The sequence below is a fragment of the Pelodiscus sinensis genome, chromosome 19 (genome assembly GCF_052426305.1).
Source record: "Pelodiscus sinensis isolate ZL-2025 chromosome 19, ASM5242630v1, whole genome shotgun sequence".
Taxonomy (NCBI): domain Eukaryota; kingdom Metazoa; phylum Chordata; order Testudines; family Trionychidae; genus Pelodiscus; species Pelodiscus sinensis.
Genome location: NC_143070.1, coordinates 19321787 through 19605027, shown reverse-complemented (window position 1 = coordinate 19605027; position 283241 = coordinate 19321787). Strand labels below are relative to the sequence as shown.

At 49.5% G+C, this 283241-nt stretch overlaps 9 protein-coding genes and 5 long non-coding RNA genes across 25 annotated transcripts; 6 read left to right on the top strand and 8 right to left on the bottom strand.

Annotated features, from left to right (window-relative positions):
• Nucleotides 1-13412: 13412 nt before the first annotated feature.
• LOC142821458 (uncharacterized) lies at nt 13413-25949 on the top strand. The gene is made up of 4 exons (XR_012898240.2): nt 13413-13533; nt 18473-18592; nt 25405-25455; nt 25813-25949. It is a non-coding gene; the product is annotated as an uncharacterized LOC142821458 (long non-coding RNA).
• Nucleotides 14982-20201, bottom strand: LOC112544415 (uncharacterized). Its single transcript, XM_075912423.2, has 2 exons — nt 18435-20201; nt 14982-18131 (listed from the first exon to the last, which is right to left on the bottom strand). Exons 1-2 carry the CDS (start codon nt 18586-18588, stop codon nt 17089-17091), a joined length of 1197 nt encoding a protein of 398 aa, XP_075768538.2. The 5' UTR covers nt 18589-20201; the 3' UTR covers nt 14982-17088.
• Nucleotides 25950-31400: 5451 nt separating the features above from the next.
• Nucleotides 31401-38315, bottom strand: LOC149522250 (uncharacterized). Its single transcript, XR_016347387.1, has 3 exons — nt 37975-38315; nt 36660-36772; nt 31401-35429 (listed from the first exon to the last, which is right to left on the bottom strand). It is a non-coding gene; the product is annotated as an uncharacterized LOC149522250 (long non-coding RNA).
• A 1966-nt stretch (nt 38316-40281) lies between these two features.
• Nucleotides 40282-48508, top strand: LOC106731416 (uncharacterized). Its single transcript, XM_075912966.2, has 2 exons — nt 40282-42602; nt 46277-48508. The coding sequence occupies exons 1-2, from the start codon at nt 42371-42373 to the stop codon at nt 47860-47862; spliced, it is 1818 nt and encodes a 605-aa protein (XP_075769081.1). The 5' UTR covers nt 40282-42370; the 3' UTR covers nt 47863-48508.
• A 5627-nt stretch (nt 48509-54135) lies between these two features.
• Nucleotides 54136-58272, bottom strand: LOC149522249 (uncharacterized). 2 transcript variants are annotated; one of them, XR_016347377.1, is made up of 4 exons: nt 56570-58272; nt 56189-56539; nt 55303-55543; nt 54136-54985 (listed from the first exon to the last, which is right to left on the bottom strand). It is a non-coding gene; the product is annotated as an uncharacterized LOC149522249 (long non-coding RNA). The 2 variants fall into 2 exon arrangements; XR_016347376.1 differs by having other exon boundaries at nt 56189-58272.
• Nucleotides 58273-66300: 8028 nt separating this feature from the next.
• LOC102445787 (uncharacterized) lies at nt 66301-108416 on the bottom strand. Its single transcript, XM_089771075.1, is given in 8 exon segments — nt 66301-69874; nt 69876-70782; nt 89805-90005; nt 101834-101946; nt 102079-102104; nt 104775-104875; nt 106293-106397; nt 107467-108416. Coding segments are annotated over 7 exon segments (1578 nt in total). The 5' UTR covers nt 106393-106397; nt 107467-108416; the 3' UTR covers nt 66301-69744.
• Nucleotides 108417-116924: 8508 nt separating this feature from the next.
• LOC142821452 (uncharacterized) lies at nt 116925-127310 on the top strand. Its single transcript, XR_016347372.1, has 2 exons — nt 116925-117063; nt 119239-127310. It is a non-coding gene; the product is annotated as an uncharacterized LOC142821452 (long non-coding RNA).
• Nucleotides 127311-139715: 12405 nt separating this feature from the next.
• On the bottom strand, nt 139716-143001 carry LOC142821587 (uncharacterized). The gene is made up of 2 exons (XM_075912992.2): nt 141370-143001; nt 139716-140365 (listed from the first exon to the last, which is right to left on the bottom strand). Exons 1-2 carry the CDS (start codon nt 141890-141892, stop codon nt 140133-140135), a joined length of 756 nt encoding a protein of 251 aa, XP_075769107.2. The 5' UTR covers nt 141893-143001; the 3' UTR covers nt 139716-140132.
• Nucleotides 143002-144635: 1634 nt separating this feature from the next.
• On the bottom strand, nt 144636-146835 carry LOC149522248 (uncharacterized). Its single transcript, XR_016347386.1, has 2 exons — nt 145198-146835; nt 144636-145167 (listed from the first exon to the last, which is right to left on the bottom strand). It is a non-coding gene; the product is annotated as an uncharacterized LOC149522248 (long non-coding RNA).
• An 88-nt stretch (nt 146836-146923) lies between these two features.
• Nucleotides 146924-276935, top strand: LOC142821583 (butyrophilin subfamily 1 member A1-like). 8 transcript variants are annotated; one of them, XM_089771130.1, is made up of 10 exons: nt 146931-147059; nt 151817-152299; nt 153701-153796; nt 154359-154589; nt 154897-154919; nt 157212-157327; nt 158218-158277; nt 160192-160392; nt 162643-162756; nt 163357-165286. In XM_089771130.1, exons 2-10 carry the CDS (start codon nt 151892-151894, stop codon nt 163392-163394), a joined length of 1287 nt encoding a protein of 428 aa, XP_089627256.1. In that variant the 5' UTR covers nt 146931-147059; nt 151817-151891; the 3' UTR covers nt 163395-165286. The 8 variants fall into 8 exon arrangements, with proteins under 8 accessions (XP_089627252.1, XP_089627256.1, XP_089627257.1 ...); XM_089771131.1 differs by lacking the exons at nt 162643-162756; nt 163357-165286 and adding an exon at nt 160966-161239; XM_089771126.1 differs by lacking the exons at nt 160192-160392; nt 162643-162756; nt 163357-165286 and adding an exon at nt 275382-275914 and having other exon boundaries at nt 146924-147059.
• On the bottom strand, nt 180683-188782 carry LOC102447395 (uncharacterized). Of its 4 annotated transcripts, none has more exons than XM_075913623.2 (5): nt 188363-188782; nt 186375-186462; nt 184638-184764; nt 183270-183383; nt 180683-182911 (listed from the first exon to the last, which is right to left on the bottom strand). In XM_075913623.2, the coding sequence occupies exons 2-5, from the start codon at nt 186396-186398 to the stop codon at nt 181662-181664; spliced, it is 1515 nt and encodes a 504-aa protein (XP_075769738.2). In that variant the 5' UTR covers nt 186399-186462; nt 188363-188782; the 3' UTR covers nt 180683-181661. The 4 variants fall into 4 exon arrangements, with proteins under 4 accessions (XP_075769738.2, XP_075769739.2, XP_025036308.2 ...); XM_075913624.2 differs by having other exon boundaries at nt 188603-188782; XM_025180523.3 differs by having other exon boundaries at nt 186375-188782.
• LOC142823145 (KRAB domain-containing protein 1-like) lies at nt 210396-224118 on the top strand. Its single transcript, XM_089771198.1, has 3 exons — nt 210396-210527; nt 217178-217378; nt 218049-224118. The coding sequence occupies exons 1-3, from the start codon at nt 210488-210490 to the stop codon at nt 218051-218053; spliced, it is 246 nt and encodes an 81-aa protein (XP_089627324.1). The 5' UTR covers nt 210396-210487; the 3' UTR covers nt 218054-224118.
• LOC149522247 (uncharacterized) lies at nt 217392-226377 on the top strand. Its single transcript, XM_075913679.2, has 2 exons — nt 217392-224118; nt 224367-226377. Exon 2 carries the CDS (start codon nt 224394-224396, stop codon nt 225504-225506), a length of 1113 nt encoding a protein of 370 aa, XP_075769794.2. The 5' UTR covers nt 217392-224118; nt 224367-224393; the 3' UTR covers nt 225507-226377.
• Nucleotides 242927-249058, bottom strand: LOC102448054 (zinc finger protein RFP-like). The gene is made up of 4 exons (XM_089771168.1): nt 248062-249058; nt 246042-246137; nt 243387-243617; nt 242927-243093 (listed from the first exon to the last, which is right to left on the bottom strand). Exons 1-4 carry the CDS (start codon nt 248479-248481, stop codon nt 242962-242964), a joined length of 879 nt encoding a protein of 292 aa, XP_089627294.1. The 5' UTR covers nt 248482-249058; the 3' UTR covers nt 242927-242961.
• Nucleotides 276936-283241: the final 6306 nt, after the last annotated feature.

The following is a 283241-nucleotide window of genomic DNA, read 5'->3' as shown; positions in this document are numbered from 1 at the left end:
TAGGCGCACCCAGGAGCAAGTGCTCCTGAAAGTAAAACAGTTGCGGCAGGCATACGCCAGGGCCACCAGGGGTGGCGCCGCAGAAGGGGCTGCCACCTGTCCCTACTTCCCCGCCCTCGACCGACTCTTGGGGGGTGGGGCGGTCCACGCCAGCCTGGATGGCAACGAGCCAGGATCAGAGGGCCCTGACCCGGGCGCACCAGAGGGGCCACCACCAGCTGCTCCAGCACCGGAGTCGGCAGGGTAGTCCGGGGAGGCCTTACCAGGTAAGTGCCAGCACTGTCCCCTGCCTGGGGGGGAGGCGGGGAGGGAAACCAGGGACTGCGTGCATGGGCCATGCCTCCCACGGATCATGCAGCCACCTGTGCACATGCGAGCACGTGCCATGCCACCCTTGGGCAGGTGGCTCCAGCTGCGTGACACCCAGGGGCTGTGGCCCAATAGGCACATGCATGTGTGAAGAGACTTGACATGCTCCCGACCCCGGGGCAGGACCCAGCAGGATGCTCTCCCTTCACACGCCCCCTCTACACAGAGGCAGGGGACATCTCCCCCCCGCCCCGCCCTGGCCACACTATACACAGCATAGGAGCATGCGATCTTGGGGCAGCTCCCAGTCCTGGGGAGAGCCAGACATCCTGACCATGGCCTCTGTACAAGCACAACAGCTCTGACAGTGCAGGGCACAGTTGCCCTCACGTCGCGGGGGGAGGGGTCTAGGCATTATCCACTGTGTCCCCAGGGAGAACTGACCACTTCTCTTTTTTCTCTACAGCTGCACCAGCTGCTCGTGCAGGGCGCACCACCCTGCCCGGGACATGCTCCCACACCCGCGGCCTGCTCCGGACCACCACCACGGAGCAGGAGTACTGGGACCAGCACCTGGGGTCCCTGCGAGCCCTGCACCGCATCATGGAGACCTGGATGCAGGCAAACCTGCAGCTCCACTGAGAGCAGCTGGCTGAGGACCGAGCCAGAAATGCAAACCTGCGCTGCTGCAGAGCATGGTGCCCTGTGCCAGTCCTGTGCCTGCTGCCCCCCCAACAACTGTCCCTCCTCCCACTCCTGCCCCCCCACCTCACTTCATCCTCCTCAACCTCTACACCCTCCTCCTCAATGTCCACACACCCCACCTCAACCTCCGCACCCTACACCCCATGCCCGGGGATGCTGAGGCCCCCTCCCTCGCCATGCTGGGAGGCGGTTGGCCCAGTGAGACCCCCTTCCCTGATCCTTGAGTTTCCCCTCCCCCTCCTTCCCCTTGCTTCCCTGTTCCAGCTCCCTCCTTCCAGTTTTCCCCCTCCCCTCTCCCACCCTCTCTCTTCTCCTCTCCCACCTCCTTTTCCCAGTCTCCCCAGAGGTTAATCCCTCCCCCCAGTTTTTGTTAAATAAAGAGAGTTTCTATTTTTGAACACACGTGTCCTTTATTTTTTACATCAGGAAGCGGGGCTAGAGAGGGGTAAGTGGAAGGAGGTGAGGGAGGAATGGGACATGAGCCCCCTGATGGGGAGGACTGGGGTGGCTCTGCAGGCTCCTCGGGGTGGAAGCTCTCCTGCAGGGCCTCCTGGATCCTGACAGCCCCCCGATTGAGCCCCCCAGATGGCACCTGTGGCAAGTGCAGCCGGGCTGATGGCCAAGTGCTGTGATGTGTCGAGTGTGGGCACTCGGGGCACTCCAACACAGGACTGAAAGCAAGCGGGGAACCCTGAGAACTGTCTGTCCAGGGTGGGGGTCAGGTCCCTTTAAGCACAGCCCTCGGTTAGCTTGAGGCAGCAGCTCCACACTCTTAAGTCCTAACCTGATGCCGTGCCGGCACTGGTTCCAGCCAGCCTTAACTTCGGTTCAGGGTCCACTCAGTGTGGACATGCTATTTTGAATTAGCAAAACGCTAATTCGAATTAGTTTTTAGGTCTAGATGCACTAATTCGAATTATCTTAGTTCGAATTAGTGCTGTAGTGTAGACATACCCCCTGACATCTGTTGGCAGACCAATACGGCAGTACAGACAGTCCAGGAAGTTTTTGGAGAATGTTGGGGATAACTTCTTGGTACAAGTGCTGCAGGATCCGACCAGAGGCTGTGAGCAGCTTGACCTGCTTCTCACAAACAGGGAGGAGCTAATAGGGGAAGTAGAGGTGGGTGACAACCTGGGAAGTAGTGATCACGAGATGGTAGATTTCAGGATCTTGACCAAAGGAAGAAAAGAGAGTAGTAAAATACACATCTTGAACTTCAGAAAAGCAGAGTTCGACTCCCTCAGAGACCTGATGGGCAGAATCCCCTGGGATGCTAACATGAAGGAGAAAGGAGGCCAGGAGAACTGGCAGTAATTTAAAGAAGCCTTATTGAAGGCACAGAAAGAAACCATTCCAATGCGTAGCAAGAGAAGCAAATATGGTAGGAGACTGGATTGGCTTACCGGGGAAATCCTTGGTGAACTTAAGCAAAAAAAGGGAGCTTACAAAAGGTGAACACTTGGACAGATGACTAGGGAGGGGTATAAATGTATAGCTCGAGAATGCAGGGGAGTTATCAGGAAGGCGAAAGTGCAATTAGAATTGCAACTTGCAAGCAATGTGAAGGATAACAAGAAAGGTTTCTACAGGCATGTCAGCAAGAAGAAGGTGATCAGAGAGTGTGTGGGGCCGCTACTGGATGAGGGCAGTAATCTAGTCACAGATGATGTGGGGAAAGCTGAAGTACTTAATGCTTTCTTTGCCTCTGTCTTCACGGAAAAGGTCAGTTCCCAGACTAATGCACTAGGCAACACAGTATGGGAAGAAGGTGGACAGCCCTTGGTGGGTAAAGAACAGGTTAGGAACTATTTAGAAAAGCTAAACGTACACAAATCTATCAATCCGGATGTAATGCATCCAAGAGTACTGAAGGAGTTGGCAAATGTCATTGAGGAGCCTTTGGCCATTATCTCTGAAAACTCATGAAGATCGGGAAAGATCCCGGATGATTGGAAAAAGGCAAATGTAGTGCCCATCTTTAAAAAAGGGAAGAAGGAGAATCCAGGGAACTACAGACCTGTCAGTCTTACCGCAGTCCCTGGAAAAATCTTAGAGAGGATCTTCAAGGAATCCATTTTGAGGCAGTTGGAAGAGGGGAAAGTGATCAGGAATAGTCAGCATGGATTCATGAAGGGCAAGTCGTGCCTGACCAATCTTATTAGCTTCTATGATGAAGTAACTGGCTCTGTGGAGATGGGAAAGTCAGTGGATGCGATATACCTTGACTTTAGCAAAGCTTTTGATATGGTCTCTCACAATATTCTTGCCAGCAAGTTAAGGGAGTATGGATTGGATAAATGGACTGTAAGATGGATAGAAAGATGGCTAGAAGGTCAGGCCCAGTGGGTAGTGATCAACGGCTCGATGTCAGGTTGGCGGTTGGTTTCTAGTGGAGTGCCCCAAGGATCGGTTTTAGGATCAGTTTTGTTCAACATCTTTATTAATGAACTGGATGAGGTGATGGATTGCACCCTCAGCAAGTTTGCGGATGACACTAAGCTAGGTGGAAAGGTAGATACACTGGAGGGCAGGGATAGGGTCCAGAGTGACCTAGACAAATTGGAGGATTGGGCCAAAAGAAATCTGATGAGGTTCAACAAGGACAAGTGTAGAGTCCTGCACTTGAGACGGAAGAATCCCAAGCATTGTTACAGAGTGGGGACTGAATGGCTAAGTAGCAGTTGTGCAGAAAAGGACCTGGAGATTACAGTGGATGAGAAGCTGGATAAGAGTCAACAGTGTGCCCTTGTAGCCAAGAAGGCTAATGGCATATTAGGGTGCATTAAGAGGAGCATTGTCAGCAGATCCAGAGAAGTAATTATTCCCCTTTATTCGGCTCTGGTGAGGCCACATCTGGAGTATTGTGTCCAGTTCTGGGCCTCCAACTACAGGAAGGATGTGGACACATTAGAGAGGGTCCAGCGTAGGATGACCAAAATGATTAGGGGGCTGGAGCACATGACCTATGAGGAGTGAATGAAGGATATGGGTTTGTTTAGTCTCCAGAAGAGAATAGTGAGGAGGGATTTGATAGCAGACTTCAGCTTCCTGAAGGGAGGTTCCAAAGAGGCTGGAGAAAGGCTTTTCACAGTAGTGACAGATGGCAGAACAAGGAGCAATGGTCTCAAGTTACAGTGGGGAAGGTCTAGATTGGCTATTAGGAAAAACTATTTCACTAAGAAGGTGGTGAAGCACTGGAATGGGTTACCTAGGGAAGTGGTAGAATCTCTAAAAACCTAGAGGTTTTTAAATCTCAGCTTGACAAATCCCTGGCTCATTTAGTTGGGATTGGTCCTGCCTTGGGCAGGGGGCTGGATTCAATGACCTCCTGAAGTCTCCTCCAGCTCTATGATTCTATGAGCTGGTGGGAGCAGCTTGCACAGGGCCACTCTCTCTGTGCCCATCTGCATACTCTGGTGCAGAGCATGCTGCCTCCTTCTGCTCCAGCCTCTGCTGCCTCCCAGTGATCGCTTTCCCTCCCACTCCCTCTCTCCCTCCCACTTCCCCCTCCACACCCTCCCTACACCCCCGGGGACATCGAGGCTCCCACACCCACAGGGCTGGAGCTGCTCTGACCCTGAGCCTCTCCTGGCCATCAGAGCTTTCTTGTGCAAAAGCACATGACAGTGTGGACGTACTCTTGTATGAGACCTTTTCCACAAGAACTCTTGAACAAAACAGTTTTTGGGCAAAAAGCCTGCAGTGTAGACATAGCCTTTGAGAAAAAGCTCCCAGGCCAGCTAAGAGCACAGGGGAGCAGACTGTTCAGCCTCTCGCAATCTCCATATAAGCCAGGAAAAGACAGTAGGGAGAGAGCATAGCTGCAAACAGAAATGGTGACATTAAAACAGGCAGAAAATAGAAGTGCAGCAAAGTAGCTGAAGCAGTAGCGAGGACACAGGCAAAGAACAGCGCTATTCCTCTTTCTTTCATAGTGTCTATGTCTACACTGCAGGCTTCTTGCACAAGAACTTTTTGAGCAAAAGTTCTTTTGCAAGAGCACGTCCACACTGCCATGTGCTTTTGTGCAAGAGACGTGCTTTTGTGCAAGAGCGCCCATGGCAGTGTGGATGCTCTATTGCACAAGAAAGCTCTGATGGCCATTTTAGCCATAGGGGTTTCTTGCACAAGAAACGTTCATTCCTGTTCCCATCCACAGTAGCCAAATTCCTTAGATTGAGAAAGTCAAGAAGCACAAAGTGGAATTGAGCTAGAGAGGAAAAAAGGCAAAAAGCACCAATTCTCAAGGATTTGCAACAAGCTAGTCTCACACATTGAGATTTGACCTCAGATTGCAAGAGTCAAAGGCCTGAGTGCTGCCCTTTACACCATGGGACCCTCACAGTGCCAGGATGCTGAGGCTCTCAGCTGGTAGCTCTGTGCTCCTTTCATCTCTTCAGCTGCTTCACTTCTCCACACCCTGCCCATCTTCCAAGAGAGGAACGCAAATGCAGACAAACAAAATTGCAAATGCGCAAATGAAGCGCGGATTTGAATTTCCCGTGCTTCATTTCCATAATTGTGGACCACCACTTTTCTAGAATAGCATATTTCGGGGAAACAAACATGGTCCCTGTGGGGTTATTTCAAGAAAAAACCCTTCCTTCAAAATAACTCTTACTCTTGATGTTATTCGGAAATAACAAAGAGCGCATTTTCAATGCGAGCTTTTATTTCACATAACATCAAGCTGGAGGACTTCTTACTCCAACATCCCTCATTTCACAAGGAGTAAGGGAAGCCAAAGGAGGAGGGTTTTCCTTCAGCTTATCCTAAATTGTGCTATGTTGACTTAATTGAAACACTGGAGGAACCTGAATTTAGCTTTAGCACTTCAGCATAGATGTGCCTTAAGGGACAAAGGTTTCTGCCAACCCTGGGATTGATGCAGGGAACCCTTTAAAGCATCAGTCTAATGCACTCCCAACTGGGCTATTTTGGCACATGTGCTTTTTATTCTGAGGCTGCCATTTCTCTCTCAGGGTGTTTTTCTCAGTAGCAGCACACAAGAAAGAAGCTATTGCAAGTGACCCTGTGAAGGATAAACTTAATTTGTTGTCAGTATGACCTCTGTGTGACCTGGATGTTAAGTCTGGTCTTTGTAAAGAGGTATGTGCTTGGACACAGGTATACAACCGGGAGGGGATAGGTGAAACTGGTTTGAACCTGTTGTAAGGCCTGAAAAGGGACTGTGAGGGGGAAGATAATGATTGGAGGAAATGTGATGCAAAGGGGCATGACCTGTTGTCAGCCGACGGTCAGGGCAGTGTGTGTGGGTGTGCCACATTATCGAATTTGGGGGAAGCAGCCAGATCGCTGCTGCACCCCTAGGTGAGGGTGTTGGCCCCAGAAATTGGTATAAAAGGGAGCCATGTGGGGTATTGAATGGGAGCTTATTGTTTGCTGATCTTATGTACGTTATTTATGTGAATGTATAATGTCTGTGTGTGTAGCTAGGAATCTGTAATCTGTGTGGAAGCTGAATATTTCTCTGAATGTGGTTAAGCATTGCTATGGACAGGCTGATTAGCCAGGCCCTGTGGGACAATGGCACTTGATGGGCCAAAGACACACCCAAAGAATGGGGGCTGTCACCTGAGAGCAGCCAGCAGGAAACACAGAGATTGGCCTCTGACCAGGTGACCTGCTGCATACAAGAAGAGGCCAGGAAGGAGGTATAAAGAGGCCATGTGGTCAATGCCATTTTGTTCTCAGCACTTCATCCCAGAGGCAGCACTGCAGGGATCGAAGAGCCCGGAAGACCTGTGAACCCATCCTGACCCTAGGATGTGCAACAAGAACTTTTAAACCAGCAGCTGTAACATCTCTGCTAGAGCCTGCATCGAGTACTGGGAGATTCGGTGCATGTAACGTACTATTCTTTAATAACCTTACTCTCATGCTTTTCTTTATTGTAATAATAAACCTTTAGATATAGATTCTAAAGGATTGGCCCAGCGTGATTTGTGGGTAAGGTCCAGAGGGTAAATTGACCAGGGATCTGTTGCTGGTTTCTTGGAACCGGACAGAACTTGTTCGGGGTAGGTGGGATTGGGTGCTAGGACCCCCCCACCTGTGTATAGGCCCGGGGCCATCTGGGGCACGGATATTGCTGGGGTGTTGGAGGGGTTTTGCTCGGGAGGCTTCAGGCAGGCTGCTGAAGCGGTCTGTGGGACTGGTTTGTGGCCTGTTTGGAGAGGTCACCAGTCTGGGGGCTGTAAGGAGCCCCGGATTTGAGCAATTCGCCCTGAGCGGATGCCCTCAGCTGTGCCCAGATACGGCCCGATCCATCACAGGGTGTGTCTCCTAAGTCTTTAACTGCTAAGACACGAAGTCTCGTCGCAGTGGGCAGCCCAGAAGGCTGAAAGGAGTCCCGAGAGTTTAACGTCCGTGACTTTACTGCTAGGACCGAGGTCCCGTTGTAGAGGGTAGCCAAACAGGCTAACAGACGCCCCAGTGTGTAGGAAGAGCTTATTACACCTTAGATTTTAGCTGCTAGAACACAAAGTTCCTTCGCAGCGGGCAGCCTGGGAAGGCTGGACAGGTGCCCCAATGGATTTTGTCACCTGGGAGTGACACAGATCCAAACGCCCAAGCTCTCCCTATGTCTGTCCCTTTATGACCAGCTGAAGTTCTTTTAAATTGTGCTTGGTTCTATTACAGCAACTGAAGGAGTCAGGTTAAAACTTAAACAGTTACAGGTTTATTAAAGGAACTTATAAATCATATGGTTACAATGGCTATTGCTCTATTTCTTAAATGCTAGCAAAATATAGATCTTAAAATGGTTACAGGAAAAAGGTAAAGATAGAAAATAGAAATAATGGTACCAAATGACAGCTTAATCTTTAAAGAGCTCTAACACTATGTATATACAGGCAGTCCCCGGGTTACGTACAAGATAGGGACTATAGGTTTGTTCTTAAGTTGAATTTCTATGTAAGTCGAAACTGGCTCCAGATTCAGCTGCTGCCACTGAAACTGACCAGGGGCTGACTACAGGAAGCCGCAGGCAGAGTTGCTCTGCCCCCAGCTTCCTGGAATCAGCCTGATCAGCTTTAACAGCTGCTGAATCTGGAGCCTGGGACAGAACAGCTGGGGCGCTGCCCGGTAGGTTCCCACAGGACCAACCCGGCAGGACCCCAACTGCTCTACCCGAGGCATCCCGCAACAAAAGCCTGGTCTGCTGGGGGGGGGGGGCGCACTAGCTGCGCCCCCTCCCCCCCCAGCAGACCAGGGAGACCCGAGCAAAGCCGCCACCTGGGCAGCTTTGCTCGTTTGCCCGGGAGCAAAGCTGCCCAGACGGCGGGGGTCCTGCCGCCTGGGCGGCTTTGCTCCCGGGCAAACGAGCAAAGCCACCCAGGCGGCGGCTTTGCTCGGGTGTCCTTGGTCTGCTGGGGGGGTCCAGCGGCTTTGCTGGACCCCCCCCAGCAGACATGGGAGCTCCGGGGCCAGAAAATCCCCATTCGTAAGTCGGGGACTGCCCGTATACTTAAACAAAGGACCACATCCAGGTACAATTTTTACCCCCTTCTGTGCCTCTCGACTCCAGCGTGTCAGGCCAGGGTCGGTCCCTCAATTCCTCGGAAGGACGAATACGAGGTGGGCGTCCCCTCTGGAACCTCGGGAGGTCAAACACCAAACCCGACCAGCAGATAGGTGGTAGATTGACACACAAAGCAAGTGTGCTGCTGGACTCATCTTTATACCCCTGGGGGCCCATATTCTCTTTCTTATCTTAACAGGCCAAATTTTACTGGTCCGTTTTGAGGTGCCAGTTCTTACAAGCAGGTTACAAGTTAATTTACACTTGTAAGAGAGGAAGATAGCTAAATTAGGACTGCCGGATATTCTTGTTGGGCGGGAGATTCCTCCCCCGGTTATGTGTTCGTGTCAGTATGGGTTAAGTCAAGGGCACGATGTACAGCCTTTTAGTTTGACCACCCTCTTATCTCTGCTTACAGTTAGTCATGGTCACTGAGCCAGCATATCTAAACCTCTTGCTCCAAGGTTTTCAAAGAATATGCTGTTTTCCTGCTCTTATGTGCCCTGCATGGTTTCAAGCAGACAAAGATGGACGTAAAATGGGGGTTCACGTCTGGCTACATCTGTGTATGCATGCAACTATAAGTGGTCAGTGGGGAAAAGGTGATTTCCATGTAAGATAGTACAAAAGACATTGCCTTTTGTTTGAGAAGTTGCAAAACTTTTCCTGAGAGTATCCTGGAGATTTTTGCCCTGGAATGCATTCCTGAATAAAGCTGGTTGCTTAAGAAGGGTGTCTGGAATGAATTGAGATGGGCTTGGACCCACATCTGAACCCTCGGATTAAAATTCTCCGTCACCTGCAAGGCAAGATGAGCTTTGCCTGCTCCCTAAGCCTGACTCCCTACTTTTCCCCCATTTCCTGTCTCCCTTCCTGGGCTGACCCAGTGGCCAAAAGGGACTGCAGCTGCCGATCATGGAAAAGTAGATGGGAGGCAAGGTGCTGGCAGCAAGGGATTCCAGCTGCCTCTTTGCCCTGGATCTGAGCACATCAGGCCAGCTGCCAATCATTTGGGGAGGGGAAGGAAGCAGGCAGGGCGGCCCACAAGGGAAGAGGCTCCGGTCACCTCTTTGCTGCCCCTCTCCAGGCTCGACCTGCAGGCTGACAGTCATTTGGAGACACAGGGGTGGGTAGGATAAGCCTTGGCAGAAGCTTCTCCCACTCTCAGCAATTGACTTGAACTGCAGAACCCATTTCCCTCACACCAATGTCACTGGGAGAGCTCCAGTCCCCTCAGCCTTGCCAGTGCCTCAAGTGAGTCTCTGTTTGCCCCCCTCCATCCCCATCAAGTCCCTGGAGGAGACCCAGTTCCCCTGCCCTAGCTTCCTGCTCCAGGGAGGGACATGGGTCTGGTGTCTAGCTCATCTTGCCTTGCAGGGCCACTTGCAATAGCTTCTCTCTTGTGTGCTGCTACTGAGAAAAACACCCTGAGAGAGAAATGGCGGCCTAAGAATAAAAAGCACATGTGCCAAAATAGCTCAGTTGGGAGTGCATTAGACTGAAGCTTTAAAGCAGTGATTTTCAAACTTTTTGGGCTCCGGAGCCATTTACATGAGTAAAAATTTATGCGGAGCCCCAGCGGTCCACTGATTGTTTGTGTTGTACCTATCGAGGTTTCCAGTTTGTCATCCGCGCGGAGCCCCTGGAGATGTCTGACGGAGCCCTAGGGCTCTGTGGAGCACAGTTTGAGAAACACTGCTTTAAAGGGTAAAGATCTTACAGATAAAACATTAAAGTTTTTCATATTTTTCATTTTAAAAATATTTGAAACAGTTGTTCAATGTGCCCCAGGCCTGGAATTGTGCTGCAGCTGCCTCCCTCACTATGATCACTGGCTCCTTGTAGATGGGCCTTCTGTCTGGGTGCTGACAGGGGGGTGAGATGGTGGCGGGTAATGATGGGTAACAGGTGCCGAGGCTCATGCAGAGAAGCCAGTGCCTGCATCTTTGCAAGTGACCTCACTTTGGACACCTCAGCTTTTAGCAAACACTCCCCTCCTAACACCAGTGTTGGTGTTTGCTACGGAGGGGTCCACCCAGCTCCTGTCTGGGGAAGATGGCAATTTTGGGGGATTCTCGCCCAGTGATCAATCTCACAGCTGCCATTGCAAAAGGGAAGCATACTGGTTTTTTGCATTTGCTAGGAAGTATGCAAATTGTGACCCCCAGCTAGGGGGTCACAACCCCTGGAGTAGGAGACAAATGCCTTATCCATTAGGCCACTCACTAGGGCACCCAAGGCAAAAGCTACAGAGAGAAATTCTGTCTTTCAAAGACACCTTCCCCAACTTTTAGGTGCCTTATTGGAGCCCTTGGAAGGAGCCAGATACACAGGAAGGGCTGACCTCACCTCCGGCTCCCCCAAAGTTTGGGTCACCCCACACTAGCCATGGGTAAAACTTGATACCTTGACGTCTTGCCTCCCTCCCATAAAATGAGGTTTAAGGGTTATTTCAGAAGAAGGGTTTTCTCTCTAACTGCATCTTAACAGCGTATTTTATTTCGAAATAAGGTATTTCAAAATAGTGGCTATCCGCGATTATGCAAATGAAGCATGGGATATTTAAATCCCTGCTTCATTTCCAATTTTGGATGTCTACATTTGCATTCCTCTCTTGAAAGAGGAATGAAGTGTAGACATACCTCCAGAGACCAAGGGGTTTACAATCCAGATGATCAATGTTTGCCGCACTTCTCCCTCCCCACAATCCAGCCAAACCTCAAGGCCAAATCTACAGTCACAGCAGCTGGGGGAGATGTGCATGTTAGAGGCTCTGCCCACTGAGCCGTAGCTTTGGCTACGTCTAGATTGCAGTCTTCTTGTGCAAGAAGTTTTTTGTGGACAATGTCTTCCACAAAAACTTCTTGCTCAAGAGCACATCCACACTGAAAAAGTGCATTGAAAAAGTAATGAGCTTTTGCGCAAGACAGGGTCCACACTGCATGAACATTCTCTCAAAAGGAAACTCTGATATCTATATACAGAATGGACTCTAGGGCACCTGCGCATTTTTTCATTGTCTCTTTTTGTGCAAAAAATCCCTGTACTCTGTCCACACACGCCTTTTGGAGCAAGAGCTCTTGCTCAAAAAGGAGTTATTCCCCATAGAAAGAGAAATACCTATTGTGCAAAAACCTCTCTGTTCTTTTGATTCTTTTGCACAAAAATGTACTTGAGGTGTGGACATTCTGCAAGTTTTTGTGCAGAAACGTCTGTTTTTCCACAAAAACTCTGTAGTATAGACTAGTGTTTCTCAATTAGTGGTACAAATACCCTTAGGGGTACTCCAGAGAAATCTGGGGGGTACATCAACACAACTGAAACTTGGAAAAACTGAATTTTTGTTTTAAGTTTTAAAGAGCTTTATTATTTTTGGACTTTTTACACCCAAAAATTTCATTGCCTGCCCAGCTACAATTAAACAAATGTGTTGCAATGGTAGAAAAAAAAATTGTGCATCTGAAAACTGTAGGTCCTGGGGGTATTTATATTTTTTTAAAAGGGGGGTACTGTATAAAAAAATGTTGAAAAACACTGTTGTAGACATAGCCTTTCTGTGCCCAGGGAGCCAGATGCAGCTGGGGGTGGAAGGCTGGAAGGGAATGGGGGAATGGCTGCACTTCAGGAGTCAAAGGTGTTGTCTGGAACCATAAAATAGAACAGTTTCATAAGCACTTCAGTGGAGGGCACCATGGCTTAGCTTGCTTAAAGCCCCTGCCTTATAAACAGAAGATCCTGGGTTCAACTCCTAGTGGTGCCTTGTTGTAGCCATTCCTCACATTGTTCTATATCCTTCTAGGACACAGGAGGAGGCCTCTCCTGGCCACTCATGGAACTGCTTGTTCAGGAAAAGGATGCTTGGAGGAGAGCATTGGAAAGAAGGAAACTACAAGCCTGGAGCAGGTACAGAGGCTTCTCTTACTGGCACTGGCAAGTCAGGGCTCTGAGTGCAATTGCTGGGATTGGAAAGCCAGTGCCACACGCAGCTGGGAGAAAAATCCCCAGAGAGGAGCCCCATGGCTCCAGATATGTACTGAAGAATGGTGGGAAGAGCAGACACATTGGCCAGGTATCACTGGGGGCTGCATCCCTCACCTCCACCGTATCTGGCAGGAGGCTTAGCCAGCTTAGCAATGGGGTCACTTTCTGGGACTTTCCTCCCAGATGCTCCACATGTTGCCATTGCCTGTCACAAGGGAAGGGAGAGAAAGTAACTCTCCATGGCTGCAGGAGCTGCACTCTCAGGATCTCTGGGTGCTGACATCCCCAGGGAATGACAAGGGTGCGTGGCACCGGCTCTCCTGTCCCAACAATTGCAGTCAGAGCCCCGCCTTACCAGTGCCAGGGGAGGCCTCTTTTGTGTCCCTGAAGGACATAGGAAAATGTGAGCCAAAACTACAACAAAGCTCGACTGAAGGTAAAGCTAACTCCAGCTACATATGGAGAAATGGTGGGGAGAACATTTGCCAGGCACCACTGGGGGCTGTATCTCCCATACTCTCCCACATCCTGACCCCTTACCCATAGCCCCCACCCATCAACACGCTTCCCCAACCCTCTGCACTGAGCCTCCAGCACTCTGCTCCATACTTTAACTTCTTACAGGTACTGTAAGAACCCCCTTCTGCCTTGAGTGTTTTTCCCACCCAAGGAGGGTGTCTTGCAGATCCAACAGTCTTACTTTCACCCATAGGAGCAGCTCCAGCATGCAGGGGGATTGGCATGAGCAGGACATTAGGGATTGGTAATGACATCATAACAGCCTTTTGCAGCAGCTCAGCTTATTGGCTAAAGAAGGTTGGAGGGGTGATGACCTCACAGAGAGTCCATGACAACAGCCAGGTGGGACAGACTGCAGGGAAAGAACAATCTCAGAGACCCCTGTGGTTTTGCTGCAGAGATTTCTAGCAGGCAGTGGCAGTCTTTTGACAGCATGACAATGCACCAGGTATTCCTTGGGTGAAGAACAGGTAATGTATATGCTGCGCTGTTGTAAAAGTCCCTATTTGCTATGTATACACAGGGAAGCTAGGGAACAAAGACAATATAAGTCATACAACTTCCTGCAATATTTTACAACTTTCATTTTAAGCTTCACTGAATCCTCCACAATAAAAATATAATGTACATAAGAATAAGAACAGGCATACTGGGTCAGACCAAAGGTCCATCCAGCCTAATATCCTGTCTGCTGACAGTGGCCAGTGCCAGCTGCCCCAGAGAGAGAGAACCGAACAGGTTATGATCAAGCGATCTCTCTCCTGCCATCCATCTCCAGCGTCTGACAACAGAGACTAGGGACACCATTTCTTACCCTACTGGCTAATAGGCATTAATGGACTTAACCTCCATTAATCTATCCAGCTCCCATTTAAACCTTGTTATAGTCCTAGCCTTCACAGCCTCCTCAGGCAAGGAGTTCCACAGGTTGACTCTGCACTGTGGGAAGAAAAACTTCCTTTTGTTTGTTTTAAACCTGCCGCCCATTAATTTCATTCGGTGCCTCCTAGTTCTTATATTATGAGAACAAGTAAATAACTTTTCCTTATTCACTTTCTCCACACCACTTGTAATCTTATATACCTCTACCATATCCTCCCTTAGTCTCTTCTTTTCTAAGTTGAAAAGTCCTAGTCTCTTTAATCGCTCTTCATATAGGACCTGTTCCAAACCGCTAATTATTTTTGTTGCCCTTTTCTGAACCTTTTCTAATGCCAGTATATCTTTTTTGAGATAAAGAGACCACATCTGTACACAATATTCAAGTTGTGGGCGTATCATGGTTTTATAAAAGGCAATAATATATTCTCTGTCTTATTCTCTATCCCTTTTTTAATGATTCCTAATATCCTGTTTGTTTTTTTGACTGCCACTGCATGGATGTTTTCAGAGAACTATTCACAATGACCCCAAGATCTCTTTTTTGAGTAGTTGTAGCTAAATTAGCCCACAGCATATTGTATGAATAGTTGGGGTTATTTTTTCCAATGTGCATTACTTTACATTTATCCACATTAAATTTCATTTGCCATTTTGTTGTCCAATTGCTTAGGCTGCATCTAGACTGGCAAGCAGCTGCTTTTGCGGAAAAACTTGCCAGCAGTCTACACTGGCCACTTGTATTTCCGCAAGAACACTGACGATCTCATGTAAGATTGTCAGTGTTCTTGCGGAAATACTATGCTGCTCCCGTTCAGGCAAAAGCCCTCTTGCGCAAATCCTTTTGCACAAGAGGGCCAGTGTAGACAATGGCGAAAATGGCAATCAGGGCTTTCCTGCGCAAAACCAAGTCTAGATTGGCACAGACGCTTTTCCACAAAAAGTGCTTTTGCGGAAAAGCATCCGTGCCAATCTAGACGCTCTTTTCCGCAAATGCTTTTAATGGAAAAACTTTTCCATTAAAAGCATTCGCGGAAAATCACGCCAGTCTAGATGTAGCCTTAGTTTGGTGAGATCTTTTTGAAGTTCTTCACAGTCTGATTTGGTCTTAACTATCTTGAACAGTTTAGTATAGTCTACAAACTTTGCCACCTCGCTGTCTACCCCTTTCTCCAGATCATTTATGAATAAATTGAATAGGATTGGTCCTAGGACTGAACCTGGGGGAACACCACTAGTTACCCCTCTCCAGTCTGAAAATTTACCATTTATTCCTACTCTTTGTTTCCTGTCTTTTAACCAGTTCTCAATCCATGAAAGGAACTTCCCTCTTATGCCATGACAACTTAATTGACGTAAGAGCCTTTGGTGAGGGACCTTGTCAAAGGCTTTCTGGAAATTTAAGTACACTGTATCTACTGGATCCCCCTTGTCCACAAGTTTGTTGACCCCTTCAAAGAAATCCAAGGCTATGTCTATACCTCAAGGTTTTTGAGCAAAAACCAGGGGAGCGTCCCACACCTCAAGTGCATTTTTACACAAACAAACAAACAAACAAACAAACAAACAAACAAACAAACAGTAAATCGACAGGACAGAGAGCTTTTGCCAGTAGAGTTATTACTCTCCCTAAGAGGAATAACTCCTTTTTGCGCTACAGTTCTTGCGCAACAAGGCATGTGTGGATGCTCTGAAGGGTTTTTTGCACAAGAACTGGCCTCCTAGGAAAAACACAGGTGGCCTCTTGGACACTCCGTAGCAGGCAATCACCACTCTATTGCTCCTGTCTTCTGGCCCTTCTTAAAGCTGCAGGCACCCTGCACAGCCATTGTGGCACGAAGTTTGCTCAGAGCAGATGCTTTCACTGAGCAGCTCTGAGCAACTCCAGAAGTCACAGCAGGACGGTGCCTGAGACACCCCTTTCCTCCGACCCTTCCAAGAAGCACCCACAGGGCTCCCCTTCCCCCCCCCCCAGGGCACAATGATACTCACAGCACATGCTGAGGGTGGCAACTTAAGTGTGGTTGCATGCAAATATATATAAATAGCTTCTTTCACACTGATGGGCACGAATACAATGATTAAGGCAAGATTACACAACACACATGCTCCATTTAAGTTAGTTCTACTTATAATAATAAAATGCAGCATTTACCTGATTTCCACTCATATGACAGGACTTTTAATGAGCAATGACAGCCCAGGAATTTAATTTCTAAAATGCACATCAACAGATCATTATATTGACTACATTTTTGTTTTAGCTCCCACCCACATGCTGTAAAAAAAAAAAAAAAAAGGTCTGTGGGCTGTATATGGCCCCTGGGTCATGTGTTGAGTAGCCCTGGTGTAAGGTGTGAACCAGCAGAAGCAGACATGTGTCAGCAGCTTGTGTGTCTTCTTACTGGCCAGTGCAGCAAATACAACTGCTCTTTGTGACTACTTCAGTGCACTTTATTGTGGAGGACTCCCTGGCTTTAAACAATTCACACGGATTTGACCCTCTCAGCCCCCATAAACCATCTTATATTACAACAAGGTCTCTCATATCTTTGGGTTGTTCAATGTGACACATGTAGAGGAATAAGAGAGGCCAGAGAAATGCATCAACAAATAATAAAGTTCTAGGAGACATGACCAAAAAGGAAAGACTGAAAGAACTGGATTTGTTTAGTTTGGAAAAGAGAAGACTGAGAGGGGACACGATAGCAGTTTTCAAGTACCTGAAAGGCTGTTACAAGGAGGGAAAAATTGTTCTCCTAGATCTCTTATAATAGGAAAAGCAATGGGCTTAAATTGCAACCACGAGGGTTTAGGATGGACATTAGAAAAAACTTTTTCAGGGTGGTTAAATACTGGAATAAATTGCATAGGGAGGTTGTGCAATCTCCATCATTGGAAATAACTAAGAGCAAGTTAGATAGACATTATCAGAGATAACAGATGATGTTTGGACCTCCTGTGAGGGCAGGGGACTGGAGTTGATGACCTCTTGAGGTCTCTTCCAGTTCTAGTGTTCTTTGATTTTATGAGTCTTCTCTGTGGAGAATCATATATCATAATTGTTAAAATCTGAGTGCAAAATCAAGGTTTTCCCACAGTCAAAGGGTTTTTCCCATGTGAATTCTCCAATGTTTAATAAGGCTTCACCTCTCCCTGAAGCTTTTCCCACACTCAGAGCAATCAAAGGGTTTTACCCCTGAATGGATTCTCCTATGTGTAACAAGAATTGAACGCCTACTGAAGCTCTTCCCACAGTCAGAGCAGTTGAAAGGTCTCTCTCCTGTGTGAATTCTCACATGATTAATAAGATCTGAATGCCCACTGAAGCTTTTCCTGCAGTCAGAGCAGCTGAAGGGTTTTTCTCCTGTGTGCATTCTCCTATGTATATTAAGATGTGATTTCCAACTGAAGCTTTTCCCACAGTCAGAGCAGATGAAAGGTTTCTCCCGTGTGTAGATTCTCCTGTGTTTAACAAGGTCTGATCCCTCACTGAAGTTTTTCCCACTGTCAGAAGTGAAACATGGCTCTGCTGTGTGGGTTCTCTGATGTCTAGAAAGATGTGAGCGTCTACTAAAGTTTTTCCCACAGTCAGAGCAATAAAAGGGTTTCTCTCTTGTGTGGACTCTCTTATGTGTAACAAGATCTGAGCGCCTACTGAATCTCTTCCCACAGTCAGAACAATTGAAAGGTTTCTCTCCTGTGTGGATTCTTGCATGATTAATAAGACGTGATTTCCAACTGAAGCTTTTCCTGCAGTCAGAACAGATGAAAGGTTTCTCCCCTGTATGGACTCTCTTATGTATAACAAGATTTGAGCGCCTACTGAAGCTTCTCCCACAGTCAGAGCAGTTGAAAGGTTTCTCTCTGCTGTGGATTCTTTGATGTTCAATAAGAGTGGCACAGTCATTGGATGTGGAGGATGCTTGTTCATGGAGGATTTTTTGTTGAACAGTTTCTATGTTTCTTTTCACCCCTATGCTCCTGTGACTGAACTTATCCTGTCCCTTCTCTCGATGGTTTCCCTGCTGCCTATATGGGCTACACTGACTCTCACAGGTCTCTCCCTGCTCAGGTATCTGGGAGACATGCCCTTCAGATCTTCCCAATAACATCTCATGTGGAGCCATTTGCTCCAGTGCTTCCTGCTGAAGACTCTTCTCGTTGTTCTCACTCAGTGTCCCATCACCTGCTGGGACAGCAAGAGAATCCAGACAGGAGTCATTCCCTGTGCTGAGCTGAAAAGAAAACTCTGAACAGGGAATAGAGAAGGGGGAACATGCCCAAATAATCTTAGAAAGTTCAGTAATCATGAGCTGAGCCCATCCTCCTTCCCCATAACCTCTTCCTGAAGGAGAGATTCCAACCTTTGTCCCCACTCTGACTAGAGTTGAAGACAGGCTGATGGGTAAGACTTGATGAAAATGAAAAAGTGATATCTGCTATGAGCACACAGAGATTGGTTTCTGAGACAGTCTAGCTGATTGCTCACCTGTGTGGGTGTCACTAATGATCTCTCCTTCCTCACAGGCCTGAAGATCTAGGATCCACAGCTCTTCCCTTGGCTCCACCCAGGAGATCACATGAGCACTGAAGACTGGAAATCCTGCTTGGGGAGCAATTAACCAAGTGTGGATTTTATTCATTAAGGTCTGTGCTATTATTGTGTACAGACCCTTCCCCACCTTGCAAAGACTGGCTGGTACAAGATGCCAGGACACACTCCCCTGCAGTAAAGGTGCATCACCCTCTGCCTGAGGGATGACCCAACTTATTCCCTGGGGGAGCTGAGTGCTCCTCTGTACCCTTGAGAACAGTGGTTCTCAAAGTATGGTCCATGGACCCCTAGTGGTCTGTGACCATTTTACAGGTGAGCCAGAATTATGGCCAATGGGAGCAGTGGGGGGGGGGGGGTGGTGAGGTGCCTTGGAATGGCAGAAAGTATGGAGACAAGTAAGTGACTTCTCCTCAGATCCCGCATCCCCTATCCCTCTCAGGCACTCCCCTCCCAAAGTCCCTCCATGCCCAACCTGCTCCTGCCCCCATTCTTCTGGCAAGAACGCCTACCCTCAGCCCACTTATATACCCTACCTCCTACCCAGACCCTCATTCCCAGCACACTCCTACACCCAACCTCCCACCCAAACTACACTCTTCTACACTCATTTTGTCATCACAGGTGGTTGGCTTGTGGTCCGTAGAAAGGGCTGCATTGAGCAGTGTGGGCCATGATCTAAAAAGGTTGAGAACCACAGCTCCGGGGTACAACTAAGTCTCCTTCATGGCCCATTCCATCCCCTCACCCACTCCAGGCCAGGCTAGAAACATGCTGCTCAAGAACCATAGGCAGGGCTTAGACTGCAGCGGCCACATGGCAAGTCATTAGAACTTGGAAAGGACCCAGCAGCTCCCCAGCTGTAGCTCCGCAAAGGCTCTGTCCACAAAGCTCCTGGCTGGGGGGCTTGGCTCAGCTCACCCTGCTCATTGGCTTGGCTCGGATGCTCTACCTGAACCAGGAGGAAGCAGAGTAAATTACCTGAGCAATGAGGCAAATCCTTGGCTGGCTACTTCAGACCCTGCCTACACTCCACACTCCTAATCCCTGCCTGTGGCTGGGTGGGCCCTGACACTGCCCACAATAGCTGCTTTTTCCATCGCGGGCATAGCAGTGTCTGGTTGTGCTGCTGCTTCGGGGGAAAGGGGAGTGTCTTGGGGCGATAGCTGCATTGTTCCTGTAGCTCAGCTCCCCTTCTTCTGCCTTGATTCTACTCTGCCACCACCAGCCTCTTTGTGTGGATTCTGGATTCCAGCCTTCCTTGTGGCCAGCCTGGCCTTTCATTTGTTGTCCCCCTTGGCTGCACAGAATCTACCGTTCAACTTTTCCCACCCTGGGGGCGCAGTCCTCACACAATCAGCCAGACCCCTTCTTGGACCTTCCTCTAGTGCTGGGAAGATCCCCTGTGATCTTATAAGATTAAAATATGACCATGTAGGTCATATTGCTACCACTATTAGCACAATTTTGTTGTAATTGTGTAAGTGTATCATGTGCAGTGTCAATGGGAACATTCTGACGTGATTATTGTGATTATCCTGTCTGCATGTGGACATGATTTTTGTACCCCACGTTATGAATACTGGCCATATTTCAAATATAGTCACTGCTATGGAAACATCTAAAATGTCATTTCCATCCAGTCTAGCCAGCACACTGTGAGTGGAACATTCAGAGACATGGTCCATCAACAAAACATGCAGACCCTGGAAAGCTCATCTGCCCCACTCGCCCCTCCCCCCCCCCGGACAGACTTTCCCATGGACGTTTCAGCCAGACGGTGGGCAATGCCTGCCATGGTTCATCAGAGCAGACAAGGGCATGTGACCAGCTCATGTGACACTAAACTCCATCTGGCCCCTGTGCGTTTCTACTCTCAGTGCTGGGGGCTTTGCTTGGAACAATGAGTCCCCTCTACCTGTGCTTCCTGGAAGCTGTGCACACCCAGGAGAGATTCACACGCTGCCCAGCAGAGTGTGCTCAGGTGCCCCTTCCCCACCTTGCACTCTCCTGCAGCTGCTCCTGGGAGGGAACTTCCTGCTAACTGCATAGCGTGCGGGGAGGTCAGTGCTGATCTCAGGGTGTCCCCTAAGCCTATACCCCAACTCCACAGAGCAGGGCAGAGGGAACACAGACTGGCTCAGGAGAACTCCAAGCTGCTTCAGTCTGAATGGTGACAGCCTGACTTTCTCAGAAGCAGTGCTCTGCTTGTGAGATGCACCCAGCAGCCAGCTCACACAGTCTGTCTTACACACAAACTCTCCATCCCCCTGTAACTTATCTCCACCGAGGAGGCCTGAGGGACAGAACCTGGTTTGGGGAGACCTTTGCCATGGTTGGAGGTCTGCTTTGAAGGAGGAGCCCCTTTCTTACAGGTCACTGCTGAATCTGAGATTTCCACAGCAGCCAGATCAGTCTGTCTCTCATGCACACACATAAATACACACTCTATGACATGCACACACCGAGAGAAGCATGCACACAATTCTCCTTCTGCTGCTCATATACCCCCCCCCCCCCGTGCAGAGCAGGGGATGGGAGACAACAAGGCTCAAGGACAAAGCAGGACAGCTTGAAGTGTCTTAAAGAGACAGTGCATGGGATTTCCCAGAAACTTCCCCTGTAGCAGCCAGAACATGCACAGTATCTGTTCCTCCCTTACACACCCATGCACACACAGTCTTGGTGTCACATACTTGGTTGGAAAGTAAACAATCTCTGTGTCTCCCACAGATACACACTCTCTTTCACACTCACCTCGCTGCACATAACTGTATTAATATTGTTGTTACTGCTTGGCACTACCTGCAATGCATCTCTGTCATTTCATTCTTTCCAAGTGTGTATGTTAATGATCTGACTGGTCTATGCATTTAATACTTTTTCCTTCTCTTGCACTTACATTTAACTCTGAGTACAAGAGCCCCACTCAGCAGCCAAAAGGGAATTTTTTCTGAGATTTTTTTTTAGTTGCATATTCATTACTTGAATAATGAACATGCAAATATAACGTTACTGGGCCACCAAAAGTTTGTGTCTGGGTTTGGTGGTCCTCAGTGAGAGACAGGTTGGGAACCACTGCCTTAGAGGGAACGCCAGCAGGAAGGAAGAAGACGCTGACGGAACAGCAGCAGCAGAGCAATCCAGCAAAGAAGGGGCTGCCCAGAAAAGCAGCAACTGTAGAAGCAGCCCAGCAGGGTTCCAGAGCTGCCTTCGACATTGGCAGCTTCTACGAGAAGCAGCCTCACCAAGCAGCAAACCCAGCAACCCCACAGGCTTCTCTCTGTGCCCCACAGAGCAGCAGGGATCTCAGCAGCAGCTTGCCATGAACTCGCCTGGGGGCTCTGGGCTCCCTGCATTCCCCAACTCCCTCTAGCAACCGACACAGCAGAAGCCCCATTCCACTGGTGGACCAGACGGATTGCTAAGGAAAGGGAAAGAAAGGTGAGGAACAACTGGACAGTGGCAGATTGAGGAGGGGCAAGTAGAGGTAAGACCACAAGACTATGAAAGTGGCCCCAGGGGATTCATCTGCCTCCACTGCTGCCCAGTTTTCTGATACCACCAGCAGCTTGCTGGGCTCCCTCTGAGATGTCTCCTCTGAAATCTGAGAGCTGTAGTGATCTCCTCAGCTCCTGAAAGCTGGTCTTTGCAACCAGATATGCCCCATGGCCCGAGGGTGGAGATCTCCAGCCTGAATTCCTCTTGTTCACTCCCATCCTTGTGGCACAGGGTGCCCCTGAGGCTGGTCTTGGCTGGTGTTACCAAAGTTAGTGTCCTTCTGGACAATGCTTGGCAGTACTGGGTGGACCCCAGTGTGCTTACCCAGTATATAGCTGACACAACATGTCCCCCAGGAGATAAAGGCTGTCCTGTCGCCCACCTCTGTGCCTGTATCACCTGGCTCGCTGGAGTTTAATGTCAGGCCCCTGCTGCCTCAGCTTCCACCCATCGCTCTGAGCCTCCCGTTTCAGCTGCCTCATACTGAGGGGCAGTGTTCTGGATGTTGACTGAGCTGGTACCTTTGTCAGGGTGGGACAAGTCTCACTGTACCTATGCCTGGGGAGCTGGGACACTAGCGCCCTGCTCCTTCAACAATAAACTTGGCTGAGAGCCTTAGCCCCTGAATGGAGACTGGTGTCTTTCTACAGCAACAACCCTGAGCTGTGGGGCATGGACAAGCTGAACGCTCAGGCCAGTGCAGCACAAGGATGCCCCACAGGCACTAACACCAGCCAGACCCAGACCTAACTGCTGATGGTGCCTGGCCCCTTCCACTAACACCTGTGGCCAAGGCATAACATGGGCAAGATGATGGGAAGCACATTGAGACCTTGGCTGTGGGAAGAGCAGCACCATTGTTATGTCCTTGAACCTGCTCCTCTGGGAGGGGATGTGGAGGGGACAGTCTCTCACCCAGAAGCCGGGATTATTGGGGCTGATACTCCTGACACTGGAGGGCACAGGACATTGAGGGGCCTGAACCAAATCCAACCCACCCAGCTTCTGATACCCGAGGGGACAGGAATCCTTACCCAGCCAGCTCACAGCCTCATAATTCTCCTGCATCACATCCCAGTAGAGGGCTCTCTGACCCGGGTCCAGCAGAGCCCATTCCTTCTCTGAGAAATACACAGCCACCTCCTCAAAGGTCACCGGCTCCACCACAGCCATTTTCTTTCCCTGGCTCTGCAAGTCAGGGGCTGAGCTGGAGACAGACATGGGTGTTCTGCAGCCTGGCAGGAAGAGAAGGGCAATTGGAGACATTTCAGAAGGGGCTTTAACCCTTTCCACACCCCCATTCTTACCAGACTCTGTCACTGGTGACACACATGCTAGAATATGCCACTGTGGGCAAAAGTTTGAGTCTAGATATTCCATAAACAGCACACACAAGTTAGATCCCAAATCCACATTCATTTCTCTCTGGAACTGGCTTGAGTCACATTACTATGCCTGAAACACTGGAATTCAGTTCTCAGCACCCAATGTTTCTGATAACAAGCCACATATTCACCTGCCTGAACACGGACGTAGGTTAAATTTAAGCTGCTGTATTTAAAACCTTTAGTCTTCATTCATTGATTTGCAGCACAAACTTTGGTTCTTATCTGACAAACTTTTTAAAACTTCTTCACAACAGAGAGTAAGTGAAGTTAATATGAGTATTCAGGTGCTTATTAAACACATGAGCTTAATGTTTGCAGGATGAGATCTTAAAATTCATGGATTCATGGGATCAGAAGATATTCTTAGTTATGCAGTCTGACCTCTTGTGGCCCAAACCATTACACTTAGTCCAGTTACCCAGGCACAAAGCTCTGCTTCCCCATAGCGTGTTGTCTAGAAAGTCACCCAGTGATTTGAAGACATCAGGAGATGGAGAATCCACCAGTTCTTTGCTCATTTGTTTCAGCAGCTAGTCCTCTTCCCTATCATACATTTGTGCCTCTTTTCTAGTCAAATTGTCCGGCTTCAGCTTTCAGTTATTGGCTCTCACTGAGACGTACCCACTAGACCAGTGGTGGGCAATAAATTTTGATGGGGGGGCCAGTCCAAGATTTTGGAAAATGGTTGAGAGTTGCACTCTTACATTACATCAATGGAGGAAATGCAGGCTCTGGGATGGACACAGAGCAGGAGTGTGGGTAAGAGATTGGGATGCAAGAGGGAGAGAGGAGTCTGGGAGGGAGTTTGGGTGAAGGAGGAAGGTGTGACCTGCGGCACTGGATTAGCCAACTACTCGTTAGATATTTAAAGTCAAAGTTAATTTAGAGAAGTGGCTGAGTAGATAAATAAGGGGCTGTGGGTTTCTGACCGCTGAGAGCTCTTGTATATACAGATGCAGGAAGAGGACAGAGTTTGGGTATGTGGGGAGGGGGCAGGAATGGGGGGCAGAGATTAGGAGGGGAAGGGAGAGGTTGGGGTGCCAGAGGCAAGCTCTGGCTGGGAGACTTACCTGAGTGACTCTTGGCCAGCAGCCAAGCACCTTTCTCAGGCAGGCTGCCCGATCCTCACACAGACTGCAGGGCTATATGCGTGTGTGAATAATTATGAGCTGGAGGGGAAGGGGCATGGTGCTTCATTTCTGCCCAGAAACCGGTCAATGAGATTGTCTTGGCCACACTGGAAGCAGTGCCTGAAGCCTTCCCCTCTCCCCTCCGGGCTCACAGTTGCTTTGTGAGTGGCTTGCAGATGGGGCATGGCAAGCACAGAACCAGCCCACGGTTCTCCCAGCATTGTGGGCCGGATCTGGCCCATGGGCTGTATTTCACCCAGACCTGCACTAGACTGAAGAGCCGTTGGGAATCCAACAGTTTCTCGCCATGAACAAACTGATACAGTGGAAGCCAGTCAGCTCTCAGACTTTCAGCCTATTGATTGTTTGAAACCAACCCCATATTAAAACTGACAGCAGTGAAAACTGAGTCCGAAGGTGCCGTCCGTTGTGTGCTTTAACTCCACACCATTAGCATCACACTTCATAGACCAGTGTTTCTCAAAGTGGTCTGCAGGTCCCCAATTCACTGCCTCTGGGTATCCTCACTGATCAGTGGGTTAGATTTAGGGCTGCGTGTGCCACGGTTGCTGGGTCTGGTTGGTAACTTTAATGACAATCCCATGAAGATATTTTCATGGGAATTTTCTCATAATGTAAAGACACTTTCCTCCTACAAACTCATCTTGTCTGAAAGCTCCCAGGGATTTTCCTCTTGCTCTCTTCAGTGCAAAGGGCAGAGTGTCTGGTAGGAAAAGGGAGAAGAGAGGTGAGATTACAGACTCTCCTATTTATAACAATGTCCCCACTCTGAACTCTGCATTTCTAGTGTATAAAAGACCAAACAGAGACATACTCAGGTGTCTAATATGAAAAGGTCTGAAACCTTCTGTTTCCTCTCTCCCTCAGGCACTTCCCAGCAATGGAGCCAACATCCCTGCAGCCTCACTCCCGTCCCAGGTGAGACAAGCTGTAAATGAGATTTACTTTTCTCTCCTCATCCCCTCCCACTTGGTTTCGCTCAGTCACTGAGAGTATTAGCCTCATCATAACCTAGAGCTGTGGTGGCAGAAGGCGTTACCATGAAAGTAACTTTACTCATTTTGATACCTTTCACACTAATAGGAGGTTCAAAGTTTGAAAACTCCTGACTATTTCCTAGCAGTTCTGTCTATTCGCTCAGTGTCTCTAAGAAGAGCAGCATGATGGGGCCGTCATTCTTCATGTGGGAATTAAGGCAGGGGAAGGCTGGAGTCAGAGGCCAGATTCAATAGTTTCAGATACTTAAATCACTTTCCCCTTCTCCATCCCTTCTAGGTACCTGTGAACTGCCTCAAAGTCTCTGACAACGCAATTGTTTTCTGGGAGAAACTGCTGACTTGTTCTTCCAATTCAGGAGAAATTTCCTCTGGTGGCTGGAATTGCCCCATCTCACACCTGGACAGAAACAATGCCATGTGATTGTATTTCATTTACTGATGATAAGTTCTGGCTAGTGAGTCCCAGCTTTAACAGTCCTGCAGTTAGAATCCCTCCAATTGTCCCAGCCTGAGAGCAGGGGCAACACAGCGGGCAGCAGGGAGAACTTATTGGAAAATTTGTGACATCTGACTCTATGGCTATGTCTACACTGGCACGATCTTGCACCAGAGCTATGCAAATGAGGCTAAACGTGAAATATCACCGAGCCCCATCTGCATATCTAATGAGCCACCATTTTTGCGGAAGAGGCTTTTGCACAAGAAGGAGCTGTCTACACTGCCCCTTCTTGCGCATGAAAAACCCTCTTACGCAATGCTGTTATTCCTGAAAATAATCAGCGTAACAGCATTGCGCAAGAGGGTTTTTCTCTGTGGTTACTAAGCAGAGTGTCTCTTCCAACATCTCCTTTGGCCTCCATGTCCCTCTGAAAGCGATGTGCCCATGTCTGTTATGGGCAACATGTTCTGTTATTTATGGGCACTGGGATTTCATACAGAGAGCAGCAGGACTCAGCACCGGCCTGACAGAGATACCCAGGGGCTACGTCTACACTGGCATGATTTTCTGGAAATGCTTTTAATGGAAAAGTTTTTTGTTAAAAACATTTTCGGAAAAGCGCGTCTAGATTAGCAGGATGCTTTTGTGCAAAAGCACTTTTTGTGGAAAAGCATCCGTGGCCAATCTAGATGCGCTTTTCCGCAAAAAAGCCCCGATCGCCATTTTCGCTATCAGGGCTTTTTTTGCGGGAAACAAATCTCTGCTGTCTACACTGGCCCTTTTGTGCAGAAGTTTTTCGGAAAAAGACTTTTGCCCGAACAGGAGCAGCATAATATTTCCACAAAAGCACTGACAATCTTACATGAGATCGTCAGTGCTTTTGCGGAAATTCAAGCAGCCAGTGTAGACAGCTGGCAAGTTTTTCCGCAAAAGCAGATGATTTTGCGGAAAAACTTGCCAGTCTAGACACAGCCAGGGAGAAAAAAAGAAGCAAAGATAATGCACAAAGTGAGCAGACACAGCAGACAGCCCTTCACAGGGACAGTCAGCTTCCTTAGGAGGATTTCTGGGAAAGTCACAGGGACTGGACATTAATTCATTCACTGACATGGAAGCTCAGAACCTGTCCACACATGGATCTAAACTCAGCAATCCATGATCCAGGAGAAACACAAACAAGCCCAACCTCACCAAGGCCACACAGGAGTCTGCCTCCTAACACAGCCCTCTCACTGCCAGTTCATAGCCACAGTCACCTACCAGACACTCCTGGCTTCTCCCCTCTCTCATCATTTTCCTTCCTAGCAGATTTTCTCCCTCTTCCCTCAGAGTCTTCAAATGGGCCTCCAATTTTTCCTGAAGAAATAAGCACCAGGGCAAACCCCATGAGACACTAGGAGCCCATTTCTCTGCCTTTAAGTTACACCGTCCCAGTTTTGTGAAGCTCTGTCCCTGTCTGGCAGGTACTCAGCCCTGGATGTGGCTTTGTCCACAGAAAAAGGGACAGGAGGAGACTGAGGATGCAGCAGGATGCCTGTGAGGGTGGGAGATGGATCAGTGATGGCACCTTCATAAAGAATGATGCAGGTGGAGATTAGGGAGGTAAAAAGGGTTACAAATACTAATCATGTAACAGATTACAATCAGTTACAATATTTTTAACCTGCTGACAGGCAGGGCCAGTAGCCGACCCGGGCTCTCCTGGGGGCAGAGCTCTCTCCCATGGTCTGCCGGAGGTGGCCACAAGGACTGCCAGCAGGTGGGGACTCCCAGCAGCTGCAGACTGACATTAGCTGCCAGGGGCAAATGGGAACTGCCAGGGGCAGCGCGGAGTTTAACTGCTAACTGCACCGATAAGCATTAGCTCATGAGTTAACCAGTTTGAACTCTTGCTACAACCCATTGAATCCCAGTGGTGCCTGGCATGGACAGCCCTGCTGTGGGTGGACTCAAGGCACTCAGGGTCCAACACAGCGTCCAGACCAGCAACCTTCTCTAGTGTCATCTGCATCATCTGAGTTTAACCTCTCATGGAGCAGCCCAGGAGTTCAGCATCCCAGTGGGAAGCCTCCTCTCCCTACTAGGCCTGGGGCTTTATCAAAACATCTTTCCCTCCTAAGGGTCACACTTCATCACTGTTCAGTGATGCTGAGAGGCAAGGGAATATAGCCTAATGGTTAAGGCCTTGCACTGACCCTGGAAAGACCGGGGTTCTCGGATAAACCCTATGATTGACTTACTTGGTGACCATGAGCAAATTGCTACCGCACTTTTCCTTCCCACCGTTTGTCTAACTAGACTGTGACCTGCTTTGGGCAGGGACTGTCTCTTGCTGGGTGTTGTTCAGGGCCCAAATGCCATTGTGGATCCATAAGGCAAATGCAAATTACTACTGCTTCTCAACCCATCAGTAACAGCTTGTAATCTCCTCTTCTCCAATTCCAAGGCAGCTCACTCCTATACACTGGCCTGCAGCTCCTGTGATTGAAAACTCTCTGATTGTTAACATCTCCTATTGTGCAGATATTCCTCCTGGCACCAGTGAGGGCTGAGTCTCAGGATTCAGAAATTCAGAGAAACATTTCCCACATCAGGTATCTGTAAAGACTTCATGTAAGTTGCCACAAAGCCAGAACATTTACTTTTTACAGCATCTCTTGTACCATGAAGGATTTACAGAGCTGTGTCACACCTGTGCCAGTCAGTGAAATTAGCCTAGAATTAAAACCCAACATTATTTCCCATTACACTGGAAAGCAACTCTGTACCTTGTACTCCTGGGCAGCTTCCTGTACGGGCACCACTGTGTGAGCCTGGGATCTGTCACACACCACACAGATGGGAATTTGATCCTCTTCACAGAGCAGCTTTAGAGCCTTCTGGTGCTCCCCATGCACCCCGTCCCATCTTGCTCTCTTTGCTGCCTGGAAACTCAGCAGCTTGGCTAGTTCTACCATTTTTGCCAGCTGCCTGTTGGGCTGGAGGAGTCCCTGCTGCTCAGTGTCTCTGCACTGAGAGCTGAGAGGGGTCTGGCAGAAATTGTGCCCACACTTCAGAGTGACAGGGGCTGTGAAATCCTCCAGGCAGATAGGACGCGTTGTTTCTTTCCAGAGACTTTGCACAGGGCTCTCTGCAGCCATGACTACCTCTGGGCTGGGGAACAAGAGTAGTTTCACTATCCTAAGCTCAGCAATGTAGGGGCAGGTCCAGAGGGTGCATACTGTGGAGGCAGGAAAAGGGAATAAGGGAATTTGTGTGCAGCCATCTTGGTCTTGTTAACAAGAGAGCAAGAGTCAGGCTAAGTCTGTGGCCTGACAACGCGAGATCTGTAATTAGACGCTGCTTTCGCCTCTCGCCTCCATACGGAGATAAGGATAGAATGCTGACTCTGGTAGGGACCTTGAGATAAGGAGCATCTGGGTGGAACTAAATAACTGTTAGTCATTGGTGTTTGTAATGGGAAGGAGACTAATTGTTATTGTTATTGTTATATTTAATAGACAGTATATAAACTGCTTCATAATTGCTTGTATTCGAAGATCTGCCTCGGAGGGGGGGGGCTTCCCCCCCCGTCCGAACCAGTTTTTCCCTTGCTGCAGCTCGTAATAAAACTGCCTCTGGCTACTTGTTGCTTACAAACGCAGAGTGAGGACAATGTTTTCTTCCACAATTTGGTGCCGTGACTCGGATGGCAACGCCTGATTGAAGACAGCGACAGTGGCTGCAGACCATCCCCCTTCATCCCCATGGCGCCAAACGAGAGGTAAGAGACCTTTTGAAATCTCTACTGGGGTGTGGAGGAGGACTGCCTGTAGGGTCATCTGCTTCTTGTGGGCTCACGCCATCCGAACTTCTTGAATCTGCAACAAGGTCAGACGCAAAACGGTTCCGGGGAGGTTGTTTTGTTATCCCCGAGTAGGCCTAAGTTTACGCAGTGCTGGGAACTGCTGTGGTATTGGTGGTGCCGCCCCGGGTACGGGAAGAAGGTTGTATTGCGTCCGGACATAAGGCACCTAGGTTTATGCAGTGCTGGGAACTGCTGTGGTTCTGGGGGGAAACGTGTTGTTTGCCGCCCCTGGGGGAACAGTATTGTTTGCCGCCCCAAATATGGACGAGGTCCATAATGAGAGATGCATCTAAAAGTGGGAAAATTTCTGTGTGAAAAGCATGCTGAGTGTGAATGTAATGAGTGGAGTGTGAATGCCGCTGCCCAGGTCTCTGAAAAGTAAGCTGATTCCAGCCGCAACAGGGCTCTCCCACAAGGGAGTTCTGAACGCAAGGGGGGTCAGCCGAACCTCGAGACCGAGCAGATATGTGAGGGAGTGACGACTCACCTTATTTCATGAGCTGCTGATAAGGTCTGACACTCTAGACCCAGCAGACCCCTTCTTTGGAGTGTGTCCATTTAGTTTCCTATAAGCCACTGAACAGACGGGGAGTGGACAGGATGCTCCCCTTGAATGACTAAAATGGATGGGGGTCAGTCTAAGCATACCCCCCCAGACCGCTGAAAGGCACCCCTGCGTACTACATGTACGTGCATCATGGTCCAAGGACCTGTAAGCATTTGACAGATTGACAGAGAAAGAAATTAAAGCCCTGAGGGATGAGATTGAAACTCAGAAAAGCAAAAATCCACCCTGCAGTGAGAAATGTAACTTACACGCAAGTGCACAGCCTCTCCCAAGCTTTGGGAGGAATTTGGCCCAACATTACCCCCTCTACTCCTCTCTATGCCCAGCCCTATATGGGCCCTTATCACACATTACTGAAGATAGAGAGGAGGCACAGAAGATAATTGAAAGGTATCAGATCTTCCCTTTGGAAGAACAGGCTCTAGTTACAAATCTGTCCGATCCAAAGCAAAACACTGAGTTTTGGAATAGACTTGACAGCTTGTGGGAAGTATTCCTCCAAATTCTCAAGGAAGGAATGCCTGCCGACCATCAAGCCATATTGGCCCTAGGCATTTTGGTTGGAAACATATACACAGAACACAACGCAAGAGTAGGAAAGGGCTGCCAAGCAACTTTAGGAGATTCTCAAGCCCTTGTTAGCGAATAGATAACTACAGCCTCTCTGGCTGGAATCACAGGCTACCCAAGGATGTTTCTCAATGCACAAGTGGGGGCCGTCCAGAAAAAAAAACAGTTAAAACCTTTCCCTCACACAGTTATAATTAGCTTGAGGGCGTGGGAGGACGTAACCTAAAAGCCACCCTAAAAGCCAACTAGTGGGAATTGAATTTGAAGATGTAATCACTAGAAGCTAAATCTGCCCTAACAAGGAGACACATTCTGCAACATAAATCTCCTTACAGAGAATGGTCGAGTGATCCACCCCAGAGTCAGCAGCATAGATCAACTGCTGCAGCATGGATGTTATGAAAACCCTATACTGAGAAGTTTAAAATGAGTAATAGCTGACTGCAATAATACACATTTGGATTTACCTATAGAAAAGAATTAGGAGGTGTGGGGGCTAATGGGAAAGCTCATCCTCCTTACCAAATTAATACTGGACAAATATGTGTCATTGGGAAGGGTCATTTAGCAGGAATCAGGACAGATCATAAGAAGGAATTAAGCGATTGTTGTAATATATGAAGGGAAACCTGTTTTAAAAAGTGACTCCTTGTTTCTTGCAGCCTTTTTCAATAATCCAGGCAAAGAAATAATTAAATTTAATTATTTGACTACAGACACTTTTGTTAAATCTGCAAAAGGAAAATAAGGAATTCTATTGACACTTAACTGGTTAACTGTATAAAAGAATGAAATCTATACATTCAATCCTTAAGGTTAAATTTACTCTTTAAGAAAACAAATCTTTGTTTTAAGAATCCAAGCCCTGAAACTTCACTGTGTCTTTGTTCAAGGCTGAGTTGATAACACTTTTGGCTTGCGTTCAAATCCAACATTATATGTGAATACAGGCTGCCTGGCTATTTCAAAGGAATATAAAACACCTGTCCCCTCAAGTAAATTGTCCAAATACAAACAAAATATTTATAAGCGCCCATTTAACAAAATTTAATGTCAATATTATTATTACTATAGTCTTAATAAGTAACACTGTATATGATTCTTTTCAGGAAAAGAAAAGTTTTTGCTTGCTGGAACAATAACTAACCAATACCTTGTGCTAAGGAGAAGCATTATAGCTTCACACATTAAGCCTAATCTGTGGTACAAGAGGGAAACTGAGGCATGCCACTGTTGGGGAGGGCTAGCAACTCTAGAGGTAATTCGAGGGAGTGGAAGGTCACGAGTACCGATGAAGCGCCCTTGTTCTCGTAAAGTTATAGCTCACTCGCCCATGGAAGTGGTAAGGAACTAGCTGTAACCGATTCCCCTAACAGATCTTAGGCAGTATTTTAAGTTATAATGGACCACCCCGACGGGGGTAGAAATGTTTTTTTGTCTTTCAGATCATCAGAAAGCACTGGTGCCAGCTGAAGAAAAACAACAAACAACAACGACAAAAAATCATGGTTCTGTGTCATGACACAATAAGTCTGTGTTCTGTCCAAGTTTGTCTTGTGTGTCTTAATTGTAATACGTATTGCAAATATTGTTGTGTGTAGGATATTGTTTTAATGAAAGGATAATTTGAGAAAAGCAGAAGCATTAATTTAAACCATCAAAATTAATAATTGGGCCCAATCAATTGGCAACTTTAAAATTCAGTGAAAGGATAATAGTTTGGAAATTGTTTAGGCTAGGAGAATGTTAACAATGTCTCCACAGGTGAACAAAAAAGGAACTGGAAGGAAGCAAGGAGTGCAGCACGTGAACAGAAGGACTGGGAGTGGGTTACCAGCCCTCTTCCCCCACCGGATTGGTTTTGCTTTAATGGCTACACAAATGAAATATTTAGCTTCTGCAAATTTGCACACCAACCATAAAAGTGGTTTGGCCAGAGATAATAAGAAATCTATAAGTAACAACACGGGCAAGTGGGACATCAGCATATTTAAGTAAAGATGCCCACAACAATGAGGAAACTAGTAACCTCACCATTGCAATAACAGCTACTTGCCCTGCTACTCGTTGGTGCCTGATGCCTTAAAAGGCCTCAAGAATTATGGAATTGCATGGGTTCCTATTAACAATTAAACATCTGTGAACCATGCTTGGTCCTATAAGAGAAACAGTGACTCTAGTCAATGTAACCTCCTTCAAGTCACATACATAGAACAAATACACACTAATAGCAATGGGGAATTCATGGCCTTGGGCCACCCCTCATTCACATTTATTTTGTTTATTGTAACAACATGAACACTACAAGGACAAAGAATACACAGTCCTCTGAGTTAAAGTTTGTATGGAATATTGTGGGAAAGAAGCTAAACACTAACATTAGGCTACTGAAGTTGGACCTACTGACTCCCACTGGGGCTTACCACTTAAAGCCCAGACAAAGGTAACCCCTTAGGCATGGCTGTTATTTGTTAAACAATGGCCATTGCTAACTTGCCCTCATTTGGATATTATTAACCAGGTTCTTAAGGACAAAATAGAGCCTCCCAATTGTGCATCATGTCCTGAACAGACCTGTCCCAGAACTAGGACAACTGTCACTGGTCCTTACCTTGGTGATGTTCCACACTGGTATAGACCAGCTGTGTGCTAGACTGGCTAATCAAATTGGCAAGTGCCTGATTAGGCAATGAAGGGGCTTAGCGGATACCATCGCAGATTGGTTTGGGCCTGAAAACTCTGTCAGCAACACTTATGTCATAGCCCAGAAATTGTATGAGAATCCAGGCTGGTAGATGCAGTAATATCCAGTACCCGTAAAGGCCTAGACACCAGCCAAGCCAACCGATTGATCCTGAATAGTTTGAAGGATCTGTCCAGCTCTGTGTCCATTTCACTAAACCTAACCATATATTTGGACCAGAGATTAATTGGATTGTTAATTAATGGAACTAAATTAAAGGTATTAGAAGGCCAGTATTGAAGACTAGGATAGCTTTGACCACCCAGCCCTTAGGGTGGTGAGTCCCCATCTCCCCCGTGCCTACCCATGGGAGTGGAGAAGTAGAGAATCCATGATGACCCAAAGGCCCACCTGGACAGGGCATAGTATAACAGTTTGTTTTTGGCCCCTCTGGGGATTCCTCACTCAGATCAGATCAGAATGGTAACCTCCCTGCCTGTACCAAAGCAGGAGCATATAGATAGATCGAGGGCATCACTTATTCTGAAGGTGTGGGAGCCTCCCTATACCCAGGGATTGTTGCACCCACTTTGATAAGGAAATTTTATGTACCTGCCCATTTAACATCATGACGAATCTGCCTAGGTTTGATGTGGTTGTCTCAGAGAAACAAAAACATCAAGCTGGTCCAAATAAACGGTACCTACTGGTGTTTGACAACCCAGACAGATCACTCCATCCTGCCCCTCTACATATCCGTCTGTGTGTATAACAGCCCCTCGCCGGATGATCCTTACCGTTGATGGAATGCGGCTCTATCACACTTCGGCAGTGATGAGTAACCTAACATGAGATTCTGAGTGGCACGGCGGAAGTAAGTACCTAGAGGAGGGTTTACCGGCCCTGCAGGCAAAGATCGAGGAGTTGGTGGCCAATGCCCAAAGATATGTCGGGGCTGGCCGTCTGAGGTACACACAGATAGGGAAACACCGTGGACCATGCCAAACACCTACCTCTGCAGCACTCAACCAGGCAGTAGAGGTCAAACCTATAATCATGGGCAGCGCCAGTAAGGCGATGAAATATCTTAAAGATGGAGTTGAATAGTGTGTGTCAAATTATGTGGGAAGTTTCGATTATAACATTTATAACAGTGCTGGTGCTGTACTCGTACTTCCAGAGTAAATTAAAACCCCTTAAATTGTATTTAACCTGGTGGGTTAAGGAGAACCCCAAAGTCAAGAGAAAGGAACTATAGGAGTAAACTGAGGCAGTCCATGGTATCTTGCTGAGAACTGACAAACTCAAAGTATTAGGCCAGATTGGGAAATAAAACAGTTCAACAGTTACTGTGACCCTGGTTCCCCTGGCAACCACATTCCAAAAGAGCCTCACTTTGATAAGGCTGGTACCAAACAACCAAACAACCACGCTGGATTGTTTTTACAATTTGCTTTATTCCTAGGAAATAACCTTGGTTCCAAAGGAGCTAGCTGGCTTTTAGCTCAGAGAATAGAGACTCATATGTCCATCAGTGAAAGACTGCTCTAGAAAGACCTTTACCAAGTTTTGCTAACCACCAACACTGCTGTGAAGTGCCAAGAACTGACTGTTGGCCAATGCTTCTCGCTGCAAAAAGATCCCTCCATCTCGAAATGATCCTACCCCGATTGCTGATAAGCCTCTCTCTTCTGGTCCTGCTTTCCTACCTGCTGGACACCAGAAGAACCAAAATATTACAGGGTGATGTGCTGGTAACCTCTCCCCTGCATGATGCTGAACCACGACTGTTTCAAGAAAAAAAAAAGAGGAAAAGTTCACTCCTCTGACACCAGCAAAGCCCAAAGATTTGTGACTACAAAAGGACATTAAGAACTGACCTTGGTGAAAGAAGCAAAGTATTGTATATTGCCAAGGAGAAACTTGTGGGAGTGGTTTTGGTTTCTCCCTTTGATCTGGACTCTGTGCTTATGGACAGGTACTATCAGCATGTACCTGCCCTCCCTAATTTGGTTACTAATTATGATATGTTGAATGATGTTACTAAAATTATAGAACAGCCCCATCATAGAATTATATTGGGGATATTAATGATTATATTGCTTTTGCTTATTAAAAGTTTCATATTTGATTGTTGTTGTAAGGGATGTGGTGGTAGAGATAGCTTTTGTGTTTGTGCTAATTGTGTAATGTTTAATGAAGGTAAAGGTTTGGAGGGATAGTTGTGCTGTGGGCACAAAAGGGGGGATTGTGGAGGCAGGAAAAGGGAATAAGGGAATTTGTGTGCAGTCATCTTGGTCTTGTTAACAAGAGAGCAAGAGTCAGGCTAAGTCTGTGGCCTGACAACGCGAGATCTGTAATTAGACGCTGCCTTCGCCTCTCGCCTCCATACGGAGATAAGGATAGAATGCTGACTCTGGTAGGGACCTTGAGATAAGGAGCATCTGGGTGGAACTAAATAACTGTTAGTCATTGGTGTTTGTAATGGGAAGGAGACTAATTGTTATTGTTATGATATTTAATAGACAGTATATAAACTGCTTCATAATTGCTTGTATTCGAAGATCTGCCTCGGAGGGGGGGGGGGGGCTTCCCCCCCGTCCGAACCAGTTTTTCCCTTGCTGCAGCTCGTAATAAAACTGCCTCTGGCTACTTGTTGCTTACAAACTCAGAGTGAGGACAATGTTTTCTTCCACAATACGTGATGTACCAGCACTGATAAAAAAAAATTAAAAACCCCAAACGCTTTGCTCACCCATTGCCCATGCCAGGGCCTCTATTGGGTACCCTCAGTCAACTGCCCCACCCAGAACTCCATCTCTGCGCCATTCATGTCAGGGCCCCTCCTTATCCTGTGTTCAAATCATTCCCCCACATACTCTGCAGTCCTCTCTCACACTTCTGTGTGCCCCAGTTCATATCCAGCTCTCAGCTACCCCTCTGCCCCACCAAGGGTGAACATCAGGAAGCACCAACAACCTCTCTCTCCTGCCCCACCAAACCATGTGCCCATATACCTGTGGGACCTGTTCGCTGGGCATGTCCCTCCACATCCCACCCGTCAGGAGGCACGGAAGGGGCAGATTCTGCGGCTATGGAAACACCAGGCTGGGTAGGAGTCACTGATGCACTGTTAGATTGAAATTTCTTTTTCAGTAATTCTTGAGTTCACTTTTCACAATGGCACAAAAATGAGCATTTTTGTCCCTTTGTTACCAATCTGACTTTTCACAGGTGCAGGGAATGGGGGTGTAGTAAAATATAGTAAAGACTATGTGTGCTTCTTCCCCCTTCCATTACTTAAGCTTGAAACAGCACATATCATTTAGCTAATTGCGCATGTTTTAGAAGCTGTAGTAAAAAGGGGAACTAGCTGTTTAGACCCATTTCTCAAGGACTGGAGTACACGTATTACTTGAGTTAGGGAAATTTGCTAATTGCTATTGCTTAAGTAAGCTATACTGGTGGTTGTTACTGAATGGAATAGAGTTGAAATATGCTAACCAATAACGCGGCAACACGAAGCTAAGGTAACAAATCAAGACGTGCCAAGTTAGATAAGAAAGTTAAAGAAAGTATAAAAAGGATGCTTAGCCAACGCTCAGGGTCGGCTCTGCTTTGAACATTGAGTTCCTTAGCCGTACCTTGGTTGCAACCAATAAACTTGAGTTGGACCCAGCCTGAAAGTGTGACTCTCTTCTTGGGGTAAATCAGACTAGCCTCCAAGGGGACGAAACCAGCAATTTATGCAACGGGGGGGAGGGGGAGAAGATAGGTCACTGGCAAGTCAGACTACAATCCATGTCAGCAGGATTCCAAAAGTTAAGTCTTTATCGCCAGACTAGCACCATCACCTCTCAAAATATGCAAAGTCTCCGGCCTTAAACGGAACAAATAAGATTTCAGGCAGCGTTATTGCTGCACATGGTGTTTCAAAGAGGCCCTGGCCTCAGGCTCCACCCGTTTTGTAGCTCCCCTCCCTCTTCCCCTGCAAGTGCCAGGTGAGCAGTGCAAGGGCAGATACATGGATGCTGCCCCCTCCCCCCCGAAACCTCAACTCCCCCCCCCCCCCCGCTCCGGGTCACGCTCAGCCTGCCCTTGTGACCGCAGCAAAGGGGGGGGGGCAGCGACCAGGTGATTAGTGTCTCGAGTATCCCGGCAGCATTTACTCCTCAGACAGTCACGAGACCAGGGCTGGGAGCAGCCAGCCCCTCCCTCGGGGGGGAAGCAGGCGCCGGTGCGGGCGGCCCCTCCGGCAGCCAGAGATTTGGGTAGCAAGGGAAACCCCCCCCCCCCCCAGCGACGTGACCGCCCGGCCCCCCCTCGATCCACCTCGCTCTGCTGCTCCGCTCGCCCTCCCGACACGGACCGGAAGCGGAAACTCCCTGAGAATTCGCCCCGCAGGGTGGGCGGTGCGTGTGCAGTAAGCGGGGGGGGGCCCCCGACCCGCCGGACGCGGCTGCGGGCTCCGTTCAGGGGCCAAAGGCGGCGGCCGGGCGGGGTCTGAGCACTGGCGCGAACGGGAACGCGCGGGAAACCCGGAAGAGCCGGCGCGGACCAAGGACTCCGGTTCCGGCCCTTCGCTGAGACTGGGGCTGCCCCCGCCCCCGCCGGAACCGGCTCCCGCCACTTGAGCAGCAGCCGCCGCTGGACCCAGAGCCGCTCGCCGAGTTCCAGCCCCGGTCCGCGCCTGCGCGCAGAGTGAGAGCAGCGGCTACTGCGCATGCTCAGCTCGGGGGCTGCGCCCTAAGCAGCGAACTTGCGACCAGCTGCTGGTGCTGCTCCGGGCCGGTGTGTGCGGGGCGCGGCTGCGCGGGGCCGACCCGTCCGCGGTGTTTGCAAACGTCCCGTGGGGCGGGGGCGGGTGTTTCGGGGGCATCTCAGGGTCCTTGCCAGGGCTGGGATCTGACGGGCAGTACATGCCCAGGGACTGAGCAGGGAGGCGTTTCCCTGCGGGGCCCCGCGCTGTTGCCATCCGGCACTGACTGCGCTTCCAGTAGCAATGGCTAGTCCATGGGAGCAGGTGCTAGGCAGCAGCTGGTGACTTGTTTCCTCCGCTGCCTGCCCATCACCTTTTGCATCCTCCCTCTCTTGCTGTCTCCACCCTGCCTCTTCAAGCCCCCTGCTCCTGCATCTCTCCCTGTGGGGCATGGCCCTGCCCATGTTCTGCCCCAGGGAAATGTGATTCCAGGTACCAGCAGAGGGGGGTGTCCTCCCTCCTTGCCAGAGTGGGCTCAGAGGAGAGCACCAGAGTTAGCTCTAGGGATGTAATAGTCTAGTCTATTATCAGTTAATTGATTAACCAAAAGCGTATAGGTTAATGCAGTGGTCTCCAACCTTTTTAACCACAAGACTGCTTTTTCAATTTAAGTGCAATGTGAGAGCTACCTCATACCCAAATACCAAAAACTCTGGTCATCTGAAGAAGTGGGCTGTGCTCACGAAATCTCATGATAGTCTATAAAGTGCTACCAGACCATTTGTTGTTTTTTAGGTTTACCAAATAGCCTTGCCCATCCGCCCCTTCTTTGAGATCCCTGCCTTGCTCCACTCCTTCTCCGAGACCTCACCCTGATCGCTCCCTCCCTTTTCCGCCCCTATCCTCACTCACTTTCATCTGGCTGGGGTAGAGGGTTGGGGTGCAGGCTCTGGTCTTGGGTCAAGGGGTTTGGAGTGCGGAAGGGGCTCTGGGCTTAGCCTAGGTTGGGAGATGGGGGTCCAGGAGGGGTTTCAGGATGCACAGTCTGGGAAGGAGTTTGGCTGCAGGCGGACTCACGTCTGGGGCAAGAGATTGAGTGTAGGAGGAGGCTCAGGACAGGGACAGAGATGCAGGAACCAGCATCTTAACTCAAGCACTGTTTAACTCAACACAGCTTCTGGGTGTTGGAACAGTGGGGTTAAGATAGGCTTACTCTTGCCCTGGCTCTGCACTACTCCTGAAAGCAGCTGGCATGGACAGCAATGGTTCCATGGTGCCATGTGCTGCCCCTCATCCACTGAGCCCATAGCTTCTACTGGCCATCATTCCCTGTTATTGATCAATGGAAGCTTCAGGAGTGATATCTGCAGGCCAGGACAGCTGTGGAGAACCCTACTCTGCCACTATCAGGGGCTGCAGAGATATGCCAGCCACTTCCAGGACCAGCAGTTACCCCAGGAATAATGACTCCAGCCATGATAGGTTCAGCATTTTAGAACTCACCACTTAAAGAATTAAATTTAAGCATAAAAGAGAAATGAAAATTATGAAATGCACAGACCAGTCAAAAAGCAAAAGTAGCACACTTTGCAAGCAGTGTGCAAAAAGTAACAACCACCCCCAAGTATGTGTTGGGTCAGGAGATGAGAATGCAGGACAGTGTGGCTGAGTCTAGACTGGCAAGTTTTTCCACAAAAGCAGCTGCTTTTGCAGAAAAACTTTCCAGCTGTCTACACTGGCTGCTTGAATTTCCGCAAGAACACTGACTTCCTACTGTCTGTAATCAGCGCTTCTTGCGGAAATACTATGCTGCTCCCGTTCGGGCAAAAGTCCTTTTGCGCAAAAGGGCCAGTGTAGACAGCTCAGATTTGTTTTGCGCAAAAAAGCCCCGATCGTGAAAATGGCGATCGGGGCTTTTTTGCGGAAAAGCGTGTCTAGATTGACACGGACGCTTTTCCGCAAAAAGAGGGAAGGGGGATGCGAAGGGGAGGGAGGGATGTGACTATGGGAGCAAGAGCAGACTGGCTGAGGAAGGGGGAGACAGGGGTTGTGCAGAAGGAGATGGGGGAGAGACAATGGCACCTCCCCCACCTCATGAGGCAGGAAGAGAGAGGGCAAAGGTGACTGGTGATAGTAATAGGTGGCACCCACTCCTGTGCTCCTGATAATATTTCAGTTACTAAATAGGGAGCCCCAAATGCCCCCTGCACCTGTGGGTACCCCTCCCTGCACCAGTCACCCACTCAATAACGAGAGGGGAATTCTTTTTCTGAATTTTTTTTTTATGTTGTAGATTTTGGCAAAGTCTTATCCATTATGGACTGGCAGCATTTCATTTGCATATTTGTTATTGCAAAGAAAATGTTGCTTGTCTGCCAGAAGTTTATCAATGGCTTTACCGGTCCACAGTATAAAAAATGGTTGGGAACCACTGGTCTAGTGGATACGGCTCAATGTGAAAGCTGAAGCCAGACAACTTCAGGCTCGACAACAGGCACAAATGTTTGCTAGGGATGATCGCTCGTCACAGGAAGTGGTGGATTCTCCATCTCTTGATGTTTTCAACTCAATACTGGATGACTTTCTAGAACACATGGGCTGTGTCTAGACTGGCAAGTTTTTCTGTAAAAGCAACTGCTTTTGTGGAAAAACTTGCCAGCTGTCTACACTGGCCGCTTGAATTTCCGCAAGAACACTGACTTCCTACTGTCTGAAATCAGTGCTTCTTGCGAAAATACTATGCTGCTCCCATTCGGGCAAAAGTCCTTTTGCGCAAAAGCTTTTGCGCCAAAGGGCCAGTGTAGACAGCTCTGATTTGTTTTGCGCGAAAAAGCCCCGATTGTGAAAATGGGGATCAGGGCTTTTTTGCGCAAAAGCGTGTCTAGATTGGCACGGACGCTTTTCTGCAAAAAGTGCTTTTGCGGAAAAGCGTCCATGCCAATCTAGACGCTCTTTTCCGCAAATGCTTTTAATGGAAAACTTTTCCGTTAAAAGCATTTCCGGAAAATCATGCCAGTCTAGACGTAGCTATGGGCTGCGTCTAGACTGGCAAGTTTTTCCACAAAAGCAGCTGCTTCTGCGGAAAAACTTGCCAGCTCTCTACACTGGCCACTTGAATTTGCGCAAGAACACTGACAATCTAATGTAAGATTGTCAGTGTTCTTGCGCAAATACTATGATGCTCCTGCTCAGGGATAAGCCCTCTTGCAGAAATGCTTTTGCACCAGAGGGCCAGTGTAGACAGGTAAAAACTGTTTTGCGCAAAAAAGCCCCGATGGCAAAACCGCTTCTAGATTGGCACGGACGCTTTTCCGCCAAAAGTGCTTTTGCGGAAAAGCGTCCATGCCAATCTAGACGCTCTTTTCCGCAAATGCTTTTAACAGAAAAATTTTTCCGTTAAAAGCATTTGTGGAAAATCATGCCAGTCTAGACGCAGCCATGCTGTAGGGAAACAGAGCTGTGTGCCTGGATAACTAGGGTAAGAGTAATGGCTTGTGCCACAGAGGGGGGTCAGACTGCATTGCTAACATTCCTCTTGGTTACTATGAATCTATGAATCTTAGGGTCTCATCCTGCAAAAACTCACCACACATGCTTAATAATAAACATTTGACTGGTATTAATGTAATTTCATCTCTGTTATGAGGCGGGCTTATAAAGTCTCTGTTGGTTTAGTCCTTATGAGAGGATCTGAGTTTGGTGCTATAAATAAATGGAGGGAAAGAGGTACTTTAGCTAGAAACTAAATTTAGACACCTGCAGCCATGCTCAGGCAGCATAATTAGTCGCTTATTTCTGGAAAACACTGGGTGCTCAGAACTGAATCCCATTGATATAGGTGAAGTAGTGCTGAAACTCAAGCCAGGTACAGAGAGAAATGAATATGGATTTGTGATCTAATTTGTCTTGCTATTTATGGAATAGCTAGACTCAAACTTTTGCTCACAATGGCAGAGTCTAGCATGTGTGTCAGCAGGGACAGAATCAGGGCAGAATAGGGATGTGAAAAGGATTTAAGCCCCCTCTGAAATGTCTCCAATTGCCCTTCTTCCCCCGACAGGCTGCAGAACACCCATGTCTGTCTTCAGCTCAGCCACTGGCCTGCAGAGCCAGGGAAAGGAAATTGCTGTGGCAGAGCCAGTGAGCTTTGAGGAGGTGGCTGTGTATTTCTCTGAGGAGGAATGGGCTCTGCTGGACCCGGGTCAGAGAGCCCTCTACTGGGATGTGATGCAGGAGAATTATGAGACTGTGAGCTGGCTGGGTAAGGATTCCTGTCTCCGCGGGTATCAGAAGCTGGTTCAGGGTCTCTCATTGTCCCCTGCCTCCCAGTGTCAAGAGTATCAGCCCCAGTAATCCTGGCTCCTGGGTGAGAGACTGTCCCTTCCATGCCCTCACCCAGAGGAAGCAGGTTGAGGGACATAACAATGGTGCTGCTCTTCCTACAGCCAAGGTCTCAAAAGTGCTTCCCTACCATCTTGCCCATGTTGTGCCTTGGCCAGAGGTGTGAATGGAAGGGCCCAGGTAGGAACAGCAGGTACCAGAGTTGTGGGGGTGGGTGCAGCTGCTGTTAATGCCTGCAGGGTCCCCTCATGACAGTGTGCTGAGTCCCTGGAATGAAGGCACAGACTCAGAGTCCTTTCCTGCTTCTGGTAGATTCTTTGCAGCCCAGTGTGGCACCAAAGACAGGCCCAACTGTGCACAAGAGGAAGGCTGGGAAACCACACAAAGGTTGCTGCTGGCAAAGTAGAACCAAGGCTGCAGAGAGGGAACTGAACTGCAGCAACACCCTCCAATGCCAGAGAAGTAACACAGCCAGTCTCCACCCTGGCCAGCCACAGGAACAGCCTGGCACTGCCCTGGGTGGCCATGGGAGCAACGGTTGTTGTGGGCAGCTAGCAGGACCCACCCTGGCACAGACAATCGGGATCAGGAGTGTGGAGCATAGGCAGGTCCTGACGCAACCAGCTAAGGATTCACTTAGCTGCACAGACAACTTCCTCGTTTAAGTAGAGCATCTGAGCCAAAGAGCCTGGTGAGCTGAGCTCCCCAGCCAGGAGCTTTGTAGAACAGATCCCTTGGGGCTCTAGAGCTCTGCTGGGCCCTTTTTCTCCAAGTCTTAGTGATCCGCCATGTGGCAACTGCAGTCTGAGCCCTGTCTGTGGGCCTCAGTGTCAGACTTGCCAGCCCTCACTAGAGCTGTGCTTCTGAGCAGTGTGTTCCTGTCCTGCCCTCGGGTGGGAGGATGGAACAGGCCATCGGAGAGACTTAGCTGTACCCTAGAGAGTGCTGAAGTGCACTCAGCTCCCCTGGGGAATGAGCTGGGCCATTCCTAAGGCGGGGGGGAGGGGGTGGGAGATGCACTTTTACTGCAAGTGAGTGTGTCCTGGGATCTTGTACAAGCCAGAGTCCAGTCTCTGCAAGGTGAGGAAGTGGGCGACTCCAAGCATAGCTCTGGAAGCAGTAATAGCACAGACCTTAATGAACAAGATCAGCACTTGGTTAATTGCTCCCCATGGAGGATTTCCAGTCTCCAAAGCTTGTGATCTCCTGGCTGGAGCAAAGAGAGGAGCTGCGGGTCCCAGATCTCCAGGGCTGTGAGGAAAGGGAGATCCTCAGACACACCCATAAAGGTGAGCAATCAGCTAAACTGACTCAGAAACTAATTTCTGTGTCCTTGTAGCTGGTGTCACTTGTGCATTTCCATCAAGTCTCATTCAACCTGTCTTCAACTCCAATCTGAGGGTGCTGGGCAGGGGGGAAGGGTTATAGAGAAGGAGGGTGAACTCAACTCATGACTATTCAACCTTTCCAGCCATTCTTTGGGCATGTGTCAAGGCTCCTTCCCTATTCTGGCCCAATAAATGCAGAAGTGGGGGCCCACAAAAGTACCCCAAAACCTTATATTTCCAGGCTTTGGTATAATACTTACTCCCCCCCCCAAAAAAATCTTAAAAACCTAGATTTTGGGGGTAAAAAATCTGCCACCACCCAAGTAGTGATAAGGAAACCAGGGAGAAACCACTTCAGAAATCTCGGCCCCAAAAGTAAAAACCAGGACACAAAAATCAACCAATACCAGGTTAATAAAAAGAAAAGAGAACTTTTATTGTCACCACAATATTCCTGTTGCAAGCATAATGATTAGATGGAAAAGTCACTAATTAATATACTCATGGGGGAAACCCCCCTCCCCATGGGTTGAGAGCTTAGTTACAAAGGAGAGGAAAACCCATTTTTAAATGCACAGACATCAGATTCCCATTCCCAAACCATAAAACAATAAAACCTAATGGATTTATCTAAACTTTACCCTACTTACAGATAGTAAAGAGTCTTTTCTTGGAGGGAGACATAGTGTCTGTCCCCCTCAGTAGCTGGAGGGAAATTGCTCAGGGACAAATGAGGGAGAAACCAAACTTTCCTTTGTCCTAGTTTGAAATTTCTACCTTGTCAGCCGATGGTCAGGGCAGTGTGTGCGTGTGTGTTACACCCAAGTCTTTAACTGCTGAGACACAAAGTCTCGTTGCAGCGGGCAGACTAGGAGGCTGGAGGGCGCCCCGAAAAATAGTTTAACGTCCGTGACTTTACTGCTAGGACCGAGGTCCCGTCGCAGAGGGTAGCCAAACAGGCTAACAGACGCCCCAGTGTGTACAGGAAGAGCTTATTACACTTCAGATTTTAGCTGCTAGAATTTGTAATTCCTTCACAGCGGGCAGCCCAGGAAAGGCTGAGAAGTGCCCCAGTGGACCCTGTCACCTGGGAGTGACACAGATCCAAACGCCCAAGCTCTTCCTATAACTGTCCCTTTATGACCGGCTGAAGTTTTTTTGTTTGTGTTCAGTTCGGGTACAGCAGCACGGGTTTAAGTCAGAAGCTTGACACTCACTGGCTTATTTATAGGAGAAAGAAAGAGAAAAGAAATAAAGAAACTTGGTTCAGTGTGTATATATATATATATATATATATATATATATATATATATATATATATATATATATATATAAAATGTATTTATAAGTGAATGAGGGCACCCCACTTATTCCCAAAGTTTATAGCTAAATCACCTTACCAAAGGCAGTTTACAATAGAAATGAAGCAGTTTGACTTAAGAAAACTATAATAAAGTAACTAACTTACAACAGAGAGACAATTAGAGTGTACACATAAAGAAAACACATTGCAGGTACAATTCTCACCCCTGCGTTCCAGACTTGGCGTGGCCAGCGTTTTTTTCTCAATCCCTCGGGAAGAAGTAGGGCGAGGTTGGGCGTCCCACGGACCTCGGGAGACAATCAATACCTGCCAGCAGGTGTAGGTGATTGGAGCTCAAATTGGGTGGGCAACTCAACCCTCTTTATACCCCTTGGGTTACATGGGCTTCTTCCTGGTCTCAAGTGGCCAATTAGGAAAAAAATGGCTTTGAATGCCAAGTTTCCCACAAAGGGTGCAAAGCATAATTCACACCTGAGAAGATGCAGACAATGGGCACCTCTGGTATGTGATGGGCGAAGATTCCTCTTCTGAGACAGTGCAGGCATGTCAATTACTGATACTAGCCATCACGGCGACGGGAGGCCTCCCAGGCGTCAGCTAGCCCATTTACTGTCTGGTTTCTGTTTATGGTAGAGTCAGGGACAGGCACCACACCTGCGTTCCCAGGGCATTAAAGGCTGACTGCCTTTCTCTTGCTCTCTGGGGGAGGGGGAAATAAGATGGGGTTCGTGGAAAAACAAGATGGGGTTTGTGTTTGGCTACATACCTACATTCCTATTGGCCAACTCTACCTGGGTTAGGTGTAGTTAACCCTAGTCCCCAGGCTGCAGGCCATCTCTCATGATCATGACAGCGTATTTCTCCTTTTCTACTTCTCTTTGAGAGTTTCCTTTCAGCTCAGCACAGGTAATGACATTGGTTTGGATTCTCTCTATGTCCCAGCAGGTGATGGGAAGCTGACTGAGAACAGTAATAGGAGTCTTCAGCAGGAAGAACCAAAGCGAATGGCTCCATGTGGGAAGTTATTGGGAAGATCTGAAGAGCATGTTTCTCAGAATCCTGAGCAGGGAGAGACCTGTGAGAGTCAGTGTAGCCTACAAAGGCAGCCGGGAAACCATCCAGGAGAGGGACAGGGTAAATCTAGTTATAGGAGCAGTGGGGTGAAAGCAAACACAGAAACTGTTCAACAGAAAATCCCACATCAACAGTCACCCTGCGCTTGCAGTGACTGTGCAATTCTTATTAAATATGAAAGAGCTCACACAGGAGAGAAACGTTTCAGGTGCTCAGACTGTGGGAAAAGCTTCAGTCAGAGTTCAAGCCTTGTTAGACACAGGAGGACCCATACAGGAAAGAAACCTTTCAACTGCTCTGACTGCGGGAAAAACTTCAGTCGGAGTTCAAACCTTGTTGCACATAGGAGAACCCACACAGGAGAGAAGCCTTTCAGATGCTACTGTGGGAAACGCTTCAGTCGGAGTTCAAACCTTGTTGCACATAGAAGAACCCACACAGGAGAGAAACCTTTCAGCTGTTCTGACTGTGGGAAAAGCTTCAAGGAGAGGTCGGACCTTGTTAAACATGAAAGAACCCACACAGGGGAGAAACCCTTCACCTGCTCTGACTGTGGGAAAAGCTTCAGTCAGAGCTCAAATCTGGTTGCACATAGAAGAACCCACACAGGAGAGAAACCCTTGAGCTGCACTGACTGTGGGAAATGCTTCAGTCGGCGCTCATACCTTATGGATCACCAGATAATACATACAGGAGAGAGACCGCATAACTTCTCAGATTATGGAAAAGGCTTCAAACACAGGTCAGACACTATTAAACATAAAAGAGCCCACACAGTGGAGAAACCCTTCACCATCTCTTATTGCAGAAAAAGCTTCAAGGAGAGGTCAGACTTTGTTAAACATGAAAGAACCCAAATGGGGGAGAAACTCTTCAGTTGCTCAGACTGTGGGAAATGCTTCAGTCGAAGTTCCAACCTTGTTGTACATAGGAGAACCCACACAGGAGAGAAACCTTTCAGCTGTTCAGACTGTGGGAAAAGCTTCAGTCGGAGTTCAAACCTTGTTGTACATAGGAGAACCCACACAGGAGAGAAACCTTTCAGCTGTTCTGACTGTGGGAAATGCTTCAGTCGGCGCTCATGCCTTATAGATCACCACACAATACATACAGGAGAGAGACCCCATAGCTGCGCCAATTGCGGAAAAGGCTTCAAACACAGATCAGATGTAATTAAACATAAGAGAGCCCACACAGGAGAGAAACCCTTCAGCTGCTCAGACTGTGGGAAAAGCTTCAGTCGGAGGTCAAATCTTGTTGTACATAGGAGAACTCACACAGGAGAGAAACCCTTCAGATGCTCTGACTGTGGGAAAAGCTTCAGTCGGCATTCAAACCTTGTTGCACATAGGAGAACCCACACAGGAGAGAAACCTTTCAGATGCTCTGACTGTGGGAAAAGTTTCAGTCAGAGTTCAAACCTTGTTGCGCATAGGAGAACCCACACTGAATAGAAACCCTTCACCTGCTTTGACTGTGGGAAAAACTTAAGTCACAGCTCAAATCTTGTTATCCGGAGCCCCTCCTACCAGATCTGTGCCACTGAAGCAGCTGTTTAATAGGCTTCTCCAAAGTCCTTAGATTGAGAAAGTCAAGATGCACAAAATGGAATTGAGCCAGAGGGGAAAGAAGGCAAAAGCAATGATTCCCAAGGATCTACAACAAACCAACATCTCACCAGCATGTCCCACTGAAAGCTGAACTCAGATTGCAGGGTTCAAAGTCTTGGAACCGAGAGGCGGGGTTTTCTCTGAGTACCTGTGAGTCTCGGCTGGAAGAGATAAATAAGCTATTTGGAAATAGGTAATCCTCATGTGATCCCTCCCCTGTCACCCACCTCCAGAGAAGCAGAGGCTAGGGACACGATTCCTACTCATCATGGATAATATGGACCTAACCTCTATGAAGTCATCTAGCCCTTTATTGAACCCCATTAAAATCCTAGACTTCACCACAACCTTTGGCAAGGTGTTCCACAGGTTAACTGTGCACTGAGTGAAGAAAAACTTCCTTTTGTTTGTTTCAGACTTGCTGCCTATTAATTTCATGTGGTGAGCTGTAGTTTTTATATTGTGGGAATAAGTAAATAACTTTTCCTTATTCACTTTGTCCAAACCAGTCATGATTTTATAGACCTTGACCATATCTCCCTTTAGTCTCTTTTCCAAGCTGAAAAGTTCAAGTCTTTTTAATCTCTTTTCATATGGGACTCGTTTCAAACCCCTAATCATTTTTGTTGCCCTTTTCTGAACCTTTTCCAATGCCAATATATCTTTTCTGAGATGAGGCGACCACATCTGTATGCAGTATTCAAGATGTGGGAGTACTATGGTTTTACATAGAGGCATTAAGATATTTTGTGTCTTATTCTCTATCCTTTTTTTTAATAATTCCTAACCTATTTGCTTTTTTGACTGCTGCTGCACACTGAGTGGATATTTCAGAGAACTATCCACAATGACTCCAGAATCTCTCTCTTGTGTAGTTGTAGCTAAACTAGTCCCCATCTAGTATATGTATGTATAGTTGGGATTCATTTTTCCAATGTGGATTACCTTACATTTATCCACATTAAATTTCATATGCCATTTTGTTGCCCAATCACTTAGTTTGGTGAGATCTTTTTCAAGCTCTTCACAGTCTGTTTTGGTCTTAGCTATCTTCAGCAGTTTGGTATCATCTGCAAATTTTGCCACCTCACTGTTTACCCCTTTCTCTAGATCAGTGGTCACAACCAGTAGATGGGGATCTACCAGTAGATCTTGGAGCCTCTGACAGGTTTGGCCAGGAAGTTATCAAGTGCTGGCATGTCAGTTGCCCCTCCCGCACGGTCATGCTGCTCCTGCCCTCTTCTTTGGAGCTGCCTCCCTGGCAGCTTCCCACTTGCTGTGCAGGTTGTGGAAGTGAGAAGAGGGAGCATGCTGATATCAGGGTGTCCCTCCTCCCCCCACTTCTGTACTTTTATCTCCACACAGACAGAAGGGAACAGAGGGAGCTTGACAATGCAAATATGTCAATTTCCCCCAACATATACATGGAGGTTGTTACTTCTGTTACTGCTTTCAAAGTGGGTTATTTTAGGGGTTTGACTGATCTGTGCATTCCATAACTTTCATTTCTCTCAAACTTACATTTAATTCTTTGAGGAGTATGTTCTAAAATGCCTAACCTGTTGTGGCTGAAGTAATTATCCCTGTGGGAATTGTGCTCCTGGAGGTGGCTGGCATGTCCCTGCAGCCCCTGAGAAAGTCAGAGCAGGGGGTCCCCACATGCTGCCTTGCCTGTGGACACCACACCTGCAGCTGCCATTGATCAATGATGAAGAACAGTGGCTAGTGAAGGGTATGGGGCTGGAGTCTATAGATAAGGGTCAGTGCATGGAGCCACTGCTGCACTTGCCAGCTGCTTCCAGGAGTGGTGCAGGGCCAGGGCAGGAGTAGGCCTGCCTTGGCTCCATTGCTCCATCCCTGGGGCAGCTGTTTAGTTGCTCCCAGTGTGGGTGGGGCTTGGGGCTGCCTCCCTAGGAGGATGCTCTGTCTCCTAAGCCACTCCAGAACCCACCCCACCTCCTGGGCATCCCTTATCCTGCCTTCCTAATGCAGAAGTCAGCTCCATCCCTGGGGCAACTGATGTTGGCTGCCAGGTTGCTGCTTAAGTGGGTGGAGGGGGGGACTCAAGTCCAACCATCCTGTGCTCTAGCTCCAGAGGCTGATGCCCTATCCCCAGATTCACTGGAGATCTCACCCCACTGACTTACCCTTCAGCTGGTCCTTTATCCTGCTTTCCAAATTCAGGAACCTGGTCCATCCTGGGGCAACTCATGTTGGCTGCTCCCAGGGTGGAGACAGGATTCAAGGCCCCAGTTGTGTGCTCCCCAGGCAAATGCCACATCCTGTAGGCCACTCCAGAATCCAACCCCTTCCTTGCTACCTTCAGAGGGTCCCTTAACCTGTTTTGACAGCCTCCTGTAGTCCTCTCCCTGTTCCAACTTGCTCTCCCCAAAATCCAGCCACTCTGGGGCAGAAAGCTGCTGGGATTCAGCCTTCCCTTGCCTGGCAGTGACAGAAGCCACAGAGAGAGGCCCCAAGCTGACAGACTTGTCCCTCCAAGCTGTCTTCCCTCTCCTGGCTGAGGCAGAGCAGGAGAAGAGAGGCAGGGTTGGTTGGCTCCTAGGTGGGGGAGCAGGGCAAGCAAGGCCCTTGCAGGACACACAGCTGGGCTCTCCACAGAGGAGCCAAACAAGGGCTGAGCCTGAAGGACAAAGGCTTCTGCTAAAGTTGAGAACTGGGTCAGGAACCTTTAGGTTTTCAGGCTAACATTCTCCCAACTGCTCCCCTGCCCCTGCGGCCGCCACTTTTCCATCAGGGATGGCCAGGAGGAAATGGGAGATTCACCCTATGAAGGGGGGCCTGCCTTCCATCCACTCTCCAAAGCTCGGCAGCCAGCATATCATGCTGGGATTGGTAGCCAATCAGTAAAGAGGTGACTGAACTCTCCACTATAGTCCCCTGTAGGCTGCTCACCCAGTCCTGCAGGAAGAATTTAAAACCCACCCACCTCATTAGCGTGCAGCAGTGTGCCTGCAGCCCTGCACGAATTAGGTATTTCCTCCAGAGCGTGCCAGCTGCTGTAGCTAGAAGTGGCCTAAAGATGGTGTCTGACTGGATCAGGAGATTGAGGGGTCGAATCCCTTCGCACTGGTAATGGCTTTGCTGTGTCTGGGCCTGTGGGCCTGCTGTCTTCAGCCTGGAAACCTCCTCTCAGCTCCTCTGACCATTGGTCTGGCTCCAGCTGGGCTCTGGGAAGGAGTTGCTGGGCAGGCGGGAGCCCTGGCTGCTCCCACTGAAGCCTTTGCCATTCTGGCCTTGCCAGCAAGAGAAGGGGGCGAGTGTGTGGGGCAGGCCAGTGTGTGGCACAGTTTCTCTTCCCAAATGTGCCCCTGGGTTTGAGGGGGCTTATTTAATAGCATGTCTGGAGCCCTGAGTGCTTCTCTGCTTCTCAATTGTGGGGGAGAAAGCTCTTAGGGCAACATCTCCTGCCACACTGAGCCCCTTGAGGGGGAGTGGCGAGGGGGTCTGCCCCTGCTTTCCTACCATCTCAAGCTGGAGTGTCAGCAGCCACCTACATGCTCGTTGGTGGGGGCCTTTGCTGAGCATTTGGGGAGCCAGAGGGCAGGGAGCAATCTGGCCAGGGGGCCTCTGTGGCTCTGCAGCCACGCATAGGCCTGGCCCTGCCCCCCTCTTACCCTACCTCGGTTGCTCTGTGGCTTCTGAGCTTTCCCTTGGAGCTCTCAGCACCATCCACCCTGCTCAAGGTGCTCAGAGGAGGAAAGACTCCTGAGGGCATAATAAGCCACATTATAAATCACCCCTGGAGCCACAGCAACAGTAGAAGTTCCTCTGCCTCTGCAGCATGTCTAGGGGGAGAAATCACCTTCCAAAGTTAACAGTGAAGAGAGCCAAAGTCCCGTTGTCCCTGGTGCTGGCAGGGGAAGTTCTCCAGAGACTGGTTGGTCACTGCCCAGACCCAGGGAGCAGCGAATTGTCCCTGCGGGTGCAGCTTGGGCAGAGAGAGGCACAGATTTAAACAGAAAATGGACACTTGTATTTGCATGTCTCCTGCCTGATAAGAAACACCAAGTCCCACTCTGAGCGATACCACTGGGTGAAGGTGGGGCTCCAAGACAAGGGGGAAGATCCATTGCTGGAGAAATAAGAATAGATAGATATAGTGATAAATCGATAGGGAGGTGCGTGTGGGACTAGATAGATAGATCAATACTAGCATCCACTCTACAATTGTTATTTGGACAGAAAGTCAAAATAACGGATGGCTTTTTCCAATGGTGCTAAACCTCATTCCATAAGGAATAAGCTCTTTTCTGAAAAAGCTTTTTTTTGGAGGAAGTTGTATGTGGAGGCGGTATAGGGAGTTTTGTCAAAAAAAGTGGTGTCCACACTCATTGAAATGCTATAGTTCCTGTTCCCTAGCAGCTCTTAGAGCTGCAGACACAGGGGACAGGGCTTGTGGCAGGAAGTCAGCCCTCAGAGCTTCCAGCCACAGTGCAGCACACATTGCCTGTCATCTGGGCATTAAATCCCAACAATAAGTCCACCAAGAACCTCCTGCCTGTCCCAGGGAGCACTGTCCCAGGAGTCTGCCAGGTGCCATAGCTCCGCTCCAGATGCAGGAATGTGGACATACATGGCTGGATGGCTGAGAGCCTGGCCACAAAGGGCCACACAAGAACCCTGGAGCAGGTTCAGAACAAAGTGAAAGCGCTCTGGCAAGCCTACACCATGGTGAAGGAGTGCAGCTCACACTCTAGGGCAGGACCCCACTTCTGTCTAGGATTTTGATGACCTGGGGGACATGCAGCCCCTTCACCTGTCGGTGGTGGACTAGGGACTAGAGATGCCTGTTGTTGCCTGTCTGGGGGTCACAGCCCACGAGGAGGAGAAAACAGAGAGCACGGTGACCACCATCATCCTGCAGCCGGTACCCCTTGGCCTGGATTCTCCCAGGCATCCTCCAAGGCCAGGAAGGAATCATCAGGTGAGTGCTTAGTTTTTCACACACACTAGATGGGAGTGGTGGGCGCTGAGATACTGTGGTATAATCGTCACTTGGCCTGGCCATCTCACTGCAGTGTGTGCACATGAATGCATGTGCAACACCAGTCTGCACCATGCAGTCCCGGGAGACAGCACCAGAGCACCCCTAGGCTCCTGCTCACAGGCTCTGGGGAGGCCACCTACACATCTGACCCTCTCACCACAAGCCACTGCTGGAAGGAGGCGGGGGACAAGGGCACACTCATGCATGCACACAGACTCTGGAGTGCCACACGTGACACATAGGCAGGATTGCATGCTCAAGGCAGCACCGCTCCCAGGGACAGGACTGCCAGGTGCAGGAGTGTGTGTGCAGCCCCAGTAGAAGCCCAGGCAGCTTGAGGCCCCTCTTCTGCCCATTGGATCCCAGCATGGCTGTTCATTTCCCATTGCCTGCTTGTGCGTGGGTTGGGGGTGGGAAGCATGGTCCCATGGGGGCCTCTGGGCCCCTGTGAAGAAAGGCCCACTGTCCAGGCCACACATGGCCTTGCTCCCAGGACATCACCGTCCTCTGGCCCAGGAACTGTTGCTCTCAGCTCACACATGAAGGCAAGGCCTCAGGGACAGTGTCTCCAGGGATGAGTGACAACCTCTCTTCTCCCCAACTGGACCAGCTGTGACTATGGGCATTCAACACCACCCAAGCCAGCTGCTTGACCCCAGGGAAGCCACAGGCACTGGAGGGACCATGAGGACCTGATGAGGGAGCACATCGCCATCCCGTGGAACACGCAGCAGACGCTGGCCTAGAAAGCCTGCGATGATGTGCAATGGCAGGCCCAGATATGGACTGAGCTGCTGCATTAGGGATGCAACATGTGTTCAACCATCTAGGAGCTCCTGACCTATCCAGCAACAGTCCCTGTTCCAATCCCTGCCCCAGTCCTGGCTCTCCCTCCCATGCCTGACCCTGCTTCAGCTCCCACCAACCTATTCCTCTATTCTCCCTGGACACCCCACCAAAGTCAAAGAGGTCCCCACGCATGAGGCGTAGGAAGCACTTGTGTTACACACCACTCAGCCCCAGCCCTGAGCCTTCCCCCCCAGGTTATCTGTCTCCCCCCTTTCCAGGTTCTCATCCCCCCTCCTCCTGTTACTTCTAACCCAAATTTGTTTTTCAAAACAAAACAGATGTTTTTATTGTGTCTGCAGGGAAAAGGGCTGGAGGGGAGAAGGGAGAGGTGCTGTGGGAAAGGCATAGAGAGACAAGGCAAGGCCCTGTGGAGAGTTACTGGGATCCCTGAAAGAAACTCTCCCTCAATACCTCCCAGATGTGCACCCTTACCTGATGGGCCTGCTGGACGGCAGCTGCTCAAAAGCCCATCCCTCCCAGCCAGCCTCTGCCCTCCCCCCACCCCGGAAGAAAGGCCTCCCCCTTCCTCTCCTCACTCTTGTGGAACACACAACAAGCGGAGTTCACCTGGGGGATGTTCTGCTCCCCCACATTCAGGCAGGTCAGGAGGCACCTGAATCTTGCCTTCAAGCGGACAAGCCACATTCAGTCTGCATGCGGGCCCTGCCCAGGCGGCCATTGAACTGGTGCCTGCTGGGGTCAAGGTGGCCAGCGTAGGGCTTCATAAGCCATGCCATGAGGGAGTAGGCTGCATTCCCCACAACGCACAGTGACATTTCAACATCCCCAACCCTGATGTTGCGCTCAGGGAAGAAAGTGCCAGCCTCCAGCTTCTGGGAGAGGCTGGAGTTGCGGAAGACGTGGGCGTCATGTGCCTTCCCCCAAAAGCCTACAAAGATGCTGCAGTGGTTGACCAGGGCCTTCAGGACCACAGAAAAGTATCCCTTCTGGTTTATGTACTGCAGTGTATGGTGGTCAGGAGCCCAGATAGGGATGTGGGTTCTCCCTGCAGTTGGGGAAGCCCAGGGTGGTAATTCCAGCAATGATGGGGTCCAAGTTGCCCAAGGGGGTGTCCCTGCCCAGCAGAACGTTGTTAATGGCCCTCACCACCTGAAGGAGACAAACAAAGAAACAATACAGAGAATCAAAGGGGGTGCCTGACCCCTTGGGTGGTCCCCTCCCTCTCCCTTCCCATAAACACCCAAGGAGCCACCCCCCTTTGGAACCCTCCCCAGCAGGGCTGTGTGAGGGCAGGACTGCAGAACCCCCCAGGGACAGGGCTTCCCCCCGCCACCTCCTGCACTCCCAATCTCCCCTTTCCCTAGGGTCCCTCTTTTCAGTACTCCCCCCTCCAAAGACTGCAGCCTGAGATCACCAGGAGGGCCCCAACAGTCGACTTCCCCACACCAAACTGGTTGCCCACGGACCGGTAAGTGTCCAGTGTGGAGAGCTTCCAGGCTGCAATGGCAACCTGCTTCTCCAGGTGAATGGTGGGTCACATCTGGGTGTCCCATCTTCTGAGGGCAGGGGCAAGCCAGGCACACAGCTCCAGGAATGTCTCCTTCCTCATATGGAAGTTGTGGAGCCACTGCTGGTCATCACACTGCTCCATCACCAGCCGGTCCCACCAGTTGGAACTGGTATCCAGCTTCCAGAACCGTCTCTCCACTGTTGGGGGCATAAAGGGGAAGAGTTGCAAGGGCCTTGCTCCTGCACACAGGCAGAGGTTCTCAATGATGAGCTCGGAGTCGAGCTCATGCAGGGCCATGAAGGCAGCCTGCAGAAACTGCCGCACAGGAGTGTGGCACCATCGCATGCCCAGGGGCAGCTCCAGCTCCAGCTCCATGGCAGGGAGTACTGTATTTTCCAAAAGCAGAATGTCACACTCCCACCCCCACCCCTGGGGTATGTGGGATCGGGGCACCCACGTTAATGGTGCGGAGGCCCCGATTCCAGGTTTAATCTGGGCTTGTAAATCCTAGGGGATAGGTGTGCTCATATAAAAGGGTCGAGCCTGAAGTAGGGTAGTCCTCTCCCCCCATGAGCCAACTGTCCCCGCACAGCAGCTATGGGTGACGGGGTATAGTCTGCGCCTGCTTTGGGGCATCTCTTCCCTCCCCCCCCCATCACTAGCAAGAGTTCAATAGGAAGAAAATCCCTCCCGAAGAACGATCTTCACCATCTTTGCGGTATTTAGTTTAGGTGGGGTAGGGGAACTTGGGCTCTCCTCCGCTCCCGAACTCTGGCCCCAGGACCCTAGGGTGAGGCCACACCAACCTCACCCGAATGGTGATTTGTACGTGATTCACTCACCACCCCTCTCTGGGTGTTTGCTGTCTGTGTTGGCAGCCCTGTCCTGGGACTGCTTTCTATGACTTTCAGATGCTCCTCCACTGGGTGTTCCCCACAGGGGTTGGAAGAGTCCGTTCCGCCAATCGTGGGTATTGTTCCTGCCCAGAAGCCTGGGTCCTGGTCTCGGCCACGCTGGCTGCTGTCATCCCGGCCTTCACATCTCTGCCCTCTTTGGCCTTGGCTCCCGTGCTCCCGGCAGCTTCTGCTCCTGGCTGTTTCCCAGCTGGCCCCAGCGTCTCTGGTGGCTTCTGCTCCAGCCCTGGCATCTCTGGTGGCTTCTGCTCTGGCCCTGGTGTCCCTGGCCGCTTCCACCTTGGCCCTGGCATCTCTGGCCGCTTCCACCTTGGCCCTGGCATCTCTGGCCGCTTCCGTCCCGGCCAGCTGCCGCTTTTAAATGCAGTGCGCAGCTCAGGGCACCAGCGCGGCACTGCCGGAGGGGGAGGGGAGGCCGCACCAGTCTATACCTGGGCCTGGTGCCTCAGGTGTGCTCTGGCCCGTGGGAGGGGACGGATTCACCCCGTCACACAGGGCAATGAGAGCACGCAGAGAAAATGCTTTGTTGTCCCTTAGGCTAGGTCTAGACTACACTCTTGTACTGGAAAAAGCTACACAAATTGCTTTTTCCAATAGCTTTTCCAGAAGAGGCTTTTCTGCCATTTGGCCCTGTCTAGATAGGGCCAAATGGTGGGAAATCCTGCTCTTTCGGAGGAGCCCTTAGTCCTTATAGAATGAGGTATACAGGGCTCCCTGAAAGAGCATGTCTGCTTTTTCACAAAAAAAGGTGGAAGAGCAAACATGTTCCCTGAACGCAGCAGAATTTTTCTGGGATACAAATGGTATCCCAGAAAAACCCACCAGTCTAGATGTACCCTAAGAAAGGTAGGCAAGCAAGCAGAAGAATCTAATAAACGGCTGTCCAGAGGGGTCCCTTTAAGCTCGCGTCTCAGATAGCCTTAGGCAGCAGCTCCAGGAAGCAAATGCTGACCTAATGCCCTGTGTGAACTAGTTCCAGGTGGCCTTAAATGTGAGATAGCGTCCAATCAGTGTGGACACTTTTTTTTAAATAGCAAATCACTATTTTGTTGCACTTTTTGTGTGTAGATGCTCTATTTCAAAATAAGTTTTTCTGGAAGATATCTTCTGGAAAAGCTTATTTCGAAAGAAGCTTGCAGTATAGACATACCCTATGACACAGACCACTGTGCCTCCTGGGGTTGGATCTATCCCATGCTGTTCCCAAGTCCCTCCCAAATGTACCACAGCTTAGAAAGACTCACTGACACTAGGCAATAACTCAGGGTCGGAGCTGTCTTCTTCCACCCGTCTCCCTTGTTGTTAATTGTCCAGTTCAGTTGGAGGAGAATCAGAGACAAACTCCTGTCCTCTTCATGGCCCCTGTGACATTTGCCTCCCCATCTGGGATTTTAGCACAAGATTCTTTACCACTGCTACCAATCCCTGGGATGGACTCTGCCATATTAAAAAGGGCATTTCCCAAAATGAATGGCACAATATTCTCAGGAATTGAATGGATATTGCAGTTTTTAAAGGTGATAAAATGTGCAGTGAGACCACTAGGCGCATCATATAAGTGGGACACAGTCAGTGCCATCCTTGGGATTTTGGGAAGGAGGGTCCTGTAGCACTGGGGTGCTTACTCTTGAAGTCAAGTACAGCGAATTCATGCAGCCTCTCTCTCCTGTAGAGCAGCCCTTTGAGTTTCTGTCTGGGCTTCTAGGGTTAAATCATGAGCTTTCCTCTGAGTTTCTAAGGCTAAATCACATGCAGCTTTTTGTTCAGGCTGTTTCAGTTCCATGGCCCTTTGATGGGCTTTTTCTTCTCTGTCTCTCTCAAGTTGCTGTAGTTTCAGGGTTCACTCATGAATAGCTTTATCCCCAGCAATTTGGGCTTCTATCTCAAGCCTCTCTAACTCAGTGATAGAAATGTAGCCGTGTTAGTCTGGGGTAGTTGAAGCAAAATGCAGGACAATGTAGCACTTTAAAGACTAACAAGATGGTTTATTAGATGATGAGCTTTCGTGGGCCAGACCCACTTCCACTTTTATTTGATCTGAGGAAGTGGGTCTGGCCCACGAAAGCTCATCATCTAATAAACCATCTTGTTAGTCTTTAAAGTGCTACATTGTCCTCTCTAACTCAGTTTGTCTCTTATGGTCTGCCTCCCTGTCTGCTTCTTGGATTCTGTGCAGCTTCAGTTCCTTCTGAACCTCACTCATTTTGCTAATTTTCCTGGCTCTATTTCCCTTATCCAAAATAAGCCAACAAAAATAACAAATCAATAACCACTTTTTCTGTCTTCCAAAAACCACAATTAGGCTACGTCTAGACTGCAGGGTTTGGGTTTTTTTGTAAAAAGATACACAATTTGCGAACCACAATTTGCATTTTCTGCTTTTTTTTTGTGGAAGAGGCTTTTCTTTAATTTGTCCCATCTACATGGGGCCAAATTTCAGAAAAAAGAGAGTTACTCACCTGGTGCAGTAACGTCTGTTCTTCGAGATGTGTGTCCCCGTGGGTGCTCCACTCGAGGTGCTGGGCTCGTCCCAGCGCCGCAAACCGGAGGAATTTTCACTAGCAGTAGCCCCCTACCGGACCACGCATGCGCGAGTGCCCCTTCGCGCCTTTCATCTGAGCGCGGTCCGGTCTTGTCAGTTTCCTCCCAACCGGAAGAATCTGAAAGACATAAATAGAGGCTCCGAAGCAGGGAGGAGGGTGGGACGTGGAGCACCCACGGGGACACACATCTCGAAGAACAGACGTTACTGCACCAGGTGAGTACCTCTCTTTTCTTCATCGAGTGGTGTCCCCAAGGGTGCTCCACTCGAGGTGAGTACACAGCAGTGGTCCAACATGACATGAGTGCTTCGGACCTATCGCCTTCGGGCTGTAGACAAGACAGCCTGAGCTACCCTCGAATCGGAGGTAAGTATGTTCGCAAGGGCATAGTGTTTAGCGAATGTGAGGGTGGACGACCAGGTTGCTGCACGGCATATGTCCTGCAATGGTACTCCATGAAGATAGGCAATGGATGTTGCTATGCCCCGGGTGGAATGAGCACGAAGACCGCTCGGAAGAGATTTGTTGCGCAAGGCGTAACATTGTGTGATGCAAGCAACGACCAAACGGGAAATACGCTGTGCCGAAAGTAGTTTGCCCTTGGAGCGTTCGGCTGTAGAAAGGAAAAGCCGTTGAGATTTTCTAAAGACTTAGAGTTGTCAAGGTAAAAGGCCAGTGCTCGCCTGACATCTAGGGTGTGTAGACGTGCTTCTTCCAATGAGGAGTGAGGCTTTGGGTAGAAAGTCGGTAGGATTATGGGCTCATTTATATGGAAAGCTGAGTTGACCTTTGGCAAAAACGCTGGTTGGACACGCAGTACTGCCGCATGACTGAAGAATTGCGTATACGGCGGATCGGCAGAAAGAGCTGCTAATTCGCTTACTTGACGCGCCGACGTGATGGCAAGTAGAAACACAGTTTTCATCGTGAGCATCCATAGACCACACGTTGCAAGCGGCTCAAAGGGTGTGCGAGTCAGAGTGTCCAATACTAGAGGCAAGTCCCAAGGCTCTGGTGGGATCCTGTGGGCCAGATACAAGTTGCCTAACCCCTTCAGAAATCTCTTGGTGATAGGGTGGGCGAACACTGAATAGCCATCAACGGGAAGACGGAAGGCTGAAATTGCCGCTAGATGCACCCTTAGAGAAGAAATAGTTAGTCCCGTCGTCTTTAGATGCATCACATAATCCAGTATCTGTTGTATAGACGACGAGTGAGGGTCAAGATCCTTTGCCAAACACCACGAATGGAAACGGCGCCATTTATAGATAGGATTTATGCATTGTACTGTGTTTACTGTTAACCAACACGCGTCTCACTTCTTCGGAACATGAGAGTTCCGAAGCTTGGAGCCAACTAGGAGCCATGCTGTGAGGTGCATGCGGTCGATGGCTGGGTGAAGAACCGTGCCGTGTTTCTGGGATAGCAAGTTGGACAGCTGCAGTAGTCGTCGTGGATAGGCCGCTGACATTCTCGACAGCTGTGTTAACCAAATCTGCCTGGGCCAGAAAGGTGCTATCAGAATCACGGTTGTGCCGCCCAGTGCTATCTTCTCCAAAACCCTTGGAATGAGTGGAAGAGGAGGAAAGGCATATAGCAATTGGTGACGATCCCAGTCCAGAAGGAAGGCATCCCCGAGAGAGTTCGTGCCGATGCCTGCTTGTGAGCAATACTGAGGACATTTCCTGTTGTGTCGAGTGGCGAACAAGTCCACCATGGGAAAACCCCATTGCAAGAAGATGTCGCGGAGCACTTCGGGATGCAATTCCCACTCGTGCTGTGAGAGGAAGTGCCTGCTCAGAGTATCGGCAATTACATTGTCCTTGCCAGGAAGGTATGCTGCAGTTATGGTGATACCTTGTTGAATAGCCCAATTCCACAGGCGGACAGCCTCCGCACACAGGGAGCGGGAGCGACCCCCCCGCTTGTTGATGTAATACACCGTGCATATGTTGTCGGTGAGAATCTGTATGGAGTGTCCTCGGATGATGGGCAGAAAGTGCTTGCAGGCCTTGAAGACTGCTCTTAGTTCGAGAAAATTTATATGCTGTAGTGATTCCTGGGGCGTCCAGAGACCCTGCGCACGGAGCTCCCGAAGGTGGGCGCCCGAGCCGAGCAGAGACGCATCTGTAGTGATTTGTAGAGATGGTTTTCGGGCATGAAAGGGGACCCCTGTTAGCATGTTGTAGGGGTTGTCCCACCATGCCAGGGAAGTCCACACCTGACTGGGCAGTGTACACAGTGAACAGCCAATGTTGAAGACTTCTCATATGGAGTCTGGCATGCGGAACCACATATGTGGTGGCTGCCATGTGTCCCAATAGTTGCAGACAGGTAAGTATTCGGGACTTTGGGGAAATTGATATTGATTGTACCAGGTCTTGTATGAGTTGAAACCTCTTCACGGGCAAGTATGCCCTCGCGGTTAGGGAGTTGAGTCTTGCGCCAATAAACTCCAGGTCGCGAGTAGGTGTTAGGAAGGACTTCTCGATATTGATTATGAGCCTGAGGGCTGTGAACAAAGTGGTAGTTATAGACACTGCCCTCGTAGCCTCGTCGAGTGTGGGAGCCTTTAGCAGGCAATCGTCCAGGTATGGAAAGATTGTAATATCGAGGCGTCGCAGGTAGGCCGCCACTACCGCAAGGGTCTTGGAGAAAACCCGTGGGGCTGCCGATAGTCCAAAAGGCAGCACGCGATATTGATAGTGGTTGGACCCCACTGTGAACCGACGGAATCTTCTGTGCGCCGGGTGTATCGTTATATGGAAGTAGGTGTCCTGAAGATCGAGAGACACGAACCAATCCCCTTTGTCGAGAGCCAGGATGATCAAAGATAACGTGACCATCTTGAATTTTTGCCTTTTCAGATGACGGTTGAGCCGACGTAGGTCCAGGATAGGCCTCCAACCCCCTGATTTCTTCTGGGTGAGGAAATAGTGAGAGTAGAACCCTCTCCCCAAAAAGGGTGTCGGCACCCTTTCTACTGCCCCTAATATGAGAAGACGTGACACCTCTTGATGTAGAAGAGTCTCGTGAGAGGGGTCCCTGAAAAGGGACGGGGCAGGAGGGGAGGGAGGGGGAAGAGAGGTGAAGGGGATGACATATCCTGAAGTGATTACATCGTGAACCCACCGGTCAGTGGATATGAGAGCCCAACGATGCTGATAAGGCCTGAGACGATGATGGAATACGCCTTTTGTGATGTCCTGAGTCTCTGTTAACGGGGTGGTCCGAAGTCCCTCGATCAACCCATCAAACCTGCTGTCGGCCCTGCTGCTGGACAGGCGTCTTGCTGGCGATGCTTCTGGGGCCGTTGTCTTGGCCTCTGTTGCTCATATGGCCTGGCGCGTGGCGTCGCATAGGAGAATGGTCTTTGTCTGTTGTAGGGTATGTTTTTCCTACGTTTGTACATCCCTAGCGTTCTCAAAGTTGTACGTGTATCCTTGCCCGAGTGGAAGACCTGATCTGTTGACTGAGCAAATAGCGACTTGCGATCGAAGGGCAAATCCTCCACCTTGGCCTGCATCTCCTTTGGGACAGCAGCCTGGTGTAGCCAAAACGCCCGACGCATGACTATGGCCGAAGCTGCGGATCTAGCAGCTGCGTCAGCCGTGTCAAGGGCGATCTGCAAGGCTGTTCGGGCGACCGTATAGCCCTCTTGTATCACTGCCTTGAGCATCTGACGTTTGGAATCCGGCAAGTGCTCAGAAAGAGGGATCAGTTTCGAATAGTTATCGAAATCGTGGTTTGCTAGCTGTGCCGCAAAGTTACACATCCTCAGAGCAGAAGTAGAGGAGGAATATACTTTCTTGCCCAAGATATCCAGTCGTTTGGCCTCCTTGTCGTTTGAGGGATTCTTGGTCTGAGACGATCTTGTTCTCTGCTGTGCGGCATCCACCACAAGGGAGTTAGGCTGAGGATGTGTAAACAGAAACTCCATATCTTTCTGAGTGATGAAGTACTTCTTGTCCGACCGCTTATTAGTTGGTAGCGATGTGGCCGGCGTCTGCCAGATGTCGTTGGCGATCTCCAGTATAGCGTCATCAAAGAGAAAAGCGAGCTTTGACTTTTGGGAAGGTTGTAGATTCTTAAGCAACCGATGTTGTTTTTGTTGCACGTCCGCGGTCTGAACGTCCTGGGATTGTGCAACTCTCTTGAAGAGCTCCTGGAACTGCTTGTGGTCCTCCGTAGGAGACAAGTCCACAGGGATCACTGCGTCATCCGGCGAGGATGAGGAACGCTGCGCCAGGGAATCAGGGCTCTGCTGTCCTTGAAGAGGAGTGTGGTCCTGCTTATCCTCCTGATATTGAGAATCCAAATCCCCAGCCGAGGATGGTGGTGCGACATAAGGAGTAGACTCGTCCAGACCGTGTGGAGATTCATGCCGAGAAGATTGCGGTGATTGCGATCGCGAATACCTTCTGCAGTGAGATGAATGAGAAGAGTACTCGTGATAACATCGGTCACCCCTCCGACTGCGGCAGGGAGAACGGCTGTATCTTCTCACTGTCATACCGACGATGGCACTCTGTACGTCTTGGGGATCTTGGTGAAAGGGATCTCCTATAGTAGCATGAAGGAGACCGCGAGTAGCGGTCCCGATAGTACCAACGTGGCGGTGAATGACGAAATGACCTATAGTAGGGTTCCCTGGAGGTCGTGTAACGGTGAATACGACGATGGTAATCAGCATGGGACGAGGTAGGTGAGTCAGGTCCAGGTGAGAAGGTGACACTGTCCGGCGTTACTGATGGTGTCCGGACCCTTGCAGACTTTTGTTGTGCTTTGGTTGGCACCGAGGCATTGCAGGCAGGCTGAGGAGGTGCTTGTGGCAGAACAGCAGACAGTGAAGTAGCCTCTGCCACTTGAACGTCTGCCACTTGAACGGCAGAGTAAAGGCTCGGTGCAGCTTGATCCTCCGGAAATGTGAAAGCAGGAAGCTGGGCTGGCAGAGACTCCTGCGGCGGAGGTGCATCCGGTGCCGATATGCCCGGCACCGAGGAGCCCAGAGCGGCACCTATGGAAGGCGCTGTGGGTGCCGACACTGCTGGCTGCGGGCGCGCATGCGCCGGAACTCCCGGTGCCGGGGCTTCTCTTGCCGGCTCCACAATGGCCGTTAAAGCCGTTGCCGGCACCAACTCTGCTCTCAACCCCTTCTTGGGTGTCGGAGTGGAGCTTTTGGGACAGGCTGCAGTTGGGGCAGAAGAGCTACAGCCCTTGCCCGCCTTGCCCGCGGGGGGTCTCGGCGCATAGCCAGAGCTCCCCGGCTTGTCCGCGGTGCCGCTCGGCATCCCGTGGATCTTGGGGGCTTGCTCAGGAGATGCAGAGTGCGGCTCGGAGACCTCCGGAGCTTGGAGAGCCTTGTTGAACAAAAGGACTCTCAACCTCAGCTCCCGATCCTTTCTAGCGCGAGCTGTCATCTTCACGCAGTGACCACACTTGGCTGGGACATGAGTGTCCCCGAGACATCTGACACACCGGGAATGTCCATCTGAGATGGGGATAGCCTCCTGGCATTGGAGGCACTTCTTGAAGCCGGGTGATCCTGGCATCCTTGCGTCCTTTGTTGTTTATTAGTCAATTTCAGTCAGGAAGGCACTGACTGACCGCTGAAGAAAAAGCGGCTTTTTTTTTTTTAAAAGGGAACTACAACTAGAAACAGTATAACAGATAACTACCTAACACTAATCAAGTAACAACTATAACTAGGAAGGTTTTTCCCTTTCCCCTCAGAGAGGAGAAGGGAGCCTAAACTAACTCCGTCTGCGGCTGCGGACGGTTGGAGAGAAACTGACAAGACCGGACCACGCTCAGATGAAAGGCGCGAAGGGACACTCGCGCATGCGCGGTCCAGTAGGGGGCTACTGCTAGTGAAAATTCCTCCGGTTTGCGGCGCCGGGACGACCCCAGCACCTCGAGTGGAGCACCCTCGGGGACACTACTCGATGAAGAACCTTCACTTTCGGAACATCCCTTAATCCCCTCAGAAAGGAATACATGGATGCTGAAAGAATGCGCTCACTTTTTTGGAAACTGTTCCAAAAAAGCAGACGTGTTCTCTGGATGTGGTAGAGTTTTTCTGGAATGCCAGAAGTATCCCAGAAAAACTGTGCAGTCTAGACATAGCCTCAGAACACACTTAAAATCATGACTAGCATTCAGAGCATCCAGCTGCACACATTTACCCTGCTCACTGCGCTGCTGTGATGGGATGCAGTCACAGAAGACCCTTTAGGAGTGCTTCCTGGAGTGCTGAAGACACTGACACTCACCTCTATGCTCTCTGGGGCTTCTCACCACCCTGTCCTGCTAGGCCAGCTCACTTGGTCTTCACCCAGACAAGACAGAGAGCTGAAATCACTTCTCTCCCCACTCCCAAGGAACAATATAGACACTGCAACTCATCAGGTCCAAGGAAAATGCAGATCCCCAAATGGGATCAGAACCAATGTTCCCTCTAATTTTTTCCATCCATGTTCAGAATAAATTTTGTCCTGTGCACCAAAGCATGTGCAGATATGCACCACCATTAGAAACACATGCTGTTGGCTGCTGCCAACCACAGGTGCTTTGCTAATCAACTGGCATTTGAATTAGTTTTGCGTGTGTCATGAATCACGGGTAGTGAATGGTTGGCATGAGTGAATTAACAGTAAGTGAGCTGAAGAGAGGCCACACTAGGGTTCAAGTTATGGACTTGTTTATCACTTTGAGAAAAAGACTGTGTGCTGAGACAAGCAATACTGCACAAAGGAAGCAATGTTCCCAAACAAAAGGAGTCAACGAGGAAAGAACTTGACCAAGGACTCTCCGTTGCTTATCGTTCATGGCTAGGAGAGCAGAATTGGGTGTTGTAAGCAAGATGTTCCAAGATTGGTCGCAAGCACACTCGCAGGTGGTGAGATCATCAGACATCACCCCCATTCAAACTGTTCCTTGCCGATATATATCACACCATTTTGCCACATGAGTTGGAGTCCATCAATTTGGCATACTGGGGTGATGTCCACGTCAAACTTCCACCTCAACCAAATTCACCAACATTACTTGGGGTTTGGCCAGCCCCAGAGGACGAGTGGTATATGTGAAGGTGTTTATGTGTTAAACTGGGTAAGAATTAGACGCTAAATTGGGTTAAGAATTAAACAGTTAACTACTCAACTTAAACATTGCTTTAACCTGCTTTTTAATTGCTAATTACTAGTTTTAAATATTGCTTTTAAACTGCTCCTGAATTGCTTGTAATAAAGTTTGTTAAAGATATATTTAGTCACTGTGGATTTGTTGTTGTGTAAAGCCGGATCTAGTGGTCTGTTGTGCAGCCTGATCACCTGTGCAACAGTGCTGCCTTCTGACAGGTGGCTGCAGAAACACACAGCTTAGAGGGAATGTTGATCAGAACCCCAAATAAATCATTCAGATAAACCCCCTTAAACAATGGAAGGAGGATGTACATACTGATTGCTCTCCCCCAGGTAACAATCATTTACACTAGGCTTGATTGTAAATACAAGTGATTTTATTAAGCACAAGCAGTAGGATTAAATGGTTTTAAGTGAAAACAGGCAGAGCAAAGCAGATTGCAAATTTAAAATAACAGAAAATGCATAGCTAGTTCTAATATTAAAACTCAGTACAAACTTACCCTAAAACTGTTTTTATTTCAGCTAAACCTCTAAGTCAGGAAAGATCTTTCTTCCTGGGATCTGATTCATTTTCTTGGGAGAGCCATGCCAGTCAAAGAGACTGAAAAACTTTGCATCTTCAATAGACTTCAGTCTCTTTCAGGCGGAAATTCTGATTTACATTCTCCCCTTCCATGGAAAATTATCTGGTCAGCCCCTACCAGTTAGGGAGGTCATATGACTTCCTAAGACCAATCACTGCTAAGACTTAAAGGGCAAAAGGGGCTGTTTACAGGTGATTATCTAGACTTTGAGGGAAATACTCTTGATGACTTTCATTTGCACATTTAAAATCATAAAGCATTCCATACTCCATATCTCTAACTTTACATACAAGAGTGATACATATACCAAAATAAGGGCTACCAATCTAGTTGATTATAACATTGAGATTGATAGGTTACATGAGGTATTTTGTCCAAAGCATCTTCGAGTTATGCACATTTGTGTCCATAAATCAATTTTATAAAGCATGGGGGGAGGGGAACTCTCACAAATCATTCTACTGAAATTTCACTAGCTGGTTCTAATATTTTAACATGATTATCTAATAATTTATGTCCCACCATTTTAATCAGTTTATACCTGGAAAAATGTATACACTAGAATTTCACAACCCCAACTATGATAAGAGGGTCCTTGCTGGTCAGAAAGGTAACAGCCTAAGTTTCCTTTAATCTTCTAGGCTCTTCCCTTTATCTGGAGGTGATAGATTGGATCACCTTTCTCACAGCTCTAGATTGCAGTGTGAGACTGGTTTGGAATGTTTCAGGACATGATTGTGTTTTTCCCAGCTTATTGATGTGGGCAAGAGGAGAAGAGAATGGGGGTAGGAAGAGGTGGGGTTGGGTTGGGTGTTTGGGCGTACAGATGGAGTTGGGAGCAGAGCCTAAGGCAGAGTAGGAGTTAAACATTCCTCCTCCCCACTTCAGGAACATCTTTGCTATGAATTAAGCCTTTCAGGTACTGATGACCCATACTAAGAAAATATGTGTTCCAAAGACTTAAGATAGCAGTTTATTGAATCTCTGTTACATGCCTGCATCAGAAACATTGTAATTTGGGTGTGTAATTTGTTTCCTTAACAATTTTACTCTAAATCTTTTTATTTCATTCTTTTGATTATAGATTCTAAAGGACTGGTACAGTGTGCTCTTTTGGGTAAAATGTACGTTATAAATTGACCCGGGAATGGGGTTGGTCCTTTGGGTCTTAAAGAATCTGCTCAGATTTGGTAAAACTGATTTTCATAATCTCTCATTTGTGTAAGGTGTGGTACTGGTTGTGGCACAGGAGAAGCTGGCACATCTAAAGGATTTCTTGTGTGTCTACTTACTGGATAGTTGCTTTACAAATGAGAGGATCAAAGCAGGTGAATTGCTTAGAGATAGGGCTACTTAGAACCCAAGTCTGGGGGTCCACAACTGTAAAGGTTTGATGCTTTACAGTGGAGGACCCTCAGACTTGGGCTGTTGTCACGTTACTGGATTTTGAGGGGAGCAGCTAGGTCGCTGCTGCACCCATAGGTGGGGGTGTTGGCCCCAGAAAATGGTATAAAAGGGGGCCATGTGGGGTGTTGAATAGAAGTTTGCGGTCTGCTGATCCTGTGTACGCTATTTGTATGATTGTGTGATGTCTGTGTGTGTAGTTAGGAATCTGTAATCTGTGTGGAGACTGAATATTTCTCTGCATGTGGTTGAGCATTGGGCAGAGCCCGGCCTATGGACAAGCTAATCAGCAAGGCGCCTGCGGGACAATGGCACTCAATGGGCCAAGGACACACCTAAAGAATGAGTAGTAACTCATACCTAAGGCCTACCAGCAGGCAACACAGGAATAAGGTGGACCAGGTGACCTGCTATAGCCAAGAAGAGACCAGGAAGGAGGGATAAATAGGCCATGTGGTGGTCTCCATTTTGTTCTCAGCTCAGCACTTCATCCCAGAGGCAGCATTGCAGGGATTGAAGAGCCCGGAAGACCTGTGAACCATCCTGATCCTAGGATGTGCAACAAGAACTTTTAAACCAGCAGCTGTAACATCTCTGCTAGAGCCTGCATCGAGAACTGGGAGATTCGATGCATGTAACATACTATTCCTTTAACAACCTTACCCTCAGGCTTTTCTTTACTGTAATAATGAACCTTTAGATGTTAGATGCTAAAGGATTGGCCCAGCGTGATTTGTGGGTAAGGTCCAGAGAGTAAATTGACCAGGGATCTGTGGCTGGTTTCTTGGAACCGGACAGAACTTGTTCGGGGTAGGTGGGATTGGGTGCTAGGACCCCCCACCTCTGTATGAGGCCCGGGACCATCTGGGGCACAGATATTGCTGGGATGTCGGAGGGGTTTTGCTCGTGAGGCTTCAGGCAGGCGGCGGAAGCGCTCTGTGGGACTGGTTTGTGGCCTGTTTGGAGAGGTCACCAGTCTGGGGGCTGTAAGGAGCCCTGGATTTGAGCAATTCACCCTGAGAGGACGCCCTCAGCTGTGCCCAGACACAGCCCGCTCCGTCTCAGTTGTAAGTAGCCCTGTCTCTAAGCAATTCACCTGATTTGATCTGCTCCGTGGTGCCCCCAGAAAACCCTATTACATTAAAATAGGGTCTCTCCTCTTTGTGTTCTCTGAATTGAACCTTTGCTCTCTGTCAAAGCAATTATAGAGGTTCTGTCTTATGTGAACTGTCTGATGTGCAATAGGGTGTGAGTGTTCACTGAAGCTTCTCTCATACTCAGGGCAGCTATACAGTGTTCCATCCAATTTTTCCCACACACGTGCGGAATGAATTTGTAATGGGCACCAAAATGGAGGGAATGCATAACATACCTATTGATGCACAGAACAAAATTCATGTGGTAGAGGTGGGCCTTGGGTGGTTGGATTGTAGGAAGGGGGTACAGGGCTGGGACAGAATGGGAGAAAAGCTAGAAGTGTGGGTTTTGGGGTGCACTAAAAATGAGAGGTTTGAGGTACAGTCTACTGAAGGGCTACAATGGGGAAAGAAGATTCCCACCAGCTCTCTTTCCCCCAACTCAGGTGGTTGTAAGGAGGGGGAGAGGCACCTCTCCCTGCCATGACAACTCTAGGGCTGGGGCCATGGAATAGCTACTGGTCATGGGATAGCTACTAGTCCACTGGCCACAAGTTAGTGCATAGAGGCATCTCTTTCCACCACAGCACTTAATAGATTGCTACACATGGCCATGCAGCTTAAAGAGGACTTAGGTTATACAGTTCCTCGCCTATGTTGATTCTTTGATATTCAATGAGGTTTGCATTCTGACTGAAGGTTTTGCCAGTCAGAGCAGCAGAAAGTTTCTCTCTGGTGTAGATTCAGGTCTGCACTTTGACAGACGCTTTTGCCACAGTCAGAGCAGTTATAGTCTCTCTCTCGTGTGCATTATTTGATGTTTACTAAGGCTTGAGCGCCAACTGAAACTTTTCCCACAGTCAGAGCAGTCAAAAGGTTTCTCCTCTGTGTGTATTCTTTGATGACTAATAAGATGTGAGCGCCGACTAAAGCTTTTCCCACAGTCAGAGCAGTTAAAGGGTTTCTCCTTTCTGTGTATTTTCTGATGACTAGTAAGATTTGAGCGCCGACTGAAGCTTTTCCCACAATCAGAGCAGTCAAAGGGCTTCTCGCCTGTGTGGATTTTCTGATGTCGAACGAGGTGTGTGTTCTGACTGAAGATTTTCCCACATTCAGAACAGTTGAAGGGTTTCTCTCCTGTGTGGATTCTCCTATGCCTAACAAAGCTTGACCTCTCACTGAAGCTTTTCCCACAGTCAGAGCAGTCAAAGGGCTTCTCTCCTGTGTGAATTCTCTCATGACTAATAAGATGTGAGCGCCAACTGAAGCTTTTCCCACAGTCAGAGCAGTTGAAGGGTTTCTCCCCTGAGTGTATACTCTGGTGTACAATTATGGCCTGTCTACATTGGAAGATTTCCCCACAGTCACTGGAAGTACTGGGTCCCTTTTGATGGTCGATTTTCTGTTGAACTGTTTCTGTGTTTCTTTTTACTCTTCTTCTCTTGTGAGTAGATTTACTCAGCCCCTGAACCAGATGGATTTGTTGCTGTCTTTCTGGGCTATGCTCACTCTCACAGGTCTCTCCCTGCTCACGTCTCTGGAAAACATGCCCTTCAGATCTTTCCAATAGCATCTCACATAGAGATACTTGTTCCTGTCCTTCCTGAAGAAGACTCTCCTCACTGTTCTCCCTCAGCGTCCCATCACCTGCTGGAATAGAGAGATAATCTAGACAGGAGTAATTTTCTGTGCTGAGCCTAAAGGAAAACCCTGAAAGGGGAACAGAAAAGGGGGATCATATGCAAATAATGGTTTGAAAGATTACATAATCATGAGCTGAATTCATTCTCCTTCCTCACAACCCTTCCCCAGAGGAGAGAATCCATCCTTCCCCCATACTCTCTGACAAGAGTTAAAGATAGACTGATGGATCAGTTAGACTTGATGGAAATGCATAAGTGACATCTGCTATGAGAAGAAATTAGTTTGAGTCAGTTTAGCCAATTGCTCAACTGTGTGGCTGTTGCCGATGATCTCCCTTTCCTCACAACTCTTGCTTTGCCCAGGAGATTGTGTTACCCATAGATAAGAATTCAATATGGAGTTTGCTTGGGTTCCATTTTAATATCCCTCCTGTACAGGCTTTTTCCACCAAAATAGCCTTTACACTCCTCTCTAATGCTTTTGCACCCCTCTCCTACCTATGCACCCAACCCTCTTTATGTTGTGCATGCAGTATGCAGGTGCACACTGTCCCATGATTCTGCACACCACCCTTTTGTTTTGCACCCCGTTTGCTATCTCTGTTTTCCTGCCTCAGAGGGTTTATAAGCTGTGCTCTGAGGGAAACTCAAGTTCGTCTGTCTGTCTATCCGTACATGTGTAGGTTATTGTTTTCCCGTGACGATCCACCAATTTGTTATCTGTGGATACTGGATTAAGATTGGTGAGGCTAGGCCTTGGTGCGGCAGCCACTGTGTGTGTGAGAATGCTCCACACATTGGATTATTGGCCGGTGCCAAAAGGACTTGGACTCTTTTATTCATCCTTAATCTTAACCACTGGATGGATCTATGAAGTCGAAGGACTGGTAGGAGCCTTGCCCAGAGGAACCGTACCACGACGAAAGCGTGGATCCATCGGCTCCAGATGTGCCGGTCCAGTCGGATCAACTCCTTGGGGGGATCTCCCTGCTGTCCTTCCTCATGGCTTTAAACTAGCCATGAGGTTGTAGGTCGCAGGCCTCAATCACTGCTTCCTATTGTAACGTATACCTTTTGTGTCAGGGATCTATCTATCTTCTTTTTCTTCTAGGAATAGGGTGGGATCGTTTCTGTTATTTGTTGCTATTGTGCTTTACCCTCTTCAAATGCATGATTTGGCCCTAAACTTGTATTTGTCTGATTTGTGACAACAATCCAGCGGTGATAGAGATATGCAGCACCAGGCCAGATTTGTTCTTCTGTGCAGAGACACCCTAACATCCTTAAATTTCCCAATTAGTCACATATTAATTGATTACCTGAGTCTCTGGAGTAACAGTTGCATGAGCTTTGGAGACTGGAAAACCTGCTTGGGGAGTAATTAACCAAGTGCTGGTCCCTGAGGTCCCTGCCATTACTGCTTCCAGACCCAGGATATGAGTCACCAACCCAGAAAGGTTCCTTCCCCACCTGGCAGAGATTGGATTCTGAATAGTACAAGATCCAAGGACATACTTACCTGTGGTAAAGATTCCTTCCCCTGCCTGAGGAATGGCCCAGCTTATTCTCTGGGGTAACTGAGTGCTCTGCTGCACCCCGTAGAGCAGTGGTCCTCAAAGTGTGGTCCATGGACCACTAGTGGTCTGCAACAATCTTGAAGGTGGGCTGAAGGCTTGGGACTTGCCTCCCAACCTCCAGTGTGAAGCTAGTGCTGGCACTATGGCTCCTAGCTCCTACCCCCAAGGCTGGAGTGCCAGCACCAGCTTCCCACTACAGGGGATGGGAGGAGAGCAAGCCTTGCGGGCCGAATATGACTTGAGGGAGAAGGAAATGGCTCCATGTGCTGCCACTCCCCCTTTCTCTGGCTGGAAAACACCTAAAGCAGTGGTCACCAACCAGCAGATCAGGATCTACCGGGAAATCTTGGAGCCTCTGACTGGTGATCCTGACTGGTTTGGCCAGGAAGCTATCAAGTGCTGGCACTTCAGTTGCTCTTCCACCCACTGTCATGCTGCTCCTGCCCTCTGCCTTGGAGCTGTCCCTTGAGAACCTCCTGCTTGCAGTGCAGGGTGTGGGATGGGAGGAGAGAGGAGGTGCCGATGTCAGGGTCTCCTTCCTCCCTCCACTCCTGTACCCTGTCTGCATACAGAGAGAAGGGCATGGCGGGAGCTTGGCAATGCAAATCTCTCTCACTCACACACTGTGCGTGTCTGTCAGTCTCACAAACACACACTGTCCTGACCCAACACGTACATTGGGTATTAGTCCTACTTTTACTGTTTGCAAAGTGGGTTTTTAGTTTTTAGTTTTGTGCGTATTTCCTAACATGCATTTCTTTTATGCTTAAAATTAATTCTTTGAGAAGTGAGCTCTAAAAAGCCCAACCTGTCATGTCCAGAGTAATTGTCCTGATGGTGGTTGTGGTCCTGGAAGTGGCTGGCATATCCCTGCAGCCCCCATGTGCTGTCCTTGCGTGCAGGGACTGCTCCTGCAGCTCCCTTTGATCTGTAGTAGAGCACTGGGGCCAGTGGAGACTATAGGGTCAGGGCTTGTTGTGGATGTGGAGGGATGGTGCACACCAGGTGCTTTGGTTGGTGGTGGTGGGGGTCTGCCTTGACTGCTGCTGGCTGTCCCAGTGCTCCCAGGGTTGGTGGGACTTGAACCCACCACCCTGCACTCCCCAGGGGAATGCCTCAGTCCCCTAGGCCACTCCAGAACCCACCTCATCTCCATTCCATCAGAGGGTCCCTTATCTTGCCTTCCTAATGTGGGAGCCAGGTGCATCCCTGAGGGAGCTAGTGTTGGGTGTCTGGCCACTCTCATGGTGGGGTGGAGGGACTTAAGCCCTCAACCCTACGCCACCCAGCAAATGCCCTATCCCCTAGGGCACTCCAGAACCCATCCCTCCTCACTCTCTTCCCACACTCCAAACCTCTTGGCCCAAGACCAGAGCCGGCACCCCCCAGCCTGGTGAAAGTGAACGAGATTCAGAGAGGAAGGGAAATGGAGTGAGCAGGGGGTGGCGTCGGCAAAGGGGATGGAGCAGGGGCAGGGCCTCAAAGAAGGGGTTAGAAGGAAGCCAGGCAAGGGTATTTGGGTTTGAGGTAGATCTTACATTGCACTTAAATTGAAAAAGCTATCTTGTGGTTAAAAAGGTTGGAGACCACTGACCTAAAGGCTTTCCCTGCTGCTCCCATTAGCCAGAATTATGGCCAATGAGAGCAGTGAGGGCGGTACCTGGGAGCAGTGGGAGGCATGGAGCCAGATGAAGGACTCCCATTACCTTCCCACTGAGATCCCATATCCCTATTCCTCTCACATACTCCCCTCCCGCTGATACTCTGCATGTCCATCCCACTCCTGCACCCAACCTTCTCTCCAGAACCACTGCCCTCAACCCACTTCTGCACCCTTCCTAGACCCCTCACTCCCAGCCCACTCCTACACCCCTTTCACCCAGACTGCTCCTGTACCCTAGCTCTCATCTAGATCACACACCCCCAATCCTTTTTTTACACCCATTTTGTCATCATAGATGGTTGGCCTGTGGTCTACAAAAGGTCTGCATTGAGCAGTGTGGGCCATGGGCCAAAAAGTTGAGAACCACAGCTCTAGGGTACAACTAAGTCTCCCTCATGGCCCATTCCATTTCCCCACCCATCGCAGGCCAGGATAGGAACAAGCTACTCAAAAGGTGAGCTCTAGTGAGGGTTTGCAGGTCTGACACCATTGCCCACAGATAGATTTCAGACTGCAGTGGCCACACCGCAGGTCACTAGAACTCTGAGAGAAAGGACCCAGCAATTCTCCAGCTTCAGCTACCTGAGGGCTCTGTCCACAAAGCTCCTGGCTAGGGTCCTCGGCTCACCCTACTCATTGGCTGAGATGCTCTACTGCAATCAGAAGGAGACAGAAGAAGTTGCCTGAGCAGTGAGGTGAATCCTTGGCTGGATGCTTCGACCCTGCCTATGATCCACACTTCTAACCTCTGACTGCTTGTGGCTAGGTGGGCTCTGCCATTGCCCATAATAGCTGCTGCTTCCATGGCTGGCTATGGCGGTGTTTGGATTTGCTGCTTCTTCAGGGAGTGTGGCTGTTGCTTTAGCTGATCTCCCCTTCTGCTGCCTTGGTTCTACTCTGCCAGCAGCAGCAGCAGCGTATTTGTGTGGTTTCCAGCCTTCCTCTTGTGGCCAGCCCGGACTGCCATTTCTTGTTCCTCTCAGCTGCACAGAATCTACCATTCACATTTTTCCCATCTTGTGGGCGCATTCCTCACACCTTCAGCCAGACCTCTTCTCGGATCTTCATCTAGTGCTAGGAAGATCCCCTTGTGATGTTACAGGATTAAAATATGACCATGTAGGCCATCTGAGCTACCACTGTTAAACAGTGTCAACAAAACTTGTGCAAAGTATGTTATGTCAGTGGGAAAGTTCTGATGTGATTGTGTCCTGTCAGTATGTAGACATCATTTTTGTACCTCAAGTTATGAACATGGACCATGCACCAGTATTTCAAATATGGTCACTGCTGTGGAAACACCCACAAAGTAGTTTCCATCCAGTCCAGCCAGCACACTGTGAACAGAACATTCAGAGAGATGGTCCATCAACAAAACTCACAGGCCATGGAAATCTCATCCCTACCAAACTGACTTTCTCATAGACTTTTTAACCAGATAGTGGGCATCAGAGCAGGCAAGGGCATGTGACCAGCTCATGTGAAACTCAACTCCATCTGGTCCCTGTGCTTTTCAACTCACAGTGCTGAGGGCTTTGGTTGGAACAATGAGTTCCTCTCCACCTGTGTTCCCTGTAAGCTGTGCACACATGTGGCTGCACAGGATTCATGCGACAACTAGCTGATCAGCAGAGCCCGCACAGCCAGCAGCATGTGTTGAGGTACCCATCCCCCACCTTGCACTGTTCTGCAGCTTCTCCCAGGAGGGACCCTCCTGCTAGCTACATAGAGTAAGAGGTCAGTGCAGATCTCAGTGTGTTCCCTGTGCCTCTACCCCAACTCCACAGAGCAGGACAGAGGGGGATAGAGCCTGGATCAAGAGAACTCCGAGCTGCTTCAGTGTGAATGGTGACAGCCTGACTTTCTTAGAGCAGCGCTTTGCTTGTGAGATGTCCCTAGCAGCCAGTTCACAGTCTGTTTCTCTCTCACACAAACTCTCCAGCCCTCTCCCCCAGTGCCCATCTGCACAGAGCAGGGCAGAGGGGACAGAGCCTGGCTCAGGGAGACCTTTGTCATGGTCTGAGGTCTGCTCTGAAGGGGGAGCTCCTTTCTTACAGAGGTAGGGCCCTGCTGAACCTGAGATTTCCCCACCCACCAGCTCACACAGTCTGTCTATAAGGATATGTCTAGACTGCACGATTTTCCAGGTATCCCGAAAAACTCCACCATGTCCACGGAATGCACCTGCTCTTCTGCTTTTTTTTTTGCGGAAGAGCGGATGTGCTCTTTCGGAAGCCCTGTCTTCCTCGCACCACGAGGAAGAAGGGATCTTCCAAAAGAGAGGGCTTTTTCCAAAATTTGGCCCAGTGTAGACCAAATTTTGCACACCTTTTTCCCCAAAAAACTTGTAGTCTAGACATAGCCTCACTCACACATATACACACTCTGTGGCACACACACAGAGATGGGTGCACACACAACTGTCCTTCCCCTGCTCATGACCCCATCTGTGCAGGGGAGGGGAGACAACAGGGCTCAGGGATGAAGCAGGACAGCTTGCAGTGTCTTAAAGAAAAAGCGCATGAGGTTTCCCAGAAACTTCCCCGCCAGCAGTCACACCACACCACACCCTCTCTCTGTCTCACACATCGTTGGAAGGTAAATATCATCTCTGTGTCTCTCAAAGATACACACTCTCTTTCGTACTCACTGCATGCAATTATATTATCATTGTTACAGCTTGGCACTATCTGCAATGCACTTACAGGGTGTGTCTAGACTGGCAAGATTTTGCGCAAAAGTGCCTGCTTGATTCTTACCAACAACCACAGGACATACCACACTAATACCAACCCTGGTACCTTCCCTTGCAACAAACCCCATTGCCAGCTTTGTCCACATATTCACTCTGCTGATACCATTATTGGACCTAACCAAGTGAGTTTTAAGATCAAGAAAACATATTCCTGCGCATCCAGAAATATAATTTATGCTATCATGTGCCGAAAGTGTCCGTCTGCTATGTACGTTGGACAAACGTCTCAGACACTTTGCCAAAGGATCAATGCCCACAAAACAGATATCAGACAGGATCACAAAGAAAAAACAGTTTCCTGCCATTTCAACCAGAAAGGACACTGTCTCAACAACTTAACTACCTACATTCTGCTACAAAAACCTTTTAAATCTGCACTTGAAAGGGAATCCTCTGAAATGTCATTCATGCTAAAATTCGACACTCTCCGGGGGGGGGGGGGGGGGGAGGAGGTTGAACAAAGACACCAACTACCTTACCCATTACAAAGATAGCTTCCCCAATTATCACCTCTAATACCATTAGCTCACAGACATCTACCTTTCCCCACCTCTAATATCATTAACTCTCAGACATTTACCTTCCTCCTCCCCTCCCCCCGCATTCCCCTTCTGTTCTGAAATGTGATTTGTCCTTTTCATATGTATTCATTTTTTTTTAATTGTATCCTTTGGTATATATGGTTGTGACTATTTTCTTCCGCTATTTGATCTGAGGAAGTGGGTCTTGCCCACGAAAGCTCATCATCTAATAAACCATCTTGTTAGTCTTTAAAGTGCTACATAGTCCTGCATTTTGCTTCAGCTACACCAGTCTAACACGGCTACATTTCTATTACCAATCTTACATGAGATCGTCAGTGCTTTTGCGGAAATTCAAGCGACCAGTGTAGACAGCTGGCAAGTTTTTCCACAAAAGCAGCTGCTTTCCCGGAAAAAGTGGCCAGTCTAGACACAGCCTGGATGTATCCTATTGAGATGATTCTAACTGCAGGACAGAGACCATCTTTTGGAAGCAACTAGACACTTATCAGCAGTTTAGACACTTATCAGCGGTTTAGTCCATCAACAGCTCAAACCTGATGGAAGAAAGTTGCAATGTGTGTCTGTATTTGATTGCATCCCTAACAGTGACACCCACGCTGTGACGTAGTGGGGGTACCTGGCTGGTTTCTATGCTGCTGGCTCTGGGGTAACCCTCACTGGCTGCCGTGGGTACCACGACCCAGCAAAACAGGATGAGTCACTATGCAAACCAGGGGCCATACACCCCCCATGGAGAGGAACAAAGGAAGGTGGAATGCTGCCCTGGCTCGGGGGCAGGGCTGAAAGAGTGTTAGTTACTGTCTGAGAGCATGGAGGAGAGCCTAGGGAAAGGGGCTGGAGTTTAGGGGCCCAGTCTCCCTCATCTCAAGGGGGCCTGAGGCATCCTAGCCCAGCTCTGTGACCAGACTACATCTGTGCTGTGCTGTATCCTGGAGAGGCAATAAACTTCCTCTATTCCACCGGCTGGTACAGTCTGTTTGTGCCATTTCGGGGTGCAGGAGACGGGGGACCCCCAACGCGCCGTCACACTGGTGTCAGGAGTGGGATGCACTGCACCCCGTGGATGGAGCTTCCAGCGGCAAGCGACAAGGTGCAGTAGAAGCAAGAGCCCTGGAGCCAGGCGTGCTGGAGACAGAGCGAAGCAGTTCCTGGGAATCGTGGGGCGCTGCAGCACTAGACTGGTGAGTCTGCACCGAGGGGACGCAGATGGCCTACGCCCGACTCTTGAAGGCAGAGCTGGTGGAGCTGTGCAGAGAGAGGGGCTTGCCTGCGCAGAAAGCAACCAAGGCCCAGCTGATTGCCCAGCTGGCCACAGGGCCAGGATCTTGTCCCCAGGGGAAGCAGCCAGACCCCCCCTGAGAGTGTGTCAGGCTCAGAGAGAGGGAGGAGCGCTGGAACCCACCGGAGAGATGAGACAGCGTCTCGCGGGAGGCCTGCAAGTCATAGCCCATCTAGGGCAGGGGCCAGCCCAGCGGAGCTACGGCGGCTGGAGATCCAGCTGCGGATCAAGGAATTGGAAGTAGAGGACCGAGAGAGGGACCGCCAGGACCGAGAGAAGGAACGCCAAGATCGAGAGAGGGACCGCCAGGACCGAGAGAGGCAGCGGCAGCATGAGCTGGCCATGGCAGAGCGGAGAACTGGCGGGGCACCGGCTGCGCCAAGTGCGGATGGGCCCCAGGGTCCCAGGACTACCAGATGCTTGGAGAGGCTCGTGGTGGCCCAATTGAAGGACATGGGTGACATTGACGGGTTCCTCAGTGCCTTTGAGAGGGCTTGTGGACTGCAACGGGTTCCCCCAGCTGACTGGCTGCAGGAGCTCATCCCCGCACTGAGCCAGGAGGCGGCCGGAGTGCTCAGTCAGCTGGAGGACCTACAGCCAGGGGATTACAACCAAGTCAAGGAGGCCCTGCTGCACAAGTTCGGGCTGACCCCCGAGATGTACAGGAAGAAGTTCCGGGGGGTACAGAAAGGGCCACGGGAGACCTATGTGGATCTGGCCTCCCGCCTGTCGCAATACGGCCGCAAGTGGGTGTCTCGAGTCAGAGCCCAGACCGCAGAGGAGCTGCTCAAGCTGGTCCTGATGGAGCAGTTCTATGAAGCGTGCCCACCCAAACTGAGGCTGTGGCTCAAGGACCGGAGGCCAGAGAACCCCCAGGAGGCCGGGAGGCTGGCGGACGAGTTCACGGAGAGCCGGTCCGGGTGTGAACGGGAGTCCTGGAGAGAAAAGGAACCGCGCAGAGACCGGTTCTCGGCTGAGCGACGGAGGGAGTCAACTACGGGGCGAGACCAAGGAACAGGTCGTCTGTGCCCCAGAAAACCAGCCAGGTACCCCCACTACGTCACACACGCCTACCTCATAAGGTTAGGCCAGCTTGCTGGCACTGTAAGAATACTCTGTAGAACAGACATGTCAAACTCAAAGCCTACCTAGGGCTGCACAAACGAAAACTGAGAGCTTTCAGGGCCACCTAGGATTCCCAGATGGTTTGATCAAAAAAGAAAAAATGTGTTGAGAAAAAAAGCAAAATTAGGTGCTAGGCAGAAAGCACCAATACCCAACACCTGGCAACCTTAGGGTCACCAAAGAAAATGTACTTTGTCGGAAAGTTGTAGTTATTTATTTTATAGATTATGTTTTAGGTATATTTTTCAATATTACAATAATTTGATGTGTATAATTATTTGCTCATATTAAATAATTTTTAAATTAATTTTGCATATTTTTTAATTTAAATATAAATTTAAGGTACTTTTAAATTTAATATATGATACATATCTTGTTTTGTTGAAATAAAAACAGGTATAGACCATGGTTAATCTAATAGAATAGGCTTCTGTGGAAAATTTCAGATACTTTGTAAGTTTGAGATTTTGCATCAAGATATAATTATTCATGCAATTGCAAAAAATTTATATTTATTGACAAAATAATATACATTTTATTATTTTATTGGGGAATAAATAAGTAAAAAACCAAAACATTAACAAAATAACCCCTTCCTCTCCCCCAGAGCCAGGCACTCCCATACCCCCGTTCTAACCCAATCCTCCTCCACTCCCCCAGAGCCAAGCTCCCCCAACCTAACGCCTCTCTCCTCCCCCAGAGCCAGCCTCTGCATCTAATGCTTTCCTCCTCCCCCAAAGCCAGCCCTCCCCAACCTAATGCCTCCCCCTTCCCACAGAGCCAGGCCCCCCAACCTAATAGCTGGGTCCTGGAGTTGATGTTACCACCTGAGGCACTGGAGCAGCGTGAGCACAGCGGCCAGCTGTGAGCGCCTGCTGGAGCACCCAGCTGGCCAGAAGCACATGTGCAGAGCAGTCTGACCGGCTGTGAGCACCTGCTGGAGAGCCCAGTGCAGAGTGCCCAGCTGGCCATGAGCAGTTGCTGCAGTGAAGAGCAGCCCAGCCAGCTGAGAGTAGGCACCTGGCCATATGCTCCAGGCAGCCAGCACTTAATTCTTTTATAAAAATATTCTGGCAGGTAGTAAAAAATTTCGATTGGGCTGCATGAGGCCCGCCAAACGCCAGTGTGATATATCTGCTGTAGGACAGTGTTCTTCAACCTTTTTAACCAAAAGATCACTTTTCAAAATTGAAGTGCAATGTAAGATATACCTCAAACCCAAATACCCTTGCCCCACTCCCTTCCTGCCCCTTCTGAGGCCCCTCCCCTGCTCCACTCCTCTCTCAGGCCTCACTCTATTCCTCTTCCTCACCCATCCTCACTTACCTTCACTAAGGCTGGGATAAGGATACAGGCTCTAGTCTTGGGCCAAGGAGTTTGGAGTGGCTCCAGAGTGGCTCTGGGCTTAGCCAAAGGTGGGGGATTGGGGTCCAGGAGGGGTTTCAGGGTGCAAGTTCTGGGAAGGAGTTTGGGTGCAGGGGGACTCAGATGTGTGGAGTTTGGGCAGGTGGTTGAGTGCAGGAAGAGGTTCAGGGCTAGGACAGGGGTTCAGGAAGCAAGCTCTGGCTGGGCATAGTTTAACTGAGACAGCTGCTGAGTGGTGGACCAGTGGAGTTCAGACAGGCTTACTCCTACCCTGGCCCTGCACCACTTCTGAAAGCAGCTGCAATGGATAACAATGACTCCATGGCTCCATGTGTTACCCTCATCTACAAGCACTGAGCCCATAGCTTCTACTGGCCACAGTTCCCTGTTATTGATCAATGGGAGCTGCATGAGTGTTGTCTGCAGGCACGGACAGCATGTGAAGACCCCATCCTCTGCCTCTCTCAGGGGTTGCAGGAACATGCCAGTCACTTACAGGAACACAATTCCCACAGGGATAATTACTCCAGCCACGACAGGTTAGGCATTTAAAACTCATTATTCAAATAATTAAATGTAAGCATGAGAGAAATGAAAATTATGAAATGCACAGACAAGTCAAACCCCCAAAATAACCCACTTTACAAGAAGTAACAGAAGTAACAACCACCCCCAAGAATGTGTTAGGTCAGGAGATGAGGGGGGGAAACAGCGTGTGTTTGTTAGAATGACAGAAACACACACAGTGTGTGAGCGTGACAGCAATCTGCTTTGCCAAGCTTCCTCCGTTCCCTTCGGTCTGTGTGGAGATAGAGTACAGAAGTGGGGGGAGGAGGGACACCCTGATGTCAGCGGGCTCCCTCTTCTCCCTTACACACCCTGCAGAGCAAAGCACGAGGCTCTGGGGGTGGGGGACCACTCCAAGGCAAGAGCAGCATTACTACAGGGGAGGGGTGTGACGGCGCGTTGGGGGTCCCCCGTCTCCTGCACCCTGAAATGGCACAAACAGACTGCACCAGCTGGTGGAATAGAGGAAGTTTATTGCCTCTCCAGGTTACCGCACAGCACAGATGTAGTCTGGTCACAGAGCTGGGCTAGGATGCCTCAGGCCCCCTTGAGATGGGGGAGACTGGGCCCCTAAACTCCAGCCCCTTTCCCTAGGCTGTCTCCTCTATGCTCCCAGCCAGCAACCAACTAACTCTCTTCCAGCCCTGCCCCCCAGCCAGGGCAGCATTCCACCTTCCTTTGTTCCTCTCCATGGGGGGTGTCTGGCCATACTGGTTTGCATAGTGACTCATCCTGTTTTGCTGGGTTGTGGTACCCACGGCAGCCAGTGGGGGTTACCCCAGAGCCAGCAGCATAGAAACCAGCCAGGTACCCCCACTATGTCACAAGGGGCAATTGAAGTGCCAGCACCTGATAACTTCCTGGCCAAACCTGTCAGAGGCTTTAAGACAGGGGTGGGCAAAAAGGTCTCCGCAGGCCGAATCTGGCCAGCCAGGCGGGGTGGATCCAGCCCACAGAGGCCCTGCTGCTCCCCTGCCCCCAGGCCTTAATTGGTGCTTTGAAGCTGCTCACTGGGCAGGGAGGAGAGCAGAGGAGGCTTTGTATGCTCCCCCACCCACAGGCCAATCAGAGCACTTCAAAGAGAAGGCTTCCTGCGCTCCCCAGGCCCTGATTGGCTTGAGGGTGGGGGAGCGTGCCAAGCCTCTTCCAAGGTATGGGTGCCTAGTGGGAGGGGGGGGCAAAGGGGCTCCCCCACCCCAGACCAATCATGGTCTAAGGGTGGGGTAGCCCTGCCCCTTCCAGTTTAGGCTCTGCCCCTTCCGGGGTGGCATGGAGCTTCTTCAAAAATTTTGAAGCGGCCCCTGGGCAGAAATTATTGCCCACCCCGGCTTTAAAATCTTCTGGTAAATCCCGATCTACTGGTTGGTGACCACTGCTGTAGGAGGAGGTTGGCTTTGTGGAGTCCTTCTGGGAGGTTGCCTGGCCTGATGAGGGTTGAGGCTCAGAGATGGGGAGGAGCAGGAAAGGCATCTGCTGAGACTACCCCAGGGGATCAGGGGCAGCAACAGGGCTCTGTAGCTGCACCTGCCCAGCACTCCTGGCACTTAAAGAGTGAGCCAGGATACCAGTGACCTGCCCTGCCTGGCTAGCTGAGGAATCTCCAAGGCCTGTTTTTAAACCTAGCAGCAATAGTAGCTGAGTGCACATGTTCATGGACTAGCTGTCTTTTTGCCTAGTCAAGTCATGGTGGTTGAATGTGGCTCCTAATCCTGATCATCTCTGCCTCCGCAGGGAGTGCCGGGAGAAATGGGAAGAACTCTGGGTCCTGGACGAACACTGAGACTGTGCTGCTTTTGTCCACATGAGGGGGAATGGTTTGTGGCTACTCCTCGTGTGCTTGGAGAACAGGAAGAAAGAAGAAAGCCCTTGGTCTCCTAGAAGAGGACAGCGCTGCTCTTATGGCTCTAGAGCAGATGAGAGAGAAGGCGAGAGTCTTCTACACCAGCCATTTCTCTCCAGATGAACCAATCTCTGAGCGGCCCTGTGGGATGCAAGCCTGGTGGTCAGCATGGGCACCCAAAACTGGCTAGAGCTTCCTCTCACTCTGGCTAAGTTCTCAACATGGTTAGTTGTATCCTGCACGGACTGGTCCTGCCACTAGCCCCCTATGTTCCCAAGTTACCCCCCCCCCATACCCTATTTCCTCATCACATGACCTTCTTCCATGTGCATGTGGCCCTTCACTCCCTCATGCACAGCTGTGCAGGCAGACACACTAGAGGGAATGATGCCCAGATGAAAGAAGGTGCTTAAGGAGCAGCCGTGCAACAGAACAATCCAGCGAAGGAGCGGCTGCCTGGAAAAACATCTACTGCTGCAGCAGCCCCCCAGGGCATTAGTGCTGCTCTTGGCAATAACTGATCCCACCCAGCAAGAGGTCTTAGCAGAGGCTAACCCAGAAACACCACGGGCTTCTCTCTGTGTCCCCACAGAGCAGCACTGATCTCAGCAGCAGCTTGACATGAACTCACCAAAGGGCTCTGTGCTCTCTGCATTCCCCAACCTCCCCAAGCAACCGACACAGCAAAAGCACCATTCCGCTGGCAGGCCAGAGGGATTTCTAAGGAAAGGGAAAGAAAGATAAGGAATAAATGGGGAGTGGCAGACTGGAGAGGGGCAAATAGAGGAATCTCTCAGGGCCACTTTGATAGCTTTGTGGTCCTATGTCCATCTTCACTGCCGCCCAGTTTTCTGAGACGACCAGCAGCTTGCTGTATTCCTTTTGAGATGTTTCCTCCAAAATCTCAGAGCTGCAGAGACTGCTGTAGGACGATCAACTGGTTATCTTATGTGTTTGTACATGAATGCAAGAAGCCTGGGAAACAAATCAGAAGAATTAGAAGCCCTGGCCCAGTCAAAGAACTATGATTTGATTGAGACTTGGTGGGATGACTCGCATGACTGGAGCATTGTCATAGAAGGGTATAAACTGTTCAGGAAGAACAGAAAGGGGAGAAAAGGAGGAGGAGTTGTATTGTATGTAAGAGAGCAGTATGATTGCTTGGAGCTCCAGTACTTAGAGGGAGAAAAGACTGTTGAGAGTCTATGGGTTAAATTTAGAGGTGGAATCAACAGGGAGGATTGTTGTGGTTGGTGTCTGCTATAGACCACTGGATCGGGTAGATGAGGTAGACGAGGCTTTCTTCAGACAACTAAGAGAAGCTTCCAGATCACAGGCCCTGGTTCTCATGGGGGACTTTAATCACCCTGACATCTGTTGGGAGACCAATACAGCAGTACACAGACAATCCAGGAAGTTTTTGGAGAATGTTGGGAATAACTTCTTGGTACAAGTGCTGAATGAACCAACCAGGGGCCATGTGCAGCTTGACCTGCTGCTCACAAACAGGGAGGAACTACTGGGGGAAGTAGAAGTGGGTGGCAAGCTGGGAAGCAGTGATCATGAGATGGTAGATTTCAGGATCCTGACAAAAGAAAGAAAGGAAAGTAGCAAAATACAGACCCTGGACTTCAGAAAAGCAGACTGACTTCCTCAGAGAACTGATGGGCAGGATTCCCTGGGATGCTAACATGAAGGGGAAAAGAGTCCATGGGAGCTGGCAGAATTTTCAAAAAGCCTTATTAAAGGCACAGAAAGAAACCATCCCGATGCGCAATAAAAAAAGCAAACATGGTAGGCGACCAGATTCGCTTACCAGGGAAATCCTTGGTGAGCTTAAATACAAAATGGAAGCCTACAAGAAGTGGAAACTTGGACAGATGATTAGGGAGGAGTATAAATATATTATTAAGAATGCAGGGGAGTAATCAGGAAGGGGAAAGCACAATTGGAATTGAAGCTAGCAAGGGATGTGAAGGGTAACAAGAAATGTTAGCAATAAAAGGGTAATCAGGGAGGGTGTGGGGCCCTTACTGGATGAGGGAGGTAACCTAATGACAGAGAGTGTGAGAAAAGCTCAAGTGCTTAATGCGTTCTTTGCCTCTGTCTTTAGACAAGGTCAGCTCCCAGACTAACTACACTAGGTAACGCAGTATGGGAAGGAGGTGGGCAGCCCTCGGTAGAGAAAGAACAGGTTAAGAACTATTTAGAAAAGCTAGACATACACAAATCCATGGGCCCAGATTTAATGAATCCAAGGGTATTGAGGTAAATGTCACTACAGAGTGTTTGGCCATTATCTTTAAAAAAATCGAGGAGACTGGGAGAGATCCCGGATGATTGGAAAAAGGCAAATGTAGTGCCCATCTTCAAAAAAGGGAAGAAGGACAATCCAGGAAACTACAGATCAGTCAGCCTTATCTCAGTCCCCAGAAAAATCATAGAGGGGATCCTCAAGGAATCCATTTGCAAGCACTTGGAAGAGGAGAAAGTGATCAGGAATAATCTACATGGATTCACAAAGGGTAAGTCATGCCTGACTAATCTATTTCACTTCTATGATGAAGTAACTGGCTCTGTGGATAAGTTGGTGGATGTGATGTACCTTGACTTTAGCAAAGCTTTTGATACGGTCTCCCACAATATTCTTGCCAGCAGGTTAAGGGAGTATGGATTGGATAAATGGACTGTCAGGTGGACAGAAAGCTGTCTAGACTGTTGAGCCCAATGAGTAGCGATTAACAGCTTGATGTCAGGTTGGCAATTGGTTTCTAGCAGAGTGCACCAAGGATTGGTTCTAGGACCAGTTTTGTCCAACATCTTTATTAATGACCTGGATGAGGGGATGGATTACACTCTCAGCAAGTTTGCGGATAACACTAAGGTAGGGGGAAAGGTAGATATGTTGGAGAGCAGGGATAGAGTCCAGAGTGACCTGGACAAATTAGAGGATTGAGCCAAAAGAAATCTGATGAGGTTCAACAAGGACAAGTGTAGAGTCCTGCACGTGGGACAGAAGAATCCCAAGCATGTTACAGGCTGGGGACCGAATGGCTAAACTGCAGTTCTGCAGAAAAGTACCTGGGGATTACAGTGGATGAGAAGCTGGATTTGAGTCAACAGTGTGCACTTGTAGCTAAGAAGGCAAATGGCATATTAGGTTGCATTAGGAGGAGCACTGCCAGCAGATTTAGAGAAGTGATTATTCCCCTTTATTCGGCTCTGGTGTGGCCACATCTGGAGTACTGTGTCCAGCTCTCGGCCCCCACTATAGGAAGGATGTGGACGCTTTGGAGAGGATCCAGCAGAGGGCAACCAAAATGATTAGGGGGCTGGAGCACATGACCTATGAGGAGAGGCAGAGAGATTTGGGCTTATTTAGTCCGTAGAAGAGAAGAGTGAGGGGGATTTGATAGCAGCTTTCAACTTCCTGAAGGGAGGTTCCAAAGAGGCTGTTCTCAGTAGTGACGGATGGCAGAGCGAAGGAGCAATGGTCTCAAGTTAGAGAGAGGGAGGTCTAGGTTGGACATTAGGAAAATCTATTTCACTAGGAGGGTGGTGAAGTACAGGAATGGGTTACCTAGGGAGTGGTGGAATCTCCATCCCTAGAGGTTTTTAAGTCTCGGCTTGACAAAGCCCTGGCTGGGTTGATTTAGTTGGGATTGGTCCTGCCTTGGGCAGGGGGCTGGACTCGATCTCTTGAGGTCTCTTCCAGCCCTAGGATTATATCTCTTCAGCTCCTGAAAGCTGCTCTCTGCTACCAGATCTGCTCTGAGAGAGGAAACCTCCTGCCTGAACTCCTCTTGCACAACCCCTTTATTGTGGCACAAGTGGTAGAGGTTCCTCAGGGCCCCCAGAGGCTTGTCTTGGCTGGTGTCACCAAAGTCAGTGGCCTTCTGGAATATGGATGATGGGACTGAATGGACCCTCCTATTCTTGCCCAGTGTATAGCACTGCAGACACAACATATCATCTATGATGTACTCCAGGAGGTAAAGGCTGCCCTGTCCCCTGCCTTTGTGGCTCTTCTTAGGCAAGGAGTTCCCCACCTGCCCCTATCAGCTGGTTTGCTTAGCGCTTGATGTCAGGCTCCTGCCGCATCAGTTCCCACTCATTGCTCTGAACATCACATTTTACCTGACTCATACTGAGAACCTTCATCCCATCCTCAGAGAAGCTCTGCACATTCACATTGCTCCTAGTCATTCCCTTGGACTCATGTTCTGCCCAGTTACACACTGGCTAGACATGCTGCCTCCTCTTCAGGATGAGGTGCTGTGGGGGTCCAGCCTGTGTTCTGTCTTCATTCCCCACCCCAGCAGGAATTACAGTTGGCTGGGCTCTGTCATGGAGCACGGGCATGTTGCTGACTCCATTTTCAGCCTTCCCTGGCACTTGTTTGTTCTGGGCAAGAGGGAGACCTAGGGCTCAGACCTGTCTGTATCTGGAATGTGCCAGGTTTCCTGCATTTTTGCCTTCACATTTGTATTTACTCACTGCCCACATAAGGCCCCACAAGTCTTCAGGCCTTCTTATCAACATCCTTCTCACTATAGTAAAGTAGTCCCACCAAGGGCATGGTAGGAGGTGTATTCTGGGACTTGGGTCAGTAGGATTACATCTTCAACCACATGTTATTCCAAACCATCTTGTTCAGTGTCCAATCAGCAATACTCAATCCTGACAAAGAATAACTGAAAATAACTTGATGAGAAAACCTGACCACAGGATGTATGAAACAACATGGAGTCCACTGGACACAAGGGGTATGAATGTCTGGATGGGTAAAGCAAAATGGTCAAGAAACAGTGTTTAACCCGGTGCTTATTTTCTGTTCGTGCTTTTCCGGAATGATGTGCACCCATCCTCCCATAAAAAGACAAGAAGGTTGGGAATGGAGGACTTGCTAGAGCCCTCGGCAGAACAGTATTAACCAATGGCTGGGAAACAGAACAGGCCAGGCCTTGGCAGAATGGTAGCGCATTAGGTACCAGCTAATCAGGTCAGCACATTCCAGACAGGGAAAGAGGATACAACACACACCAATCTCTGCAGTAACTGCAAATATATGTTCCTAAGAGATGGCAGAAGAGCACACAGATCCCCATGTAAATCAGGGGAGAATGAGGGGATAAGGATGTTTTGTTCCAGTGAGCAAGTACAAGGATAATGGGGGGGGAGAGGGGAGCAACATGTGAAGCACAATATTCACCTTGTTTGTGTCAATGTATGAAAGGGGAATTCACAGAAGGGGCATGTTCGTGCTGGCTGAGGGGCGCAGCATTCTGATTGCTGACTTAGTCAGTACCATTGTTGGGGTAGGACACATCTCACTGTACCTGTGCCCGAGGAGCTGGGACACAGCACTTGACTCATTTAACAATAAACCTGGCTGAGCACCTTAGCCCACAAATGGATCCTGTGTCCTTCTATAGCAACAAGTGCAGCTGGCATCAGAGCTCTGGAAAGAGCCACACTGAGCATCTGTAACGACGCTCTGTGGAGCCAGCAACAATTCATACGGCACTGCAGCCGCTATGGGATGTGCAGATTATCAGTCACAGCCGCACCTGGGATCCCCAGTGTAAACCAAGACCCCACTGTGCTACCAGGGTGTTTATATGGAGCTGAGCATCTCCCCTATTTAATGTATTTATCCCTCCCCAGCCCTGTAAAACAGGGACTTACTATAAACAGCTATTGCAGAGTCAGAGGACTGGGGCATGTGCAGTGTAAGTGACTTGACCAAGGTCACATGGGAAGTCTGTGGCATATCAGGGAATTGAACACAAGTCTCTAACACCAACTGCAGTGCCTGAAATGCAAAATGAATTTACTTCATGTTTATCTACTACAGAGCTACTCCCTGCAGAATGCTTGTGGAACACAAACTGCCTCCCTTAGCCCAGCATACAGCCCCTCTCACTTGCAGGAACGAGCATGTCAGAGATCAGCCACAGGCAAGTAAGGACTCTGGGAACTGCCCTCTCCATCCAGGGGCTCAGCACATTGGCACGAGGAGTACCCTGCAGGCACTAACAGCAGCCGCACCCAGACCCACAACTCTGGACCCTGACACCCTGCCTGGGCCCTTCCACTGACACCCCCGGCCAAGGCACCACATGGGCAAGATAGTGGGGAAGTACATTGAGACTTAGCTGTGGGAAGAGCAGCACCACTGTTATGTCCCTGAACCTGCTCCCCATGCGAGGGGTTGTGGAGGGGACAGTCTCTCACACATGAGCCAGGATTATTGGGGCTGATACTCCTGCCATTGGGAAGCAGGGGGCAATGAGGGACCCTGAAACAAATCCAATCCAGCTGCCTTAGAGCCCACCCAGCTTCTGACACCCAAGAGGACAGGAATCCTTACCCAGCCAGTTCACAGCCTCATAATTCTCCTGCATCACATCCCTGTAGAGGGCTCTCTGACCTGGGTTCAGCAGAGCCCATTCCTCCTCAGAGAAATACACAGCCACCTCCTCGAAGGTCACCGGCTCTGCCACAGCCATTTTCTTTCCCTGGCTCTGCAGGCCATGGGCCGCACTGGAGCAAGACATGGGTGTTCTGCAGCCTGGAAAGGGGAAAAGGGCAATTGGAGACATTTCAGAAAGGGACATTTCAGAAATTGGAGACATTTCAGAAATTCTTTCCACACCCCCATTCTTCACAGAATCTGTCCCTGGTGACACACATGCCAGACTCTGCCATTGTGGGAAAATGCTTGAGTCTAGATATTCAATAAACAATGCACACAAGTTAGATCCCAAATCCATATTCATTTATGTCAATGAAATGAGTTTCAACATAACTGCACCTGAAACAATGGGACTCGATTCTAAGTGTTTCTGATTTTAAAAAAGCCACAGATTCACCTGCCTGAATATGAATTCATGTATCTAAATTTAGGCTCCTATATTTAAAGCCCTTAATCTTCTTCCATTTGTTTGTAGCACAAGCCTAGGCCCTCATCAGGACTCAATAGACTGAGATACTTTATAAAACCTCTCAAGAACAGATTTAGTGAAGTCAAGGTGACCATTCAAATATTTTAAATTAAACACACCTGCTGAAAATTTATAGGATAAGATCCTAAGTTTCACAGGATGGGGTGGGGAATCATTAGATGACACTCTGGTTTCATGTGTGTCACAAGCCATTATATGTAATCCCATTACCCCAACACAAATGTTTATTCCCCCAGAGAATATTTTCTAGAAAGTCATCAAGTTTTGCTTTGAAGACATCAGTAGATGGAGAATTCACCAGTTCTTCAGTTATTTGATTCAGAGGCTAATCATTTTCGATTATGCAAATGAAACATGGGATATTTAAATCCCCACTTCATTTGCAATTTCAAAGTGTCTAATTTACATCCATCTGTCGAAAGAGGGATATAGTCTAGACACAGCTATACAGTGGAAGCTTTCACCCTTTCACCCTATTTTTTAAGCAACAGTATATTTAAACTGAGCAGAGTGACCATTGAAATCTGTCAGATTTAAGGTGCTGTAACTTGCGAGCTTTGACGTCATAACTTTAATGTCATGTCATGGAAACAAACCCTTCATAAAGTAATGGAATAATGGGAAATGGGGGTAAAAATCCTACGTTAATTCCTTTAGTTTGAAATGTTTTAATTGCTATTCCATCACATTGTAAAAATGAGGTATGTACATGCCAATGAGACAATCAGATGCAAATGCCAGTTACAGCAAAATAGTACTGCTAACTTCAAAATCGGTATCATACTGCTAATAATAATGTTTAACTTCACATCTGAATCAGTGTTATAGTATTGAACTTGTAAACAAACCAGTTCAGATATCTCCCTTTCTAATCAGATGATGAAATTATGATACAATTATTTTGTAGAAGGATGGCTACTTTTAAATCCATTATTGAACATCCTGGGAGTAATGCACACAAACCCACTAGACTAGGGAATGTTTTAACATCCCTGGACATTCAATAATAGATTTTAAAGTAGCCAACCTTCTACAATCCCCACATAGGATACATTTACAAACTCCTTTTAAGCAGACACAGAAACCCATCAGGGAGTCTTTTAGACCCCAAGAGCAGGTCTGGCCATTACAGGGTTTGGAAGGGGCTTTATCTAAAATATTTCATGGCATCAAGTCCAATTTAACAGGCGAATCCATCTTATCAGGCAAGGAAAAGCTGTCTTGTCTAGTCCCTGGGTAAGATTGTGCCATTCAGATCACAGCCCTGGGAAGCAGGCCCTGAAATGCCCCATCCAGGAAATGGGAAACTCACCATATCTGCCCCCATACCTCATTTTTACCAGCAATGTAGAGGGCTCCCTGTCCCCATCACCTCTGCCCCTCTGTTCCTGGGGTTTTCCCTCTGCTACTAGCTATAGGCCCAGATCCTGTTCTAACCTTCCCCCCACCTGTACTGATTTTGCACCTTGCCCCCTCTCCTGTCCCTGCAGCCAGATGTGTGATCCACTCCTACAGTCAGTTTTCCCCTTGCACAGATTTGCCCCATCCCCACCCATGGTGGTTGCTCAGCTGCTCCTGGGGCAGGGCCACATGGCAGATGGCTGCCCCATGTCTTGGAGCAGTGGTACAGTGGTACAGCTGTCCCACTAGGACCGCGGTCACAAACAGGTCGATGGCATCCTGTCCGCCCCGCCCCGCCCCCATTTCCCTCCCACCCCCGAGAAGCCCCACTACCTACCTCAAGTGAAAATGGAGGTAGTGTCAGCTTCCCGGGGATAGACAGAAGTCCTGCAGCTTAGCGCCATTTCCGGCGATTCCAAAAGTGCGCTAGCTGCTCTGCTGGATGTACTGTGGGAGGGAGCATCGTCTCCCTGCACCACACAGGAGGGGTGAGTCAGTCCTGGGGCAGGCATGTGTGGGGCTTCCTTGCATGGGGGGGGTCGGCCTTGGGGCAGGTGTGCGCACGGGGCTTCCCTGCGCTGGGGGGGGCAGATCAGACCCGGGACAGGCGTGCGCGTGGGGCTTCCCTGCGCGGCGGGGGGGAGGTTGGCCCCGGGGCAGGTGCACGCGGGGTTTCCCTGCACCAGGGGTGTGTGTGTGTGTGTGTGTGTGTGTGTGTGTTTGGTCCTGGGGCAGGCGCGCACGTGGGGCTTCCCTGCGCCGGAGGGGAGGAGGGGGGTTGGCCCCGGGGCAGGCACACACACGGGGTTTCCCTGCGCCGGGGGGGGGGGGGGAGTGTAAGTTGGGCCCCAAGGAGGCACATGCTGGCTTCCTGTGGCGGGAGGTGAGGGAATCCTGGAAGGAGGCAGATGCAGGGGACTCTCTGCCTCCATTGCCCCCCCTGCCTCCTGTTCCCACTCCCCACTTCCCTCTCCCTAACCACAGAACTCTGTCCCCATTCCCCTGTCCCCAGCTACAGAACTCTGTCCCCACTGGCACCCTGTCCCCTGCCAAAGCACCCACTAGCACCCTTCCCCAGTACTATGTCCCCTGTTCCCACCAACACAGTTGGGGCCACATTAAGTGAAGCTTGGAGGGGGTTGGAGGGTGGAGGAGGGTTTTTTTGCATCTCACTTGTGTGGCCCCAACTAACTTTTCTTGGGTCAGTGACCTCTGACTCAAGACAGGTTCCCTCCCCTTCTCAGAAATAAAGACAATGCAGAAACTTTTTGTTTGACACAGTATTTTATTTAAAAATGAAGCCTGGCCAACAAACCCCCGATTGGAGCTAAGAACCCATCTGGCCACAGCATCATAACACTCCTGCGCTCCCTTTTCCCCCAGACACTACATCGGAGCCTGTTATACACTGGGACCCCCTGCCCTGAGCCCCTCACATACCCCAACCCAAATTCCTGAACCCTCACATCCAGAAGTCTGTGGCTTGCTTAGTACCCTAACCCTACACCTGACCCCAACACTGCCCGGCCTGGCGCCCTCTCCCCGAGCCAGTGTCCCCTTATCCACCTTCTCCTGCATCCAGATTTCCTCTCAGAGCTTGCACCTCTCACCCCTTCCCATGCCCAAATCCCTCATTCCCACCCCAGAGCCTACACATCCTGTCTCAACCCAGCAAGGTTTCAGCTAGACTGCAGGAGTTTTTCAGGATTCCGGAGATATCCCAGAAAAACCTCTTCTGCATCCAGGGATGCATTTGTTCTTCCACTTCTTTTAGTGGAAGAGCAAACATGATCTTTCGGTCACCTCTATATTCCTCTTTCCACAAGGAATAAGGGGACTTCGAAAAAAAGGGGGTTTTCTGACATTTGGTCCAGTCTAGACAGGCCAAATGTTGGAAAAACCTCTTCCTACAGAAGAATTGGGGGAAAAAAAGCAGCGGTATAAGGGTTGGGGATAGCAAGTGATGGAGAGGAGAAGAATAGAGAGGGCAGAGCTTCAAGGAAGGGGCGAGGCGGTAGATCTTGTTCTGTCATTTAAAAAGTGATCTTGAGTGTGAAAAGGTTGGAGACCACTGCACTAGGAACAGCCGCACTGTGGCCTTGGTCTAGCTCTGACAGCCGCTACATGGCTTACCCTGGCCCAGCTCTAGTTACAAAGGGGTTAGATTAAACTCTTGCTGAAGGCACTTCTCTATTTTCAGTCAGACATTATTTCACCCCTTCTGCCACAAGAAACATAGCACTGTTGTTTTTGTCTATATACACATGTACATATTTGCATTCCCTTGTTTTTGCATTAACTTCTAGAAATATGTACCATATTAAACAGGTTATTTTCCATTTTTAGATTAATTTGAATTATTTTCTCCATCTATGCAATTGTTTTCACTTTAATATCTATGTAAATTACTAAAAGGGAAGTGTAAGTACAGAAGGCAAATAAAGGCATCAGAAGGGAGCTGAAGTGTTCCCTTTTGTTTCTGACATGCAGCAAAATTGTCAGTTTTCAGTTACATAAAGCAAAAACTCCATAATAAAATTCAGTTAAAATCCACTATCAACTATTATATCACTAAAGAGAAATATTTTCCCAGTCCTTTTTAATTTGGAGACATGCACAATATCGTCCAGCACCATATAGTCTACAGAAAATGTAGGGTTTAAAATACATTGTTGAAGATAAATGCTCACATAATAGATTATAGATGGTGTAGGCACAGAAACTGATCTTTACCATTTTTAACTTAATTTTCATATGCACTCAGATTAATATTTTGGTAGCAGTTCCAAAATATCTTTTAAATAATTTCCCAAGATATACAGGACGCAAAATGATACAGCTGGACATGCTATAACACACTGGAGTATGAGGAGATGATATAAGTGTCTATAAAGCATCTTCTTTAAAAATAAATCTTTTTGTTTTATTTTACTGCCATTACATATTTCAATACACAATCAACACTAAAAAAAACCCTGAGATCCTCAGAGATTTTGGGATCCCCCCCAAGACTTCTTCACCTCGCCTCCCCTCCCCCCCAACAAATTGTTGTTAGCTTCTTATAGTAACAGGTAAAACAAACAGCTCTCTGCAACTTTTTCAAAGAAATTTCACTCACTGCTTTGTTTTTAACGTTGGTTGGGGTTTTTTGTTTGTTTTTGTAAATACTTACAGTAGAATAGCTGCAACAGAAACACGATCACTGTTCTTTGTTGAAAAGGTCTGCCAAGCAGCCAAAATACTACCAAATGCCAAAAATTGAGTAAAAAATTCTTCCAGGACCTAGATGGGGTGTGATCGAGTGAGGTGAGCACAGACCCGAGAGTCGGGGATTCTTTAGTCCTTTCCCAAATTCTAACTTTCTCTGCGCTCTTGGAAAAGCTCCATCACCTCGGCCCGTGTGCGCGGGGTCACGCTCCGCTGGCGGGAGCCGGGCAGAGGGGGGGGGGGGGCGGAGGCACCAGCAGGCTCCGCGACGGCCCCGGACAATTCCCGCCTCAGCGAGGCTCCGCGTGTCCGGTTCCCCGGGAAACGAGCGAGTGCGGCCCCGCGACCCCCCGCCCCGGCGCGTGAGCAACACCCCGACCTCGGGAGGGGGGGGGGCGCTCATGGATGGAAGCTCTGGGCGAGACGCAGCCCCCCGGCTGAGATGTCACCTGCGCCCCCGCTCCTCACCTCGGCTCCTCCGATTCCTCCTGCCCCTCCCCCGCCCTTCCCGGGAGCAGCGGCGCAGCCAGTAACTGCACAAAGGGCTCCCTCAGGGCGCATGCGCAGTAACCGCTGCGGGCGCTCCCGCCTCCCTCTACTCGCGCGGGGTCAGACGCTGCGGCGGGCTCCGACCAGTGGGACAGGCAGGGGCCGCGACTGACCGCGGGGGGGGGGGGGTTAGACGCACTGACAATCCGGCCGGAGTGGTACGGAATGGGGGGGTCGGACTGCGCATGCGCAGCGGGTCTAACTCCCGTGGAGGGCCAGCGCCAGAGCTTCGCTCCGACCGGCCGGGCCACGCCGCAGCCGCGCGGGTCAAGCTGCCCGCGGTGTTTGCAAAACCGGCCCGTGGGCAGAGGCGGGTGTTTCCCGTTCCCGGGCTGGAGGCGCATCTCAAGGCCCCGCCCAGGGCTGGGATCTGACTGGCGCAATGTCTCCCCCCCCCCCCCGGGCCTGGCCAGGGCGGCGCCTCCCTAAAGGGCGGGATGCACGGGGTCAGAGACAGCCCCTGCTGCACAGGGCCACAGCCCTGCCTGATTTTAAGAGGAATAAGGGATCTTCCGGAAAAGGCTTTATTTTCCGAAAGATCCCGTCTAGACTGGTGCTTTTCTCTGGCAAAGCCCCGAGCCGGAAAAAAAACGGCAGCCATGTTCATGCAAATGCCGTGGGGGGATATTTAAATCCCCCGTGGCATTTGTAATTCCGACTTGTCTCATTAGCATCCCTTTTCCGGAAAAGGGTGCCAATGTAGACACAGCCCTGGTGTGTGGGGAATGTCAGAGGCTGCCTCACTGAGGCTATATCTACACTGGCGCGATCTTGCGCCAGAGCTATGCAAATGAGGCTAAGCGTGGAATATTGCTGAGCCTCATTTGCATATCTAATGAGCTGCCATTTTGTGGAAGAGGCTCTTGTGCAAGAAGGAGCTGTCTACACTGCCCCTTCTTGCGCAAGAAAAACCCTCTTGCACAGTGCTGTTACGCTGATTATTTTCAGGAATAATGGCATTGCGCAAGAGGGTTTTTCTTGCGCAAGAAGGGGCAGTGTAGACAGCTTATTGCGCAAGAGCCTCTTCCACAAAAATGGCAGCTCATTAGAGATACAAATGCGGCTCAGCAGTATTCCACGCTTAGCCTCATTTGCATAGCTCTTGCGCAAGATTGCACCAGTGTAGACGTAGCCTGAGGGGTTTTTTTCTCTCAGTGGTATGTAGACCCTAGCTGATTTTTCTGTCAGTGGCCTCTGACCCAGAAAAAGATCCCTACCCCTAAGTTTCTTCATGGAGGGAAGTTGATGCATGAAATTGGAAGGAAGGAAAAGTCTGTACAGGAGCCAAACTGACAGCATGGGTGGAGGTCACACATCCGGCTCCAGGGCCAAGAGAAGGGCTAAAGGGAAAGGGGCACAGACAGCAGGAAAAAAATACTCCAGTTGGTGGGGAGACATTTGCAGTGTTTGTAAAAATATGAGACAGGGAACAAAAGGTTTTTCCACCTGCCAGGATAGGGGGGCTACCAGCCTGGTCCTGGGAAGAGGCGGAGGGCTGGGTGGCAGCGGGTGGCTGGCTCATCTTGTGCCAGGAGCAGGGTCTGCTGGCTGGGTGCTGGCAGGCTTGCAACTGGCACAAGCACCATAGCCAGACTGTGCCCCTTTAAGGGCTCCAGGGCCAGGAGGGGGGCAGAAGAGTTTCCCTGGTTTGGCCCAGAGTGGCCACCAGAGCAAGCTGGGAAGGGCTAGCCTCCAACTAGTTCAAATTAAGTGGCTACACAGCCCTTAATTCGAACTACTTAATTCGAACTAGGCATTAGTCCTCATAGAATGAGGTTTACCTAGTTTGAATTAAGCGCTCTGCTAGTTCGATTTAAATTCGAACTAGCGGTTTGTATGTATAGATGCTATTAAAGTTAATTTGAACTAACAGCTGTTAGTTCGAATTAACTTTGTAGTGTAGACATACCCTTATAGTGAACCCGCTGTCCTGCCTTGGTGGTATACTTCCTTTTGCTCTCCCAGAGCTTGCCTTGCGTATGCCAACAGGGTGAGAGAGAGAGAAATGGCAGAAGTCAGGATACTGGAAAGGAAGAGCATGTATGCAGATATTAACTAAAGAAAGAAATCTGGAGGACTTGGGATTGACTTCACCTCTGATCTAAAATAAAATATAACCCTCCTCGTGGAACGAGGTGTACTGGTAGTTCGAATTAGAGAGCCTAATTCGAACTACCTACTCCATGCTGCGTGTAGCCGTGGGCACGGAGTCCGCACTAAGGGGGATTTAAAAATGGCGGCGCCCAGCAAGATGCAAATGAAGCCCTGGATATTTAAATCCCGGGCTTCATTTGCAACTTCAAATGCCTACATTAGCCACCCTAGTTTGAACTAGGGTGGCAGTGTAGACATACCCTCCTTCTCCCCCCGTGACACTGCTGTTTCTAGCCCGTTGAGTTTCACATGCTCTGTGCAGGGCAAGGAGGGGGTGGTAGGTCTCAAAGATCAAATACCAGGCATGTACAGTACCTGCATAGAGCTGGGTGCGTCTCCACCCTGCAACCAAACACAGAGAGTGGGATGAGAATGCCCCTGAGCACAGACACTCAGCAGGAGACAATGCCACACGCATGCACACACATGCACATGCGCACACATGCACGCACACAAGGGTTGTACTGCAGGGAATGGAACTTACTCAGTGCCAGCTGGAGTTTGTCAGAAAGTGAAACTCAGAGAAACTCAGTGTCATGTTATCTTGCAGAAGGGAAGCGAGTCTGTGACGGTTCCTACTCCCTTCCTCCCCTCCCCCCCCCTCTGGTTTATGCAGTTGACTTACGGATACAAATATGCAGAACTCAAAGATGCTTTGGACAAATTACCTCATGTGACCTACCAATTTTAATGGCACAATCAGCTGGCTCTGTATATCTTTTTTGGTGCATGTATCATTCTTGTGTGTAAAGTTAGAGATATGGGGGATGGGATGCTTTATGATTTTCAATGTGCAAATGAAAGACATTGAGGGTGTTTCCAATGTTCAGACACCTCAATGACTGGGTGATCAACTTAACAACTTGATTACAGCCTATTTTGTCCTTTAAGTCTCAGCTGTGGTTCCTCTTAAGATGGCACATGACCCCCTAACCGGGAAGGTCTGACCAGGTAATTTTCCATGGAAGGTGGGGGAGAGAACAAGTTCCCACTCACAGTGAAATCTATAGAAAAATGGGAAGCGAGCTTTCCTTTTGTCTTTGGTTGGCATGACACACCCAAGAGAATAGTCAGGCACCCCAGAGAAACAAAAGATCTTCCCTGGGTTGAAGGTTTGCCACACTCCATCACAGAGTCAAGAAGACCATAAAACAGGGAAATTACAGTCCTTAGACTTGGCCTGGAGGCTACCTCAAAGACCAGAGCCTAGCACCTCCAGGGCGACAAAGGAATAGTGAAAGGGAGAACTGCAGTAGCCCCACTAAGCCACCTAGCCAGGAGCAAGAAGTAGTCAAAGCCAAACAGGGATCTTTCAGCAAAATATTAACCCTGTGAAGCACAAGTACTCTGGGTGATGTGTATGATGGGAATTGATAAGCTACAATTTTAATTAGCAGAATAGATGGCCAGAGATATAAAACAAACACAGGAATTTCACTCTATCCAAATGAGGAAGTTTGTGAGACTGGGGCAGGGGAAAAGGAAGGATGAGGAGGTGGAAGGGTGAAGCAAAATGCAGGACAATGTAGCACTTTAAAGACTAACAAGATGGTTTATTAGATGATGAGCTTTCGTGGGCCAGACCCACTTCCTCAGATCAGATGAGGAGGTGGAAGGGGTCACTGAGTAGAGAAAAGGAAGATGCTGAAAAACAGGGGCAGGTGAGAGTTTTGCGGGGCCCAGGGCAGCACAATTTTGTGGGGGCCCCCCTTTGGAGAAAAAATAGAAAAAAAGTGTCAAATGTGCAAATTGAAAGCCATTTTCATATTAAATGTGAATTGGGTAAATTTGATAGAAACTTAATTTAGTTGGATAATTTTTATTTTAATTATATTGTAAGTCATTCTTAAACAAAATTCTGCATTAATAATTTAAAAAATTCATTTGTATTTAAGTCTATTATAGCTGTCTAGCTCTTTTGGCAGCACATTCTTCAATTATGTCATTAAAGTCCATTTCTTTACACAGGTCTTTTTCAATCGATACAATCGAAAGACCTACACAAAAAGCTCCTGGCTCGTAGTAAATCTTAAGTAATTCTTTATTAGTTTCAATTTTTCCATTGTACCTTTTAGACTGAGATTACATTCTTCTACATTTTCTACCTGCATCTCTCGCTCTGCTAGTCATTTTATAATTTAGGGTTGTCAGCGAATTTACACTTATAAAATTGTTATTTATCTGTAAAAAACGGAGTGAGTAACATGGCGCATGCATCACTGCCACAGCCGACAGGTAGTAGAGCGTGCGCAAATCAGTTTCAATCTGTCGCCCATTGCATATTCACATTACTTCATTACACATGTTTCACATATCACTATTAAATGTGCTTTCTTAAAAAAACTAGCCAATAGCCCGTCATAAGACGGGATTTTCAGGTCTCTCCTCCACGTCTGTCTCTCTCTCTCTCCTCCTCCTCCTCCTGTCTCCCCGCTCTCTCTCTCAGCTTTCCTCCGCCTCCTGCCTCTCTTTCCGTCTCTCTCTCTTTTCCCCCTCCTGCCTCTCACGCTCTCTTTCTCTTCTCCTCTTCCTCCTGCCGCCTCGCACTCTCTCTTTCTCTTCTCCTCCCCCTCCTGCCTCTCACTCGCGGAGCCCAAACGGCCGTTTGTGCTGCTTGCTCCCGTGCGGCGGCCTGGCTGAGCGGCGCAGAACTCAGCTGAGTGCCACGGTGGGAGGTGAGGCGGTGATGTACATGCCCAGGAGGTGGGACCTGAAGCCTCTGTCACGCCCTTTGCCTCCCACCGTGGTGCTTGGCTGAGTTCTGTGCCGCTCAGCCAGGCCGCCGTGCGGGATCAAGCAGCTCAAGCAGGCGTTTGGGCTCCGTGCTGCACCCTCATGCTGCACAGGGAGCACGGGGCCCAAATGGCTGCTTGCACCGCTGCTTGCTCCCGTGTGGTGGCTCGGTGCAGGGCCTATTGAAGCTTGGGGCCTGGGGCAGCTGCCCCGCTTGCCCTGCCCTATATCTGCCACTGCTGAGAAAAACTGATTTCTCACCAGTGTGTTGGGGGAGAGACCTGCCCTGGAGTTGCTCTGTTCAGGAAATAAAGACCAGGGAGTGAGTGTGAAGAGGAGACGCTGCAGCAAGATGGTAAGTGAAAGAGCCAAGGGCCACCAATAGCGGAGGAGACCCCTGACACATGGTATATGCCCAGGAGTTCTGACATGATGGGGAGTGATATGGCTGAGCTGCTCTCAGTAACAATCACCTCTGTTTAAAACCAGCTACTATGCTGGAGAATCAAGTGTTGGGAATGTTGTGCCTTAGGAAGAATGAACCCTGAGAACAACAGCCCAGTGAGCCTTGCATCAGTGCCTGGCAAACTAGTTGAAACAGCAAATAAAGGGCATGTCTACACAGCAGCATTATTACAGAATAACCGACATTACTCCAAGATAACACAGCGCACGTCTACACAGCAAGCCTTTATTTCAAAATGTTTAGTGGGAGGACTTGTTACTCCAACTCCTGTAACCCTCATTTTATGAGGAATAAGGGAAGGCGAAGGGAGCGCGCTCTTCCTTTGACTTCTTGCTGTGTAGACAGCGCCAAAAGCTGAAATAAGCTAATTTTGACTTCAGCTACGCAATTGACGTTGCTGAAGTTGTGTAGCTTCATTTGAGTTTTGCCCTGCTGTGTAGACATATACAAATAGAATTCTAAGCCAGCCATATGGTGCTGATAAGACAGGGGTGAATAAACCTCAAGCCAGGGGCCTCCCTGTACTGGGGAGTCTACAATAGCACTCCAGCTCTCCCACTGTCCCACCGTAGGACTGGAGGACACAAAATCTACTAGCCTGGGCCCTCCCCAGGCTCTCGTGTGTGAGGGCAATGTGGGGAGTGTCTTTCTCCTTCTCAACTGGTAGCCACAGTGAGGGTTGGTTTTTTTTTTTTTTTTTGGCTTCTCATTTCTGTGCAGCCCCTGATCGATTTTTATGTGGGTAAGTGGCCCCTGATTCCCCCAAAAAAGTTTCCTGACCCCTGTGATAGGAGAAGCTCTGACTAGCAGAGCTGGAAAGGAAACCTGTGTCCTGTGAATCTATCAAATTGCTTTGAGTATGTCAGTGAAAGAGAGCACAAAGGGGACCCAACGACATCAGATGGCAGGATCCCCATACTTTACCTTCATATCCCTGGAACTCAGGCTGCAGGACCACATTCTTTCCAGGGGAGACGTTGTCCTTCCTTCTCCTTTGAGACTCCATGGCATCTTTCACAGCTGTCAGACCCTGAAGCCTAAACACAGTCTTTTCTGTCATCACTTACTGTTTCTTTCATTCAGGGACACACTGATCCCAGGAAAGGGAAGGGGAAAGGAACCTTTCAAATTACAGCCCCAGAGACATAATTGTTAGAGAAACAACCCACCTGCCACTCAAGAATGTCGCATCTGCCTAGCAAGGAAATAGAAAGACAACCACATCAGATTTTCCTTTGCAGGATGGCTCTGTATGCCAGTCTGGGGATATTTCACCATCTGAACTGCAAAAAGTATTCACCAAAAAAACACTTCTCCAGCCTGAGGGAGATTCCCTGTCAAATAGGAAAGGCTGGTAGCAAAAAGTGAGGAACTATTTAATTTTAAAGATAGGTCAGAGGAACTTTTTAGAATGGCAGGTATTCAATGACCTACCTCAGTGGTCTCCAACCTTTTTACACCCAGGATCACATTTTAAATGTCAGGGCAAGCCAAGATCTACCCCATCCCTGCCCCAAGAGCCCACCACTTCCTTGAGGCCCCACCTTCTCCGTTCCCCTCCTCTCCATCATTTGCTGTCTTCAGCCCTTACTCACTCTCACTGGATTGAGACAGGAGGTGCAGGCTCTGGGGTGGGATCGGGGAATTTGGGAGCGGGAAGAAGTGAGAGGTGCAAGGTCTGTGAGGGAATTTGAGTGCAGGAGAAGGGGATGCTGGCTCAGGGAGGTGGGCTCCAGGCCGGAGAGTGTTGGGGTTAGGTGGAGGGTTGGGGTGCTGATCAAGCCACAGGCTTGAGGATGTGGGGGTATAGGAGCTTGGGTTGGGGTGTATCAGGTGCTTAGGTTTATGGTATGTGGATGGTGCAGGAGTGTTGTGGCAGAAGACTTGGAGATATGGGGGTGCAGGACTTTGGGGATGTGAGAGGCTCAGGATAGGGGGTTCCGGTGTATGATGGGCTCAAGTTTGGGGTCTGTGGGGGTGCAGGAGTGTTATGACACTGTGGCCAGATGCGGGCTTGGCCCCAATTGGGGGCTTGTTAAAGTTTCATTTTTAAATCAAATATTATGTCCAACACAAAATGTTTCAGCATTGTCTTTACTTATGGCAGGGGCGGGAAATCTGTTTTGGGTCAGGGGCCACTGACCTACAGAAAAATCAGTCAGGGAACACACAAGTGATATGCAAAAAAAACAAGCCCTCCAACTTTCCCTCCCCCAAGCCTCACTGATGTGGCCCCAGCTGAGACACCTCACAGCCCTGGCACTCTAGCCCCATCGGGGTGGGGTAGATAGGACTGAGGTCAAGGCCTCAGGTCAGATTAACTCTTCTAGGGTTCCAGGGTTAGTGGATTTTGTGGATCCCTCTACACTCTGAGGTGGGGCTAAAAATGAGGGATCCAGTGTGTGGGCAGGACTGCCAGTGAGTGGGACGGGGGTGCAGAATCTGGGTGGGAAACAGGGTACAGGAGCAAGCTGGGGGTAGCTGTCTGGCCAGGAAGGAGGGGTCAGGGTCAGAGCACTGGTGGTGATCAGGCCAGGGGGCAGGTGACAGGGTGCTGGTGGGGGTCTGGCTAAGGCGGACGGGGCAGGAGCAGCTCAGCTGGTACCTAGGGGTCTCCAGGGTCAAGGATCTCTGAGGCTGGATCTGCAGGCAGCACTGGAAGAAGTGGATGAATGGCTCCTTTAAGAATCCAGGCACTACAGATCTTGCATCGCCATCTTAACTACTGTACCCCCACCCCCGCCTTCCTGGAGCACAGGGAAGGAAGGGAAGACAAGAAAGCACGCACTGTTGTGGGCAGGAGAGGAGTGTGCACTTTCTTGTCTTCCCTTCCTTCTCCATGCTGCCTATCTTCCTTCCTACAGGGTTGCGGATTCTAGCCCCTTCCTGGGAGCCACCAAGTCCTGAAGCTCTGTGCCAGATCCAGCTTCTCAGGAAGTGCACCTGCTGCTCCTGCTCTCCCCACAACAGCGTGTGCTTCCCGAGAAGTCAGATCTGGCCCAGAGCCATGGGACTTCCCCATACACAACAGGAAGCTGGAGCTAGCTCTATTTTTGCGGGAGACTGTAGCGCCAGTGTGGGTTCCTCGTTGGAGGTGGTGGGGAGCAAGGGAGGGCTGGGAACACCTCCTTGCTATCGAGTGGCTGTGCCCGTGATCAATGAATTCATCACGATCGACTGGTTGGTGACCACAGACCTACCTGATAAGGGCTCTACTAGCTCTCCCTATAATCTTCTTATTTGTGTTTGTTTGTGGCCAGTTGTGCTCAAGCTATGCTAGGAAATCTCCAAACAGCAGGAACAGCCTCTGCCCCAAGGAGCTCCCAATCCCATAATACACACACGGGAGAGCATACTGACTTTAGCAAAACATGAAAAACAGCCAACAGTTTCCTCTCCTTTTCCTGGGCAAGCTGACCTTAGAGAACTCAGCAGAAATGAACATCTGGGAAGGATGAGGCCCTGTGGCAGAACACCACTCTGTTCTGAACTCTGGCTGTCTTGCCGACTGCTTTTTTCAGATGTGCCCCCTCCTTTCTCCAACCCCTGCTGTCCCCTGCACTTTGTGTTTCTTGGGACCTCTCTGCCATTTATAATTTAAGAGTTTCCACTCAGTGTAGGCTGCTGGAGCTGAGCCCTTTGACTGACAAGGCTCAGGCAGCCTCAGGATGTTGAATTGTGTTCGGACCCATAGGGACTTTTTTCCCATTCTTTCACTCTCCTCCCTCATAAGAAGCTGGGCTGGCTGTGCAAATGCCTAGCAGTAAATGTTGGCCTCTGCTTATGAATCAGAGGAGAGACTTGGGTATGGGGCCATTAGGATAACTGACCTCCCCAGAGTAGTTGGAAGGGACACATGACATACCAGCTTGTGATGCGGAGAGCCATAGTTTCTCCTAAGCACAGGGTTTTCAGCCTCTTTACGGACACAAGTTGAAGCCTCTTTCCGTTCCTCTGAGACTCTCTCTGCGATTGACATGAATAGCTGGGTTATTTATCTCCATTGCTCTCGCCTAGAGCAGTCTCTCTTGTGGCTCCCAACCTCTGACCAGGTGCCAAAAACAACAATCCCCATAACAAGCATCCTACAATTGTCTTCGCTTTATAAAATTCCCCAGGCCACAACCTCATGCTCTCCCTGGGTATGTCTACACTACCACCCTAGTTCGAACTAGGGTGGTTAATGTAGGCAACCAAAGTTGCAAATGAAGCCCAGGATTTAAATATCCCGTGCTTCATTTGCATATTGCCAGGTGCTGCCATTTTTAAAGCTCCGGTAGTTCGGACTCCGTGCCCGCGGCTACCCGCGGCACAGAGTAGGTAGTTCGGATTAGGCTCTCTAATCCGAACTGCTGGTACACCTCGTTCCATGAGGAGTAACGATAGTTCGGATTAGAGAGCCTAATCCGAACTACCTACTCCGTGCCGCATGTAGCTGCGGGCACGGAGTCCGAACTACCGGGGCTTTAAAAATGGCGGCGCCTGGCAATATGCAAATGAAGCACGGGATATTTAAATCCCGGGCTTCATTTGCAACTTCGGTTGCCTACATTAACCACCCTAGTTCGAACTAGGGTGGTAGTGTAGACATACCTCCTGAGAGCTGACTCCCTGGAATTACTGGGTGACTCCACTGGCATCAGATGTGGGCTGCTTATGGGTGGGGAGTCCTGCACACACTCACAGCACATCAAATGCCCCAACTTTCCCCAGCTTCCATAGATTATGGTTCTACAATCTGTGGACATTCCAGGTGGATGACTGCATGGGAGCTCAGCTTGGGACATGCTGGCATTAACTTCCTGAGCTGCAGTAGAGACATGAACACTAGGTGAGAAGAAAGTGGCAGAGAAGCTAACAAATCAGACATTTCTGGCCTGAAGGCAGCCTGTCGGTAACTAGGATGCTCTCATATATAAATGATCATCCTGCCTACCCTCGAGGTTGTCACGAAGCATCAGGGCCTGCTTAGAGGCTCTTCTCAGAGCAACGGGGCAGTTAGTGTCCAGCTGTCTGACCCTCCCTCTGCCCCCATGGGGAGTCTGCTCTGCACTTTCTCTGCTCAGAAACATGGTTTCCATTAGGGCAACTTGAATAGGAGGTGCAGCAACTAAGTGGGGCGTTCCTGCTGGGAGATTCAGAGAGAAGGATCAAGCATGCTGACCACCAAGAGGAAGAGTCAGGAGTGGAGACGTGGCCTATAGCTCTTTGGAAGGGACAGGGGAACAGCATTTCCCCTCAATGGAGAACACATGGGACACAGGGGAGCTGAACTGGGTCAGTTACACAGACACTGCAACTCGATGGCCAGGTCTTAATGAATCTATAGATGAAACTAAAGTACAGTGATATGGTTTCACAGGAGCAGGGGCCCCTGTCTTACCTTCATGTCCTCGTAACTCAAATTGCAAGGCCACCTTCCCACCAGGGGAGAGACTGTCCTTCCTTCTCTCTCCAGATTCCACTGATGGGTTTGGAGACATTGACTCTTTCGACATAAACACAACATTTCCTGTCATCATTCACTGCCATCATCACACCAACACTGGTTGTCACCAGAGGGAAGGGAAGGGAAGGGAAGGGCCTTGGAACTTCTGTCCCAGTGAACATATGGGGACATAAAGAGTTATCAGGAGAAACAATTCCAAATGGCAGAGGCCATTCTTAATGTGTCTTATTTCTCTTCCTTACCTTTCATTCTCCACCTTTACCACTGAATTGAAATGACTCTGGTCAAAAGTTAAACACCCCGGCTACGTCTAGACTGGCATGATTTTCCACAAATACTTTTAATGGAAAACTTTTCCGTTAAAAGCATTTGCGGAAAAGAGCGTCTAGATTGGCATGGACCCTTTTCCGCAAAAGCACTTTTTTGCACAAAAAAACCCCGATCACCATTTTCGCAATCGGAGCTTTTTTGCACAAAACAAATCTGAGCTGTCTACAAGGGCTTTTGCCCGAATGGGAGCAGCATAGTATTTCCGCAAGAAGCACTGATTTCTTACATGAGATCGTCAGTGTTCTTGCAGAAATTCAAGTGGCCAGTATAGACAGCTGGCAAGTTTTTCCGCAAAAGCAGCTGCTTTTGCGGAAAAAGTTGCCAGTTTAGACACAGCCCCCATGTCAATGGGGAACAGAGTGCACGGGGGAAGGGAAAAGAGGGAGGGGGGGTTGAGTCCCGCCCACCCTGGGAGCAGCTAGACAGCCGACACTAGTTGTCTCAGAGATGGAACTGGCTCCCACATTAGGAAGGCAGGATAAGGGATGCCCTGAAGGTAGCAGGCTAGGCTGGGTTCTGGAGTGGCTTAAGAAATAGGGCACTTACCCTTGTAGCCTCAGGGTGGTGGGTTCAAGCCCTACCCACCCCCATAGGCAGCAGCCAGATAGCTACCACCTCAGGGACAAAGCTGGCTCCCCCACCAGGAAAGCAGGATAAGGCAGGGAGATGGGGTGGGTTCTAGAGTGGACAAGGGGATAGGGTCAAACCCAGGACTGGCCCCCCCCACATTGTGACGCACAAGGAGCTTGGGACACTGTGGCACTGATCACAAACCCACCTGTCCCTGGGAGACATCACATCCACCTGCACAACAGAAAGAAAAACAACATTGACATTCTATTTTTACTCAGTGCTCTGGGATTGCATCACGCTTGGCACTGCAGAAATGATTTCATGGCTTCATCCCTTCCCACAGAACAAATGCCTAATCAGAAATGAACAGGAAGGGGCTTGGTGAATCTGGATGCTCCTTTTAGCACAGTCATTTAGAAACATCATCTTGTCATTTACCATTTACACCAATATTTGAGTGTGGACCGGAAATGTTCCATGTTCATTTGCTGCGTGTCTCTGAAATGATTCCTCAGACACAGAGGAATTCCACACCAAACATCACATTAAAGAATGTTTCAGTAACGTATGGGGCACAATCCACACAAGAACGATGTAGTTATTATAATAATATAATGTGTTGAAATTTCGAGTCAAACTTACATATTTACAAACACTTGATCATTTAAAAGGAGTGTACTGAGTAGCTAAGCCGACTATGCCTTCGGTCCAGTCATACACTCATAACAGAGAAAACATTGCCCTGGTGTGGCAGAAGGCTCACAGTGAGCAGACATTCCTCCCTTCCTCAGACAGTCCCAATGCTGCCAGGGTTTCAAGGTTCTGTGTGCATTGTAAGATCCCAAGGGGACATGAACTCCTTTTCCCAGCACAATTAGAAACACAGCATCTACAGGTACAAACTTGCTAGCCCCAGCCATGAAACAAACATAGAATCCTAGGACTAGAAGAGATGTCAGAAGGTTATGGAGACCAACCCCCTGCCCAAAGCAGGACCAACCCCAACTAAATCATCCCAGCCAGAGCTTTGTCAAGATGGGACTTACCTCTAGGGATGGAGTTCTACCACCTCCCTTGGCAACCTGTTCCAGTGCTTCACCACCCTCCAATCACCCAACCCCTCTGAGCCTCTTGCCCTAACTCCTGCATCCCCACACACTACCCTGAGTCCCTTCCCACACCTCCCAACCCCCTGCCCTAACTCCTGCACCCACACTCCTAGTCCTGAAGAACCCAAGCAATCCCAGGTAAATCTTCTAGTACTTAATACATTTCAGTTGGTATTTTATTGTTTAACAGTATGGTTAAACTGCAGTTAATTGTGATTGACTTTTAAAATCATGATTCATTTTTTAGTTAATTACTTAACTATGATTAATTGATAGCCCTAATTTTTAATTATAAATGTTGGTAAATGTCAATTTCAAAGTACACACACAAACTGACAAAAATAGTTCAATCAATAATAATCAAAACATACAGAAAGGGAATGTAAGAAAAATGTTGCTTGAGGACTTGTCAGAGTTTGACTTGTGGATATTTACTTTGTATGTTTTGACTTAATCATTTTTGAACCCTACTGTCTGACCTCCCCATGTCCCCATAATTACATGCAACTCTGACATTTTAATTACTAGTGCAGGTTGAACCTCTCTAGTCCGGCACTCTCAGAACCTCACTGGTGCCAAACTAGAGAATTTGCCAGACTACAGGAGGTCAATATTTTCTAGTAGCATTACCAACACTTCCACTGCTGACTGGGCTGTTAGAAGACACTGAGGGGTCCATTAGAGCTAAATAACAGCTAAGAACACTAAGAGCCAGGCTGATGGCTATAAACAATTTTTATGGGTCCATGGGAAAATTGGCCACACTCATGGTGAGTGGACATCCAGCTAACTAAAATCATGCCAGACCATGGATGTTGCCAGACAAGAGTGCTGGACAACCTATGCTACTTTGTGTGATGTCTCCTGCTAACACTTCAGGTACTATAGTGGAAAGTCAGACAGGGCAGACAGCCCATTAGTGAGGACAACAAACTGTGGAAAGGCCTGGCCTTCCTGTGAGCACCCCATACTGCCAATGACTCATAGATGTTCTGATGCTACAGAGTCAGGTGACCTGGTCACCTGATACTAACCTGCATCTTGATTTGCTAGACTGTTCCATTATGAGGTAGGAGAATCAAACAAAGAATTTCCACCTTATGAAAATTCCATATAAGGCAGGGGAGGAAAACAATTAAGGTCTTCAATGTGCTTTTCCTCTGCCTCCCCACAACAATTAACAAATACAAAAATAAAACCTTTGAAAACATCTGGAAACAAAAGGTCTTGAACTAGAGAAGGCAGGGAGTATTGGACCCAGGCTAGAAAGATGTCGCTTGCCTGTGAAGGACTCTACCTAAAACAATATCTAGAGTGAGGAATTATTATTTATTTGTAACTGGTTTATTTAGTCAATCTAGCTTAGTTTTCAAGCTTTGTATTATTTCTTAATAATCTGCTTTGTTCTGTTTGCTATCTCTTTAACCACTTAAAATACACCTTTTTTAGTTAATAAATTTATTTCTTATTTGTAATATAATCCAGGTTATGTAATCTCTAACGAGAGTGTGTGAAAACCGTGTGTACCTTCCTCCACAGTGGCGGATATAGGGCAGAGCACATGCGCCGTGTCAAAGGGGGGGCCCTGCAAAATTGTGCTGCCCTGGGCCCTGAAAATCCTCATCTGCCCCTGTTCCTCCACATTGATGGAGGAGGCAATTTCCATATACTTTGTGGTCTGTGCTCCAGGGAAGATAAAGCTGATCACATTGGGCAGGAGACACTTTGGGGGAAGGGCAGGGAGCCAACTGCCAGGGGATGCTAAGCCCTGGAGTACCCACAGAGTCAGCACTTATGCCTCATTCTAATTCTAAGGTGATCTCAACAGGATACTGATGACCTCAACTTATCATATATGCTAATTCATTGCCATGGCACCGTTGTGATCAATCATTTGTGGATGTTCATGTCAGCTTATGGTCCTGTGGGTGGCCAGTGTTATTATGAACAAAATTCCCCCTCTCTACACATTCTATTTCCAGCTGGCGGTTACTATTGGGCCATTTATTTTTGGCAAAGTTCATAGGCCTCAAGCCAGAAGCCAATGTCTTTCAGGAGAAAGGCCTGCAGGTTCCCTCCATTACTGCTGAATGTAAGAAAGGCAGAATATAAGAAAGGCAAGCTAGCCCTATGGGCTATATTTATAGCAGCACTACTGATGAAATAATAGCCTTCAGAGATGTGACCTCTTTGTAAGCAGAGGTGAAGAGCTTTTGCAGTGCACCCTTCTGAAATATTTCTAAACTGGTCATTGGTACCCTTTAGTAGCTGAGCTCAGGAGTAATCCAGTGATATTCAGGTAACGAAGGACAGAGCCGTATTTTTTTCCATAACCCTGCATCAAATCTTTAAAAGATATTGAAAATGTTATAAGCAGCTTGTGTGTGTGTGTGTGTCTGCGTAAGAGGACACAAGGTGTTTTGGGAACCCCTTTGCAAAGTGCCCCCAAGTTTGCACTACACACTGTACTCTAGCCTCATTGCAGAATACCAATTTTCCAGATGATTTGTCTCTGCATGTGGATTTAAAAGCACAATGGCTCCTATAAGAAACTGCAGCACCCAAAGACAGGCACTGCTGAATGCTGAAGTGACAAACTGAAGCATTTTGGTGTTTCTGAATCATTTTGTGCAGACAAAGCTTTTTTTTTCCTCATCATAAATAGCCCCATAGCATCTCAGACCTTCGGTAACTGTACGGTAAACTTTTTCAAACCTCTCTGTATCAGGATCTTGCTCCTCTAACTTTGCCATTCCTGCTTCAATAAGACAAAAAGCATCAGCTAACTCTCTTGTAGAAAATTTTTTCAATTGTGGAGTTTCTAGGTCTTGGTTTTCTTCCCTAGATTCTATCTGCTGCTCTAGTTCCATAAGGTCTTCATTGGTTAGTTCTTTGCCATGGAAGTCAAGTAACTCTATGATATCATTTTCAGTGATGTCCAACTGCAGTTTATTACCAATAGCAACCACAGTTTGCCTGGTTTCGGCGATTTCATCATCTGTAAACCCTAGAAATTCTTGTGTGAATTGGGGGCACAATTTGTTCCAAACTCCTCTCATATTTGTCTCTTTCACTTCATCCCAAGCATCAGCAATATTGTTGATGGCATCATAAATGTTATAACTTTTCCAGAAATCCCTTAAGGTCATCTCATCCTTTTGGGTAGCCCTGACAGCTTGTGAGAATGTCCTCCTTAAATAATAGGCCTTAAAGGAGGCTATGACTCCCTGATCCATTGGCTGAATTAGTGATGTGGTGTTGGGGGGTAGAAATACCACCTTTACATTGGGGTGCATGTCATCTAAAGTGTTTGGATGTCCAGGGGCATTGTCAAGGAGAAGGAGAATTTTGAAAGGAATGTTTTTGCCCAAGCAATAACGTTCAACAGTAGGGACAAAATGGTTCGAAAACCATTCTTCAAACATAGCAAGTGTAACCCAAGCCTTTGAATTTGCCCTCCAAATAACAGGAAGAGATGCCTTAGTGACATTGCGTAGGGCCCTCGGATTTAGGGAACGATGCACTAGCAAAGGTTTCAGCTTTAAATCTCCAGATGCATTACCCCCAAGTAATAAAGTCAGCCTGTCCTTTGATGCCTTATGTCCTGGTGCATTTTTTTCCTCTTTTGAAATGTATGTCCTCTCAGGCATTTTTTTCCAAAACAAGCCAGTTGTGTCTACATTAAAGATTTGTTCTGGCAAATAGCCTCCATCATCAATAATATCTTCCAATATCTTGGGAAAAGAACTTGCAGCACTGACATTGGCACTCGCTGCTTCACCTTGAGCTTTAATATTATGCAAATTTGTTCTTTTTTTAAAGCGATTGAACCAACCCTTACTTGCAACAAATTCTTCATTGCAATCACCTTCACTTGCTGTACGAGTAGCTTTTAAATCATTGAAAAGGCTTCGAGCCTTTTCTTGCACTAAAGAAAGACTGATAGGTATATTCCGCTGATTTTGGTCTTCTATCCAAATTGTCAGCAACTTTTCCATCTCGATAATTAAACCACTGCGTTGCTTGGTAATAATCGTAGCATTCATTGGGGTATGGCGTTTCACATGCTCCATTATTCTACCTTTATCTTTTAAAATTGTTGCGATTGTTGACCGACTGTAACCACATGCTCTACCAATGGAGGATGGATTTTCACCTCTCTCTGATCTCTTTATTATTTCTACTTTATCTTCCATGGTGATGGTTTTTCTTTTCTTTGCTGTATCACCAGCACTTGCATAAGATTTGTGTTTTGGAGGCATTGTTGCAGGGTGCAAAAAACACTGTACAGTATGTACACAGGTTCTGGTCAGCGGGACGCCGGGCCCAAGGCACCTTTGTTTTGAAGTCCGGCTGGGCCGATTGTCAGGTGCAGGACCTTCACAATAAAAGAAGCAGTAGAGTTACACGCCTAAGATAGTGCCTGTGGAGGCTTGGGGAACGTAGCGAGGAGTCGGGCTACCCAGTGATGGTGGGGGAGCGGGGGAGGGGGGGGGGGGGAGTTCAACTTTATTGGCGTGTTGGCACCTGTGGAGGCTTGGGGCACGTTGTGAGGAGTCGGGCTACCCAGTGATGGTGGGGGGGGGGGTGTCACCTTTATGGGCATGACCGGGTCTTGAGCCAGGTGAGGGCTGGTGGCAGTGTAGAGCTGGTCCTGATAGCTTGAAGGAGCAAGCAGGAGCTCTGCAGCAGTGATCTCCCACTGCGGCGTGAACCTGGGCTGTCAGCCAGCGGGAGGTAGGGAGATTACTGTATATACATATGCCAGCGGGAGGTAGGCTGTCAGCCAGCGTACGTAGCAGCCTGTGGCCGGAAGCGTGGCTATGCTAACTACGCTTACGTTGGATCCGTAGTGACGAACGGAGGCCCTCGCTGCTGCGCAGTTATACTAGCCACGGATGCTGCAGCGTTGTTTGCGTAGCCACGCTGCCGGCCAAAGCGAAGTCAGCGTTGCCACGCCGTGCAGCAGTGAGGACCTCCGTTCGTAACTATGGATCCGACGTAAGTTCGATTGACGCAAGTCAGAAACTGGCTGTATATTAGGAACTAGGCAGGCAGGAAGCCCAGCTGAGTTCTGACTCGCTCCGGATCTGGGAGTTCAGACCCCCTCCAAACATGAGCTGCTGCCACCGCCCACTGCTGTCTCTGTATCAGAGGCAGCAGCATTGGGGTGACAGGCAGCCAGTCCACAAGGGAGGCTGCTTTTTAAACTTGCTCCCCTCTCAGACCAGCTCCCGCTTGGCAACCTACGCTGCTGCCTCAGAGACAGCAGCATGGAGTAGCAGGGGGGGTCCTTGGGAGTGGGTCCAGAGCACACTGGTGGTTCTCAATAAGAATTAATGAGATTACTTGACTATTCAATTAATCAATATTTAACATCCCTAGCCAGGTTGATTCTAGACTTCAGACCTTACAGCAGCAGAGTTGTGTCATAGTAAGATCTCCCATGTAGTCTTTTTTGCCAGCAAGAGACAGGCCAGGCTAAGGATGTTACACAATTATTTAAGCAAGCACATTTTAACTGCTGAAAATGCAGCAGCTACCTAGTTACATGTAGGTGTGTGGGGAGGTGGGTTAAAATTAATAGCACATACCTGGAGTCTGTGTGCAGCTGTGAAGGTTAACCAATGATCCCAAGCTCCTCAGTTACCTGTGTACAATTAAACATTCACATGTCTAGTGCAGGCCCCTGCGCGCAAGACTGAACTAAGTATTATCTGGACTGGGCTGGGGGGGGGGGGGGGGGTGTATAGAATGCAGCCCATGGGCTGGATCTGACCTGCTACCACTACTGCTTGCAGCCCAAAAAGAGCCTCGGGCAGGCTTCCTGCCTTCTGCACTCCTGAATGCCACGCAGAGGGGGCTTTATCCTTTGTGCACTGCAAGCCTTATCTAGATTGGGAGGACAAAATGTGGCCTGCATGGTGGATCCAGCCTTCGAAACTCCCAGATCCAGTTTGCCGCCACCGCCACCACCACCACCACCACTACCGACTTGTGGTCCAGAGACTTGGCCAGGGTTCCTGCAGCCCTGCCTCAGGTCACAACCCAAAACCTAGGGTGCTGCTGGGCTGCTTACGTAGCAGGCTCCCGGCCAGAACCTCCCAGCCAGACCTAGCACCTGGCACCCCAGACCCTCCATCCCCCCAAACCCTCTGGTCCCTCTCCTCCTCCATGTCAGAATCCTCCCCTAAACCCATCTCCATACTCACTGCTGGACCTTGAACTCCATCCCGCACAACCCTCCAGGTCACAGCCCTCCTTCACCTACACTCCCTCCTGGACCCATCCCCCCCGCCCTACAATTACCTGCCTGGAACTTCCTTTTCTAGGGATGTTAAATATCAGTTAATTGAACAGTCAAGACAGCTCAAATTCTTATTGGTTAGTTGACTACTCTACAGCCCCCAGGGAGCCCCCCCCACCTACCAAGGAGGCCCCCCCCCCCACACACACACCACTCTGCACTGCCACCGCCTTTGTATCAGAGGCAGCAGCGCAGAGTGCCAGTCAGGAGGTTCACAAGGGGAACCAGTTTAATACTCAACTCCCCTCATGGGCCAGAGAACATGGGTCCCAGGGCAAAACCTCTAATAAAGAGGCATCAGCATGAGGTGGCAGTAGCCTCTGTCTAGGATGGGATCTGAGCTTCTCAAATCAGCACAAGCCAAAACTAAGCCAACCTGGCTCCTAATACACTTTAAATGCAGAGCCATAGCACAGCCCTCGCAAGCCAGGACTGAGCCGGGCAGCAGGTCAGACTGCTAAAAAATGTTTTGGGGAGGGAAATGCCTGTAGCCTGTTGCATTAACTATAAGCTTTTGCTTCTCAGTTAATCAACTACATTAGTCCATCCCTTTTCTGCACCAGGCTCCATCCCAGCCCCGCACCCCAGTGACGCGGGCAGAGCCCGGCCCTGGGCCACTGACCCAACACTCGGGAGCCCCGCAGCTGGGCTGCGCTGCCAGGGCGAGTCTGAACCGCAGCCCGGACAGGGCCCGAGCCAGGGAAATTCCCCCCGTCACCAGGCTGGGGTCGTTGTCACGTGACCTGACTCCCCCCCCCCCCCCGCGTGACAAAGGGCCGCCCCCCTCCCCGCGGCCAGTGATTTGGGTCCCAGGGCAAAACCTCCCCGCGCTGCTCCCTCAGCGCGCCCCCCCGATATCACCCGTCACTAGCCTCCACCCACCCCAACGCTCCTCTGCCCCGGCCCTCCAGAGCCGCCGCCGCCGCCTCCTCAGCTTACCTCGCTTACCGGAAACGGAAGCAGCAGCGCAGCGAGTAACGATACAAACGGCTCCCTCAGAGCTCGCGCGTGCGCAGTGACGCTAGCAGGGGCCGCACCCGTCTTGTGTTTGTGCGCGGCGCGTGACGTTGTTGGGTTCCGCCCAGGGACTACTCAGGACCAACCGCAGCGGGGCCTGAGCAAGGACGGGGAGCGACTGGCGGGGGGGGGGGGGGAGCGCACTAAGAACCCGGCCGGGGCGGGGCAGAGCGGAATGAGGGCGTCAGACCGCGCGTGCGCAGCGGGCCAGTGACTCCGGTCGTGAGCCAGCGCCAGGGCTCAGCTGAGACCGGAAGGTGCCTGGCCACGCCCCAGCCCAGCGGGCTTGGGCTCCCCGGGCCGGGCCGCGCCGCAGGCTGCAGGTGCGGGGCCGGAGTAGCCCCAGCAAACCGAGGCGCGCCCCCCTCCCCCCGCAGTCTGCCCGGCCAGGGCAACTCGGGGAGGGGGGGGGGCGGAGTGTCACATATCTGGGGGTGGGGCCGAGGTGGGGGCTCTGGGGTGCGGGTCCCGACTGGACTCCAACGCGCCTTTCCTCTGAGTTTGTTTTGCGACCCATATTGACAGTTTGTGTTTCAATAAATGCACTTCCCCTCTGCCCCTGCAGCCCGGAGGGCCCCGCGGGTGAGACGTGTTTCAGTGACACGGGTCTCAGTTGTAGTCCCTCAGTGGCTGCATAAGCATTGCCTGCGCCAAATTCGGCCTGCGCCTCCCCCGGCCACTTCGCACAACTGTGAAACCTGAACATGACAAAACTTGCGCAGCTGGGAGCGGCTAAGCGGATACACACGCGCGCGCATACTCCACTAGACCAGACGAACACGGCTGCATCTCTGTCACTATTCGACATACCCAGCTGGTATCTGCACACACGCAGCTCTGGGAGCCGATCTGCAGCCAGGCGGATTCCGGGTGGGACGTTTCTCGCCGAAGCCTCCGGGGCTGCGATGTCTCCCATTTGTCCTTTCCCACCCAGCAAACAGCCCGAGTCAGCTCCAGGAAGCCAAACAGCCCCCTGCCTGCTGGAGGCGCGGCTTAGGCGGAGCCTGTTCCCAGCCCAGAGGCAGCAATGGCCTCAGGGAGCCCATTGGGACGTCTCCTGCAGGAAGCGACCGACAGGATCTTCCTAGAGGATTTCACGGCCCCTCTCACTCTGCAGCGTGGGCACAACAGTGGATGCAGGGACCCTGTGCAGCAGGGAGCCGTCCAGCCCAGTAGGCAGCTGGCTAACGTGGTGGCAATAGCCCAGCGGCTGAGTCTGCAGTGGGGCGGGGTGTGTGGGGAGCACCAGGAGGCGCTGAAGCTGTTTTGTGTGGAAGATCAAGCCCCCATCTGTGTGATCTGCAAAGAGTCCCGGACACACCGTGCGCACAGGGTGGTGCCCATACAGGAAGCTGCCCAGCAGTACAAGGTAGGGAACTGTTGCCCTGTCTACTGGGTAATTACTTTAGATTTTAATGACAGGCTAATTTCCCTGACTGTTCCCTGGCCCATCTTGACTCATCAGTCAGCTCTGCAAAGCCTTACTGGTAGGGAGAAGCTGTAACAAAAGAAATGCTCTACCTCGCTGGCTAAATATCAAGTCTTTACAGATATCAGATGAAGGAAAGTTTTCCCTGAGATGCTGAACCCTTTTCAAACCCAGCTCCCACTGGAGAAGTGAGGGAGCTTTTTACACAAGGGAAGGTGTTAACCATCAGTGAAGTGTAAATCACAAGGGCTACGTCTACACTGGCCCCTTTTCCGGAAGGGGCATGTTAATTTCAGCTATCGTAATAGGGAAATCCGCGGGGGATTTAAATAAAAATGTCCGCCGCTTTTTTCCGGCTTTTAGAAAAGCCGGAAAAGAGCGTCTACACTGGCCCCTATCCTCCTTTGAAGTAGGAATAAGATCCTCCGGAAAAGGGCGCTTTTTCCGGAGGATCGGGGCCAGTGTAGGCGCTCTTTTCCGGCTTTTCTAAAAGCCGGAAAAAAGCGGCGGACATTTTTATTTAAATGCCGCGGGGGATATTTAAATCCCCCGCGGATTTCCCTATTACGATAGCTGAAATTAACATGCCCCTTCCGGAAAAGGGGCCAGTGTAGACGTAGCCAAGAATTGCAGGCTGGTCTGTGTGACTGCAGATGGGGAAGGTACAATCTCTAGTTTTTAATAAACAGAATTTATTACTTTTTATTTCCATCACAGTAGCCCTTATAGACCCCAAATGAGGTGTGAACCCTACACAAAACACAGTGAAGGACAATTCCTGCTCTGAGCAATTGATACTCTAACTAGACAAAAGGTGGGAAGGGAAACTGAGGCATAAAGCAGTGAAGGAAGTTGCCCAGGATCAGATTAGAGCTGAGGTCTTCCTGGACCCATTTCAGGTCCCTAACCAATAGGCCATGATGCTACCTTGGGGCATCAGTCAAACATGATGTATCAAGGCTCTTAGGAGGGAAAGACATGTTGAGAGCTCTAGGCCCAGCAGGGAGGGGAGGATTCTCACTGGGATGCTGAACTCCTGGGCTGCTCCGTGAGGGGTTAAACTCAGATGCAGCGGCCTGCACTAGACAAGGTCACTAGGCTGGACACTGTGTGGGACCCCGAGCTCTTTGAGTCCACTCACAACAGGGGCTCTGGGGGTGCCACAGGGATCAGACTGGATTGGAGCAAAACTAACCCCAGGCTGGAGCTTCCTGGTACAGGTCTGACCAGTGCTAGTGGGTACGTGGGCACACAGACAAGCCAACATGGTTCAGTTAATCCCACCAGGCAGGCTTTGGGAATCTCCCAGAATGCACTTCTGCTGAGAGCTGCACCAGGGCCTGGGACAGTGGGCATTGCTGCTGCAAGCATTTAGAGCAGCACTGGGGCAAGCCCCCACCATACTTAACGGAATCAGGATGTTTAATTTGGGGGGAGGGTCACTGAGGCATTCCTCGAATACAGAACATCCCCATGTCTGCCTGCCTGGGCCCAGCTGCACCCCAGTTGGTCAGCCTTTGTCAGTGCACCCCACCTATGTCAATCTGCAGGGAATAGCCACCCCCACTCCTGGCCCCTCACCCTCACAGGTGTCCTCCTGCATCCTCAATCTCCTCCTGTCTCTTTTTCACTAGATGAAACCGTGTCCAGTGCTGAGTTGCTTCTGAAAAGGGACAGAACTCCACAAACTGGAGCTGTGCAGCTCCAGACACATTGCCTCCCTGAATTTCATGTGGTTTGCCCTGGTGCTTAGACGAGCTCTGTCCAATCACTGCAAATTAAACCCTCTCAAACATGAGTGTATTGCTTATCCCATGGGTCTCCAATGCCCTGTTATACACTGTACCACTAAACAATCCATATATACCAATAAAGCATGGTGATAATTGAACTTTAGTTTTTAATTACTAAAATACCTGAGCTTGAATGTGTAACAAGTTACTCTATGACACATTCCCAGTCTGTATTAATAAAATTTCATCTTCTTGGGGACCCTGATATCACAAAAAGATTGGGAAGAACAGTTATCATGGGTTTTAGTGGGGGAAAAAAACCCAGTTTCACACCCCTCTCACTGTCACAATGAAACCACCCAGTTCATTTCTGTTTCTTTAGAAAAAAATTCAAGCCCATTTGAAGACTCTGAGGGAAGAGAGAGAAAAGCTGCTGGGATGGAAAGCAACAGGCGAGGGGAAATGCCAAAAGTATCTGGTAGGTGCCTGTGGTTATGAATCCGCAGGGACTAGCAATGGGAATGCTGCCTCCTGCTGTTCTGGGTCTGAATTTCCAGAGTCCATGAATAAAAGAACATGCTGCTCGTGACAGACATGAAAACATCCCTTTCAGAGGAGCACAGGCCAAAGGGGAAGCTGGGAGAGATGCCTCTGCCTACTGCCCACAAGGGAGAGTCAAATGTCAGAAATTTTAGGATTTTCCAAGAAGTTCTCCCTGCTGCACACTCAGCTCCCCACGCTTCATCCATGCCTCTGACCAGCCCTTTCCCTGTTTTCGTACAGAAACAGACACAAGCCGAGAGGCAGAAGATTGTGGCTCAGTTTCAGCAGCTGCGGCAGTTCCTGGAACTGTCTTTGGTGACCACAATGGGCCAGCGTGGAGATTAACTGAAGCTGTGCCAGTCTCATAGACACAGATATAAAAACCCACATGCACAAACACCAGTCCCATTTTGTTACCTTTGTCTCTCTGTAGCCCTGTCTTCTCAGAAATTTCCTTTCCAGGAAAGAAGCTTTTCAATAGAGATTCATGTGGCTCTGTCTGAGAATCTGTATCTTCAAACCTGAACACAACAATTACAGCAGTCCCCGGGTTACATACAAGATAGGGACTGTAGGTTTGTTCTTAAGTTGAATTTGTATGTAAGTCAGAACTGGTACATTTTGTAGAGGAAACTCTAGCCAAACATTTCTCCAGAGCTCAGTTTTATTCTCCCACACCTCACTTCCCTCAGTCCTTTATTCTCAAGCTGAGGTGTCTGCTGAGAAAAGCCACTCTGCATCTCCCTGGTCTGCTGGGGAGGGGGTGCGCTAGCTTCGTGTCTCCCTGGTCTGCTGGGGGGAAGCAGCTAGTGCAGGGTTGCCTCACCCCGTTTGTAAGTAGGGATCCGATGTAAGTCGGATCCATGTAACCCGGGGACTGCCTGTACTCTCAACATTAATTCTGCTCTTCGTGCATTAAAACATCTTACTGGAGAGAGGCAGGAGGAAGGGAAGAAAGGCCTTTTAAATATTGTATAAATTATTAACATCAGAACATAAGCTGTTGGTCTGCCCAAATCAGAGAAAATCCTAAAATCTCTTCAGAGGCTGAATAGTAATAGAAATGTAGCCATGGTAGTCTGGTCTAGCTGAAACAAAAAACAGGACTATGTAGCACTTTAAAGACTAACAAGATGGTTTATTAGGTGATGAGGTTTCGTGGGCCAGACCCACAAATTTGATCTGAGGAAATGGGTCTGGCCCACGAAAGCTCATCACCTAATAAACCATCTTGTTAGTCTTTAAAGTGCTACATAGCCCTGTTTTTTCTTTAGAGGCTTGTGAGATCATATTCTTTTTAATTAAACTAATTTCTCTTGGTGACTCAAACATACTTTTGAGCTTATGCAAAGCTCTTCTTTGGGTGTGGGAAAGGTACCTTGAGTGTCACAGCTAAGCAGAAGTTGGATGAGATTGTTTAACCTAAGTAGATAGCATGTATTACAAGGGACCATTCGAGGTGAAGTAGCCAGTCAATACTTCTCCAGTCTTAAGAGCAAAAGAAGGGAAAAAACAAATCTCTAATAATTTCCTTTTCTTTCCATTATTTACACACCTTTCTACTGAAACTAAATTACTGCAGTAAAAACCAAAATGATTCAAGATGAAAAGAAGGAAAACTGTGATCTAACATGTAGTGCTGTCCCACAATGTCAAGCTCTCTTTACACTGGAGTGTGTAAGGACCACAGCACAGTGAATTTCATACACTCACCTTTGCCCGTGGCTCTCTGTATCCACCTAGATGGGAAAAGGAAAACCAACAGTTACGTTCAGTTCTTCAGTATGGATTATGCATGATTCTTTAGACTTTGCTTTGCAGTCCGATTTGCAGAAATTACTGTCTGAAAGTCCTTGATCTCCTCTCCCGGCAAGAATTCTGTTTCAGATTGTTATGAAAAGGGAAAATTGTCATGGGCAAAGGGTCTCAGAGGCAGGGGAAGGCAACACCTTCCCAAACTGCCTAGCTGGCCCCACCCACACTCCACCCTCAGCCATTCAGCACAGCTCCCCTCTTGGGGTTGCCTTGGCTTCAGCCCCGTGGAGGCTGGGGCCACATGCTGCCAGCCCTCCTGAGCAAGGGAAGGTTGGGGACACAGGCCCCTTGTGCTCCAACCAGGGAAAAGGAGGTCATCTGTGTTCCAGGATGGGGGGAAGGAGTCAGGTCAGCCATGCACAACGGAGGGGGGAGGCTGGGGCTGCCTGTGTTCCTGGGGGGAGGATAAGGTGGACCAGGGAAGACTGTAGGACATGCTGTGATGGTAGAGAGCATGAGCTGCTCGTGCTCTGTGGGGAACAAGGAAGGCTGTGTGTACCTAGACCTGGTCAGGCTGGTTAGCATTGCTGGTGGCACTGGTCATCTCCTGAGTACAGCCAGGCAAAGGGTGACTGTTTCCTGGCTCTCTGCATCCTCTGCCTTGGCTGCCATTTGGCTCTTTCCAAAGAGCTCAGCTCCCAGAACCTCAATGGGAATTGGGGGGACGCACATGAGGAGTTTCCAGTGTTCTCAATGGGAGCTGCTCAGCATGAGCGCTTTTTGGAAATTTGGCCCCATACAGCACAAGTCAGGAAAGTATTTTTGGGCTAGGGGCTGCGGATCCACAGGCATGTCAGTTGGGGACTGCACAAAAGTGAGAAGCAAAAACAAAACCAAAAACAACCTCCTCCCCAAAACCCCCCCCCCAAAAAAACCCCTAACCCCCACCATGGCCCCAACTAAGAAGCAGAAAGACACGTAGCACACCAGAGCTTAAGGGTGCTAGTAGATTTTGTAGGACCCCCAAGCTCTGTGGTGGGGCCCAAAAATGTGTGGGAGAAGGCTGTCAGGAAGAAGTCGTTGGGTGTGTGATCTGGGAGGGTGGTAGGCACAGTTCAGTCTAAGGTGCGCACCTACATGGGTGCACACCAAGAATTTTAGTCCCGCTCACCTCCTCAGCAAGGCCGCTCAGTGAGCTCTGTGGCAGGTGGCTGCCCTGTCCCAGGAGCAGCTGGGCAGCCACCACATGGCCCTGGCCTTAGCTTCAGCCCTTCCCCAGGGACCAGGACCAAAGCCACTGCTGTGTGGTGGATGGCAGCGGCTGCTCCAGTGACTGGGGCCACAGATACCACTTACGGGTGATGGCAGCTCCGGCAGATGGGGCTACACTGGAAAGCCATTGCCACCCATCACACGGGGCTGCCCCAATGGCCAGGGCTGTGGCTGGAGCCATGTGGTGGGCAGTGGCTAGAGCTGGGTGGTGGGCAGCTGCTTTGTCACAGGGTTGGCCTTAGGGTGCCTGGGGCACCATGGCCAGAGGGAGAGGAGAAACTGGGCACTGGTGTTGCAGGGCAGGACATGGTGGGGGTTGAGGGGCACATCTTGGGAGGAAAGTGCTGGGTATGGGATGAAGGAGGCACTGTCCAGAAATTAGGGGCAAAAAAGAGCACAATGCAGGGTTAGTGGTAAAAGAGGCACAGGATGGGAGTGCAGGGATAGGAGAGCCCATGGATGCAGAAATGGTGGGAGCAAGGCTGGGTGCCAAGCTGGGTGGGTTTCACAGTGGGAGGGTGCAGGGTCATGCACTGTGTTATTTATCTCTTGTTTTAGTTTTTTTTCCTTACATAATTTAAATATATATAATTTTGTAAGTAACTGGTGAGTGCCATCGTGGCACACGTCCAAACAAGTGCACATGATGTCAGTACTGATGCACAAGAGAAAACTCACTCCACTCCTGTTTGGAAAATCTCAGAAGGAGCACTGGTGGTAGGGTGCAGGAGCAGGATGGGAGTGCTGGGGGCAGGGATGTAGGAGCACAGTGCAGGGCATTTACTTGGCACAGCACCCTGGAAACACACATGGCTGTGTGTCCCCCACCACTCCCAGGCTCTACCTCTTACGTCCAGTCGGAGCGCAGAGGAAAAGTCCCCAGACAGCGCTTTGCAGTGCTGCCATTTTCCCAGCCGGGGGGGGGGGGGGAGGGGGGAACAGGGCCGTGTGTGGAGTTGCTTCCTCTTCTCGCCATATAGAGCTCATGGGTTAGATCCAGCCCCGGTCTTGCTTGACTCTGACTAGCAAGGCTCCCTGCTGCAGGGTGAGGGGGGAACGGACCCCACACCTCAGAGGCCAGATCCACATAAACCAAAGGCCAGATTTCACCTCAGGGCCTGAGGTTCTCCACCCCTGCCACAGAGTATAAAACCCCCCCAGGAATTGCACTTCCACTTCTAGAAGGTTGTCTCCTGCCAGGGTGTGTGTGTGTGTGTGTGTTGTTCTTTTAAGGAAAATTGTCATTCAGTTGTCTCACTGGCTTACCAAGGTTTCACCTTTAATATTCATTTTCCCAAACCTTACTTTTAAAAGCATTGCTACTTTGTCAGCTACTCTCTTCAGCTGCTTTTGCTCCTCCTCTTGTTCACTCTGAGGAAGGTGCTTCCAGAGTTGGGTCACAAGCTGGTGCAGTTTCTCACAAGAGTGTTCAATTATGTCCAGTTGTTCTGTGATTTTTTCCTTCAATAACAAAAGTTACAAAAGAAAAAAAATACTTTGGTATGCTGGAGGGTGCAATGGCTGCCATCCAATGAAACTTGGCTCGATAAACAGCCTCATTAATAATTGGTGGGTTCTTTTAGGCTAAACAGAAGGAGCAATAAAGCTCCTTTCTGTAAGGGCAGGCATGAGGAAACTTGTTTTTGTCAGGGGCCGCTGACCCACAGAAAAATCAGTCAGGGGCCGCACGTAAGCGAGGAACAAACAAACAAACAAACAAAAACCCTCACTGACATGGCCCCTGACTGAGGAGAAAGACACTTCCCACATTCCCCACATACCAGAGCCTGGGAGGCCCAGCCTAGTAGATTTTGTGTGCTCCAGCCCCCAGGGAGTGGCAGGACACTAGAAAGCCAGTGCAGGCTCCCCAATGCTGGCGGGGTGCCTGAGCCTAGGGAGAGGTACATTTCCCCTCCCTTGCTGTAGTATGATAACTGGAAAGAAAGAATCCACTGCCCAAGGCATTGAACCTCCTGGCAAGGCTTCAAAAGAACCTGTCATGTGAGCTGAAGTGTTCCCTGAATGCAGAGATGGGGGAAAGGGGCTGTTTGACAGGCTCTTCATGTGAGAAGGGCAATTTGTTTGTTTTACTTCCATAGCAGCACAGACAATGAGGCATGTGCTGGTTTGAACTAAATTAAAAGGGGGATTCTCTGTAACTTGGAATGTGAGGACTTCAGTAACAACAGCCAGAGGTTAGGTAGTGGGTGAATGAGGCCTCTGGCTTGTGATGTCAGACTAGATCAGGGGGTGGGCAAGGATTTTAGGTGGGGGCCACTCCAAGATTTTGCAAAGTGGTCAAGGGCCACTTTTCTGTGGAAGGATGGCACTGCTCATCCCTCTTCCCTCACAGGTGGGTGCCCATATTTCTTAAAATAATATAGCTGGGGTGGCACACCCAGCCATCCCTTGCAGGGCTTGCTCATGCTGCCCTCCCTGTGCCTCCTGAGGCTGGAGCTGAGCCCTGTGCTGCAGGTAGCTGGGGTGTAAGCTGAGCCCTCCCGAAACTAAACTCTGCACTGTTCACAGCAGGGTCTATTCCCTCCCCCACGCCGCCATCTGCAGCTGGGGAAAGGGCTGACTCCTGCTCTGAGCTGTGTATCTCTCACAACTGAGATTTAACACCTCCCCCTCCCACTCTGGGGCTGACCCATTTCAAGTGCTGCCTGCAGCTGGATCTGATCTGCCTGGAACTCTGCACCTTCCCCAGCCGAGGCTGAATCCTCCATCCCCAGCTCTGCACTGCCCGGGGGCCAGCTCTGCCAGCAGTAAATTTCTCCCCTTTCCAGCTGGCCAGTAGACAGTCGTGCTGCCTTCAGCTGAGTCCCAGGCAGAGCTGCCACTCTGCTCTGCCTTGCCACAGGGACAAATGCCCACTTTGGGAAAAAAAACAGGGGCAGTCAGGACGGAGCTGAAAAGGGAACTCTCCTGGCCCAAATAAAATGCATTCTGGCCAGCCTCTGCCCTATTCTTCCCAGCCAGCCCTTAACTCCTAGTCCCAATGCCTTCATCATGCCCCATTGCCACTGGCTAAGTGCTCATTCTGGGTTGCCCCACAGAGAAAAGGGGACTACTGAGCCCTGCACCAGCTTCTCATCCCCTGAGGATGCTGAGTCCCTGCAGTAAAATCCATCCTCCCTTGCAAACAAACACTGGCTCAGCTGAAGGGCCCACCTAGCTCAGAAAAAGGAGGTGATCCTGGTGAGCTCAGTGCCAGAAACTGCCCTTCCAGAAGCAGCTGCCAGACACCGTTCTCACCCTCCTCCTGCACAAGTTATTGCTCCTTCCCTGGCCATCAGCCACTGTCCATCTGGCTCTCTGCTCCCCCCACTCTCCCCTCCATACCTTCCTCAAACCTCACTGGTATTCCGCCCTCTTGGCCCCTCCCATGAGCAATGTGAGCTGAGGGTTTACCAGGCCTAGTGCAGAGCAGCAGCAGGAATAGCCCCTCCTCACACACACTGTGGAAACAGGAGCCAGAGATGTCTAGCAACCTGCTCTACCCTACCCCACTGCCTTTTCCCAGCCCTCTGCACCCCATTTTTCTGGGGCAGTGGTAAGCGGAGTACCCTCAGGCTAGGCACTCTACTTCCCACTGCTGCTGTCAAGTGTGGTGCAGCAGCCTGGGAAAAGCTGAGTGCAGAGGACCTGGAGAGGGTGGCGAGGTGGGGTGGAGCAGGTTGCCAGGCCTTTCTAGCTTCTGCCACCACAGTGAATGGGGGAACAATACATGCTGCCACCCTGTGCCAGGTCCAGTCATCCCCCAGGTCCTTCCTATCCATAGGAGGGTTGAGGTTGCCACCTGTGGAGGGATGTCTCTTCTTCTGGGTAAGGCGAGTGGGAGCAGGGACTCAGATCTTTTTGCTAGCCTGTGGTCACCAGGATTATGTAGAAGCCAAGAAAGTTACTTTCAATTGCAGGACCCTTCCCCCACTCAGAGAAGTGCCCCAAGGTCAAACACCAAGTCAGCAAGAAGAGTCAGCATTGAACACAGGATTCCTGAATCAGCCACATCCTGAATCCACTAGCTCACATCATTTCTCTGGTAAATCAATAACCTTTCCCGTGCATGCACAAATTATACATCTGTGCATTTAAATGGTTAGGCAGCTAAGTTATCAACCATGCACGTGAATACTTAGTGGCACTTGCGTGTGAAAATGGAGGTGTGCAGCACTGCCTGCGTTCCCTTTCTGGGATCATAACCCTTTATATCAGTGTGTGTCACATTACCAAATTGGAGGGAAGCAGCCAGATCGCTGCTGCACCCCTAGGTGGGGGTGGTGGCCCCAGAAATTGGTATAAAAGGGAGCCATGTGGGGTATTGAATGGGAGCTTGTTGTTTGCTGATCCTGTGTACGCTATTTATGTGAGTGTATAATGTCTGTGTGAGTAGATAGGAATCTGTAATCTGTGTGGAAGCTGAATATTTCTCTGAATGTGGTTAAGCATTGCTATGGACAGGCTGAGTAGCGAAGCCCTGTGGAACAATGGCACTTGATGGCCCAAGGACACACCTAAAGCAGGAGGGCGGAGACCCAAAAGCTGCCAGCAGGGAGAGGCTGAGGACCAGGTGACCGGCTGAGACCAGAAGAGGCCAGGAAGGGGGTATAAAGAGGCCATGTGGTCGATGCCATTTTGGTCTCAGCTCAGCACTTCACCCCAGAGGCAGCACTGCAGGGATCGAAGAGCCTGGAAGACCTGTGAACCCATCCTGATGATAGGATGTGCAATAAGAACTCTTAAACCAGCAGCTGCAACACCTCTGCTAGAGCCTGCATCGAGAACTAGGAGATTCGGTGCATGTAATGTACTATTCTTTAACAACCTGACTCTCAGGCTTTTCTTTATTGTAATAATAAACCTTTAGATATAGATTCTAAAGGATTGGCCCAGCGTGATTTGTAGGTAAGGTCCAGAGGGTAAATTGACCAGGGATCTATGGCTGGTTTCTTGGAACAGGACAGAACTTGTTCGGGGTAGGTGGGATTGGGTGCTAGGACCCCCCACCTGTGTATGAGGCCTGGGGCCATCTGGGGCACGGATATTGCTGGGGTATCAGAGGGGTTTTGCTCGGGAGGCTTCAGGCAGGCTGCTGAAGTGCTCTGTGGGACTGGTTTGTGGCCTGTTTGGAGAGGTCACCACTCTGGGGGCTGTAAGGAGCCCCGGATTTGAGCAATTCGCTCTGAGCGGACGCCCTCAGCTGTGCCCAGACACGGCCTGGTCCGTCACAGTGTGGAAAACATGTTTATCCCTGACATTTAATACAGAAAGAAAATATTTTTCCCTTACCCTGTGCTCCTGAACAGCCTCCTCCATGGGCACCACAGTGTGAGTGAAGTGAGCCTGAGACTCTCTGCAGATCACACAGATGGGGCATTGGTCATTTTTATAGTAGAGTTTCAGAGGTTCCTGGTGTTTCTGGCACTGGCTAATTCTTCCAGATTCTTCCTCTCTCTGTAATCCTGACAACTGGTTTATTGATTCCACAATATTCTTCAGCTCTCTGTTTGCCCTCAGGTTTTCCTTGTGCAATGTCCTTTTGCACTGAGGACACAGAGTGCTGCTCTCCCTTTCCTCGCAGTGCTGGGTGATACATGGCTTGCAGAAACTGTGTCCACACTCTGTAGTCACAGGGTCCTGAAATAACTGCAAACAGATGGAACAGGTAACTTCAGCTTTAATGGCTTTCACAGGCTCTGAAGCTGCCATGGCTCTTTTAGAGAGAGGACAAATAAGTGGCCGTGTCACCCTCACACACACCCTGATGTGTCCATCTCGCAGCAGGAAGGTGTCTTACTCCTCAAAAACCGTGTCAGACCAAATGTCTCTGTTGCATTTGCATTATAGTCTAGTTCCAGGAAGCTGCACCCCCAGCCTTGAACTTTTGCTCTCTTAGCAACATGATAAGCTTCTCCCCTTACAACTGAGAACGCCTCTTTGAGGGAACATGGGATACATTTCCCTGTAGTAGGGAAATTACCCACTTTTTGCAATAGTTTTCAACACAAGACCCACCTTATCCCTGAACTGATGATGAAAACAACCTGGCTGCCTATGTAGATGAGGTACAAATCATTTCCAGCAGTGCTCTAGGCTGGGAGATGGGGCCAGGCCACACAAGTCAAGGCTCTGCTTCAAGGTCAGGCAGGTGCACCAAGTTTCTCCAGAAATCTAAAACACTCCAGCAGCTCCATTCTCAGGAGCACCTGCAGGGTGTACTGGCTGTACTCAGGCCACTGGCTAACTGAGCTGAAGGGGAGATGGTCTGTGAAACTGGTCAGAGGCAGAAACCTTGCTATGATTCTACGATTCACTGGAGCAGTGCACCTCTGTTCAACTCTGGATGTGAATGGCAGAAGAGTAGGCATCTCTGGATGTAGGTACCTGCAGGGTTAGACAGCAGCTGAGAAGGGGGGTTGTGAAGGCGGCCATGTAACCTAATGAGGTAACTGGCTGCCAGATTGGTCAAAAGATGCAGCAGACTGGCCCTGAAGCCCTACAGCAGCAGCAGGACATTAGCTGCTCCAATCATGTGCTCCAGTCTCGCCTCAGCCCTGATGCTGCTGCCTTGGCTCACTCCAGGTAACCTGGGCCTACCCTGGTCTCTCATTGCTGCCATATGACTCCAGCTCTGACCCTTGGCTCTGGCCTCTGACCATGGGCTGATTCCTGGCTTCTGACTCCTGCTCTCCCCACTAGGCATGAGCACCCCTATCCCAGTATCTGACACCTATGTTCCCCTGATGAGTCCCACCCTGGTGCCTATCTCAATCTGTAGGTACCCAAATGCCTTTGAAAATCTATCCCTTGACTTAGACATGTGCCCACCTGGGAGGAGCTAGACAAGGGGACTTTTCAGGGCAAGACTTTGACTCTGCCTTTTGGGCAATAAGGAACAGCTGCAGTTACAAAAGCAGAACCCTGGTGCTTACGGTTAGTGATGCCCATACAATGTTAGTAATATCCAAAGTACAGAACTTACTCATTAAACCAATGAGCTTTCAATATAGCTTGGAATTTTGCACTAAGCAAATAGTCCTATCTCCAGCAAAAAATGAAACTGGTCTAATCTGAATGATCAAACTCCACATACTCATTGATGAAACAATAGCGACACTACAACACCAACATCTTAGCTGACAGGGCTGTGGTGTTTAATTATTTCATGGGCATGTATTAAATTAATTACAAATTACAAATCAAACTCTCCCCATCCTTTGCATCTCCCCTGCACTCTGCAAAACCCACCCACCTTTCTCAGTTGTCCGATGGTATCTGCCCAAACAGACAGGTTTGCAGTGTGCCCACAATGCCAAGAGATTCAGGTCATTTCAGCCCCAGGAGCACCCTACTGACAGCCCCACTTTTACACCAAGGGGAGGGGGGCTGTAGCTGGACTCTCTCTCTGGTAGGAAAGTTTCAGGTTCTGTTGCAAAGCCAATGCTTTCAACTCCAGTGCAGATGTGTCCCGAGTACTGATATGAAAGAGCCCCGTGTTTCCCCACCAGCCAGGTAGGACATGGGTCAGAATGGAAGCTTGTGGCACGAGGTTCTCCCACCATGTCCAGAACCTCCCTAGATAACTCACAGAAAGAGAAACAGAGGAGACCTAGGCCACTAGAGCATTGTAGTTGAATCTCTGTACTATAGATGCTGTCTGCAGCACTGGAAGGGTTTTCCATTGTTGTAGGTAAGCTGTAGAAGGAAGGCCTAAAACATAAGCCAATGCATCACTGGTCTGAGGTCTGAGGCTTAGCTGACAATGAACAAAACATGGCAAACATAAAGCAAAGCTAAGCTGTGAGCAAAAGCAGGCCTCTGCTCCCAGACCTTGGCATGAATAGGGCTGAAACTAATTGATAATAGCGCCAGGGCTGAGACTAACTGATAACTGGGACTGATCATGAACTGTAAACACACAGCTCTTTGGAAAAGACAACGGTACCCACTTTCTATGGATACCAACTCATGGTCAGGAAAAGGGGCTAAGATAAACAGCGTGATGGATGTTTCCTCCCCATGGATACTAACTTTGGTTCGGGAAAGGGTCGAGGTTGATACAAGACGGATGGAGATGGTCTAATCAGATCATGAGGCACAAGGTGATTGGTGGTAGCCTGGCAACATCAGAGGGTGGCAACCTCACACATCAGCGGTGATGTGTTTGTACCTGTATATAAGGTGGTGTCTTGGGGTACCAACTTTGCACAGCCTGGGGGAATAGTGGTTCAGTAGAGTCTACTGACAACTATTAATGTACTTTGCTTAACAATAAACCTAGCCTTGTGCTTTTGATCCTTATCTGATTTGTGGTCTTTAGTGGCTCTCTTGGAGTCTGCTGTGAAGACTAAGGGTATGTCTACACTACAGCGCTAATTCGAACTAACTTAGTTCGAATTAGTTAATTCGAACTAAGCTAATTCGAACTAATGCGTCCAGACTAAAAAACTAGTTTGAATTAGCGTTTTGCTAATTCGAACTAGCATGTCCACATTAAGTGGATCCTGAACCGGGGTTAAGGATGGCTGGAATCAGTGCTGGCAGGCATCAGATGAGGACTTAGAGTGTGAAGCTGCTGCCTCAGGCTAGCCGAGGGCTGTGCTTAAAGGGTCCCGACCCCCACCCCGGACAGACAGTTCTCAGGGGTGCCCCGCTTGAAAACCAGTCCTGGCTTGGAGTGCCCGGAGTGCCCACACTGGGCACATCACACCACTCGGCCGTCAGCCCGGCTGCACTTGCCGCAGGCTGCCATCTGGGGAGAGGGGGCAATTGGGGGGCTGCAGGAGAGCTTCCACCCCCAGAAGCCCACAGAGCCAGCCCAGTCCTCCCCATTGGGGGTTTGTGCCCCATTCCTCCCTCACCTCCTTCCACTTACCCTTCCCTAGCCCCTTTTCTTGATGTACAAAATAAAGGACAATTGTGTTCAAAAATGGAATCTGTCTTTATTGAACAAAACTGGGGGAGACTGGGAAAAGGAGGTGGGAGAGGGGAAGAGAGAGGCTGGGAGAGGGGAGGGCAACTAAAATGATCAGGGGTTGGGAACAGGTCCCATATGAAGAGAGGCTAAAGAGACTGGGACTTCTCAGCTTAGAAAAGAGGAGACGGAGGGGGGACAGGATAGAGGTCTCTAAAAGCATGAGTTGGGTGGAGAGGGTGCATACAGAAAAGTTCTTCATTAGTTCCCATAAAGAAGGACTAGAGGACACCAAAGGAAAGGAATGGGTAGCAGGCTTCAAAGTAGTGACAGAAAGTTGTTCTTCACAAAGCAAAGAGTCAACCTGTGGAACTCCTTGCTGCAGGAGGCTGTGAAGGCTAGAACTAGAACAGAGTTGAAAGGGAAGTGAGATCAAGTCATGGAGGTTGGGTCCATGGAGTGGTATTAGCCAGGGGGTAGGAGTGGTGTCCCTGCCCAAAGTTTGTGGAAGGCTGGAGAGGGATGGCACAAGACAAATGGCTTGGTCACTGTCTCCGGTCCATCCCCTCCAGGGTCCCTAGGGTTGGCCGCTGTCGGCAGACAGGCTACTAGGCTAGATGGACCTTTGGTCTGACCCAGGATGGCCATTGTAAGCTCAGGACTCAGGGTCGGGGGTCTCAGTGGACAACCTTGATTTTCATGCACTCCTGCTCCTGGGTGGCCAGGCTGGCAGCTCTCCTGCCCTAGACGGCCACCTTCCTGTGCCTAGTGCGGAGGTCGTGGACGAGGTCCACGATGTCCGCACTAGCCCAGGCGGGTGCCCGCCTCTTGCGGTCCCAGGCAAGCTCCCGGGAGCAGCCAGCCTGGTCCCGGGAAGAGGGGGAGGGCTGGGGGGCATTGGGTGGCTGGCTTGATCCATGCCAGGTGCAGGGTCTGCTGGCTGGGTGCTGGCAGGCTTGCACCTGGCACGGGCACCGTAGCCAGCCCGTGCCCCTTTAAGGGGTCCGGGGCCGGGAGGGGGGCATAGGGTTTCCCTGGTGTTGGCCAGAGTTGCCACCAGGGAAACCTGGGAAGCCTTAGCCTCCCACTAGTTTGAATTAAGGGTCTACACAGCCCTTAATTCGAACTAGGTAGTTCGAACTAGGCTTAATCCTCATAAAATGAGGTTTACCTAGTTTGAACTAAGCGCTCCGCTAGTTTGAATTAAATTCGAACTAGCGGAGCGCTAGTGTAGCGCCTATGAAAGTTAGTTCGAACTAACATCCGTTAGTTCGAACTAACTCTGTAGTGTAGACATACCCTTAGTTCTAATTAGTTAATTCGAACTAAGCTAATTCGAACTAACGCGTCCAGACTAAAAAACTAGTTTGAATTAGCGTTTTGCTAATTCGAACTAGCATGTCCACATTAAGTGGACCCTGAACCGGGGTTAAGGATGGCTGGAATCAGTGCTGGCAGGCATCAGATGAGGACTTAGAGTGTGAAGCTGCTGCCTCAGGCTAGCCGAGGGCTGTGCTTAAAGGGTCCCGACCCCCACCCCGGACAGACAGTTCTCAGAGGTTCCCCGCTTGCAAAGCAGTCCTGGCTTGGAGTGCCCTGAGTGCCCACACTGGGCACATCACAGGACTCGGCCATCAGACCAGCTGCACTTGCCGAAGGCTGCCATCTGGAGAGAGGGGGTAATTGGGGGGCTGCAGGAGAGCTTCCACCCCCAGAAGCCCGCAAAGCCAGCCCAGTCCTCCCCATCGGGGGCTCGTACCCCATTCCTCCCTCACCTCCTTCCACTTACCCTTCCCTAGCCCCCCTTCCTGATGTACAAAATAAAGAAAACGTGTGGTCAAAAATAGAATCTCTCTTTATTGAACAAAACTCGGGGAGACTGGGAAAAGGAGGTGGGAGAGGGGAAGACAGAGGGTGGGAGGGGGGAGGGCAACTACAATGATCAGAGGTTTGGAACAGGTCCCATATGAAGAGAGGCTAAAGAGACTGGGACTTTTCAGTTTAGAAAAGAGGAGACTGAGGGGGGATAGGATAGAGGTCTCTAAAAGCATGAGTGGGGTGGAGAGGGTGCATCAAGAAAGGTTCTTCATTAGTTCCCATAATAGAAGGACTAGAGGACACCAAAGGAAAGGAATGGGTAGCAGGCTTCAAACTAGTAACAGAAAGTTGTTCTTCACAAAGCAAAGAGTCAACCTGTGGAACTCCTTGCTGCAGGAGGCTGTGAAGGCTAGAACTAGAACAGAGTTTAAAGAGAAGTGAGAGAAAGTCATGGAGGTTGGTTCCATGGAGTGGTATTAGCCAGGGGGTAGGAGTGGTGTCCCTGCCCAAAGTTTGTGGAAGGCTGGAGAGGAATCATAGAATTATAGGACTGGAAGGGACCTCGAGAGGTCATCGAGTCCAGCCCCCTACCCTCAAGGCAGGACCAAGCTCCGTCTACACCATCCCTGACAGATGTCTATCTAACCTGTTCTTAAATATCTCCAGAGAGGGAGATTCCACCCCCCCCCCCCCCCGGCAATTTATTCCAATATTTGACCACCCTGACAGTTAGGAATTTTTTCCTAATGTCCAATCTAAACCTCCCTTGCTGCACTTTAAGCCCATTACTCCTTGTCCTGTCCTCAGAAACCAAGAGGAACAAATTTTCTCCTTCGTCCTTGTGACACCCTTTTAGATATTTGAAAACCGCTATCATGTCCCCCCTTAATCTTCTTTTTTCCAAACTAAACAAGCCCAGTTCATGAAGCCTGGCTTCATAGGTCATGTTCTCTAGACCTTTAATCATTCTTGTCGCTCTTCTCTGTACCTTTTCCAATTTCTCCACATCTTTCTTGAAATGTGGCATCCAGAACTGGACACAGTATCCCAGCTGAGGCCTAACTAGTGCAGAGTACAGCGGCAGAATGACTTCACGAGTTTTGCTTACAACACACCTGTTGATACAACCTAGAATCATATTTGCTTTTTTTGCAACAGCATCACACTGTTAACTCATATTCAACTTGTGGTCCACTATGACCCCTAGATCCCTTTCCACCATGCTCCTTCCTAGACAGTCGCTTCCCATCTTGTATGTATGGAACTGATTGTTCCTTCCTAAGTGGAGCACTTTGCATTTCTCTTTCTTAAACTTCATCCTGTTTACCTCTGACCATTTCTCTAACTTGCTAAGGTCATTTTGAATTATGTCCCTATCCTCCAAAGAAGTTGCAACCCCACCCAGTTTGGTATCATCTGCAAACTTAATAAACGTACTCTCTATCCCAATATCTACATCATTGATGGCACGAGACAAATGGCATGGTCACTGTCTTCGGTCCATCCCCTCCAGGGTCCCTAGGGTTGGCTGCTGTCAGCAGACAGGCTACTGGGCTAGATGGACCTTTGGTCTGACCCAGGACAGCCATTGTAAGCTCAGGGTCGGGGGTCTCAGTGGACCACCTTGATTTTCATGCACACCTGCTCCTGGGTGGCCAGGATGGCAGCTCTCCTGCCCTAGAGGGCCACTTTCCTGTGCCTAGAGCGGAGGTTGTGGACGAGGTCCACGATGTCCGCACTAGACCAGGCGGGTGCCCACCTCTTGCGGTCACAGGCAAGCTCCCGGGAGCCGCTAGCCTGGTCCCGGGAAGAGGGGGAGGGCTGGGGGGCATCGGGTGGCTGGCTCGAGCCGTGCCAGGTGCAGGGTCTGCTGGCTGGGTGCTGGCAGGTTTGCACCTGGCATGGGCACCGTAGCCAGCCCGTGCCCCTTTAAGGGGTCTGGGGCCAGGAGGGGGGCAATAGAGTTTCCCTGGTGTTGGCCAGAGTGGCCACCAGGGAAAGCTGGGGAAGGCTAGCCTCCCACTAGTTCGAATTAAGGAGCTACTGTCACATTACTGAAATGGAGGGAAGCAGCCAGATCGCTGCTGCACCCCTAGGTGGGGGTGGTGGCCCCAGAAATTGGTATGAAAGGGAGCCATGTGGGGTATTGAATGGGAGCTTGTTGTTTTCTGATCCTGTGTACACTGTTTATGTGAGTATATAATGTCTGTGTGTGTAGATCTGTAATCTGTGTGGAAGCTGAATATTTCTCTGAATGTGGTTAAGCATTGCTATGGACAGGCTGAGTAGTGAAGCCCTGTGGAACAATGGCACTTGATGGCCCAAAGACACACCTAAAGCATGAGGGCGGACACCTAAGAGCGGCCAGCAGAGAGAGGCTGAGGACCAGGTGACCTGCTGCATACCAGAAGAGGCCAGGAAGGGGGTATAAAGAGGCCATGTGGTCGATGCCATTTTGTTCTCAGCTCAGCACTTCATCCCAGAGGCAGCACTGCAGGGATTGAAGAGCCCGGAAGACCTGTGAACCAATCCTGATCGTAGGATGTGCAATAAGAACTTTTAAACCAGCAGCTGTAACATCTCTGCTAGAGCCTGCATCGAGAACTGGGAGATTCGGTGCATGTAACGTACTGTACTTTAATAACCTTACTCTCATGCTTTTCTTTCCTGTAATAATAAACCTTTAGATATAGATTCTAAAGGATTGGCCCAGCGTGATTTGTGGGTAAGGTCCAGAGGGTAAATTGACCAGGGATCTGTGGCTGGTTTCTTGGAACCGGACAGAACTTGTTCGGGGTAGGTGGGATTGGGTGCTAGGACCCCCCACCTGTGTATGAGGCCCGGGGCCATCTGGGGCACGGATATTGCTGGGGTGTCGGAGGGGTTTTGCTCGGGAGGCTTCAGGCAGGCTGCTGAAGCGCTCTGTGGGACTGGTTTGTGGCCTGTGTGGAGAGGTCACCAGTCGGGGGCTGTAAATAGCCCCGGATTCGAGCAGTTCGCCCTGAGCGGACACCCTCAGCTGTGCCCAGACATGGCCCGGTCCGTCACAGCTACACACCCCTTATTTCAAACTAGTAAGTTCGAACTAGGCTTAGTCCTCATACAATGAGGTTTACCTAGTTCGAACTAAGCGCTTCGCTAGTTCGAATTAAGTTCGAACTAGCGGAGCGCTAGTGTAGCGCCTATCAAAGATAATTCAAACTAACATCTGTTAGTTCGAATTAACTTTGTAGTGTAGACATACCCTCAGTGTACCTCGAGACGACATTTTTTTTAAAGGAGCTAATTTGCATATCTTCTTCTGATCACTCTTTTGAAAGTGTTTTTTTCAAAAGTGAAAGCAATTTAGATGTGGTTCCTCAAAAACAAAACAAAACAAAACAAAACAAAACAAAAAACCCACACACGCTTCTCTCTCACAAATTGAGGTTTGCAGATTCATCAAGAAAAGGGTTTTTATTTTTAAAAGAACCACATCTGAACTGCTTTCACGTTAGAAAAAAAACAGATTTAAAAAAAAATTGGAAGAAGACAAGCACATTAGTGCCAAATTTGCATATCTCCTTTAACAAAAAAAGTAGTCTAGAGGTACCCTCACTTTTAATCATGCTGGGGGCAGAGGTTTGAGGTACAGGGATGAGGATGCAGGCTCTGGTCTTGGGCTAAAGGATTTGGAGTGTGGGAGAGGCTCTGAGCTGACTCTAGTTGTGGTGCAGGATGGGGAATAGGGTGTAGGCTCTGGAAGGGAGTTTGAAGACTCAGAGCTAGGGTCAGGGTTTGGGGCGTAGGAGGGGTTCAGGACTGGGGCTGAGGTTCAGAATATAGGCTCCAGCTGGGTACCACTTACCACAGGTGGCTTCTGAGTGGTGGTGCAGGGATCTAAGGCAGGCTCACCTTTCCACGGACCCTGCACCACTCCCAAAAGCAAACTCTCTCTATTCCTGCCCCCCCGCTTTGTGGAAGTGGAGTATGGGGTGGAGGGAGGGGCACCCTAATATCAGCACCTCCCCCCTTTCTTCCTGTGCCCTGCACAGCAAGCAGGAGACTCCCAGGGGTAGGGGGCCCCTCCAAGGCAGAGGACAGGAACATCATGGCAGTGCTGAGAAGGGCAGATGAAGTGACAGCCTCCTGGCCAAACCTGTCAGGATCACCTGTCAAAGGTTCCAAGATCTACCTGTAGATCCTGATCTACTGGTTGTTGATCACAGCTCTAGAATGTCTCCTGGCCTTGGGAAGTCCTAGGAGCGTTGTCTGGGGCTTCAGCCCTGCTGGAAAGGCATTAGACAGAGGAGAGATGATGAGTGAGAGGGGAAAAAGTGAAGAGCACCTGAGATGGTGGCTGATGTTGTGTTCAACAAAGATTTTCCCCAAGGTTCCTGGTCCCTAAAAGTGTAGAGAATTTTCTCGGAGAACCCAGTGAATGCTGTGTTCACAGAAAGGTAGGAATGTGCACCAGGCAGGCTGAAAAAGGTGTCTTTTGTATGTTTGTAACAGGCTCCTGCCCACCTCCAGTCACGTTTTCAGTCCCATATCACAGCAAATTCCCACCCCGCCAGGCAATAAAAACTAGGTCATTCCTCCCGAGCTGGATGTGATTCTTGTTCTTCTGCACAGCACAGCCCATGGAGACCAAGGACCTACCAATGTTTAATTGATGGAAATAGAAACCAGACACAGCGGGTTTGAACTGGTTTCAGTTGAGGGACAGGTGTGCCTGGTTTCCATGCACTGGCACAGGAAAACATTAAGACTACATCGACACTGCAGGTTTTTTGTGCAAGAACAGTTGTTCTTGTGCAAAAACTTGCAGAGTGTCTACACTGCATACGTGTTCTTGTGCAAGTAAATTTACGGTACAGCGTCAGAAAAGCAGATTTCTTGCGGAAGAGTTATTCCTCTTCCCACAAGGAATAAATCATTTTGCACAAGAGCACTTGTGCAAGAAGGCAAGTGTGGACAGGCAACAGCCTCCTCCCCATCTGCCCCATTGGAGCTTTGCTGGTGGGCAGCCAGACCAACTTCTAGTGGTGCGTGGCCCCTCCATTCCCTCCCGTTCCCTGTGGAACCATCTCTGCTGCACAGGGTCCTGGTCGGCGGCACCACCTCCTCCTACTCCAAGATGCCTTGGAGCCCTGGCAGGAACTGCACAGAGCCCGGCTGGTGCACTGCGCGCTTGGGCTCAGCCAGTGCTGGGACTGCAGCAGAGCCTGCCCATGGTACTATTTTTAGTACGGCAGTCCAGGTCCCTGTAGGCAGCCCCAGTTAGAGTCAAGCAGCAGCCGCATGAGGAGCGTTCCAGCCTCTCCTCCAGTCCCGGCACCTAGTCCTACCATGGGAGCAGCTGGGGCTGTGGGGGCTTTTGGGGCCAGACCATGGTAATAAAATAGTACCGTGGTCCCCACTCCAGCCCTCACACACTGCTTTTCACGTCAAAGGCAGAAGGTGAGGGAAGGGGCAAGGGGAGAACGAAGGGGAAAGTGGGTGAGGAGAGGAAGGTGCTTCTGCTGATGGGAGGGCCAGAAAAAGAAAGGGGCAAGCACCAAGGGGCAAGATGGAGGAGAGATAAATGCCAGAGCTACGTCTACACTGGCATGAATTTCCGGAAATGCTTTGAAAACGGAATAGTATTCCGTTTTCAGTTTTTCTGGAAAAGGAGCGTCTACATTGGCTGCACGCTTTTCTGGAAAAGCAAAAGCCCGGAACCATTTTGAAGAGGGCAAAGGCCACCAGGCCTTTCTGGGGGCGGGGCCAGAGCTCCGTCCAGACACGTGGTTAAAGGGGTCTCGCCGGGCAGCCGTTGGTCTCGTGCTCCCGTGCCTTGGGGCCTCTGCCAGGGACTGGCACCCTTCGCAGGGTCAGTTGTTGCCCTTTGAGTTTTGGGGACACCACCCTTTGGCCCCCCAACAGCTTTTCCCGGCATTTTGTTTTTTCTGCCCTGCTCTCTGCCATGGAGCCATGGGTGGCCATGTACCTGCTCGGGCCCCTGCTGGAGCTGTACAGGTGCCTGGAGCTCGTGCTGTAGGCTGGTGCCCTGCTGTTCATGTACCAGGAGGCAGAGATCGCCTTGGACTCCCTCACCAGGGAGGTCCTGGCAACCGCATGGCATCAGCACCCGACCGGCCCATCTGGACTTTGGAGACCAGCACCGACTGGTGGGACCGGGTGGTCCTCGGACGATGGGACCACCAGTGGATCCGGAATTTCCGAATGAGAAAGCGGACCTTCTTGACGCTGTGCATCTGGTTCACCCCCCGCGCTGCAGAGAACCGCCACCTGGCTGTGGGCACCCATCCCCATCAACAAGAGGGTTGCCATCGCGCTCTGGAAGTTGGCCACACCGGACAGCTACCGTTTGGTGGCACACCAATTCGGGGTGGGAAGATCCATCGTTGGAGTGATTGTCATCGAGGTAAGTCCCAGGGGGAGTGGGATGGGGGGAGGGTGCTGCACTCCAGTCCCAGGGACAGCCAAGACTCCAGGCTGGGTCGCCCAGGGGTTTGGGACATCTCTCCCTTGCACAGGCCCACTGAAAAAGGGCCTCCCCCCCCCGGTGATAGAGTCATGACTTTGTTGTCCACAGTTTGTAACCCTGTTAAATTGAAGTGGCTAATTGGCATCTCACATAATTTCTTTACAGTTACTAGAGGAACACAATAACCACACAAGATTCAAGTGAAAACAGAACTTTTTATTTACAAAGGAGAGGGCGGGGGGACCTTTAACTGGGAGAAGGAGGGGGGACCTTTAACTGGGACGGGTGGCCCCTGTGAGCGCCCCTCCGGGGGCGGACCTGCCCACACTGGGCAGACTGCATCGGGGCAGGCTGCACGGTGAGGTGGCCACGAGTAGGGGCACGAGTAGGGTCAGGGGCAGGAGCAGGGATAGGAGGGGGCATGGGCTGTGCTCCAGGAAGGATGGCGGGGGCATGCGGTCCGGCCATGCCATAGTGGATGCATGCACTAAATGTGCCGTTAGGGTGCCCATTGTGGTGCGCATCCCTCGGCATTCCTCCAGGAAGGCAGCCCAGCCCTCCTGCCGCCAGTCCTGGACCCCTGCACCCGCTCCGCAATTGAGGTCTGGATCCCCTCCACCGCGATGACGTGATGGCGGAGCAGCTGGTCCCGGTGTTGGAGCCTCGGCCTCCGGGCTTGGGCAGCTGGGGGTGCCGCTGCTGCTGGAGTCGTGGGTCTGGTGCTGGGTCCCGCTGCAGGGAAGAAAACAAAGGACGGGTCAGTCAGGCAGGCCGTCCACTGTCCCCACACCTCATACCCTCCATCCCGGAGCCCAGGTGACCGCACAGTTGTCTGGCTTGGGCCCACTCGGTTCCCCTCCTGCTCCCGTGTTGTATGTTGGCAAGGAGGACCGCCCCTGGAGTAGGGTCCTCCCTCCAGTATTGTAAGCACCAGTCTGTATCCTGGCCCCGTGGAGGGCGGGAGGGTGTTTGTGCTGCGTTCACCTGTGGAACTCCCTGCCGGTGGAGACTGTGAAAAGCTTTGGGCTAATCACTGGTGTTTGACAGGGAACGAGATGCATCCCCACGGCAGTGCCTGGGAGCACACCTGTCAGTGGCGGTCTGGGCTCTCAGATCCCCTCGCGTGGGATATCTCCTGGATGGAACCAGAAGAGTGACTGGGTGGGGGGGATGTCCCATCCTTGCAGCAAAACTCAGGGGCCCTTCTCCCTCCCACTATCCCTCTCGCAAGCCCGGTAGCCCAGGGACAGGTGTGGCCACAGTGGGGACTTCCCTCGGGGAACCTGCCAAGGCATGGGGAGCAGGTGAAGGGCTTGGTGGGGGTCCACAGTCACAGGACTGTGACACTGCGCTTTTCCCAGGAGCAGCTGGCTGTGCCTCACAGCCAGGCATGGGACAGTGTGCCGTTCCCTGTGCTGCACCCTTGGTGGAGCAGCGGGCTCTGGGCTGGGGCCCTGGCCGGTTCCAGCCAGCATCCACCCTTCCCCCTGGTCCTGCCGAATGTTTGTGAGCAGCACGGTCCCAGGCGTGCCCTGCAGCTGCCTGCCTCAGCCACCTGCCACTTGGTCACCAGGCTGCACGTGGTTGCACGTGCTGCTAACTGCCTCATGCTATGCAGCATGCAGCTCACGTGGCCTAAGTGACATGCTCTCCCCCTCCCTCCTCCGGGCACCTGGCTTTCCCCCCACCCGCCCTCCGCCCCCCGCCCCTTGGGAGTGTAACCTGCAAAGACTTACCAGTGGGTTCCTCCCCGGCCTCAGAGGAGCAGCTGGAGGGGGCCTGCTGGGTGGCAACGCTGGCCTCCTCTCCTGATGCGCAGCCACTGTCCTCTCCCTCCTCCGGCTTGGTGGGACGGTTGATGGGGGGGTGCTGGCAGGTGTCCACGGGGACAGCTGGGGCTTGCAGGGCTGGCTGGCCCAGAAATGAGTTCAGCCGCTCAAAATAGGGGCAGACATCGGGTCCTGCTCCCCTCCCGTCCGAGGCCCGCACATACCCCAGCCGCAGCTCCTTCACCTTCGACTGCACCTGCTCGCAGTTGCAGCTGGGGTGTCCTTGCTGGGCCAGGTTCTGTGCCAGACGGCTGTAGACGTCTGCGTTCCGGCGGCGGGACTGCAGGTCATGGAGACCCTCCTCCTCCTCCCACAAGTCCAGGAGGGTCTCCAGCTCCCTGGGGATCCAGGATGGGGCCCTGCGTTTGCGGCCCCTGAGGGCTTCCTCCCCTGCCCCGGGTGACGGTGGCTGACCACCCGGAGCTGCCATGCCTGCGCTGTGAGGTGGCTGGGCAGCACAGTTGGCACGTGGCAGAGCTGGGAAGGGTGGTCTCCTGCGGGCTCCTGCCACATGCGGCCAGTAGCGTCCGCGCTCTTTAAGACCTCGGTTTACCCGGAAGTCTGCGGTTTCTACGGGGTCTCCCGCCGTCCAAACCGCTTTTTTCCGTTTCTTCTGCTTTTCCGGAAAAGCTGTCTACACAGGCCCTTTTCCGGAAAAGCTTTTCCGGAAAAAGGACTTTTGCCCGAGCGGGAGCAGCGTAGCGTTTCCGGAAAAGCGGCTGATTTTGTACAGTACAGCGTCGATGCTTTTCTGGAAATTCAAGCGGCCAGTGTAGACAGCTCGCAGCTTATTCCGGAAAAGCAGCCGCTTTTCCGGAATAAGCGGCTGCTTTTCCGGAATAAGTAGCCCAGTGTAAACACTCCCCCAGGGGTCCAAAAGAAGACAATGAGGAAAAGGGCACGAGGAGGGAGGGAAGGGTAGGGGTCAGTGGGGATGTGAGAAGGGAGGGGACAGGGTAAGGCTAGTAGAGGAAAGGGGAGGGACAATGAGGAAGGAAGAGGAGAGGGGAGGAGTGAGTGGGAGAAGGTGGGCACCAGGAATAAAGAGGGCAAGGAGGGCAGGGGCAGTCAGGGAAGGAGGCATCAGGAGGGTGCAGGGGTAAGGGAAAATGGAGGTGCCAGGGATTTGTGAAGCAGAAGGGCAGACACATGGAGGGGGGGGACAGGAACCAGAGGAGAAAGGCAGGGCAGGTGGGTAGAGGGAGATATTATGAGAAGGGATGGTGAGGGGTAGCTACAGATGATCAAAGTGGGGCTAGAGGAGGAGTGGACACAGGAAGATAAAAAGGGATGGTGCAAGGGAAGGGGGCAAGTCCCCAAAGGGCTGAGGGGAGTGAAAAGCGCAGGAGCTGGGACAGCAGAGGAAGGTGTGTGGTGGGGGGCAACAGGGGAGGAGACAGGGCAAGGGGAGGCTGGGAGACATGGCAGAAGGAAGAGGTTTATAAGATGTTTATTAATAACTTGGGTGCCATAGTGGCGAACATCTGAACAAGTGCACATGAACTCAATACTGGTGCACAAGACAACATTCACTCCACACCAGGGGCAAGATTTTCCTCCCATGCCTCTCCCACCCGTTCCCCTCCCCCCGAAGTTAATGCAATGCAGATTGGGTTAATGGAATTGCAGGATAGTTGCACAGGGAAGGGGGAGTCCTGTGAGGGCCAACCCCATCCCTATTGGTAGAGTACGGTGGGAGGAGTTCTTAGAGGGGTCACACGACACCCATCTTGACTCCGGGAGTAATACCTCCAAGGGTGGGACTTCTTGTGGCAGGGGGTGTGGAACATGTCCCTAATTTTGGTTACAAAAATATGGTCACCATACCCATATTCCCTACTTGAGCTGGCTCCAGCACAGCCATTTCCCTGCCCGGCTCCGGGATGACTTGGAGCAAAATGGGGCTGTTACTCTGCAGCCTGGCAGGATGAGAAGGGCAACTGGGGAGGTCTGTGAATTAGCCTTAGTCCATGTCATGCCCGATTCCCCACAGGCTCCTTCCATGCAGACAGAGCCTCTAGACTCGGCCATGCTGGAAAATGCCTCAGTGAGGTTATTATTGCACAGACCTGCCCTCTCCCTGGGACCTAAACCACGTGACACTTTTATACCCACCCAGTGACAAAACCTCTAAACAAACATGAGAAAGGGGCAGAATGCTGCTTTGGGGGAGGGGCCCTGTCACAGAGTGTGGGGGCATAACTGGGCCCTGCACTCTCATCCACAGCCACATGACTCTCAGCCAGCAAGCAGAACAGAAAGCTTATTAGTTACAGCTTAGCACAGACTTCTTGTTAGCACAGGAATGAGAAACAGTCAGTACAATCCAGCTTCAGGGGGGCGGGGGAGGGAGGGGCACAGAACCAGCCCCCTTGTCCCCCTCCCTGCATCCTTAGCCAGCCCAGACTAACTCCCACTCTCTGGAACAGGGCCCAGATCTGCAAGCAGCCCTGCCTCCTCCTTTGTCTAGCTTCCCTGGCAAAAAGTGTCACTTGATTCATCTGGTAAAGTCTCCCAGCTAGGCTCAGGTTACCAAGACAGCCTGAGCCATTGTGTAGGTGCTGGTCTGGGACAGCCTACCTCAATGAGAGCCACACCTAAAAACTCCAGTCTTCAGATGGGCACCAGTGAAACTAAGACACACACACAGTTACTACACAACAGCACAGGGACAGTAGGGCTCAGGAACAAAGCAAACAGAGTGAACACAATCTCCACTTTGTCACCCGCCACCCCCACCCCCGAACACTGCCCTCAGGGCAGCACATTTTCCTGCAGCTCAGGGAGGCAGAGGCAGAAAATGACTCTTCCTCTCTCTGCTCCTCACCTTGTCCAAGGATCTGCCTGTTGAGGGGAGGCTGCAGGGAATGGAGCTGAGCAGGGCTGGGAATCTCCCCCCCCCCCCGATTGCTCCTGCTGATTCAGTGAGTCTCTCCTGTCTCCCTTCTGCAGGAAAGAGCTGGTTATTGCCCTGCCATTCCTGGCAGTGTTTCCTCTCCACTAAGTTCTATCGCTGCTCACAGGGTGCTGGGCCTGGGGGTGCCAGAGGCAGCAGCTCTGGGACTCACAGACACCCAAGAACAGAGATTGGGTGAGCAGGAGCCATTTCTGCAGTCACTTTCCTGCCAGCCCCCAGACCTTCCCCCTCAGGTCTCTCTCCATCCCCTGTTGTCTCTGGTTCAAGAGCTAACACTGGCAGGCTCCAGAGCTCGCTCTGGGCACAGGAAAACACCCTTCTGTGTCCAGCTGAGGGAGGATATTAGTGGTGGTCTGTCCCAGAACAGACCCCGCTGGGTAGCAGCTACTCAGCCCGGGCCCCCAGCTCCCAATAGAGCAGGCCTGGGAAAAATATGGCCTGCAGGCTGGATCTGGCCCAGAGAGGCAGCGGGAACCCCAGGTAGGCTCCCCAGCAGCCCCTCGCGCCATGCAGAAACACAGCTGGCAGGGCTCCCTTTCTGTTTTAAAACTGGAGGGGAGGAGGGGAAGTTTTAGGAGCCATTCCACCCTCATCACATGGGAGCTGCTTGTTAGAACAACAGGCAGCTAAGAAGAATCACACCCCCTCTCTTGGGCTTAGTTATTCATGAAGCACATGGACAGGCAGGCAGGGAAATATTTTAAGCTCTGCAGGCAGGCAGGCTAGTTTGGCAGCTAAGTCTCTTGGCCACAGCCTGATTCTGGCACCCTAGCCCTTTTCTGCCCCAACTCTGGCACCCTAGCCCTTTTCTGCCCCACCCCCAATATACCCAAACCCTCTGTTCTCATCTTACACCCATACCCCTTCCCAGATCTGGCACCACACTCTCCTGCCCCAGATCACAATCCCTCCCTACCCTAAGTCATATCCCAAACCCCTGCACTCCAGTCCCCTGCCCTAGGTCACAACCGCCTGCTTCATCCCAACTCTTCCAGACTCCAGTCTCCCTCCTGTACCCCAGTCCCTTACCCCAAGCTCCCTTCTGCACCCAACTGCCATCCCAGACCCCACATCTCCATTAATATCATGGAAGAGTGCGGCCCTCGACCACGTTCCAAAATCTTGGAGTGGCCCACCCTGTCAAAATTATTGCCCAACCCTATGCCCCAGGTGCCTCCGCTGGCTCTAAGGCTCCAGTGCCCTGAGCACAGAGACTGACACTGGCCTTCTCGGCCTTAGCAGTGACCAGAGCCCTCTTCTGGGATCAGCCAAAAACCTAGCCACCCTGAGCTGCACCAGCATCCTCTAGGCCAGGCCAACCCATGCTGAGCTCATTGGCCCTCTGCAGTTGGCATGGAACCTAGTTTGCAGCCTGGTATTTTGGGCAGGAACCAGAGCCAGGCATTTTTTTTTTGTCAAATGAACCTCCATGGAGTAAAACCCAAAACTGGGGGGGGGGGGGGGGGGGGACACAAAGGTTACCAGTTAAAATAAAGATTCTGCATTTTTAATCTCATTATTGAAAAACAAACTCCCGAGACCTGGTTTTCCTGGTAAGAGCAGACACCACACTAGCAAACGGCTGGGGAGGGCCCCAGAGCAGCCTGTCCAGGGTAGAGAGATGGGAATGAGAACTGAAGGGACCAGCCCACAAGCTCAGGTGGGAGGGGGGGAGCTTGGGAGCTGCTGCAGATCGTGGGAGGCAGCTGGGGCCCAGAGGTAGACTCGGAGGCAACCTCGGAGACTCTCTTGGGGAAAGCAGATCTGGGACGCTCCCGGGGCTCTGAAGTCCATAATGAATCTGCAAGTCTAAGGGCAAAGATAACAGCCCCCCAACCTTCACCCTTTGAAGAAACCTCTGCTCAGCTCCCCCAGGCAGCTCCTCCCTCCAATTACCCCCCCACACACCGTGAGACGGGCTCATGCTGCAAGCTCCCCTCCCCACTGAAAGGCCCCCCCAGCCGCCTCCAGCGCCGCCCGATACCCACATTCACCCCGCCCTGCCCAGACACGCCCCTCTCGCAGGGCAAGCTGGGGCCCGGGCAGCAACAGGGCGCAGGGTGGGGAGCGGGCCGGAGACATTTGCCTTGTAAATTCTGAGCCCCTAAGTCACCTCCCGCTTGCGTCACCAGCTCTAGGGAGAGACCCCCCGCTGCTGGGCCCCTCCCCCCTCCTGCCCCACAGCCTGGGGGAGCGGCCAGTGTCTCCCCCTCCCCCACGTTCCCCCCAAATCCACAGCCCCCCTTCTACTCCCTGGCTCCCACACGGTCCCTCCCCTGTAAACCCTGGGGGCGGGGCTCACCTCCGGCTAGGAGCCTAGTTTGCGCAGAGCCCGCTGAGCTGGGGCGTGGCCAGGTAGCTCCCGGTCTGAGCTAAGTCCTGGATCTGGCTCAAGGGCGGAGTCACTAACCTGCCGCGCGCGCACAGTCTAACACCCTCCCCCCTCATTCCATATAACGCCAGCCGGGTTTTTAGTGCGTCCCGCACCTATCCCCACCAGTCACTCCCCGCCCCGACTCAAGCCCCGCCCACCCCGCTGCGGTTGGACATGCAGCGTCTGACGCCTAGCGAGGCAGCGGCCACCGCGCATGCGCCCCCCCCCACCCCGACGAATTCTGAGGTAACCGTTTCAGCCGTTACTCGCAGCGCTGCTGTTTCCATTTCCGGGGGGCAGAGCGAGGTGAGGCGGGGCGAGAGGCTCAGGAGGAGGAGAACAGGTTACGTGTCAGATCCGGGGGGCAGTGGCGGGGGAAGGTTTTCCCCTGGGACCCAAATCCCTGGCTGCGCTCGGCGCGGCCCGTGTTCGTGCTTTGGGGACAAGGGGTCAACCTTCCGAGCGGGGGCGGTTGGGAAACCCGCCTGGGGGGACGCGGCGGGCGGAGCAGGGACGTGACGGCCAGTGACTGACGGGCCGATGGAATCCTACTGGCCCAGGGGCTCGCGCTGCGGCTGCGCTGGGCACGTGCCCGCCCCCGCGGCTCCTCCCGCATCGACCTTGCAGCCGGTTCGCTCCCCCAGCCGCTGCAGCTCCGCCCTCCAACCTCCCCCCCCCCCCAGCTGCTGCTTCTCCCCCACCTTGCTGCCTCTGAGTAGTTGCTAACATCCCTAGTGTAGGGATGTGAATGACTAGCCGCTAGTCTGATAAGCACATTTTTATTGCATAGCTGACAGGTCGCTTCCCAGCCCCCTTGCTGCCTCTATCAGAAATAGGCGGGAGGGCGGGGGGGGGACTTCAAAGCAGCAGTGGCCAGGCCCTGGGCTCCCCAATGCTGCTGTTTTGAAACACTATGTGCAGCCCCTGGGGCCAGCTGGAGACTACCCCACTGACCCTGGGCTCCCTGTGGCACTGCTGCTTTGATACACCTAGGGGAGCATGGGCCAATGGGACTGCTTGAGTCTCCCTCTGGCCCCCTGTTTCCTGCAGCGTTTTTGCCTTTGTAGTATAGTAATAGCCCTGAGGCACCCTTATCAACTAATCAAATAGTCATGCGTTGACGAATCAATTAGCCAGTTAATATAAATGTAACATCCCTACCCTACTTTACACACAAACCAATGGAAAATACTTCAGTTGATGATGAGAATGACAAAGGTGCAAGACAAGAATAATGCTGCCTGAGAAGTTGTTTGGTTTAAAGGCAGACTTTTCATCTTTTGAGAGGTGATGCTGACAATCTGGTGATAAAGCTTTACCTTCAGGAATCCAAGTGTCTGCTGATATTCATTGTAATCTTACTCCCTAGTGCAGTGGTCTCCAACCTTTTTACACCCAAGATCACTTTTTAAATGACAGACCAAGCCAAGATCTACTGCCCTGCCCTTTCCTTGAAGCCCCGCCCCTTCCTTGAAGCCCCTCCCTCTCTATTCTCCTCCTCTCCATCACTTGCTATCCCCAATCCTTATACTGCTGCTTATTTTATTTTTTTTATTCTTCTGTAGGAAGAGGTTTTTCCAACATTTGGCCTGTCTACACTGGACCAAATGTCAGAACAAAAACCCTTCTTTTGGAAGCCACCTTATTCCTTGTGGAAAGAGGAATATAGGGGTGACCAAAAGAGCCTGTTTGCTCTTCCACTAAAAAAGCGGAAGAACAAACGCAACCCTGGATGCAGAAGAGTTTTTCTGGGATATCTCCAGAATCCTGAAAAACTCCTGAAGTCTAGCTGGACCCTTGCTGTGTTGAGACAGGATGTGTAGGCTCTGGGGTGGGAATGAGGGATTTGGGTGTGGGAAGGGGTGAGAGGTGCAAGCTCTGGGAGGAAATCTGGCTGCAGGAGGAGGTGGAGAAGGGCACACTGGCTCGGGGAGGGGGCTCCAGGCTGGGCAGTAGGGGGCCAGATGCGGGCTTGGCCCCAATTGGGGGTTTGTTGGCCAGGTTTCATTTTTAAATAGAATACTATGTTAAACACACAAAGTTTCTGCATTGTCTTTATTTATGAGAATGGCAGGGAACCTGCCTTGAGTCAGGTGTCACTGACCCATAGAAAAGGCATTTGGGAGCAGGGGACACAGTACTGGGGACGAGTGCTAGTGGGTTCTGGAGCAGGGAACAGGGTGCCAGTGGGGGCAGGGTGCCAGGACAGGTTTCTGCAGCAGGGAACAGGGTTCTGGGGGGGACAGGTTTCTGCAGAGGGGAGCAGGGGGACAGGTTTCTATAGTAGGAGACAGGGTGCCAGAAGGAACTGGTTTCTGCAGGGGGGGCAGGGTATCAGGGAACAAGTTTCTGCAGGGGGGGGCAGGTTTCTGCAGCAGGGTCGGGGGGGCAAGGGAGAGGGAACAGGAGGGTGGGGGGCAAGTTTGGGGCAGAGGAGAGGGAACAAGGTTGGGGGCAGGGAGTTCCCTACACCAGCCACGGAGGGAAGCCTCCGACCCGCACTCCCTCCAGACTGATCGCAGGGCAGCTGGGCTGGAGCGAAGAAAAGTGGCTGCCCAGCCAGCTGGCCATGGTGCTCAGCCAGGGTGCCGCCAAGCTCCACGTGGGCAGGCGCAGGGGGAAGCCGCCCAATCAGCTGGAGCACGGTTCAGCCTCCTCTGGGCTGAACGCCACAGCCAGCTGGCCAGGCAGCTTCTCCTCTGTGCCAGCCCACGTGGAGCGTGGTGCACCCTGGCTGAGCGCCATGGCCAGCTGGCTGGGCAGCTGCTTCTCTTCCCTCCAGCTCGGCTGCCCTGCGTTCAGCCCAGGGAGGCTGTGCCTAGCCCCAGCTGTGAAAGCCACAGTCAGCTGGCTGGGATGTTTCAGCCTTCCCGACCTCCCAACTCCCACCATTCCTTGCAGCTACTCACCTGTGTTTTTGCTCAGTGAGTAGCTGATCCTCAAATGAGGAAATCTAATGGAAATGTACTGCGCAGGTGCACAGTTCAGAGAGGGCTCAAGAGCTACTCTTAGAGCCCCCGAGATCTACCAGTAGCTCACGATCTACTGGTTGGTGACCACAGCCCTAGTTACCTATTTCTCCCCTCTCCTGCCCCCCCTCATTTCCTGCAACTGTAAAAAGTCAGATTGGTAACAAGTGGACAGAAATGCTCACCACATTTTTGTGCCATTGTGAAAAGTTAACTCAAGAATTACTGAAAAAAAATCTAGCAGTACTGCCTATATACATCAGTGAATCCTGCCAGGCCTGGCTGTCCCTGCATAGCCACAGACTCTGCCCTTTCTGTGCCTCCTGACGAGTGGGGACACACCCAGTGAAGGGACCCCATGGAAACATGGGTCCAGTGCCCTGCAGGCTGGAATGTTCCCGGGGGCTGCTCCGTGCGCAGCCCGTCCCAAGCCCAAGAGGGACATATGTTGCTGCTACTGCTGGCCCAGGCTGACCAGGTGGCTTCATGCAGCCACTCCCCAGCCATAGCTGGGAGTGGCCTGGGGCTGCCCGGGGTCTGGCCTTCTGCTTTGCCCTTCACTTTGGTGGTGGGCTTGTTTATTTCTGCAGCAAGTGGTTGGCTCCAGGTGCACCAGCTGCTCTAAATAGCTGGGAAAGCCCCTTGCTGGGCCTGGGAGGGTTTGTCTTTCAGGCTGTTGATGACCCCGTGCCTCACTCCTGCTCTGCCCCCCTGCGACTGCAGGGCCAGGCTAACATCCAAGACGGCCTTGTTTGTGGGGTGATAGCTGCTGGGTGTGTGGCTCCATCTTGCTCATGGCAGGGAGGTGGTTTGGTGGGGAGGAAGATTGTGGAGCAGCAGTAAGTACAGCACCACAGCATCCATTTACCTGCCCTTGCACTGCTCTCCTGGCACTTGCAGGGCATCAGTGTATGTAGATGGGGTCTGTGGCAGGGGCACATATAGGTTGTGAGGAAGGGGAAGGGGTGGCAAGTGTGGGGGCTGCAGCTCAGCTTAGAATCATAGAACCATAGAGTTGGAAGAGACCTCAGAAGGTCATCAAGTCCAGCCCCCTTCCCTAAGCAGGACCAATCCCAACTAAACCCAGCCAGGGCTTTGTCAAGCTGAGACTTAAAAATCTCGAGGGATGGAGACTCCACTACTTCCTTAGGGTAACCCATTCCAGTACTTCACCACTCTCCCAGTGAAATAGTTTTTCCTAATATCCAACCTGTCCTCTCCCACCATAACTTGAGACCATTGCTCCTTGTTCTGCCATTTGTCACTACTGAGAACAGCCCTTTTCCATCCTCTTTGGAACCTCCCTTCAGGAAGTTGAAGGCTGCTATCAAATCCCCCCTCACTCTTCGCTTTTGCAGACTAAACAGACCCAACTCCCCCAGACTCTCCTCATAGGTCATATGCTCCAGCCCCCTAATCATTTTGGTTGTCCTCCACTGGACCCTCTCCAATGCATCCACATCCTTTTTGTAGTGGGGGGCTTGAAGGAGTTGGGAGGATTGGCACAATTGGGCTGGGGGAGGAGGATTGGGGCGGCAAAGCTGGGGAGGCTTCAGCATAGCGTGAGGGAGTTGGCGGGGATTGGCTCAGTTGGGATGGAGGGAGGAGTTGCGACCCAGCATCCTGTGTTACTTGTTGGTAAGGCTTTGGGTATATGGGCGCACCAACTTGAGGCTGGGTCTCAGGGGCTGCTCAGGCTGTGCAATGGCCATGTCTCGGGTTGGCCCGGCACTGCCTACTTTCTCTATTGTTAAATTATAAAAATTAAACTCCGTGCATATCGCTCCCTCTTTCTCTGTCTGTTGGTGCTTCCTGAAGCTCACATTGGGCTGGGGATGGGGAATGGCTGAGAAGAGGGCTGGGTGCTGGCTGGAGAGCACATAGAGATGCTGTGAGAGGACTGCAGATTGTGCAGGGGGAGGGATTTGAACACAGGATGAGGAGGGGGCCCTGGCATGAGTGGCGCAGAGGCATGGGGTTCTGGCTGGGGCAGTTGGCTGAGGGGGCCCAATGGAGGCCCTGGCATGGGCAGTGGGTGAGCAAAGCTTCTGGGGTTTTTTTTGGTTTTTAATTTTGATTTTTTTTTATCATCAGTGTCAGTATATCACACACACAGCCTCCAGACCTGCCCATACATTGCTGAGCTCAGGATAGTGCCCAGAGGCAGCCATGGCTGCAGAGAGCCCCACGGAAAGTCTCCAGGAGGAAGTGACATGTCCCGTATGTCTGGAGGATTTCACAGCGCCTGTCACTCTGGAGTGTGGGCACAATTTCTGCAAGGCCTGCCTCAGCCGGTGCTGGGAGGCACCAGACCCAGCCGCCTCCTGCCTGCAGTGCAGAGACACTGTGCAGCAGAGACCCCTTCGGCCCAACAGGCAGCTGGCAAATGTGCTAGAACTAGCCAAGCACCTGAGTTTCCAGGCAGCAAAGAGAGCAAGATGGGGTGGGATGCGTGTGAAGCACCAGGAGTCTCTGAAGCTGTTCTGTGAAGAGGATCAAACTCCCATCTGTGTGGTGTATGATAGATCCCGGGCTCCCACAGTGGTGTCCATTCCGGAAGCTGTCCAGGAGTACAAGGTACAGAGTTGCTGTCCAGTGTAATGGGAAATAAGTTTGGGTTTTAATTACAGGCTAATTTCACTGACACAGGTGTGACAGAGCTCTGTAAAGCCTTCAAGGTACAAGAGATGCTGTAAAAAATAAATGCTCTGGCTGTGTGGTAACTTATGTCAAGTCTTTACAGATACCCGATGTGGAAAACTTTACTATGAGACTCTGAATCCTGAGACCCAGCCTTCACTAGTGACAGGAGGTGTTTTTACACAAGGAAAGGTGTTAATAATCAGAGAGGTTTCGATCACAGGAGCTGCCTTGGGACTGGAGAAGAGGCATTTACAAGCTGTTATGGATTCGATGAAAAGCAGTAACAATCTGTCATTGCCTTGCAGACCCGCAATGGCATCTGGGCCTTGTACAACACCCAGCAAGGGACAATCCCTGCCCAAAGTAGGTTACAGTTTAGTTAGACGGGAAGGGAAAGTGGGGTAGCAAGTTGCTCTTAATCACCAAGCATGTTTGTGATAGAGTTTGCACAGAATCCCGGTCTCTCCAGTCTCAGTCCAAGGCCCTAACCGCTAGGCTCCACTCCCTCCTTCCCCACAGCATCACTGAACAGTGATGAAATGTGGGCCTTAGGTGGGGAAAACACTTTTATAAAGCCCCAGGCCCAGCAGAAGAGGAGCTTTCCCATTGAGATGCTGAACCCCTAACCTGCTCCATGAGAGTTTAAACTCAGATGCTGCAACTGGCACTAGAGGAACTCACTGGGCTGGACGCTGTGTGGGGCCCCCAAGCACCCTGAATCCAGACACAACAGGGCTCCAGGCATCACAGGCCCGTGCCAGATACCACTGGGATTTGACTGGGTTGTAGCAAGAGTTCAAACCGATTAACTGGTGAGCTAATGCTTATTGGTGCCAGTTACCAGTTAAACTGCCCCCTACTCCGGCAGTGCCCACTAGCCCCTGGCAGCTAATGTCAGTCTGCAGCTGCTGGAAGTTGCGTCTGCTGGCAGTCCTTTTGGTCACCCTCAGCAGACGCCACAAGAGAGCCCCGACCCCAGGAGAGCCCATGTCTGCTACTGGCCCTGCCCGTTGGCAGGTTAAAAGTATTGCAACTGATTAAATTGTAATCCGTTATGCGATTAGTATTTGTAACCCTTTTTACCTCCCTAATCCCCACCTGCATCATTCTTTACAAAGATGTCACCACCGATCCATCCCGCATCCTCACAGGCATCCTGCTGCATCCACAGTCTCCTCCTGTCCCTTTTTCAATGGGCAAAGCCACGTTCAGGGCTGAGTCCCTGCTGGACAGAATCAGAGCTCTACAAAACTGGGATGGTGCCGCTTAAAGGCAGACAATTGGGCTCCCAGTATCTCATGGGTTTGACCCTGGTGCTTATTTCTGTTTCTTCAGGAAAAATGTGTAGCCCATTTGAAGACTCTGAGAGAAGAGAGAGAAATGCTACTGGGATGGAAAGTGACTGGCGAGGGGAAAAGCCAGGAGTATCTGGTAAGTACCTGTGGTTATGAACCAGCAGGGACTGGCAGTGAAAGGTCTGGTTAGGAGGAGGACTCCTATGTGGCCTTGGCAAGTTTGGGCTTGTTGTGTTTCTCTTGGATCATGAGTTGCTGGGTTAGATCCATGTGTGAACAGGCCCTGAGCTTCCATGTCAGTGGATGAGTTAATGTCCAGCCTTCCCAGAAATCCTCCCCAAGGGAGCTGAATGTCTGCTGTGTCTGGTCACTTTGTGCATTAACAGCTTTGTTTCTTTTTCCCTACTGGGTATCTCTGTTAGGCTGGTGCTGAGTCCTGCCTCCTGCTACTCTGAGTCTGAATTCCCAGAGCCTACAAATAATAGAACATGCTGCCCATGACAGAGGGACACAGGGGCCAAAGGGGAAGCTGGGAGATGTCGCTGCCTAGTATCCACAGAGCAGGATGAGGAGGGGGCCAAATGTCACAAATTGTAGAGTTTTCTAAGAAGTTCTTCCTGCTTCGCACTCAGCTCCCAATAAAAGGGCCCCGGGCTCCATTCATGTCCCTGACCAGCCCTTTCCCTGTTTTCATACAGAAACAGACACAAGCCGAGAGGCAGAAGATTGTGGCTGAGTTTCAGCAGCTGCGGCTGTTCCTAGAGGAACAAGAGCAACTCCTGCTGGCCCAGCTGGAAAAGCTGGATGAGGAGATTGTGAAGTTCCAGACTGAAACTGTCAGTAAACTCTCTGCACAGATTTCCAGTCTCAGCAAGCTGATCGATGAGCTGGAGCGGAAGTGGCTGAAGCCAGCGAGTGAATTCCTGCAGGTGAGACTGAGGGAGAAACATCCCAACTACCCACACAAGGAAGAGAGGCTCCTGAATTACAAGCGCTGGGGTCCAGTCATCAGATCTCGGTGTAACTTGGTGTGTGCATTGCTGACATGTGAGTGTTGTGCCTTGCAGAGTTACACATACAGAGATAGTAGAGATGGCAAAGCCCCATTTGCTTCAGGGGTCTATGGCTCTGCGGCTTGGGCATGACCTCTCCCCCATGTTCACAAAATCTCTTCCCTGGGATCTCCTGTGTGTGTGTCCAATGGGGCTGAGATTCTTTTCTATCTCTTTTCTCTAGGATGTCAGAAGCACCTTGAGCAGGTAGGTGGCTTTTACTCCCCTCACACCGCACAGCGCAGGGAAAGAGCTTGGAGCTGATGTTGGCACCACATCTCCCCAGGGCTCTACAGCCAGATGTTGGATACAAATCTCTGAGTCATTTAACTCTGAGGGTCTCATCTTGCACAGCAGACTCTGGAATTTTCCATTCAGAGGCACAGTCTGACTTCAAGTGTTTACTAGAAATGTCACTTCCTGGCTGCCTCAGGACTGTGAGGATGGAACATGGGACTGTCACTGCTGGACACTGAGCACCATTCAGCCCAGGGCAGCAGGGATCAAAAGAGTTTCCCATCAAAGGACTGTTTGGAGACTTGTGTGGAATGAGCTGGGGAAGGGGGAGCTGCTGTCTCAGTTTAGTTCAGGCCTGGGCAAAATACCACCCACAAACCAGATCTGGCCCACCAAGCCACTGGATTTGGCCCACAGAGGCAGTGGGGAGCTCCAGGTAGGCCCCCTGCTTGCCTCACATACCACTCAGAAACAGAGCTTCAGGGCACTTCCTCTTTAAGTCTGGAAGGGAGAAGAATCAGACGCTGCTCCCGCCCCCAGCACAATCCCCTTGGGCACTTTCTGGACAGACATTGGCCAACAGGAGTTGCCTGTTTGAATAATAGGCAGCCACAAAGTACAATCCTCCTGCTCGCTCACTCAAGTACATTGCCCAGCAGGCAGAAACATTTTAAGCTCTGCAAGCCTTTAGCTCTGCAGGCAGGCTGGTAAGTCTCCTGATGAGAATGTGCCTCTGGCACCTCAGCCCCTCCCTTCCCCAGCCCCACATTCTTGCCCTGCTCTACCCCTACCATATCTGGCACTCCAGTCTCCTACCTGAGTTCACAATTCTCTCTTACCCTAGGTCACATCCCTAAACCCTGCATCCCAGTTTCCTGCCTTAGTTCACAACTACCTCCTTTGCCAAAACTCCTTCCCAGACTCCATTCTCCCTCCTGCACCCCAGTCCTTTACTTCAAGCTCCCTTCTGCACCAGCCTCCATCCCAGACCCTGCACCTCCTTCATTAATACTGTGGAAGAGGGCGGCCCTCGACCACTTTCCAAAATCATGGGAGTGCCTCCCCCCATCAAAAATTATTGCCCACCCCTCTCTAGTTCCTAATGGGCAGATTTCTACAGCACTTCACCTTGGAATCTCCTGTCCCTCAGAGCCTGGAAGCCAAGGAGCGAGTTGGCCATGGAGACTCAATTCCCCTTTTGTTCCCCAGCTGGTCTCTCCAGGCCAGAGATGAAGAACACTAATGAGACTTTTCAGGTGAACGTTGTACAATCATGGGCTGTGTTGCCCCTGTTCTGAGGCAGGGAGAATTGGGGGAATTCTAACTCCAGGTTTGTTAGAACTGAGACTAACTAGCCAGAATGTTGTGTGGTTTGGTTTTTAGATCCAAGGGAAACCAGGACACTCCAGAGAGACTTAACCACTTACTTATTTATTACCAGCTTCAAGCAGTTAACATAGTTGGCTGTTTTACAAGCCTTAAAAACAATTACTATACAATTTAAAATATTTAAGCTTTAAAATGTAAAGCAATGGATACAGTGCAAAGCAATGCAAAAGGAAGTAATAGAAGATTATTATAATACAATAATTAAGCCTAGTTCACTTACACTTCACCCGTATGCTACCTACAGTACCAGGCAGGAGGTCGTGGTTCCGTTGATTCCCACACGTAGGAATGACATGCACTGGGGCCATTGGTATGAAGGGGTCCATTCCTTCTAGTTACATCGGAAGGAGGACCTGAGAGTCAATCCTGCTTATTCCCTCCCACTAATTGTTCTTATTAAACCCAATTTATAGCAAAGCGAGACTTGGTCATTCTAATAATATCTACCAATCAACTACATTTTGCGTAAGATATCCATTATGCCAATATCTAGGATAGGTTTTGATGTGCCAAAATATTGCAAAAGCGCTTAATAGGTTTTTTTGGCTATTTCTGGAGCTTTTTTCTTATAACAAATGGAGTGTACTAGAACCAGGCTGTTTCTGGTCATCTTGGCCTGGTCTCGCTGTCCTTTACACATTATGCATGATTGGGCAAGCACTCCTGACTCTTCCCCGCCTGTTTTGGCCTGGTCTGTGTGCATGCGCACGTGCGTGCATCAGACTTGAATCAGGCCTAGGGGTGGCTTTGTTAGAGAGCCATACTTTGGACAAGGCCTAGCAATGCAGACATGACAAGGGAGGGCCATCCAGGCTCCCTACACAGAACTTATCAGTAAATGAAATACAGTCATATTAAATTGTTTCTGTCCAGGTGTGAGAAGGGGCAATTCCAGCCGCCAGAGGAGATGTCTCTTGAACTGGAAGAAGTAGTCAGCAGTTTCACCCAGAAAACATCTGCACTGTCGGAGACTCTGAGGGAGTTCAAAGGTACCTAGAAGGGATTGAAGATTGGGAAAGTGTTTTAAGTATCTCAGACTATTGAATCTAGCCTATGAAGCCAACCTTCCCCTGCCTTGATTCCCACATGGAGAATGATGAGCCCCATCATGCTGCTCTCTTTAGTGACATTGAGGGTATGTGTAGCACCCTTCTGTCAGAATAACCTGTGCAAATTTCCTACCTTATTCTGGCAAAAGTCAAAAGAGCTTATTTTGAAATTTGGCGTTGTGTAGACTGCGCCAAATTTCAAATAAGACACTATTCCGACAAATCCCTTAACGCTTATGGAAAGAGGGGTATAGGGATACCAGAATAGTGTGCCTGCTATTTCGGAAAATAGTGGGCACTTTTAAAGATGCGGCAACAGAGTCTAGACCTACCCTGAGTGAACAGACCCAACTGCTTGTGTATGAAGTCAACCTTCCCCTGCCTCACTTCCCATGTGGAGAATGACGGCCCCATCATGCTGCTCTCCTTAGAGCCTGAGTGCACAGACCCAATTGTTTGCAAATAGTCAGGAGTTTGCAAACTCTGAACCTCCCACTAGTGTCAAAGGGATCAAAGTGGGTAAAGTTACTTTCATGGCAACGTCTTTCCCCTGGAAAGGTCTAGGTTATGACGAGGCAGAAAACAAAGTGGGAAGGGATGAGGAGGGAAAAGTAAATCTCACTCACAGCTTGTCTCTCTTCGGATGGGTATGAGGCTGCAGGCATGTTGGTTTCTTTGCAGAGAGCCTGAGTGAGAGAGGAAACAGAAGATTTCAGACCTTTTCATATTAAACACTTGTATGTGTCTCTGTCTGGTCTTTGATACTCTGGTGACATTGTTATAAATATGAGAACTTGGAATCTCACCTCTCTTATCCCTTCCCTCACCAGATACTCTGCCCTCTGCACTGGAGAGAGCAAGAGGAAAATCCCTGGGAGCTTTCAGACAGGGTGAGTTTGCAGGTGGAGATTGTCTTTAAATGATGAGAAAATTCCTGTAAAAACATCTTCACTGGACTATGATGCTAAAGATGTGTAGTTAAAGCACACAACATACAGCACCTTCAGTCTCAGATTTCACTATTCAGTCAGTTTCAATATGGGGTTGGTTTCAAATAATAAACAGGCTGAGAGCTGACAGGCTTCCACTGTGTCAGTCTGTTTATGGAGAGAAACTCTTGGATCCCCAAGAGCTTTGGGCAAAATATGGCCATGACCCACCAATGCTGCGTTAGCTCCAGGCAGTCTCCCTGCTTGCTGTGTCCCTTCTGCGCACAGCTCAAGCGAATGCTGGGCCATTTCTCTTTAAAAACTGAGCCCGGAGGGGAGGCTTCAGGTGCTGCTACCGCCCCAGCACGATCCTGTTGACTGGTTTCTGAGCAGAAACAAAGCACCATGTCCTCCTCTCCTCGGGCTCATAGTTATTCACACGTGCACATAGCCCTGCAGCCTGTGCGAGGGTGGGGCAGGCTCCTTGCATGCTTGAGAAATGTGGTTGGCTGGTGGCTCAGAGTCGCTCAGTTAAGTTTCCTGGACAGAGCTTGCCTCTGGAATCCCAACCCTCTGCCCCCCGTTCGATATACCCAAACCCTCTTCATAGACTCATAGAATTTAAGGTCAGAAGGGACCATTATGATCATCTAGTCTGACCCTCTGCATAGTGCAGGCCACAAAATCTCACCCACCCCTCCTACTAGAATAATCCTCTCTCTTCCCTCCTCCTGTATCCATATATGCAAGAGTTCTCAGTGGTCAGAAACCCGCAGTTCCTTGTTTGTCCGCTCATCCACTTCTCTAAATGAAAGTTACTTTAAATAATCTAACAAGTAGTTGGCCAGTCCAGTGCCCCAGGTCACAATTGCCTTCTTCACCCAAATTCTCTCCCAGACCTACCTCTCTCTCTCTCTCTCCTGCACCCCAATCCCTTACCCTGAGCTCCTTTATGCACCCAACGTCCATCCAAGACCCTGTATTTCCTCCATCAATATCATGGAAGAGTGCAGGCCTCAAGCACCTTCCAAAATCTTGGAGTGGCCTCCCATCAAAAATTAATGCCCATCCCTGGTCTAGTGGATACAGCTCATTGAGAGTTAATAACTGAAAGCCGAAGCCAGATAATTTCAGATTGGAAAGTCAGAAATATTTGATAGGGAAAGATGATTAGCTGCTGAAACAACTGAACAAAGAACTGGTGGATTCTCCATCTCTTGATGTCTTCAAAGCAACACTGGGCAACTTTCTAGAAAACATGCTTTGGGGGAATAGTGTTGTGCCTGGGTAATTGGGTTAAGTTGAATAGCTTGTGCCACAGAGGAGCTAAGACTACATGACGAAGGATATCTTCTGATCCCATGAATCCATGAATTTTAGGATCTCATCCTGCAAACATTCAGCACACGTGATTAATAATAAGCATCTGAATAGTTGTATTCACTTCACTTAATCTCTATTGTGGAGAGGAATTATAAAGTCTGTCAGATGAGAGACCCAAGGTCTGTGCTGCAAATGATGAAGAACGGGTTTTAAGTACAGCAGTCTAAATTTAGATACCTATATCCATGTTCAGGCTGGTGAATATGTGACTTGTTTATCAGAAATATTGGGTGCTCAGAACTGAATCCCATTGTTACATGTGCAGTAATGTTGTAACTCAAGCCAGGTATTAAGAAGTAATATGGATTTGGGTGTTTTTTCCCCATAAAAAGCACTACTGTGTGCTTTTTATGGAATATCTGGACTCAGCATTTGCCCAAAATGGCGGAGTCTATTGTGTGTGAACAGGGACAGAGTCTGGGCAGAGTGGGGGTGTGGAAAGGATTAAAACCCCTTCTGACATGTCTCCAATCACCCTTCTCCCCCTGACAGGCTGCAGAACACCCATGTCTAGCTCCAGCTCAGCCCATGGCTTGCAGAGCCAGGGAAAGGAAATGGCTGTGATGGAGCCAGTGTCCTTCGAGGAGGTGGCTGTGTATTTCTCTGAGGAGGAATGGGCTCTGCTGGACCCGGGCCAGAGAGCCCTCTACTGGGATGTGATGCAGGAGAATTATGAGGATGTGAGCTGGCTGGGTAAGGATTCCTGTCTCCTTGGGTATTAGAGACTGGGTGGGTTCTGAAGCAGTTGTATTGGGTTTGGTTCAGGGTTCCTCATTGCCCCCTGCCTCCTCCAAGGTCAGGAGTATCAGCCCCAATAATTCTGCCTCCTGTGTAAGAGACTGTCCCCTCCATGCTCCATCCCAAGGGAAGCCAATTCAGAGACATAACAATGGTGCTGCTTTTCCCACAGCCGATGTCTCAATGTGCTTCCCCACCATCTTGTCCATGTTGTGCCTTGGCCAGAGGTGTCAGTGTAAGGGCCAAGGTAGGAACAGCAGGTTCCAGAGTTGTGGAGCTGGGAGCGGCTACTATTAGTGCCTGCAGAGTCCCCTTTGTGCCAGTGTGCTGGGCTCCTGGAAGGAGGGTGCAATTTCCAGAGTCCTTTCCTGACTGTGGCTGATCTGTTACATGCTGGTTCCAGGCAGTGAGAGAAGCTGTGTATTGGGGCTGAGGGAAGGTGGAAGAAGCAGTTCTCACTCTGTGAGTTGTCTGGGAGGGGCAGCTCTGTAGTAGATAAATATAAGAAGAGCTCTACTTGCATTGCAGGCACTGCATTTGGGAGACCTTGTTGAATTCCCTGCCCTGACATGGCTTTCCTGCGTGACCTTGGTCAAATCACTTATGTTAACCTAAACATTTGGACCCAAGATTCTTCAGTATTTGCTTGTCTATAACTATGAACTGATTATCAGGGTAGCTGGCCCATGTGTGTAAAAGGTGATGGCTCACCTTCCAGGGATTACCTGGATATTACCAGCAGGTTGTCTCTCACTAAAGAACATAACCACTTTAATAAAGTAAAGTGAATTAAGAGACAGAAGCTAGATGATGCACAGAGATCTTTCATCTACTGTATATTTGCGAGAGTTTTTCTGTCTGTGTGTCTGTCTGTCTGTTCAAGAACTCCTCTTAAGTTCTACAAGCTGGGACTACTAAATTCGAATATGCAGCTTCCTCTTATCATAAATTAAAGCAAGGTCAGTGTTTGGTTGTGCCAGGGAAATGTGATGTGCCTGCAATGGGATTTTGTCTCAGCAAACCATATAGAAAAGGGGCAGAATCATGAGGCAGGTGAAAAGGGCTGTCAGGAACGTAGGCGGGGTGTGAAACAGCCACCAAAGAATCCCCTAGCTCAGTGGTCCCCAACCTTTTGGGGCTGCCGGGCGCCCGGGGCAGGGGCTGCACATGCGCCGTGCACCCAGGGCTGGGGCGCAAGAATGGTTTGAGCCAGCCCCGGTCACTCGGCGGGCGCACATAAATGCTCCGGTGGGCACACATAAATGCTCCGGCGGGCGCCATGGCGCCCATGGGCACCACGTTGGGGACCACTGCCCTAGCTGCTCAGACAACTTCCTTTCCCCCATAGTTCAAGTTGAGCATCCCAGCCAAAGAGCAGGACGAGCTGAGCCCCCCAGCCAGGAGCTTGGTGGACCGAGGCCTTGAGGAGCTAGAGCTTTGCTGGGTCCTTTCTCTCCAAGTCCCAGTCACCTGCTATGTGGCAGTTGCAGCCTGAGCCCTGCATGTGGTCCTTGTTGTCAGACCTGTCAGCCCTCACTGGAGCTTCCCTTCTTAGCAGTGTGTTCCTGTCCTTTCCTGGGATGGAGGCTGGATCGGACTATGAGGGAAACTTAGCTGTACCCTAGAGAGTGCAGCAGAGTGCTCAACTCCCCCTGGGAATAAGCTGGGTCATTTCGGAGTCAGGGGGGATGTACCATTACTGCAGATGAGTGTGTCCTGGGATCTTGTACCAGCCAGAGCCCAGTCTCTGCAAGGTGGGGAAGGAGCCTCTCTGGGGCTATGTCTAGACTGCAAGCCTCTTTCGAAAGAGAGCGTCTAGACTGCACGGAGAAATTTCGAAAAAGCGGCTTGCTTTTTCGAAAGAAAGCATCCAGTGAGTCTGGATGCTCTCTTTCGAAGAGGCCCTATTTACATTGAAGAACGCCTTCTTTCGAAAGAGGAACTTTCGAAAGAAGGCGTTCTTCCTCGTAAATTGAGGTTTACCGCCATCGAAAGAAAAGCCGCGTTCTTTCGAATTAATTTCGAAAGAACGCGGCTTGAGTCTGGACGCAGGGGAAGTTTTTTCGGGAAAAGGCTACTTTTCCCGAAAAAAACCCTGAGTCTGGACACAGCCTGGGTGGGTAACTCATATCCTGACTCTGGAAGCAGTAATGGCCCAGATCTTAATGAACAAGATCAGCGCTTGGTTAATTGCTCCCCATGCAGGATTTCCAGTCTCCAAAGCTCATGTGATCTCCTGGGTGGAACAAAGCGAAGAGCTCTGGGTCCCAGGTCTCCAGGGCTGTGAGGAAGGGAAGATTATCACCGACACCCATACAGGTGAGCAATCAACTAAACTGAATCAGAAACTAATTTCTGTGTCCTTGTAACAAGTGTCACTTGTGCATTTTCATCAAAACTGACCCTTCAGCTTGTCCGGGGGGGGAAGCAGGGGAAGAGAGAGGAGTGTTTTCCAGGCTTCCCTCAACTCAAAAATCTCAGTAACTTTATTTTGTGTGAGGTGGTGGCAGGAAGTAAATCCAGGAAGACGTGGCCGTCTGACCAATAACTGGTCATGCAAACATGACCACACAAGAGCTTTCACTTAAACCATCACATCATTTAGTCTGAAGTACTCATGTGCACCAGGTTAGTAAAACACCCCCAAATTTCAATAATTTTCAAATTTGGGTGCAGTTCTCAAGTGACCCAGTGGCAGTTTTCCGGTGACCAGTCTTTCATCTGCTGGTGAGACTGCATGGTCTATCCAGAGGTGGAGTCCCTGAAGAGCCCCTCCCAAAGGGTCCAATTTCTCATCCCTATTTATTTCTTAGTATTACAATAACATGTCATTCCAAGAAAACTTGTTAAGTGAGCAACCCTGAAGTTGAGGCAGGAGGTTACCTTCTAGCCATCAACTAGCCAGATGGGATTTTTCAGATTTTGCCTGCCTTGAGGCCTTGACAGACACACCCTGACGCACATAGGCAAGCTTCTCAACAATTGCAACAGAGATCTCTGCAGGAAGGACACAGTGTTACCCAACTCCTACCCCCTTTTCTGGACTTGGTTATGCTACAGCTGCTGCTGAAGCCCATTTGAGGCCTGTTAGCTTGGCTGCTTTTCACAGTAAGCAGAGCAGGTTCACACACTTCACTGGTTAGCCAATATTTCCTCGTACAGAAGAATGGATCGTGGAAATCCCCTGGACTGCTGATCAAGCCACCAACACCTGCCTTCCGGCCCCGGGGGCTCCCCACCACTCTGTCTTACTGGGCCAGAATTTCTGGTTTCCCCCAGCCAAAGCACAAAATTGGGGTTACTGCCCCTCCCGCCCCCAGCTGAGCAACACAGATGCTGAACCAATTCAGCTCAGCTATAAGGCTTCAGACCCAATAGTCTAACCCCCAGAAGAGACCCCAAATGAATCTCTTAGCCTGTATAAAAGTTTTATCCAGAGAAAGCTCATGAGTGCACCCTCTTTTCCATGAAGGAGAGCTGCATTGTGGTTGTTCCCCAAGGTAACAATTATTTACACTGGGCTTGATAATAAACAAAAGTGTTTTCATTATGTATAAATAGTAGGGTTTAAGTGATTGAAAGTGAAAACAGATCAAATTAAATTCCTACTGTAAAATAAACAATATACACGAGCTAATTCTAATTCACTAAGAAACTTGTTACATGCAAATTCATACCCTAATCAGTTCTTGTCTAAGGTAAAATACTTCAACTCACAGAATAGATCTTTATTGTGGTCTGGGTCTGCAGCTTTTCAGAGTCCTTTAGAGTTCTTTATTTTCAATTATCAGAGGGGTAGCCATGTTAGCCTGAATCTGCATAAAGAACAAGAAGTCCTGTGGCACCTTATAGACTAACAGATTTATTAGAGCATAAGCTTTTGTGGGCAAAGACATGCATGTGAAGAAATGGGTCTTTGTCCAGGAAAGCTTATGATCCCATAAATCTGTTAGTTTATAAGATGCTACAGGACTTTTCGTTCTTTATTTTCAGGTATCTTCATGTGCATCCTCTTATAGTGGGCAATGCAGTTTCTAAGGCCAGCTGAATACAAAGACCTGATTGCTTTCCTTTCCTTACATAGACTTTCCTACAGAGTGGGAACCCTTTGTTCATGCTCCCCATTTCTGTGGAAGAGGGTTAGATTCAGGATGTATTCCAGTATAAGGTGTCATGGTCATGTGACTTTCTGGGATCAACTACAGTTTGGGCTTACAGGAAAAATAAATCCATTGTTGGTGGTTGGATTTCTCAGCCATTAAGGGTACATCTACACTGCAGCATTATTTCGAAATAACAAAGTGTATGTCTACACAGCAGGTTATTTTGAAATAATTTAGAGAAGGTGGACTTATTACTCTGACCCCTGTAACCTTTATTTCATTCTTCCTTCGATTTCCTACTTCACCAAAAGTGCCAAAAGTTGAATTATGCTATTTCAATTTCAGCTACGCAGTTAATGTAGCTGAGGTTGTATATCTTAATTCAATTTTTACCCTGCAGTGTACCCTAAGTTCCTAAAGTATCACTAGTGGTCCTCATTAGCACATTTAAGACTAAAACCAGAGTCATGCTTCATATGTCTAACTTCATATACAAGAAAGATACATGCACAAAAATAGCACACGCATTTAGCAGACTGGAAATGTAAAAATGATATGTTACATGACATGTTATGACAATCTCAAAGATGCTTTATGAACATTCATGTTCATAAGCCATTTTTCATGAAGCATGGGGAGGACTATGACTATTTCAGCCTTCCCCGCAGTTGTTTAGGTGTTTTCTCTCCCTTATCTTGTTCCCCTTTCAGCTCAGGACAGAGAGTGACTTCTTTCTGGTTTTTGTCTCTATTCCAGCATGTGATGGAACGGTGAGTGAGACCAATGAGAGTGTCCAGCAGGAAGGATCAGAGCAAGTGGCTCCACATGGGATGTTACTGGGAAGATCTGAAGGGCATGATTTCCAGAGTCCTGAGCAGGGGGAGACCTGTGAGAGTCAGAATATCCCAGAAAGGCAGCAGGGAAACCGTGTGGTACAGGGACAGGGTAAATCTAGTCACAGGAACAGAGAGGTGAAAAGAAACACAGAAATTGTTCAACAGAAAATCCCCTATCAAGAGGGACCCTGCACTTGCAGTGACTGTGGGAAAAGTTTCCAGTGTAGACAGTTCTTCATTTTACAGCAAAGAATCCACACAGTTGAGAACCCCTTCAACTTCTTTGACTGTAGGAATAATTTCAGTCAGAACTCCAAACTTATTTCCCATCAGGGAATGCATCCAACTGAGAGAATCTGTGAGTACTCTGACTGTGGGAAAAGCTTACATTGCCAGTCAGATGTTACTAAACCCCAGAGAAACCCCAGAGTAGAGAAACCTTTTAAGTGCTCTGACTGTGGGAAAAGCTTTAGTCAGCGCACACGCCTTGTTGGACATAAGAGAATCCATACGGGAGAAAAACCCTTCAGCTGCGCTGACTGTGGGAAAAGGTTCAGTGACAGGGCACATCTTGTTAGACATAGGAGAATCCACACAGGAGAGAAACCTTTCAACTGCTCTGACTGTAGGAAAAGCTTCCATCAGAGCGCAGACCTTGTCAAACATAAGAGAACCCACACAGGGCAGAAACCTTTCAACTGCTCTGTGTGTGGGAAAAGCTTCAGTCAGAATGCGAACCTGATTCAGCACCAGAGAATCCACACAGGGGAGAAACCCTTCAGCTGCTCTGACTGCATGAAAAGCTTCAGTCAGAGCTCAGCCCTTGTCAAACATCAGAGAACCCACACAGGGGAGAAACCTTTCAACTGCTCTGTGTGTGGGAAAAGCTTCAGTCAGAATTCACACCTCATTAAACATCAGAGAATCCACACAGGGGAGAAACCCTTCAGCTGCTCTGTCTGCAGGAAAAGCTTCAATCAGAACTCAGACCTTGTCAAACATCAAAGAACCCACACAGGGGAGAAACCCTTCAACTGCTCTGTGTGCGGGAAAAGCTTCACTCAGAAAGGACACCTCATTAAACATCAGAGAATCCACACAGGGGAAAAACCCTTCAGCTGCTCTGACTGTGGGAAAAGGTTTAGTCGGCACTCACATCTTAAAAACCACTGTACAATCCACACGGGGAGAAAACCTTTGACTGCTCTGAGTGTGGGAAAAGCTTAAGAAAACACTTAAACTTTGCTGCACATCAAACAATGTGCACAGGCGAGAAACCTTATATCTGCTCTAACTGAGGAAAAAGGTTCAATCAGAGCCTGATAGGTTTTTGAACCTTGGAGAGCCCACATAGGTGAGAAGCCTTTTAATTGTGCTGACTGTGGGGGAAAATGGGTTTAAATTGAAACAAAGGAGGTTTAGGTTGGACATTAAGAAAAACTTCCTACCTTTCAGGGTGGTGAAACACTGGAATAAATTGCTTAGGGAGATTGTGGAATCTCCGTCATTGGCAATATTTAAGAGTAGGTTAGACAGACACCCATCAGGGATGATTTAAATGGTGCTTGGTCCTGCCATGAGGGCAGCGGATTGGACTTGATGACTTTTGAACGTCCTTCCAGTTCTAGTGTTCTATGATACTACAGAAAAAGATCTTTATTCCAAATGGTATGAAAGAAAAGCACTAGAAATGGGAAAAGTAGTACAGCTTTCCAGCTGCTACAGGTTGGGGAAAATTCTTCTAAACACAAGCTGGAATGGGTGACAGAATTTGCATGTGAGCCTGTTGTAACAGAAACTGACTTGGTGCTGATTTAAACTGCCTGCTTCCCCATCCTGGGTAAGTGCCCAAGCCCTGTGGCTCAAAGCTAGGAGGGAACCATCTCCTTCCACCCTTTCCCAGTCTGTTTTGTGTAGCATGCCTGCCAGATTGAGCCTCTACCTATCTTCCCCTGGCTTCTGAATTGCGCTGGAGCTTGGGGGATAGCCAAGGGGCTGGGTGATTACAGTGCACTACTCACTGTGGTATGGAACTTGTCCTTTAAATTTTTGCAACAACTGACTGGAGTATGGCTAACGTGATGCCAACTTTTTAAAAAAGAGTGTAGAGACAATCCCAGGCATTCTGTGTGGAAGCCTACCTTCAGTACCAGGGAAATTGGTTGAAACCATAGTAAAGTACAGAATTAGCACATGGAGATGCACATGAATTTTTGGAGAGGAATCAGCAATGCTTGCATTAATGCCTGTGATTAACACAGTGCAGGATTAACACATTCGTTTTTTAATCACAGGTGTTAATGCTGCACTGGCTTTTTGAAGTGCCACTCAGGCGCTTCAAAGGGACAGTGCAATGTGGAGCCTGGGTTCCGGGGAAGTGCCACATGGAATCTGGGGTCAGTTGGGGGCTTCCCAGCTGATCCTAGGTTCTGGGGAAATGCTGTGGGGAGCCCAGGATCAGCTGGGTATTCCCCAGCTGACCTTGGGCTCCATGACAGCTGCCCCTTTGAAATGCCAGAGGTGGTGGATCAGCTGTAGGGCAGTTGCCCATTTAAAATACCATCTCTGGCTGTGTGGCAGCTCCACTGCCCCTTTGAAACGCATGAAGGTGGTGTTTTAAAGGGTCAGCTGCCGTGGAGCCTAGGGTCAGCTGGGGACTGCCCAACTGATCCCGGGCTCCCTGCAGCATTTCCCCAGAACCCGGGATCAGCTGGGGAGTCCCCACCTGACCCTGGGTTCTGATGATATGTCATGTGGAATGCCTTGCGCTGCCCCTTGGAAATGCTGCCCTAGCGCTTCAAAGGGGCAGCGCTACATGGAGCCCAGGGGCAGCTGGGGACTCCAGCTGATCCTGGGCTCCATGTGGCGCTCCCTCATTGAAACACTGGCGGCGTTTCAAAGTGGAGGCACACGTGATTAATCGCGATTACATTTTTTCATTGCTTGACAGCCCTACTTTTTATAAAGAGAAATCATGCCTCATGATTCCATTAGAATTCTTTGAGTGGTCAATAAACAAGTGGACAAGCATGACCCAGTGGATACTGTGTACTTTGACTTACAGAAAGTCTTTGACAAGGTCCCTTACTAAAGGCTTTTAAGTAATGTAAGCAGTCATGGTTGTATGGGAAATTAAACCTTTGACATTGCTGCAGATAGCTATGTGTCCAGCCATTGGTAGCTAAAAAGTTGTATCGCATGCCCCCTTTACTTCTTTCATGGCCTCTGGTTTTCCAACACCCTGGCTACGTCTACACTGGCATGATTTTCCGGAAATGCTTTTAACGGAAATGCTTTTAACGGAAAAGTTTTCCGTTAAAAAAATTTTTGGAAAAGCGCATCTAGATTGGCAGGATGCTTTTCTGCAAAAGCACTTTTTGCGGAAAAGCGTCCATGGCCAATCTAGACGCACTTATCCACAAAAAAGCCCTGATGGCCATTTTCGTGATCGGGGCTTTTTTGCGGAAAATAAATCTCTGCTGTCTACACTGGCCCTTTTGAGCAAAAGTTTTTTGGAAAAAGACTTTTGCCCAAACGGGAGCAGCATAGTATTTCAGCAAAAGCACTGACAATCTTACATGAGCTCGTCAGTGCTTTTGTGGAAATTCAAGCGGCCGGTGTAGACAGCTGGCAAGTTTTTCCGCAAAAGCGGCTGCTTTTCCGGAAAAAGTGGCCAATCTAGACACAGCCCCACTGAATACTGATCCATTAGCATTTGTATCAGTTTTGCTTTGAAATAATATTTCCAGTTGGACCATTTATTTCCATCTCACAGCCATTCCCCTGTCCTACCTACAGGGGGTCTGGATGACATAGAGCCCTTATTTTGCCAAGGCAATACCACAGCCATTTTAGTTACATGCTGTATCCCTTCCCTGAAATTTTTGCATTTAAGTTGATTCCCCTTTGGAAAAGTCATAAGCAAGGCTCAATGATTGCGGCAAAAGCCACTCACCAGCCCCGCACCGTGCATGCACAAGACCCACACTCTACATGCGTGGACTGCCGGTAAATGGGGCAACCAGCTAAAATTTGTCTGGCCCTGGTCATAAGCTTTTCTGCCACATCAATAAATAATAATAGCAATGTATAGTGATAATAGAAGATAATGGTACACTAAAATATGTCAAATGTTACTTGGTACTATTATTTAATTCAACCCTTTCCATGAGTACAAAAACAAGAGGACATTTAATGAAAATAAGAGACCACCAATTCAGGTCAGATCAAAATATTTTTCCATACAGTGCAAAATTTGTCACCATAACGTATTGTCACATGGTGTTATTAAAGCCCAGAGTTTAGAAGTATTGGGAGTTTGTATGGAGAAAGAGAACATACCAATTTGCAATAAGGATTAAAAAGACACAGAAGTTTGACAGGGCTATAAAAGCTCCTGCTTTGAGGCATGAGCTTGTCTCTAAGGATATGTCTACACAGCAGTGCTATTTTGGAATACTGATAGAGATGTAGCCGTGTTAGTCTGGGGTAGCTGAAGCAAAATGCAGGACAATGTAGCACTTTAAAGACTAACAAGATGGTTTATTAGATGATGAGCTTTCGTGGGCCAGACCCACTTCCTCAGATCAAATAGTGGAAGAAAGAGGAAGTGGGTCTGGCCCATGAAAGCTCATCATCTAATAAACCATCTTGTTAGTCTTTAAAGTGCTACATTGTCCTGCATTTTGCATTTTGGAATACTGTATCCTGCATCTTTTAATCAAGCATGTTATATCCAAATATAACTGGGTCACTATTCTGACATCTCTGTAAACCTCATTCCATGAGGATTAAGGGACATTTCAGAATAGCAGTTTATTTCAAAATTTGGTGCTATTTCTAAATTAACTAAAAATAAGCTGTGCAATTTACATAGCTCAAATTGTGTAGCTTATTTTGAGTTAGGGTGCTTCTACACTGCATCCTTAACAGACGTGGGTTAGGACAAGAACTTCTCCCATGGACAAGTGTTAACATTGTTAACTAGGGTTTTTTCACATGTCCCTTTGAAACAGCTGGAACTCACCAGTGCTGGAAACAAGACCCTGGGCTGGATGGAACTGTGGTTTGACTCAGTCTGGCAATACTTATATTCCCAGATGAAGAGACTAGAAGGGATCAACCATTATCATATAGTTTGACCTTCTGCATAGCACAGGCCACTAGACTTCCCTGAATTAATTTCTGTCTGAAGTAGACTGTGTCTTTTAGGGAAAAAATCCAGTCTTGATTTAAGAATGGCCAGAGAGGGAGAATCCAGCACAGGATTTGGTGAGTTGTTTCAATGGTTATCTACCCTCACTATTGCAAATCTGCACCTTTTTTCCAGTTGGAAAATCAGCCCTGACTGGAAACTGAATCCAGATCAACTGTCTTTGAGGCACTATGCTAATTTCTACAGTGCCAGTGTTCCTGGGTTTATATTGAAATATCCTCTATTTAGCAATAAAAATAGCCTAAAACCATTTACACCAGTACATCTTGGAAACCGAATACATGCAACAAATTAAGATGTGCTATAATGAGCAATAATTAAGGTGCACTGTAATGAGATACTATATCAATAATTAAGAGTAACCAATGCACACACTGGCAGCCATTCAGAATTTCAGATGACAGAGAGGGTCATTGTGCCTGGTTAAGTTTAAAAGCAGTAGCAATAATTTAAGACTATGAACATAACTCTGTGATGAAGTGGGTCCATGGGCCATAGTTCTCTCGAAGTTGCAAGCCTGCTTGCCCAGGTACAATAAATTCCCTTCCTACTCATCTCCTTTGCAGAGCCACACAGCAGCGCTCACTTCCCTGCTGGAAGGTGAGTGGCACTGTGGTGTCTTGCTCTGCCAGCTGCCCTTATGTTTCATGGCGGGAGCAGGGCCAAAATAATGTGCCACACCTGCTCCCTGGGAAAGCTGCAGAGATTAGCCATGCTGGCTGGAGAGGGGCTTCCCAGTGGAGGCTGTGGGGAAAGTAATTCCTGTTCCCACTCCTAGGCAGTCCAGCCCCCGTGTGTACCTAGAGCTCCCCTGTGGGGCACTGCACCCTCGTTGCAGCGCCAGCAAGGTGAAGAGGGGACCCTGCAACCAGTTGAGATGGAGCCAGGCAAAGTGGAGGCAAGCCTGGAGCATCATGACCAAGCAGGACCTGCCAAGCAGGGAGGTAGCAATGATGTGTTGCGAGTAGCTGCCAGGCAAAGCCACCCCCTTTAGTCTGGAAAAGCTCTGGCTGGGCAGCAGCATCTTTGCACTGGCCGGGGACTCAGCTCATGGACAGAGGGTCTCACAGTGACGTGGGACTGGAACGATCAAAGAGCCCCACCAATTCAGGTGGAACACCCACAAACAGAGGCTCGCTGGTGGTTCCTGGGCTGCCCATTTATTCTCCCCCTACCCACAGCAAATACTTGGATTGGAATGAATCAATCTTCATGTTTCTCTGCCTTCTCTTAGCTGCCCTGCATGGGAAAATCCAGAGAACTAGGCTACGTCTAGACTGGCATGATTTTCTGGAAATGCTTTTAACGGAAAAGTTTTCCGTTAAAAGCATTTTCGGAACAGAGTGTCTAGATTGGCACAGATGCTTTTCTGCAAAAGCACTTTTTGCGGAAAAGCGTCTGTGCCAATCTAGACACGCTTTTCCACAAAAAAGCCCTGATGGCCATTTTCGCGATCGGGGCTTTTTTGCGGAAAACAAATCTGAGCTGTCTACACGGGCCCTTTTGTGCAAAAGTTTTGCGCAAAAGGACTTTTGCCCGAATGAGAGCAGCATAGTATTTCCGCAAGAACACTGACAATCATACATTAGATCGTCAGTGTTCTTGCGCAAATTCAAGCAGCCAGTGTAGACAGCTGGCAAGTTTTTCTGGAAAAGTGGCTGATTTTCTGGAAAATCTGGCTAGTCTAGACACAGCCCTAGAGACAGAGCATGGAAAATACTCCATGTTAGGTGTGAAGTGACAGGGGTTAAGGATACAGTTAGGCTGTGTCTACACTGGCGCATTCTCACGCAAAAATTCTTGTGGAAGAGTTCTGCAAATCTCTTCCAGAAGAGAACGTCTACACTGGCATGTGTTTTTGTGCAAGAGCGTCCGTGCCAGTGTAGACGCTCTCTTGCGCAAGAAAGCTCTGATGGCCATTTTAACCATAGGGCTTTCTTGCGCAAGAAATTCGTGTTGCCTGTCTACACTGGCTTCTTGCACAAGAATAGTCACACAAAAGGGCTTATTCCTGAGCGGGAGCGTCAGAGTTCTGGTGCAAAAAGCCCTTATTTCATACATTAGAATGTCAGTTTACTTGCGCAAGAACACGCAGCCAGTGTAGATAGGCAGCAAGCTTTTGCGCAAGAGCGGCTGCTTTTGCGCAGGATCGCACCAGTGTAGACACAGCCTTAAGATTTAGGTGAAAAATAATTCAAGATTGTTGCTGAGGATGAATACAGTCTGATGCTTTGGGCGAGTGGACAGCATTTAAACTCAGATTACAATGGGACCCAAGCTGGAGTGAGTGAACAAAGCCAGGGTCAGGGTTCGGGTGAGAAAAAAATGTTGGATCAGGATAGGGTGATTGTTAAGGATGTGAGTGGCACATGCAATGGCACATGAAAGGGGTTTGGACAGCAGGTGTAAACCAATTCCTGTTTTGATTGAAGGAAAATCAACATAAAAGAGTCCAAAATGCAGAATGACACAGCTGGCAGCCCTGGTCCCCTCAGTGAAGGCAGTACCAGGACGTTGTCTGAAGCAGAACAATAAATCCCAGCTCCCATTGCCACACAGAGCCAGGCAAGTTTCCAAAGTGCTGTGTCAGTGCAGAGGAGGGAGTAGGGACTGTGGGGGTAACATGATGCTATTTTACCGGAGCTTCCTGATATGGCCCCCCCTTCCCTGCCATTCCAAATGGTCCATCTCTAATGGCCTCAGAGAGAGAGAGAGAGACCCTCATATTCTAAGCTGGTCCGTTCCCCTCTGGTGGCTTTGTCACTGCGATTGCAGCTCTTGTTCTGATGCAGCCCAGACAACACTAGGTAGCTAGATAATGCTCAGTACTGCCAGGAGTGCAGAACTCTGGACTAAATGACATCTCCTGCCAGTCCTACAATTTTCTGTTCCTGTGCTTCACACCCAATCCCCCCACCCTCCCATAAAGCCTCCGTCACTCTCTGGGATGGAAACCAGCCTCTCTCCCTGCATCTGTGGTTTCTTCTTCATCTATCCCTCCCAAGAGAGACTCCTGCCTCTAGGCATCTTCTGGGCATTGTCTTGTGTCCACAGTAGGTGCACAGCACATTTTAGAATAGCCAAAGGTTTCACGGGGCTTCCTCCTGCACACGTGGTGGAGGAGAAGGAGGGGGGAAGGAGCTGTATGAGCCTCCACTCCATGAGACAGGATTCTCTCTCCCAGTAGTTTATTTCCATTGGATCAGACTGCCTGCAAATTCCTGGCCCAGTGAGGTCTCCTGGGTCCCAATCCAGTGCCCAGTGCTCGACACTCTCCCACCTGCCCTCAATCCCCTCTTCCCATGCTGTGTGCACTAAGCTGAGTGCTGTACTGAGTGCTCATCTCTTGCCTGGGGAACATGCCTGCAAATCCCTGCCAGGTTACATAGCAAGTACTGGGTCTTGTGGCCTCGGTCTCTGTCCAGCCCTGCCCTCTCCAGAGTTTCCCTCACTGTTGTGCAAATGAGACTGGAACCTCTGCTGCTTTTCCCAGCCCTGCTCTCTGCCCTCCCCAGTGAGTGCCTCTGGGACAGTGCAGGGCTCAGGGACCTGCACACACATTCAGTGGTTAATTCCTTCCTGGGCTTGTTCCTTTTCTCCAGGGCTGCGTCTAGACTGGCATGATTTTGCAGAAATACTTTTAACGGAAAAATTTTCTGTTAAAAGTATTTCCGCAAAAGAGCGTCTAGATTGGCACGGATGCTTTTGCGCAAAAAGTGCTTTTGCGCAAAAGCATCCGTGCCCAGTATAGACGCGCTTTTCCGCAAGAAAGCTCCGATGGTCATTTTAGCCAGCCGGATTTCTTGCGCAAAAAATTAAGGTGCCTGTCTACACTGGCCCTCTTGTGCAAGTATTCTTGCGCAAGAGGGCTTATCTCTGAGTGGGAGCATCAAAGTATTTGTGCAAGAAGCACTGAATTCTTACATTAGAAAGTCAGTGCTCTTGCGCAAATTCAAGCAGCCAGTGTAGACAGCTGGCAAATTTTTGCACAAAAGCAGCCGCTTTTGCGCAAAATCTTGCCAGTCTAGACGCACCCCAGGTGTCCTCTCTCGTGCAGCTGGCACAGTCTGGCCTAAGGTGGTGAAGCCTGAAGAGACTCTTGCCCTGAGCTGCGCTGTCTCTGGGTTCTCCATCTCAACTCAGAATTACAGCTGGAGCTGGATCCAACAGCCTCTGGGAAGGGGTGGAGTGGATGGGGTATGTGTACCCAGCGGGGAGACAGGCTATACCCTGTCTTTCCCAGGCCAAGCCCCATCTCTGGGGATACTGCAAGGAGCCAGGTCTCACCACAGCTCTCCTTGCTGACAGCTGCAGACACTGCACCCTATTGCTGTACCCAGTGCATAGTTGGGCTGTACAGAAAGGGGCAGCAGTTTCTAACCAGCACAGACAGGCTACAGTGATAGCGACAGCTGAGCCTATTCAGAGAAACAGGTACAAATATGGAATTAACTGAGGCAGCAGCAGCTGGCAGTGGGGTAGCGTGAAGCTGATGGAGAATCACTGTCGGGGTGGGGAACCTCAGCCCCTGAAGCTTGGGGCTCCCCCCAGCATTGAGGAGCCCACACTGATGGGGGGGGGGGTTGTTTCTCGATTCTCAGTTTCTCAGCCTCCAACTGATTTTTCTGTGGGCCATGGGCCTCCGACCCAAACAAAGTTCCCCACCCTTGCACTCAGTGATCCTCCTATAGTGGTTGGAGATCCAGGCCACTGAAATGTGTAGTGATGAATTTTTCATCTGCTCAGCCCACTCTTGTAATTTCTTCCATCTGTAAAGTCTTAATTTGTTAACACCCCCCACCCCCCATCACTAATGTATCTAAAAGGAATTGCAGTGGAAATACATCTGTGGTGCATCTCCCCTTTTGGTGCGCCAAGAGAAAGACCCTGCGAGTTGCCAGCCTTGCTGTTATTTATTCATAAATATATTGCTTCGTGACTGAAGGTCTCACAGCACTTTCCTGAGGGTGGGAAGTATCCATGTACCCTTTCCTGCAGAAGGGGAAACTGAGGCTCAGAGCAATGACTTCTCAAAGTTCACTCGCCAAGCCAGACTCTGCCCAGCCCCTTCAAAGCCCATCAGCCACTCTGAAGAGGCTTCCAAAAATGAATTCTCCCTTCCTGCAATTCCAGAGTCACCATGGAGATAAAAGATCCTGCCTCTCAGCCTTTTATGACATCACCCAGCCCAGCACTAGCCCCAGGCCAATGGGGCAGACCCCAGGCAGAGGTTTCTAGAGGAGGGCAGGGCCATTGGACTGGCTCCAGGAGAGGCTGCTGTGCAGGGTGAAGCAGAGCTGGGCTGGAGAGAGCCGGGGCAGGCAAGAGACAGAACGTGGCTCCCACACAATAAGATCCAGCCCCAAACTTCCCTCCATCTCCAATAATCCCCATCAGGCACCAGCTCATTGGAAAGTATCAGGCTCCCATTGTGAGCTTGAGTTTCCTCTAGGACACAGCATCTCACATGCCCCGCCTTACTCTGCTGCCTCCGGTCTTTTGACCCCAAGGCCACGGAGAACTGTGGGGGGCTTTCTCTGAGTGAGCCCCCCCCCACACGCTCACTCAGGCCACGGGATGCTCTTCACGGACATGCGGTCCTCTCACTCCTCCCGTGGGTCAGAGCATTCTCAGGATCCCCCTGCCCAGGCACTGTGTGACACATAAGAAGGGAGCCTCTGATGCTACTCCCTAGAACTGAGTGTAAAATAGCGCATGTGTGTGTCTCTTATAGTGGGCGGGCCATGCACATGGGGAGAGAGGTTCCTGTTTAAATCTCTCCCTCTCTCTACCCAGGCTGTGCCCACAGGGACAAGCCACAGCCCCTGAGTCTGGGGAGTGACCAGCCCCCAGGAGAAGGAGGCAACTGAGAGAGAGGGGAGGAAAGGAGGTGGCCAGAGCCCCTCCCAGCATGCTGGGACTGCATAGGGTCTGCATCTGCAGGTCTGTCCTCCCACCAGGATGGACTCCTTGCAGGCTGCTCAGCCTGTTTCTTGTTCTGGCCTCCCTGACCAGAGCAAAGGGCTGAAGAAAAACAGGTCACCTTGCCAAAAGCCTGCAGTGCCCAGTGAAATGAAATGGGTTATCGGGAGAACAGCACTGCCACAGGGGAATTAGTTCAAGCGTCAGAGCCCTTGCTCTGCATGTGAGACAATGGGATCAATACCCATGTTCTCCAGTAGCTGGGGTGTCCTCCTTCCTTCTCACAGGCAGCCCCAGCCAGCCAGGGGACTAAGTTCCTGCAGTAACCCCCTCCCTCTTCCTACTTGCTCTCCTAAAAAGACAGACCTGGCTGCCCTTTCTCTTATTGCATCACTGCAAAGCAGCAAGAGATGATGACAAGCTATACAGCATGTAGGGCTCTATGGTGCAATGGAAAGTATGTCAGACTTCTAAACTATGGTGGTTAGTGTGAGCCAGGCCAGTCATTCAAAGGTTGTGGAATCAAATCCCACCAGAGTCATTTTACCTAGCAGCTCCTACAGAAGAGGTGCCCCCCCCACACCCCTTGAATGGGGCCAGGACAGGGGAAGAAAGACATGGCTGGCCATCAGTAGCTACAATTCTCTGAGCAACAGGAACTTGAGCTTGCTCCCTCCCTCTCACAAACAAGCAAGTGAAAAGTGGGGTAAGAAAATGAAAGTCAAGCTGCCTTCTCGGGATACTCCTTTCCAGAAGAACAGTGGTGAAAAACACTGCTGCTCCCTTTCATGGATGTTCTTTTCTGCTACCTGTCTCTGTTCTCTGCCTTGCACCTTTCCCATCCCCTTGTCCTGCCTAGTTCTGGCTCATTCCAAGTTGTCTGGCTGCCTGTAGCATGGGCTGAGCTCAAGGGCCCTGTGGGTGACCTGCTCTACTGGCACCTCCCACCAGTCTGCTTAGTCACTCCCAGGGAGCTGAGTGATTGTGCCCTTGAGTGGCACTCTCTGCTACCCAATCAGCTTTGTGAGGAGAAGCATGGAGGAGGGGACAAAGGGCTGGTGTTGTGCCAACAGGAAAGCAGCCAGTGCCTCACCCCAAAGGAGATGGTTGGAGATTATGTGGAGCAAAACCAATATCTCTCACCCATGTAACAGGCACTTCTCCAGTTGACCAACTCTGCTCCCCTGGGGCCTGTCTTCAGTGCTCCTGCTGGGCCCAGCAGCTTTCTGCTCTGCCAAGGCTAGCTTTTGGGAGGAGCAAGTAGGAAAAGGGAGGGGCTACAAGAGGCCCTTAGTCCCCCTGGCTGGCTCTGCCTGTGAAGAGAGGAATGGGGATTCCCCATCTCTGGAGAACATGGGCATCAATCCCACCTGCCTCTCACATACTAAGCATGCACTCTGCCACTTGAGCTAATTCCCTTGCCTAGAAGCAACTCTCCTGACCCACCCACCTTTTTCCAGAGCCTACAACATCCCTGCAGCTGCCCAAAGCTACTTTCTGAAAGGGTCATTGCTTGTAAGAACAGGCTTTGTTGGCCAAGTAGTTCAGCATGTTACTGTGTGGTGCCAGTAACACCCAGAGGTGGAAAGTAACTAAGTAGAAATACTTCAGAGGGGTAGCTGAGTTAGTCTATAACTGGAAAAACTTACAAAACAACGAATAGCCTAACAGCACTTTAAAGACTAACAAAACATGAGCTTTCATGGGTACAACCCATTTCTTCAGATGAAATACTTCGTTACACTACTCGAGTACATTTTTTCAGTATTTGTACTTTACTCAAATAATATATTTTTGTGATACTTTGACTTTTACTCAAGTAGATTTCTGTGTTTTTTTTAAGAAAATATTGTACTCCACTACAATTTCTGGAAGCACTTACAAAATACAGGACTATGTAGCACTTTAAAGACTAACAAGATGGTTTATTAGATGATGAGCTTTCGTGGGCCAGACCCACTTCCTCAGATCAAATAGTGGAAGAAAATAGTCACAACCATATATACCAAAGGATACAATTAAAAAAATGAACACATATGTTCTGAAATTTGATTTGTCCTTTTCATATGTGTTCATTTTTTTAATTGTATCCTTTGGTATATATGGTTGTGACTATTTTCTTCCACTATTTGATCTGAGGAAGTGGGTCTGGCCCACGAAAGCTCATCATCTAATAAACCATCTTGTTAGTCTTTAAAGTGCTATATAGTCCTGTATTTTGTTGTTCAGCTATACCAGACGAACACTGCTACATTTCTATTACTATGGAAGCACTTAGTTACTCACTACAGCCGGTCCCCAAGTTATGAATGGTCAATTTATGACCGTTCATACTTATGACCAGACCTCCCATTAAGTGGTCATAAAGGCGGTCCCCACGTTAAAAATGCAATCCGCACTTACGAACAGCATGCTTGCATGTAAATGAATGGGGTCCGACTTACAAACACTTTGAGTTACGACATAGGCCATGTCTACACTGGTGCGATCTTGTGCCAGAGCTATGCAAATGAAGCTAAGCATGGAATATCACCGAGCCTCATTTGCATATATAATAAATTGCCATTTTTGTGGAAGAGGCTCTTGCGCAAGAAGGACCTGTCTACACTGCCCCTTCTTGAGCAAGAAAAACCCTCTTGCGCAATCCGCTACACTGATTATTTTCAGGAATAATGGCATTGCGCAAGAGGGTTTTTCTTGCGCAAGAAGGGGCCATGTAGACAGCTCCTTCTTGCACAAGAGCCTCTTCTGCAAAAATGGCCGCTCATTATATATGCAAATGAGGCCCAGCGATATTCCACACTTAGCCTCATTTGCATAGCTCTGGTGCAACATCATGCCAGTATAGACATAGCCCAAGTGTTTGGTCTGTAACTTGTTCATAAGTACTTTCATCACCCCACTGACACATGTGCAAACCAGCATTCTGATTTGTAAAAACACAGCCATATGTACATGGGTGGCTAAGTGTACCAAGTTTGAACCCCTGGATTTCATATTTGATGTCTGCTTAAAGCTGCATGCCCTGGCTTCAAAAGTAGTTCTTAACCACAATAGAATGTGAACGCCTGTAGCTTTGCCTTTGGGGCAGGGAATTTGTTATAAAAAAAGGGAGGCAGGTGATTAAGAATTACAAAAGACTGGTCATTCATGTAATTAAGGGAGCCTTAGATCATCATGAAAACATTGCCATGTACTTAAAAGCTGGGAGAGGGGGAGGAATAGCAATGAGTGTTGTGCTGCTGGGATTTGCATTTAGACCAGTACTGTTAAACATGTAAATATTCTTGAAAAGGGGGTAAATAGTGAGATGGCAAAATCTGCAGATACTACAAAATTACTCAAAATAGTTAAGTTCAAAGCTGACTGTAAAGAGTTACCAAGGGATCTCACAAAACTAGGTAACTGGGCAACACAACAGCAAATTGCACTTATTAATACTAAGTATTGCACATGGAAAAGTATAATCCCAACTATTCACGCAAAAATGATGTGGGGGCAGGAGAAGCCCTTAGAGGGGTCACATGACCCACTTCTGGGGATGGGTGAACCGTTCCCAGAACTGCCCCTGTGACTGGTCAAATCAGCTCTTGGGGTGGTTTAATGAGGGAGAAAACCTTCCTGATTGGTAGAGGGTGGTGGGGAGAAGTTCTTAGAGGGGGAGAGGTGTCACATGACACTAATTCCAGTCACATGTCCCTCTTGACCCCAGATGCACTACCCCTGGGGGTTGGCCTTCAGGTTACAGATAGGCAGGGCCTAAGGGATCGGGGGCAGGGCCAATGTTTGATTGATGGTAGATCCCTTATACTACTTGTATTGTTGGATTGGACTCCATTGTATGACAAAATGTGTATTTCTACTACACAATCATTTCACACATGGGAAAAAGGATATAATTGTCCATACAAAAGGTATCAATCTATTTCCTAATACAAAGCTTCTATTAATACAAACATTTAATCATTCATCATATTTTCTTTATAACACAATCTATATTCTAATTACTCTTAAGAGCAACAGTGTGATCATGCTGAATTACAAGAATCCTTCTGTTATCTTTCTGTTTTGACATCGTATACAATCACAAACACTTTGCCTGATACATCTTTATTAAGAGGATAGAAGACTGTTCTTCTGTGCTAGTCAGAGAAGAGTGGCCACCAGAGTTAGGATTGTTTAACATTTATTCTTACACTATCCATTAAGAACATTACATAAAACAATATATAACTCTGTGGTCTACACGAAGAACCGTGGTATGGACCCTTCTCCTACCCAGGAAATGGGGACTGCTTGAGGCTCCTTCCCAGAGAAGTGTAGGGCTCACTGTTGCTCCCCAGAGCAGCGCACCTGGCTGCTGCCATGTGCAACTCTGAGTCACCCTCTCAACCACAGAAGGGTATGGGAGAACCACATAGGCTTCTGTGGGGATCTGCCCCCATGCAACCTGCCTGGGTCTGGGGCAGAGCCCTGCAACTCTGCATATATCTCCGGAGATCCCCAAAGTTTTGCTGCTGCAGACACACTTTTCTGTATATGCACAGAGCTCTAGCCGGTTACCTCCACAAACCATCCTCCTGGCCCCTTAGCATTTGATCTTGCAGATCCCAGCATCTCTGTCTGATTTGGGGAGGGGAGGATTTAGCAGCCTTTCAGCACCAACTGCTTCTAGGAAACAACTCTAAGAAAGTGGGGGAGGTCAGCCAAGGGGTGATGGAAGAGGAGCAGTGGGGATGGGTGGCTAGATGGAAAGTAGGGCCTGGTCCAAATGTCTCTCTCAATGTCCATGGCAGGGGATCCCAGCTGGGATAGGGAAAGAGGGAACTTGAGGCAGGGATGGGGAGCATCTGGAAGAGTTTGTTTCTTCCTTCTTCCCCCTGTGGCCCATCAGGTCAGCAATCAGGGCTGCAGCCAGCAGGACGGTTGATTGGGGTTTGCTGAGACCAGGTAGAGCCCACAATTATTGACCCAACAATCACGGACGAGTTGATTGTTCGGTGCTGTGGTCTCCTCACCCCAGTACTGGACATCTGGATCCCAAGGAGCCAAATGTCACTCATCTGTGTGTGGGGTCAGCCAGGGCATGGAGAGAATTTCCCTCAGCTGTGGAGCGGTCTCTAGTGACCAGGCTTTTAGCCAGTTTCATTAGCTAGTATGTATAACACTTCTGAGAGTATTCTTTCCGGAAGGATTTGCTGATGGAGGATCTGTGTGGATTCTCTCATGTCTAGTAAGAGTTGAGGTTTGCCTGAAGCTCTTCCCACAATCAAGGCATTTATATGGTCTCTCTCCTGTGTGGGTTCTCTCATGGGCAGTAAGGACTGATCGCTCAGTGAAACCTTTCCCACATTCATTGCATTTATACGGTCGCTCTCCTGTGTGCGACCTCTGATGGATAATAAGGTGTGAACTCTGACTGAAACTTTTTCCACAGTCAAGGCATTTATATGGTCTCTCTCCTGTGTGGGTTCTCTCATGTCTAATAAGGACTGATCGCCTACTGAAACATTTCCCACACTCATGGCATTTATATGGTCTCTCTCCCGTGTGGGTTCTCTCATGGACAGTAAGGTCTGATCGCATAGTGAAACTTTTCCCACACTCATAACATTTATATGGTCTCTCTCCTGTGTGGATTCCCTCATGTCTAATGAGAGCTGATCGGCAAGTAAAACCTTTCCCACATTCATGGCATTTATATGGTCTCTCTCCCATGTGGATTCTCTCATGAACAGTAAGGACTGATCGTTTGGCAAAATCTTTCCCACATTCATGGCATTTATAGGGTCTCTCTCCTGTGTGCATTCTATGATGGATAATAAGGTGTGCACTCCGACTGAAACTTTTCCCACAGTTGAAGCACTTATATGGTTTCTCTCCTGAGTGGGTTTTTTGATGTCTACTAAGGTATGATAGCAAGGTGAAGCTTTTCCCACACTCAAAGCATTTATGGGATTTCTCTCCCATGTGGATAATCTCATGTTGAATATGGGATGACAGTTCAGTCAGACTTTTTCCACACACCAGGCACTTACTGAGTCTCTCTCCTGTGTGCCCTCTCTGGGGCAGAATAAGGCCTAACTTCTCACTGAATCTTTTCCTACAATCTGAGCATTCACAGGGTTTCTTTCCATTGTGATTTGTCTCCTGGCCTGGAGTTTCCTTGGTGTCCTTCGATCCTTCCCTGCATTCAATGGATTCCTCCGCTTTCCTGCTTGGATTGTTCTCCAGCTGCTTCTCTGCCCTGTGTCGTTTCCCCCAGGTTTTCCCCTGTTCTACATACGGGGAAAAATACCCTTCAACTCCTTCCAAAGAGATTCCTTGTAATTCATCGGTTCCAGGACCTTCCTGCAATCCATTATCTTCCTTGTTCTCTCTCATTGCCCTACCACCTGCTGGGAGAGGGAGAATACAGGCAGGAGTTACTGTCTGTGCTGAGGAGAAAGGACCAACAGGGGAATGGCAGAGACAGAAAGCATAGCATGGTAATAGTTGGGGAGACGGAGACATTGGTTTCAGCCTCCATCCCCCACCCAAACACTCCCAGGAAAGGAAACGCAGGAAGGAAACCTGTGACAGCTAACAGGATGGCTAGGGAATTGTGACAGATATTTGCCAGGATGATACCTGCAGCCCTATCTGGGGAACATGAGGCGGAAGTGAGGGCTCTCACTCACTGTTCATTTTTGGGAATCTAAGCATTTCCCCCACACTTGTTGGAAGGTTTCTTTGTCAGTTTCCCTGACTCCTCACCTGTGCGGGTACCTCTCTGAATCTCCATTTCTTTGGAGGGCTGGAGATCTGGGACCCACGGCTCTTCCTCTCGTTCCAGCCGGGCAATCAGGTCAGGTTTGGGAATGGAGAATCCTGCACAGGGGTGAAATCAGGCAAGGTGAAGGTGCATGATGTCTAGGCAGAGTATGTGTCACAAGGAACATTCCCTGAGCTCAAACTGATCCTGTATAGGACTATGGTAACTAGATATCTTGAGAGCGGCAGAATTCTGGGGTGGAACGAGGTGTGGGACGTGATGAAGTCAGGATTGTATTTGCTCTGTTCACTTTATGCTGAATGTGATTTCTACTGTCCTTTAGTGATCCTGGGTGTGTGCCTCAGTTTCCCTGGGCACTGCACCACTATCTAGATGAAGATGGGAATTTGGGGATGACTCACTGAGGGAGGATGTGCAGACTAGCACATTGCCATGAGCCTGGGCCATTGTAAATCTGAGCCTGGGAGGGGTGTGTGACCCGGTGACACCTTTTGCCTGGGAAGCTAGGCAAAGGCTTGAGATGGGACTGGCTATAGCCAGGGATGAACTGTGGAGGGTCGAAGTAAGTCTTGCGGGTTTGGGGGCTGAGATGGGGGCCCTTGGCCCCCTTCTTCCCAAGATGGATTATGCTGATTGCTCCTGGTTTCTGTGCTAGCAAGTTTGTTCTATGCTGCATCCCTGTGAACTCATAAACCTTCTGTTCTATCTGCCGGCTGAAAGTCATGTCTGGCTGCAGATGGGGGTGCAAGGCCCGGTGATTCCCCACCCCTTGGTGACAAAGGTTATCATGCCCTCACTAGGGGTTTTAATGATCTGTGGGATCTGGGGGACTTGCCAACACACACACACAGCGCTCTGAGGTTATACTCCTCTCTATTTCCAAGCCTGTGTAACCTAGAAAAGCGACGAGGAGTCCTGTGGCACCTTATAGACTAACTGAAGTGTAGGAGCATGCATCTGACGAAGTGGGTCTTTGCCCACGAAAGCTTATGTTCCTACACTTCAGTTAATCTATAAGGTGCCACAGGACTCCTCGTTGCTTTTGCAGATTCAGACTAACACGGCTACCCCTCTGATATGTGTAACCTAGAACCCTCCCCACAGATGGAGTTAGTCTCAAGAAGGCAGGTGAGTAAGATAAATAATATAGGCAGGACAGTACCCTGCTTCTGGCCCCTGAAAGCTGGAGAGATGGGGGTGAATTAGCATGTCCCTTAGGTGTCTGACTCCCCTGTTCCCCAGAAGGGGGCATGGTGATTAAAGTATCTCTCGCACGGGGGCTGCAGATTGTGTGATTCACTCCCCTCTAATCTAAGTGACGATGGCGTTGAGGGGACAGGAATCTTTACCCAGTGAGACCACAGTCTCGTAGTTCTCCTGCATGACGTCCCTGTAGAGGGCTCTCTGAGCGGGGCCCAGCAGCGCCCCCTGCCCTGCGGTGAAATACACAGCCACCTCCTCGAAGGTCACCGGCATCTGAAACAATAGGGGCCCCCACTTAGCGTCTGCCGCCCCAGCCACAACTTCAGTACTCACAATGGAGGAGGCCCAGGGAGCAGAATTACTTCCTCCCCTCCCCACGCTCAGAGAGGCCAGGAGGCTTCAAGGAAGAGAGAGAGGGGAGACCATCTTGTGCCGCCCAGCAGATGGAGCAGGGCAAGGTCTTCTAATTCACCACACAACTGCTAGCCACAGGCTGAGGTGGGAGCAGAGCTCTGCAGAGGCAACAGGGACAGGAATCCCAGCAGCTTCCTATTTCATGTAGCCAGTGGCTAGTGAGCTCTGTTCCCAGCATGAGAAAACTATAGGAATGGCCAGGCTGGGTCAGATGAAAGGTCCATCTATCTCAGTATTCTGCCTTCCAACAGCAGCCAATGCAGGTGCCCCAGAGGGAATGAAGAGAACAGGGAATCACCAAGTTCTCCACCCCCTATCACTCATTTTCAGCTTCTGGCAAACAAAGGCTTAGGACACCCAGGGCTGGCTCTAGGCACCAGCAAAGCAAGCACGTGCTTGGGATGGCACATTTCCAGGGGCGGCATTCTGGCCATACTTGCGTGTACTTGTGTGTACTGTGCCACCCCCATACTGCCCCCCATCCACAGTCACCTGCCAGCAGCAGCCCTTTCCATGTGCCTTCCCCATGCAGGGGGGTCCCAGCACCCAGGCAGGTGCCCCATAGCCCCGCCCCTCCACGGGCAACGCTGCCCGAGTCTTTTTCCTGCAGGGCTGGGACCTGCACGTGCTCTGCTGCACGCGCTGATTGACCAGCCAGCACCACATCACAGACCCAGCAGGGCCCTGTGGGGGAAATAGGAGGGGAAGGGGCGCGGGACCCTGCAGGGGGTCATGGTGCGTGGGCATCCATCCGTAAGAGGTGGCCAGGGAGCCCCAGCCCCTCCGCCCCTCCCCACCTGGTCACCATGCTTGGCCGCGCAGGGCAGCAGCATCTCCCCGGCTCCCAAAGGGGAAACTGAGGCAGCAGGGAAGCAACTTGCTCCAGGCCGGCCGTGGCAGGGCCGGGGACAGAACCCAGGCGTCCGGGCTCCAGCCTGGCACTCGGTCATTTGGGGCCGGTCCTGGTCTCAGGCGAGCTCTTATCCCCATGCCGGGCTGTGCTGGGCCAGATCCTGTGGTCCGGGTCAAGTGCGTTGAGTAGAACGCCCCCTCCCTCTGTGCCAGGGTGCCTAAGCCGTGGCCGGAGCTGGCCCTGCTCCAGGTCGCGACCAACAAAAAGGGGGGGGGGGGGGGGAAGGGTGGCCAAAATTTTTTTTGCTTGGGGCCACAAAAAACCTAGAGCCTGCCCTGGGGACACCCTCCCTGCCCATCCTGGCTAGAAGCCCTTGATGGACCAGTGGAGAACTCTGGTCAGTTTTTCCACCTCTGTCTCAGGGGGGAGGGGGGGGGGGGGAGTTCCCTCTTTCAAAAATGGGAGAATGTTCATGCCCCTCCCAACGGGCCTGTTCAGACAATCACCTCAATTGTCTAGGCTGAGCAAGTCCCAGCAGGTTTATCCCACCCTTTATATTTCCTGCCCCTCCCCCTCCACAATAACACCCCCTGCAGCTCCCCACAAAATCCCCTACCTGAGCAGGCTCCACCACAGCCATTTCCCTGCCCTGCCTCCTGCAAGATGGGATGATCTGGAGCAAAGTGGGAACGTGAGTCTTCAGCCTGTCAGGGTGAGAGGGGTGATTGGGGAGGTCTCCAAAGAGGGTTTGGTCCATTTCACACCCCAGTTCCCCCAGACTCTCTCCCTACAGACAGACGCACTAGGCTTTGCCATTCTAGGAAACCCTCAGTTGTGTGGTTACAACACAGGCCTGGCCCCTCCTCCAGGGCTGAGCCCACCAGGCACTTTTACACTCTCCCCAGGACAGAGTCTCTGAGACAAACACCAGGAAAATGCAGAAGTGCCAAACGTGCCACTCTGGGGGATTCTCCCACATTGTCCCTGAGGGCAGCAACCCCGCCCCAACCCCCGCCATCACATGGGGACTGGACGGCGCAAGAACTGGCTTTTCCTTCCCTGCTCCTTGCTCCCAGGACAGTCAGTCTGCTCAGGGTGAGGCAGTGAATTGGTCTAGGCAGGTTTGGGAGCTGGAAACCTCATTCCCTACTTCTTGCTGCCCCTTCTGATCTCCGCATTTTGCCCTCCTGTCTCCTGCTTTCTCCCCTCTGCTGGGAGCACTGGTGCCTGCCCAGTGCCCATGGGCATTTGGTCTCCAGTGGGAGCCTGGCTGTGTCACTGAGGGCAGTAACTCTGAGACCGGCAGATACACGTGGACCCCCTCCGCTCTGGCACAAACTCAGCTGGTTTGGCTGAGTAACTTTCCTGTCTCTCCCAAGCTTTGTCCCCCAATTCTCTACCCATCACCTGGAGTGGATACCAGCAGAGCCTGGGGCTGCCCCAACGGACAAGTAACAGGCACCGGGGAACATTCCCCGGGCATAGAGGGGCTTCAGTAAATGTCTCTCCCTGCTACAGACCCACTGCACAGTTGGGTTCCCAGATCACGATGTCGGTGACAGCAGCATCTGATCCAGGAAACTCAATCAGCTCTAGGGCTCTGTATCCTGAGCACAGGCAGACATCAGCCTCTTCTGCCTTTGCAGTAACCAGAGACTCTCTCCCCAGGGACAGCTCTGCAGATAACTGAACCAGACCCAGAGAACCAGGATTTTTAACTGACTATGGTTTTAACTGAAAACTATGGTTCTTTTCAGTCCCTCTGCCCTGGGACAATCTGCTTCTCTAGGACAAGAGGGTTTCAGCAAGTTTTAAGTTCAGTGTTTGATAAAACAGAAACAATCCTGCTCTGATCTCACTCTTACTGCAAAAAAGGCACCAAAGAACACACAGGCCTGTGAGTGCTATCAGTACAGCCTGCCCCAGCAGAAGGGAGAAGTAGAGATGTTAAATATCGGTTAATTGAATAGTCAGATAACCTCATGAATTCTTATCAGTCAAGTATTCTGTAGTCTACAGGGTTGGGGCCAGCAGCAGCATGGGGTGCCAGCTGGGAGCTAGTCTGTGAAGGGAGCCAGTTTAAAAGCCAGCTCCTCTTGCAGACCAACTGCTTGTTGCCCTGTGCTGCTGCCTCTGAAAAAGAAGGAGCAATGCAGGGTGGCAGCAGCCTAACTGCAGGGCGACATGGTCTGAGCACCAGACCCAGCACAAATCAGAACTGAGCTGGTTGCCTGCCTGCCCAGATCCTAATACACTATAAATGCAGCGCCACAGTGGGGGCATAAGGTCCTGCACCTGCCAGAACTGAGCTAAGCTGCTGGCCAGCCTGTTAAATAATGAACTGATGGGCCCGGGGTCCGTAGCATTAACCTATAAGCTTTTGCTCATCAGTTAAGCGACCACACTGGCACATCCCTAGGGAGAAACCCCCAGGCACAGAGAGGGAGACGGGGCAGAGCAGCAGATGGTCCCCTGATCCCAGAAGTTAACAACAGGTCAAGCCTCCAGCCTCCCACGCCTCATGGCCCCCACTGCCCCTGGTGCCCACAGCCCCCCCCCCCCCGCACGTGGCTGCCCTCTGCAAGCCTTGGGGGCTGGGCTCACCTCCCCGCGGGCGGGCGGGAGGCTGCCTGGGGGCGGGGCTGGGTCTCTGCGCGTGGAGAGTCTCCGAGGCGCAGCGGGAAGGGCCACGCGCCGGGAGCCTGGTTTGCTCAGAGACCGCAGGGCGGGGGCGTGGCCAGCAGCTCCCGGTCTGAGCTAAGCCCTGGCTCAGCCAGGGACCGGAGTCACTGACGCGCTGCGCATGCGCGGCCTGACCACTTCCCCATTCCGCATCGCACCGACCGGGCTTTCAGTGCGTCCCGCCGCCGCCAGCCACTCGCGGCCCGTCCACCCCGCTGCGATTGGCCCCTGGGCGGAGCCCGCAGCAGCGTCCGACTCTGCGCGCGAGGCAACGGAGCCCGCCGCGGTCACTGCGCACCCTCCGGGGCGATTTCTGAGGGAGCCGTTACTCGCCGCGCTGCTGCTTCCGCTTCCGGTCGGGGGGGGGGGCAGAGCGGAGCAGCAGAGCGGGTTGAGGGGGGTTGGCGCGTTGAGGGGCAGGACCTGTGACGTGTCGGGTCTGGGGACTGCAGGGGGCAGATCAGTCGCTGGAGCAGCGGGGGGGCTTTGCCCTGGGACCCAAATCTCCGGCTGCGAGCGGGGCGGCTCCCTGGCGGGGCGGGGGGGGGGGGGGCGCTGACGCCAGCCACGGTCAAGCTGCGGGGGGCTGGAGCTGGCGGAGTCTCCTCGATCCACTAGCGAGATTGAGGCGCAGGCTTGTGGCTGGGGGGGGGAGTTTGGGTTGGGTCTGTGTATCCCGTGTCCATATTTTCTGAACCAGAATGGCTCCCCCAGCTCCCGCTTCTCCCCTGGCCTTGCTGCCTCCCATGGGGGGCAGGCAGTTACCTAGGGATGTGAGTGACTACAGCCCCTCTCCCAGTTACGAACAACTTTCAGACCAACACTTGGTCCATAACTCGAAGTGTTCATAACTCAGAGCCCATAGTGTTACATGGCGACTGCACTATTCGTAAGCGTGGATCGCCGTTCCTACCTCGGATCTGCATTTACGATCGCTTTGGTCCTAAGTGCAGATGGTTGTAAGTGGAGGTGGTCATAACTCGGGGAGTGGCTGTAGTTGACTGTCCGAAAAAGCAAATGCTTGTTGCACAGTGGACACACTAGTTGACTGGTCACTCCCTTCCCCCTTGCTGCCTGTATCAGAAAGAGGAGGGAAAAGGGGAGGGGGGGTGTATTTCAGCCTGGAGCCTGACCCTGGCCTACACACAGCACTGCTGCTTTGAAACACTGCCTACAGCCCAGGGCCAGCTGGAAACTCCCCCGCTGGCCCTGGGCTCCATGTGGCATTGCCACTTTGAAATGCTGCAGGGAGCACAGGGCCAGCAGGGACTTGAGTACCTCACTGGCCCTGTGCTCCCCAGAGCCCTTTCACCTTTGAAAAGTAGTAACAGCCCTGAGGCTGTTGCTACACTTCAGAGGCGAAGGTACCCTTATCGAATAATCATGCATCAACTATTTGATTAGCCAGTTAATGTAAATGTAGCATCCCTATCCTATTCTACACACAAATCAATGGAAAATACTTCAGTAGATGATATGTGAGAATGACAGAGATGCAAGATAAGAATAATGCTGCCTGAGAACTTATTTGTTCAGTTTAAGGCTAGAGACTTTATATCTTTTGAGAGGTGATGCTGACAATCTGACAATAAAGCTTTAACTTTTGGAATCCCAGTGTCTGCTGACATTCATTGTAGTTTCATGCTAGTGACCTATTCCCTTGCAACTGTGAAAAGTCATATTGGTAACAAGTGCACAGAAATGCTAAAACCCACATTTTTGTGCCCTTGTGAAAAGTTAACTCAAGAATTAGTGAAAAAAATGTCTCAGTCAAGCAGTGCTTCTACTTATACCTGTATACATCAATGAATCTTGCCAGGCCTGGCTGTCCCTAAGTAGCCACAGACTCTGCCCCTTCACTGCCTCCCAACAGAGAGACATGCCCCTGTAAAGGGGCCCCAATGGGCACATGGGTCCAGTGCCCTACAGGATGGAATGTTCCTGGCGGCTGCTCTTAGCTCCGTGTGCAGTCTGGGCCAGGCCCTGGAGAGACATGCGCTGCTGCTGCAGGCTGGTGCTTCCCAGGCAGTCTGGTAGCCTGACCCAGCTGCTTCCTGCCTGGTCCTGCCTCAGAGTGGCTTGGGGCTACCCAGAGGCAGAGCTTCTGCTTTGCCTTTCACTTTGGTGTGTGGGTGGGTTTGTCAGTTTCCCTCCACAGTGCGTGATTGGCTCCTGGGTGTGCCAGATGCTCCAAAAAGTTGGGAAAGCCCTTTGCTGCCCTAAGGCTGCTGCTGGTCTCTCTCCTGCTCTGCTCCTATGTGGCTGTGGAGCCGGGCTCAGGTCTGAGATGGCCTTATTTGTGTGGTGACAGCTGCTGGGTGCGTAGCTGTACCTGGTTCACGGCAGGGGCGGTGGATTTTTAGGAAGGGTGAGTGCAGGGTGATCGGCCTCGAGGGGGAGCAGTAAGGGCAGCATCGCATCATCCATGCAGTCCAGTCTGTGTGAGTGAGCTGCCTTGGGGCTGGAGAAGATGTGGTTACAAACTGTTACGGATTAGATGAAAAGCAGTAACAATCTGTTATTGCCTTACAGACCCCTGGCATATGGGCCTTGCTCAACACCCAGCAAGGGACAATCCCTGCCCTAAGCAGGTAACAGTCTAGTTAGATGGGAAGGGAAAGTAGGGTAGCAAGTTGCTCTTAATCACCAAGCATGTTTGTGATAGAGTTTTGCATAAAATCCCGGTCTCTCCAGTCTCAGTCCAAGGCTCTAACCTCTAGGCTCCATTCCCCCCTTCCCCACAGCATCTCTGAACAGAGATGAAATGTGGGCCTTAGGAGGGAAAAACATCTTTATAAAGCCCCAGGCCCAGCAAAAAAGGAGATTTCCCACTGGGATGCTGAACTGCTAACCTGGTCCATGAGAATTTAAACTCAGATGCTGTAACCAGCACTAGAGGAGGTCGCTGGGCTGGATGTTGTGTGGGGCCCCAAGCGACCTGGATCCACCCACAATAGGGCTCCAGGCAGGGCCAGCCCCCAACATTTTGGCACCTAAGGTGGGGAGCTCAAATGATGCCCGCATACCCCTCGCTTGGGCCAAAACTTTGAAAGGTCTCAGTTCTGCCTTCTTCATGATTTTTGTGCGTTCCTTCCTCCAGCACAGCACTCCACCATCTCTGTGCATCTAGAGCAGAGAGAATACATATGCATCAGCAGCAGACACAATTTTCTACACTCTGGGTCCTATTGGCGCCCCCCACAAAGTCTGGCACCTGAGACGGCTGCCTCAGTTGGCCTCATGGCAAGACCAGCCTTGGTTCTAGGCAGCACAGGCCCATGCCAGATACCACTGGGATTTGACTGGGTTGTAGCAAGAGTTCAAACTGATTAACTGATGAGCTAATGCGTATTGGTTCCAGTTACTGGTTAAACTCCCCCATATCCCTGGCAGTGCCCACTTGCCTCTGGCAGCTAATGTCAGTCTGCAGCTGCTGGGAGTCCCCACTTGCTGGCAGTCCTTGTGGCCATCCTAGGCAGATCCCATGAGAGAGCCCCAACCCCAGGACAGCCCACATCTGCTACCAGCCCTGTCCATTGGCAGGTTAAAAAGTACTGTAATTGATTAAATTGTAATCCATTATGTGAGGAGTATTTTTAACCTTTTTTACCTCCCTAATCCGAACCTGCATCATTCTTTACGAAGGTACCACCACCGATCCATCCCCCACCCTCACAGGCATCCTGCTGCATCCACAGTCTCCTCCTGTCCCTTTTTCAATGGACAAAGCCATGTCCAGGGCTGAGTCCCTGCCATATAGGAACAGAGCTCTAAAAAACTGGGATAGTGCAGGTTAAAGACACACAAATGGGCTCCCAATATCTCATGGGGTTGACCCCAGTGTTTATTTCTGTTTCTTCAGGAAAAACTGGAGGCCCATTTGAAGACACTGAGGCTGTGTCTACACTGCATCCCTTTTCCAGAAAAGGGATGCAGATGAGACAAGTCGGAATTGCAAATGCAGCGGGGATTTAAATTTTCCCCACTACATTTGCATGAACATGGCTGCCGCTTTTTTCCAACTCGGGGCTTTGCTGGAAAAAAGCGCCAGTCTAGATGTGGATCTTTCGGAAAATAAAGTCTTTTCCAAAAGGTCCCTTATTCCTCTTAAAATCCCTGCTGCATTTGCAATTCCGTCTTGTCTCATCTGCATCCCTTTTCCGGAAAAGGGGTGCAGTGTAGATACAGCCTGAGAGAAGAGAGAGAAAAGCTGCTGGAAAGGAAAGCGATGGGAGAGGGGAAAAGCCAGGAGTGTCTGGTAGGTGTCTAGTGATAGAAATGTAGCCGTGTTAGTCTGGTGTAGCTGAAACAAAATACAGGACTATGTAGCACTTTAAAGACTAACAAGATGGTTTATTAGATGATGAGCTTTCGTGGGCCAGACCCACTTCCTCAGATCAAATAGTGGAAGAAAAACATTGGACAAACGTCTCAGACACTTCGCCAAAGAATCAATGTCCACAAAACAGACATTAGACAGGATCACAAAGAAAAAACAGTTGCTTGCCATTTCAACCAGAAAGGACAGTGTCTCAATGACCTATTCACCTGCATCCTACTTCAGAAGACATTCAAATCTGCACTTGAAAAAGAATCCTCTGAACTGGCATTCATGCTAAAATTCGACACTCTCCGCAGGGGGCTGAACAAAGACTCCAGCTATCTTACCCATTACAAAGATAGCTTCCCCAATTATCACCTCTAATACTATTAACTCACAGACATTTCCCCTTCCCCACCTCTAATATCATTAACTCGCAGGCATTCACCTTCCTTTCCCCCCCCCCCCCGCATCCCCCTTCTGTTCTGAAATGTGATTTGTCCTTTTCATATGTGTTCATTTTTTTAATTGTATCCTTTGGTATATATGGCTGTGACTATTTTCTTCCACTATTTGATCTGAGGAAGTGGGTCTGGCCCACGAAAGCTCATCATCTAATAAACCATCTTGTTAGTCTTTAAAGTGCTACATAGTCCTGTATTTTGTGGTAGGTGTCTGTGATTATGAACTGGCAGGGACTGGCAGTGGGAGGGCTGTGTTAGGAGGCAGACTCTTGTGTGACCTTGGCAAGTTTGGGCTTGTTGTTTTTCTCCTGGATCATGGGTCGCTGGGTTAGATCCATTTGTGGACAGGCCCTGAGCTTCCATGTCAGTGGATGAGTTAATGTCCAGCACCTGTAACTTTCACAGAAATTTTCCCCAAAGGAGCTGAATGTCCCTCGGAAAGGCTGTCTGCTGTGTCTGGTCACTTTGTGCATTAACATCTTCATTTCTTTTCCCTCCCTGGGTATCTCTGTCAGGGTGCGACCTGAGTGTGTGTCTAAGGTCTGATACAATTGAAACACAGAATTCAGAGTGGGGACATTGTTATAAATATGAGAGCCTGGAATCTCACCTTCTTACCTTTCCCCCACCAGACACTCTGCCCTGGGCAGTGGAAAGAGCAAGAGGAAAATCCCTGGGAGCTTTCAGACAGGGTGACTTTGCAGGTGGAGACTGTCTTTAAATGATAAGAAAATTCCTGTGAAAACATCTTCATGGGATTGTAACTAAAGTTACCAATCAAACCCACAGCGACCATGGTGCGCACAGCCCTAAATCTAACCCAGTGATCCGTGAGGAGACTGAGAGGCATTGGATTTGGGGACCTGCGGACCACTTTGAGAAGCACTAGTCTATGGGATATGATGCCTAAGGTTAGGGATGTAATAGTGTATTTGATTAACCACTAAGCAAAAGCTTATAGGTTAATGCTATAGACTACATGCATTTTACCCTCCACCCCTTGCCAGTACATTTTTTAGAAAGCTGGTCCGCAGCCCAGCTCGGTCCCAGCTTGCATTGGGTCCTGAACCTACCCCTGCTGCAGCTCTGCATTTAAAGTGTAATAGGAGCCATGTGGGCAGGCAGTTGGCTCAGTTGCAGCTTGTGCTGAGTTTGGGAGCTCAGACCTTTACTCTCCCAGACAGGGGCTGCCCGGGGACTATAGAATAGTTGATTAACCGATTGCAATTCATAAGGTTAATCGACAATTCAATTAACCAATATTTAACGTTCCTACTAAAAGTGTGAAGTTAAAGCACACAACGTACATCACCTTCATGCCCTCTATTGAGGCAGACGCACTGCTGGCCATTTTCAGCAGGGTGGAGTTTCCCCAGGAGGTCCTCACGGACCAGGGATCCAACTTTTTATAAATACATTAGAAGCAAGAGGAAGACCAAGGACAGAGTAGGCCCACTGGTCAGTGAGGAGGGAGAAACAGTAACAGGAAACTTGGAAATGGCAGAGATGCTTAATGACTTCTTTGTTTCGGTCTTCACCGAGAAGTCTGAAGGAATGCCTAACATAGTGAATGCTAGTGGGAAGGAGGGAGGTTTAGAAGATAAAATAAAAAAATAACAAGTTAAAAATCACCTAGAGAAGTTAGATGCCTGCAGGTCACCAGGGCCTGATGAAATGCATCCTAGAATACTCAAGGAGCTGATAGAGGAGCCTTTAGCTATCATCTTTAGAAAATCATGGGAGACAGGAGAGATTCAAGAAGACTGGAAAAGGGCAAATATAGTGCCCATTTATAAAAAGGGTAATAACAACCCAGGAAACTACAGACCAGTTAGTTTAACTTCTATGCCAGGGAAGATAATGGAGCACGTAATTAAGGAAATCATCTGTAAACACTTGAAAGGTGGCAAGGTGATAGGAAACAGCCAGCATGGATTTGTAAAGAATAAATCATGTCAAACCAATCTGATAGCTTTCTTTAATAGGAGAATGAGTCTTGTGGATAAGGGAGAAGCAGTGGATGTGGTATACCTAGACTTTAGTAAGGCATTTGATATAGTCTTGCATGATATTCTTATCAATAAACTAGGCAAATACAACTTAGATGGGACTACTATAAGGTGGGTGCATAACTGGCTGGATAAGAGAGTAGTTATTAATGGTTCACAATCCTGGTATAACAAGTGGGGTTCCGCAGGGGTCTGTTTTGGGACCGGCTCTGTTCAATATCTTCATCAACAATTTAGATATTGGCATAGAAAGTACGCTTATTAAGTTTGCAGATGATACCAAGCTGGGAGTGACTGCTCTGTAGGATAGGGTCATAATTCAAAATGATCTGGACAAATTGGAGAAATGGTTTGAGATAAACAGGATGAAGTTTAATAAAGACAAATGTAAAGTGCTCCACTTAGGAAGAAACAATCAGTTTCACACATACAGAATGGGAAGCGACTATCTAGGAAGGAGTATGGCAGATAGGGATCTAGGGGTTATAGTGGACCACAAGCTGAATATGAGTCAGCAGTGTGATGCTTTTGCAAAAAAAGCAAACATGATTCTGGGATGCATTAACAGGTGTTTTGTGAGCAAGATACGAGAAGTCATTCTTCCGCTCTACTCTGTGCTGGTTAGGCCTCAGTTGGAGTTTTGTGTCCAGTTCAGGGCATCGCATTTCAAGAAAGATGTAGAGAAATTGGAAAGGGTCCAGAGAAGAGCAACAGGAATGATTAAAGGTCTAGAGAACATGACCTATGAAGGAAGAATTGGCTTTGTTTAGTTTAGAAAAGAGAAGACTGAGGGGGGACATGATAGCCGTTTTCAGGTATCTAAAAGGGTGTCATAAAGAGGAGGGAGAAAACTTGTTCATCCTGGCCTCTGAGGCTAGAACAAGAAGCAATGGGCTTAAACTGCAGCAAGGGAGGTTTAGGTTGGACATTAGGAAAAAGTTCCTAACTGTCAGAGTAGTTAAACACTGGAATAAATTGCCCAGGAAGGTTGTGGAATCCCCATCTCTGGAGATACTTAAAAGTAGGTTAGATAAATGTCTATCAGGGATGGACAGTATTTGGTCCTGCCATGGGAGCAGGGGGCTGGACTCGATGACCTCTCGAGTTCCCTTCCAGTCCTAGTATTCTATGATTGATTCTACAATCCATGTTGGCTTGTGGGAGAAGCATGGGGCCCAGCTCACCTGGGCCCCAGCATATGGCTCCCGGTCCAACGGGTTGGTGAGGAGGTTCCAGGGGACCCTGAAGCAGATGCTGGAGGCCTTTATGCACTGGCATCTGCAGGACTGGGACAAGTACTTGCCCCACCTGCTGTCAGCACACAGAGAGTCTACCTGGTTCTCCCCTACCGAGACAGTGTGCAGAAGGGGGAAGGAACCCTTGGGCTTGCTGAGAGAGTTATGGGAGGAGGAGACCTCCTCGAATGGAGAGTCAGGGCTGGAGGATGTCCTGGTTTTCCGGGAAAGGATCACTGAGCTCATGGGCCCAGCCAGAGAGACTCTGGTCAGAGCCCAAGGGAAGTGGAAGGGTTGGTACGACTGCAGAGAGTGGGCCTGCGCTGGCCCCCTCAAAGCCATGCAGCAGCTGAACAGTGGGAAGCCGGCTCCTTCAGGGCACCGCTGTGGCAGGCCCAAGCCAAGGGAAGCGCCACTGTCACCACTGTGGCTTTACCTGGCAGGGGGCCCAAACTTTCCCAGGTCACAAGTGGAGTGACCCTGCTCAGTTCGCTCTCGGAGGGGGAAGAGATATGATGTAGTGGGAAGGCAATCACTGGTTGCTGCGTACCTCTACTGGCCTGTGTCTGTAAGCACTGGCCATCGGGGGGGCCGTCTGAGGTCACATAGACAAAGATCCAACTGGTCCTACCTGTTGAGGGCAGGGACTGAACAAAGGAAGTGAGTGTTCGGGGGAAGGGTCAGTTTCGGGTGGGGGGAACCATGAAGGGGACAGTCTAAGCAGAGGGTTGGGAGTTTAGGGGTCTAGGCACCCCATCCCAAGGGGTCTGAGGCATCCTAGCCCTGACACCTGTAGCCACATCACGTCTATGCTGAGTTGTACCTTGGAGAAGCAATAAACCTCTGTTCTACTGGCTGGCGGAGTTTGTTCTGGCTGCTACGGGGGTGCAGGATCAGGAGAACTCCAACGTGCCATCACAATAGTTTGTTGGAGAAAAGTCAATATGATTTCTGTAAAGGGAAATCATGCCTTACTAATCTATTCCTGAAAATAATCAGCATAACGGCATTGTGCAAGAGAGCTTTTCTTGCACAAGAAGGAGCAGTGTAGACATCTCCTTTTTGCACAAGAGCCTCTGCTGCAAAAATGGCGGCTGATTAGATGCGCAAATGAGGCTTGGTGATATTCCACGCTTAGCCTCATTTGCATAGCTCTGGCGCAAGATCACGCCAGTATAGACATAGCCATAGTGTAGATATAGCCTGGGTGGGTGACTAAAATCCTGTCTCTGGAAGCAGTAATGGCACAGACCTTAATGAACAAGTTAATCAACAGCACTTGATTAATTGTTCCCTGAACAGCATTTCCAGTCTCCAAAGCTCATGTGATCAATTGAGTGGAGCGAGGGGCAGAGCTGTGGATCCCAGATCTCCAAGCCTCTGAGGAAGGGGAGATCATCAGCAATACCCATACAGGTGAGCAAGCAGCTAAACTGACACAGAAACCAATTTTTGTGTCCTCATAGCAGCTGTCACTTGTGAATTTTCATCAAGTCTGACTGACCCTTAAGCATCAAAGGGGTTGCCGTGTTAGTCTGGATCTGCAAAAGCGACACCTTATAGACTAAGGGTATGTCTACCCTACAAAGTTAATTTGAAATAACAGCCAAACCGCTATTTTGAAATAAATTTGAAATAGTGGAGCACTTATTTCAAATTTGGTAAACCTCATTCTACGAGGAATAACACCAAATTCGAAATAGCTAATTCAAAATAAGTGCTGTGTGGACACTTATTTCGAATTAGGGGGCCTCCACCCCTTCCCAGTTTCCCCTGGTGGCCACTCTGGGCCAACCAAGAAAACTCCTCTCCTCTCCCCCAGCCCCGGGGCCCTTAAAGGGGTAGACTCTGGCCACTGGGCATGTGCGAGAGCCAGGCCTGCCAGCAGCCGCAGACCTTCAGCCAGTGGCCACACAATGGCAGCCAGCCGTCCCGCGCCCAGTCCCCCAGGACTGAGGGACCAGCCAGAGGCCGTAGACAGCGCGCGCCCTCATTGATTAGTGGGATATCATGAACCTCACTGAGGTTTCGGGGGAGGCCCCCAATCTCCATGATCTCCGCATTAGGTGGAGGAATGCGGCTACCATGGCCGCATAGTGGCCACCATGGCCAGCAAGGGACACAGGAGCACCCAGAAAGTGAAGGAGCTGCGGCAGGTGTACGCCAGGGCCACCAGGGGCGGTGCTGCAGCAGGGGCTGCCACCTGCCCCTACTTCCCCGCCCTCGACCGAATCCTGGGAGGCAGGGCAGGCCGCGCCAGCCCAGGAGGCAGCGAGCTGGGAGCTGAGGACCATGATCCAGGTGCCACGGAAGGGCCACCACCAGCTGTCCCAGCACTGGAGTTGGCAGGGTCATCCGGGGAGGCCATACCAGGTAAGTGCCAGCACTGTTTCCTACCCGGGGGGAAGGTGGGGAGGAACACCAGGGACTGCACGCGTGGGCAGGTAGGTCCAGCTGTGTGACACCTAGGGGCTGTGTGTGAAGAGTGTGTGTGAAGAGACCTGACACGCTCCCGACCCTGCAGCGGGACCCAGCAAGATGCCCTCCCTTCACATGCCCCCTCTACACAGAGGCAGGGGACATCTGCCCCCCGCCTTAGACGCACTATACACAGCTCAGGGGCATGGGTGCGGTCTTGGGGCAGCTCCCACTCCCGGGGAGATCCAGACATCTCGACCATGGCCTCTGTGCAAACATGTTGGCTCTGACGGTGCACAGTCATCCGCACCTCACATGGGGCGCTGGGCATCATCCAGTGAGTCCCCAGGGAGAAATGACCACTCCTCTTCTTTCTCCACAGCCGCACCAGCTGCATGTGCAGGGCGCACTACCCCACCTGGGACATGCTCCCGCACCTGAGGGCTCCTCCAGAGCACCAGCATATGGCAGGGGTACTGGGACCAGCACCTGGGGGCCCTCTGAGCCCTGCACCATAACATCCAGGCCTGGATGCAGGAGGACCTGCAGCACCGCTGGGAGCAGCTTGCCCAGGACCGTGCCATGTGCTCACACCTGCAGGCCCTGCTGCAGAGCGTGCTGCCCCATGCCACCCCAGTGCCTGCTCCCCCCCCCCCGCTACTGTTCCTCTTCCCACTCCTGCCCTCACTCCCACCTCAACCTCCTCACACTCCTCCTCAATCTCCACACCCTCCTCCCCATCCCCCCGCGGACACCAAGGCCCCTGCACCCACTATGCTGGGAGATGTGGCCCAACGAGACACCTACCCCTGAGTGCTGATCTTCCCCTCCCCCTTCTTCTCCTTGCTTCCCCATTCCAGCTCCCTCCTCTCAGTTTTCTCCCTCTCCTCTCCCACCCTCTCTCCCGCCTCCTTTCCCCAGTCTCCCCAGTGTTTCATTCTCCCTCCCCAGTTTTGTTAAATAAAGACAGTTCATGAAAAAACGTGTATTTTATTTGACATCAGGAAGAGGGGCTAGGGAGGGGTAAGTGGAAGGACGTGAAAGAGGAATAGGGCACGAGACCACGGTGGGGAGGACTAGGGTGGCTCTGAGGGTTCCTCGGGGTAGACGCTCCCCCCCATGACCTCCTGGATCCTTATGGACCTCCCAGATGGCAGCCTGCTGCAAGTGCAGCTAGGCTGATGGCAACGACCCCACGAGATGCACCGGCATGTCCAGGGACAAGTCTGGTTTCATGTTGCAGAGTGCCGTGGTGTCCCAAGTGAGGGCAAGCAGAGCACTCCAAGACACAAATGCTTTGCTGTTCCTCAGTGAGGTAGACCAAGCAGAGAAACCTGAGAACTGTCTGTCCGGGATGGGGGGTTGGGTCCCTTTAAGCACAGATCTCGGATAGCCTGAGGCAGCAGCCCAACACAGTAAGTCTGACCCTGATGCCCTGCCGGCACTGGTTCTGGCCAGCCTTACCTTCGATTCAGGGTCTACTCAATGTGGACGCACTATTTTGAATTAGAAAAATGCTATTTTGATTTAATTTTTGTGTCTAGCTGCATTATTTCGAATTAGCTTGATTCGAATTAACTAATTCAAAATGAGTTAATTCGAAATAGCGCTGTAGTGTAGACATACCCTAACAGATTTATTGAAGCATAAGCTTTCCTTGCATCCGACAAAGTGGGTCTTTGCCCACAAAAGCTTATGCTCCAATAAATCTGTTAGTCTAAGGTGCCACAAGACTTCTTGTCACTTTTTCTGATTCTTAAGCCTGTCTTCAACTCCAGTCGAGGGACTGTGGGGGGGGGGGGGGAAGGACATTGGGTTCTCTTCTTTGGGAAAGGGTTATGAAGAAGGGTGATGAACTTAGCTTGTGGTTATTCAACCTTTTCAGCCATTATTTAGGTGTGTGTCCTCTTTTCTATTCCCCTTCCAGAGTTTTCCTTTCAGCTCAGCACAGAAAATGACTCCTGTCTGGTTTCAGTTTCTGTCCCAGCAGGTGATGGGACGCTGACTGAGAACAATGAGGAGAGTCTTCAGCAGGAAGGACCTGAGCAAATGGCTCCATATGGGATGTTATTGAGAAGATGTGAAGTGCGTTTTTCCCAGAGTCCTGAGCTGGGATATACCTGTGAGAGTCAGCATAGCCCAGAAAGGCAGCAGGGAAACCATGTGGTGGAGGGACAGGGTAAATCACAGTCACAGAAGCAGAGGTGTGAAAAGAAACAGAGAAACCATTCAACAGAAAATCCTTTATCAACAAGCACCCTATGCTTACAGTGACTGTGCCACTCTTAGGGTACGTCTACACTACAGCGCTAATTCGAACTAACTTAGTTCAAATTAGTTAATTCAAACTAAGCTAATTCGAACTAACGCATCTAGAACTAAAAACTAGTTTGAATTAGCGTTTTGCTAATTCGAACTAGCGCATCCACATTAAGTGGACCCTGAACCAGGCTTAAGGATGGCCGGAAGCAGTGCCGGCAGGGCATCAGAGGAGGACTTAGAGCGTGGAGATGCTGTCTCAGGCTAGCCGAGGGCTGTGCTTAAAGGGTCCCGACCCCCACCCCGGACAGACAGTTCTCAGGGTGCCCCGCTTGCAAAGCAGTCCTGGTTTGGATTGCCCAGACTACCCATACTGGACATATCACAGCACTCGGCCATCAGACCGGCTGCACTTGCCGCAGGCTGCCATCTGAGGAGAGGGGGTAATTGGGGGGCTGCAGGAGAGCTTCCACCCCCAGAAGCCCACAGAGCCAGCCCAGTCCTCCCCATCGGGGGCGCGTACCCCATTCCTCCCTCACCTCCTTCCACTTACCCTTCCCTAGCCCCTCTTCTTGATGTACAAAATAAAGGACAATTGTGTTCAAAAACGGAATCTGTCTTTGTTGAACAAAACTGGGGGAGACTGGGAAAAGGAGGTGGGAGAGGGGAAGAGAGAGGCTGGGAGAGGGGAGGGCAACTAAAATGATCAGGGGTTGGGAACAGGTCCCATATAAAGAGAGGCTAAAGAGACTGGGACTTTTCAGCTTAGAAAAGAGGAGACGGAGGGGGGACAGGATAGAGGTCTCTAAAAGCAGGAGTTGGGTGGAGAGGGTGCATACAGAAAAGTTCTTCATTAGTTCCCATAAAGAAGGACTAGAGGACACCAAAGGAAAGGAATGGGTAGCAGGCTTCAAACTAGTAACAGAAAATTGTTCTTCACAAAGCAGAGAGTCAACCTGTGGAACTCCTTGCTGCAGGAGGCTGTGAAGGCTAGAACTAGAACAGAGTTTAAAGGGACGTGAGATCAAGTCATGGAGGTTGGGTCCATGGAGTGGTATTAGCCAGGGGGTAGGAGTGGTGTCCCTGCCCAAGGTTTGTGGAAGGCTGGAGAGGGATGGCACGAGACAAATGGCTTGGTCACTGTCTTCGGTCCATCCCCTCCAGGGTCCCTAGGGTTGGCCGCTGTCAGCAGACAGGCTACTGGGCTAGATGGACCTTTGGTCTGACCCAGGGCGGCCATTGTAAGCTCAGGGCTCAGGGTCGGGGTCTCAGTGGACCACCTTGATTTTCATGCACACCTGCTCCTGGGTGGCCAGGCTGGCAGCTCTCCTGCCCTAGACGGCCACTTTCCTGTGCCTAGTGCGGAGGTCGTGGACGAGGTCCACGATGTCTGCACTAGCCCAGGCGGGTGCCCGCCTCTTGCGGTCCTGGGCAAGCTCCTGGGAGCCACCAGCCTGGTCCCGGGAAGAGGGGGAGGGCTGGGGGGCATCGGGTGGGTGGCTCGAGCCGTGCCAGGTGCACCATAGCCAACCCGTGCCCCTTTAAGGGGTCCGGGGCCGGGAGGGGGGCAGACGAGTTTCCCTGGTGTTGGCCAGAGTGGCCACCAGGGAAACCTGGGGAGGGCTAGCCTCCCACTAGTTCGAATTAAGGGGCTACACAGCCCTTAATTCGAACTAGTAAATTCGAACTAGGCTTAATCCTTGTGGAATGAGAATTACCTAGTTCGAACTAAGAGCTCCGTTAGTTCGAATTAAATTCGAACTAACGGAGCACTAGTGTAGCGCCTATGAAAGTTAGTTCGAACTAACGTCTGTTAGTTCGAACTAACTTTGTAGCATAGACATACCCTTATTGAACATCAAAGGATCCACACAGAAATCCTTTGACTGCTCAGACCATGGTAAAAGCTTCAGGGAGCAATCAATTCTAGTTAGATATCAGAAAACTCACACAAGAAAAAAAACTGCTGTGAGTGCAGGAAAAATGACAGTAACAGGTCAGACCTTGTTAGACACAGGAGAATCCACACAAGATAGAAACCCTTCAGCTGCTCTTACTCTGGGAAAAGCTTCAGTGAGAGCGCACACTTTGTTAGACATAAAAGAATCCACACTGGGGAAAAACTCTTCTCCTGCTCTGACTGTGGGAAAAGCTTCAGTACGAGATCAAACTTAGACATGGGAGAATCCATACAGGAGAGAAACCCTTTTACGGCTGTGATTGTGGGAAAAGAAGGCTGAAGGAGGAGATGAATGCTCTCTTTAAATATACTAGAGGGATAAATACCAGGGAGGGAGAGGAATTATTTAAGCTTAATACCAATGTGAACACAAGAACAAATGGATATAAGCTGGCTAGTAGGAAGCTTAGACTTGAGATTAGATGAAGGTTTCTAACCATTAGAGGAGTGAGGTTCTGGAACGGCCTTCCAAGGGAAGTAGTGGGGACAAAAGATCTATCTGGCTTCAAGATTAAACTAGATGGCTATGTCTACATTGGTACCCTTTTCCGGAAATGCTTAAAATGGAACAGTTTTCCGTTATAAGTATTTCCGGAGAAAGCACGTCTACATTGGCCACGGACGCTTTTCCGGAAAAGCACTTTTCCCAGAAAAGCGTCCGTGGCCAATGTAGACGCACTTTTCCGGAAAAAAGCCCCGATCGTCATTTTCGTGATCGGGGCTTTTTTGTGGAAAAGACTACTGTGCTGTCTACACTGGCCCTTTTCCGGAACAGTTTTTCCGGAAAAGGACTTTTGCCCGAACAGGAGCAGCATAGTTTTTCTGGAAAAACACTGACAATTTTACAGTAGATCCTCATTGCTTATCTGGAAAAGCAAGCGGCCAGTGTAGATAGCTGGCAAGTTATTCTGGAAAAGTGGCTGCTTTTCCGGAATAAGTGGCCCAGTGTAGACACAGCTGATGGGTTTATGAAGGGGATGGCTTGATGAGATAACATGATCTTGGTAACTAATTGACCATTCATTATCAGTGGTTTAGCTGATCGTCATATTTGGGGTCAGGAAGGAATTTTCCTCCAGGGTAGATTGGAAGGGACATTTTTAGTTTCTGTCTGGTATCATGGAGGAAGCAGCCTAGGAAAGGGTCTGGGATTTAGGGGCCCAGTGTCCCCCATCTCAAGGGGGGCTGAGGCATCCTAGGCCTGCCCTGTAACCAGATTACATCTATACTGTGTTTGTATCCTGGAGAAGCAATAAACTCCCTCTATTCTACTGGCTGGTGGAGTCTGTTCGTGCCACTATGGGGGTGCAGGAGGCGAGGGAACTCCGATGCGCCGCTACCCTTAGCTCCTCCAATTCAGCCACCTTGCTCTCCAAAGGCTGTACATACATGAAGGGCCAAAATCTCCTTACACCAAATGCACACATACACCACCTTTCTGCAGAGCACATAATCATACGTTAATCTTAGGGGGTGCTTGACTCCCACTCTAACTTAGGCTCTACCCCCAACTCCATATGTTTCCCCAAATACCCACCTAGACCTGCCTCTTCTCATCCCCATTTTGCCTCTTTCCTCTAGCACGTCCTTAATATCACTGAACAGTTGATCCACAGGAAATAGGAAGCTCTGGTTGGGGTGAGATGCTGATCTGTGGGGCCCAATAGTGCACAGGGGAGGTGGGGCAGGAGCTGATTCATGGGGCTGCTGGTTGGTGCCACAATTTTTTTCTATGGATGTGGTAGCCCCATGACAGAATCTATGTCACTACGCAGTGGATGCAGAATCACACTGCAAAGGCCTAGATCTAGAAAGCATATTAAACAATTCTGTAACTGTTTGCAGCACAGGTTCTATAGTAAAAGACCTGAGGATTACAATGGATGAGCAGCTGGATATGAGTCAACAGTGTGCCTTTGTAGCCAAGAAGGCGAAGGGTAAATTAGGTTTAATTAGGAGCAGCATTGCCAGCAGATCTAGAGAAGTGATTATTCCCCTTAATTTGGCACAGCTGAGGCCACATCTGGAGTGTTACATCCAATTCTGGATCCCACATTACAAAAAAGATGTGGATGCATTGGAGAAAATCAAAATGATAAGGGGGTTGGAGTATATGCCTTACAAGGAGGCTGTGTCTAGACTGGCTACTTTTTCCAGAAAAGCAGCTGCTTTTCCAGAAAAACTTGCCAGCTGTCTACACTGGCCACTTGAATTTCCGGAAAAGCACTGACGATCTCATGCAAGATCGTCAGTGATTTTCCGGAAATACTATGCTGCTCCCGTTTGGGCAAAAGTCTTTTTCCGAAAGACTTTTGCGCAAAAGGGCCAGTGTAGACAGCACAGTACTGATTTCCGCAAAAAAGCCACGATCGCAAAAATGGCGATCGGGGCTTTTTGCGGAAAAGCGTATCTAGATTGGCCACGGACACTCTTCCAGAAAAAGTACTTTTCCGGAAAAGCGTCCTGCCAATCTAGACGTGCTTTTCCGAAAACGCTTTTAACAGAAAACTTTTGTACAGCTTCCCGCCCTTTGTGGGAGGTATAGGGACAGCGTCTGTCGAAGCAAACGCCTCACTCAGTTTACGCGGCTAAACAGACAGTTTTATTGGCCAATAAAAGCAAAGTGAGCCAAACGTGGTCTTAGCAAAGCCGGGTCCAGTAAGACTGGCTAATACAATTAATCCTAGTATTTTATACCCTTAACCAAACAAGTCTGACGTCAGGGCAAGAAATTAAAGAGAACTTTAAAGAGGAATTATTATCAGCATAGAAAGAAACAGGTTAAAAGGGAGTTCGAGCTTCAGCTCAAAATAGTTTATTAACACATTCCAACAGCGCATCCCTCTGGTTTTTTCCCACCTCAGTGAAGGCCAGTTTACTCCCTCGTGCAGACACAAGAAACTGAAATGGCTTTTGTTATAGAGAATGGCTTCTAGCTAAATATGAAATGGTATCTAGGGACAGCGTCTAAAAAGTCATTTATCAGAGGGGTAGCCGTGTTAGTCTGAATCTGCAAAAGCAGTGAGGAGTCCTGTGGCACCTTACAGACTAACTGAAGTATTGGAGCATAAGCTTTCGTGGGCAAAGACCCACTTTGTCAGATGCATCTGGCACCCATAATGAATATTCATAAAATACCCAAAGATTTCTTCCAATTAAAGGTGGTACCTTCAGAAATCTTGGGTGTTAGGCCAAGTTATGGAAAAGGGGTAGTATATCTGGAATGCTTTCATGCCCAAAAGCAGTATTTAGGCCTAGTGATTAGAGAGATTGGGGCTGCAATCTGACGCCTAGTGGAGAGAGAGCAGTCCGTCCCGGATTCTATGAGTATAAGGTCAGAGAAAACTTAGGACATAAGAACATAAGAATAGCCGTACTGAGTCAAACCAAAGGTCCATCTAGCCCAGTAGCCTGTCTGCCGATAGTGGCCAGCACCAGGTGCCCCAGAGAGGGTGGACCGAAGACAATGATCAAGCAATTTGTCTCCTGCCATCCCTCTCCAGCCTCTGACAAACAGAGGCCAAGGACACCATTTTATCCCCTGGCTAATAGCCTTTTATGGACCTAACCTCCATGAAATTATCTAGCTTCTCTTTAAACTCTATTATAGTCCTAGCCTTCACAGCCTCCTCTGACAAGGAGTTCCACAGGTTGACTACACGCTGTGTGAAGAACTTTCTTTTATTAGTTTTAAACCTGTTACCCATTAATTTCATTTGGTGTCCTCTAGTTCTTCTATTTAGGGAACTAATAAATAACTTTTCTTTATTCACCCTCTCCACACCACTCATGCTTTTATAGACCTCCATCATATTCCCCCTCAGTCTCCTCTTTTCTAAACTGAAAAGTCCCAGTCTCTTTAACCTCTCCTCACATGGGACCCGTTCCAAACCCCTAATCATTTTAGTTGCCCTTTTCTGAACTCTTTCCAAGGCCAAAATATCTTTTTTGAGGTGATCACATCTGTACACAGTATTCAAGATGTGGGCATACCATAGTTTTATACAGGGGCAGTAAGATATTCTGGGTCTTATTTTCTATCCCTTTCTTAATAAGTCCTAGCATCCTATTTGCCTTTTTGACCACTGCTTATCTCTATTTCTCTCTTTTGTAATGGCTTTTTTTCCTTTCTTGCTTAAGTCTGCTTTTAGGAATCCTATTAACACTTGCTCCCAGGTCTTCTAGGGGAAGGGAAGCTACCCTTCTCTATTCAATCTTGGGATCTTTGAGAGTGTAGGAATTATTATTATTATTACTATTATTATTATTATTATTTGTATACTTAGATACATTTTAAATTAATTGTGTTAATGACATCTTGGGAAGGAATTCAAGTGATTTGTGTTCTTACTGTAGTTTTTACTGAGGTAATCATAATCATTATTCCATTAGCAATAAAACTGTTTTCCATTTCATTCTCTGAGTTAAGGTAGTGGTGTTGTCTCAAGGGCCTGTTGAGCCTCAAGAGGGGGAGCCTTGTGATTCCACAGAATTGTAATCTGGAATAGAGAACGAACTTAGATCTTTTCTGATCAGATTGGCAAGCCTTACCCAACCAAATTTCACAAAACTCTTTCCCAGGCTACAAGAGAGAGGGAGATTTGGGCTTATTTAGTCTACAGAAGAGAAGAAGGAGACGGAGGTTGATAGCAGCCTTCAACTTCCTGAAGGGGAGTTCTGAGGAGGTTGGACAGAGGCTGTATTCAATAGTGACAGATGGCAGAACGAGGAGCAATGGTCTCAAGTTCCAGTGGGGGAGTTCTAGACTGGCTATAGGGCCCATTCTTCCTCTGAGAAATATACAGCCACCTCCACAAAGGTCACTGGCTCGACCACAGCCATTTCCTTTCCCTGGCTCTGCAGGCCATGAGCTGAGCTGGAGACAGACATGGATGTTCTAAAGCCTGTCGGGGAGAAAGGCAATTGGAGACATTTCAAAAGGGACTTTAATCCTTTCCTCACCCCCATTGTCCTCCCACTCTGTCCCTGTGACGTACATGCTAGACTCTGCCACTTTGGGCAAATCCTTCAATTTAGATATTCCATAAACAATACACACAAAGTTAGATCCCAAATCCACATTCATTTAACTCAATACTTGGCTTCGGTTACAGCATTACTGCATCTGCAACAATGGGATTTGGTTCTGAGCTACGCTCTTTTCTAACAGGTGTAAGCTGTCTTGTGCAAGAGCTCCTGTGCAAGAGGGCAGTGTGGACGTGCAGCAGGGGTTTCGTGTGCAAGAAAGCCCTATGGCTAAAATGGCCATCAGAGCTTCCTGGCGCAAGAGAGCGTCCACGCTGCCATGAATGCTCTTGCGCAAAAGCACATCTCGCTTATGGCAGTGTGGACATGATCTTGTGCAAGAGTTCTTGCAAGAGTTCTTGTGCAAGAAGCCGCCCGTGTAGACATAGCTAGGAAGAGGAGGAAGGGGAGCAGCACACTGAGCATGTGCATGCTCTCCCCAACACAGGGGCTATGTCTCTTGTGCAAGAGGACGTACGCCTGTTAGAAAAGAGCGTAGCTCTTGCACAAGAAGCCCTCTCTTACCACGTTTTACTGTAAATCTTCTTGCGCAAGAACAAATGGGCAGTGTGGATGCTCTGTGGAAGAACGGCTCTTCTTGCACAATAACCCGCCAGTGTAGACATAGCCAGGGAGAGGAAGAGATGGAAGCCTGTGGCTACATCTAGACTGGCATGATTTTCTGCAAATGCTTTTAACGGAAAAGTTTTCCGTTAAAAGCATTTGTGGAAAAGAGCGTCTAGATTGGCACGGACACTTTTCCGCAAAAGCACTTTTTGCGGAAAAGCGTCCATGCCAATCTAGATGTGCTTTTGCACAAAAAAGCCCCGATCGCCATTTTCGCGATCGGGGCTTTTCTGCGCAAAATAAATCTGAACTGTCTACACTGAACTGGCCCCAAAAGGGACTTTTGCCCAAACGGGAGCAGCATAGTATTTCCACAAGAAGCACTGATTTCAGACAGTAGGAAGTCAGTGTTCTTGTGGAAATTCAAGCGGCCAGTGTAGACAGCTGGCAAGTTTTTCTGCAAAAGCATTTGCTTTTGCGGAAAAACTTGCCAGTCTAGACACAGCCCGCATGTACCCTAGCTTCCCCGACCCTGGCACACTGGGGAGGAGGAGGCTGTGTGGCTTCCCCGACCCTGGCACACTGGGGAGGAGGAGGCTGTGTGGCTTCCCCGACCCTGGCACACTGGGGAGGAGGAGGCTGTGTGGCTTCCCCGACCCTGGCACACTGGGGAGGAGGAGGCTGTGTGGCTTCCCCGACCCTGGCACACTGGGGAGGAGGAGGCTGTGTGGCTTCCCCGACCCTGGCACACTGGGGAGGAGGAGGCTGTGTGGCTTCCCCGACCCTGGCACACTGGGGAGGAGGAGGCTGTGTGGCTTCCCCGACCCTGGCACACTGGGGAGGAGGAGGCTGTGTGGCTTCCCCGACCCTGGCACACTGGGGAGGAGGAGGCTGTGTGGCTCCGGCCTCCCCAGTCCCTGTAGCACTATGAAGGGAGGAAGCCGCATTGCTCCAGCCTCTTGAGTCCCTGGAGCACCAAGGAGAGTAAGTACTAGGGGCAGCAACACTTGCCCCCAGAATGCCTACAGCAGGCATTCTGGGGGTGGAGTGTGAGCGGGATCTTGCCTTCCCCCACCTAGACTGTGGGACACTCATGTCTAGGTGCTTTCACATTTAAAAATCTGGCCTGAAGTGAACATTCAGGAAGCCAAATCTGCCCAAGTGGGCATGTGATGCGGAAGTCACCAGGGCTAGGGTCCGTATTTCCCTGTGTTAAATACTGGACACCTGGTATAATTACTGGATTCAAGTGAGCGCAGAGGCAATCGAGGAGACGGGACCCCCCCACATTGACCTCCCCTCTCCTGGCATCGCATCCCCCTGGGGCAGCGCAGGGGGAGATGGGCGGGGGGGGGGGCTGTGGGAAATGAAGGGGCAGGGCCGGGGGAGGATACAAAGGGCCCGGGGGGGGAGGGGAGAGAACAAGCCACCGGCTGCCGCCCGGCACCGACTCGCACCGCCCGCTCCGCCGGGCGACAACAACCCCCGGCCTTGGGAGCCGAACCTCGCTGGGTGGGGGCTGGGCCAGGCAGCTCCCGGTCTGAGCTAAGCTCTGGCGCTGGCCTGAGACCGGAGTCACTGACCCGCTGCGCATGCGCAGTCTGTCTGACTGACCCCCCCATTCCGCTCCGCACCGCTCCTGCCGGGTTCTCACGCGCTCCCTGCCGCTGCGATTGGCCTCTGCGGCTCACGCCGCGGTCACCGCTCATGCGATTCGCGTCCTAAGGGTCGAATTCTGAGGGAGCTGTTTGTGGCGTTACTCGCGCTGCTTCCGCTTCCGGGCTGCGTCATGCGGAAGCAGGAAGGAAGGAAGACTCGGAAGAGCGGAGGTGAGGCGAAAAGGGACGGGAGCGCTGGGGCGCCTCGGCGAGGGCGGGGCAAGTGACGTCTTACATGGGGGCGGGGCCCTGAGCGTGAGCGGGGAGGTTTTGGCCTGGGACTCAAATCACTTGCGGAGTGTGAGTGAGTGAGTCAGAGATCACGTGACACCGACCCCAGGCTGGTGGCTGAGGGAGGCCACCGGGGCTATGTTTACACTCTCGGCTACTTGCCCGAGTAATATGCAAATGAGGCTAAAAGTGGAATATCGCCCAGCCTCATTTGCATCCCTAATGAGCCACCATTTTTTTCATAAGAGGCTCTTGCGCTACACTGCCCCTTCCTGCGCCAGAAAAACCCTCTTGTGCAACGCCGCTATGCCTATGACTTGAGAGGAAGAACAGCGTTGCGCAAGAGGGGTTTTCTCACACAAGAAGGGGCCGTGTAGCCGCTCCTTCTTGCATGAGAGCCTCTTATGAAAAAAAATGGTGGCTCATTAAGTATGCAAATGAGGCTCAGCGATATTCCATGTTTAGCCTCATTTGCATATTACTCGCGCAAGAAGCCTCAAGCGTAGACATAGCCCAAGTGTTTGGTCAGCCGCCCTTGTTCTCTTCCCGGTTGTCGCTGGGGGTCGGGGCTGGGAGGGAGTGCTGGGGGGGGGGGGGGGCGGAGCTGTGACCTGGAGTGGGGGACAGGGGTGTGCAAGTGAGGCTGGTGCCATCTCGCTGAGTTCACTGTAGATCCCATGACACCTCCCTACTTTCAGCAGGTCACTTATCCTGCTTTCCTAATGTGGGAGCCAGCTCCATCCCTGGGACAGCCTGTGTTGGCTGTCTGGATGCTCCCAGGGTGGGCGGGATTTGAGCCACCACCCTGTGCTCCAGATGCTGACTCCCCAAAGCCACTCCAGAACCCACCTGTGTTGGCCATCTGGCCCTCTCATGGTGGGCAGGACTCAAGCCCACCACCCTGTGCTTCCCCAGCAGATGCCATATTCCCCAGTCCACTCCAGAACCCACCCTACCTTCATACCTTCAGGCATCCCTTATCCTGCCTTCCTAATGAAGGACCTGGAGCAGGGGAGTGGGGCACAGGAGAGGTGTGAGGCCGAGCAATGGGTTTGGGGATGATTCAGGGGAGGATTCTGATGTGGAGGAGGGGAGGGGTGCAGAGTATAGGAGGGGGTTGTGACTAGGGTTGTAAGTGACTAGTTGACTATCTGATAAGCAAAAGCCGCTTGGGTAGTCACTTTCCCCCCCTTGCTTCCTCCCTCTATCAGAGTCAGCAAAGGAGGGGAGCAGGATTCAATGCTGGGAGGAACCCTGGGGGGCAGGAGCTCCCCGTGCTGCTGTCTCTGATACAGAGGAAGCAGCGCAGGGTGGCATCAGCCTCTGTCTTCAGGAGTCCAAGCTCACCACAGAGGCTGCTGCAGGGAGATCGGACCCCCCGCTAACAGGAACTTCTGCAGCAAAGCAGCCTCTGTCTGGGAGCTTGGACTCTCCTGCAAAGAGCCTCTGATAGAGGCAGCAGCGGAGAGGGGGACAGGTGACTGACTACTTGTTTACATTCTTAGCAGCACTGGAAGCAGATTGCTGTGGCTGCTGCTCTGAGCATTGGGCTAGGCACTGAGTAGTAGCCCTGCTCTGTAGAGGGAGGGAAGAGGCTGCTGTTCCTCCCACTGCCCCAGACTGCCCCAGACTGGGACCTGTAAACCTGCCTCAGCAGGGCCTGAACTGTGCCCTGGGAAGTCTCTTCTGTTGGTCCGTGTGGCTGGGCTCCCAGACTCTTCTGTTGCTTTAGGAGGGGAAGTTGCTCAGGCTGCTCCAGATTCGGGATTGGATTTCTCTGTCATACACTGCTGCTCCCTCCATGCAGCATTGGGAGTCGGGCTGAGCCACTGCTGCTCCCCATGGATTGTGTGCAGCGGCACGGAGAGCCCATCCCCAGTGCACTGTTGTGCCTGGCCAGGGGTTGGAGCCAGCTGTGGGCAGCACTAGGCTCTGCCCGCAGCCTACAGATGAGAAGCAAGCCCTGGGCAAAGGGCTGGGCCGGGCAGTGGCACCATCTGTTGCAGTGCAGGGCCTGAGCAGCCTCCTGCAAACTGAGGCATCTCAGCCCATGTGCTGCTTTTCCTGCTCCTCCTGCCCCCAGGTGACTGGTCTGGCAAATCTAGGGGTGGGGATGAGTCTGTGCAGGGGCCTGCTTCTTAGTGTTGTGCTCTGAATGGCACAGTGTCCCTCGGGGTCTGGACAAGGCAGGATAAGAGGCTTGATAAGATGGACTCTCCTGTTAAATGGGACTAGGTTCAGTGAAATATTTTAGATACAGCCTCGTCAAACACTGGAATGGCCAGACATGGTTTTAGGGTGTAAAAGAACCCTTGATCTGTTTCCGTGTCTGCATAAAGCTTCAAAGGAGTTTGCAAATGTGTCCCACATGGGGGTTGTAGAAGGATGGCTACTTTTAAATCTATTATTGAATGTCCAAGGAAGTTAAAACATTCCCTAATGTGTGTCACTCCCTGGACACTTAATAATGGATTTAAAAGTAGCCATCCTTCCACAAAAGAATTGTATCACCCTATTACTGAAGGAGAGAGCTGAATTGGAGTTAATTTAAAATTCAATATTTTACGATTGACTCAGATGTGAAGTTAAACATTGTTATTAATAGCAGGAAAGCTCTGATACTTGTTTTTGGGTCTAATAATATTACTTTGCTATCAAAGGTATTTGTGTCTGAATGTCTGCAGTCCCCCATATGTGTAGATGTTGTGGAAAAGCAGTTAAAACCAGGTGTGGTCGCTGAAGGTAGGGTTGAGGAAGGGAGGCCCCTCCACTTCTGTTGAGGTCCCACCCCCACCACAGGGAGGCGAGGCAGCGTGCCGCGCACACACGCCAACCCCAACATGGCAATGGGAGGAGTACAGGTGGGTGTGCATGCACAGGGAGAGAGGAGGGCAAGGGGACAAGGCCTGAGCAGGAAGGCATGCAAGTGTGTATCTTTCCTGGGCTTGCCTCCTAAGTCGCACTGGGCCACCAGCACAGCCTCTCTGAAGCTGAAGCGCCATTAACAATCATAGAATCATAGAACTGGAAGAGACCTCAGAAGGTCATCAAGTCCAGCCCCCTGTTCTAGGCAGGACCAATCCCAACTAAATCAACCCAATAGACAAGAGCCACCTGGGAAGATTACGGTGGAGACTGCTTCCAGCGGCTCCTGCTGGCCATGCCCACACCAGCGCTGCACCAGCTCCTAGACAGCTCTGCCCAAGATTTTTTCTCTGCAAGTCCCCTACTTAGAGCTCGCAGATCTAGCCCAGGAAAGCAAGCCCTGCTCCAGGGTTACCTATCTGACCCACTCCTGGCACCTTTAGCCTGCAAACCAACCAGCTTGTCAGAGTTAACCAGAATTCCCCCTTTGCATCCTGGGGGCTGTAGTTCCAGTGTGGGTTATCCTGCCCAGGCAGGCAGCGGCTGCAAACTACAACTGCGTGCTGTGTGAGCTGAGCTCTGGCTGGGTGCTTGTTCCTGTCACGGGGTCACCCAGCTGGCCCATGCATGACAGAGGCAGGGAATCTATCAGCAGCATGTGGCAGGGTCCTGCTTATCCTCAGGAAAAGGATGCACAGAGCTTGGCACTATGGGAGTAAGATTGATGCACCATATGCTCCCAGCCTTCCTGGCCCTGGAGCAGTGAGGGGAGCAACACTCCACTCCCAAAATACCTACAGTAGGCATTCGGGGGTAGAGTGTGGGCAGGGCCAGGTTGGCCCTTACCCACCTAAGCCACCAGATGCCCATGATTAAAACATTTGAAACTAAAGGAATTAACAGGTTTTTACCCTACTACCATTATTCCATTCCCTTATCAAGGATTTGTCTCCATAGTATGAAGCTAAAGTTGTGAAATTAAATCTTACAAATTATAGAACCTTAAATCTGAGAGCTTTCAATGGTCACTGTGTTCAGTTTAAATATACTGTTTAAAAAAATAGGCAGAGAGCTGACTTGCAGTGTATCAGTCTGTTCATGGAGAGAAACTGCTGGATCTCCAAGGGCTCTTCAGTCCAGTGAAAAATCATAGAATCATAAGGCTGGAAGAGACCTCAGGAGGTCACCAAGTCCAGGCCCCTGCCCAAAGCAGGTCCAATCCCAACCAAATCAACCCAACCAGGGCTTTGTCAAGCCAAAACATACAAACCCCTAGGGATGGAGATTCTACCACCTCCTTAGGTAACCCATTCCAGTACTTCACCACCCTCCTAGTGAAATACTTTTTCCTAAAATGCAAGAAGCCTGGGTAACAAACAGGAAGAATTGGCGGCCCTGGCCCAGTCCAAGAAATACGATTTAATTAGGATAACAGAGATTTGGTGGGATGATTTGCATGACGGGAATGCTGTCATGGAAGTTAAGGGAATGTGGATTGGATAAATGGACGGTAAGATGGATAGAAAGATGGCTAGAAGGCCGGGCCCAGCAAGTAGTGATCAACGGCTCGATGTCAGGATGGCGGTTGGTTTCTAATGGAGTGCTCCAAGGTTCAGTTCTGGGATCAGTTTTGTTCAAAATCTTTATTAATGACCTGGGTGAGGGGATGGATTGCACCCTCAGCAAGTTTGTGGATGCCACTAAGTTAGGGGGAGAGGTAGATACGCTGGAGGGTAGGGAAACGGTCCAGAGAGACTTAGACAAATTGGAGGATTGGGCCACAAGAAATCTGATGAGGTTCAACAAGGACAAGTGCGGAGTCCTGCACGTGGGATGGAAGAATCCCAAGCATTGTTACAGGCTGGGGACCGACTGGCCAAGTAGTAGTTCTTCAGAAAAGGACCTGGGGATTACAGTGGACGAGAAGCTGGATATGAATCAACAGTGTGCCCTTACAGTCAAAAAGGCTAATGGCATATTAGATTGCATTAAGAGGAACATTGCCAGCAGATCTAGAGATGTGATTATTCCCCTTTATTTGGCTGTGGTGTGGCTGCATCTGGAGTATTGTGTCCAGTTCTGTGCCCCCCACTACAAAAAGGATGTGGTCGCATTGGAGAGGGTCCAGCAGAGGGCGACCAGAATGATTAGGGGGCTGGAGCATATGACCTATGAGGATAGGGTGAGGGATTTGGGTCTATTTAGTCAGCAGAAGAGAAGAGTGAGGGAGGATTCTTCCATCCCAAGTGCAGGACTCTACACTTGTCCTTGTTGAACCTCATCAGATTTCTTGTGGCCCAATCCTCTAATCTGTCGAGGTCACTCTGGACCCTATCCCTGCCCTCAAAGGTTATCTACCTTTCCTCCTAGCTTAGTATCACCCGCAAACTTGCTGAGGGTGAAATCCATCCCCTCATCCAAGTCATAAATAGAGATGTTGAACAAAACTGGTCCAAAAACTAATTCTTGAAGCACTCCGCTAGAAACTGACCGTCAATCTGACATTGAGCCATTAATCACTACTACAAAATGTCTCTGTATGAAAAAAATAACTGAAAGTTGAAGCCAGACAGTTTCAGACTTTGAAGGAAGCACAGATGTTTGATAGAGAAGATGACTAGCTGCTGAATCAAATGATAAAGAAATGGTGGATTCTCCATCTCTTGATGTCTTTGAGCAATACTTGATGACTTTCTAGAAAATATGCTTTGGGGGAAATAAAGGTTTGTCCTGGGCTAACAAGATTAAATACAGATTGTGACACAGATGAGATCAGAATATGTGAAATAATGATCCTGCCTAATCCTGAGAATCCAAAAACTTAGGACCTCACTCTGTAAAGACTCAGCAGGTCTTTTAACTTCAGTCATCTTAGTGGTCCCCATGACTTCATTAAATCTCTCTTCTTGTAGAGGGTTTATTAAGTCTGTCAGTTTAGTCCTGATGAGAGAGTCTAGGTCTATGTTGTAATTAAATGAATGAAGACTAAGGGTTTTAACTGAAGGAGCCTAAATTTAGACACTCCACTCTATGTTCAGACAGGTGAATATGTGGCTTCTTTATTGGAAACATTGGGTGCTCAGAACCAAATCCTATTGTTGCAGATGCAGGAATATAGAAACTCATGCCATATATTGAGATAAATGAGTATGGATTTGGGATCTGACGTGTGTGTTGTTTATGGAATATCTAAACTCTAAGGCTGTGTCTACACTGGTCACTTATTCCAGAAAATCAGCCGCTTTTCCGGAATAACTTGCCAACTGTCTACACTGGCCCCTTGAATTTCCGGAAAATCACTGACGTTCTACTGTAAGAAATCAGCTGCTTTTCCAGAAATACTATGCTGCTCCCGTTCGGGCAAAAGTCCTTTTTCCAGAAAACTGTTCCGGAAAAGGGCCAGTGTAGATAGCAAAAATGACGATCGGGGCTTTTTTGCGGAAAAGCACGTCTAGATTGGCCACGGACGCTTTTCCGGAAAAAGTGCTTTTCCAGAAAAGCATCCTGCCAATGTAGACGTGCTTTTTCCAGAAATACTTATAACGGAAAACTGTTCCGTTTTAAGCATTTCCGGAAAAGGGTGCCAGTGTAGACGTAGCCTCAGATTTGCCCAAAATGGCAGAGTTTAGCATGTGTGTCAGGGAAAGAGTCTGGGGAGAATGGGAGCATGGAAAGGATTAAAGTCCCTTCTGAAATGTCTCCAATTATCCTTCTCCCTCTGACAGGTTGCAGAACACCCATGCCTTGCTCCAGCTCAGCCCCTGGCCTGCAGAGCCAGGGAAAGGAAATGGCTGTGGCAGAGCCGGTGAGCTTCGAGGAGGTGGCTGTGTATTTCTCTGAGGAGGAATGGGCCCTGCTGGACCTGGGTCAGAGAGCCCTCTACTGGGATGTGATGCAGGAGAATTATGAGGCTGTGAGCTGGCTGGGTAAGGATTCCTGTCTCCTTGGAAGCTGGCAGGGGAGTGAGCGGGGAGGGCTCTGGAGCAGCTGGGCTGGGTTTGGTTCTGGGTCCCTCAGTGTCCCCCCCTCCCCCCCCCCATGTCAGGAGTATCAACCCCAATAATCCTGGCCTGTGTGCGAGAGACTTTCCTCTCCTCTCCATGCTCCCTCCTAAGGAAAGCAGGTTCAGGGACCTGCTCTTGCAATGGTGCTGCTCTTCCCACAGCCAAGGTCTCAATGTGCTTCCCCACCATATTGCCCCTGTTGTGCCTTGGCTGGAAGTGTCAGTGGAAGGGCCCAGGCAGAAATGGCAGGTACCAGAGTTCTGGAGCTGGATCCGGCTGTTGTTAGTGCCTGCAGTGTACCCCTCGTGCTAGCATGCTGAACCTCTGGACAGAGGGTGCAGTTCCTGGAGTCATTTCTTGCCAGTGGATGATCTCTGTGACATGCCAGGGCTGAGGAAGGATGGATGAAGTAGTTCACATTCTGCAAGCATTCTGTGGGAGTAGCTCTGAAGTAGATAAACATGGGCAGAGGTCTTCTTGCATTGTAGACAAAAGTTCAGGTTTCCCTTTGAAAATTTTGTCTTTTTTCTCTCTGGGGCTCGTTTGTCTCAGTGCAATAGAGATAACCACTTCATCTGTCTTGTCTTTTTAGGATGAAATATCTTTGGTCATGGACTTTTTCTTCCTCTGTGAATGTCTAGCTTCAGACTCCTGCACTGCTGCAGACTTCCTGTGTAGTCTTGGTCAAGTCACTTAAACTGTGTCCTGTTCCCTGTCTCTGCGGTACCTATTATAGTATGTCCTGTTTTACAGGGCTGGGGAAGGATAAATACATTAAATAGGGAGATACTCAGCTCTGTATAAGCACTCCAATAGCACAATGGGATCCAAATTTACATCAGAGCTCCCAGGTGCTGCTATGTCTGCTAATCTTTGCTTCCCATAGTGGCTGCAGTGCTGTATGAATTTCTGCTGGTGCCACAGAGCATTGTTATGGCTGCTCGTTTGAACTAACCATTTATATCCATTATCCATCCCCCTGATTTACACAAGAATCAGTGTGTTCCTCTGTCATCTCCTAGGAGTGTGTCTGCAGTTACTACAGCAATCAGTGTATTTTATATCCTCTTTCCCCATGCTGACGTGGTTAGCTGGTACCTAGTGTGCGTCCATTCTGCTGTGGAAGAAAACAAACCTTCATTCTGTGTTTTTAAGCAACAGGTAACCAGAGGCAGTTTATTCAAGCAATATTGCAAGGGAAGCCGGATTCGGACGGAGTGGGGGGGGAGACTTCCCCCAGGCAGATCTTCCAATACAAACAGTTATGAAGTGGCTTATATACTTTCCCATTACATGTACCAACAGCTAACAGTCATCTCCCTGCCCACACAATTCCCTTCAGATGCTACCTTATCTCAAGGTTACTTGCTGGAGTCAGCATTCCATCCGTATCTCCGAAAGCAAGGCGAGAGGCGAAGGCAGCGTCTTATTACAGCTCTCATGTTGTCAAGAGTCAGAATTAGCCTGACTTTTGCTAACAAGACTAAGATGGCTGCATATGAATCCTCTTATTCCCTTTTTCCTGCCTCCACACTGCTATGGCCAGGCCTGTTCTGGTTCCCAGATGTTGGTTAATACTGTTATGCAGAAGGCTCTAGCAAGGCCTTCTTTCCCCTCCTTTTTGTGACTTTCCTGGACAGGGTTTACATATAATTTTGGAAAAGCATGAACTGAAAATATGCACTGGGCTAAATGCTGTTTCCAGGCCATTTTGCTTTACCATGCAGACATTCATGTCCCATATGTCCAGTGAACAGGTTTTTCCCATAAAGTTGTTTTCAGTTATCCAATGTTGCATTCTCAGGACTGAGTTTTGATAACTAGACACTGAACAGGATGGTTTGGAATAACATCTGACTCAAGATGCAATATTACTGACCCAGGTTCCAGAATACATCCTCTGCCATGTTCTCGGCCTGCAGTAATATGTGGCCTTCTTTACCAGAATGAAAGGGACGCTGATGAGGAGGCTTGAAGATTTGTGGAGCCATATGTGGGCAGTAAATTGATACAAATGTGAAGGCAAAAGTGCAGCAAGAGTCTCAAGAGGTACTGAAGGAGAAAGAAAAGGGGCTATAACCCTGGCATACTCTAGATACAGACAGACCTGAGCCCTGGGTCTCCCTCTGGCCCAGAACTAACAAGTGCCAGGGAAGGATGAAAATGGAGTCAGCAACACGCCCGTGCTCCATGACAGAGCCCAGCCAACTGTAATTCCTGCTGGGCTGGGGAGTGAAGGTGGAACACAGGCTGGCCCACCAGAGCACCTCATCCTGAAGAGGAGGCAGCATGTCCAGCCAGTGCGTGTGTGGGCAGGACACGTGTCCAAGGGAATGACTAGGGGCAATGTGAGTGTGCGGAGCTTCTCTGGGGATTGAACAGAGACTCTCAATGACTCAGCTGAAATGGGAAGATCAGAGTGATGTGTGGGAGCTACTGTGGCAAAGGCCTGACATCAGTCACCAGCGACCTAAGTGATAGGGGCAGGTGGGGAAGTCCTTGACTGAGAACAGCCGTAGGGGCAGGGCAGCCTTTACCTCCTAGAGGACATGTTGTGACAACGGTGCTATATACGGGGCAAGCACACTGGGATCCACCCAATTCTGCCAACCATAATCCAAAAGGTCACTGACATTAGAGACACCAGCCAAAGCCAGCCTCTGTGGCACTCAAAGAACCTCCACCCCCTGTGCCACAAGATAGGTCTGTGCAAGAGGAGTTCACAGGAGATCTCTGCCCTTGGGCCATCAGGCAGATCTGGTTGCAGAGACCAGCTTTCAGGAGCTGAGGAGATCTCTGCCTCTCTCAGAGATTTCAGAGGTGACTTCTCAGAGGGAGGACAGCAAGCTACTGGAGGTATCAGAAATATGGGAGGCAGTGAAGGCATACTTAAAATCTCAAAGACTAAAATAGTAAAGACTATGAAAGTGGCCCTTCTCCATTCTGCCACTGCCCATTTGTTCCTCAGACATTTCCTTAGAAGTTCCTCTGGCCTACCAGTGGAATGGTGGTTCTGCTGTGTGGGTCGCTAGAGGGGGTTGGTGAATGCAGGGAGCACAGGACCCTCTGGTGAGTTCATGGCAAGCTACTGCTGACATCCCCACTGCTCTGTGGGGCAGCGACGGAAACCCTTGGGGTTACTGGGTTAGTTGCTACTGTGGTCTCATGCTGGCAGGAGCAGCCATTGCCGAGGGCAGCCCTGGAACCCTGGGTGGGCTGCTGCTGCAGTAGCTGCTTTTCTGGGCAGCCCCTCCTTTGCTGGATTGCTCTGCTGCTGCTATTCTGTAAGCAGAATGGTGAACGCTCCCAGTGCTCTAGATAAACCACCCCCAGGAGAGGCGTAGCTCACAGCACTGAGAGCGTATTTACACTGGTGCTTCACAGTGCTGTGACTTTCTTTGCCCAGAGAGTCCATGCTGAGTAGCCAGAGTGACAAGCTATAACTGGTTTTGGGCATCCAGGGCGACCACCAGGTCTGCATCCCACAGGGCTGCTCAGAGATTGGTCAATCCAGAGAGAAAAGTCTGGTGTAGAAAACTCTTGCCCTTTATCTTGTCTGCTCTAGAACCATAAGAGCAGCACTGTCCTCGTCTAGAAGATGGGTGATTTTTTTTCCTCTTCCTCTTCTCCAAAGCTCGCAAGAAGTAGCCACAATACATCCCCTAAAGTTGCTCGATACATCAGTAGATAAATGCAACATGGGCTCACTGTTCGTCCATGACCCAGAGTTCTTCCCATTTCTCCCAGAATTCTCTGCAGAGCAGAGATTCTCAGGATCAGGAGCCACGTATCTTTCAACCTCCATGTCATGATTAGACAGTGAGGCAGCCAGGCCATGGCAATGTGCACTCAGCTACTCTTGCTGCTGGACATAAAAACTGGCCTCCTAGCTTCCTCAGCCAGCCAGGCAGGGCAGGTCAGAGGCAGCCTGGCCCACCTCTTAGGCAGCAGGAGTGCTGGGCAGGTGCAGCTGCAGGGCCTTATTGTTGACCTTGGTCCCCAGGGCAATCTCAGTAGGACAGCATGACACACGCCTTCCTTGCTCCTCCCCATCACTGAGCCGAGGGAATTATGTCTCTACCCTGGCCAAGCCAGCCTACCCCCCAAAACCAACCTCCTCCTACTGGGCATTCCTACAACACCAGCAAGCCAGCCTGAGCTGCTCAGCTAGTAGGAGGGTGTCACTGTGCCTCAGTGGTCGCAACTGGGAATAACAAATTCAAGACAGATTGCTGAGAAATATTCTCCCATAAAGATATACCCCATCAGCAACAAAAGCAAACTTCTGTCTCATCTCACTGGCTAACCAGACTCAGAAATGCAGTTTCCTTAAGTATTCCAGTCCTTGTTTCAGTACCCAGTCACTAGCCTTAATGAGGAGTGGTCATTTAAAACCAGTTTCAATAACCAAAGGAGTCTCCTGTTTCCAAAGGACCAGCCATATGCGCAGGTCAATAAATAACTCAGATTTTACCCCAAGATTACACATTTGCCAATTCTATCTGATGTCCAGTGGTTTCTTTGCTTTCCCCAAATATAACTCTCACTTCTTTCTCTTCTCGTGCACTCAAATATGGACACACATTGCAACATTCTTGGATCAGGTTTGAATTGGTGACAAAATAAGCCACTAGTTTAAATGTCTGGGTGCTTCCGAAAGATTGGACAGTCATCTCTCCTTGGTTAGAATGCTCCTATTAGTATACATCCATAGTCCAGCGATTAGAACAGGGAAGAAGCTAAGTAGAGTTGTTTCACTAGCCTTTGATTGCTCTCTGGTATGTGGATGACAGGGTTCCCTCTATTTTTTCATCTATGTGTGAGATACATGTTATGTACCCTGACACTTGCTGTTGTGCACCAGCAGTAGAAATAAAAAAATCTAGATTTAATACAAATTTTTAAAAAGTCACCATTGTGTATGTGAACAGAGACTGTGTATATATGTGTGTGTATGAGAGAGAGAGACACTGTGGGTATCTTCATGGGTGACTCAGATTGTATGTGAGGGAGAGAGGGATAAAGACTCCATGCTGGCTGTTGCTGGGTAAGTTACAGAGAAACTCCATCCACTGTCTCTTTACTGCAAGTAGTCCTGCTCTGTGTGAGTGTCTATGCTATGGGTTAAGATCAATTAAGAGATGCAACTTCAGCTATGTAAATTGCAAAGCTTAAGTCAAAGTACCTTAACTTGGTTTTTGGTGCTATCCACACTGCAAGAAGTCTCCCTTCAACTTCCCTTACTCCTTGTGGAAGCAGGACTACTAGCATTGAATGCAGTCCCCCTTTCAGTTCGAATTAGCATGTCTTCATTCCACTCACTGTTTCAAACCCTGAAAGATCAACAGCGGCAGCTTCAGTCATCTCTGTAGTGTACATTACCCTGTGTGTATGAGAGAGAGTCACACTTTGAGTTGGCTGCTAGAAACATCTCACGAACAGAGCATTGCTTCTGTAAGATAGGCAGGCTGTCACCATTCAGACACAACAGCAACCATGTTTGACATACAGGAATATGGTCCATATTCATAACTCAAGGTACAAAATGATGCACATATAATATAAGATAATCACAGTCACCACATCAGAACGTTCTCATTGACACCACACAGGACACATAATGCAATTGTGTAATAGTGGTATCACAATGACGTACATGGACATATTTTAATCCTATAACATCAAAGAGTGATCTTTGCAGCAGTAAACAATGGCCCAAGAAGGGGTCTGGCTGAAAGTGTGAGGAATGCACTCACAAGATGGAAAAATATGAATTGTAGATTCTGTGCAGCCAAGAGGGGCAACAAATGGGAGGCCTGGCTGGGAAACCACACAAGGAGGCTGCTACTGTTGCCACCGTCAGAGTAGAACTGAGGTAGCAGAGAGGAAATCAGATGCAGCAACAGCTAAAGGTCACCATGGTCAGCTGTGGGAGTGGCCCATCTAGTCCAGGCAGTTGGGGTCAGGAGTCTGGAGTATAGGCAGAGTCTGAAACAGCCAGCCAAGGATTCACCTCACTGCTGAGACAACTTCCTTCTGGTTCAAATAGAGCATCTGAACCAAAGAGCAGGGTGAGCCGAGCCCCCCAGTCAGGAGCTTTGTGCACAGACTCTTGGGGAGCTAGAGCTCTGCTGGGCCCTTTCTGTCCAAGTCTGAATGACCTTCCATGTGGCAGCTGCAGTCTGAGCCCTGCCTGTGGGCCTTGGTGTCAGACCTGCCAGCCCTCACTGGAGCTCCCCTTGTGAGCAGTGTGTTCTTGTCCTGCCCTGGAATGTGGGGGAAGGAATGGGCCATGACAGAAACTTAGTTGTACCTTAGAGAGTGCAGCAGAGTGCTCTGCTCCCTTGAGGAATAAGCTGGGCCATTCCTGAGGCAGGGGGAATACACCTTTACTGCAGGTGGGTGTGTCATGGGATCTTATGCCATCCAGAACCCAGTTTCTGTCAGGTGGGGAAGGAGCCTCTCTGGGTGGGTGACTCATATTGTGAAAATATTAATGGCACATACCTTAATGAACGAGATCAGCACTTGGTTAATTGCTCTCCGAGCAGGATTTCCAGTCTCCAAAGCTAATGTGATCTCCTGGGTGAAGCAAGCGGAGGAGCTGAGGAAATCAGATGTACAGGGCTTTGGAGGAGGGATCATCAGTGACACCCATGCAGGTGAGCAATCAGCTAAACTGATTCAGAAACCAATTTCTGTCTTCTCAAAGCAGATGTTACTTACGCAGTTTCATTAAATCTAACTGAATCTTTGACTTGTCTTCAACTCCAGTCAGAGATGTGGAGGAGGGATGGATGCAGTGCTGTAGGTAAGAGTTGTGAGGGAGGAGGATGAACTGAGCTTATGATTATTCACCCTTCCCAGTCATTATTTGAGTGTGTCCCTTCCTTTTCTGTTCCCATTTCAGAGTTTTCCTTTCAGCTCAGCATAGAGAATGACTCCTGTCTGGATTCTCTCTATCTCAGCAGGTGACAGGACAGTGAGTGAGAACAACGAGGAGAGTCTTCATCAGGAAGGACCAGAGCAAATGGCTCCACGAGGGATATTATTGAGAATATCTGAAGGGCATGTTTCTCAGAGTTCTGAGCAGGGAGAGACCTATGAGAGTCAGTATGCCCCAGAAAGGCATCAACGAAACCATCCGGTGCAGGGACAGTGTAAATACAGTCAGAGGAGCAGAGGAGCAAAAAGAAACAAAGAAATCATTCAGCTTCTTCAAGAGGCACCCTACACTTGCAGTGACTGTGGGAAAATCTTCCAACGGAGACAGGCCCTAATTGTACATCAGCGAATCCACACAGGAGAGAAACCATTCAACTGCTCTGAGTGTGGTAAAAGCTTTCGTGTGAGCTCACACCTTGTTACCCATTGGAGAACACACTCAGGGGAGAAACCCTTTGACTGCTCTGACTGTGGGAAAAGCTTCAGTCGGAGGTCAAGTCTTGTTAGTCATCAGAGAATCCACACAGGAGAGAAACCCTATATCTGCTCTGACTGTGGGGAAAGCTTCAGTTTGCGCTCAAGTGTTGTTATTCATCAGAGAACTCACACAGGAGAGAAACCCTTCAACTGCTCTGCATGTGGGAAAAGCTTCAGTCAGTATACAAACCTCATGCAACATCAGAGAATCCACACAGGGGAAAAACCCTTTGATTGTTCTGTGTGTGGGAAAAGTTTCTGTGGTCGCTCAGGCCTGATTATACATCAGAGAATTCACACAGGGGAGAAACCCTTTGACTGTTCTAACTGTGGGAAAAGTTTCAGTCAGCACTCAAGTCTTATTAATCATCAGAGAATCCATACTGGAGAGAAACCCTTCAACTGCTCTGACTGTGGTAAAAGCTTCAGTCGGCGCTCAAGTCTTATTATTCATCAAAGAACCCATACTGGAGAGAAACCCTTTGACTGCTCTGACTGTGGGAGAAGCTTCAGTCGGCGCTCAAATCTTATTATTCATCAGAGAACCCATACTGGAGAAAAACCCTTCAACTGCTCTGACTTTGGGAAAAGTGTACCTATGAGCCCACACAGGAGAGAAACCATTTGAATATTTGGACTATGGGAAACGTTTTAGTCAGCGCTGAAGCCTTAGTAAACATCAGATAATACATGTAAGAGAGACACCCTTTGACTGCGGCAAAAGCTGCTGTCAGTGCAGATCTTGTTAGACATAGGAAAATTCACACAAGAAAGAAACCTTCAACTGCTCTGACTTGTAAAACCTTCAGTCAGAACCCAAACATCATTGAATATCAAAGACTCAACAGAAGCGAGAACCCTTATGACCCAAGTCCCCTTTAAGCTGCTTCGCCTTGTGGCTGTGCAGAAGTCTATTAAATGCCATGTAAGTACTTAGGGCTGTGGCAGGGAGCCCCAGCCCACATCTGTCATGGCTGAGGGATAATTGACTATGGCAGGAAGAGGTGCCTCTCTCTGCCCTTCAGGGCAGCACATGAGCTGTGGGAGAGAGCTTGTGGGAGTCTTCTCTCCCTAATGGGATACACCTCAAACCCTTCATCTTTGGTGTACCCCAGAACCCACAGTCCGATCTGGAACCCTCACATCCCTGTTCTCCTACTCTGTCCCAGCCCTGCGCCCCCTTCCTATAATCCAACCACCCGGGGCCCGCCTCCACCACATGAATTTTCTTCTGTGAACCAATATGGTGTGTCATGCTTTCCCTCCATTTTGGTGCCCATAACAATTTCATTCTGCAAATGTGTGGGAAAGATTAGATGGAACACTGTGAATAATTGCCCTAAGTGTGAGAAAAGCTTCAGTGAATGCTCACACCCTATTGCACATCAGACAGTTCACACAAGACTGAACCCCTATAACTGCTCTGACTGGGTATGTCTACAGTACCACCCTAGTTTGAACTAGGGTGGTTAATGTAGTCATTCGAAGTTGCAAATGAAGCCCGGGATTTAAATATCCCGGGCTTCATTTGCATCTTGCCAGGCGCCGCCATTTTTAAATCCCCGTTAGTGCGGACTTTGTGCCCGCGGCTACACGCGGCACGGAGTAGGTAGTTCGAATTAGGCTTTCTAATTTGAACTACCTACTCCGTGCCGCGTGTAGCCGCGAGCATGGAATCCGCACTAACGGGGATTTTAAAATGGCGGCGCCCGGCAAGATGCAAATGAAGCCCAGAATATTTAAATCCCAGGCTTCATTTGCAACTTCGAATGACTACATTAACCACCCTAGTTTAAACTAGGGTGGTAGTGTAGACATACCCATACTGAGCAAAGGTTCAGTTTGAGCTGATATCTCATTGAACATTTGTCAAGAGAGAAAAATGACAGATGTGTGAGCAGAAAAAGCTTTAGTCAGTGCTCATACATTGTCACATTAGAGAACCCAAAGATGAGAAGGACCTTATTATAATATAACAGGGTTTCTAGCAGCATCACTTAGAGGATCAAATCAGGTGAATTGCTTAGAGACAGGGCTACTTACAGCCCAAGACTGGGGGCCCTCCATTGTAAGGCACCAAGGCACAAAGAGGACTTCTATGTGCCACACTGGCCAGTAAATAGACACACAAGACCTTCCCTTAGACATGCCAGCTTTTCCTGTGCCATAACTAGCACCACACTTTACACAAATGAGAGGTTATGAAAACCCATCCAAATCCGAGCAGGTTCTTCTTACCACAAAGGACCAGCCCCATTCCCAGGTCAATTTATATCTTAAATCTTACCCAAAAGGGTATGTTGTGCCAATCCTGTAGGCTCTAAAGGTTTATTAAAGAAAGAAAAAAGATTTAGAGTAAAAATGTTAAAGGAAACAATTACACACACCAGTTTCAGTGTTTCTGATGCAGACTTGTAGCAGAAATGGAATAAACTGCTATCTTAAGTCTCTGATTACATTCTCTGTTTGGATGGGTCTTCTGTCCTTTATAGACTCAATTCATAGCAAAGATGTTCCTGAAGAGTGTGTGAGAGAGGTGGGGGTGTGCTTAGCTTCTACTCTGCCTTAGGCCTTGCTTCTAACTCAATATGCAAACCTGCAAACTCCCTCCCTTATCCCACCCATTTTGTTGGGTATAAATCAATTAAGGTGGTCAGATATAAATGATTAGATAATCATCATATATATAGTAGCCCAATGTCTGTGACTATAATGCTGAAATTCTGGCTGTTCCCTCTGGGCGGCGCTGTTGCCTCCCACCGTGGCACTCGGTTGACTTCTGCGCAGCCCAGCCCCCCTACACCTTCCACTGTGGCGTTCCACTGACTTCTGCGCCACTCAGCCTGGCTGCCGCGGGGGAGCCCAAATGGCCATTTGCTTTGCTTGCTCCCCTGTGGTGGCCCAGCTGAATGGTGCAGAAGTCAGCCGAGTACCACGGCGGGAGGTGAAGGGGGGCAGAGTGGTGATGTGCGGTGTGACAGCAGCTCCAGGCCCTGCCCCCTGGCTGTGACCAGACCCTGGCTGGGGGGAGGGCGGGGGAAGGAGGAGAAGGGGAAGGTGGAAGACAACTGGGAGGCTGCAGGATCAGTGCTGGGGTGAAGGGAAACGGTGCGGGGGGGGGGGCAGCTGAAGCTCATAGGCAGCCAGGTTCCACTGCTCCTCATGCAGGAGGAGGAGGAGGAGAAGAGAAAGAGAGATGGAGAGAGAGGCAGGAGATGAAGGAGAGCTGAGGGGGGGGAGGCAGTAGGAGGAGGGGAGAAAGAGAGAGACAGAACGAGAGACTGGAGGCTCAGGAGAGAAGACGAGATAGAAAGGGAATAGGATGTGGAGAAGAGACCGGAAAATCCCCTTTTATGATGGGCTCATTGGCTAGTTACAATATATTAGGACTGACTGCATTAGTTAAATTAATTAAATTTCAGTAGAATGATTGGTTAAGGTATAGCTGAGAATAGTAATCTGTACATTGGGGAAAACAGGAAGTGGGTGGGAAAAAAGTAAAGGAAACTGGATTTATGTTTGCTGAAGGCTAACCTCAATAAACATCAAAGTGTTTGCATCTCTCAACTTCAGCTATTGCTATTCTATGCGCACATGGGAAGGGCCAGGGAAATAGGAAGGTGAAGGAATAAACCCGCTAACAGATTCCTGGGGGCTTAATTCCTATCTTGTCATCACTTAGGATGTCAAGGATGTCCCCACTCCGGGGCTACATTTACACTGCAGGCTTCTTGCGCAAGAACTGTTTTGCTCAAGAGTTCTTGTGCAAAAGGTCTTTCACAAGAGCGTGTCCACACTGCCATGGGCTTTTGTGCAAGAGACGTGGTTTTGTGCCAAAGCGTCCATGGCAGTGTGAAACAAAAGACAGGACTATGCAGCACTTTAAAGACTAACAGGATGGTTTATTAGGTGATGAGCTTTAGGTTTATTAGGTGAAAGCTCATCACCTAATAAACCATCTTGTTAGTCTTTAAAGTGCTGCATGGTCCTGTCTTTTGTTTCAGCAAGACCAGACTAACACGGCTACATCTCTATTACTATTCTACATGGTAGTGTGGATGCTCTCGTTCACAAGAAAGCTCCGATGGCCATTTTAGCCATAGGGCACTCTTGTGCAAGAAATTCATGTTGCCTGTCTACACTGCCTTCTTGTGGAAGAGCTCTTGCGCAGGAAGGCTTATTCCTCGGGGGGAGAGGAATAACTCTTCCGGAAGAAGCCCTGTTTTCCGATGCTGTACTATAATTTTACTTGTGCAACAACGCGCATACAGTGAAGATGCTCTGCAAGTTTTTGCGCAAGAATGGCCATTGTGCAAGAAGCCTGCAGTGTAGATGTAGCCTTCAGTGCAGACCAGATGCTTTTCTGCAATGCGCTTTGGTCCAAACTTACTACTGTACAGAAGGCCTGTGATCTGCTGGAGGGGAAGGGGGAAATTAGATGATCAAACTCTCCTCTGGCCTTACAGTCTGCAACTCTCTGCAAACTGTGTGTGGCACTGACCAGCCTCTGATGTTTCCATGTGCAACCTGCTTGACCCCAGAACTAGCCCTGAATGAGTGGGGATGACACAGGGGGAGCAGTTCAACCATGCAAAGGGTGTGCTAGGGACAGGACATTAGACCTGCAGGGCAGGGGTGAGTGTGGCAGTGACCTCACAAGGGCCTTTTGCAGCACCTCTGTTTATTGGTTAAACTTGCAAGTAGGAATAAGAGATCCTCCGGAAAAGGGCTTTATTCCGGAGGATCGCGCATGTCTAGATGCTTTTTTCCAGCTTTTCCCCAAGCCGGAAAAAAAGTGGCGGACATGTTTATTTAAATCCCGCGGGGGATATTTAAATCCCCCGTGGATTTCCCTATTCTGACTTACCTGCTTTGCATGACTTCCAGAATTAGGGGCCAGTCTAGACGTAGCCAAGGAGAAAATTGGTGCAGGCCTGGCTGAGTGAGATGGGTGCCTAGGGCTCAAGCTGAGACCCCTCATTCCACACAGCCCCTGAGCCAGCACCAGGTAAACTGTCAGCTTCTGTCCTGGGGAGGTGGAGGGAGAGCCCTCCTGTCATTGCTGGGGAAGGGTGGAAATTTACCTGCTGGCAATCCCTATGGGCTGGTTTTTCTTCAGTTCACCACCAAGCAGGGAGCAGGGGCCAGCAGAGATCGTGGGGGAGGGAGAGAGGTTTGGGTCTCTGCTGGGGAAGAGGGCTGACCAATAAAGGTGCTTAGTTACCCTGAGCAGACCTGTTCCGGCAGGGCATCAGGTCAGTAGTTGCTCAGGCCAGTTCACTTTTCAAGCCCTACTCCAGACACCCAAACTATTTTGGTAAAACTGAATGTTTGTTCACATGGGCAGTGCGTGAACACCCCTTTGGGTGTTCAGTTGACAAGAACAGATCATCAGCTGACAAGAACAAATAGGACAAATAGGGGGTGGGGGGTGTTGTGGCAGCTTCGGCTTCCTAGTGGGAGTGAGGGGTGGGACTCAGGGAATGGCTCTGGCCAGCAGCTTTGCGTGCAGAGTGGGGGAGTGGGGAGAGCGGGGCTCTAGCCAGCAGCTGGACCAGCTCCAGAATGGATCACGGAGAATATGCTCACCATCACAGCCAGGCTCAGGCTCAGGCTTTGGCCTGGCCAGACAGTTGGGCCAGTAGAAGCAGTAGGCTGGGGTGGGGCAATTTTCTGGTCATCCTGTGAGGGGCTTCCAAAGTGGCAAGAGCCGCTGGGCATGGGCCCTGTGGTAATCCACCACTGCTCCACTCCACTCCCAGGCCAGGGCACAGAGGGGAAGGTGCAGAGCGGGGGAAGAGCTGCCTGACCCCAGAGAGCAGGGGGTGGCATAAGGTGGGGCAGCCCCAGCCCAGAGAGATGGGAGGAGCTGCCAGCACCACAGGGAGAGCGTCTCTCCAAGACAGGGAGCGGCTCCAATGGCAGAGCCCAGCCCTGCCCAGAGGAAAGGCCGGATGGGGGAGAAGAGCAGTGGGGAGCCCCCTGTATGGAGTGAAGCAGAGGGAGGAGGCAGGGCAGAGAGCTCTGTGTGGGCGCTGCTCAGAGAGAGGGTTTCTGTGCAGCAGCCTGGGCAGGAACTTAGCCCCACGGTTAGTGCCAAGTGTGTTTGTCTGCCTTCTCCACATGTCCAGTGGGTTTATTTGAGGGGCTGTGCATGCTGTGGTCACTGTAAGTTTGGTTGTCATCATTAGCTACAATCTCATGAAGATGTTGCATCTGGAATTTTCTCATCACTTAAAGCCAATCTCCCTCCATCTGCAAACTCACTCAGTCTGTGCGCTCCAAGGGGTTCCCCTGCTTTTGTCTCCAGCTCCGATGGCAGAGTGTCTGGAGGAGGAAAGGAGAAAAGAGATGGGATTTCAGGCTTCATGTTTATGACAGCATCCCTACAGTGAACTCAGAGAGAGAGCTCTGTTTCCATCATGATAGAGAGAGACAGGTGTAGACACTAAGGGTAAGTCTAGACTACATGCCTCTGGCGACAGAGGCATGTAGATTAGGCTAGCCGGCATAGGAAAATGAATTATTTAAATCGCCAACAGAGACATGTAAAATAGGCCACCCAACATAGTCAATGAAACAGGTATTTAAATCGCCACTTCATTTAAATTTACATGGCTGCCGCGCTGAGCCGATCAGCTGTTTGTCGGCTCAGCGCGGTAGTCTGGACGCTCCGTGGTCGACATCAAAGGCATTTGTCGACCTCCCAGGTAAATCTCATCCCAGGAGGCATACCTGGGAGGTCGACAAATGCCTTTGATGTTGACCGCAGAGCGTCCAGATTACCGTGCTGAGCCGACAAACAGCTGATCGGCTCAGCGCGGCAGCCATTTAAATTTAAATGAAGAGGCGATTATTTAAATCACCGCTTCATTTTCCTATGTCGGCTAGCCTAATCTACATGCCTCTGTCACCAGAGGCATGTAGTCTAGATGTACCCTCAGGGTATGTCTAGATTACATGCCTCTGCCAACAGAGGCATGTAAAATAGGCTACCCGACATAGTCAATGAAACAGGTATTTAAATATCCCCAGCTTCATTAAAATAAAAATGGTCACCGTGCTGTGCCGGCTCAGCTGATCATTGGCACAACGCGCGAGTAAAGACATGGATTGCTCAACAAGGGAAGCCTTTGTCGACCACTCTCTTATGACTCATGAAACGAGGCTTACAGGATCTGCCAATGAAGGGTTCTGGGGTCGGCAGATTCCTGTCTAGACTGCCGGGCTGTGCCGACAAACAGCTGATTGGCGCAGTGTGGCGGCCATTTTGATTTAAATGAAGCAGCGATTATTTAAATCGCCGCTTCATTTCCCTTTGTCGTCCTGCCTAATCTACATGGCTCCGTCGATGGAGCCATGTAGTCTAGACACACCCTGACTAGACACACCCTCAGGGGTGTAAACTTCATTTTTTGAGGAATACAGGATCTATCGAAAAACGGTTTATTTTCGACAGAGACTGCTGGGGGCGGGGTTCGAAAAAGCTCTGTTTTGAAAAAAAGTGGCAGCCATGTTTATACTAATGAAGTCCCTAAAGATATTTAAATCCCTGCTTCATTAGCACTTTTGATGTGCTTCATTTGCATCCCTCTGTCGACAGAGGGATGCAGTCTAGACGTAGCCTCAGGTATTTCAAACTAGAAGATTTACCCACAATGTTTGGGGCCTTAACTTAAATATATTTTTGTATTATTTTTCCTATTTAATTCATTGCTTTGGAGTGGGGCTGGGGAAGAGGGGGTTCAGTATGCAGGCTATGCAGGGAGAGAAGACAACCCCAGCCCTCTCCCATTGTAGCAGTCTGGGGCCAAGTGAGATGCCTGTGCATGACCACTACTGTTACAGCAGGCACAGCCAGGGGAGGGGTGCATGTTCCCTGGCTGGAGGACAAACAGACATACAGATGAACAGACAAACCCTCTGAAATATATAGTAGTCAGCTGTCCCTTTCTCTACCCTTCCCTCTTACTGTCCCAATGGGGTTATAGCTGGCATGGTCCCCATCTCCAGCCCTTTGTCCCCCCCTGTGGTCATTCTGCAGTATAACTGTCCCTCCTGCCAGACCCCTCCCTTTCCATTTTATGAGAAACAATTGAATTCCAGGCACATCCCATTGTCCTGGCACAACCAAACCCTGACTTACTTTAACTTCTGATATGAGGAAACTGCCTACCAAATTTTCTGGTCCTAGCTCTTACCACTTAGGTGAATGTGACGGAGTGGAGAGGGGAGGGCCTGGCATGACAGGAATCAATAAAGCCTTTTGGTCCAGCAAGCCCCACCCCGCTATACCTGTAGCCAATGCCAAGACTGGAGAAAGGATAAAAGGCTCAGTTAGGGGCGGACCAGCAAGGAGACAGGAGTGTGATTCTGCTGACTACAGGATAGGAACCAAAGCCTGTCCACTTGGCCAGCCACAGGAGCAAATAAGCCCCCCACCACTCGGGACAAAGAACCCTTGCTAAGGGGAAACTCTGAACTCTTGTTGCCAGGCCCCAATCTTAAGGACCATACTCACATAGTGGGCTGGAGTTTCTAGGCTGGGGCACCAGCAGCAGGGTTCTGCACCCCTGTTCTGCTGGCTAATTCTGGGACCTAACCACTAGGCCACCCCACTTCCAGCCACAGTGAAGTTCTTGAATAGACTCACAGAGGGATGGAAGGACCGACGGACATTTCTAAAATATATAGTAAGATAAAAATAAACAAATCTGAAACCTTCTCTTTTCTCGCTCATTCATGCAGCTATCAACAATGAAACCAACATCTTTGCAGCCTCACACTCATCCCAGGACACATAATCTGTGAGATTTACTTTCCCCCTCATCATCCTGTCCCAGCCTTCAGACTCCAGATGGTTTGTTTCATTCACTTGCTGCCTTTTCTCATTACTAGGGATCTACCAAATTCATGGCCATGAAAGACATGTCACAGACTGAGATTCCTGCTCTCCTGCAGTGAGATTGGTTTTTTTTTGTGGGTTTTTACCCTGTACTGCACTCCAGAGAGGAGTGTTTCTCAAACTGGGGATCCTGACTCAAAAGGGAGATCCAGGGTGTTTGCAAGGTTATTTTAGGGATGTTGCAGTATTGCCATCCTGCCTTCTGCACTGCTTTCCAAGCTGGGCAGCCAATGGGGGCTGCTTATTGAGGGCCCAGCTTTGAGGGTAGTGCTCCACCTGCAGCAGAGTAGGAGTAAGGGTGGCTATACCCTACCATATCATCCTTCCTTCTGCTCTGCTGCTGCTGCGGGTGGCTCTGCCTTCAGAGTTGGCCTCTCAGATGATAGCCACCCCGCTCCAGCTGCCCACTTCTGAAGGAAGTGCCCCTGCCAGCAGCAATGCAGAAGTAAGGGTAACAGCACCACAACCCCCTCTAAAATAACCCTGCAATGCCCCCAACTCCATTTTGGGCTGTGAAAGTAGAAAGAATTATACTATAAGAGAAAGATGAATTATGCTGCAATAATTGAATAAGTTGAAGGAATACTGTTTGTCTCTGAACAGGAAGAAGAAAAGTATGTTAATGTTGTTTGTAGGAATGCAGATTACAAAGTGCTAGCCAGAGTTAATAGGAAAAGGAACATTAGGTGTTAGGGAGAAAACAATTGAGCTAACCAAGCAATTGGACAGGAGATTGCTGTGTGCTTGATGTGGAAATGAAGAATACTTGAGTAGCCTCACACTAATTATGTGAAGTTTTGCCCCCCTTTTAATCCTGTTAATTTTGGCTTTCTTTTGACTGTATAAATCAAGGGGTTTGAACCTTGTATGGCACTCACATTTTCTCCATGCATTTTAGCAGAGCTTTGCTGAATAAACAGAGCAGTCTGACAAATCTGTGAGTCCTGTCTGACTTTGACAATTTGGAGGTTCTACCGAGATGGCAACCGTCTTCGCTGAGGCTGTGAGATCCCTGACTGTCTTGCAGGATGACCGTGGTAGCCAGCACCTGGGCATTTGGCCCGAGTGGTCCTCTGCCAGAATGGAAAGGTGCACAGCCACAGCGAAGTCTACACCATCGAACCTGTTGGTTCCTGCTCTGTTCTGGTAGGGATCCCAGGATCTAACATCAGGACTCTGGTCAGGTAATTATTTTGTCCGGACTGAGGACTGTCTTGTCTCTGTGTCTATCCGTCTTCCCTGTGGTGTGGCTGACCAAGGGGCTCCTGTCCCCGCGGTCTGTGTGACTGGAATCTGCACAATCGCAGCCGCACCGCACCTTGGATAAAATCCTTGGAGTGAACGCAAGGGCGATTGAGGCAATAGCCTGTGGGCTTCTTTTGTGTGTTGCACTGGGCACCGCTCTGACGAACCCGAATTTCCTCCTTGTGTGATTGGTGTATGAAGTCCTCCTGTATGGGTAACTAGACGTCTAAGCAGGGATAGTTCCCTAAAGGGACCCTGGCTCAGTTTATATATTTTAGAAAGGGTCCGGACTCCTGTAAATTTCTGGAAAAATTATCTAGATTGACTCTGGGGGGATCCCAAAACTCAGTGGCCACTGTTAGGATCTTGGAACAAAGACCAAGTGGACGTCTTAAAAGACAAACTTGGCCTTCCCAAAACTAAATTGGCTAGAGGAGAGGTAGATTGCTTCATGCAGTGGTGGAACGAGGCAAATCTTAAATGAACTGAATCGAAGCTCGCCTCCCTTAAAAATTCTAATTATAAGTAAAAAGCTTTATTGGAAACCTCCTCTCCCACCACCAGACCGAGTGCTTCCCTTTACCCCGTCCTCCAAGAAGACTCAGACCGGTCCCGCTTGAAGCTATAAACCCTGGACCCACACAGAGCTCCACTCAATTGTAAAAGGTTTTCCAAAGCCCCAGGAAAACCCTACCAAATTTGCAGAGGAATTTTGCTAGTGTGCAATTCCTATGAACCCTCTGAAGCAGACCTGCAACTGTGTAAGCTACTTATAACCCCGTAAACAGCAGCAAAAAAAAAAAAAAAAAAAAAAAAAAAAAACCCGGGGCAACTATCACACAGACTGACTGATGGTTTTTTTTTTTAACAACATTCTGGTATACAGCAACCAGGTGAAAATGGACAGGGCGCCCTGGCGCATGCGTTTGTTAATAGCCTCTTATCTGCTATTAGCAGTATGTTAAAGCAAATAAGTGTTGGATGGGAGGCCAAGACCATGGACAAATTGCAAGCAGTGGCAGAGCATTGCCACTGCACTCTAAAAGGAAAGAGAAGCAGTCCTCACAAAAGTTAATGGCTCTGCAAATACAGCATTATTCAGGGCAGGGCAGACAGTACTGGGAATGGGGAGGGTACCAAGAATGGGGATGAGGTCAGAGAAGGGGTCGTGGCACCGGGTTTTTGGGATTTAGAGGTTTCAGCTCCGGTCATATCCACCCTGTGGGAACAAGGCATTATTGTCCCCTGTTCCAGCCCCTGTAACACCCCTATCCTCCCAGTTCGAAAAGCTGATGGTAAATCATGGCGGTTTGTTCAGGATCTTCAAGCTATTAACTGCATTGTTGTACCCACCTTTCCTGTAATCCCTAACCCAGCAACTAATCTGGCTTCTATCCTGCCAGATGCAACTCATTTTACTGTTGATCTGTGTTCTGCTTTCTTTTCTGTCCCGGTTCACCCTAAGTCCCAGTATCTTTTTGCCTTTTCTTACTCAGGAGCATGGTGGCAAAAATCGTCCAGTAGCTTATTTCTCTGCCACCTTGGATCCAGTTGCCCAAGGTCTACCCCCCCGTCTGCGTGCTGTGGCTGCCGCGGCACGCCTAATTGAAATGTCTGAGTCCCTTGTCCTCCGCTCTCCTGTTTCTCTCATGGTCCCTCACTCTATAGAAACTCTCCTGCTACAACGTAATACAGCTCACCTTTCCTCCACCCGCCTCACTTTTACTGCTTTTGGCTTCGCATATCACCATAAAGTGCTGTTCTCAGTTGAACCCTGCCACTCTCCTTCCTCTGTCTAATGACGGTGAACCCCACGACTGCCTTGCAAGTGTCTCTGCTGTCACCGTCCCATGCCCCGACCTTTCTGATGTCCCTCTCTCTAACTCCGACCTTGTGTTATTCACTGAGGTTCCTGCTTTAGAGATAGCCAAGGTCGTCTCCTCGCAGGATACGCTGTGGTATCACTCTCTGAAACCCTAGAAGCTGCACCTTTACCTTCTGTGACCTCAGCACAAGTCGCTGAACTAGTTGCCCTAACCCGCGCTTGCTTTCTGGCTGAGGGACGCTCCGCCACCATTTATACTGATTCTCGATATGCTTTTGGGGTTGTACATGACTTTGGCACCCTCTGGCAAGCTCGGGGTTTCCTTACCTCTGCTGGTAGCCCTATCAAGAATGGCCCCTACATTGCTGCTCTCCTGTATGCACTCCCATCTGCATTAGCTATTGTTAAGTGCCCTGGTCACTCCACAGCAGATACTGATGTTGCTAAGGGTAATGCTGCCATAGAACCTTCCCCAGGTGCGTTTCTCGGTTCCCTTTCTCTTTCTGTACCACCGCCGTCCCTTTCTGAACTCACCCTGCTCCAAGACTCTGCCCCAGAAACAGAAAAAGACTCCTGGGTCACCCAGGGTTGCTCTCTACACCCTGATTCCCTTTGGCGCTCGCTTAGTGGTGCCTTTGTGGCCCCCTTTTCGCTCTACCCAGCTCTGGCCGCCCTGCTACACGGCGTTTCGCATGTCGGAAAGGAGGGTATGATCTCTGCTGTAACTAAGGCAGAATGGTGGGCCCCCCATTTCAGCTCTTTTGCAGCTCGCCACTGTGCCGCTTGTACCACTTGCCAAAGCTACAATGTTGGCAAACCTGTAAAGGTAGCTCAAGGGTTCTGGGGCCTGCCCCAAGCACTGTTCTTGCATTGGCAGCTTGATTTTGTACAAATGCCTGTGTGTCAACTATATGAATTTATTTTGGTTATGGTATGCTTATTTTCGGGTTGGATTGAAGTCTTTCCTTGTTGCAAAGCTGATTCACTGTCTGTTGCCAAATGTTTGTTAAATCATATTATGCCTGCCAAAGGAATTCCTGCCACTCTGTCCAGTGACCGGGGTACACATTTTACTGAACAACTTGTTCAGCACCTGGATCGTGTGTTACACGTCACACACCTGCTGCACTGTCCCTACCATCCCAAAGACATAAATTAAGTCCTTTTGAAATTGTTTATGTGAACAGTGGCTACCATTACTCCAGTCTCAGACTTGAACTTGACTCACAGTACACTCCTTCAGTACTGCAAGGGACTAATGCAAGCTGTAAGTCACTTCCATTCACAGGTTCAAGCTGCCTGGGCGACGGAACCCATCTCTGATGCCTGCCACGCTCTCGAGACAGATGATTGGCTCTACGTATGACACCACCAACGAAAACACGCCCTGGAACCCCGGTGGAAGGGCCCGCATCAGGTGCTGCTCACTGCCCAGACGGCTGTTAAGTTATCCGGCATCGCAGCATGGATACAGGCTTCGCAGTGTAAGAAGGCACCATCCCCAGCGGACCAATCATCGCCTCAGGACCATGCAGAGTCAATTTTGACTCCAGAAGAAGACGTAGAGGAACAGCCTGCAATACCTTACAACCTACGTTCGCGTAAGGATTGCCTGAAGCAGACGAGGACCAAAAGCAAGGCCCAAGAAGAAGCAGTAGTGAGCCTAGCGCCTGCTGTCTGGTGGACATAAAACCGTAACTGCGGTTCCCTCAGTGGAGGTTGTCAGAACCAAAAGGGCCTTGCCTCCAACATGTGCCTCTGGTGGGGCCTGTTCCTCGGCCATTGGTGTCTTAAGGTCTGGGGAATCCACAATGACAATGACAATTCTTTTATCCACCAGCAAGTATGGATCGCTCAGACCCTTAATATCTCTAATTGCTGGGTCTGCAGCCACATTCCATCCCACTCACAAGCTGGTTCCTGTCTTGGCAATCCCACTTAATTCCCCAGGCCTCACCCGTTTAACAAGACATGGAACAGTAATGACACTTGGGAAGCAGTGGGAATAAATGTGGGAATAAATGTATCTAAACGGATAAGTGTGGAGGAGGAAAAAGGTCACTGGTGTTTGGTGTGTAATGGGACGGGGCTGAATCTGGGGAGGAGCAGTTGTCTCCAGCATATTGTAACAACAGTACAATCTTTCAATGCCATGCAAATAACACCACTCCCCGTAAGGAGAATCACCGTGTGCCCTTCGGGGGATATTACTCCACCTTTGTAGAAACCTATATGGCAAAGGGGTGCAACCGACCCTTCCCAGCTTTGATAGGGCATCAGTGGGTCTGCGGGACAAAAGCCTATACCGCGTTACCAGTTAACTGGTCAGGTATCTGTTATCCCGCCCAACTTTTCCCACAATTCCGAGTGTTAGAGTCCTTCCCACGAGAACGCCTCCGTAATTTTAGGTGAAAAAGGAGGGACCTGTGCTCTCATCGGCAAAGAATGTTGTGTATATATACACACCTGACAACACCAATGATGTAATAGATGGCGCTAGCCACTTGGAACAGATTGCATACCTTTCCAATGAAGAGCCAAGTTCCCTGTGGAAATGGCTAAGTAACTTGTCCAATTTCTCTGGCATAGGAAACTGGTTGTTTCAGGGAGCCCTGACTATCCTATTTGGGATCTTAATGATTTTTGTATGTTTTCAGTTAATCTCCTGTTGTATCCAAAACTGTGCAAGACATGTCACAGACATGTCCCCTCACCAGAGTGCTATTCTGATGATTTTAAATATCACTGATGAACAGAGAGACAAAGAACGGTTAATGTATGGAACCCAGTAATTGTTGGTCATAGGCGTGGCTTGACCAAAAGGAGGGATTGTGAAAGTAGAAAGAATTATACTATAAGAGAAAGATGAATTATGCTGCAATAATTGAATAAGTTGAAGGAATACTGTTTGTCTCTGAACAGGAAGAAGAAAAGTATGTTAATGTTGTTTGTAGGAATGCAGATTACAAAGTGCTAGCCAGAGTTAATAGGAAAAGGAACATTAGGTGTTAGGGAGAAAACAATTGAGCTAACCAAGCAATTGGACAGGAGATTGCTGTGTGCTTGATGTGGAAATGAAGAATACTTGAGTAGCCTCACACTAATTATGTGAAGTTTTGCCCCCCTTTTAATCCTGTTAATTTTGGCTTTCTTTTGACTGTATAAATCAAGGGGTTTGAACCTTGTATGGCACTCACATTTTCTCCATGCATTTTAGCAGAGCTTTGCTGAATAAACAGAGCAGTCTGACAAATTTGTGAGTCCTGTCTGACTTTGACAGGGCTAAGACCCCTACAATTATAACACCATGAGATTTCAGATTTAAATAGCTGAAATCATGAAGGTTATGATTTTTTAAATCTTATGACTGTGAAATTAACCAAAATGGCCTGTGAATTAGGTAAGGCCCTCTTCATGGCATAAGAAGGAAGGTTTCCTCATGGATCAGTAACTGCTTAAGATAGGAAACAAATGGTAGGAATAAATGGACAGTTTTCAGCACAACGATAGGTAAATAGTGGTGTCCCCCAGGCAACTGTACTAGAATCAGTACTGCTTAATGTATTCAGAATTATCTAAAAAAAAGAAGTAAACAATGAGGTGGCAAAATTTCCAAATGATACAAAATTGCTTGAGATAATTAAGTCCAAAGCAGACTGCAAACATCTACAATGGGATCTCACAAAGTTGAGTGAGTGGGCAACAAAATGACAGATGGAAATCAATGTTAATAAATGCAAAGTAATATACCCTGGAAAACATAATCCCAACTATACATATGAGATGAGGCTCTAAACTAGCTGTTACCACTCAAGAGAGAGATCTTAGAGCCATTGTGGATAGTTCTCTGAAAACTTCCACTTAATGTGCAGCAGTAGCCAAAAAAGGAAACAGAATGCTGAGAATAATTTGGAAAGGGACATAGAATAAGAATGAAAATATCACATTGCCTCTATATAAATCCATGGTACGCCCACATCTTGGATCCTGCATGCAGATCTGCTTACCTCGTCTCAAAAAAAGATATACTGGCATTGGGAAAAGCACAGACAATGTTTAAAAAACCATTAGCGGCGTGGAACAGCTTCCATATGAAGAGAGGATAAGACTGGGACTTTTCAGCTTCAAAAAGAGATGATTAACGAGGGATATGGGAGAGGTCTATAAAATCATGACTAGTGTAAAGAAAGTAAATAAGGAAGTGTTATTTATAGCTTCTTATAACACAATAACTAGAGGTCACCAAATGAAATTAATAGACATAGGTTTAAAAGAAACCAAAGAAAATATTTTTTCATGCATGTCAACATGTGGACTTCTTTGCCAGATGATGATGTGAGAGCCAAGACTGTAACAAGGATAAAAAAAGAATTAGAAGTTCATGGAGGATGGGTCAATCAGTGGCTATTAGCCAGGATGGGCAGGAATGGAATCCCTAGCCAGAGTGGGGTGTGGGCAACAGCAAATGGATCACTTGGAAATTGCCTGCTCTCTTCGTTACCTCTGGGGAACCTGGCATTGACCGTTTGTGGCACTCAGGATACTGGGCTAGATGGATATTTGATCTGACCCCATGTGCCCATTTGTAAGTTCTTATGAAATCATGTTTTTGTGCTGACTGACATGGTGTTGGCCCTGTTAGCAGTGTGCTTTACATATGGAAGATGTTGCCTTAAAGACTCCTTGTTATTAAGTGATGTGTTCATAAGTTGCTGTGTAGATCAAACAGATGTTTTGACAGCACAATTCGCTAAAAGACAACAGACATCCAAAATGTACTGCCCAGGAGCAGTTAGCAAAGTACAAAAATCCCTATGCAGAGACAAGGTCATAGTGACCAGTGCGTAATCAGTGATAATAAACCAATTAGAAAAAAGAGTTACAGGGAAATAGCTTGGACAGCAAAAGACCTTTTAATTAAAAAGTTCATGCTCCTATATTGCATGAATTATATTAACATTCTCGTAACACTCAAAGAGTATTAGAAAAGCAGTAGTAAATGTGTAATTTAGATGTGTATTATATCAGACAGTATAAGGGAGAGTCAGAAGTTTTTAAGAGAAACCCACCATAACCTGCCTGTGTCCGTGGAGAAGGTAAGTGGCTAACACTTTCTGTATGTCTGTCATTTCTTACATTAATAGTAATTCTAATGGCCAGACATGTTTTTGGTGCAAAAAAAGGTTTGAATTAATGAACCTGAGTATCTTAGACCTTTAGTGCATGGCATTGTCACCCAACAATTAAATCTATTTATGTCACCCAACATTAAATCTATGAATAATCTTTTTATGAACCAATTAACCAGTCATTCTCCTCCCACCAGTCTCAGAGGCTCATTCAAATTTTCCATCCTAGATCCATACTGGGTACCTTGGAACTCCTTCAGAGCCTCCATAAGAGCAACAGTTTTCTGGGAGAAATCCCCAAGTCTCTTTTCCAGCACAGGAAAAATTTCCTCTGGCTGCTGGGATGTCCCCTTCTCACACCTGGACAGAAACAATGTCACATAAATATATTTCATTTAGTGACTCGTTAGAAAGTCTTTCTAGTGAGTTGCTATGGGCCTGGAGTCAGAATCCCTCTGCTTTTCCCAGCCTCAGATCAGGGGCAGCAAAGGACATGGCAGGAAAATGTTCCCCTCAGAGGTCCCATTACTGTTCTTCACCTCTGGCCTGGAGAGTCCACCTCTGGGGATGAAAGGTGAAATGAGTCTCTATGGCCAAATCACTCCGTGGCTCCCAGGCGCTGAGGGACAGGAAGTTCCCAGGTGAAACGCTTTAGGAATCTGCCCATTAGGAACTAGACTGAGACACCAACTGTCCCCTCCCCTGCTCATTCCACACTGGTCTCCAAACAGCCTTCAGGTGGAACAGACTCTTGGTCCCAGCTGTCCTGGGCTGAATGGTACCCAGCAGTGACAGGCCCATGATCCATCTCCACCGTCCTGAGACATCCCCAGAGAGATGACATCTGTAGAATATAATATAGGACAGTCTTTCCCTTTCAATAGGTAATTCCAGAGTCTTCTCTGAAAGGGTGAGAGCCTCAGGATTAAATGGAACGGGGAGATCTGAATCCAAAATGTCACCTTCCCTGCACATTTTGCTATAGAGCCCGGTGGAGAGGCAGCACTAACTTCATAGAATTCTTGGCAACGTCATTGCCAAAATCCTTCTCAGTGCTGTGCAGTGTGAGGGGCGTGAGAGCCACATACCTGCTCAAGGTGCTTCTGACATCCTAGACAGAGAAAGAGAGAGAGAGAGTTTCAGTCCCACCTGACACTCACTTGCAATTTCAAGGGAGGGATTTTGCACATATTTGCCTGGCCCCAGCCCCATGGATTCTATGAGCTAATTGGGCTTTGCCATCTCTACTATCTCTGAGTCTGCACAAAATAATAACAGTTCACATGTCAGGAGTGCACACACGGAGTTGCGGTGTGATCTCTGACTCCTTGACTCCTGTGCCCATATTTTAGGAGCTGTCCTGTCTCTGTGGTAGGATTTGGAGAATTTCTAACTCTGTCTCACCTGCAGGAATTCACTTGCTGGCTCTTGATACTTCCCCTCCAGCTCACTGATCAGCTCACTGAGACATGAAATCTGCTCCGAGAATTGGGTAACAGCATCATTCTGTATCTTCACAATCGCCTCGTCCAGTTTCTCCAGCTGGGCCAGAAGGAGTCGCTCTTGTTCCTCCAGGAACTGCCGCAGCTGCCGAAACTCAGTCACAGTCTGCTGCCTCTCGGTTTGTGTCTGTTTCTGGTGTTGGAGGGGGAGGGGCGGAAGAAGAAAACCACCACCATCACTAAGAGCAAATGTATGGAGCCTGGCATCCTTTCACAGAGTGCTGAGTGTGCAGGAAGAAGAATCTCTTTGCATCAGATACTGAACAGTATCCTGTGGTAACTAAAGAGAGGAATTTCTCACAACTTTCCTTTTGACCCAAGAATCTCATAAAGGACGTTTCCATATCTGATATGATTTGGGTAGTGAGTGATTGATGGCCTCTGTGATGCAGATCCAAAGCAACAGGGGGCAAGACTCAGCCCAGGATCTTGGTGTACTTTTCATGAATTACCAACAATGTCATCCAGTTGTTTTGCTTCTTTTATTTTTTCTGGATTTTAAAGTTTAACAAATTTTTGAAAATTGCCTTGTTTTGTAAAATTATTTTTAAGGAAATGGTCAAAATTGAAACAAAACATTTTGATTTGTCAAAAAAAATTCATTTGCCTAAGCAAAAAATCAAATTTGTGATTTGCTAACTTAAAATATAGCGTATTTGGTTCAACTCATTTTTGTAAATATTCTGCTAGAGAAGGTCTTTACCTGGCTTTACTCAACCACATTCATAGAAACAGGTGGGAAGAAAAAAACAAAAGCAAATGAAACTATGAGAGAAAAAGCAGCAGACAGTGTTCTGCATTGGATACCTTCAGTTCAGGATTGGAGTTGGCTCCCATATTAGGACTATGTGTACATTGCAGCAGTTTGTCGGAAGAGGAAATGCAAATAGAGTGCTCATTTGCAAATCTCATGCTATTATTTGCATATTCTCTTTGGATCCTTTTTGTGGAAGAGGTTTTTGCGATAAAAAGCTCTGTGTAGATGGGGCCATTTGTCGGAAAAACCTTGTTTTGCACAAGATCTCTTATTCCTCAAAAAATGAGGTTTACAGAGAATATGCAAATGAGAGCATGAGATTTGCAAATGAGAGTGTGAGATTTGCATTTCCTCTTCCAAAAAACTGCTGTAATGTAGAATTAGCCTACAAAAGCAGGATAAGGGACTGGCTGAAGGGAAAATCATTGTCACTGCCACCCATAAAAGGTGGACATTAAATAATTAATTGAGAATTAATTACATTCCCTCCCTCTTTCCCTCTCTCTCAGGACTGTGAAGTAGCAGACAAAAGCCCACATTCCCCAGCAAAGGCCACATCCACACCGCCATCGTTCATAAGAGCGAAATGTGAAGGAACTAACCTGCTACAAAATAAAAACTGTAGTGAAAGAGAAACTGACTTGCAGGGTGTGAACTGCAGTAACTGTAAGTAATTAGTAAGGATTGTGAGGCATCTTTGGACAGCACCCTGAGGCATCCAAGGTGAATGACAGGAATGGGGAAATTGTCAGAGCCCAAAGGCACTGTAAACAGGAAAGGAATGGAGGGCTAGAACTCACCACATGGCATCCTGGAGCTTTATTCAAGCTGGAACTCAGAACGGCAAACAGAGATTAAATAAGAGGACTCCCCAAGACATAACTAAATATCCTCTACCCTCCAGTCTGGTGGAGGCTGAGAACTGTGAAACCGAGGAGTTAGTATCAGTTAGTATTTGTTCTAGGGCACGGCATTTTGTAATTCAACATTCTGTTAGTTCAGTAATAGAAATTGTTACTCATGAAGTGAATTTAATTAAGCTAACAGTAGTTAACATACTGTAAATAAGAATAATAGTATGCAGCAGCCCTGGTTTTCAACCTGTACTCTGTACCTCTGGGGATCCACGTACCATGTCTAAGGGATCCTCAAAAGACTCAGGGTACGTCTACACTAGCCCCCTAGATCGCTCTAGGGAGGCTAATGAGGGCAACCGAAATTGCAAATCAAGCCCGGGATTTAAATATCCCACACTTGATTTGCATGTTCCCGGCCGGGCGCCATTTTAGAAATAGACTAGCTGAAGTAACAGCCCGCGTCTACATGCAGCAGTGAAACGGGATTCCAATTTAAATCCCTAACTCGAATTAGCTGGTATTTCTCTTGCAATGAGGTTTACCAGCTAATTTGATTTAGGGGCTTTACATTGAAATCCTGTTTCACTGCTGCGTGTAGACGCAGGTAGTTACTTCGGGCCAGTCAATTTCTAAAATGGCAACCGGCTGGGAACATGCAAATCAAGCGGGCTTGATTTGAAATTTTGGTCGCCTTCATTAGCCTCCCTAGATTGATCTAGAGTGCTAGTGTAGACATACCCTCAGATTGAAAACTGATTGAACAGAGTTCAACTATTCACAGATATGGTAGATTTTCAAAGCGCCAACATTAGAAATGTCAGAAGAGGTCTGCAAATGCAAAATGGTTGAAAAGAACAGGCATATAGTACAAGCCTAAGGAGGAATTCTGCTAAAGCAATTAATTTTGATTTCTTGGTGATCATCCCCCACTTATGGCACCTACCAGGTATTCCTGGCTTCTCTTCTCTCCACTCACTTGAAATCCCAGCAGCTTTTCTCTTTTACACCTCAGAGTTTTCAAATGGGCCTGGATTCTTTCCTGAAGAAAAAGGAAATGATTTGAGTGATGCTATTTTTAGTTTTAGAGGAGGGAAGATCGCTACTGATGGGCAAAGGACCCGGTAGGTTTATGATATTAGAGATACCATATTAATGGACACCTGGAGTGTTTTCTTTTCATACTGTTTGAAATCGTTGGACCTTTCTACTCTATTTACACCAATAGGGAATGGGTGTCACATATTTAGAAGCTGCAAGCAGTGGTGGGGATGTGCAGCTCACAAGGGAGGGAGTTGGAGGAGAGGAGGGACACAGAGAACACCAGGGTCCTCCAGAGAAGGTGGGGGGAGTGGAGGAGCAGAGAGGGATTCAGCTAGGCAGCTGCTGGTGGTGGGACCCTTGAGGAAGTGGCCAAGCAGGAAGAGGCCCAGACATGTGCCAGGGTTGACTAACCTCCCCCAGTCTATTATACCCGCTGCCTATGGGAGAATGGTCTGTGGACGCCTTCTGATGCCTGATGCCACTCAAGCACCTAACCCTTAACCCACAGATCTCTGTGTGCACCGGAGTCTGCACCAGGGAGAAGGGGCAGCTTGGAAATCTGGATGGAGGCCACCCATGAAGACCTAACCATGGCGATTGCTGGTGTTTGCAAACTCAACCCTCTTTGCCCATCCCCCATTCCACCTGCTGTGCCTCATCTTCATTTAGACGGTGGCTGTGACTGTGAGCTCACGTTGCCTGGCTGGTCTATAGGGTACCCAGCACCCTGCGGCCCTAATTGCTCACTGGGGACCAGAGAGGCCAGTGCAATAGGCACCAGGGCATTATGCACATGAATTATTGTCATTGTCATTCATGTCAACGTGGAAAATTCCCAGACTGAAATCTGCAAAACTCTTTCCCTGTGGCCTTAGGGGTGTGGATGAGGAGTGATGCTGGTCACAGGGTGATCAACCCTTTAAAGGGAGGGTGGTCTCTACCTCACCTGTGACAAGGAGAGGAGAACTGGCTGAGTGGGGACAATGAAGGGCGGGGTGGGAGGTTATGTGATCCAACCAGGCCTGAGGCAGGTAAAACAGAGGACCAAAAGGAGGAGGCCTGTGGACATGGTAGAGGAGACCTTGGATCTTCTTCAGAGCAATAAGGCCAAACTCTAGTCTCGAAGTCCTGAGAGTCCCTGCTGAGAGAAGGGGATGAAGAGGCCTTGACAGGGTCCTTTGCAGGCAATGACTCCTTTCCGGTCCTTGTGAGGAGCTCTGCAGAAAAGGGTCAAGGGGATGTGTGCCTACAGCCCAGCTGCTTCCTCAGCCCCAGGGATGGGAGGAGCATGGACTTAGGGTATGTTTAGTTGACAGAGCTTTTCTGGGAACACGTCCACTTTTCCAAAGAAAATTTCAGAAAAGCAGACGCGTTTTGTCGGCAATCCTGTAAACCTTGTTTTATGAGGAGGAAAGGGATGTTCTGAAAGAGGGTTTTTTTATGACATTTGGCCCAGTGTAGATGGGCAAAATGTGAGAGAAGTCTCTTTCAGAAGAAAAGCAGAAAAAGATATGCAAATTGCTCTTCTGACTTTTCTTTGTAGTGTGGACATAGTCATGCTGTATATAGCTCTGGGAGGAGGTGGAAGTTGGAGTGGCAGAGACTGGGGGTCCTTCACTGCCCTAAGCTCCATGTGTGGGGAACAGGATGGGTGGGGCATGGGTCACTCTCTCCCCCTCACTCTGACGTGCAAGCCATTAATGGAAGGTCACATTTCACCTGCATGAGCCTTGGAGGATTCCCAATTGATGAAAATCCTACTTAGGCCTGAAATTCCTTGTTCCTCTCTAGTGGAGGCTCACTGAGTGACTGTCTGGGGCTGAAGGAAACCCTAACACTGGGGGGGAGTGAGTTTCCCAAGCCTCTGGTTATTTAGAAAAAAGGGGTTTTGTTGTAAACGTGACAGTTGAACATTTCCCTACCTGGAATTCTTCGGCGGCTTCCTCCGCAGGAATCACTGTGTGATCTTTGTGCCCCTTGGATCTGTCGCACACCACACAGATGGGGATTTCATCCTCTCTGCAGAAGAATTTTAGAGGCTCCTGGTGTTTCTCACACAGTCTCTCTGGGGCTGGCTCCCTCCTTGCCTGCAACTGGAGTTCTCTGGCTGCCTCCACAATATTCCTCAGCTGCCTATTCAGTCTGAAGTTCCTCTGAGGAAAGGTCTCTCTGCACAGAGGGCAGAAGACATCTGTAGTGAGTCCCCCCCAGCACTGGGTGATGCAGGCTTGGCAGAAACTGTGATCACAGTTTAGAGACACCGGATCATTCAAATACTCCAGGCAGAGGGGACAGGTCACTTCATCCTGGAGTGTTTTTGCTGGATTTGCAGCAACAGCCATGGCTTCTCATGCAAGGAAGAGACCAGAGAGCAATTTTGTTTCACTTCCTTCTGCTCAGAAATGAACTGGTTGGATTTGCACAGGCATTAAGCATTTGTTTCCTAGGTGTAGCCACATGCTGTTTGTTTTCTGTGGACCGTAAAGAATATTTTCATGAAATCTGATGAGAAGGGTGTGTGACGTAGTGGGGGTACTTGCTGGGCTGTGGTGACCTCTGCTGTCTGGAGCAAGACCCAGCAGGGAGAACCTCACTAGGCCAAGGTAATGCCAAACTTGTCGAACCAGTGGCCAGACACCCCCCATGGAGAGGAACAAAGGAAGGTGAATGCTGCCCTGGACTGGGGGGCAGGGCTGCAAGGGAATTTAGTTGTTACTGTGGGAGAGCATGGAGGAGAGCCTAGGGAGAGGAGCTGGAGTTTAGGGGCCCAGTCTCCCCCCAACTCAAGGGGGCCTGAGGCATCCTAGCCCAGTTCTGTGACCAGACTACATCTGTGCTATGCTGTATCCTGGAGAGGCAATAAACTTCCTCTATTCCACCGGCTGGTGCAGTCTGTTTGTGCCATTTCGGGGTGCAGGAGACGGGGAACCCCCAACACGCCGTCACAGGGTGTGACACTACACCCTCATATTTTTATGAGAGTACATTTTTAAATATGCAAAAAATTAGATGTGTTTCATGCAAACAGATCAAGTAACCTATAATTCAAGAGCCTCTGATCCCCTAAATGTGTATATTCTTTATTGTGTGCATGTATCATTCTTGTGCATAAAGTATTGTGTCCAGTTCTGGGCGCCACATTTGAAGAAAGATGTGGAGAAATTGGAGAAGGTCCAGAGAAGAGCAGCAAGAATGATTAAATGTCTAGAGAACAGGACCTATGAGGGAAGACTGAAAGAACTGGGTTTGTTTAGTCTGGAAAAGAGAAGACTGAGAGGGGACATGATAGTGGCTTTCAGGTATTTAAAAATGTCCTAGGTTGGACATTAGGAAAAACTTCCTAACTGTCAGGGTGGTTAAATACTGGAATAAATTGCCTACAGGGGTTGTGGAATCTCTATCTCTGGAGATTTTTAAGAGCAGGTTAGATAGATATCTATCAGGGATAGTCTAGATGGTACTGGATCCTGCCATGAGGGCCGGGGACTAGACTTAATGACCTTTCAAGGTCCCTTCCAGTTCTAGTGTTCTTTGATTATACTCCACCTCTGGTAGCCATAACATCTGCCAGACGGGTGGGAGAATTGCAGCCCTCATAATGGACCAACCTTTTACGGCCTTCCATAAAGACAAGGTGGTACTTAGGCCTCATCCAAAATCCTTACCAAAGGTCTCTTATGCATTCCACTTCAATGAACATATCAACTTACCTGTCTTCTTTCCCAAATCTCACAACAACAGGACTCAGGCAACTCTTCATACCCTCAATCACCGCAGGGCCATTGCATTCTACATAGATAGAACTATACATATCCGCAAAACCAACAGATTGTTCATTTCAACTACACAGCCATCTCTGGGCCTTCCTATCTCCTCTCAGAGACTCCCTAAATGGATAGTGGAATGTATAACATTGGCTTACTCGGCCTTTGGCAAAGATCAACCTCCACAACTCCAAGCGCACTCCACCAGAGCCACAGCTGCATCAACAGCACACATCTAGGGTATCCCCCTGGTAGATATTTGCAAATCATTCACCTGGTCATCCACCCATACTTTCACAACCCACTACGTGTTCGACACATACCCTTCTAGGGGAACCCTAGTCAGCCACTCCATCCTGATGGCTGTCTATACAGACACTATGCCCGCCGAAGCTGCCACCTCCAGCGGACACACTGCTTCATAGTGACCTAAGGCAGAGAACCTACGGGGACAGCCTGGAAGAAGAAGAGAGGGTTACTCACGGGGAGGATAAGAGTTTTGCGGGACCCAGGGCAGCACAATTTCGCGGGGCCCCCCCTTTGGAGAGAAAATAGGAAAGATTGAAGGCTATTTTCATGTTACATGTGAATTGGGTAAATTTGATAGAAACTTAATTTAGTTGGCTAATTTTTCATTTTAATTATATTGTAATTCATTCTTAAACAAAATTCTGCATTAATAATTAAACATTTTCATTCGTATTTAAGTCTGTTTTAGCTGTCTAGCTCTTTTGGCAGCCGGTGGGAAAAGGCTTCTTCCCAGCATCAGCCCCTTCTCCAGCCCCAGGCACTGGAGCAGCGAGGTGCCTGGGGAGAAGGGAAATCCTGACCCAGTTTAGAAGGGGCTGGCTCATGTGTCTGAGCCAGCAGCCTCTCAGGAGCCTGCAGAGCAGCTGGAGGAAAAGGAGATGGCACCTCAGGCTCCATGCAGGGTCAGAGGAGGGGCCATAGAGGCTGCCCCGACTGCCGAGAAAGGGAGCTTGGACACAGCAAACAAACCTGCCACTGTAGCCCCTACCCCCCGCCCCCAGGAGTGGCCCGAGCAGACCGCTTGTGGGCTGGCTCCCTTCTGGTTGGGGACAGCCCTGTGGCTCAGTCACCCTGTATCTGCACCAAGGCAGCTGTGTGGGCCCCCGGTGCCCGGCTGCTCTGGCGCATTGCTCTACGACTGGGTGCCGGGGGCAGGAATGGAACAGCCCCCGATGTCCAGCCCCCGCCCAGGCACAGACCAGCTAGTGTGGGGCTCACAGGGCTCCCCCACACCGAGACCACCCCTTCCCATGTTGGGGCAGAGGACTCTGGCTGCAGGATCCGGCGGCAGCTGGGGGGCAGGAGATGTGGGGTGGAGCGAGGCTAGGCACAGAGTCGCCCCCAGGGCCTGGCTGCAGAAGCTGCCGCTTTATTCTTTTTTACTCTTTCAAAGAGTTGGTCTCGTGTTTGGGTTTGCGGAGCTGGGGAAAGGTGCATCATGGTACCCACCCGCCAGCAGAGACCCCCCCCAGAGTGCCTGCGGGCCGGCCGGGCTGCTCTAGAGACAGAACTGCAGATGCTGGGGGGATGCTCTGTGGGACGGGGCCCTGAGAGCGCTGCCCACACGCTCAGACATCGCTCTGCCCGGGTCCCACCCACTCCCAGGATCTTGTGGCTTCCCTGTGAGGTGCGGGGCAGCGGCGCCCTCTAGTGGCTAAAGCTAGAAAGTGACCCCGCTGGCGCAGGGCCTATTAAAGCACGGGGCCCGGGGCAGCTGCCTCGCTCACCCTGCCTATATCCGCCGCTGGTTACTCACCCTCTGCAGTAACTGAAGTTCTTCAAGATGGGTGTCCCTGTGGGTACACCACCACTCACCCCTTCTCCTCTCTGCTTCAAGGCATCCTCTTGTGTATCTACCAGGGTAGAGAAGGAACTGAGGGGATTGGGGTTCACACATGCACATTACCTGCTAGCGTGTCAGGATTGCTGTGCATGCACAAACAGCCTAGCTAAAGCACTTCTAAACAAATCTTCTGGCCAGACACACTGGGGAGCCCAAACATCTATATGTCTACACTGCAGGCTTCTCATGCAAGAATTGTTTTGTGCAAGAGTTCTTGCGCAAAAAGTCTTGTGCAAGAGTGCGTCCACACTGCCATGTGCTTTTGCGATAGAGATGTGCTTTTGTGCAAGAGCGTCCATGGCAGTGTGGACACTCTCTTGCACAAGAAAACTCTGATGGCCTTTTTAGCCATAGGGGTTTCTTGCGCAAGAAACCCTTTTGCCCATCCACACTGCCTTCTTGCACAAGAGCTCTTGTTCAAGAGGGTTTATTCCTCATGGGGAAAGGAATAGCTCTTGTGCAAGATACCCTGTTTTCTGACGCTTTACTGTAAATTTACTTGCGCAAGAACGTGCGAGTAGTGTAGACGCTGCACAAGTTTTTGTGAAAGAACGACCGTTCTTGTGCAAAAAGCCTGCAGTGTAGACATAGCCCTAAGGTGGAGCAGCCAGAGGGAAACCCAGCTCAAATAACTTCATTTACTGCAGAGGGTGAGTAACCCTCTCTTCTTTCAGAGAGGATCCTTATCTCCAAACCATATTGAGGTGTGACAGGGAGGAACTGAAAAGAGAACAACATGCCAGTTATTTTTCTACATTTGCTTTCTATCTTGGAGAAGGAATCCAGAGAGACACATTTCACTTCAAAGAATAAATAGAATTTTGGCAGAAATATGGAAGGAAAGTCTTGCAATCAGGTTTTTTTTTTTTTTTTTGCTATTGCTTTGTAGATGATTCTGCCTCCAAAATATTCACTGACCATGAGAACTAGAGGAGAATGGATGAGGGTTTTAGAAAACCTTGCAACACTGGGGAGATCTCAAAACTGTTCCAAAGCTTATTTCTAAGACTCATCAGGTAGGTGAGATTCTGTTACTTGAATATTATCCCAACTGATCATTGATATCTCCTAATTAATATTTATTCCTTTGGTGATTTTTTTAACTGCAAAATAATCCAATTTAATCCTGGATAAATTTGTCTTACTCTGAATATAAACTTTGTATTTGAACTATGTATTCCAAATGACATATGAACTGCTTTCCCTCTCCTTTCACTGTACTACTTGGCTATTCTGGTTATTTGATTTAAGAGTCTATTTCTTTTCTCCTATATTTCTGTAATTCTTTCAACAGTAAAGCGGAAAAAGATATGGAACTTGCATACCACAAATTGTGTTTCTTTTTCTGACTTACCCTTGCAGTCTAGATGTAGCCACAGTGTTTGTCATTCACAAATATTTTTCTCCATTGATGGAATTATTATTAACCTTTAAATGATCTTCCTTCTTTTTCAAATGTGGAATTTGTAGGAATGGGACAAAATCAGACTTATAAAGGAAACACTTTCCATCTTAATGCAATGGCTGTTCTAACTCCATAATACAAGAGAGTTCACTTAACAATGTATTTATTCCTTTTTATTTACTGTGTTTCCTTTAATGTTTGCCTTTAAGGATCTAGTGTTAATTGGTGTTGATGCTCACTATGATGAGGTTTTTTCTTCTATCCTATTGTCTAGACCAGGCTGCAGTGAAAATGAAGATTCTCTCATTCAGCCACAGTTCCAGAGACAGTTCCCCTCTGACTGGTTTTATTGTTTTCTTCCTGATTTGTTATGTTTGGAAGATGGAATCAGGTAGGAATCCAGGCTGTGTCTCTAAAGTAACAACATACTTAACTCAGAGTCTATGGAACAACTCACAGTCTGTAAACTTAACCGCAGAGCAAGATTAGCACCTCTAATAGCTCATTGAAGATATTTAAGAGCAGGTTAGATAAACATCTATTAGGGATAAAATGAATGGAAATGCCTATCTCCCAGAACTGGAAGGGACCAGGTCATAAGAACATAAGAACATAAGAATGGCCGTACTGGGTCAGACCAAAGGTCCATCTAGCCCAGTATCCTGTCTGCCGACAGTGGCCAGCACCAGGTGCCCCAGAGAGGATGGACCGAAGACAATGATCAAGCGATTTGTCTCCTGCCATCCCTCTTCAGCCTCTGACAAACAGAGGCCAAGGACACCATTTTATCCCCTGGCTAATAGCCTTTTATGGACCTAACCTCCATGAATTTATCCAGCTTCTCTTTAAACTCTATTATAGTCCTAGCCTTCACAGCCTCCTCCGGCAAGGAGTTCCACAGGTTGACAACACGCTTGTGAAGAAGAACTTTCTTTTATTAGTTTTAAACCTGCTACCCATTAATTTCATTTGGTGTCCTCTAGTTCTTCTATTATGGGAACTAATAAATAACTTTTCTTTATCAGCCCTCTCCACACCACTCATGATTTTATAGACCTTGAGTCCAGTCCCTTGCCTTCACAACAGGACCAAGTACCATCCCTAGTAGATTTTGCCCCAGATCCCTAAATGGCCTCCTCAAGGATTGAGCTCATAATCCTGGGCTTAGCAGACCTATGCTCAAACCACTGAGTTATCCCTTCTCCTACCCCTCCCTCAATGTGGCCAGGAGAGGCAAAGAGCAGGGACCCAGCTGGGTGATTGGGGTGGGGAGGCAGAGCAGCCTTGGGGCTGGGCCCTTTCAGGCATCAGGGGGAGGAACCAGGGCTGGGGTGGCCTCAGAACCTCCCCGGTGGCAGGGGGATAGGAAGAGCTGCCAGGGTTTGAGCCTTGCACAAGAAAAGCCCTCTTGTGCAATGCTGTTATTCCTGAAAATAATCAGCGTAGCGGCATTGTGCAAGAGGGTTTTTCTTGCACAAGAAGGGGCAGTGTAGACAGCTCCTTCTTGCACAAGAGCCTCTTCCACAAATGGTGGCTCATTATATATGCAAATGAGGCATTCCACACTTAGTTTCATTTGCATAGCTCTGGCGCAAGGTTGTGCCAGTGTAGACATAGCCTTGGTGAGGCCCAGGGAAGGTGGACGCGTAGGGTATGTCTACACTACAGCATTATTTCAAAATATTTAATTTCGATATAACACGTCTACACACAAAATGCATTTCAAAATAGCTTTTTGCTATTTCGACAGCACGTCCACACCGCTTGGACACTGAATTGCATTTAAGGCCAGCCAGAACTAGTTCCAGAAGGGCATCAGGTCAGAAGTTACCTTGTGGCCAGGGCACCCTGGGAAGGGCTGGAGGCCCCCTATTTCAAAATAAGTGACTACATAGTGCTTATTTCAAAATAGCAATTTTGAAATTGGCGCTATTCCTCGTGGAATGAGGTTTACCAATTTCAAAATAAGCTCTCCACTATTTCGAATTAATTTCGAAATAGCAGTTGGCTTGTGTAGACAGCTGTTATTTCCAAATAACTTTTTCTGTGTAGACATACCCCTAGTGGGTGGGACTTTCCCATGGAGGGGAGTGAGGTGGCACTCCTCAACCTGTAGCTCCTTGGACCATATGGGTGGTGGGGGGGTGAGTTTGCTTTCTTCACTTTGCCCATGTGTGTCTTCTGAGCCAGTAGCCGGAGCTGGCTGCAGCCTCATGTGGCTGTGCGCCAACTGCAAGGTTTGAGCAGCAGCACGAGCTCCCTGCTGCATGACAGAGGAGGGGAGGCATGAGCTTGAGCCACGGACTACCTGGGAGGCAGCTGTGGACCATCGCACTTTGAGAACCATTGCCCGCCTAGGGCTTACTTATCTCCCTTTAACACTCTCCCCTGTTCTCCCTCTCCATGAATTGTGTTCACCAGTATCAAGTATCCAACAAAATTTTGCAAAGCTGAAGTTAGCATTTACTGTTGGAAAAAAAAGAATGTTATCATAGCCAAGATACACAAATTATTTGTCCTAGCACTGATTTGGATTCACCTTTATACATTCCTGGTTTGGAATAAGGTGGCTAAACAAAGGTGTAACCCTTCTGTCAGGTGGAGCCAGCAGCAGCCAGGGCTGGGTTCAATCTCCAGGGGTTCCTCTCCATCCATCCAACACAGAACTGGCTTGAGCTCCCACTCAGTAATTTGAAAAATTCACACAACACCCCTGGATGCCTTTGGGAGACAATACTTCCCTACTTGCATGCACAGTCTGAGTGCCGAAAAGAAACTTTTCATAAACAGGAGAGAAGTAACTTGGCACTAATTTGACAAAAACACCCCCGGGGTTCACAAACAAAAGCCATGACTCACAGTCCCTCCCCAAGTAGGCTGGGCAATGTCCTTTTCCTCTCAGATTCTTAAGTCCAGCAATGTAAATGTCCCCTTCACCTGCCCAGCTCTCCTCTGCACCCCACTCCCAGTTGCTGCCCTTGGCCAGGGCAGACCCAGAGTTCAGAGGTGCAGCCGCAGAGTCACTTCCCATCCTGAGTTGGGGGAGGTAAAGAGGCATCTCTCTCCCTCTGCTCTCACTCACCATCCACCTGCTCTCTGGAGCCACCCTGAGGGCAGCTCATGGCATCTCTCCACCTCTGCCCTGCTGGCTGTCAGTCACCATCCGCTGCCATCCACTTCTTGACTGTAACTGCTGCCCATTCATCTCAAGCAATTTCAGCTCCTGGTGATTTTAACTCTTAGCAAGCAAGGTAGAAGAAATAGAACTCAAACACAATTAACATAGGAAGAGAGGGACCTAATGATGCCTATTTAGCCAGGCTCTTTGAACAGACTGGAGGGAGGGGACGGGAGAGGGAAGGAAGAACAGGTTAAACCAGTCGAGACAAGGAAGCATATGTAGCCACTTGACAAAATAAACTTCCTGTGCCAGGGTGCAGTCACAGAAGACCTCTCAGGGGGTGCCTCCCAGGGTTGCTGACACAGCCACTGCCACTGGCCTTCCCATTCTCTGGGGTTCTCACTGCCCCGTTCTGCAGGGCCAGCTCTGTTCGTTTCCCCCAGCTGAGGCCCTGAGTTGAGATCCCTGTCCCCCCTCCAGAGAAGCAGTATAGACACTGACCCTCTTCGGGTCCAAGGAGAATGCTGTTGTGGGCCCAGCTTCCTGGGATACTCCCCTAATAGGATCAAAACCCCTCAATGAATTACCTGGGTAAGCTCCCTTTAGCAATGAAAGCGAGAATGTGCATACTGGCTGCCCCTCCAGATAACAATTATTTGCACTGGGTTTGATAGAAAATAAGTGATTTTAGTAAGTACAAGCAGGAGGATTTCAGTGGTAATAAGTGAGAACAGGCAGAGCAAAGAAGATTACAAATCAAAAGTAACAAAAACCGCTTGGCTAATTCTAACACTAAAATCCTCGGCACAAACTTTTCAAACTCTCCCTAAAACCTCTTTTCCAAATGCCCCTCCAAACCAGGGCTGTCTCGCCACTCTGAGGTCTTCAGCTCCTTCCTTCAGGTGTAGCCCAGCCAAAAGACAAGACCCCTGCTCTCCTATACTTTTTTCAAGAATTGAAAACCCTACCAACCACTGCTCAGACTTAAGGAAAAAAGAGATTGTTTAATAGTTGTTCATTGAGACATTGAGGATCGCACCCTCAATGTCTCTCATTCACACATTTAAAACCCTCAAAGAATTCCCCACTCCATGGCTACGTCTACACTGGCCCCTCTTCCAGAAGGGGCATGTAAATTTCACTAGTCGTCGTAGGGAAATCCGCGGGGGATTTAAATATCCCCCGCGGCATTTAAATAAAAATGTCCGCCGCTTTTTTCCGGCTTTTAAAAAAGCCGGAAAAGAGCGTCTAGACTGGCCCCGATCCTCCGGAAAAAGTGCCCTTTTCCGGAGGCTCTTATTCTTATTCTTTGAAGTAAGAATAAGAGCCTCCGGAAAAGGGCACTTTTTCCGGAGGATCGGGGCCAGTCTAAACGCTCTTTTCCGGCTTTTTTAAAAGCCGGAAAAAAGCGGCGGACATTTTTATTTAAATGCCGCGGGGGATATTTAAATCCCCCGTGGATTTCCCTACGACGACTAGTGAAATTTACATGCCCCTTCCGGAAGAGGGGCCAGTGTAGACGTAGCCCATATGTCTAATTTTACACACTAAAATGACACCTACATCAAAGTAAAATAAACAGAGCCAGCAGATTATGACTTGAAGACTCATAGGTTACATTAAATAATTTGCTCAAAGCACCTTTATATTATGTATATTCATGTCCATAAGTCCATTTCGTAATGCATGAGGGGGTCCATCACATTTCCCTCAACCTTCCCTGTCTCTCCTGATAGAGCTCTGAAAGTTGAGTCTCTGCTTAGCAGGGTCCTTTCTGTTAACTGTGAGCCCTTTCCTTTGGAACAGATTTAGCACAGTCCTACTTTTCTGTATCCCCACAAAATTACAAACATCAGTACACATATTTCAGCTAGCCCTGAACACAAACAGAGCTGGCTCTGGGTCATACATTAAGTTGATTCCAGTGAGCAAAATACTGCTCCATCTCTGACTATCTAACAATTTTAAGCAAAGCAGGAGCAAACTGTATTTACATAGACACACCCAGCAGTGCCACCACTCCGTTCTCTTTTCCCCTTCTGGAGGTATCTGCAGGCCTCCACCGCACATCTGCCACTGTTTCAAATTGCAGCCACAAAGTCTAGCCCCATGCTTCAAGCTGCAGCCTGTGAAGGCCACACTCTAGTTTGGGTAGATGCAAGGGGAACCCAGGCCTCCCCACTACTCTGATTCCTGACCCAGGGACCCTCTGGCAGTAGTCATCTCCTGTCCTTCTTCTCTCCCCTTGACTGCTCCTATCCCCTGGGCCACTTCCCTGTGCCCCTAGCGCCCTTGTGTCAAGGCTGGTTGCCTGATGGGTGTCAGGTAAGAGTTTCTTTCTCTGTTCCTTTGAGCCTGCCCAGCATTGTACTTCTCCTTTCCTGGGAGCCACTCCTGCACCCTCACTGGTCAGGCCCCCTCTGCTCACCTGAGCAGCTCCTTATAAAAGAGCTGCCCTAGCAAGCCGCCTTTTAATTGGTTCCTTATAAGCCCTTTCCTGATTCCCACTCTCCTCTGAGCTCCTTTTGTTGTTGTCCTGGTGCATTTTACAGCAAAGTTCATAGTGATTGGATCCCATAACCCTGTCACAGCCATCCTGGGTCAGGAAGTTGTGTTACCTTGTCACCTGTCCCCCCGGATGAGCGCTGCAAACATGGAGGTGAGATGGTTCCGATCTGAGTTTGCATCTATTGTGCATCTGTACTATGATGGGAAGGATCAGTACGACATGCAGATGTCAGAATATCAGGGAAGGACAGAGCTTATGAAAGCTGGACTCACAGAAGGAAATGTTCATCTGAGGATTCTCAATATCAGACGCTCTGATGAAGGACAATACCTCTGTTTTGTACAAGATGATACTGTTTATGAAGAAGCTGTATTGGAACTGCGAGTAGCAGGTCAGTGACTTGTGTCATCTTTGGCTTTGTGTATGGTCTGCATGTTATATTCTTTTCTATTACAACGACTGCGTCTTCTTGCTTGTGAAATATTTTTACAATAACACAATGTATCTAACTTTCAGCAAAAGGCCACTTTCATACTAGAAAAATATGCTGAAACTTTCCCAACATGTTATTAAAAACATTTTCAGCATGGTTTATTTCCTAAAATAAATTCTTGACCGACTCCCAAAGGAGTCTTTAGTAAGCTCGTCAGTGTTCCTGCAGAAATATTGTGCAGCTCCCGTTCGGGCAAAAGCCCTCTTGCGCAAATCATTTGCGCAAGAGGGCCAGTGTAAACAGCACAGTACTGTTTTCCACAAAAAATCCCCGATCGCGAAAATGGCAATCGGGGCTTTTTTGCGGAAAACTGAGTCTAGATTGGCCATGGATGCTTTTCCGCAAAAAGTGCTTTTGCGGAAAAGCGTCCTGCCAATCTAGATGTGATTTTTCCAAAAATGCTTTTAACGGAAAACTTTTCCATTAAAAGCATTTCCGGAAAATCATGCCAGTGTAGATGTAGCCTTAGGGTAAGTTTGCAATACATTTTAGTGTATTAGAACTAGCTATGCATTGTCTATCATTTTAATGCTGTAGTTTACTTTGCTCTGTCTGTTTTTACTTGCAACCATTTAAACACTACTGCTTGCACTTAACAAAACACTTTTGTTTACTATTTAGCCCAGGGTAAATTATTGTTACCTGGGAGGAACAATTAGTGTGTACATTCTCCCTTTCATTGATAAAGGGGGCTTACCTGAACAACCATTCATTACGCAAAACTTTTACACCCAAAGAGATGGATTTATTTGGGATTTTGATCCCATTTTGGGGTTGGTTTCCTGAGTGCTGTGCCCTAAAACAGCATTCTCCCAGAGCTGAAGTTGTTGAATGTCTGCATTGCTCTTTGGAGGGGGGAAGGGCAGTTACTTCAGCTCTGCTTTGTCTGTGGGAGACCAGAGAATCTGGCCCAAAAGGACAGGGTGGTGGAGAGCTCCAGGGTATGTCTACACTGCAATGCTATTTTGGGATACTTCCAGCATCTCGAAATAGCTACCCCATGACTTTTGAACACGTCCGCTATTTAAAAATACAGCAGATGCGCTATTTTGCCATCCCTGTAAACCTCATTCTATGAGGAGTAAAGGATGGCTCAAAATAGTGCTTTATTTCGAAATTTGGCACTGTTTAGACAGCGCCAAATTTCCAAGCTTATATTGAGTTTTGGGTGCTGTGTAGATGCACTGCCAGGGAGCAAGACAGTGAGTGTCAGTAGCATAATCAGCATACCAGGAAACAGTCCAAAGTTGTCTTCTGTAACTGCATCCTGTCACACCAGTATCATATTACTGTTGTGAATATACAGTGCAGAGTGTCACAGTGAGAAGCAAAAATTATCTTTGCCACTCTTAGACAAAAACAGCAGTTCTTCCTTCCCCCCTCACTCCTCCTCTGTTCTTAAACCTGTTTCGTCATTTTTATATGTGTTCACTTTTTTTTATTGTATCACTTTGGTATATATGGTCATGCCAATTTTCTTCCACTTATTGATCTGAGGAAGTGGGTCTGGCCCACGAAAGCTCATCATATATATAATATCCCAGTGTCTGTGAGGGTATATCTACACTACCATCCTAGTTCGAACTAGGGTGGTTAATGTAGTCATACGAAATTGCAAATGAAGCCCGGGATTTGAATTTCCCAGGCTTCATTTGCATGTTGCCGGGCGCCGCCATTTTTAAATGTCCGCTAGTTCGGACTCCGTGCCCGCGGCTACACGCGGCATGAACTAGGTAGTTCGGAATAGTACTCCTCATGGAGAAGACCGATGTGGAGGAAAGACCTGAAAATCCCGCCTTATGACGGGCTAATTGGCTAGTCACCTAATAAACCATTTTGTTAGTCTTTAAAGTGCTGCATAGTCCTGTCTTTTGTTCCTTGTTGTTTGACACTAATACCATGAAGCCAATTGGATTTTTAAATTAATATCTATCTAACGCACTTGTAATCAGATTTTCAAACATTCAGGGTATGTCTACACTAGAAAGTTAGTTCGAACTAACGTCCGTTAGTTCGAACTAACTTTCCTAGGCGCTACACTAGCGCTCCGTTAGTTCGAACTTAATTCGAACTAACGGAGCACTTAGTTCGAACTAGGTAAACCTCATTTTACGAGGACTAACGCCTAGTTCGAAATAGCTAGTTCGAACTAAGGGCTGTGTAGCCCTTTAGTTCGAACTAGTGGGAGGCTAAGGCTTCCCAGGTTTCCCTGGTGGCCACTCTGGCCAACACCAGGGAAACTCTATTGCCCCCCTCCCGGCCCCGGAGCCCTTAAAGGGCCATGGGCTGGCTACTCACTTTGTGCCAGTTGCAAGGCTGCAAGCACCCGTGCCTGCACAGCCTGCACCTGCCACACCATGAGCCAGCCATCCGAGGGCTCCCAGCCCTCCACTGCTCCCCACGACCAGCCTGGCGGCTCCCGGGAGCCTGCCCGGGGGCGCAAAAGGCGGGCGCCCGCCTGGTCAAGTGCGGAGATCGTGGACCTCATCGAGGTTTGGGGGGAAGCCTCCAATGTCCACGATCTCCGCACTAGCCACCGGAACGCGGCCGTCTACGGACGCATGGCTGCCAGCCTGGCCGCCAGGGGCCACCAGCGCAGCCGGGAGCAGGTGCGCTGCAAGATTAAAGACTTGCGGCAGTCCTACTCCCGGGCCTGCCTGCCAGGGGCTGACCCGGAGGCCTGCCCCCACTTCCATGCCCTGGACCGCATCCTGGGGCCTCATGCCGTCCCTGCCCCCCGGGACGTGATTGACCCCGGGGCAGAGGGACCGCTCCTGGAGACGGAGGAGGAGGAGGAGGGCTCTGAGAGCCAGGAGCCTGCCGCCAGCCTTCCCAGGACCCGGGACCCCCGAGGCACCCCACAGAGCCGCTCGCCTGCATCATCAGAGGCCGGGGAGGTGTCCACCTGTGAGTACCCTCGTGTTCCCCTTATGTGTACGGGGGGCTGGGGCGAGAGGGAGCCCCGGGACCGTGCGCCTGGGCCTTGCCCACCACGGAGCAGCAGCTGGGGATCCTGCAGGGGCCCTGGCCTTGCAGAGGGGAGCTGGGTTTCACACACCTGGGCCCCTGGGGTAATTGACCGCTGGTCTTCTTGCACCACAGCTGCAGCACCGGGGCCTGCAGGGCGCACCACACCACCTGCAGCAGCTGCCCGCGCCCGGGCAAGCAGGACAGCCAGGAACCAGGAGGACTACCAGAGGCGGCATCTCCGGTTCCTGGACCGACAGCTCCGTCTCCAGGACCACTGGGTCCAGGAGGACCTCAGGCTGCGCCAGAGGAGTCTGGAGGCCCTGGAGGAGCAGGGCCGTGCCCTGCGAGGCCACCTCCAGAGCCTGCTGGACCGCTTTCCATTTCCTCCTCCCCCTGCTCCCCCTCTTGCTCCCCCTCTTGCTCCCCCTTTTGCTCCCCCTCTTTCTCCCCCTCTTGCTCCCCCTCTTTCTCCCCCTTTTGCTCCCCCTCTTTCTCCCCCTCTTGCTCCCCCTGCTCCTCCTGCTTCCGCTCCTGCTTCCTCCACACCCCCTGTCCTCTCTGCCCCCCCCTCCACAACCATTCCCCACCGACGCCCCCGGACCCGCAGTGTGGCGAGACGGGAGAGGCAGCCGGACTCCCACCCCTGAGCTTTCCTTTCCCTTCCTCCCTTCCCTCCCCTCCCCTTCCAGCTCCCTCGTCCCAGGTTTCCCCCTCCCTTCTCCCACCTTCATTCCTCCCTCCCCCACCCCAGTTCTGTGAAATAAACAGACGTTTTTGTTGGAAAAACAGGTGTCTTTATTTGACAGTAGGTAGGGAGGGGAAAGGGGAAGGGGGGGGTAGGGTGGAAGAAGGCCCCGGTGGGGCATGCAGGGAGAGGTCAGTCCTCCTCCTCCTCCACCAGGAAGCTCTCCCGCAGGGCTTCCCGGATCCGGATGGCCCCCCGCTGGGCTTCCCGGACAGCGGCGGTGCGGGGCTGACCGTAGTGTCCAGCCATGCGGTCAGCCTCAGCCATCCAGGCTGGCAGGAAAGCCTCCCCCTTCCGCTCACACAAATTGTGGAGCACACAACATGCCGCCACCACGGGAGGGATGTGCTCGGCCAGGTCCAGACGGGTGAGGAGGCATCGAAAGCGGGCTTTCAGTCGCCCGAAGGCCCCCTCCACCACGATGCGGGCCCTGCTCAGCCTGTTATTGAAGGCCTGGCGGGAGGGATTGAGGTGCCCCGTGTAGGGCTTCATGAGCCACGGCTGCAGTGGGTAGGCGGCATCCCCCACCAGGCAGACGGGCATGTCCACGTCCCCGACCCTGATGTGGCGGTCGGGGAAGAAGGTCCCGTCCTGCAGCCGCTGGCACACGGAGGAGTTCCGGTACACCCGTGCGTCGTGTGCTTTGCCGGACCAGCCCACATTTATGTCCGTGAACTGTCCCCGGTGGTCACACACGGCCTGCAGGATGACGGAGAAGTACCCCTTGCGGTTCACGTACCGGGACGCCTGGTGTTCCGGGGCACGGATGGGGATGTGCGTCCCGTCGATGGCCCCCCCGCAGTTGGGGAAGCCGAGGGCGCCGAATCCCCGGATGACGGCATCCGGGTCGGCGAGGCGGACCACCCTGCGGAGCAGCACCCGGTTGATGGCCTTGACCACCTGCGGAGAGAGACACAGCAAAGCGTCAATCAGTGGGGCGCCCGGGTGGCTGGGAGCGTGCGTGCCCTGGCAGTGCCCCGCGCCCCACTCCCGGAAGCAACCCCCCTGGCGCCGTGTAGTACGGCCGGGACAGCCCGACCCCTCCGGGCTTTCGCCTCCTCCCGCCCCCCCCTTTGTCCCTGGGGCGGCCCATCCCCTCCTCGCAGCCCCCCTCCCCCCCGGCTCGGTGGCCGACGAGCACCGTACCTGCATGAGCACTGCTCCGACAGTGGATCTCCCCACGCCGAACTGGTTCCCGACGGATCGGTAGCTGTCCGGCGTGGAGAGCTTCCAGAGGGCGATGGCCACCCGCTTCTGGAGGGGGATGGCGGGCCTCATGCAAGTGTCCCTTCTTTGCAGGGCAGGGGCGAGCCACTCGCAGAGCTCCAGGAAGGTGTCCCTCCTCATCCTAAAGTTCTGGGTCCACTGTCGGTCGTCCCAGCGCTCCAGGACGATGCGGTCCCACCAGTCGCTGCTGGTGTCCAGACGCCAGATGCGGCGGGGCACGCCGGTGCCGGGGCGCCGCCGCGGCTCCTCCACGGCCCCCAGGGCGGCCAGGCGGAGAGGCAGGGGGCTGACGTTCCCCAGGTGGTGCCAGGCAGCCTTGAGCCATTGCTGGCAGGCTTGCAGCAGCAAGTCCAGAACGTGCACCAGAAGGTGCAGGGCGAGCCGTGGCTCCATGTTGCCACCTGCGGCAGTCCCCCCCGAAGGGAAGCACCGACACAGACGGGCACAGAGACCAACGCTTTGCTGTCCCTCGGCGAGGTTGGCAAGCAAGCAGGAAAAGCTGAGAACCGGCTGTCCAGGGGGGTCCCTTTAAGCACGAGCCTCAGATAGCCTCAGACAGCAGCCACACAAAGCAACTGCTGACCTGATGCCCTGCCAGAACCGGTTTCAGCTGCCCTTAAATGCCCCCCTGCGTCCAATCAGTGTGGACGCGCTAGTTCGAACTAGCAAAACGCTAGTTCGAACTAGTTTTTAGTTCTAGATGCGCTAGTTCGAACTAGCTTAGTTCGAATTAACTAATTCGAACTAAGTTAGTTCGAACTAGCGCTGTAGTGTAGACGTACCCTCTGATCTATTCAGATATATACATTGTCATTATCTTCAAAGGTTCTGAGTGCTCAGTTGCTCTGTGTTGAGCCAACAATATTTCCTATTGACTCTGTGAAATTATTTAAAATATTTGTTCACATTATTGTGTGTCCATGAGCACCAGGATTTCAGTCATTCCAGTGTTTATTCTTTCTACTGACTACCTGCTTGAATTAGTGCTTTTTCATGTGACCAACAGATCCACAAACACTCCTTCATCCATTCTGCTGCCCGTGTTCTTTAGGGCAGGGAGCTGGCAGTGTGGGGAGGTGCAGGAGTCAGAGCAGGGCCTTAGGGATGTGAAGGGTCAGAGCAGGAGGCTGAAAGGGTGTGTGAGAGTGAGGATTGAGAAGTGAGGTGGGGGTCAAGGTGGGGGATCCCCTCCAGCATGGGCATTTTCTCTCCCCCAGCCCTCCCCGTAGCAACTAGGGGCCTTTTCTTTACCCCAGCCCTCTGGCATCCAGGGGCCTGTTCTCTCCCTCGGCTGCTAGGGACCTTTTCTCTGTCTCCCCACCAGTGCTGTGGCCAAGGGCCAGAGGGAAGGCGTTTGGGGCAGGGGATCTACTTACCTGGTGAGCTGGCAGACAAGATTGTGGAGCCCCAGCCCTGCTGGCCATTTCCTTGGGTCTGGTTAATTTGGAAGAGAGAAACTTGAGGGGGGACATGAAAGCTTGAGGGGAGACATCAAATACCTACAAGGAGGAGGGAGAAAAATTGTTCTTGTTGGTCTCTGAAGATAAGGCTTAAAATGCAGCAAGAGAGGTTTAGGTTGGACATTAGGAAAAATTTCCTACCTGACAGTAGGAATAAATTGCCTGGGGAGATTGTGGAATCTCCATCTCTGGAGATATTTAAGAGCAGGTTAGAGAGAGACACCTGTCAAGGATGGGCTATATGGTGCTTGGTCCTGCTATGAGGGTAGGGGACTGGACTTGATGCCCTCCCAAGGTTCCTGCCGGTTCTTGTTAGTCTGGTTCTATGACTCTGCACTATAGCTCTTATAGTCTAGTGCCTTCCTGCCCCCAGTGGCCACTCTTCGGCTGCATCTAGACTGGCATGATTTTGCGCAAACACTTTTAACGGAAAAGTTTTTCCGTTAAAAGTATTTGCGCAAGAGAGCATCTATACTGGCATGTGCCTTTGCACAAAAGATTTGCTTTTGCACAAAAGCATCCGTGCCCAGTGTAGATGCTCTCTTGCACAAGAAAGCTCTGATGGCCATTTTAGCCATCGGGCTTTCTTGCGCAAGAAATTAACTTGCGCAAGAGGGCTTATCCCTGAGCGGGAGTGTCAGAGTATTTGCGCAAGAACTGCTGATTTTGTACAGTACAAAGTCCGTGTTCTTGCGCAAATACTCACAGCCAGTGTAGACAGGCAGCAAGATTTTGCGCAAAAGCAGGTGCTTTTGTGCAAAATCTTGCCAGTCTAGATGCAGCTTTCGGGTATGTCTAGACTACACGCTTCTTTTGAAAGAGATTGTCTAGACAGCCACAACTTTTTCGAAAAATTATCTGCTTTTTTGAAAGAGAGTACCCAGGCAATCTGGATGCTCTCTTTCGAAAAAGCCCTGTTTGCGGTCAAGAACACCTTTTTTTTTGAAAGAGCTCTTTCATAAAAAGCGTTTCTTCCTCGTAAAATGAGGTTTACTGCTATAGAAAAAAACCGCCACGTTCTTTCAATTTAATTTTGAAAGAACGCAGCAGCAGTTTAGATGCAGGTGAAGTTTTTTCGAAAAAGGCTACTTTTTTTAAAAAAAATCCCTGTAGTCTAGACATAGCCTTAGTATCACATCCCTCTTCTCTGTGACCCTCCCTGTCCACGTTATGGAAAACAGACCCTTTCCTAATGCTTGTGGTTGTCCTGGCACAACCAAACCCTGACCTTGCTTTAAGTTAGGAGAAGAGGAAACTGCCTAGCAAATTTGATGATCCTAGCTCTTGCCATTTAGGAGTAGTTCTTGAACAAATGGACTCACAGACAGACATACAGACAGATACACAAATCTCTAAAATATAGAGAGAGATAATTAAGAGAATTGACACTTTTATATATTTTCCCCTTAGATCTGGGTGCTGCTCCTCTCATCTCTATTGAGGGTCACCAGGATGGAGGGATCCGGGTAGTTTGTCAATCAGCCGGTTGGTATCCAGAGCCTGAGGTGCAGTGGAGAGATCTCAGTGGACGACATTTATCATCACTTTCTAAAACAACTTCCCTCGGGGATAACGGCCTCTTTGAAACAGAAACTGCTCTCATTGTAAAAGAACATTCAAACAAAAACTTGTCCTGTTGCATCAGAAACACCCTTCTCAAGCAAGAAAAGGAGTCAGCAGTTTATATATCAGGTCAGTTACCACCCATAATCCCACACTGATTTCATTTCCACTAAAAATAAAACAGATTATAGGAAAAGAACTGAAATATCTGTGGTGAACATTTCAAAATCCACATACAAACACAGAAGATTGGCACCTTGTATCTTTACTCTATCACAGTTCGGGTAATGTGATTCCCTTACTTGTGAGTATTCAGACTATTAAAGATTTGGATTTCATATGCATTTCCTGGCATTTTAGCCTGCACACTCACGTCCATGAACACACATACACTCATGTATGCTCACACATGCATGCACACTCAAACTTCCAAATTTGTTAGAAGAAACTTTCACTCAAGACAGACACAGTATGTTCCTGCAACCATAGCATCACCTAAATGTATGGTTTTTTTTTAATGTTTTAAGTTTTGTATTGTGGTTTCTTTGTGATGTTGTTGTTGCACCAACTTATTGTTCAGAACTCATGTAAAATGTAGCCTATGTCATTTTTTTGTTCTTTCTACTGACTTTCAATGGAACTTGTACTCCTTAAGTCATTTGGGTCTGGATCCACAAAGGGACTCATTTTTTCCTTGTCTACACCTAAAAGTTGCAATGGTTTATTATTTAGTTAATTGATGCCACTTGCTTGTCTCAACATTCTTGTATAAGTTTTAAAGAGCCTAATATATATTTAGTTTCACTCAGTTCCTTAACAACTTCAGCTAACTGGAGGCAGGGCATTATTAATCTGATTTTTGATTTAAGGTTCTGTTAATTAATTTATTTAAATTGGTGCTACCTTCAACACTTCCAAATTAAGACAAATTCTGGAATTTTGTTTTTTCAGATTCCTTTTTCCCAAAGGTGAATCCCTGGATGGTGGTTCTGACTGTGATCCTGGTGGTTTTGTTTGGTTTCATTGTCCTCACTGTTTATTTGTTTAAAATGAAAGGTAAATATCAGAGGAAGAAATATTCTCTACATAAAGTTTTTCTTCTAATAAAAAAATAAGGGTAATTTAGGAATTTTATATTAAAAATGTATAATCTGCTGATCTTGTCCTGCATAAAGAAGAAGAAGTGTGCATTTATTGATAGAAGATTGGGGTGATGGTAGTGGGGAAGAGTAAGAATAGGAGAGAAAAGTTTTGGATAGTGTGGTATTGAGACATCACAGGAGTTGTCCTGATAAGTTTCCTGATCCGTTAATGATGATGCCCATTCAGCTACATGCTTACGCACCTCTGTGTGTTATTCTGTCTTGCGCAAAAAGCCTCCACAGCAAGACTCTGAGAGAGCCCCCAAAGACCTTTGATCCTTCTCGGATTTTGTGGTAACAGGCCAGGTTTATTGTAAATGAAGCACAGCAGTAGCTTCCCTATATGAATTGTCTACAAGTAGGCTAAGAATTTGGACCCCTGACAATAGACATGACTCAGTGACTTGGATCTGTCACTTTCCCATAAAATCATAGAACATTAGAACTGGAAGGGACTTTGAAAGGTCACTGAGTCACGGCAGGACCCAGTACTGTCCACACCATCCCTGACAGATGTTTGTCTAGCCTGCTCTTAAATATCTCCAGAGATGGCGATTCCACAACCTCCCTAGGCAGTTTATTCCAGTGTTTAATTACCCTGACAGGAAGTTTTTCCTAATGTCCAATTTAAACCTCCCTTGCTGCAGTTTAAGCCCATTGCTTCTTGTCCTATCCTCAAAGACCAAAGACCAATTTTTCTTCCTTGTGACATCCTTTTAGATACCTGAAAATCACTACCATGTCCCCTCTCAGTCTTCTCCTTTCCAAACTAAACAAGCCCAGTTCTTTCAGTCTTCCCTCACAGGTCATGTTCTCCAGACCTTTAATCATTCTTGCAGTTCTTCTCTGGACCTTCTCCAATTTCTCCACATCTTTCTTGAAATGCGGTGCTCAGAACTGGACACAATACTCCAATTGAGGCCTGATCAGCGCAGAGTAGAGAGAAAGAATGACTTCCCGTGTCTTGCTCATAACACTCCTGTTAATGCATCCCAGAATCATGTTTGCTTTTTTTGCAACAGCAACATACTGTTGGCTCATATTTAGCTTGTGGTTCACTATGACCCCTAGATCCCTTACTGCAGTACTACCCCCTAGACTGTTGCTCCCCATTTTGTATGTGTGAAACATACTGTTCCTTCCTAAGTGGAGTAATTTGCATTTGTCCTTATTAAACTTCATCCTCTTTACCTCAGACCATTTCTCCAGTTTGTCCAGATCATTTTAAATTATCCTTCAAAGCAGATGAAACCCCTCCAAGCTTAGTATCATCTACAAATTTAATAAGCATATTCTCTATGCCAATATCTAAATCGTGGATGAAGATATTGAACAGAACTGGTCCCAAAACAGACCCCCCCCCTACAGAACCCCACTTGTTATGCCCTTCCTGCAGGATTGTGAATCGTTAGTAGCTTTTTCAACCTTCTGAAATAAAAAGCTGTCTTCAATGCTCTCCAAGAATTAATTGAATAGTCTGTGCCCTGCTGTGTTAGTTTCCCAACAGATGTCTGGATAGTTGAAGTCCCTCATCAACACCTGCACTTCTGGATGATTTTGTCAGTTGTTTAAAAAAAGCCTCATACACCTCGGCTGTGTCTACATTGGCACCCTTTTCCGGAAAAGGGATGCTAAGGAGACACTTCAGAATTGCAAATGCCACGGGGGCTTTAAATATCCCCTGCGACATTTGCATGAACATGGCTGCTGCTTTTTTCCGGCTCGGGGCTTTGTCGGAGAAAAGCACCAGTCTAGATGGGATCTTGCGGAAAATAAACCCTTTTCTGGAAGATTTGCTTGAAAGTAGGGTGTACCAGTAGTTTGGAATAGGAAGCCTAATCCGAACTACCTAGTCCGTGCCACGTGTAGCCGCGGGCACAGAGTCCGAACTAGCCGGGATTTCAAATCCCGGGCTTCATTTGCAACTTCGGTTGCCTACATTAACCACCCTAATTCAAACTAGGGTGGTAGTGTAGACATACCCTGAGATACCAACAATGTCATAGTTGTGGTTATTTATTAGCACTTCCAGTTCTTCCTGCTTATTACCCATAGGTCAAACAAAGACAGCTCTTTGGGGTTCACTTGTATACACAGGCACAAAAAAGTTACACATCACTCCTGATGTATCAGGTTGCCACCTTCTGATGATACCTAGATACTACCCATTTCCTTGTACATAGGTTTTCAACCACTTTCTGTCATGCTGTCAGTTTAGACCCTATCCTGAACCTGGGTTGGTATGTTCCTGCTATCTATGAGCAGGGCCTGCCTCAGGCTCACAGCTTCTTTTCGCTTTATATTAGCAAAGTCTTGCCCATTGCTGTTTAGGCCTCACACCAGGCCTGTGATACATGGGCTTATGCCTTAGGCCCTTATCTTACTACAGGCAGTAGAACTGAACCAGAGAGCTGGATCATAGCAGATCCATCTGTGTTCTCCTCTGTCCTTCCCGCTAGTTCTCAGGGGGTTACTGCTGTCTGCCTCTGGTTCCACTTGAGACAAGGTTTGCAAAGTCTAGCCTCTCAGATCCATACTTTAAATTGATTTTTGCTAATAAAGTGAAGTGCACCTAGATACCCTAGTGATCATCCCCATAGAAATGCCCCTGCAATAAAGCAGGAAATAAACACATTGCTCCTCAGTTGGGAAATAAAAACAAATCTGTGCAGAATTCACACAGATTCCATGCTGAATTTTATCCATAAAGAATATTTGCCCTATTTCCAAATATATTGGACATGCCCATGTAGCCATCATAATGAATTCTGAATCTATAGGATACAGTCTTTCAACACTGTTTCATGAAGAAAGGAGTTTGTAATAATTTATATTTTCTCTTTATTTTTAAGGGCACCTTACTGAAGAAGTTCGTAAGTTACAATTTCTCATTTCCCACATATATAAATTTTGATCATAGATACACAATTGCATGTAGGCTTTTTTTGTTCCTCTTATTTATTTTGATTTCTGTGTGTTTGTCCAGTGGGGCAGGGAGCATGTTTGGTATGTGTGTAATATGCTGGATTTTAGAGACTATTTGGATGTTTACAGAGATCCTTTCCCTTAAAAATCCTTCGAGTTAGGGAGTTGAGTCAGGCTATGGACGTCTAAAGGCGATACATTTCCAGTGCAGCCCAGTCCCTTTAAAATTGTTGCAATATGAAATCTCTTATGTTTGTTTGCTTTTTATTTTTATATTACTATAAGTATTTTGGGGTGTGTAGGGATTTTTTTTTAAATGAAACGTTATAAAATCTGGGGAGAGACTAAACTGGATGAATTTTGCACCAAAAGCTAATTTGAGAAATTGATAACAATAGAGTCATAGAGCTGCAAGTGTTTAAAACCAGAAGGTTGGATTTCGTGGTCCCCAAATTGTGGAGCATGCTTCCCATGGGCCATACAAGGGTGAGGAGAGAGCCTCACCCATCCTGCTCTGACCCCTGCCCAGCTGCAGCTCCATTCCATCCTCTGCTCCAGTCCCAGCTCACCTCCTGCCACAGCCCCAGCCTTAGCCCCAGCTCCACTCTGCCTCATGTGCTGCCCCAAGATTAATTCTGGTCCCCAGAACAGCTCCTCTCCAGTCCCTGCTTTGGCCCCAGCCACTGCTCAACTCAACCCTTCTTCACCCCCGGCCGAGCCCTGTGCTCACTCCCTCTCTGCACCCAAGCCAGCTCCACCTCTATTCCTAGGTCTTCTCTTACCTCCAGTTTCCCCACCACCCCCACCCCCACCCCCACCCCCCAGCTCTACTAATAGCCCAAACTCCTATGCTGAGCCAGCTATGCACAGGCAGATTCCATGGCTGGAAGAAATGGGGGCTAGTCTGACCTCCTGAAGGGGCAATTGAATAGAAATAATATATCTGTTTTAAGTGTTATAGTGATGATACAGAAAATTAAAAAAAAAAGAAAAGGGAAGCTCCTAATAAACACTATGTGTCTTTCTAGGCAAACGAGATAACGAAATAAGTAAGTATCATTAGCCTTCCTCTGAAAAGAAACATTTTGTACCAGTTTGCAATCTCACGTGGCAATTAGTTAAAAATTGTGGAAGTGGCATTTGCTTTTCAGTTTAATTTTTAAAAGGAACCCCTTTTTTGTTTGTTTGGTTTTTGTGTTCTCGTTCTTTTGGAGGCGTGCATTCTTTTTTAACATAATTTTACAAAATGTGAGGGAAACTGGATGAATGTCACATTAAACTGGATGAATGTCACATCAAAATCTAATTTGAAAATGTGATAAGCAATATAGTAGCAAAGTAGGTTGTGGCCAAAGAAAGTGCCCCACGGAATTGTGGGAAAGCTGTGGCGGATCAGCAATGCTTGTGATGATTAACCTCCCTCCACAATGCAAAGTGGGCAAGTAACCAATGTCGAAGCAAAAACACGCTCCTCTCTGTTTAGGCAGCTAACAACTGATTTGCTTTATTGATCAGTAAAGCAAAGTGAGCCAAACGTGGTCCCAGCAAAGTCGGGCCCAGTAAGGCTGCTAATACAATCAATCCTAGTATCTTTATACCCTTAGCCAAACAGTCTGACGTCAGGGCATCCAATTACAGAAATCCTCAATTAAATTTGGAAAAACAAAGTCTTATCAACAAGATGGCGGACAGGTACGAGGGAGTACATCTCCTGTCCCAACCAGCCCAATTAACACATACCAATAGCCCATCTTGTAGGCCTCTTCTCACGGGGTGACAGAAAGTTCACTCTGGTCTAAGTGCTTGAGAGAAAAGCTGAAATGGTTTTTGATATACAAGATGGCTTCTAGCTAAACATAAAATAGCTTCTACACCAACCAGAATATAAATGGTACCAGGGCTATAGCCTATACCTACAGTCTTGCCAGCTCACCTGGATGGTAAGCACCAAACCAGAGTCAGAGTTTTTGTGCTTGCACGATAAACAGATTGGGGGAAACATCCAGGCAAGACCCTGGGCTAACTCTGCTGTGAAGATCCATCTTGGGAGAGAGACACACACTGCAGGTTCTGGTGCTTTATATTTCAGTATACCTCTGAAAGAACATAAAACTTTCCTTTTCTATTAGTTAACAATTTGTACAATATTGAATCATGTGACACTTGTTCAGCTCTGCTCTCATCTCTAATGATGTGGTTGTTCTTAGGATGGAGAAGATCTGTGGCACCTATAGAAGAAGGTAATTAAAGATCCTATTTTAACAATGTCCAAATATCAAGTCTCATGGGGCAATGTGCCTCTTTTTCCTTGTATGTGAGAGGGGACCTGATAGTTCAGGGCAGACCTCCTCAGTACCCTACATCTCATGGTACATTACAAAGTGAGGTAGGGTTTGTGCCTTTGTCCCAACACACCATAATGAATCTATATAATTATATTCCATCTACTCTTCCTGCCCCTCCACTACCCGCATGTGCCCTGCACCCTGCAGATATCTGTGGTAGAAACTGCCCCCCTTTGTCCAGATACAGTGGGATGTGCACCTCCATAGCCACTATACCAGGGACAGTTTGTTCCAACTCTCTGTGCTAATGGCCTAACTCTCGATGTTTCTTCCTTCATCTTGCATGTGAAGAAAGCCAGGAGCTCTGCAGTGACCCCACACTGACTGGGTGAGCAGGGGCTGTGTCTGTAGATGCCCCTTGCTTGTTCCTCAAGCAGAGGGACAGAGCCTTGATCACAGCCAGGAGCCCTCCGGGGAGCTCCTATGATCCTCTCTCCATCCACCACGATCCCAGCATGCTCCTGTCTCTGGGAAACAGGAAACCTCTTTAGCCTCCTCATCACTAGCACGGCCCTCTTCCGCTTTCCTACAGTCACTTATTCTACCTCTTCCTCACCACCCTCCCATTGCAGATTAGCCAGTAGGCCAACAGGACAAGTACCCAGGGACCCCAATGAACTGGGAGGCCCTTGAAAAATGGCCCCCTCCTCATCACGACCCACTCAGCCTGCCTGGCTCTTTTGCCAGGGATGGGTCAGGGCTCAGGGGCTTGCCAGGCTTTCCCCTCTCTCCAGATGGAGCACCAGGTGGGAGGAGTGGGGCAAGCCTGGCTCCATTTCCCTGGCAGCAGCGTGAAGGGGCAAGTCAGTTGCAGGTGGCAGGGGTGGGGTACCATTTACTCGGTCCTAAAGGCCCCACAAAACCCTAATCCCTCTGCTCCCTCACACTTCCAGCTTCTCCCTCATTCTACCATGAAGCCCCTTCTGCTAAGCCCTCATTCCCAGACCCAGGCTAAGGTACTTTTGTGCTGTGACTGCTGCTGAGCAGTGACATTCTGGGCAAGATTAATCCTGGCGGTGGGTATAAGAGGCAAGGGGAGGAAATGCCTTCCCTGCGTCTTAGTTCTCATCCTCTCCTCTCTTCCTCTCCCTATTCTGACTGTTCAGAAGACCACCTTTATCTAAAATACACATTTTCATTTTTATCCTTATACTACAATTTTCCCCCAAAATCTTCCATTCCTTCTTCCTGGCGAAGAGAGTCTTCAAAGAAACAACCCCTTTTTCTTCCAGATAGCTGGAAAAATGAATTTCCCTTTTAAAAATTCTGACTATTTGATTAATAAGTTTTAATAGAATCCTCCACCAAAATCAAAATATAAAATCCTTTGTTATGCCTAAAATCTTTGGAAATATATTTTTAACAGAAACATAAAAACATAGTGAAATTTCATAAACATATCCATTGTTATGGAGATCACACAAATAAATTAGTGTTCCTTTTGTTCTAAAAGCAATGAACTTTATAAATTATATGAACACATTAAACCCATCTGATTCTTTCTCTCTGTCACTGACCCATCCTGCCAGGGCAGTGAATTGCCCCTGGGAACTTGGTTGAAGTCTAAGGGCTGTTCTCCATCCCAGAGGAAGGAGATTCCCTGAGACACTCTACAGCTGGGGCAGATTCTGTCACTGACACCATCAAACCTTCCCCCAGGGCTAAGCTCCACCCCTAACACTTAAATTCTCTCTTCCCAGCCAATGTGACTCTGGATCCAGACACGGCTCATCCTGAACTTGTCCTATCCCAGGATCGGAAAAGTGTGAGATGGGGAGTCACACGGCAGGATCTGCCTGATACTCCTGAGAGATTTGACTATTGGACTTGTGTGTTGGGCTGTGAAGGATTCACCTCAGGGAGACATTGCTGGGAGGTGGAGGTGGGAGATGGGCAATACCGGGCTGTGGGGGTGGCCAGAGAGTCTGTGAGCAGGAAAGGACGGATCAATAGTAACCCTGAGGGGGGGATCTGGGCTGTGCATTGGTTGAAGGATCAGTTCCTGGTTCCCACCTCCCCTGACACCTCCCTGCCCATGAGCCAGGTCCCCAGCAGGATCCGGGTTTGTCTGGACTGTGACCGGGGGCAGGTGACATTTATCAATGCTGGTGACGAGGCCTCGATCTTCACTTTTCCGCCGGGCTCCCTCCCTGGGGAGAGAATCCGACCCTGGCTCTGGGTGTGGGACACAAACACAGAGCTCCGACTGTGTCACTGAAATTAGCCTCTTAAGTCTCACACCAAAGTCTGGATGACCCTGGAGGACTATCCTCTACCAGCCCTCTGGCTGTCATCTCTATGACCCCTGAAAGCTGCTTCCTCTCTCTGCAACTCCAGGGGGAAGAACCCCCAGGGCTGGAGTAGGGGCAGTAGGGCCCTTAGGGGAAGAGGTGGGGCCTGGGCAGGGAGCAGAACTAACAGCCGAGCTGGGGACAGGCAGAGGTGGGAGTGGCAGAATAGAATCAATCAGGGTTTGGGGGGGTTGGGGAGAATCTGGAAGCTCCACATCAGCAGGGAGCTGATCTCATTGGTGTCTCCCAGCCAGAGATCCTGCCACAGGGGCCAAAGTCACCTTCCCTATAACTGTGGGGCAGCCAGCAACACTCTGCGGTCATGACTTTATGCATGGAGCTGACTGACCTGGTGGGGCCGATTAATCACCTGTGAAGCTGTGCTGCCAGGCAGCAGCTTAAAGGGAACACTGATTCTGACTCATGGCAACAGTCCAAGGGGCAGATTGGAAATGGGAGGTGGGGAGGACACCAATTAAACAGAGAAAGGGTGAAGAACAGATATGAAAACACTGATAGGAAAACTCTCTGGAGAAGAGAAGTAAAAGAGATGTAGCCAGGTTAGTCTGATCTTGCTGAAACAAAAGAAAAGACTATGCAGCACTTTGAAGACTAACAAGAGCAGCCAGAAGCAGTGAGCGGGGAAGGAATACATTCAGCGGAAAGGAAGGAGAACATGAAAGGGAATGATCCTTGACCGGGATCAGAGGAGGGTAGAAGAGACACATAGAAGTAAACAGAGGTGATAAATGAGTGCAAGAAAAACTGAGTACAAATGAATGCTATGCAAGAGAAGGGAGAAGGAAAGGGAATGCAGAAGGGACAGAGATTTATAAAATGTTACTGCAGGTGAAATAGCAACTCATTAATTTCATATGTTACTCTCATGACTTTGTTGTGTTTGAGAGTCATTAAAAATAACTGTTCCCAAAATCTGCATGCCTCTTTTCCACTGAGGGTAGTGAAGCTGCTTCTCAGCTCCTTTTCACTGGGTCGAGTATTTACAGTATGTAAAGCAGGAAAGACAATTCTGATTTGTTCCTTTTTATTTTCCGGCTGCAGTTGTTAGGAGCAGAATGGTGAGATTTGCTTCCCTATTTGGTTGTCTCCCGCTGGCCCAGCACGGATTATAGCAGCCTATGGCTGTGTCTACACTGGCCACTTATTCCGGAAAATCAGCTGCTTTTCCGGAATAACTTGCCAGCTGTCTACACTGGCCCCTTGAATTTCTGGAAAAGCACTGATGATCTAATGTAAAATCATCAGTGCTTTTCCGGAAAAACTATGCTGCTCCCGTTCGGGCAAAAGTCCTTTTCTGGAAAACTGTTCCAGAAAAGGGCCAGTGTAGACAGCATGGATTTCTTTTCTGCAAAAAAGCCCCGATCGCGAAAATGACGACTGGGGTTTTTTTGCGGAAAAGCGCATCTATATTGGCATGGACGCTTTTCCAGAAAAAGTGCTTTTCCGGAAAAGCATCCTGCCAATGTAGACGTGCTTTTTCTGGAAATACTTATAATAGAAAACTGTTCCGTTTTAAGCATTTCCAGAAAAGGGTGCCAGTGTAGACATAGCCTATCTGTGTGATGACAGCTGGTGTTTCACTGTGATATGTTTCTGTCCAGCCTGTGCTCTGCCTCTTGTGCTCTCTGTCCATGTAAAACACCTTCTCTACAGGTGTGTGGAGCCCTGGACAACCCCCATCCACCCCATCCTGACTCTTCCCACCCCTACTCAGCCCCACCCCTTCCCCCAAGCTCCCAACCCTGCTCCGCCCTCACCCTGCTTCTTCTTTCACTGCTCCACCCCCACTTCACCCCTTACCTCAAGTCCTCTCCTCCAAGGCTATGTCTAGGCTGCAGGCTTTTTTCAGAAAGATATCTTCCAGAAAAACTTCTTCCAAAAAAGTGTCCACACTGTAAAAGCACATTGAAAAAGGGATCTGTTTTTTTTTTTTGAAAGACAGCATCCACACTGAATGGATGCTATCTCGCATTTCAGCTGTGATGGAGTGGCCACCAGGGCACCTGTGCTTTTTCCTCTTTCCGCTTCTTTCAAAAGAACTCCCCCATCCCCATCCACACATGCCTTTTTCTGAAAGAGCTCTTTCAGAAAAAGGCTTCTTCCTCATAGAATTAGGATTACCAATGTTGGAAAACCCCCTCTGCTCTTTTGATTTTCTTTTGGAAGAACGCGATGGCAGTGTGGACATGATTGAAGTTTTTTCGGAAAAACAGCCATTTTTTCGTGAAAAAAAAACAAACCCCTCTGTAGTGTAGACATGCCCCAAGTGACCAGCCCAGGAGATCACCAGAGGTCACCCTCCCCACCTCCATACTCTCCAGAAATAGTAGGAAGTGGAGCACACCTGTGAGTGTGGGAGGCAGGCCCACCCCTTCCTCCAGACCTCCTCTCCTGAGCATTATGGTTGGGAGCCAGGGGAGCAGAGCAAGCTGAGGCTGGGTAACTCTGCTTCCTACCCACCAACTTCAGTGAGTGCAGGGATGGGCCAGGCCCCCTGCTGCAGGTGCCAGGCCCCCCTGTCAGTCCCTGGGCCATCCTCCCCACAAAGAACGAGCAAAATTACATTAGCAATAGCTGTGAATGTCAGTTAGAGAAGAAAACATTGACTCAGGACCCAGCACATCAGTTGATTCTTCAACTGGACCCTGCTCTGATTAAAATGTTTACACAAACACAAGGCAACTTTTTGTGGGTAGTTTCCAGATCTTCCCAATTAACTATTGAACTGTAAAAGTGGTCTGAGTTAAGCAATTCCCCTCCTGCACCTATTTCATTCTTTGATCTTTTTACACAACCCATTCATTCTGCAGCCCATAGGCCTCTCCCTTATAGCTGTGGATGTTACAGTTCTTCTTTGGCTTGTTCAGGATTTGATCCCAGCCTAGGATGTTTCAGTCTTTGAAGAAACGCTTCCATGTTCACATCACTGGAGCCTGAATAGCAGTAGCAAATAGCACAGTAGCAAATTCTTATGGGAAGCAGATTCTGATCCAGAAGCTTCCCCCGTGACTAGCAGCCCAACCCCTCTGTTCCTGTCCCTCCCTACAATCTCCAGCACGCTAAGGAGGAGAGGGGACTCCCCCTAGCATCACTCCAAGGTCCAGGCTTGGGAATGGGGGCAAAGGATACACACACACTGGAGTGTGGCAGCAGTCATTCTGACATCAAATGACTAACACACACAACACAATAGAAATAAATCAAACTAAGGTTTGGGGGCTAATTTTGTAATTTCTTTTGGGGCAGACTTATGAAAAGCGCAGGGGCCACTGACATGGGGTGGCAACTATCCCTTGGCCTCAGGGCTTCCCAGCCTGTGCCAAGCTCTGCACAGCCCCTGCAACCACTGATTAGGGGAGTCACAAACTCCCTCCCTTCCCTTCCTTTGCCAGCACAATACTGAATTAGGCCAGTTGAGCTAAACAGCCTCTGCCTCAGTTTCCACTTCTATAAATAAATGTGTTTGTACTTTGGCTAGTAGAGGATGAGGACCCCAGTGTGCTGAGCTCTGCAGAGACACTGTTACTCCAAGGGCGTAGGTAGCAAACATGGATACAAATGCCACTTGGTACCCTTGTCAGAAGCACAGGATCAGCCCCTTCCCCCCCCCCCCCATCAGGGTCTATCACCAAAGCCGCCTGCCAGGAGAGAAAAAGAGATCAGTGAATGAGGCAGTTCCCAAGTCTCAGGCTCTGTCCATCTTCCTCATTCAGCTGAGGCCTTCACAGCAAGATGGATAGGCCACTTAACCCCTCTCAGAGCCTCCTGGGCCCCAGAGGGACGTATAGAGCCCTTCCCAGACATTAGGCCAGGATGCAGGGTAGGGACTCTGCATCTTCAGCCTCCTGTCTCCCCTACCCCCACCCCCACCTCCCTAGTGCTGATCCAGGCTCACCAGGGCATGGAGAGGCCAGGAGGTTCCCTCTGGGTAACCTCAGCCCTCAGAAGAAAAAAAAAAAGAATTGAGCCCCAGGCCACAGTTGTGAGTCTGTATCGCAACCCCACAGCAGCACTGAGCTCACGTTTGTAAGCACAGGCCTTAGGTCTGTTCTTTCCTAACACTTGCAGGCCTGGGCTACACCCAGTTGTGTCCCCGCCTCCCACCAGTACTTCTGCCTGCTTCCTTGTCTGGCCTCTCTGCCTGTGCTAGTCAGCTACAGGGCCACCTTGCTGAGACTGTTCCATGGCCAGCGTGACTCACACGAGCTGAGCTAGCTGGCCGGCAGTGAGACAGCTGCACCACTCCTGCCACTACCAGGCACAGGACGGCCAGGGTCCAGCAGCTTTGTGCCCTGACAGATCCTTTTTGAGCAAGCAAGTAGGAAGAGGGAGGGGGCCCTGGCTGGCTCTGCCTGTGAAAAGAAGGAATAAGGACTCCCTGCCACTGGAGAACATGGGCTTCAATCCCACTGCCTCTGAAAGGCTAAGGGAAGTGCTCAGCCACCTGAGCCAATCCCCCTGCCTAACTGCAGCAGTCTTGCCCCATCCATCTCATTTCAGAGCCCACAATGTCCCTGCAACTGCCTATAGCACCTTTCCCAAAATTGTGAGCCAGTTTGCTGTGGGCCAGCTCGCCCCGCTGGTCAGCATGTGATGTTAATAACGCAAAGGAGGTGGGGTCAAGTTCCAGGCTGGTCAATAGACATTCTTGGCAAAACGGCCGGTCATCCTTTAGGCTGACTACAGGAAGGCCAGAAAAAGGAGCAACTTGCAAAGAGCAAGTCAGAGCACTGGTTAGAGGAGAGAGGCTCAGGCTCTGTGCAGGGCCAGCCTGCTGGGAGGGGGTTCTGGCCACCTCTCTTCCTTCCCTCCCTCATTCAGCTTCATTGTTCACATGAGGGCGGAAAGGCACATGGGGCCAAAGACAAGCCTGGATGGCTGCCTTCCCCAGTGAGAAAGATGCTCATGTCTTGCCCCCAATGTGCTGAGCATAAACCACAATACTAAGGGGCACAGGCAGGGTGAGCTAGCTACCCACAGTGAATTGCTCTCAGTGTCAATGGTAGCCACCATACTGGGGCTATGCTACTTTAAACGACATTGAATTCTTGTGCACAGTCTGGACATGTACCTTCATCTTTACAAAACTGGGTGCTTAAAAAGTCAGCCTTCATAAATGTGACATTATCTCTTAGGCTACATCTACACAGCCTCCCTCTTCTGCAAAAGCCTATGCAAATGAACGGCAGATTAGCATATTGCCACACTTAATTTGCATAATTATTAGGAGCTGTTTTTGCGCAAAAACCCTCTCTTGTGCAAGAGCTGTTCTTCCTAGTTTTTTCGAAAACCTCTTGTGGAAAAACGGCTCCTAATTAATTATGCAAATGATGCACATGCTAATCTGCATTTCATTTGCATCGGCTTTTGCAGAAGAAGGAAGCTTTGCAGATGTAGCCATAGTGTTGACATCGTCAAACATCTTTTCTTCCTCTCCAGCCTCTGCCAGTTCCTACTCCCTCTCTGGTTGGTAAGTAAAGAAAACTTGCCCACCGATGCTCTCAGCAGGCAAATCTCTTCCCTCTCTCAGCAACTCCCCCAGGGCAATGACCCGGTGCCTCCCCACACAATACAGACAGCCCATCTAATGGCAGCCCAGGGGGCTGCATGGCATATGCTGGGATCTCACCTGGGCCCTGGCAACCTACCCACAGTGCACCACTCACCTCACATGACCACCCCCAGCAAGGTCAGCACCGGTTTTCTCCGTTTGTCAATCACAGCAGAGAGCGCAGCAGGGGCTCTGCGGTGCATGGAGACCAAGCTCCTGTCTGCAGATGAGGGCTGGGCCCAGTGGCTGAGGGCAGCAGTGGGGAGGGGAGTTTGCACTAGGGGATGCAAGTACCCAGGGGCGGTTGAGAGTTTTGCAGGGCCCAGGGCAGCACAATTTCGTGGGACCCCCCTTTGGAGAGAAAATAGAAAAAAGGCGTCAAATGTGCAAATTGAAGGCTATTTTTCATATTAAATGTGAATTGGGTAAATTTAATAGAAACTTAATTTAGTTGGATAATTTTTATTTTAATTATATTGTAAGTCATTCTTAAACACAATTCTGCTCTAATAATTAAACATTTTAATTTGTATTTAAGTCTACTATAGCTGTCTAGCTCTTTTGGCAGCACATTCTTCAATTATGTCAGTAAAGTCCATTTCTTTACACAGGTCGTTTTCAATTGATATAATTGAAAGACCTACAAAACGCTCCTGGCTCACAGTAGATTCTCTTTGGCTGCCCATGGCTGGTATTTGCCAGGCAGCGTTGGGTGTTTGGCAGCCAGGCAGCATTGGGACTTGTGGGGGCCAGCTGGAATGTGGGTGTTGAGACTTGGGAGGGGTAGGGGGCGTGTGGGTGTTGGGGCTTGGGGGGGCAGGCAGCGTGTGGGTACTAGGGTTGGGGGCAGGCAGGGTATGGCTATGTGGAGGATGGCGCACAGATGGGCCATAGGGAGGACCAGCGGGCAGGGGTGTCTGACTCATCAGACAGGGCAAAATTATTATTTCAGACTCTCCAACAGCTCCTGGCTGGGCGGGGGCAGCTGACAACTCCCCCTGCTCCCAGGGACCTGTGTGTAGGGGTGGGATGGTGGGGCGCTGTCTGTGGAGCTGGGTTGCACTGCGCCCACAAGTGGGGGGAGGTGGGGACTGGCAAGAGGAGACAGGATCTCCCTGGCGGGCGGCTCGCTCTGCCCCGGGCATGGTGGGAAAGGGGTCTGGGCTCCCCTCGGGGGAGAGACCGTGCCACCCCCAGCCTCTCTCTGGGCGGGGCAGGAGGGTGGAGCAGCGCGATACCTGGGCGCCATGGCCAGGTGTCGCCCTTCGCCTCCATGGCAATGAACCGCCACCGCCACGTGCTACGGAGCCGCTCGTAGACATGCAGCGAAGGGCAGCGGCGGAGGCGGCTCCAACAGATAAGGGCAGCAGTGGCAGAAACAGGGCAGGGCGAGCAGGGCTGGCGCGGGGCCTATTGAAGTGCAAGGGCCGAGGCAGCCACCCCGCTCGCCCTGCCCTATATCCGCCGCTGCAAGTACCTGATGTGGGACAAACACAGAGCTCTGAGGCCACTTGCCCATCGTGACTGGAACTGGGGCAGACTGCGAAGGTCTGGGGCAATCTAGAAGCAGCCCCTGGATCCAGGAGAGGGAACCTAGCTGTGGAGGGGGAGCCAGGCTGCGCAGAGAGGCTGCTGCAGAAGCAGCAATATCCCCAGGGTCAATGTCACGGCAGTTTCACCACGTGGTTAACAGAGCC

Bases quoted from the DNA above. Each gene is read 5' to 3' on its own strand.
- LOC112544415 (XM_075912423.2), bottom strand. From the start codon at position 18,588: ATGAATAAAATCCACACTTGGTTAATTGCTCCCCAAGCAGGATTTCCA. The intron at 18,132-18,434 runs GTGAGCAATCAG...CTGTCCCAGCAG, and splicing joins CATTAGTGACACCCACACAG to GTGATGGGACACTGAGTGAG.
- LOC142821587 (XM_075912992.2), bottom strand. From the start codon at position 141,892: ATGGCAGCTCCGGGTGGTCAGCCACCGTCACCCGGGGCAGGGGAGGAA. The intron at 140,366-141,369 runs GTAAGTCTTTGC...TCTTCCCTGCAG, and splicing joins GGCCGGGGAGGAACCCACTG to CGGGACCCAGCACCAGACCC.
- LOC102448054 (XM_089771168.1), bottom strand. From the start codon at position 248,481: ATGGCTGTTGCTGCAAATCCAGCAAAAACACTCCAGGATGAAGTGACC. The intron at 246,138-248,061 runs GTAGGGAAATGT...CTTTTTCTTCAG, and splicing joins AAGCCGCCGAAGAATTCCAG to GAAAGAATCCAGGCCCATTT. The intron at 243,618-246,041 runs GTAGGTGCCATA...CTCCAACACCAG, and splicing joins AGAGAAGCCAGGAATACCTG to AAACAGACACAAACCGAGAG.
- LOC142823145 (XM_089771198.1), top strand. From the start codon at position 210,488: ATGCGGAAGCAGGAAGGAAGGAAGACTCGGAAGAGCGGAG. The intron at 210,528-217,177 runs GTGAGGCGAAAA...TCCCTCTGACAG, and splicing joins GAAGACTCGGAAGAGCGGAG to GTTGCAGAACACCCATGCCT.
- LOC102447395 (XM_025180523.3), bottom strand. From the start codon at position 186,515: ATGGACCAAACCCTCTTTGGAGACCTCCCCAATCACCCCTCTCACCCT. The intron at 184,765-186,374 runs GTAGGGGATTTT...CTATTGTTTCAG, and splicing joins CTGTGGTGGAGCCTGCTCAG to ATGCCGGTGACCTTCGAGGA. The intron at 183,384-184,637 runs GTAAAGATTCCT...ACCCCTGTGCAG, and splicing joins CGAGACTGTGGTCTCACTGG to GATTCTCCATTCCCAAACCT.
- LOC142821583 (XM_089771126.1), top strand. From the start codon at position 151,892: ATGGCTGCAGAGAGCCCCACGGAAAGTCTCCAGGAGGAAGTGACATGT. The intron at 152,300-153,700 runs GTACAGAGTTGC...CTGTTTCTTCAG, and splicing joins AAGCTGTCCAGGAGTACAAG to GAAAAATGTGTAGCCCATTT. The intron at 158,278-275,381 runs GTGAGTTTGCAG...CTCTCTTCCCAG, and splicing joins CCTGGGAGCTTTCAGACAGG to CCAATGTGACTCTGGATCCA.
- LOC149522247 (XM_075913679.2), top strand. From the start codon at position 224,394: ATGACTCCTGTCTGGATTCTCTCTATCTCAGCAGGTGACAGGACAGTG.
- LOC106731416 (XM_075912966.2), top strand. From the start codon at position 42,371: ATGTCTCCAATTGCCCTTCTTCCCCCGACAGGCTGCAGAACACCCATG. The intron at 42,603-46,276 runs GTAAGGATTCCT...TCTATGTCCCAG, and splicing joins TGAGACTGTGAGCTGGCTGG to CAGGTGATGGGAAGCTGACT.